Source organism: Nyctereutes procyonoides, unplaced genomic scaffold (genome assembly GCF_905146905.1).
Source record: "Nyctereutes procyonoides isolate TBG_1078 unplaced genomic scaffold, NYPRO_anot_genome, whole genome shotgun sequence".
In the NCBI taxonomy this organism is placed as follows: Eukaryota; Metazoa; Chordata; class Mammalia; order Carnivora; family Canidae; genus Nyctereutes; species Nyctereutes procyonoides.
The window spans coordinates 18,783,870-19,072,227 of record NW_026575140.1 but is presented as its reverse complement, the minus strand read 5'-3'; the positions used below and the strand labels follow the sequence as shown (position 1 = coordinate 19,072,227).

Below are 288,358 nucleotides of genomic sequence, written 5' to 3'. Positions count from 1 at the left end.
GACTGATTCTTCTTGGGTCAGGAGTCTACCCCTGCACCAATCTCTGGAGCCAAGGATATAAGTTGATTGGCCAGCCTAGGTCACATGACTACCTCTATGGTGGAGAGATAGGGTCTCTTGAATGACAAAATCCCCCAAAAAAGAATACCAAACAGGCAGCAGAGTATGCAAATTCAGACAACAAACATATTGAGGTCTCCCTATTTTCAGGCTCCAAATTAGTTTCTAATCTCCCTTCCTTGTGATTCTTATTTCTTGATGTGAATTCTGAGCTGGGAATGAACCAAGACTCAGAAACACCCATCCAGTTCTGCCATGTCATCCCCAAACCTGAGATCCTGGAGGGAAATTTTGGGATACAAGACAAATGGGTAGAGAAATACTTTATTTTGAGCCACTCCAGAGCAGTTGTCCTAAGCCCCTGAGTGAACCACTCTGTGTGGTTCACTGGACTGGGGATTTCCACGGAGAAGAAAGTGCCACCACTCCACAGAGCTGTTTGTATGGATTTATTCTTCCTCAGAATTGCACCATCCAGAATAGCATTCCAAAACATGGTCTTTACCACCAATAATGAAACGGATGAAATGTAATGTTCCATTCTAATAATACAGTAAAGTTTATTTGTAGGCACTTATCAGCTCCTCATGTAGTAAAGAAATCATATTTTCACTGAATGTTTTCCAATTTCCTCCTTCTTACCCTGGGTGTGTTGTAAGGTTCACCCACTTTCCTGCTTCCAACATTGAGAAAATATAGAAAAGGAAGAATTAAAGAGGGTGAGGGTGGGTGAGGTTTTGTATGCAATTGTGTATGGTGCTGTGTGACCAGATATTACATGTACATTATATCCTGCCCTTGAGCAGAAGAGCAGAAATGGGTGGGTGAAATACTTTTTGCCAAGAGTCCTGTTGTTAAATCACCTGTTTGTTCACCATTCTGTCAAGTTGTGGACATATTGAAGGTTCCCCTCTGTCATTACCTCTTATCAGTTTCTTAAGGTAAACCAGGGACACCAATACTGGGCAGACATGGGCTGGGCCTGGAGGTGTTTTATATGTAATGCTTGTCTCTCTTGTTTTCTGAGAAATTATAAATATTGTGCTAAAATGAAATATGTTTGGGAGTACCTGGCTGGCTCAGTGGGTAGAGCATGTGACTCTTGATCTTGGGGTCATGATTTCAAGCCCCACATTGGGCATGGAGCCTACTTTTAAAAAAAGAAAGAAAAGAAATATATTTTAATGCTTATTGATACTTTCAGGTAACAATCTCTGCTGGTTTAAAACACGGTCTTCCCAATGAACATGCAGTGGCACACAAGATTCTCTCCTCTTCTCCTCTTGTCCTCAGAATCTGGGTTCATAAGGGTTGGTGTATTTGCATCCTCTCTACTCACTTGGCTCCCTTGGATTTCTCATCCTTACTTCAGCTGCAAGACTAAGGCTGTCCACCAGGTGGCCTCTACTGCAGCAGATGCCCACCTGCCCCACAGGTACCCTGATACTTCATTCTTACTTCTTTCCCCTATTGTCTCCAGGAGCCTGGAGTCTTTTCCAGACCCCAGGGAGTCAAGATGGGAGTGGTGGGAAGAGGTTAGCAGCTAAATAGACTGCTTTCTCTAGCTAAATAGACCACCTTGTGGTATACTTCCCTCCCAGGTAACCACAAGGCAATGTGGAAGCCCTCCTGGGGGAAACCAGTTAGGAGCTTCTCTGATCAGGATCCTTAGACTCTTCTGGGTCTGTATTGAGCACCAATACAGGCTTGGGGAGCCCCAAGCCTCATGGAGTTTCCATCAGAACATAAAGCAGGCCCCACACTCAGGTCTTAACCTGATGTCTCCAGCCCACTCCCACCCCCACTGTCCTCAGAGATCTTTCCCCCTCCTTCTGTGGCCAGACTGCTTACTCTGTGGCCTAGAGCAGAGGTTCTCAAATACGGGTATGCATCACCTGGAGGGTTCAGTACAAAACAAGTTGCTAGGCCCACTCCCATAATTTCCAATTCAGTGCAATAGAATAAAACTCCCTAGTAATGATAATGGTACATAAATCCCTGGAACCTGTGGCCATGTAACCTTATATGGCAAAAGGGACTTTGCAGATGCAATTCAGTTAAAGATCTTGAGATAAGGAAATTATTCTGGATTATGTGTGGGCCCAGTGCCATCACAAGGGTCCTTATAAAAGGGAAGCAGAGTCAGAGAGGAGACCAAGGAAGCAGAGGTTGGAGTGATGCAGCCACAAGCAAAGGAATGCAGGAGACCTTTGGAAGCTGGAAGAAGCAACAAATGAATTCTCCCCTAGAGCCTCCAGAAGGGATGCAGATTTGCTGACAACTTGATTTTAGCCCTATAGGAGCCATTTAAGAATTCTGACATCCAGAACTATAAAATAATAAATGCATTTTGTTTTAAACTGCTAAGTTTTTCATAATTTGTTACAGAAGCCATGGGAACCTAAAATATGATTGCATTGGCTCCTGAGAATCTGCATTTCTAATCAGTTCTCGGGTGATGCTGATGCTGTGGTCCAGGGATCACTTTGAGAACTGCAGGCTTATAGTGAAACACATAGTCTTCAGTCCTCCTTCAAATTCTGGTTATACAAACCCTTTAATCTCTCAACATCTGAAGTATGCAAATGAAAGCTTTGGCCTTGACAACTCTTATCTCCAAAAACAATGGAGAACTACCGGGCAGTTGGCATGACTAGCCATTAAAACTTTATCATATTAATACTATCATAACTATTTCTCTCACCATCTTATTATTTTGTTTTGAGGGGAAACTGCAGAGCATTGTCAGTTTATTTATTTCCCTAAAATCTCCAGGACATTGGAACATAGAAAAAGGCCTACACAACCTAGGGAGGAAAGGGGCTAAGGGAGGTTTGCGATGTCTGGACCTCTGCTTCCCTCATGTCAAACTGCTATTTTTTCTAATTCCTTTTACATTCCCTCTGTTCACCAGCTCCCCCCACTTTTACCTCCCCCTGGTAAACTTGACCCCACCTCTCTTGGTATCTGACCTTGCTCCCTTTGGCTGGCTTCTCCAGGTAATGATGCTGGGTTTTCTATTCTGGGATGCTCAGATGGAGGTAAAATTGATGGCTACTATGGACACCAAACCAGCAACTCACATGCTGTGGGTCTGCCAAAAGGCCTCTGGGGCCCTGCTTGAGTTGGGAGATCTCATCCTATTATCTCCAGGGCTCCAAATAGAGGAAAGGAGAGGAGGTGCACAGAGCATTGATTACATACAGGAATTAGTACCTTGTATACAGTAGGTACAGCAGGTTATCAATCCACAGTGAAAAAAACCCCTTTTGACTGTGGTCCTGCCCAGTTCCTCCTCCTCTTTTTCCTTCTCTACCTCATTTTTCCCACCATCTCTTCCTCTTCCTCCTCTCCTGGCAGGCAGTGAGGTCCAACCTGGATTTCAATTCTAACTGCCTTTGCCAGCAATGTGACAATGCACTAACAACTTACCCTCTCTGATCCTTAATTCCTTTACCTGTTACATAGGGGTGGAGATACCTACCTTGGTTCTCTGATGAGAACTGGATGAGAGAATATCTGAAATGTATCCATGCAGAGTAGGCACTCAATTAATGCCCTTCACGGTGGTCATTTCTACCCACCAGCCTTCTCACCACCAAGTCCTATTCAACCAACAGAATTCACAGGGAACGCAAGGTAGGAAACCACAGCTTTGTCTACTTTTTTTTTAAGTTTTCATTTATTTGAAAGAGAGCGATAACGAGCAGTGGAGGGGCAGAGAGAGAGAGAGAGAAGCAGACTCCCCGCTGAGAAGGAAGCCTGACTCTGCAGGCTCAATCCCAGGACTGGAGCTCATGACCTGAGCTGAAAGCAGACACCCAACTGACTGAGCCACCCAGGCACCCCAGGAAACCACAACTTTAATGGGAAGTTCAAGTTTCCCTTTCATTTCAAGACTAACATTTCCCACATATTTGCCCATATGGCTTATTCTTCAGTTAGGGCTGCTTAATGAGTGCTCTGGGCATACTCCCTCTAACTTCACACAATTTTTTGCTAAAATAATCAAATATGCCAGTAGGACTAAAGGAAACAAAGAAGAGCAAACAATAAGCCAATGCCCCCGGTGCATAAAAGGCAAAGGGGCTCTTAGCAGACACGGCATGTCGGATGTCCTGGAGCACAGGGGATATATCCGTGTTGGTTTTTATATTGATTAACTTCAGATAATTCCGTTGCTGGAGGATATAATCCTTGCCATAGTCCTCCTCCACGTCAGAGCTAAGGTGGTCCAGGATGTTCTTTTCCAGCTTACTCCACATTTCACTTGTGCCTGCGATATCTGTGGTGTGAGAAGAAGGGAGGCTCAGGTACTGGGGAAGCTAGATCAGCACATCCATCCTCTACCAGGGAAGCAGGCCCCTGTGAATTGGCTTCTGTTGGAAAGGACAGCCATTCCCAAATGCCTTCTTTTTTTTTTTTTTAATGTGCCTTAAAGGGTATTGAGTATATTTTTTCAACATACATACAGAAAAGTTCACACATGACTGGGTTTCCACAAACTGAAGAGCCCATGCAACCAGCTGCAGAATGAGAAGACAAACCGGCTTTGGAGCCCTCACTCCCAGCCCTCTTCCCAGGAGCCACTGTCCCAATTAACAGAACAGATCAGTTTTGCCTGGCTTTGCACATTATGTAAATGAAATCATACATCCTGCTGTGAGAGTCATCCATATACTGTGTGGTCATTCCCACCTCTGCAGTTTTCCATTGTATAAACATGTCATAAACTATTTATCCATTATACTGTGATGGGCATCTGGGTTGTTTCCATTTGGGGACTCTTACAAATAGTGCTGCCACAATTGGGGCACCTGGGTGGCTCAGTGGTTGAGTGCCTGGCTTTGGCTTAGGGAGTGATCCCAGGGTCCTGGGATAGAGTCCCACATCAGGCTACCCAAAGGCAGCCTGCTTCTCCCTCTGCCTGTGTCTCTGCCTCTCTCTCTATGTCTCTCATGAATAAATAAATAAAATCTCTTTTAAAAAAATAGTGCTGCCGCAAACATTCTATTACATTCATTTTCATGATTACTATATACAATATAAAAGGTAATATATACAATATAATATATATAAAAAAATATATGCATATATATATGCAGATACATATATACATCTATATATAATTTTTAATTGAGAAGTGAAACCTCTTCTATATATAAAATTAAATATACAATACTGACTATCATCTATTTAATAAATATAATTTAAGCAATATATAATAAGTATAATTTAAGTATACATTTAAATTTTAACATATAAATTATATGTGATTAAATATACCAACATTTAATATAGAAGCAATGATTACTTATCATATACAATTTAATTATATATATTTACCTTAAAATATTGTAGCAATGCCTGCTCATTATATAAAATAATAAGGAGATGTATATGCTTTTAAAATTAATCTGCTCCATGGTAACTTACAGTTTTGTGTATCTTTCTATATTCTCTCCTTGTTCATACAAACATATATAGCCTATGTTTAATTTTATATTACCAAGAACAAACAAAAACCAAAAAGGATCATAGTTGACATGTTTTCCAAAAATTTGCTTCTTTGTTTGCTTAGTAATAAATCACAGACCTGCCTCTGATAGTCAATGGCTACAGATTTAAACCAGAGCAGCAGAAATTTCCCATTGAACAGCTTTTAGGCAACCACTTCTCTCTGAAAGGACTTTTCAGTCATTCCCAGGCTTCAACATCTCCGTTGACATTGCTATAAATAGCCCTGCACAATACATCCTTTTATATTTCAGCATTTTTTAGTCTACAGGCAGCTCCCACAATGTGGTTACCTGGTCAAAAGGCACCTGCATTTTGAATTTGAATACCTGCCAGATTACTTTCCAGAAAGAATGCAGCACCCTGAGCTCCCTCCTGCAAAGTGTGTGATTGCTCTGGGATTGCTGTGGAATGAGCCTTGGTTCACTAGTTTGGGGGATTCCAGGATATCAGGTCAGTGAGGGAGCCTAGTTGTGAAATGTAAGCCAGGGACATCCACTTATACTTGCAGAAATGCAAATAGATTTCAATTGCTCAGTTTTTTTCGTGAAGGCACAAGACCACACTTAAAGAATTGATTACCCTAACAATTGCTCTAGGGGCTTCTGGGTCCTGAACGAAATATTCCTCCATTGAACCATTGTTCCTCCAGCTACCTCTCCCTCAGTCTCTTTTCCAGGCTGAGGGATCCCTTTTCTTCTCTACTTCCTCCCTCTTTACACCCCGCATGGACTTTCTAACCACTTCTGTGGGTACCCTGTGCAGAGTTTCCAAAGCTCCCTTTATCGGTGACAAAGCCACCACACTTTTCTCAACCTTCATCTGCCACTTTTGACACCCACCCATCCATCCCCTGCCACTTTGGGGCTATGCACAATGAATCTGTCAGGGTGACCTGGATCCAAAAACCCCATCTCTGACTCATACTACTCTATGGCTTGGGAAATTTCTTAACTTCTCTGAGACTCAGTTTTCTTCCTACTAGATGGGAATATTATGATACCTATCTCACAGATGAGGATTCAGTGAGATAGTATATGTAAGGTGCTTAAAATCTGCTAATTATGGAATATGTTTTAGCTATTTTTCTTACAAGAACTAAAATATCTGGTATGTCTCCTTGAATGTCTTCAGAAGCTCTCCTTGTCTCCCTGAAGATTCCTACTCTTGTTCTCAAGAACAAGAGTAGGAATCTACTCTTAATTCTGCCCCAGCTTTGAGCATCATTCTCCAAACTAGAGTCCTCAGCCTTCCCCTCTCTGGCCCTTTGCCTTAAAAGAGCCCATCAGAATCACCTTTAGACTGAGGGCTGCCTGGTATAAAAGAAAGAATGGAGCACTGCACCTATGGATCTGGCTTTCAAATTGCCTACCACCAAAGTGTGTCACATACCCAGACAGGGGTATGTATCACCACCCCACATTAGCATCCTTACCTGGCAAATGATGTCAATTCTTAAACCTATCTCTCAGAGCTGTGGTGAGGATTAAGACATATATGAGAAAGATGGGAGTATAAGTTAGAACTATATTTTTAAAAACAGCTTGGGATTACCCACCCAATAAAACTGAAGATAATTAGGGGTGTCTGGGTGACTCTGTAGTTAAGTGTCTGGCTTTGGCTCAGGTCATGATCCCAGGGTCCTGGGATTCAGTCTCACATCAGGCTCCCTGCAAGGAGCTTGCTTCTCCCTCTGCCTATGTCTCTGCCTCTCTCTGTGTGTCTCGAATGAATGAATGAATAAATAAATAAATATCTTTAAAAAATAATCCTGAAGACAACTAAACTCCATAATCCAATCATTCCACTCTTAGGAATGTGTCATCAGTAAATCACCTACATGTACACCGCAGTACATGTCATATGCCAAAGAGTCATAACTGAATCACTCGTAACTATCCCAAAGTGACCCAAATATTCCATCAATAATAGAAAAATTATAAATTAAAAAAGAAAAATAATAGAAAAATTGTGGCATGCTCACAGAATACCGTATAGCAATGAAAATGAATTAGCTATAGCTACAAACAACATAGATGAACCATGAAAACGTAATGTTGAATGAGAAAAGCCAGACAGAAAAGAACACATGCAGGCTGATTTCATTCAAAGTTCAAAAGCCAGTAAAGCCAAATTCAATTGTTTGGGGATTTATGGATGGATATAACAGTGAAAAGAAAAGCAAATGAACAATTGTTTTCTTACAAAAAGTAAGAAAGTAGGTACATGTCAAGGAAGGGGAGAGCTAGGATTAGAAATGACACTGGAGCTTCTGGGTGCTCACAATGCTTTATTTTTTTGATCTGGATGTTAAGTGCATGAGTTTTTATAGTTATTGTTAAACTATGTGCATATAAGATATATTTCTCAATTTTTAAAAATGGGGGAGGGCTCCTGGCTGGCTCAGATAGTGGAGCTCATGACTCTTGATCTCAAGGTTGTAAGTTTGAGCCCCACATTGGATGTAGAAAGTATTTAAAAATTTTAAAAAATCTTTAAAAACAAACAAATAAGTACATTTAAAAAATAAACATAAAAATAAGGGGCACCTGGATGGCTCAGTAAGTAGAACATGCAATTCTTGGTCTTGGGTTTGAAAGTTTGAGCCCCACATTGGGTGTAGAGATTACTTAAAAATAAAATCTTTTTTTTTTTTAAGATTTTATTTCTTTATTTAGAAAGAGAAAGTGTGTGCATGCGTGCATGCATGCATGAGTGGGGGAGGAGCAGAGGAAGGAGAGAGAATCTCAAGCTGACTTCATGCTGAGCAGGGAGTGCCATGCAGGCTTGATCTCAGGACTCTGAGATCATGATCTGAGCTGAAATCAAGAGTTGGACACTTAACTGAGTGTGCCACCCAGACGCCCCCAAAATAAAATAAATATTAATAATAATATTAAGAGCAACAGAATCAGGAAATGATGTATGGAAAGTGACTAGCACTTGAGAAGATCAGGTCCCCCAAAATATCAGCTCTAACAATTTTGGGGACTCCTCAAAACTATAATTAACTGCAGGGTTGCCTTCTGGTCCAAATGGAGTCTTTTGTTCTGTGTTGGAAGTTTTCTTTGGCTGTGTCATCAAATCCTCAACCTTCCTACCAGGTTTCAAGTCAAATTCATCATTTTTGCCTTATATTACCTGTCAGCCAGCTTTCCTCTCTGCCACACCTTCTATCCCAGTGTCTCAGTCTGTCACCTTTGGTATCATCTTTGGCCCACTGTCCCATTCCATCACCTCTGCTCCACACTCCTCCCCGTCCAAGAAGTCTCTAGGTTGGAAACCTCTCTCAAAGCCTCCTCTTTCCCCCATTCCTATGCAATGGTCTAGCCTGACAACCTGAGTGGCCCTGGTTTCTTTCTCTGATTCCCTACCAGAACAACTCCTTGACTGACCCATGCTTTTCCAGGACAACTCTGTGGTACCCAGGCTGCCAAGTGCTTCAAGACAAAAGTTCAGTTTTTCTTTCAGATTTGTTGGTTTTGTTAACTTTTAGACCTCAAGGTTCTTCTAGTGTGTTAGCAAACCTTTCCAGTTTGTGGTCTTTTATTAGGCATGCTTTTTTTTTTTTCTCTAATTTTCTTTTTCTTATTTTTTAAAAAGATTTTATTTATTTATTCATGATAGACATAGAGAGAGAGAGAGAGAAGGAGAGAGGCAGAGATACAGGCAGAGGGAGAAGCAGGCTCCATCCCAGGAGCCTGACGTGGGACTCGATCCCAGGACTCCAGGATCACACCCTGGGCCAAAGACAGGTGCTAAACCACTGAGCCACCCAGGGATCCCCCTCTTTTTCGTATTTTTTATAGGCATGCTTTTTCACATTTTCACTTAAATCACCAATTAAATGTTTGATGACTCAGAGCTAAGGACCGAGCCACAGGGGTAGTCTGCATCTGCTCAGAGTTCAGGAATTCAGAGAGGTGAGAGGAGAGGATGGCCATCTCCTTCCAGGGTAGAAAGGGAGTGGGTTATATTTTTCAGAGAAGAGAGGATAGTGTTTGAAAAACATATGACATCAAAACTGAATTCCTTTGTGGAAGAATACAAGAGAGCAACCATATATTGAAGAAACTGGGCCCTGCTCCTTTATTTTTAAAAGAGGCGCATCCATCCCAACCCCTCTTTGGCCAAGCACTGAGGGGTTCAGTTTAAACTCTTTCAGAACAAAAGACTCTCAGCATCCCTTTCAAGATGATACTCTTGGGCTTAGACACCTACTTGTTCTGAAGCCTCCAGGCTGGATGACAGAGACTTTAACTCCCCATTTGGAAAGCTCTTGTCTCATGACTGCTGAAAACATGGTCAGAGCCGCCTTGGATGAGCTATAGGCTGCCAGCTTTTCCATTGGGACCCCTGCTATGGAAATAAAGAGAGAGAGAAAAAATCAGGTCTGATGTTTTCATTTGTTCATCCACTAAGTATTTAAACAGGACCTACTACATGCCAGGAACTGGAATCAGTGGTGACTAAGGCAGACAAGGGCCTTCTGTACCCAGGTGGGTGCCTATTCTTGGTCACAACCTTGGTCTGGCTTCCTTCGCTTCTGCCTTCTATACTGCACCATCACAGCTGATCCAATGACAAACCAAGTGTAAAGGTCAATCTATCCTGGCTTCTAAGCTAAACGTGATTCAGGCTGGGGCAGATAAAGAGGATCTGCCACAGCCTTGGACCTTCCAGTTTGGCCAGCCACTATTCTGAGGTTCTGGGTGGACATATCTGGAGGAAGGGGTGGTCAGCCCAATCTAGCACCTGTAGTTGAACAAATTGGGTCTAATACTTGTCAAAACAAGGAGTAATGCACACCATAGGGAACCATGGGACTTCTTTGTATGAGGAAGTGAGAAAGGGCTTATTCTAGGAGAGCTAGTTAGGGCTGTGGAGATGCTCTTTATTGCACCTGGATCACACTTAGCTTAGAAGCTGGAAGAAACTGATCCTTAACCTGGGTCTATCATTGGACCACATGTGTAGGAGGAGTTATAGAAAGCAGAGGCAAAGGAAGCCAGAGAAGTCAAGTGACCTTAATTGGAATAACAGTCTGCAGATGTAATTAAAGGACAGATCTCAAGATGAGACCATCCTGGATCAGGATCGGCCCTGAATTCAATAGGTTTTCTTGTAGGAGACAGAAAAGAAGACACACAGAGAAACAGGAGAACAGACCATGTGAAGATGGAGACAGAGATGGGAGGGATGCTGCCACAAGCCAAGGAATGCTTAAAGCCCCTAGAAGCTGGGATTGTCAAAAAAGGTATTCTTCTCTAGAGCCTTTAAAGGGAAGTGGCCCTGCCAACACATTGATTTTAGACTTCTGGCTTCCAGAACTGTAACAGAACAAATTCCTGTTGTTTTATATCATTGTAATTTGTTACAGCAGCCCTAGGAAACGAATACACATGTATTCCTGGTGTTCTTTAACTGGAAGATAATTGAGATTGGGAAGGGCTGAAGACAGGGCTCACAGCATGCAGGGGACCTCATGGGGAACCCAGGGTGACTAGACCAACAACATTAGGGCTCTCAGCTTTGGTCAAGATTTCTCTAGTCAAAGAAGCAAGCATTGGGTCAATCGCTAAACCAATTCAGATACAGCCATGCAATGGAATACAAATCAGCCATTTTAAAAAGTTCATTAAAAGGAATGCACATAAAGGGCACCTGCCTGGCTTTGCTGGTGGAGCATGCAGGTTGTGATCACGAAGTTGTGATTTTGAGCCCCATGTTGAGTTTAGAGATTACTTAAAAATAAAATTTCTTAAAAAAAAAAAAAAAGAATAGGGACACCTGGGTGGCTCAGCAGTTGGGTGTCTGCCTTTGGCCCAGGGTGTGATCCTGGAGCCCTGGGATTGAGTCCCACATCAGACTCCCTTCATGGAGGCTGCTTCTCTCTCTGCCTGTGTCTCTGCCTCTCTCTCTCTCTCTCTCTCTCTCTCTGTGTGTGTGTGTGTGTGTGTGTGTGTCTCATGAATAAATAATATCTTTTAAAAAAAGAATAAACTTGATACATACAACAGCATAAATAAGTCTCAAAGTAATTATGGTGAATGAAAGAGCCGGACAAAAAAAGCGTATGTGCTGTATGATTCCATATATTTAAAATTTTAGAAAATGCAAACCAATCTATAGTGATATAAACAGATCAGTGGTTACCTGCAGTGGGATGGGGAAGGATTAGAAAGGGGGACAAGGAAACTTTTGGGGATGATGGACATGTTCACTATCTTAATTATGGTGATAGTTTCCTGGTTGTATACATAGGTCTAAACTTATCAAATTGTATACTTTGAAGATTTTATTTTATTTATTAAGAGAGACAGTGCAGGAGCTGGGGGAGGGGCATTGGAAGAGGGGAAGAAGATTCCCTGTGGGGCATAGAGCCTGATACAGGACTCGATCCCAGGACCCCTAGATCATCACCTAAGCTGAAACCAAGAGTCAGAGGTTTAACCAAATGAGCCATCCAGGAGCCCCACAAATTGTGTACTTTAAATATGACAGTTTATTGTATGTAAATTATATCTCAATTTTTTAAAGAAAGGGAAGGAAAGAAAAGAGAAAACGAAAGAAGAAAGGAAAGAGAAAAAGAAAGGAAAGGAGAAACAACCACCACCTGCCTTTTGGGACCATAGGCACATCAGGAAATGCCAAAGATGACTTCATAGGTATTTTTCTCTGCCTTAAATCCCCGAGAATATTTGCACAACTATCTGGGCATGGGTGGAGGATATCCTGTGTTCTCTGCTCTTAACTTTTCCAGGTATCTCTGTCCCACCAGCTTTCCCAGCCTTCAGTGATTTCTCACCAAACCAAACATGGGTCCAGTTTCCCACAATTACTTGTCTTTGATTTTCCAACTTCAGAACTTTGAAAATGATTCCTTTCCTTTGCCAAAGTATCTTTTATTCTTCTAGTTGGGTATGTTTCATCCATGGGAGAATATCTTCCTAGTCCTGAGTTCTCTTGGCCTGAGTCCTAAGTCTATCCCAAAATTAAAGTTGTCAATGTGCTTGAGACCACAAAATATGGCTCATATCCATATCTAACATTTATTAAAGAGTGTTTATTAAGGGATACTTAAGTCATCACCTTATGGTCTGTATAGAGGGTAGGACAAACACTTATGTCTTTGATAGGCTTTCAGCTACCTCTTCCTGGACCCCATAAAACACTGAATTCATTTCTGCACACAAAGAAAGCATGACTGCAATGACCATGCTCTGGTTTCTTAAAGAACAGTCTTAGTAGAGACATTGGCCATTTCTAGCCACTTAATGAAACCATGCCTTGAGTTTGATTATCTAGCCTACAATGCAATTAAAATGAAAATGAGGTGATAAAATGTAGGGAACCAAATATACACAAGTACAGGTAAAATTGGGAAAATCTGAATAAAATTGGTGAATTATCATTATCAGTATGCTGCTTATAATATTGTACTATGGTTTTGAGAAATTCAATCATTGGAGGAAACAAAGTAAAGAGTACATAAGATCTCTCTTTATTCTTTCTTAAAACTTTAGATAAATCTATGATGATCTCGAATATTTCACTTAAAATAGAGCATAGAATCTTCACTGCTGTGTTCACTGCAGCATTATTTATAATGGCCAAAACATGCAAACAACCTAAATGTCCATCAGTGGATGAATGGATAAAGGAAATTTAGCATATATATGCAATGGAATATTATTCAACCATTAAAAAGAAAGGAAATCTTGCTGTTTATATTAACATAGATAGACCTTGAGGATCTTGAGGAAATTGAGGGCATTATACTAAGTAAGATAATAGAAAGAAAAGAAATACTTTATGAGCACACTTACGGGGAAATCTAAAAAAAAAAAAAATTCATAGATACAGGGAACAGATAGGTGGTTACCAGAAGTAGAGGGTGGGGTGAAATAGGTGAAGGTGGTCAAAAAGTACAAACTTCCAGTAATAACACAGGTAAGTGGGACACCTGGGTGGCTCAGTGCTTGAGTGTCTGCCTTCAGCTCAGGTCGTGATCCTGGGGTCCTGGGATCGAGTCTTGCATCAGGCTCCCCACAGGAAGACTGCTTCTCCCTCTGCCTATGTCTCTGCCTCTCTATGTCTCTCATGAATAAATAAATAAAATCTTTGAAAAAAATAACAGATAAGTTCCAGGGATATAACATACAGCATAGTGACTATAGTTAATGACACTATATTGTATATTTGAAAATTGCTAAGACTAAATCTTAAAAGTTCTCATCACAAGAAAAAAATGTATCTATGTGAGGTGATGGATAGTAACTAACCTTTTGTGGGCATCATTTTGCAATATATACATAGATCAGTATATTGTGTACCTTAAACTAATACAATGTTATATGTCAACTATATCTCAATAAAACTGGTGAGGGGGGATGGGGAGACCATAGGCATTGAAGAGAGACCTAAAATAATTCATGTCAATTATCATCCTTATTCTTACATGATTATTAAAGCTTTGGCCTGGCTCACATAATTTCCTTTTGAGAAATACTCATCCTTACCTCCCTCTTTCTGTAGGAAGACTGTCGATCAATGGTTCTGCCTTTCTCATTGAAAGGGGTAGACTGGCCCAATACAATACTCCATCCCCTGGACTGGGAGATTGAGTTGGGGCTGAGCATGTGACCTCAACTGAGTCAGAGTCCTGATGATGGTGGAAGGGAAGGGAGATGACCTTATTGTTTATTCCTGGCTAAGTAAGCATGATCACAGTAGAAAACCAGAACTCCCAGGGGGCACTTCTGCTATCACATTGGAGACAGTAAGCAAAGGGAAGCAGAGAAGCAAGAAAGGGAATGCAGAAGTTGTGGGGGGGGGGTGGTGAGGAGGGAAACAAGGAGTGCAGGTGGGGGATTGTTATGATGATCCCTTCTTAAAACTTAGTTGCAGTCAGTTGGTGAGCTAATAAATTCCTTTTCCCTCTTCTGTTTTAGATAGTTTGAGGGTTTGACTCTGCCACTTAAAAGAAAGAGTCCTGAGGCTTAACTGATGAAATTTCAATACAGCATCTGGCAATAAACATTAAATTCTGGTTCCTGTCTTGCCTCAGATAACCAGCTGATTATTCTTGTTGTTGTTTGTGCCTCAGATAACCAGCTGATTGTTTCTTTAAAAAAAAAAAAAAGTTTTAAATAGGCTCCACATTCAGCACGGAGCCCAACCTGGGTTTGAACTCACCACCCTGAGATCAAGAACTTGATGCTCAACTGACTGAGCTACACAGGCACCCCTAGCTGATACTTTTAAAAGTCATCTTTAGTTTTACAAAATCTTAAGAGTTCCATATCTAACTTTTTACTTCACCTGGTGAGAAAGGCCCATGAAGTTAAAGCAACATATTCTAGTTTGCAACCCAGTTTGCAGAGTTACACCCTTCTCACTTCTCCATGATTTTACAGATGAGGGGAGTTTGGCTGGCAACCATGTCAGTTAGCAGAAGGCCATGGTGAAGAGCAGATTTTTGGGCCAAAGCTGCTTAAGTTCAAATCTCAGCTCTGTTATTGACAAGTAAAATAAATTAAAATTAGGAAAGTCATTTTATGTTTATGCACCTCTGTCTTTTCATCTGTAAATTAAAAATGATAGTATATGCATCACTGAGCTGTTTTGAAGGTCAAATATATTAATATATTAGAATAGTGCCTGACATAAAGTAAGCTCCATATATGAGCTTTCTTGTGTTAGTACTACTCAAGGTTTTTACAATTTCTCAATAGCCCAAAAGACTCCATATGTTTGGTGTTTCTTAGATTACTAAGTCCACCTGTTTCAGGATTTCCCAGAGTACTTGTTTATATGGATTTCTAGGACCCACCCTAGACCTACTGAATCAGAATCTGCAACTGAAACCAATCCAAGTGATTCCCTTGAATACTAAATCTTGAACTAGTACATTAGGGGTTTGGCCCCATATTTCTGAATATGTGTGTGCTTTCATGGTGACCTCCTGCATTATGGATGATATGACAAGTGGCAAGAATTTATCATATCCCATATTACCAATCTAAAGAGAAAACATGCTTTGGATCCAACAGTTAAGACACATTTGTCTTTTGTATTATATTGAACCCTGTGAAATTGCCATTATCAGACCATCATTGACCTACAAAATGGCAGTTCTATAAGGTTCAACTGCATAGATTCAATCTTGCTGTTAACATTTCCTGTTAGTGTCTAAGATTCCTGGGGGCATAAGATGAAGTAAGTGCAGACATCCAGGTTTTGCTGACTGAGAGCCTTACAGGATCTCAGGGCATACTCCCTTTTGACCTTTGCACCTCTTCATTACCTGTCCAGTTAGATTTGTAATTTCTTTTTTTGCTCTACTCAGGTTAAAATCCTATTGCCAGAAGGCAGCAAGGTAAGAAGAGGTTGCCAAGAACTTGGTAAGTTTATTTCCATTTCTAGGGGAAAACCTGACTTCCAAAATAGAGGGTTTATCTATTGGAACACAGGAGAACTGGTAAGGAATGTACAACCCTGGGTGTATGTCTGGGTTATAGCCTTCATGACCATCCAAAGTACTGATGTAATTCCAAGAAGGCTAAGTCTTGGGAATTTACATACTTATCCACTGGCTGACATTAAATGAAAACAGAATGCCCAGAGAGACAAATATATGCTTTGTGCTTATTGTTAAATTTTGTTTTTTCATTCTAGATCAGTGGTATAAAATTCAGTAGGTACAATGGAGTCACCTTGGGAACATTAAAACACAACAAAACAAAAAACAAAAAAATTAATGCCCAGGCCATCCCTTAGAGCAATGAAATTTAAAAAAAGAAAATTTGGCAGTGGAACCTGAACATCAGTATTTAAATAAAACTCTGCAGTTAGTGTGAGAACAGTGTTTCTGAGTCAGTGTTTCTCAGACTTTGGTGAGTATCAGAATCACCTGGAGAGCTAATGAAGTATCCAGAGGTCAAGGTCCTTCAGGGAGGAATGAGCCTGGGGTTTTGTGGTGTTCCCATATTTCCCAAGTGTTCCTGATTTACATTCGTGACCCCAAAGTTTGAGACCCTCTATTGCAGCTAATTGTTTTAGAGCAATAGGTTTCATATTCAGTAGCTAGTTGGAACTGCCTGGGGAGCTTTAAAAAAAAATCTATTCTTCCCCTCATTCCCACATGATTTAACTGGTTTGTGGCTCATCACAGGCACTAGAATTTTTAAAAGCTCCCATAGGTGATTCTAATATGCAGACAGGATTGTTAAATACTTCTAGAGAACATTTCTGAAAATTTTCCATATATATTTCTATCCCCTGGACATGTAGATGCTAATACCAGCTTGAGATCTGAAAAAAACCTAATCTCTGTTTTGGCTGTAGAAGACTAACATGATCTCAGAGGTTGCATAGAGACCTGGCAGTGTTTACCCTTGATCTAAGTATCACAGATGTTGGCGGTAAGATATTGTGTTCCAGGACTAGAATAAAACTTTCTAATGCTGTGCTGGAAGAAGGGAGTTTTTATAAGCTGTATAAACCTGGATCAAAATATATTCTTTTCAAATTAGTTGAATGACAGCCAGTCTCAAAAGGTTGCATATTGTATGCTTTCATTTATATAACATTCTTGAAATAAAACTATAGACATGAAGGAGAACAGATTCATGGTTGTTGGGATTGGAAATAGGCTAAGAGAATAGATGTGGCCATAAAGGGGTATCTTGGAGGATCCCTGTGATAGAATAGTTCCATGTCTCGATTGTGTTAGTAGTTACAGGAAGCCATGCATGTGATAAAGCTGCACAGAACTATGAACACACACAGTGCAGATATAACTGGTGAAATGTGAATAATTCTGTGCTCTGTAGCAATATCTGTTACATGGTTTTTGATTTTTTTAAATTTAAATTCAATTTATTATCGAATTATTAGTTATTATTAGTATTATTAGTTATTAGTAATAATTATTATTTTATTAGTAGTAGTATTATTAGTTTCAGAGGTATTATTTAGTTTCAGAGGTAGTATTTAGTGATTAACCAGTTGCATACAATGCCCAGTGCTCATTACTTCAAGTAACCCTTAATGCCCATCACTCAGTTACCCCATCCCCCTACCCACCTCCCCTCCAGCAGTCCTCAGTTTATTTCCTAAAGTTCAGAGTCTCTTATGGCTTACCTCCCTCTCTGTTTTTATCTTATGTTATTTTTCCTCCCCTTCCTCTAAGTTCATCTGTTTTGTTTCTTAAAGTCCATGAGTAAAATCATATATGGCATTTGTCTTTCTCTCACTTATTTCACTTAGCATAATACCCTCTAGTTCCATCCACATCGTTGCAAATGGCAAGATTTCATTCTTTTTGTTGGCTAAGTAATATTCATATACATATATATGAATATATATACTTCCATAATTTGGCTATTGTAGACATTGCTGCTAAAACATTGGGGTGCAGGTGCCCCTTTGGATCACTATGTTTGTATCCTTTGGATAAATACCTACTAGTGCAGTTGCTGGATCATAGGATAGTTCTATTTTTAACTTTTTGAAGAACCTTCATACTGTTTTCCACAGTGGCTGCACCACATTACATAGTTTTGTTATTCTCCTATAGTTACACGAGATGTTATTAGGGGAGGTGAGGTGAAGAGTAAACAAGACTTCCTTGTACCTATCCTTGCAACTTCCTGTGAATCTGTAATTATTTCCAAATAAAAAGTTAAAAAATACATACTTCCTTTAAGATAGGCTTAACAAGGGAGAATTGCTTAGCTTCCATATAGGCTGAATAAAAGTCCATAAAGTCTTCCATTTGGCTGAATAAAGGTCCATAACATCTCCTAAAATTTTGGTGAATAAAACAAAAAATTTAAGTTTTTGAAGTTTGGCATTGGAGGCCAAAAACTAAGGCCTGCTTATTTGAAATCTTCAAAGATGAGAAAAGCCTCATGGACAAGCTAGAGCTTTAGAAACACCTGCCAAGGCTGCAACCCAATTTAAAGTGACAATTTTCTTCTTCTCCAATGAGGAAGCAGGAGGCAAGCTGAGGACAGACCACAAGCTGACACCCCACAAAGCCCTCCCACCAGCTCCTGGGTGGTATATGTGTGACATTTCTCCAGGAAGCTCCCAGCTGTCTTAATACCTTACTAGAGGGAAAAATAACCTTAGCTTGACTCTAGCCCTGTCTCCAGTATCCCTGGAGTCTTCTTTATCAAATGAAAATTCTTTTAGAACTCCTCTTTATCTTTACTTCCCCCAACCCCAAAGTATATAATCAGTCGCTCCTCACAATCCTGGGATGCGGCTCTTTCTGCTCATAGGGTCCAGTCCCTGTGCTTTCCTAAAACCACTTTTTTTTGCACTGAAGATGTCTCAAGAATTCTTTCTTGGCTGTCTGCTCCAGACCCCAACACTACTCCAAATCATATCATTTCCACGCTTCTTAACTGCAAACTTAATATCCTTACTTAGTGTAGCTACCATGACTGTAGTGTTCCACCCCTCCTCCAGAAGATTCCACAGTCTCCAACCTAGTTTGTCTGTTCAGAAAAATATTCAATGACTTTGTTCCCTGGCAAGTGAATAAACTCAGCATTCATGTTGTTGATACTGTTGGTCATGGACTGAAACTGAGGAAGACTTGACATTACAAGTTTAGAGCTTTCAAAAGAACCATGTAGACCCTCTCTCTCCCTCTTCAGTGTGCTCAGACATGGACTTTTTCTGACACCCTTAGTAGCATTAGCAATAAGTTAGTAACATTTCCTAAGGTTCTACCAGCCAAATGGCCTTGATGTCATTTGAGATCACACAGGACCTCAAAACTCTTCAGCATCATCTCATCAATACCTACCTGGAGAACCTCTCTTTTCTACCTAAAACTGGCATATGGGTATATAGTAATTGTGAGAGTCAAAAGGTTTTGCAAGTAAATGCCCTATTAAGACAGCAGGGGATGGAAATAATTGTAACCTTTCAGCCTGAAGCTCTATGATATTGTGATTTATAATAAGAGATATATATTTGGTCTTTGACCCATTTCTAGCACAAAGCTAAACCCTTTGGAATTTCCTAAGTGAGGACAGCAGCAGAGATCTTTTGCTATGTTAATGAGGTGACTGGAACTTGCCTAAAGGTGGGAACTGGTTGCCAAAGGAACCAACCTGGAGTTTGGAGGAGCAGAACTTTCTGTCCTTCCTCAAAACCCCAGCTCCTGGGAGGGGAGCTGGAGATTAAGATTAATCACCAATGGCCAAAAGATTTCATCAATTGTGTAATGAAGCCTCCCTAAACACCTAAAAGGAGGAGGTTTAGAGAGCTTCCAGACTGGTAAACACATAGATTCAGAGAGTGCGGAAGCTCCCTGGCCTTTTCCTATGCTTTATTCTATGTATCTCTTCATCTGGCTTTTGATTTGTATCCTTTAACATTATATGTAATAAACTGATAATCCAGTAAGTAATCAGTTTTTCTGAGTTCTATGAACAGCTCTAGCAAATTAATTGAACCCAAGGAGATGGTCATTGGAACCTCTACAACTGGTAGATCCAGAAGCACAGGTGACAAACTGGCATCTGAAATGCAGGTTGGGGGACAGTCTTGTAGGACTGAGCCCTTAACCTATAGGATCTGATGTTATCTCCAGGTAGATAATGTCAAAATTGAGTTGACTTACGGGACCCCACATGGAATTGGGGAGAAGACACATTTGAAGGGTAGCAAAAAGAAAAACCATTGGCACAAAATGGAGCCACTTACGGTAGGCCACATCACCCAACAAAGGCTTGATACCTAACCTAATTATGGTTTGAACCTCTTCCAGAAATGTAGTCTTAACTGGGTCAGTCAAGAAGTCTTCTGGTCATGAAGAAACCTCCCCCCTTGTAAGTAGGGCCAGCCCTAATCCAGAGGCAGCCCATCCAGTCTTCTTCCTGAAATTTTAGCAACTAAAAGCATTCTGTTTACAATAAGAAAACCGTTTCCCCCCCACACACCCTGATTGGAATGTCCCTGAATAGGTTCATGTTGACCCTCCCCGAAATCAACCTGGATGCCATGCGACTCCCGCTGTTCTTTTGTCTTTAGGAAGTTTCTTTCCTTTTGCCTTTTAAAAGACACCTGTAATTGCTAATCGGGGCTCTTTTCCTCCTCGGAGGCGGAGAGCCCGTTTGCGCAAACGTTCAATAAACCCTCTTGCTGATTGCATCTGCCTGTCTGGGGTCTGGGTCTCTGGGGCGTCCACCGGGCCACGTTGGCACCCGTGAGCCAGGGTCCAACAGTCAATGCCAATGAGGTAATCTGTCACACAAACCCTCTGCATTCCCCCAACAACCACCCTCAAGGAAGATGAAGTCTTGATAAAACCGTCTGCTTTTCCCCCTAAGAGAAAGTGAATTTAACTGAAAAAAATCCTCTTTTGCTAAGAATCTCCATGCCCCACCCTTCTTCCTATAAAAATCTTCCACTTTGTACAACTTCTTAGAGCTCCCCTTTACTTGCTTGATGGGGTACTGCCTGGTTCATGAATCAGTTAATAAAGCCAATTAAGTCTTTGAAATTTGTTAAGTTGAATTTTTGTTCTTTTGTTCTTTTTTGTTCATGGGGCCCCAAAGTCCCATGCCCACAGCAGCTGTCTTACTCTTTAATACCTTCCTAAACCAGAACTCGGATGACCTTATTTTAGGAGAATAGAATGAAGCCTCTCAGCCAGTTTCTCCCTCCTCCAAGGTCATCTGGAGTCAACTCAAGTAACCAAGTCCATTCCTTTATTGATCTTTTCCAAGTCGAAAATACAAACCAAACCCCATGTCCCCAAGAGAGGCAGATTTGCTAATAATCTTTAAGCATGGTTAGCAGAAGTTTGAGACTAATAGTGCCTGGTTGTTCTCCTGTAATCTGACAGTCTCTGGGGATATGATAAACTATTTAAGTATCAAAGTCAAAATCTGGGACCTGTTACTCAAAGGGTAGTTCGGAGCCAGGAGCAGCCCTGAAGCTATTAGAAGTGCAGCCAACAGGGGGGCTTAGTCCGTTGGACAGCTGCTTTTGGCGGGGGTCATAATCTCAGGGTCCTGGGATCAAGCCCCATGTCAGGCTCCCTGCTTCAGTGGGAAGTCTGCCTCTTCTTCTCCCTATGTCCCTCCCCCTGTTTGTGCACTCTCTCTCTCTCTCAAACAAAATAAATAAAAATCTAAAAAAAAAAAAGAAGTGCAAATCCTCAGGTCCCACTCCAGAGTTATACTGAATCAGAAATCTGGAGGTGGACACAATTTTTATCTTATTATGGTAAAATACATATAGCATAAAATTCACCATTTAACTTTTCCAACGTATACAATTCAAATGGCATTTAGTACATTCACAATACCATGCAACCATCGTGGCTATCTAGCTCCATAACATTCTCATTGCCCCAAAAGAAAATCCTAGAACTATTAGGGGTACCTGGCTGGTGCAGTTGGTTAAGCCCAGAACTCTTGGAAAAACTGCAGAATGTCCTCAATGTCCTCGGCAGGTAATCCCATATCAGAAAGACAACAGAGCCCACACCCATGGTAGAAAGTCCCATATTAGAATGAGAACAGAGCTCAATGCCCTTGAAAGCCCCATATCAAAATGTAAACAGAACTTGAGAAATTCCTCCACCCCTTCTGAAGATCCCCTAGACCAGCCTATAAAAAAACCAGCTGTAACCCACTTCGGGGTCCAAGTCCCTGCTCCACTGTGTCGGTATACTTGGACCCAAGCTCGAGCTTGTAAATAAACCCTCGTGTGTTTGCATCGGCGTCGGCTCCTTGGTGGTTTCTCGGATTCGCAATCTTGGGCACAAGAATAGGATCATCCGATATGTGACTTTTTATGTCTGGCTTCTGTAACTTCCTGTAATCTTTTCAAGGTTCATCCACTCTGTACCATTCATTTTTATGGATTAATAGTATCCCATTGTATGGATAGATGATATTTTACTTACCATTTCATTAGTTGATGAACATTTGGGTTGTTTCCACCTCTCACTATTATGAATAATGAATGCTATGAACATCCGTGTACAAGTTTTTGTTTGAACACCTGTTTTCTGTTCTTTTGAGTATATACATAGGAGTTGAACTGCTGAGTCATATGGTAATTCTATGTTTAACTTATTAAGGAACTGCCAAATGTTTCCATAGAGGCTGGGCCATTTTATGCTTCCACCAGCAACTCATGTGTGTTCCAGTCTGCATACTCTTGCCATCGAGTGTCATTTCCTGGGTTTTGTTTTGTTTTGTTTTGTTTTATAGCCATCCTAGTGGGTATGAAATGCTATCTCACTGCAATATTGATTTCCTGCAGTTTTTTTAAATAGCCCTCCTGGTGATTCTAATGCATCTGAAATGTGAAAAAGTGGGGGACTGGGAGCATCCACTCAGGAACTAGTTTTAGAAATGCAGAATCTTAGACAATTAGGTCTACTCAAATTCTACATTTTAATAGGATCCCCAGGTGATGACCACACCTGTGTTGGTGTTTGGGAAGTGCTGGTGAAGGAGACATCCCTAAATTGTTAACACTTCTAATCATCATTTAAATATACTAGAATTAGGGTCCGTGTTTTTAATGCTCCATTTGTCTAGTATATTCTTGTTGGGCAGACAGTCTGGAAAAGTGAGAAGAACACAGACAGAACTTAGAGAAAAACAGGCAAACCCAGTTTCCAGCCCTGACTCTGTCACTCACCAGCTGGATGACCCCCACTAGTGTGCTTGCTCTAGAACAAGAATTAATATCTGCATCCTGCACACATTAGAGTTAAATATGTTAGGCATAGGTAAGCATCTAATCCAACTCAGCACAAAGGCGTTCACTCAGTCTGGTTCTACTACCTCCGCTTACCCTACACTAGCCCTGGTTATTTCATGAGAGTTTAGGGAAGCAGATGTCAGCTTTGGCCTCCTGATACATCAGTGAGCCACTGAGGGACTGGCTAAATGATTTGCCAGATGATTTCTTTAAGGCAGCCAGCTCAGCAAGAAGTTCAGGACTGATCCCACAGTTAACTTCCCCTAGATTAAGTAGGACCTTGTTCGAGGCTGGGAACTCTGTGGGATACCTATAATTTACAGACTTGCAAGAATCTCTAGGGCCACTTACTTTGGTTTAAAGTCATTTTAATGAATTTTAAATAATTCAGTGGAGTGGGCAACTATTACTGTCTCTCAGTAGAGAGGTTCCTTTAATTAGGGAACTTTCTATGATGCACCAGTAACTACACTTTCTAAGCACTGAACCCACAATGCATTTAAATCTTTAGCCAAGACCAGAGGTTCTCCAATATGGGCAATTTTGCACACATACACCTCCCCAGGGGATATGTGGCAGGCAACATCTAAGGATTTGTCATCACGGGGGTGGGGGTGCTACTTTCATCTACTGGGTTGAGAAAACAGTTGCTGCTAAATATCCTCCAGTATATCAGACAGCCCCACACAGAAAGGATTAGCGTTCCCCCAAATATCAATACTGCTGAAGTTGAGAAACGCTGCCCTAGACTCATAGGCTACATCAGCCTATCACAGAGAGATGATAAAATGGACTCTGAGAAGTAGAGTGACCTGCCTGCGATCATCCAGCTGGTAACAAAAGAGCAGGATTCAAACCACAACTGGCTCAAAATCCTCGAGGCTGGAGTTGTTTTAAATTGTTTGTTTTCAACCGTTTTTGTTCAAGCACAGCTTGCAACTGTTTACGCTGCAATTTAAGAGGAAAACTGGACAGAAAAGGCTTTTAAACCTCTCAAACAAAGATTTTTCTACTGCCCTTTGTACAATCAATCAGAGCCACCTCCCAGTTCCTCTGAGACTTGGTTAAATATTTATCCAACTGCCTTGCAGGGATTTAGGTTAAAGAGCTATTCCATTTCTATGAGAGGGATGATAAACATGATGACAGGGTTAAGATTCTCCCAGAGCAGGTAAGGTCTGATGTGGAAGTAGTGAACTGTTGGAGTTTTCGGCCCAGGGGCTAGTATGTGACACGGAGCAGTAGAATGGAAGGAAACTCAGTGTCACAGTCAGGGGTGGTGGTACCAGTACATGGAGGATAGAAAGCCACAGGCACACATACAGCCAGCCTCTCCGCAGAGAGGCCCCTTAAGTCAGCCACCTGCCAGGTGTTATGCTCCCGCTTATGCACACATCATTGCATATGGTCTCACAATGGCCCTATAAAGCAGCAATTCTTAGACCCATCATCCTATGAGGAAACCACCACCCAGGGGCTCAGGACCTTGTTCTGGGTCACTCAGTTCCCAGTGATAAAGACAGTATCAAAACCTGGGCAGTTTGTCTCCATGTTGGCTTCCTCTTCTTTTCGAAATCTGATTCGAAACCTGCATAGCTACCCCGTAGCTATGGTGTCTCTCTTACTCTTTCTGTTACTTGTTCCTTCCTTCAGAGATGGGATGTGGAAGGGAAGGTTGTATTTAAAATGTGGTTGACTCTTCTGTGTATATCCTAGAAAATAATTTAAAGAAGCTGCATTTCTTCCCTGCCCTGATCCTGGAACTTCCCACCCATAGGAGTAGATTTAGACACAGACTATGTTGACCTTATTCCCACCTGGGAATAGGGGTGAGGCTGGAGCAAACATCCAGCAGTGGGGCTAGTAGGAAGAGGAAGATGGTGGAGGTGACACCTTTGGGGAGATCTTTTGAGGTTCTTGGTTGTTTTTGACTTGGTGGTAACACCTGAACCAGCTGAATCAGCAAGGAAGACTGTGGCTTAGTGAGACAAATTATGAAGCCAAAATTCAAATCACAGCTCTAGCTGGAGGGCTGGTCACATAACTCTCCTGAACCTCAGTTTTCATGGCTGCAAAATGGGGATACTAATACTATGCAGGGTTATTAGGATCATATATCTGATAGTACCCAACAAATGCTTCAGAACAATTTTTAATATCAGTTAGATGTCCACTACATGCCAGGCACTGTTCTGAGTATTCCAGCATTATAGTTAGTTCTATGGGTTACAACTGTCCTGAGAGGTAGGTTCAATTACTATCCTCATTAACTCTATTTTAGAAGATTAAAAAAAAATCAAAGTGCAAAGCGCTTAACTGATTTATTCAGGTCACAGAAAGTGATAGTAATAGCTAAGTCTCACATAGAATTTTCAGTGTACAAACACTTGCACGTGAATGTTCATTGCAGTGTTACTACAATAGTGAAAAAAAAGAAACCCAATGTCCATCGACTGACGAATGGATAAAGAAAAGGCAGTCTGTCTGTACAGTGGGAAATTACTCAGCTTTAAAAAGCAATGGAGTTCTGATACATGCTACAAAACAGACGAACCCTAAAAGGAAGAGGAGGAGATTGTCGAGCCAGCAGTGGGAGAGGGATCTTAACCAGAGGAGAGGTGGCTAACAGTTGAAGACCTTGGGGAGGAGAAAAGAAGCATCTAAAAGACTTTTCATTAAAATGAGTTTTGTGGTATAGAATATAGCCCTTTCTTCAATCTTTGCACAAAATCTTTTTTTTTAATTTAAATTTTAGTTAACATACAGTGTAATATTGGTTTCAGGAGTAGAATTCAGTAATTCATCACTTGCGTACAACACCCAGTGCTCATCACAAGTGCCCTCCTTTTTTTTTTTTTAAGATTTTATTTATTTATTCATGAGAGACAGAGAGAGAGAGAGAGAGAGGCAGAGACACAGGGAGAGGAAGAAGCAGGCTCCACACAGGGAGCCTGATGTGGGACTCCATCCCGGGTGTCCAAGATCAGGCCCTGGGCTGAAGGTGGCGCTAAACCACTGAGCCACCCGGGCTGCCCAACAAGTGCCCTCCTTAATGCCTGTCACCCATCTAGTCCATCCCCCACCCACCTTCTTCCATCAACCCTCAGTCTGCTCTCTAGTGTTAAGAGTCTCTTATGGCTTGTTTCCCTCTCTTTTTTTTTCTTTTCCCCCTGCCCATATGCTCATCTGTTTTGATTCTTAAATTCCATGTATGAATGAAATCCTATGGTATTTGTCTCTGACTTATTTCACTTAGCATAATACATTCTAGTTTCATCCACGTTGTTGCAAATGGCAAGATTTCATTTTCTGATGGCTGAGTAATATTCCCTTGTATGTATATACCACATTGTTTTTATCCATTCATCAGTCAATGGACATTTGGGTTCTATCCATAGTTTGGCTATTGTTGATAATGCTGCTATAAACATCGAGGTGCATATACCCCTTTGAATCTGTATTTTTGTAGCCTTTGTGTAAATGGCTGGTAGTGGAATTGCTGGATCGTAGGCTAGCTCTATTTTTAACTTTTGGAGGAAACTTCAAACTTCCACAGGGGCTTCACTAGTTTTCATTCCTACCAATAGTACAAGAGGATTCCCCTTTCTCTGTAGCCTCACCAACACCTGTTGTTTCTTGTGTTGTTAATATTAGTCATTCTGACAGGTGCACAAAATCTTTAATAAAACCTATGCTAAAGATCTGAGCTAATCTGAAGTTGGCTTTGCTTTTGGGGACAATGCAATAAGGTGCTAAGTGTTAATTCTGCACAATATGAATGGTGAGGAGAAAAGCTGTCCATGTGTTCCTGGGTTGCATAAGTGTGTTAGGGTTTAGAGAAAGTAACATGTTTGGAATAGGAAATTAGGTACAGTTGATAAGTTATTCATCAGAATTAATTACAGTTTGACATAGAGAAAGAGCCAAATTAGGATTGTAAAACATGTACTTATCACTGCAACAGGAACTGGTACCTTGCTACCTAAGCTGAATCGAATGGTAACAGTTCTCCAGGCATTTCTACCACAATATTCGAATTAAATACATTGGCCAAATAAAGTTAAAATTAAAAAAAAAAAGAATTGATATCTTACTAGGAAGGGTATCTGTCTGGGAATTAAAACCACCAAAAGATATCCTCCAGGAGTGCCTGGAAAGCCAGGGTCACAGTGAGCCTTGGTATGGATAGCTGATGCTGGGTACTAGAAAGGAAGGCCAGCCCTACAGTCTCTCCCTCCACCACCACCATCGTTCCCCCAATCCCACTAATGTGAGGAAGACAAGGAGGAAAGGTAGATGTACCTCCATCCACCTTTAAAGACGACCCAGAGGTATTACTTTTCTGTTGCTGTTAACGGCAAAGTACCACAAATTTAGTGGCTTAAACAATAACAATTTCTTATCTTACAGTTCGGAAGGTCATAGGTTTCACTGAGCTGAAATCAAGGTGTCAGCAGGGCTGCATTCCTTCTGTGGAGTCTCTAAGGGAGAATCAGTTCCCGTGGCTTTTTATGCTTCTCAAAGCTACCTGAATTCCTTGGCTCTGGGTCCCTTCCTCCATCTTCTAATCTCTCTTTGACTCTAACCCTCTCACTTCCCTCTTAAAAGGACTCTTGTATCAGAACCATCTAGATCATGCAGGATAATCTTGGCATTTCTAGCTCTTTAACTCAATCACACTTGCAAGGCCCCCTTTTGCCAGATAAGGTCACATATTCCAGGTTTCAGGCATTAGGATGTGTATTGATTTGAGGGACCACTCACTAATACTGTCTACCAAACCAATTACCTACTCACACCAGCCTGAGACACTTTATTTGGGATTATTTGCTATGCAGCAGTGGATAACTGGAACAGATTTATCAATTCCAGCTCAGTTCCTCTTGGCTGATGCAAACATCCATGATAAATCTACCCCACTGAAATTGTTCTCATGCAGAGGATGGTAGGGGTACCAGGGTCAAGACAACCTAGTGAATTGGGTTACCATGAGCTCCTTTAGAGAACACTTATTAGTGACTGATTGCCTGTCTCTCTTTCTCCATGACCCCTACTTCAAAATGAGAAAAATACCAGGGATAAATTCCTAGATAAGCACATTTTCCAAAATTGCTATTATATTAACTTTGCCAAGAGACACCTCAAGTTGGCATTATATTGGATGCTAATTTCTATGGATTGGTTGGTTACATATTGTCTTTTATACATGCTTGACTTTCCTGATCCTGTGTTACATTCTAGCTCCTTAACACCCTGCTCAAAATCTTTTCCATTGTTTTGTAAGACTCTTGTCAGCCAAATGCTAGGGATGCCCTTATTTTGTTTCTGCTTAATTTCTCTGCTTCTCATCACTGATGGAAACTATAAGCAACATTTAAGAATTTTGCTCCTATCTTTTTACAAACACCTGCTCTATCAGGTACATATGCTTCCCATCTGTTCTGATTTCTTGCTACTGCTTTAACAACTTTATAAAACACCTTAGGTGGCTTTTGAGTCCTACAAATAAACTTATTTCTGGAGCTTCTTTGGGACATAAGGATTTAAAACTGGATGTGATAAGGACACCTGAATGGCTCAGTGCCTTGGGCTCAGGTCATGATCCCGGATCCTGGGATGAAGTGCCACATCGGGCTCCCTTCAGGGAGCCTGCGTCTCCTTCTGCTTATGTGTCTGCCTCCCTCTCAGTGTCTCTCATGAATAAATAAAAACAAATTCTTAAAAAAAAGAAAACAACACTGGATGTGATAGGGGAACACTCCGTACATCTTGGTGACTGACTGGGTGGGAGAAAGGAGGGAAAGGCAGAAGGAGGAACAAATCTAAGAAATCTCAAAGCTCTGAAATTCAACAGACAAGAAGAACTGAAAGAGGAGCAAGCTTTGAATTGCTGATAACAACTTTGGTTTCAGACATGTTGACTTGGCAATGATGGTAAGATGATGGAATGGAAATAGTAAGGCTCATTGTAAAGAATTTGCACATCCAATGGTGAGACTAAGAGTGAAGGTATGTGATTTATTTTAACACTCAGGTTTCCCTCCAGTGGAAATATATGAGGAGAGAGTATTGAGTCTTGGCTTAGAAAAAGCTATAGAGGGCACCTGGGTGGCTCAGTCGGTTGAGCACCCAACTCTTGGTTTTGGCTCCTGTCATGATCTCTGGTTGTGAGATGGGACCCTGAGTCAGCCTCTGCACTCAGTGTAGGGTCTACTTGGGATTCTTTCTCTCTCTTCCTCTGCCTCTCCCCTGGTTCACATTCTCATATTCTCTCTCTCTCTCAAATAAGTAAACAAATCTTAAAAATTGCATTAAAGGAGCACCTGGGTGGTGCAGTCAGTTGAGCATCCCATTCTTGATTTCAGTTCAGGTCATGATCTCAGGTTGTGAGATCAAGCCCTGCATTGAGCTCTGCACTCAGCATGGAGTCTGCTTGAGATTCTCTCTCCCCCTCTCCCTCTGCTCCTACCCCATTCATGCATGCAAGTATATACAATCTCTCTCTCTCTCTCTCTCTGAATAAATATAAAATCTAAAAAATAAAAAAGAGCTTTAGAAGACAAGTCAAAGATGTATGAATGGGTACTCTCTGTACTGTAAATTCTTCACTCCTTCATTCATTCATGCATGTTTCATTCATTCTCACACTTGGATTTCTTCATTGAGCTCCTACATGCAGAAACTAGGCCTACAGCAGGTAGTATGCATATTTGGTGATAATTAAGTAAAACCTTCTGAATGAGCTGCTCCAAGTTGAGAACAAAGAGAGAAAAGAGAAAAATTTTCTTGTCAGTGTGCCAAGAAGCAGGCAATTATCAGTTGTTTCAGTAAATATTTGTTGAATGAGTGAGGCAAGGAGCACAGGAGACTTTTTCAGAAGTACCAGGCTATGCTAGGGCACTGAGAAGGGTGAGGTGTCCACAGAGGTAAAAATTCTGAAGGTGAACTTCAGAAGAAAGATAAGGGTGAAATATTACAAATGTGTTTTTCCAGGATTTGTTGGCTTCAGCAAGGAGCAAGAAATTGGAAATACTTCAGTGTTCTCATACAAGTTAAAATATAATCATTGCTCTTAACCACATTAGCCTTCTCTCTTTCCATTTTTTTCTTCTCCTCACTCCCTCTTTTCCTTCCTTCCTTCCTTAGGCCAACCAACAACTTAGTAACACATATTCATATAACAGTTAAGTTCAAGGAAGTTGCTGAATGAAAGCCAGAAAAGGGAATATGGTGGAACAATGATAATTACCTAGTGAACATGAGGAACATCTCCTCAAAAAACAAAGAAGTAAAATAAAACAAAATAACTAGTGGATGCCTTGTTAAAAAAAGAAAATCTTCTTTGGAACCAACTAATCAAACAGTGAAGAGCAGTATTCTTCTATTCAAAGGCAGGATCCTGGAGTCCAAGCCCTCACCCCCTTGGCTTCCCTTTCATCCATGCAGTGGCCTGAAAGACAATCCCGTGGCCATACCCATAGCTGAGTCAGGATCAAAGAAACCCCAGTTTGAAAATGCCTGCTTAGAAAAAAGGAAGTGATATGGTATAGCTTAGCATTGTTTATAGAAAGGAGGTTGTTAAACCTTGAACTCAAGTTATTGACTATCTGTTCTTTGAAATTGAAAAAGATGAGTCATCAAATGTCACACCTGACTCAACTATCTTGAGATTGCAAAATGATGGGAAAGATCTTAGGGAAAACAGTAGTGGGCCACCAACCAAGGCATAGAGCTCTGGCAGTGCCAGTGGGGAAGACACTTGCCTACTCATCTCACAGGGAACAGCAGAGTGTGCTCAGTTCAAAGAGGGTTGAAAACAGATTACCAGTAACTCTATAAGGGATTCCTGTCCAAATCTAGGAAGCTTATGTTTTATGAAGATACATAAAATGCTAAATCCTCAGAAATGAATAGATGAATTAAGAAGTGACAGTTTGTACTGTGAAAGGATTTGGAAGGCAAGGTTTTATGTTATTAAGATCAATGGTAAACACACAGTTTGACTAATCCTAACCCAGTCCTGCAAGAGCAAGTCCTGTTTTCTTGTTTGGCCCACAAAGAATGCAACGAGCCACGTCTTGCATAACAGGTACCGCTCAAACTTGTGGGGAAAGGCCAACTCACCTGCCATGCTGCTGATGTTTACCAGCCTGCCCTTCGATTTCCTAAGAAGAGGCAAAAATGCCTTTGTGACCTCCACAGCCCCGAAGAAGTTCACAGCCATGCATTTTTTGTAGTCGGTCATGGGAATGAGCTCTCCGTCGGCTGGTAAGCAAATGATCCCAGCATTGTTGACCACAGCCCACAATCCTGAGGACAGAAAGGAATGGCTTTGATAACCAGTGATGCTGAAGAGCAAGAGGATTTTTAACACTTGATCAAGCACTTTGAGATTTGGGATCTAGGCAGATCACTCAAACTCTTGGGCCTCAATTTCCTTGAATACTTAAAACTACTTTCTATAGGGGGGCTGAATGGAGAGTAAATTTGAAATGTTAAGCAGTGGGTCTTTGGAGATATTTTCTTTTCCTTAAAGCACTTTCCTGGACACAGCTAGATATTTGTTGTATCTGGGGACAGATGACACAGCAAGGGGGAGAGTATAAGAGCCTATGACATGTTTCTCCTTCAAAGGACTGTGTAGAGACAGTGTAATATCTTTAGGACCATGCAGGATGATATATGAGCCTGTCTTCCCTTTTCCCTAGAGTAGAAAAGATCCCCTAATCCAGAGAAATAGGAAAACTAGAGAGGTGCCAAGTAATAAGATTGCAGAGTCCCTGAGCCCTAGTCTAAACCCCAACCAGCCTAATCCATTTGATTACATCAGAATCACCAGAGGGCTTGTACAAACAGATAACTGGGCACCACCTCCAAAGAGTCTCATTTAGGGTGTTTGGGATGGGGCCTGAGAATCTACACTTCTACCAGGTTCCCAGGTGATGTTGATGCTGCAGGTCTGGACCACACTTGGAGAACCTCTGTCCACAAGTAGTGGTTTTCAATCTTGACTGCATGTAGAATCACTTGGGGGCTTTTTAACCCCACCCCCACCTCCCAAAGCCCAGCCACATCCCACCCAATTAGATCAGAAATTCTGGGGTAGAAGACAGAAGGGACCTTGACACTGAATTTAAAAATTCCCCAGGTGATTCTAATGTATAGGCAAGATTGGGAATCATGGCCCTAAATGGTGGGAAAGAGGTAATACAAAAACTCCAGATGTTTTTCAGGTGGCAGGATCTGTAGCAGAGGTGAGGTCCTCTTTACCTGACAGAGGTGACTGAATCTGGGGTATGGTTAGTTAGGCAAACCTGAAGCAGATTCTGAGTTCCCTGAGCCTCAGGTATGGTTTAGAACAATGATTCTCAAGATGTGATCCAGAACCAGCAGCATCAAATGGGAACTTATTAGAAATGCAAATTCTAGGAGTGGGTGACTCAGTCAGTTAAGTATCCAACTCTTGATTTTGGGTCAGGTCATGATCTCAGGGTCATGAGACTGAGCCCCACTTTGGGCTCCGTGCTGGGCATGGAGCCTGTTTAAGATTCTCTCTCTCTCCCTCTGCCCTTCCCCTTCTCTCTTGCACGTGTGCTCTCTGTCAAAAACAAACAAACAAAAAAAATGCAAGTTCTAGAACCCCACTTCAGACCTGTTGGATCAGAAACTGGTGATCAGAAATTGTTGCTGAAGCTCAGCATCTGTGATAGAACATGCTCTCCAAGTGACCCTGGTACACACTCCAGAGTGAGAACCTGTGGTATATACAGAAGCCGAATGAGCCTCAGTGCTAGCAGAGACACAAATGGCAGGAGGTCCAGCCTTTGATGGCATCAAAGAGGTGGGTGGGCCCCAAATTGCACAAGGACTGGACAGAGCATTGAACATCTCAGCAGGGGACAGCATGAAACACTGATGATCGAAGATGAAATGTCTCATCCTCAAGAATTTAGATGCTACCCTGGGGAAATGAGGTGAAGCTCAGACTGAAATGGTTTTTGCCACATGGCAGAAAGAGGGCTCAAAATAGAAACAGAGTTGAGTTGTAGAAAAATTACATTTCTCACACATACCTGAGCTGGTGGTCTGACATTTACACACAGTAATGACTGGGAGCATTAAGTTAGATAATAGCCTAGCTAAGAGCTAGTAAGAGCTCAACAATTAGTATGAGGATGGTGATGAGTGCAGAGTGCTCACATTTCCAAGTGAAGGTTTTCATTCAGTCAGCCTGATGCATACCTTTGACAGGCAACATGCAAGGCAGCAGTTTGAGGATGCACTAGAATGGAGATCAGCAAACTTTTTCTATGAAAGGTCAAATAGTGAATATTTTAGTTGCAGGCACTACTGTTTCAAATCTGCCGGCCATTATACTCTAAGAGCAGCCACAGTCTTCATCTGTAAATGAATGAAAATGGGAACAAAGCTCCAATAAAACTTGATTTTGGGACATTGACATTTGAATTCCATATAATTTTCACTTGTCAAAATAATATTCTTTTTCTGATTGTTTTAACCATTTAAAATTGCAAAAACCATCCTGAGCTCAAAGACTGAACAAAAATAGATGGCAGATCTATATAATGTTCTTTAAGTGACAGTGTTAGAGAGAGAACAGATTTGTGATTGCCAGGGATTAGGGATGGAAATATGACTCTAAAAACATAGCATGAAAAAAATAATAAAAATAAAAATAAAAATAAATAAAAAATAAAAACAGCATGAGAGGGGCACCTGGGTGGCTCAGTCAGTTGAGCATCTGACTCTTGATTTCAGTTCAGATTGAGATCTAGGAGTCATGAGATCGATCCCCACATTGGGCTGCCCCAGGTTTGGAGCCTGCTTAGGATTCTCTCTCTTCCTCTCCCTCTGCCCCTCCTCCATAACCCCCACTGCCTGCTGGCACTCTCTCTCTTAAAAAAAATTATAAAATAATAAATTAAAATTAAAAATGCAGCATGAGGGAGCTTGGTGGTGATGGAACAGTTCTGTATTTTGATTGTGGTTCTTTGCACAAAGTTACACACACACACTTGTATGTATAGGTGTTGAAATCTAAATAAGCTCTGAGGATTATACCAATGCCAGTTTCCTGGTTTTGACATTGTATTATGGTTATGCAAGATGTTAACATTGAGGGTGACTTGGCAAAGCATGAACAGGATCTCTCTGTACATTTATTGACAACTTCCTGTGAAACCACAATTCTTTTAAAATAAAATGTTAAAAAAAAAAAAAGAAACAGGCCATAGTTTGCCAGCCTCTGCTTAGAATTTAAGCAGGCCAATAAGCCCATTACGCCTATGGGACCTATTAAGTTTAAAGATAATTAACGTTACTTAATTATTAAAAATACGTTAATACTTATGTAATAATATGCTGCATGGGAACATAGAGCAGGGCCAGCCCTCTTACAGGATCTGGGGTTTTGTCGTTTGTCTACAGGTCCCAGAGGATTCTTTAGGACACATCCTTCTCAGTGATTTTAAACTCTTGTTTGACGGCTTTCCTTTCTGTTTGATTTGAGAGGCTGAGATTGAGAGAACTTCAAGGAAAGCAGACAGAAGGTGTATTGGCAATTTGTATTGGCAATCCTCAGAAGAGGATTGCTCTTCAGAATTCTGGCCATAAAACAGCATGGACTCACTCACTGGAAAGTTTTTTCACCACACCCTTACATCCCTGGCTGCTGACATGGTATTTCCATATCTAGAACCCATTGCTTTATCATTCAGTATGGCCAATGCTACCTCTCTGAGCCTCACCAGAGGGGTCTGTATTGAATATCTCCTTGAATAAGACACCATGAAGTCACACTCATAAGAGGGATAAGCATGAACCCAACAAGAGAGAAAGCAGAGCTAAGAAACAGAGACTGAGCCCTGATGACATTTTTTAAGGATCTAGACATGCCCAAAGCCAACAGGTGTCCTCGAGATGTGATCAGCAGCCAGAATGGACTAAAGGGTAGTGGTTAGGAAAGGTTGGAATCAGTATGGGTCATTTGCTAGGAGAGTAAGTGGCAATTGAGGTCATGGACAGATGAAGGCAATACCTCTGTCCTGCAACTTTTCCACCACTTTGCTGTGGGCGTCTTTTATCTGTTGCTGGTCGGTGATGTCCATCTGGAGCACAGAGAGGCGCTTGGAGCAAGTTCTTCGCAATTCCTCTGCTCCTGATCCCTTTTCATCCAGAACTCCCACAAATACCGTGAAGCCAAGCTCATCTAGATATTTAGACAGAGCATGACCAAATCCAGAATCGCCACCTGCAAGGGATTAAGACAATACAAAGTGGGTTCAAATCCAAGTGCCAGGAGAAATTACTTAATAAGGAAAACACTGATACTATGTATGATTGCCCATGTTTTCTGGAGAGAGTGGGACTTGAGGAAGTTTCTTTATCTGCTAAATGGGAAAATGGGCAGAGAAGCCAAAACGGACACACTTCTCTGTGTAAAAGAAGAAAAGAGGAAGGAGAATTACTGATGATGGGACAGTCTAGGAGTGGTTGGTGGCCAAAGAACTGAGGAGGGAGAGCTAAGGTAAGACATCTACTGGAAATTTTTCTATTAATCTCTGCTGTGTCATATTTGGTGTAACCTCCATCACTCCATAAAATCTTCAGTGACTCATTCATTACAAATTAATACTTTGGAGCTTGTTTTAGGTTTTAGAAATGTAATAAAATGTTAAGTCCCGTTTGGAGTGGACAAAAGTCATTAACAAGAAGCTTCCCAGTTCCTTCTAGGCTATGAAAGATGGTGTCTCATAGCCATCTGCACTTCTTACTTCCTTGGAACCTTTTCCCTCACAATGGCCTTCTCCCAAACCACTGAATAGACATCAATCTTAAAAAGAAGCTTGCAATAGAAACCAGATAGAAAGCCCTAAATGCATTGCTTAGTGTAAATAAGCAGATGACATAATATGTAAAATACCTCTCAGAATTTGAGATGAGAGTTTACCCAACCCAGTCTGCAGGATATTATGGACCTCGTAAAAATTGTTTTATACCAACAAGTACAAAAAATAGGTATCTGAAATTCTGAATGAAGCCAACATAGACCTAAAATCACCTGTTGAGCCATAGCAAAATAAACATGTAACAGTTAATATGCCTCTAAAGCTCTAAAGATGAGAAATCATCTTCTTTTTTAAAAAAAGATTTTTAAAGATGAGAGACACAGAGAGAGAGGCAAAGACATAGGCAAAGGGAGAAGGAAGCTCTCCACAAGGAGCCCAATGTGAGACTCGATCCCGAATCCCAGGATCATGCCCTGAGTCAAAGGCAGATGCTCAACCACTGAGCCACCCAGTGTCCTGAGAGAAATCATCTTCATATTGGCTGTGCCATGTGGTCTTTCCTGTAAACCTTGAGGGGTCTCTCTCTCTCTCTCTCTTTTTTTTAAGATTATTTGTTTATTTATTTGAGGGTGGGGGGAGAGAGAGAGTGAGAGCACTGGGCACCGGCAGGGGGAGAGGCAGAGGAAGAAACAGGCTCCCTCCTGAGTGAGGAGCTCGAAGGCACTGAGCCAAAGACACTGAGCCACCCAGGCACCCCAAGGCGTCTCTTTTATCAGCAGCCAGGGGCTATATATAGTCAGGTATCTATCTAAGAATTGGAAAATACAGGAAATCAGAGAGCACACTGACAATCAACTCAAGGATCAGTATGTAAGTGATCAGAAAAGACATTTGACTTCCAAGCTAATAAGACCTGTCTGCAATCTGAATGGAAGTGTTACTCTTCCTAAGAAGAGTATGATCACCATCAGAAGACAAAAGGACAAACTCAACACTATAAAATCAAACAATCTGATTTAAAAATGGGCAGAGGCACTGAATAGACATATTCCCAAAGAGGACATCCAGATGCCCAACAGACACATGAGAAGATGCTCAACATCACTCATCACCAGGGAAATGCAAATCAAAACCACAATGAGATACACCTTACACCAGTTAAAATGGCTAAAGTCAAAATGACAAAAAAATAACAATTATTAGCAAGGATATGGAGAATAAAGAACACTCATGCACTGTTGATGGAAATGCAAATTGGTGCAGCCACTATGGAAACAATATAGAGGTTCCTCAAAAGATTAAAAATAGGAATATCATATGATGCAATAACCCCACTATTGGGTATTTACCCAAAGAAAGCAAAAACACTACTTCGAAAAGATACATGCATCTCTATTTTATTACAGCATCGTTTATAACAGCCAAGAAATGGAAATAACCGAAGTATCTATCAGATGAATAGATAAGGAAAATATGTTTTACACATACAGGAATATGACTCAACCGTAAAAAAGAATGAGATCATGCCATTTGAGACAACATGGTTGGATCTACAGGGTTTTATGCTAAGTGAAATAAATTGGACAAATACCAATGATTCCATTGATAAATGAAGTCTAAAAGAGCAAATGAATAAACCAACAAAAAAAAAAGCCAGAATCAGACCTATAAATACAGAGAACAAACTGATGATTGTCAGAGGAGAGGGGGACAGGGGTTGGACAAATGGGTAAAGGGGAGATGGAGAGATAGACTTCTAGTTAGGAAATGAGGAAAAGCATAGCATAAAGAATACAGTCAACGATATTGTAATAGTCATGTAACAGGACAAATAGGAGCTACATTTGTGTTGAACATCATATAGTGTATAGCTCGTCAAATCACTAAGTAGTGCACCTAAACTAATGTAACACTGTGAACTATACTCGAATAAGAAAGAGAGAAAGAGAGAAAGAAAAGAAAGGTTAGAGAAACAGGCATTTACATGCATTGCTTATAAATGTGAAAGATTAAGTCGATGCCCATTTTCAATGTGCATATCTTTTGTCCAAAAAAGTCTCACTATCTGTCCCAGAGAACAAACACATATATTCAGAGATACACTAAGTGATGTTCTTTACAGCACTGTATATAATAACAAAAGAAATGACTAACCTAAATGTCCACGAATGGGAAAATGAGGACATAAATTATGGTCCCTATAATGGAACATGACAGCAATTTTAAAAGACGGGGTAGAACTATATAAACGAACACGGATTTTGCTCCAAGATATTTTGTCAAGCAAAATAAGTTACAGTATAACGCTCGTTAGATAGAATCCAATTTATGCCCTCCAAAGAGGGAGGGAGCTAATTCTATACCTGTCTGTGTAGGAATGTAAAAAAAAAAAAAAAAAAGAATTTGAAAGGAAAGACACCAAAATGGTAACAGTAGTTGCCCTTAGAGGGAGAGGCAGGATGGAAGAGGTCTGATTTTTAATGTCTTCCATTTTGCTATAAGAAAGTACTTATTTTTGGATAATTTCTCTTGTTTTTTAAGATTTATTGAGAGAGAGAGAGAGAGAGAGAGAGAGAGAGAGACAGCACACACAAGCTGCGGGGAGGGAGGGGCAAAGGGAGAGAGAATCCTGAAGCAGATGCCCTTTTGAGTGGGGAGCCAAGGTGGGGCTTGATCCTAGAACCCTGAGGTCATGACATGAGCTGAAATTACCATTTAACCGACTGAACTACCCAGGCACCCCTAATTTCTCTTCTTTTAAAGATCATTCCAATTAGAATGAAGATTAGCCAGCCCTGTAAGTGTAGGAAAAGGTGCAACAGAGAATGCTACATGGCTGGTGTGTTCAAACACTGCCCGAGAGAGAGTGGCAGCCTTAAAGAAAATGTGGGCACTCTTGTTCCTTCTGTTGTAAGATTCCCCCGTAGTTTGCTCTGTTGTGGATCTGGACTGAGCAGCGCCACCGCATCACATCCCACGTGTGGGGTCCAGCATAGTCTCTCCTGACCAGGCCGGGTCTGGCACATCTCACCTGGGCCTGTCTCCTGAATGCACTAGGTCCTTATCATCATTTGGGGGAAGACTGTATATTTTTTTTCATTTGGCTTTTACCGTTTCTGGCTTTTATTCTCAATATATTTTTGCTAAACTTGTTTCACAAATTTAAAAAAAAGAATTTCATAGTAGGCATCCCTACTATGAAATGAAGGCATCTAGTTGCCATAATTGATTGCATTTAACTTCCTAAAAGTTATAGTTGACACTATGTTACATTAGTTTCAGGTGCATAATATAGTGATTCCACATGTCTATACATTATGCTATATTCACCAACTACCATCTGTCCCCATAATAACACTGTTATAATACCACTGACTATACTCCCTATGCTGTTCCTTTCATCCCCATGGACTTAGTCACTGCATAACTGGAAGAAGCTTGTACCACTCCCCTTCACCCATTTTGCCCAGCTCCTAGCCGTTCCCCTCAGGAAACTACCACTTTTCTTCTTTGCATTTTTGTATCTGTTTTTGGTGTTTTGTTTGTTTGTTTTGTTTTTTTAGATTCCACATATAAGTAGAATCATATGGTCTTTGTCTTTGACTATCTGATTTATTTCACTTAGCATGATACCCTCTAGGTCTATCCATGCTCTTGCAAATGGCAAACTTTCACTCCTTTTTATGGCTGCATAATATTCCAGCATGCATGGGGGGGTGGATGTACCAATCTTCTTTATCCATTCTGATATTAATGGATAATGGTTGCTTCCATGTGTTGGCTGCTATAAATAATGCTGATTGCATTTCATTTTTGCTCCATCTCCTTCCTCCTCATATATCCACGTGCATCTATGCTCAGGGAACTGGCCTCTGTGTATGCATGGTTCACGACCTGGGCCTGGCCAGAGGAAGAGACAGTAGCATTTAAAGCACACACAAGTATCTGGGCCATATGACAAATCTCAGCCTGTTAGCATGTTAGAATTGTGGGTCTTCTAAAATATAATAATATGCTTGTACAACGGTTTTGAGAGTCCAGTGAATGTGGCTTTGCCCTGTAGAAATAGATCTACAGCTGAACAAATTCAACTTCTGAGTCTACAGTGGTGAGGCCAGATCCTAGACAGGAGCAAGATCATGAGACAGTAGGTGCAATGTGTGCAACCCTTTTCTGGAAACCCCATATGTCACTGGTGATCAGTACTGTCTTGCAAAATTATTCTCCAAATGTCAACAGTCAAGATTTTCTTTCCCATTTACACATGGGAAACCTGAAAAGGAGAGATACTAGTGTCATAGAGATAGTAGGAATGGACTTTGACTCTTTGCCAGAGCCTAAATCCAAGTCCATGCCTCTTCATCATCTTGGACCAGCCACCTTCTCCTTTATCTGTATAAGTAGAGAGGGGAAGTATGGGGAAGCCAACTCCAGAATGGTCCTCTTGTGGCCCAGCAAGGACGGGTATGATTCACCTGAAAATAACTAACTTAGAACCAGATGAGAGTGAAGAGTGGATCTGGAACTGGGTTATACATGCTCTGCCAGTGAGGCCAGGTGTTGATGGAGGGCCCCTCCCACTTGTGAAGCACCATTCCTGCGCTTCTGCTTCGTGGTTGTTTGGCACAGCTAGACATATTTGGGCCATGAATTTGAAAGCTTCTAGTTCCCCTGACAGGTTTGTGTCATATCAGGAGCCAACATACTCCCTCTCTGCACAGAGAATCGTTCTGCAGTGCAGAGATGAAGGCTGGGCCCTCGGTTCCATGCAGCAAATAAACTCAGCCAGGGTATGTACAAAGGAAGGTAAGAAAGTGTCATCCACCCAAATGTCTATCAATTGATGAATGGATAAACAAAATGTAGTGTATCCATACAGTGAAATATTATTCAGACATAGAAGGGGGAAAAGTGATACACATCACAGCAATGGTGAATCTTGAAAACTTATGCTAAGTGAGAGAAGAAGGAGACACATTGATCTTGACCCCTTGTTCTCTGAGCAGAGATATTTTTGAAGGTAGTACCTTTAACCAGCTTTGTGAATCCAGGACCTAACTCTCTCTGGAGAAAGTTCCTAGGAAGAGCCTGCTATATAGTAGAACCGGCAAACCTCAGAGATATTGTGGGTTCAGTTCCAGACCACTATAATAAAGTAAACCACAATAAAGCAAGTAAAATGAACATTTTGATTTCCCAGTGCATATAAAAGTTATGTTTACACTATCCTGTAGTCTATTAAATGCAACATAGCATCATGTCTAAAATAACAATGTACATGCCTTAACTAAAAAATAACTTTATGGGGGTACCTGGTTGGTTCAGTCAGTAGAACATGGGATTCTTGATCTCAGGTTTGTGAGTTCAATACCCATATTGGGTGTGGAGCCTGCTTAAAATAAATTAATTAATTAAAAAATACTTTATTGATAAAAAATTATAACCATCATCTGGGCTTTCAGAAAGTTATAATCTTTTTGCTGGTGGAGGGTCTTGCCTCAATGTTGATGGTTGGTGACCAAGTGGGGTGGTGGTTGCTGTGGCAATTTCTTAAAATAAGATAAAAAGCTTGCCACATCCATGAACTCTTCCTTTTGAGAACAATTTCTCTGTTTCATGTGATGCTATTAATAGCATTTTACACACAGAACTTCTTTCAAAATTGGAGTCCATCCTCTCCAACCTGCTGCTGCTTTATCAACTCAGTTTATGTAATATTCTAAATCCTCTATTGTCATTTCAACAATCCTTACAACATCTTCATCCAGAGTAGAAAGCACTTTCCTAAGAAGCCACTTTCTTTGCTCATCCATAAGAAGTAACTCCTCACCCATTGAGAGTTTTATCATGAGATTACAGCAATGTGGTTCCATCTTCAAGCTCCATTTCTGATTCTGATTCTTCTGCTCTTTCTACCACATTTGCACTGACTTTCTCCCCTGAAGTCTTGAATCCCTCCTCAAGGTCATGATATGGGTTGAAATCAACTCCTTCCAAACTTCCATTAATGCTGATATTTTGACCCCTTCCCATGAATTATCAATGTTCTGAATGGCATCTAGAATGGTGAATCCTTTTTGGAAGGTTTTCTTTTTTATTTTATTTTATTTTATTTTATTTTATTTTATTTTATTTTATTTATTTATGATAGGCAAACAATGAGAGAGAGAGAAAGAGAGAGAGAGAGAGGCAGAGACATAGGCAGAGGGAGAAGCAGGCTCCATGCACCGGGAGCCCGATGTGGGATTCGATCCCGGGTCTCCAGGATCGCGCCCTGGGCCAAAGGCAGGCGCCAAACCGCTGCGCCACCCAGGGATCCCGCTTTTTGGAAGGTTTTCAACTGACTTTGCCCAGATCCATCAGAGGAATCACTATTTATGGCATCTCTAGCCTTACAAAATGTATTTCTTAAATAATAAGGCATGAAAGTCAAAATTACTTCTTGATCCATGGACTGCAGAATGGATGCTGTGTTAGCAAGCATGAACACAACATGAATGTCATTATCCACCTCCATCAGAGCTCTTGGATGACCAGGTACACTGTCAATGAAGTCATACTTTGAAAGGAATTTCTCTTTCCTGAGCTGTAAGTCTCAACAGTGGGCTTACAATATTTGGTAAACCATGTTGTAAACAGATGTGCTGGCATCATGCTTCTTTGTCCCATTTGTAGATCACAGGTAGTGTAGATGTAGCATAATTCTGAAGGGCTCAAGGATTTCCAGAATGGTAATTGAGCACTGGCTTCAACTTCAAGTCACCAGCTGCATTAGCCTCTAACAAGAGTCAGCCTGTTCTTTGCAGCTATGAATCCAGGTGTTGACTTCTCTCTAGCTATGACAGTCCTATTGTTGAGCAAAAATCTATTGTTCAATGCAGATGCCTTCCTTGTCTCTGTTCAATCTCTGGAGAACTTGCTGCAGCCCCTACATCATCAGCACTTGTCACTTCACCATGCACTTTTATGTTATTAAGATGACTTCTTTCCTTAAACCTCCTGAACCAACATCTGCTAGCTTCAGACTTTTCTTCCGCAGTTTCCCCATCTCTCAGCCTTCATAGAATTGAAGAGAGTTAGGACTTTGCTCTAGATTAGGCTTTGGCTTAAGGGAATGTTGTGGCTGATTTGATCTTCTATCCAGATTTTTATTGCTTCTATACAGATCTTTATTGCTGACCTTTCTCCATATCAACAATAAGGCTGTTTTGCTTTCTTAACATTTGTGTGTTCTTTTTTTTTTAATTTTTATTTATTTATGATAGTCACACACAGAGAGGGAGAGAGAGGCAGAGACACAGGCGGAGGGAGAAGCAGGCTCCATGCACCGGGAGCCCGACGTGGGATTCGATCCTGGGTCTCCAGGATCGCGCCCTGGGCCAAAGGCAGGCGCTAAACCACTGCGCCACCCAGGGATCCCACATTTGTGTGTTCTAAAAAAAAAAAAAAAAAAAAAAATTCTTTTTTTTTTTTTTAGAGATCCTTTTTTTTAAGATTCTATTTATTTATTTATTTATTTATTTATTTATTTATTTATTTATTTATGAGAGACACACAGAGAGAGGCAGAGACATAGGCAGAGGGAAAAGCAGGCTCTATTCAGGAAGCCTGATGTGGAACTCGATCCCGGGACCGTGGGATCATGCCCTGAGCTGAAGGCAGATGTTCAACTGCTGAGCCATGCAGACTTCCTGCACTTTTAATTTCTTTCAAGAACTTTCCCTTTGCATTTACAACTTGGCTAACTGGTGCAAGAGGCCTGGCTCAGCATATCTTGGCTTTCAACATGCCTTTCTCACTGAGCTTGATCACTTACAGCTTTTGGCTTAGAATGAGAGATGGGGGACTCCTCCCTTCATTCAAACACTTAGAAGCCATCCTAGGATTACTTACTGGTCTAATTTCAATGCTGTTGAGTCTCAGGGGATAAGGAGGCCTGAGGACAGGAGGAGGGATCTGGAACAGACATTTAATGGAGCAGTCAGGACACACGCTCCCTTTATCAATCTTATATGGGCGCACTTCGTTGCACCTCAAATCAATAACAATAGTAACATCAAAGATCACTGATCACACATCACCACAACAAAAAAAAATCATAATGAAAAGGTTTTTTTTTTTTTTTTAAATTTTTATTTATTTATGATAGGCACACAGTGAGAGAGAGAGAGGCAGAGACACAGGCAGAGGGAGAAGCAGGCTCCATGCACCGGGAGCCCGATGTGGGATTCGATCCCGCGTCTCCAGGATCACGCCCTGGGCCAAAGGCAGGCGCCAAACCACTGCGCCACCCAGGGATCCCGAAAAGGTTTGAAATATTGTGAAAATTGCCAAAATGTGACACACAGACATGAAGTGAGCAGATGCTGTTGGAAAAACTACGCCAATACACTTGCTTGATACAGGGTTGCCACAAACCCTCAATTTGTAAAAATTCCATTATCTGCAAAGCACACTAAAGCAAAGCACACTAAAAGGAGGTGTGTCTGTACTGGATTCAAACTGAGTTATGACATGTTGAGCTCTGTCAGGCCCTATGATCCTGGAAAACAGCAAGCAGAAATGCCCCTGCTCTTTGTGTTTTGGGAAACAACTTAGTGCAAAGAAGTCACCTTCCCCATGTGAGTCAGATAAGACTTATGGATGCCCCCCTCATTTACCTATGATAAGGCCAGACCCAGATCCTCCAAACTTCCATTCATCACTTCATTGATGATTAGCTGAACTGCCTATTGCCCATGAATCATTGGAACAAAATGCTTGTTAACCAACTTTGGTACAGATTCTCTCCTTTTCCCACATCCTGGCCAACTCTCACCCTGGTCCAGCAGACAGCCCCTCCTGAGAACCAGGCTAGTCTCAGGGAGAAATATTCTCTCCTCTGCTCTCTGGTCATGGCACTCCTGTCCATCCCAATTCCCCTCATCCAGTTTTGTCTGGACATGTTTACTCCCTCCTATGAAAGCAACATTCTTTTTTGGCCTAGCTCTTGAGATACTTGCAGACCTATGGTCAGAGTGTTCCCCATACTGCAACAATGCCATCTCCCCACAATAACCCTTTCAAATAAAGTCTCTCCTTACTAAATCTGTATTTGTTTTTATTCAATGGTGAATTAATGAAGCTAAAGTTCATAGGACTTTGAACTGCTTGTCCTTACCTATAAGGAAGCATAGTGTAGGGGCCTGGGTGTGAGCCTGGATCTGAGCCTGTCTCCCACTATCCCTACCTGTGCAACCCTAGTCAGTTAATTTAGACTCTGTCTGAGTCTCAGCTTCCTTTTCTATCAAAGGGAATTAATAAAGGTACCTATATCAGTTAATATTTGTAATGTGCTTAGCAATACCTGTTCCAAGTAATTATTATATAGATTTTTTAAAAATAAAACTGTCATCCTTCCTGATTTTCAGGCCTTTACATGCACAAATTGGTAGACAGGGAATTTGTGTCTAGAGAGAATCAATCAAACATCTTGGTTAAGACCCAGGCTGTCTGAATTGGCCTCTTCCACATGTGACCCTTGGGGAGTTATGTGGAGCCATATGGGAAGGGGGGTTATGACAGTACCTCCTTCTTAGGCTGATGTTGTAAGTGAGTGTTATCAGTATTATGACTTTAACCCCAACGTCAGTTTGTGACTTACAATGTTAAAAATCAGGCTGTGCTAGCCCTGGTGTCTTAAGGGTGTGGACTATGCAGGTGTAGAGGGCCTTTGGAAAGTATATGGCTGGGGAGCCACTCCCTGTTGAAATAAGATAACCCTTGTGTACTCTAAAAACCCACAGACAAGGCTTGGGCCTTGCATGTTTACCAAGTTCCAACCACCTGTTCACATACTAACTCTAAATCCTCCCAACCACTCTGAAAGGTTAAGTCCTTTTACTGTCACCAAATACAGAGCAGAAACTGAGACAAAAACTGGTTAAGTCATTCAGCTGGGACATGGTGGAGTTAGGCTGGAACCTAGGCAGTGTTCAGGATATAACATCTGGGATGTTTTCTCATAGTGCAATGTCACCTCTAATAGTAGAATGCACAAACACAAACTAAAAATCTGCTATGTATTGATAAGAAGACATCATCTGAATATCTGTTTTGCTTGCACATGGTATTTTGTAGAAATCTAAACAAACACTTAGAATCAGGTGGTTTCACCTGAGAATCCAGGTCAGGGGTTTCTCTTGATGAACCAGGAGCTGGGCCAACTCCAGGCCTGCATTCCAACAAAAAACTCATAAGTTGAAGCTGAGGATCCCGATGGCTGCTCCCTTCCATGGGCCATACTCTCAGAGCAGGGCTCCATAGTGGGCATGTGCCACTGCCAGCATTCTTCACTAATGATATCTGCCCCACCCCTGCAGCCTTTTGAGCCCAAAACTCCTGACACACTTTGTCCCACTTACAAAGGTCATCTGCGTCAAGAGCTATTTATCTTGAAACCTATAGAAAACTAAGGAGGAAGGACTCTCCTTTCCCTTGTTTAAGACTCAAGCAATCCACCAGATTGCCACTCTCATGTTGACATTGCCTGTTCCCTATAAAATAGATCAGGGTATGATAAAATGGTAGATAAATAAAACTTTAGTGCACTTAAGACTTCCCTGAGGGCCACTTAAGTCTCAGCTCCAAATCCAAGAAGAGCAAATACTTGACAATTGTATCAATACCCATCTCCCTTGCCCATTGTGTTCTCAAAGTGTAATAACTGTTGGGTGGTGAGGCCCTGGGGAAAGTCCATTTTTTAATGGAAGTAAATTCATTTTTTTCCTGGAACATAATCTTTATGAGTGAATACTATTGTTATTCCTATCTTAAGATAGGCAACTGATGGGACGCCTGGGTAGCTCAGTGGTTAGGCATCTGCCTTCAGCTCAGGGCGTGATCCTGGGGTCCCCAGGTCGAGTCACACATCGGGCTCCCTGCATGGAGCTTGCTTCTCCCTCTGCCTGTGTCTCTGCCTCTCTGTGTCTCTCATGAATAAATAAATAAAACCTTAAAAAAGAAATCTTAGGATGGAAGGCAAGGGTACTGAATGGAGGTGAGGATTGGGAGAGAAGGCATTAGTGTTGGGTGACTGCTAGGAGGGTGCTGCTAGTTAGGAATATAAGGAATTCCAGAAGGTGAAGCAATCAGTGATGGATTTAGGGTGGCAGCAGGTAGGTTCAGGAGAGTCATTAGGACTGAACAACCCCCCCCCCCAAAAAAAAGGACTGAACAACCCAGGCATCCTCCATCCAAAAATTTTGGATTTTGGATCCTCCACATCTTTTCTGCATCTCATGACAAAAAAAAAAAAAAAAAAAAAAGCCAGGTCAACTCAGCTCAGCCCACCATCATATTGCCACCAAGTTGGGGATATACTTTCTCAGGTGTGGCAGAAGAGGACACCATAATCATTCAAAATTTTCATATTACATTTGTTGAGGTTATGCCAATTAAGAAACAATGGACATGATTCTCAATACTGATGTCCCTGAAACTCATGCTGATGGGGATGATGTATGGTCAGCTGAAATGACCAGAATTTCAGAAATCCTTGGCCAAGATCAGAGGCCATTAGAAAGAGGTGACTTAAGTATTCAGATTAAGGTGGAAAAACTCCCTTGGCAGTGCTAGGCGACTTAGGCAAGACTTCTCAGCCCCATTTCCTCTAATGTCTTTGAAGAGATTTGCAGAGTACTTCTTTTTCTTTTTCTTTTTAAATCTACTTTGTGCCCACCTCTGCACAAAAAAGAAAACGGGAAGAGACTATCCAACAGTTGGTACCCATGACCATAAAATAAGGTGTGCTGGCTTTCCCCAAATGCCACTTTTATGTTTTGACATGTCTTCCTGTCTCTCTACACATTAATTCATTTGCCATGCATCATTCATTCAGGGATCACTGTGTTAGGTACCAGAAATATCACCATAAAAGAGAGACATTTCCCCACTTTCACAGAGTTTACTGCCTAGGACAGAGGTTCTCAATCCTGAGTCACACTAGAATCCCTGGGATACTCTTTAAAAAAAAAAAAATGTCGGTGCCTAGGCCCAATGCCCAGACAATCTTGTTTAGTTAGTCTGGGATGGCCAAGTACTGGCAATAGTTTCTAAAGCTCTCCAGGTGATTCTAGTGTGCAGTTAGGATTGAGAAACACTGATACGAGGCAGGGACCTCAACAGGTGGTGATTTTGTTCCCCTGGATATTGGGCAATATTTGGAGGCATTTTTGTTCATCACAACTCTGAGAGTGTTACTGGCATCTAGTGGGTAGATCCCAGGGATGCTGCTCAACATCCTATAGCACAAAGGGCTAAGTCCCCACCACAAAGTATTATCTGGCCCCAAATGGCAGTAGTGCCAAGGCTGAGATATGCTGTCCTGAGAAGAAGACAGACATTAGGTAAATCATTATAATACAGAGTGGTGAATGGTATACATAGAAAGTTCTAGGAACTATGGGTCATAGCTTACATTTACAGGGAACTCCAAGTCCCTTCTGTAGTAAACACTTCATCAGAGAAGAATACAGGCAGGAAAGAGGAGAAAGGCCACCTCCATCAGACAGGGACTCTGTTGTGCTATCTAGTTCACTAATCGATCCCCTATGCCTAAAACAGCGCTGGGCACGCTGTACTTGCTCAGTAAATATTTGCCAAATGACAAAACACCCAGCTGATTAAATGGAGGTGTCAGGCACCATCACCTTTTTGCTCTGTATGGGTTTTCTGGACCCACTGTTCCTCCTCCTCAGCCTGCCAGCCCCCACCTCCTATCTATTTGGGCCATGGTGCCAACTTCTGTCCCTGAGCCTATCTTTCCTCTGCTTCACAGCCTCAGACATTTCCACTGACCGTAGGATAAAATTTAAGTTCAGCATTGAAGACTGCATGATCTGATCCTAATCTACATCTCCCAGTTAGTTCCCCCTATCCTTCCACTTGCATTCTGAATGCCACACAGAACCATATCTGGAATATCCTTTGTACTTCCTTACCCACATCGTCAATTACATTGGCCTTTCTGCCTGGAATGCTTGTTCTTTAGCCATTTCTTAAAAACTATTCCCTACCCAAAAAATAGAGAATTGTATAATGGTCTATGTACTGGTCTTCCACCTACAAGACTTATCAATATTTTATCTATTTCCTCCCCATGCACTTTTCCTCTTTTTTCCTTCAATTTAAAGTAAATTCCACCCTTAATATCATGTTATCCATCAACCTGTAAATATGTCAGTATATACCACAAACAGACATGGACTTTTCAAACCCACGTATGTGGTCATTATTAGCCTCCTAAAATGAACAGTTCTTCTTTACTGTCATCTAATACCATACCCAGGGTGTTTCAAATTTCCCTGTTTATTTCAAAAATGTCTTTTTAATGTTGGTTTGATTTAAGTTACAAACAAGTTCCACACATCATATCTGGTTTTCACATCTCTTAAGTCTCATCTATTCTACTAAATTCTATTCCCTTTTCCCATGCCATTTATTTGTTGAAGTATGGCATTCATTTATTTGCCCTTTAGAATATCCCACATCCTAAATTTGGGGTCTTGCCTCCTTGTACTGTTGGTTAGTTTGCTCCTCTGTCCTCTGTATTTCTGGTAAAGTTAGATCTAGAGGCTTAGTTTGGCTTAGGTTCATTTATACCCCCCCCCCCCCGGACTGCCTTGTAGGCAGCTCTGGGTGCCTCCTGTTGTACCGCCAGCAGATGCAAGGATGAGTCATATCCCACTTTTAATGATGATGATTGATCAGTGAATTCAGGTGCTGTCAAGCCAACCCTATAATTCAAAGTTCCCCATTGACCTTTCACATGAGGCTTAGCCTACATTAATGACAGCAATAATTATTGCCTCCGTTCATATTTCATTTAAGATTTAAAAAAAAACAATGATTTTTCTACTTCTGTCATTTCTTTTGCATTTTTGAGCTAAAATTGTGAAGACTGACAAAAATTTTAAATTGCATTCATTAGCCTTATTATTATTATTGTAATTTATTATTATTTGGAACTGTCATATGTATATCAAGAATAAAGCAAATGAAGTATTACATTAATGGTAGTAGGAACCAAGATTTTCAGCATTGAAGTAGCTCATTAAAAATCTTGTCATCTTAAATTTAAATTGAGGGGCACCTGGTGGCTCAGTTGGTTAAGCATCTGCCTTCGGCTCAGGTCATGATCCCAGGATCCAGCCCTGAGTGGGACTCTCTGCTTAGCAGAGAGTCTGTTTCTCCCTCTCTTTCTGCCCTGCCCCCCACCCCCACTTGTGCTCTCTCTCTTGCCCTTACTCAGTCTCTCTCAAATAAATACAACCTTTAAATTTGAATTGAAACTATCAGTATGAATTCATTATTCTCCTCTTTCTAAACATCACATATTCCTTAGTTCTGTCCCTTCAAAAGACTTTGAAGCAATAATATTCCCCCAAGTTCATAGTATGAAGCCCTAATCCCAATGTGATGGCATCAGGAGCTGGGACCTTTGGGCAGTGATGAGGTCATGAGGCTGGAGCCTCGTGAAGGGGATTAGTGCTCTTATAAGAAGAGGCCATAGAGCTAGCCTGCTCTCTTTCTGCCAGGGGTGCGGGACAGGATACAAGTAGAATCAGCAGCCAGCAACCCAGAAAGGGCCTTCTCAGAACCTGACCGTGCTGGCACCAGAACTGTGAGAAATCTGTTTCTATTGTTTTTTGTTTGTTTGTTTGTTTCTATTGTTTATAAGCTGCCCAGTTGATGGTATTCTGTTATAGCAATCTGATCTTAGACATCTGTGAAGATGCCAATGGCTTAACAATCAGCTCCCAAAAAATCTCAACATTTAACAATTGACTCTCTAAAGCTGGTAGAAGCTGACCCCAGCATGCTACTGGAAGCACACAGCAGCTTGAGGAAGACTACAGTTAGTTATCAGAAACCTGAAAAGATGTATCTCAGAGACAAAAAAGAATATTAACTATTTATTCTTTACTGGCTTATATAAGAGGTATCCAAACTAAATTCTTTCGTACCTCAGGACCTTCACACATACAATATTTCTTCATTTACTTTTTTTTTTCTTTTTTGGCCTTGTTGTCATGTTCTCATCCTCCAGGCCTTTCCTTAAATGTTACCACCTCAGAGAGACCTTCTTAACTATTGTGTTTAAAGTCAATGTCCCCTGGGTGCCTGGGTGTCTTAGTTGGTTAAGCAGCTGACTTTTGGTTTCAGTTCAGGTTGTGATCTCAGGGTGGTAAGATCAAGCCCTACATCAGGCTCCATGCTCAACAAGTGAGTCTTCTTCTCTTTGTCTCCCTCTGACCACCCACCCCTTCTCAAATAAAGAAATACAAATCTTTAAAAAATATATACTAAAGTAGATGTCCCTTCCCTTTTGTGGTAGATGCTCCTGAGATGTAACACCCAGATTCCCTCAAAGGATTCGTCCCAGATGCTGGGACTGCTGTCAGCAGACATCCTTCAGAAGTCAGCTCCTTCACAGGGATTGTCTCAGCTACAGAGAGCCACCCTCACAAATGTGGTCCACATCCAACAATTGATCAGTGCAAGAGCACAAGGAAAGGCCTGGCCATTTCAGCCCAACCTGAAGGAAGAAATACCAAGGGATTGACCATCTTGCTTCCTCCTTCTCTTCCCACAAGTGCACATCCCAGGACACTCCTTGGGAAATATGTTGTATGCTCAACTCTGCCCAAGTCTGCTACACAGAGGAGCCAACTCCACCCCACATCTCACACCCTATTATTCTTTATCTCAGCCTTTCCATTGTCTTCTTCAATTCAAAAGTTATTGTATTTGTTGAATTGCTTTTTTAAAAATTCCCTTGGTAGATGGCCATCTGAGTGGTTCAGTCAGTTAAGCATCTGACTCTTGATTTTGGCTCAGGTCATGATCTCAGCATTGTTTTTTGTTCTGTTTTGTTTAAATATTTTATGTATTTATTCACGAGAGACACACAGAGAGAGGCAGAGACATAGGCAGAGGGAGAAGCAGGCTCCATGCAGGAAGCCCAATGTGGGACTCAATCCCAGGACTCCAAGATCACACCCTGAGCCAAAGGCAGATGCTCAATTGCTGAGCCACACAGGCATTCCTTGATCTCAGCATTGTGAGATGGAGCCTCACACTCAGCAAAGAGTCTGCTTAAATTCTCTCTTCCTGGGATTGGTTGCCACTTTCTCCACTGTAGGAGGGCCAGACTGAGACTCCTCAGCTAGAGAATTTTTCAGAGTATATTTTCCTTAGGTCATGGTTGATATTTTTGACTCTGCCTGCTCATATAGCCACTCTGCACTGGACAAAATGACTGGAAGGAAGAACTCATCACAAAAGAAAGAACCAGGAACAACGCTCTCTGCCACAGAGTTACAGAATTTGGATTTCAATATCATGTCATAAACTCAACTCAGAAGTACAATTATAAAGCTACTGGGGGCTCTGGAAAAAAGTGTAAAGGACTCTAGAGACTTCTTTACTGCAGAATTGAGATCTAATCAGGCCAAAATTAAAACTAGTTTAACTGAGATGCAATCCAAACTGGATGTTCTAACTACTAGGGTTAATGAAGTGGAAGAGAGAGAGAATGACATAGAAGACAAATTGATGGAAAGGAAGGAAGCTGAGGAAAAAAGAGAAAAACAATTAAGAGCCCATGAGGAAAGGCCTAGGGAAATAAATGACAGCTTGAGAAGGAAGAATATATGTCTAATTGGGATTCCAGAAGAGACTGAGAGACAGGGGGTACCACAAAGTACATTTGAGCAAATCATAGCTGAGAACTTCCCTAATGTGGGGAAAGAAACAGGCATTCAAATCCAAAAGAGAGAATCCCCCCAAAAATCAATAAAAAGCATTCAACACCTAGACATTTAATAGTGAAACTAGCAAATTTCAAAGATAAAGAGAAAATTCTTAAAGCAGCTTGAGACAAGAGATTCTTAACTTATATGGAGAGAAATATCAGATTAACAGCAGACCTCTCCACAGAGACCTGGCAGGCTAGAAATGTCAGGCATGATATATTCAGGATACTAAATGAGAAAAGCATGCAGCCAAGAATACTTTATCCAGCAAGGCTGTCATTCAGAATAGAAGGAGAGATAAAGAGCTTCCAGGATAGGCAGAAACTGAAAGAATATGTGACCATCAAAGCAGCTCTGCAAGAAATATTAAGGGGGACCTTGTAAAAGAAAGAAGGAGCCCAAAGAAATAATCCACAAAAACAGGGTAGGTAATACAAAACTTACAAAAATACAAAACTTACAAAAACTAAGTAGGTAATACAAAGACACTAAATTCATATCTTTCGATAGTTACTCTGATTGTGAATGGGCTAAATGATCCCATCAAGAGACATAGGATATTGGACTGGATAAAAAAGTAAGACCCATCTATATGCTGTCTACAAGAGACTAATTTTATTTTATTTTATTTTATTTTAATTTTTTTTATTTTTTTTATTTATTTACGATAGTCATACAGAGAGAGAGAGAGGGGGGCAGAGACACAGGCAGAGGGAGAAGCAGGCTCCATGCACCAGGAGCCCGACGTGGGATTCGATCCCGGGTCTCCAGGATCGCGCCCTGGGCCAAAGGCAGGCGTCAAACCGCTGCGCCACCCAGGGATCCCCAAGAGACTAATTTTAGACGTAAGGACACCTCCAGCATGAAAATGAAGGGGTGGAGAACCATTTACCATTCAAATGGTCCCCAAAAGAAAGCTGGGGTAGCAATCCTCATATCAGATAAATTAAGTTTATACCAAAGACTGTAGTAAGAGATGAAGAGGGACACCATATCATTCTTAAAGGGTCTATCCAACAAGAAGACCTAACAATCATGAATATTTATGCCTGTAATGTGGGAGCTGCCATGTTTATCAATCAATTAATAACCAAAGTAAAGAGATACTTAGATAATAATACACTAATAGTAGGAGACTTCAACATGGCACTTTCAGCAAACAACAGATTTTCTAAGCAGAACATCACCAAAGAAACAAGAGCCTTAAATGATACACTGGACCAAATAGATTTCACAGATATATACACAACATTCCATCCAAATGCAACTGAATACACATTCTTCTCAAGTGCACATGGAACGTGTGCACTTGACCAAATACTGGGTCACAAATCAAGTCTCAACCAATACCAAAAGATTGGGATTGTCCCCTGCATATTTTCAGACCACAATGCTTTGAAACTAGAATTCAATCACAAGAAGAAATTTGGAAGAAACTCAAACACATGGAGGTTGAAGAGCATCCTACTAAAAAATAAAGGGGTCAACCAGAAAATTAGAGATGAATTAAAAAGATTCATGGAAACTAATGAAAAAGAAGATACAAACATTCAAAATCTTTGGGATACAGCAAGAGCAGTCCTAAGAGGGAAGTACATCACAATATAAGCCTCCCTCAAAAAATTGGAAAAAATTCAAATACACAAGCTAACCTTGCACCTTAAGGAATTGGAGAAAGCACAGCAAGTAGAGCCTACACCAAGCAGAAGAGAGGTAATACAGATTCGAGCAGAACTCAATGAAATAGAGACCAGAAGAACTGTAGAACAGATCAACAAAACCAGGAGTTCGTTCTTTGAAAGAATTAATAAGATAGATAAACCCCTAGCCAGCCTTATTAAAAAGAAAAGAGGAAACACTGAAATTAATAAAATCACAAATGAAAGAGGAGAGATCACAACCAATACCAAGGAAATAAAAACGATTTTAAAAACATATTATGAGCAGCTATATGCCAACAAATTAGGCAATCTAGAAGAAATGGATGCATTTCTGGAAAACCACAAATTAGACTGGAACAGGAAGAAATAGAAAAGCTGAACAGGCAAATAACTAGGGAGGAAATTGAAGCAGTCATCAAAAACTTCCCCAAACACAAAAGTCCAGGGCCATTTGGCTTCCCAGAGGAATTCTATCAAACGTTTAAAGAAGAAACAATACTTATTTTACTAAAGCTGTTTTGAAAGATAGAAAGTGAAGGAATACTTCCAAATTCGTTTTATGAGGCTAGCGTTACCTTGATTCCAAAGCCAAAGACCCCACCAAAAAGGAAAATTATAGATCAGTATCCCTGATGAACACAGATGCAAAAATTCTCACCAAGGTACTAGCCCTAGGACCCAACAATACATTAAGAGGATTATTCACCATGACCAAGTGGAATTTATCCCAAAATGCAAGCTGGTTCAACACTCATAAAACAATCAATGTGATAGATCACATCAACAAGAGAAAAAACAAGAACCACATGATCCTCTCAATAGATCCAGAGAAAGCATTTGACAAAATACAGCATCCATTCCTGATTAAAACTCTTCAAAGTGTACGGATAGAGGGAACATTCCTCAATATCCTAAAAAGCCATTTATGAAAAGCCCACATCGAATATCATTCTCAGTGGGGAAAAACTGAGAGCCTTTCCCCTAAGATCAGGAACACGACAGGGATGTCCACTCTCATCACTGCTATTCAACATAGTACTAGAAGTCCTAGCCTCAGCAATCAGACAACAAAAAGAAATAAAAGGCATTCAAATTGGCAAAGAAGTCAAACTCTTCCTCTTCGCAGATGACATGATACTGTACCTAGAAAACCCAAAAGACTCCACCCCAAGATTGCTAGAACTCATACAGCAATTCAGCAGTGTGGCAGGATACAAAATCAATGCTCAGAAATCGGTGGCATTTCTATACACTAACAATGAGACTGAAGAAAGAGAAATTAAGGAATCAATCCCATTTACATTTGCACCCAAAAGCATGAGATACCTAGGAATAAACTTAACCAACGGGGTAAAGGATCTATACCGTAAAAACTACAGAACACTTCTGAAAGAAATTGAGGAAGACACAAAGAGATGGAAAAACATTCCATGCTCATGGACTGGAAGAATAAATATAGTGAAAATGTCTATGCTACCCAGGGCAATTTACATGTTCAGTGCAATCCCTATCAAAATACCATGGATTTGGGCAGCCCCGGTGGTGCAGCGGTTTAGCACCGCCTGCAGCCCAGGGCATGATCTGGAGACCCTGGATCGAGTCCCACGTCGGGCTCTCTTCATGGAGCCTGCTTCTCCCTCTGCCTGTGTCTCTGCCTCTCTCTCTCTCTCTCTCTGCATCTCTATGAATAAATAAATAAAATCTTTAAAAAAAATACCATGGACTTTCTTCAGAGAGTTGGAACAAATCATCTTAACATTTGTATGGAATCCGAAAAGACCCCAAATAGCCAGAGGAATAGTGAAAAAGAAAACTAATGCCGGGGGCATCACAATGCTGGATTTCAAGTTGTACTACAAAACTGTGGTCATCAAGACAGTGTGGTACTGGCACAAAAACAGACACACAGATCAATGCAACAGAATAGAGAACCCAGAAATGGGCCCTCAACTCTGTGTTCAACTAATATTTGACAAATCAGGAAGACTATCCACTGGAAAAAGGACAGTCTCTTCAATAAATGGTGTTGGGAAAATTGGACAGCCACGTGCAGAAGAATGAAACTAGACCATTTTCTTACACCATACACAAAAATAAACCTAAAATGGATGAAAGATCTAAATGTGAGACAAAAATCCATCACAATCCTAGAGGAGAACACAGGCAACACCCTTTTTGAACTTGGCCACAGTAACTTCTTGCAAGATACATCTATGAAGGCAAGGGAAACAAAAGCAAAAATGAACAGTTGGGAGTTAATTATTAGGATAAAAAACTTCTGCACAGCAAAAGAAACAGTCAACAAAACTAAAAGACAACCTACAGAATGGGAGAAGATATTTGCAAATGATATTAGATAAAGGGCTAGTATCCGAGATCTATAAAGAACTTATTAAAGTCAACACCCAAGAAACAAAAAATCCAATCATGAAATGGGCAGAAGACATGAACAGAAATTTCACCAAAGAAGACATAGACATGGCCAACAAGCACATGAGAAAATGCTCCGCATCACTTGCCATCAGGGAAATACAAATCAAAACCACAATGAGATACCACCTCACACCAGTGAGAACGGGGAAAATTAACAAGACAGGAAACAAATGTTGGAGAGGATGTGGAGAAAGGGGAACCCTCTTGCACTGTTGGTGGGAATGTGAACTGGTACAGCCACTCTGAAAGCAGTATAGAGATTCCTCAAGAAGTTAAAAATAGATCTGCCCTATGACCCAGCAATTGCACTACTGGGGATTTACCCCAAAGATACAGATGCAGTGAGACGCCGGGACACCTGCACCCCAATGTTCATAGAAGCAACGTCCACAATAGCCAAACTGTGGAAGGAGCCATGATGTCCTTCGACAGATGAATGGATAAAGAAGATGTGGTTTATATAATACAATGGAATATTACTCAACCATCAGAAAGGACGAATTTGCTTCGATGTGGATGGAACTGGAGGGTATTATGCTGAGTGAAATAAGTCAGCGAAGGACAATCATCATATGGTTTCACTCATACAGGGAATATAAGAAATAGTGAAAGGTATTATAAGGGAAAGGAGGGGAACTGAGTAGGAAAAATTAGAGATGGAGACAAACCATGAGAAACTCCTAAGTCTGGGAAACAAAGGGTTGCAAAAGGGGAAGTGGGCAGGGGCTTGGGTAACTGGGTGATGGGCACTGAGGAGGGCACTTGAACTTAAAGAAAAAAATGAAAATAAAGAAATAAAAATTCTCTTTCCCTTCCTTCTGCCCCTCCCCCCCAAAAATAAGTAAATAAATCTTTTTTTAAATTCCCTTAGGAGAATATAAAATGATGATTTATGCACAGAAACTGTTCTTATATCCCTATACTATCACAGTGGTCAACATGTAATAGGTATTTAATGATTTTTTAAAAAATAAATTCTCCAAGTATAGCCAATGATGAAAGGGCTGATGGGCCACAAACAGACCAGACCTCTCCTCTCCAAATTCAGATCCATTTTTAAGGACCATTTTCATCCATTCATTTTTTAACATACACCTAACTTATTAAAGGTTTCTCAAATTTTATATTCAAAAGTGAAATTAGAGTACACAAATGACTCTAATATAGCATTTTATTGAGATCTGGTTGAAAATATGCCTTGCCTCTAGGGCATATAGGAACCAATAAGAAGCAATGAATGGAATAGGTGGGCCCTAAGGAATTTTGCACCATTTAAGGCAACAGGGTCCCAAAGGTTTGAGAGCCTTATGTTTATATTTATTATCAAGGTGCCTGGGTGGCTCAGTTGGTTAAGTGTGTAACTCTTGGTATCAGCTCAGGTCTTATCTCAGGGTCAAGAGTTGAAGCCCTGCTTTGGGCTCCATATTGAGCATGGAGCCTACTTTAAAAAAAAAAAAAAGAGCCTACTACTATCTCATTTCATGCCTCAGATCTCAAGGTAAACAAGTCTTATTTTTTTTTTTTTTGGTAAGTCTTATTTTTTAAAAAATATTTTAATTTATGGGATCCCTGGGTGGCGCAGCGGTTTGGCGCCTGCCTTTGGCCCAGGGCGCGATCCTGGAGACCCGGGATCGAGTCCCACATCGGGCTCCCGGTGCATGGAGCCTGCTTCTCCTTCTGCCTATGTCTCTGCGCCTCTCTCTCTCCCTCTCTGTGACTATCATAAATAAATAAAGATTAAAAAAAAAATTTAAAAAAAAAAAAATATTTTAATTTTTGAAGTACCTGGCCAGCTCAGTCAGTGGAGTGTGTGACTCTTGATCTCAGGGTTGTAGAATTTGAGCCCCAGGTTAGGGGTAGAGATTACTTAAATAAAATAAAATCTTTACTGTAGAGAGTTCCCATATACCCCACATACAGTTTCCCCTTTTACCAACATCTTGTATTAGCATGTGACATTTTCTACAATTAATGAATCACTATAGATACAACACCATTAACTAAATCCCATCTTTATTCAGTTTCCTTACTTTTTACTCAATGTCCCTTTTCTGTTGCAGGACATTCCATTTAGTGATCAGATCTCCTAGGGTTCCTCTTAGACGTGGAAGTTTCTCAGCATTTTGGGGTTTTTTGTTTGTTTTGTTTTTGGGATCTTTGATGGTTTTAAAGTGTATTGTAAGATGGTTTTCAGGTGTATTGTAAGATCCTCCTCTCCTGGAATTTGTCTGATGTTTTTCTTATAATTAGACTGCAGTTATGGGTTGGACGAGATGACAGAGATAAAATACAATTCATCACATCATTTGAAGAGTATATAGTACCAGAATGACTCAATGACTGTTGATGTACCCTTGATCACCTGGGTGAAGCAATGTTGGCAGGTTTCTCTCCTGTAAAGCTATTGTCTTTTCCCCTTCTGTACTGTACTTTGGGAAGCAAGTCTCTGCATAGTTCACACTGAAGGCAAAAGGAGTTATCTTTCCTTCTTTTAGAATGAAGTATCTACATGAATTATTCCACATGGGAGATTTATCTTTTCTCCCTCATTTATTCATTTATTCCATCATTTATTTATGTCACCATGGACTCATGGATATTCATTTTATACTTGGGGTTATAATCTAATATCATTTTATTGCTCATATTGCTCCAGTTTTAGCCATCTGGAGTTCTTTCAGTCAGTTCCTGTAGAAGTATATCTTTTTATTCCTATTTCAAAGATGAGGAAAAGAACACCTGGGTGGCTCAGTGGTTGAGCGTCTGCCTTTGGCTTTGGGCATGATCCCAGGGTCCTGGGATGGAGTCCTGCATCAGGCTTCCATGGGGAGCCTACTTTACCCTCTGCCTCTGTCTCTGCCTCTCTCTCTGTGTCTCTCATGACTAAATAAATAAAATCTTAAAAAAAAAAAAGATGAGGAAACAAAGCTTCAAAGAATGTAATGCTTCCACCATCACTCAACAAACAAGAATAGAGGTGCAATGAGAATCATAAGATCCTCCAACACATGTTTTTGGTTTGGTTTTGGCTTTGGTTTTGGTCACCTATTTATCATGTTTCACCTGAATATAGCCAATCTTTAAAAATCAACAACTAGTGTATATTTCACCTGACTGGAGTTATTTAAGACAATAGCAGTGTTGAGATTATTAATGCTCTGTGTACATTATTGGGGAAGTTTCTTAGGTATTGCTTTGCTTGACTTTTTATAGTGTACACCTTGATGAATTTTCACAGAGTGAATCCACTCAAGCAACCAGCACCCAGATCAGGAAACAGATCATTACCAGCCCACCTAAACCATCTCTGTGCCCTCTTCCAGTCATCCCCTACCCCCAAGGTTGCCACTATCCTGACTTCTAAAGCATAGATCAATTGTGCCTGATTTTAACTTTAAATAAAAGGAACCATAGATTAGTCCCTTTTGAGGATGGATTCTTTTACTCATTCTCCTGTTTCCATGTGGTTTGGTTAGTGGAATCTTTTTTTCTTTTTTAAGGTTCCAGCTATATATTTCACAAGAAAGGTTACAAGCAAAGTTATACTTGTAAAAACATGTTAAACAACTACATAAAAAATACCACACTGCCACATAAAAAATAAATTTACTTAAGAGGAACATAACACAAAGAAGGGGAAACTACCTAGAGCTGTAGCTAAATTGCCCCATTATCCTGAGGTGACTTAGTTCCTCCTCCCTGTAATTATCTAAAATTTCATCTACAAAGAGCTGCCTTAATAATGTCTCCCTGGGTCTTTTTTGCAGGAAAGGTGTTTCCTGACTGACAGGATGACATTCGTGCCAATATATAGCCCAAATCTCATCTGGCCGCTTCTAACATGTCATGGTACAAGACACTACCTGCCAAATTTGACTAAAATGCCACACAGAAATGTGAAAGATCCCTGATTTACAACAGGGGTGGCAAAACTTTGATGCCTCTGCCACCACACCCTTCTAATGCCACCATGGACATTGTTAATTCAAAGCACTCTCTCCTTTAGAACGCACTCACCCCAACACTCCTAACCGAGCAGAGATGGCACAAGAGAGAAAACCTATGTGCCACCCCTGCCCACATACAAAACATTATGTTAATTTCTAGGTGGATCCAGGCTTTCATTGCATTTTTTTCCAGTTGGGCTCAGGTGTCTCATCTCTACTCCATCCTTATCATAGCTCTCCCTTACTCATGAAGCTACTCTGACTCCTGCTTGTCTGATAGGTAATGGATGAATTACCTAGCTTGGATTTCAACAATAACTGGATTTGTTCACACCCAACTAAGCCCAACTTCCAGACCTGCTTTTATTCTAGTTCAGCTGGTTTCTTCACCATCTCAGCTATACTCTGCTTTTTTCATCCTGTGTGTTCCTCTTATGCTTCTCGTAGTCACACATTCATGCATTAATTCATTCTTTCAACATATATTTATTAAGTGCCTGCTATGTGCTACACAGTCTTTTAGATCATGAGGGTACAGCAGGACATAAAACCATCCAAGTCTCCGTCCTGTGAGGCTTACATTATAGAGGAAGATGTGGTACATCCAAAAAACAAACAAATGCATTTGGAGTCAATGGTGATGAATGTTAGAAAGCAGAATGGTGACTGGGGAGGGAAATGTTATGTTCTTTAGAAAGTCAGGGAAGGCAATGAGCAGGAGCAAATAGCCCAGGGGATAGCTGACCAAATAGCCCAGGGAAGGCTGCACCAGGCACAGGGGAGGGGCAGGGCAGGGATGAAGGCTCTCCAACAGGGTCATAATGTTGGAGGAGGATAAAGGAAGCCATTTTGGCCAGAGCAGAGTAAGAAAAAAGACAATAGTAGAAGGTAAATCAGAGCAGTAGTTCAAAGTCAGTTCATATGTGGCCTTTAAGCCAAGGACTTTCAAAGGGGGTGATTTTGTCCCCCAGGGGACATCTAATGATATCTGGAGACATTTTTGGTCAGAGCTGGGTGGTGCTACTGGTGTCTAATGCATTGAGTCTAAGGATGCTGCTTACCATCCTACAACACATAGGACAGCGCCATAACAAGGAAGCACCCAGCCCCACTATCAACAGTTGCAAGATTGAGAAACCTTAGTCTAAGGTTAAGACTATGGCTTTCATTCTAAGTGTGATGAGATGTCATTAGAAAATTTGAACAAAGGAGTGATATGAACTCACTAAAATTTTAAAGGATCACTTTAGATACTGAGGTAAATCATACCTCGAATAATAAGAATGATATAAAACAGTGATACCATTTATTGAGCATTAATATTTGAGATACTGTGCTATACACCGTATCTAAAACATTGTGGTATTTTTCTCCATGGTTCCTACCACTGCCTGACATTGTATTTACATGGTGGCCCATTAATTTCTAAATATTTGTTTCCCCCAGTAGAATGCGCACTTGGTGAGGGCAAGAACTTTGTTTGGTGATGTGTTGAACCTCCAGTTCCAGGACAGTACACTGGGCACTCTGCATCTGTTGAGTGAATAAATGGCTTGTAGGGTCAATTTGTTCATCCCCATTACACAGAGCTGAGTTTCAGTGTTTGTTGCCTGAACCACAGCTGTGAGCAAAACTGCATCTTATGGCTATCCTGCCATAAGACTGGCTGGCTTGAACAACAGAAATCCATTCTCCCACAGTTCTGGAGGCCAGAAATCAGAGACCATGGTGGCAGCAGGGTCACGTACTGGTGACATCTATCTTGCTGGCCTCACGATGTCCTCATATGCCAGAGAGAGAGAAAGAAAAAGAGTGAGGGTGAGACAGAAGCCCTTCGGTATCTCTTCTAATAAGGACAGTGATCCTATCATTAGGGCCTCACCCTCATGACCTCATCTAAACCTAATTACCTCTCAAAGGCCTCACCTCCAAATGCCATCTTATTGGGAGTTAGGGCTTCAACAAATGAATTTGGGGGGAACACAATTCAGTCTACAGTATCATCCTCACAAAATTTTCCATCCAGTGTGGAATATAGACAGTAATATATGCCCAATGTAAAAAAGAAAAGCATGAATTGTGGTAAACACTACAAGGAACAATGAAAAGGAAAAGAGTGTTGTGACCGATGATGAAAGAGTCAGAAAGGAGGCAAATCACGGAAGACTTCCATAAGGAAGTGACATACAAATAAATCATGGAAAACTTAGTACCATGAAAAATACCTCATTAAGAACTTTCATACTGATTACGTGTTGAAATAATATATTGGGTATATTATGTTGTATAAAATGCACTATTAAAATATTACCTTTTTTTTTTACTTTTTAAAATGTGACTACTAGAAAAATGTAAATTACTTATATGGCTTGCATTGTGTTAGTATTGGACAGCACTGCCATATACTATTTCCTTCCTGCTAACGACACCAGTATGGAAGGAAAGAGTGATTTACCCAAAGAGGCAAGACAGGGTGGGAATAGAAACCAACACGGTGGGGGAGGTTGGGAAGCCAAGTTGGCAGAATTACTGACATTTTAAGAATAGGTAGTCTGCTAATGGTTATGGGTTTCTTTTAGGGGCAATGAAAATTTGGAATTAGTGGTGATAGTTGCATAACGTTATGAATATACTAAAAACCATTGAAGTGTATACTTTAAAGGGTGAATTTCATGGCATGTGAATTACAGCTCAGTAAAAAGTAAAATAAAAAAAGAATAGGGCAGTCTAATAGTTACTGCATCTGCTGTAACAGAAGACCTTTGTATTTTCTGGAAAGCTTCTACTTTTAGCTGATGTGTGTGTGTGTGTGTGTGTGTGTGTGTGTGTGTGTGTGTGTGTTGAGGGTAATTAAGGAAAAAGGACTAGTATATGTTTTGGCTGAAAGCAAGGAAAGAACCAGAAATCGCCTTCACTAAAAGTCAGAGTCAGAAGTGACGTAGAGGAAAATGAGCTTGAGAATTTTTTTTAAGATTTTATTAATTACTTGAGAGAGAGAGAGAGAGAGAGAGAGAGAGCATGCATGAGCAGGGGGGAAGGCCAGAAGGAGAGAGAGGAGCAGACTCCCTGCTGAGCAGGGAGTCCCCTGAGATCATGACCTGAGTCAAAGGCAAATGCCCAACCGACTGAACCACCCAGGCGCCCCTGAGTTTGGGAGTTTGCAAGTGCCAGAGGACCTCTCACAGGGTATATGATAGGGATTCAAGAAGACCATATATAGAGATTAATGAAGCAGAGTGATTTTCCTTGATATCTGAGTCACTTTGATTATTAGGGACAACTGTTTAATTAAATCAAAAAGCAAAATTCTATCTATGATTATATGTTCTAGGTTAGAACCTCCCTTGTGTAATGCAAAAGGGATACTCTGCCCATTGGGTATGGGGTATCCCTATGGGTCTCTCCATGTCTACCAGGAACTTGAGGTAAGCTTCCTCTCCAGGGGAAGCAGCACACACAGTCAAGAATTCTCTGTGCAGTCTCAGAGTTGATTTAGAACTTCTTCAGAAGCCAGCTCCAACCAAAGTGTCTCACTCGTTAATTCACTCAGCTTCTCTCTGCCCCACATTGGGCTTGGTACTGGGGCTTGAATTATGACCAAGAGGGACCCAGTTCCAGCCCTCAAGGGGCTTACAGTCTAGTGAGGAACTCAGAATTCATGACTGGCACTACAAACTTTTCCCAATCTTGTTAAATATCTTATTGGTTATACTGATAATTGTCTTAGTTGACAATCTCTGCCTTTTTTTTTTAACTCAGGAGAATGAAAAATGGTAATGAAATCAATGACCTCTTACCTCCTCTGTAGACTCCACACAAGGAGTATGTTCATTTTCACCTGTGGAATGTGTGCCTCTTCCATATCTCCTCTGCTATTATTTGTTTGTTTGTTTGTTTGTTTGTTTGTTTGTTTTGGGGTTTGGCTTCTTTTCTCTACAGTCTGAGTACACACCCTGATTCTGCTGACTTCTGTACCTCTGCTCTTAGGAAAATGAGTTCTTAGAAAGAGCCTTCAATCAAGGAGTGATGACAATGAAGCACTGACTGAACTCTGAGAACTAGAGGTCATGACCAAAGTCTTTCATTTAGTAAATGTTTATTTGATGAGGAAATGACAGTAGAATAAACATTTCTTAGAAGTTTAGTGGACAGCTGTTGTTTTTCCTGATGCATCAGTCAGGATCCCTAGATCAAGAACACAGCATAGCAGGTAATGGCAAGAAAATTCAATAAAGGGTGTGAGAGGAGTTAGAGTACCCCTGGGCAGTGAAAAGTCAGGGTACCCTTTCCTAGGCCTGCGGGAGCAAGGGGAGGAATTACTGGGAAGGGAGTTACTGGAATTTAGAAAGTGTAAACAGTGACCTACAGGCGAGGGATATGAGCAGCCCACAGTGACCCTGCAGGGAGGGTGCCAATGATCTGACTTCACACTTCCTGCTTCCTACAACCTCTGTCCCATGCTCTCCATTGGCTGGAGTTGACCTCCAGATTGAGAGCAGAGAGGGGAAGATGAATGGGGAAGGGAGGGTACAGTATGGATTCACCCACAACTGACAAATCAGCTCATCTCCCATTCCCTCTCCTGGTAATGGGACCTTGTGTTGGTTTGGGAGAATGTTATATGTTAATTGTGTCCCCTCCATTCCCAAAAGACATGCTGAAGTCCCAATCTCTACTCAGTGTATGATCTTATTTGGGGATGGGGTAGTTAACAGAGGGATTCTGCTAAGTATAAGGTCATTGTGAAGTCAGATGGGCCCTTAATCCTATACAACTGGTGTTCTTAGAAGAAGACAGACATCTAGATGCAGACATGAAGGGAAGGAGGCCATACAAAGATAGAGGCAGAAATTGGAGTAATGCTGCCACAAGCCAGGGATCACTGGGGGCTGCCAGAAGCTGGAAGAAGCAAGGAAGTATCCTCTTCTAGAGACTTTAATAGAGAGAAGCCTTGCTGACATCTTGATTTTAGAGTTCTGGCTTCAGAACTAGGAAACAATTTAAAACAACTGTTCTGTTTGTGGTCCTTTGTTACAGCAGCCCTAGGACACTACAGAGGGCACTACCCCTTCTCTACCACATGTGTTCTTGGTTGGACAGCCCTACCCTGCCCAGACTAGGGGAAAGGATGCTTTTCCCCTGGAATGTGGATTTTGAGCATGAAAATAGAGGGATGGACAAGACCTAGATTCAGATCCCCGCTTTGCCTAGTGGAAGTGGGATGAGCCAGCCCCAAGGATATGCATACCCTGGAGCTAGCCTCCTCTAGAAGTTTTCTGAGCAGATAGGACACCTAGAAGGGCTACCTCCTGAGAGAGCTAGTGCTATGAGCAAACTGGAACTCATTGTCAACTCCACTCATGAGAGCTCTTTGCTACATCCATTTTAAAGATGTGAAGATTAGCTTTTCTGGCCAAAGCCTAGAGAAGAAGGAGGAAATAGTAGCTTCCCAGTTCCGCAAGAAGCCAGAATGCCCACCTGAACATGGACCTACAACAAAGAGGGCTGCAGCCTCCCCAGCACCATGATCCACCAAAGAGGGACCTGGGATTGGTCATTTGCCCTAGGGATGAGCCCCATAAGAACCATCTCTGCAGACCAGCTGTGACACTGTGATTAAAGCACAGATACAACTTGACTCCTGGTTATACTCTGCAGTGGTCCCTGGCTGAGCACCTACAGTATGCTTAGGCACTGCGGGTACAGTGTTGATTCCCATCCTTGATGATGGTGAGCTCTAATGGAGACTTGCATCAGCAGCCAAGGGCATAGGAAAAAGCATAAAAATCACCTGGGATCTGGGAAGGAGACAGAGAGACTATACAGCTGATCAGATGCTCAAGGATGGCACCCCCATTTTGCAGATGACTATACTGAGATGTTAACCCAGAACACATAGAGTCAGGGAGCCAGAACTCACTGGCTCCAAAGTCCATGCTTTTTTTGTCATGCTAAATCATCCTCCACTCTGGAGAGGAGGCACTTGCATGTCCAGCAGTACCAGCTTGCTTATTCATGCATGTATCTGTTCAGTGCATGTTTACTGAGTATGTACTGTGTGCATCTGTATTAGATGCTGGTGTACAGATGCTGGTTAAATAAATAGTCAAGGTAGTCTAGTGGGGGGAGTGCAGACACTGATATTTCCTAGAGAAATAAATGTATATTTCGTTTCAAGATGAGAAAAGAGCTATGAAAGTAGCAAATAAAATATGGGGATTCAGAATACCAGCTGGAGACTTAAAGCCTGGACACCAGGGAACATCTCCTCGAGAGTGTAATATTTACACCAGTAGTGTTTCAACTGGCCAGCAATATTGCCCCCATGGGACATTAGGTAATGTTTGGAGACATTTTTGGTTGTCACAGTCAGGCAGTAAGATGCTACTAGCTTCTAATTAGTAGAGGCCGTGGATGCTTCTAAACATTCTACAATGCACAGGACAGTCCCACCAAAAAAGAATTTTCTGGCCTAAAATGTCAATGGTGCCAAAACTGAGAAACCCTGATTTAGACTAACACATGAAAATGAAGAAGCCAGCCCTGTAAAGGATCTCCCCACACAAGTATTGCAGGTGAGAGGAACAGCAAAGTCTATAATGCCAGCAAAAGCTTGGTGTTTCAAGCAAATGAGTACAGGAGAGGGAAGTCAGATGGGAGAGGCCAGATCATGTAGAATTTTAGGTTTTTTATTCTTTACAGCAGGGAAAGCCTTTGATGGGTCTTAAGTCAGGGAGGAGCACTCTGGCTACTCTGCCGAGAACGGGTTGGAGGGGGAAGAGTGGAATCCCAAAGCCCAGGAGCAGACCAGGAAGAAATGCCAGCAGTTTGGACTAGCACGGAACTCTTGGAAAAGGAGAGCAGTGGGTTTTTGGAGATGCATTCTGAAAGTACCAGCTACAGTGCTAGGATTGAATTGGATATGGAGAGAGAAGGAGGAGAAACAGGGATTAACAATGACACTTGGAAAGTCTGGTCTCACCAACATGAAGTAGGAGGGGGCCCCAGATGAGGAGGTCGGTTTCAGACACTCAGTGGAATTGGGTATGTAAAGTGTTAGAAGAAGTGTTCATATAACGCTTTGAGCTGTGGTTCATCTTCAACATGGGGCTATACTTCACCTGGGATGCAGGTGCTCTAAAAAAAAAAAAAAAAAAAAAAAAAAAAAAAAAAAAAAAAAACAGTGCTCAAGACACATATCAGGTAAACTTGAGCTCTGGGAGCTGGTGCCCGAACATCAGTGTGCTTTAAAGGTGCTTCTAATAATGCACAGTGATGACTGACATCCACCAGACTCCCAAGGTGGAGGAGTTCTCTGTGTGCACGGCAGCCCACAGTGGGCTGAGGAGCCTCGCCTTTGTGCATTACCAAAGAAACACTCTCTATTTTGTGTCTATTTAAAATTCTCTCTCTGCTGCTTCAGTGGTTGTCTGAAGTCTATCTGTCAAAACAACAAACTGCTCATAATCTTGGGTGTTCTTCTGTTACCTGTGGTTCCAGAACTTTTGTTCTGTGACTCTCTTGTTTATAGCAATGTCAGCCTCCTGGCAAAGTCCCAGGGCTGTTCATCTTTTCCGTCCCTTTGGGGATAGAATATATGCAGTTTCCTTTATGAATTTTCTTTCCAAGTAACTCCCAGCACCCTCTGCCACTGTGTACTTAAACCAGAAGAAAATACATTCAGCTCTGGTCTATTCTGCAAATGCCAGGCCAGTCCCCATTTCCTTTATTATTATTGGGCGCCTATCATGGGACTCGCTCTGTGCCTAGTACTTGGGAATCTCATGATCAATGAAAATGAAATGGCCCCTGATCTAGGGAACTCACACTGTAGGACAGGGTGTTTCGACTCAGCAGCATTGACACCTGAGATCAAACAGTTCTTTGTGGTGGACTGACCTGTGCATTGTATGCTGTACAGATTTCCACCCACTAGATGCCAATAGCATGTTCGCATGCCTCTGAGTTATGACAACCAAAATATCTTCAGACAATGCTAATATGTCCCCTGAGAAGAAACATTTCTCAGTCAAGACCTGTTTTAGGAGGAAGGAGGCTTTTAAATTTTTTACTAACAAAAAGGGATTTATTCAGGAATAGCACAGAATTGCAATCTGGGACAAGATAGCTATAGCAAAACCAAAAGCAAGCCCCTAGGAGGAAGAAGATATTAAGCAAACACTCATAAAGGTTGATAAAGGTGATGAAAGGGCCATCAATAGGAGAGCTCTAATTTAACTTGATTGGAATAAAGAGATAAGAGCCCAACATGGAGACTACCTGTTCCAGCCCAGGAAATAACTGGGATTATTTCCACCGTGATGCTCCCTCTGATTGCTTTATTGTCTTTTGTCTCCTCCAGTTTCCTAAGTAGCAGTCACTGATTGTGTACTACGCAGCCAGGTGCCATATTAAGCATTTGGCATGCCTTATTTCACTTTATTCTCATAACTACCCTATAACCATAACTGGCATCACAAACTACTGAAGATTCGCGGTGTAAGTAAACTGCCTTTTTAACCAATAGTTTTGCATTTTCGTCTTGTAAAACAACTAGAACAAAAGCGGAGATACTCATGGCTTCTACTTTTTCTTTATCCCTTGGACGACAGCTTCCTACTTTATTTTCCACTGTCATTGTCTTCTTCATTGAGTCCTTCCCTCCAAAATCACTCCCCCAAATTTCTCCATCCCCCACATTTCTTCTTTTGATCTTACTATACCCTAAAGCTAATGTCCCATCCTGCTTCTTGCATTTTCCACCAGTGTTGTCAAAATTCCAGGGTTGCCCACTAACACTATCTCCCCACCATCTTTGCATTGGGGCTCTCTCTCAGACACTTTACTAAAGCAATTCTCTCCAATTGGTACTTCCCGGGGCACTGAATCCAGAGTTATCTTGTAATCTCATTCAATCTGTCCTTCATATTGAATGTTCTTTATCACTCTTTTCCTTGGAAACTTTCTCTTTCTTAGAACCCTATAATATTATAGGTCTACCTTCCACCTCCTATCCTGTAGATTCAGGTGGATTCCACTGCTCACTTCCTCCACTGTCCTAAACTAAACTCTATACTTTTCTCTCACATGTCATTTTAGCTTCCAGAGTTTCATTTATCCCACCTATGTGGAAGATGAACCTAATGGTATCTCCAGTCTTGGGCTCATTCTTGGATTTTAAGCCTAATTTCTCCAAATCCATCTGGACGTCTCCAGCTGGATAGAACCTTGGTATCTCAATTTTAACATTCTCAAACAAAAGGCTTTATATTTTCTTCAAAGTCAGCATGTCCTCCTCAGTCTCTCAAAATCTATTATTTCTTAGTTGTGAGAATCATTCGCAGACCCTCAGAATTATTCTCTACATTCATTTGTTCATGAATTCATTTCTTGAGCCTGTTGTGGGCACCATGCTTTACACATTGCTGCCCTCATGGAGGGCATACTGTCTGTTAGTGAGGCTTTAATGAAGGTTACAGGAGGGAAAGTATGTAGTGGATCTTTTCTCTTCTTCTCTAGCTAGATCCAATGAGCCAGCAAGTTGTCTGGTTCTCCCACCATATTTAATTCACTGCTTGTTCAAAACCATGGCCTCTGCCCCAGCCTCCTGGGTGGTCCTCTCTCCTCTTACTCTACCCATTTCTCTGGACTCTCACATATTGTATTGCCTTGTAATGTCCTGGTTTCTTCCTACCTCTCCCACTTTCTAGAAGTTTATTCCATGTAATGAATGCATGCTATTTGTCATGTATTCCCAGTACCTAGCACAGAATGCTCAATAATCATTCATGAAATAACGAGTGAATGGATTCTAATTCCCCTTCCGCATTACCAAAAACTTCATACAGCTCAACAATACACAAAGTAGGTTTGAAGTAATAACTGGAAGGTAGCCAAGTGACAGCCCCTGGGCACAGATGAGATTATTTGGAGAATGGTGACTGACTCCATGAGAAATGAGAAGGTGTCTTGCACAGGACACTAATGGCTTCTCATTGGACACAAATAGCCCTGCTATGGAGAGCAACCCCAGGGAAGTCCCTGGTTGTTCAATCCTTAGGGTTGTCTGGAGCTGCCAAGGCAAGGTGACAGAGTCCTCCTTTTATTGCTGAAAGCCAGCTTTACCATAAGACCCTGGGTCTGGATGTGAAAGCCAGAAACTGCTTGGGGCAGCTTAGCAGAAATACTTGGCAGTCTCCGACCCTTTCCCTCAGGGGCACACCTGTCATTCCCGTCTGCACTGTTTGTGCCACCCCTTGAACTCTAGCACTACTGCTGACATATTTTATGTTATCTGACCTTAGTTATGTGCTCTCTTGAAAGCCTCAGTTTCTTCATCTCTGAATGGGATTAGCAACAGAAATGATCTCATTAATCCCTCAAGTATGGTTGCTCTAGAATACCCCTATTGGGCATGTTGTCAATATTCATTCTATTTTTTGCATACTTAAATGTTTTCATATGTTTAAAAATAATCCGGTAAGGTGTCTGTAAGAATTAAATGCAATTAGGTATGGAAATACTAATTCCAGTGCCTGACACATAGAAGCCTCCAATAAAAGGTAGCTCTTAGTAGTACAGTAAAACCATTATCCATGCCTTCAAAGTCTGCAGTGCCATCAGTACCTTATCTATTGGTTCATTTGTTTTATGCCTGCCTCCACTAGAGTTAAGCTTCATGTGGGCAAAAACTTGTCTATCTCCTGTATCCATCATATCTCAAGTGTACACAGTAGACAATCAACACGTGGTTAATTAAACATGAACTGGGTCAATGCCTGTGAAAAGGGCAGTGGTAGGGCACATCTGTTACTATTGATGCAGACCACCAGTCATTCCAGTTGTATAAATCAGGCATTGGTCATTATGATCCAGACCACAGCCACAAAGACCTGAATCATGGTGTCCTGGTGGTTGGCTCTGGCTTTGAAGGAACAGATTCAAATAACAATAAACTCTGGATTGTCAAGAACAGTTGGGGTCCAGAATGGAGCTGAAATGGCTACATAAAAATGACCAAAGGCCAGAACAACCAATTGCTTTGCAATTGCCAGAGCAGCCAGCTATCCACTGTGTGAGCTGATGGACCATGTTATTGGACAACTCAAGGGTAGCATATCTGGAGGAATTTTCTCTTGAAACTGACCAAATCCTGATTGTGTAAGATGAGACACTTGAATCAATTGAGGATCCAAGATGTGACTTGAATTCTGTGACATTTTTATAAGGGTAAAACATTACCACTACTTTAATTACTGTTAGAAAAGCTTTAGAATGCTGAAGACTCATTACTTAATTCTATGACTTTTGAATTTTCATTTTTTCAAAGGATACATGAAACTTTACCTTTTAAAACAAATTTTAATTCATTAGGTAAAAAACAAAACAAAATAAAAAACATGAACCATGTAAACCAGTAGCTGTGTCTCCTGCCACAGCTCAGATTGGTTTCATACACTCATCCCTCAGCACCACCACCCCCATCACAGCTTGAGCACAAATGGAGACTCAGAAGAAAAGGTGGCCACTGAACATTTTACCCAAAGCAAGATCTTCATAACTCAGTGCCTTCAAAAGACTCTTTCTCCAATAGAAAAACTTAAAAGACACCTCAAAGGAAAGGGTTAAGACTGAAAAGAATCAAGGCAGAAAATTCAAAAGGCCAGAGTGGTTACCCAAGGAACACTTGGATTAGGCCAGACCTTACAGGCTGAGAGCCCCAGGTAGATATGGCACAGGAAGAAGGGTCTCCATGCATGAGAAGCCTTACCTATAGGAAAAGCATCTGTAAGGCAGGCCGGGTGGCTCAGCGGTTTAGCGCCGCCTTCCGCCCGGGGCCTGAGGACCCAGGATCCAGTCCCATGTCAGGCTCCCTGCATGGAGGCTGTTTCTCCCTCTGCCTGTGTCTCTGCCTCTCTCTCTCTCTCTCACCCTGTGTGTGTGTATGTGTGTGTGTGTGTGTCTCATGAATAGATAAATAAAATCTTAAAAGAAAGAAAGAAAAGAAAAGAAAGAAAGAAAGAAGAAAGACATCTGTAGGCAAAAACCCAGATTAGACAGGCCTGCAAAAGTCAGCTAATCACAAAAAGAGGACTGACTAGTCAATGAATTGTCATAATACAAATGAACAAAGGAGCAGGGCACCACTCCTGCCAGTGAGCAGACAGTCATGAATTGTATGGAAGATAGAACTACCAAACTCCCCCTTTTTTGTATGTCTCCTTTGCCAAGAGGATTATTAGACAGGACATGATGAGGAAAAGGGAAAACTCATTATATTTCGTGAAGCATATACTATGTGCCATGCAGCATACATATATCATGATCTTATTTAATCCTGAGAAGAATCCAATGCAATCAGGATTCCACCTTTTATATGAGGAAAATTAATGTCAAAGGGGTGAAGTAGCTTGTTCAAGAGCCCAGAGCCAGTGAGTAGTCTAATGCTTTCATTTGGATGTGGTACATCTTAAGAGTGAAGCTTTGTATGTGTATTACTCTTTTTTTTTATTTTTTTAAGATTTAGTTCTTTATTTGAGATAGAGCATGCACATGCATGAGTGAGGGAGAGGCAGAGAGAGAGAATCTCAAGCAGACTCTCCACTGAGTGCAGAGCCCAGCACAGGGCTCCATCTCATGACCCATGAGATCATTACCTAAGGTGAAACCAAGTATTGGACACCCAACCAACTGAGCCACCCAGTTACTTGTGCGTATGTGTTTCTGGGGGGGCGGTGGAGGGGAGGAGACTGTGGGCAAACAGCTCACCCTTGACCTCATTTAAGTTTGTAGTCACACTTCCTTGGACCTCTGTCATACAAGCTGCAGTTTTGAGACAGCATCCTCCATTCAGAGAGCTGGTTTTCAGAGCCTAATAGTAGGGGGGGGCACTTCTTCCCCACTTCCTATGCCCCCTTCCATATGGCAGGATATCTATCAGCATGACACTCCTGGCCCTTCTCTGTGTCCTGCTCTCTCCTCCCCTGAGGAGGTAGAGCAAAGTATCTGCTGAGTTTGACAGAACAGAACAAGAATATTTCAGTTGATGCAAAGATCTCTTCTTTCTCTAGCAGAAGAGCCAAAAGGACAATTCAGAACAATTCACAAACTCACCACTTCAGAGCAATCAAGACTGAGAAGTAGACCAGAGAGTTCAAGAGGCCAGGTTGTCATGTGGAAGCTTTCTCCTCTTCCTCGGGATCTCCTAGCTGGCAAAAATGTCAGTGCTATTGGGCTGGGAAGGCATAGCCATTCAGCCCAAGTCCTTCCTTATGTGAGGCTTGAGACTTTTCAAATCTGTCTTGAGTGGGTGCACCATGAACACCACACATCCAAGACACTTTCTCCAGTGCTTCTGTTGGAAATAAAGCTGATGTCTCCATCCCCACCTGCCTTGCTTCTCTATCTCAATCAGTTCAGAACACAGCAAGGGAGAAGAGATTGTTATGGACTGACCTCACCAAACAAAGCAACATCCGATGAAGAACCTCGCACTCATTCTGATTTCATTTTACCTCATTAGCTCTAGTCTGGTTTGTGTTGCTCATACCAAGATGGAATATGATGTTAAGTCTGAGGCAACATCTCAAAGGAATGTCAAGAAACTGGAAATGGTCCAGAGAAGACTGAGTAGAATAATGAAAGTTCTGGAAACCCAGACATGGGGGGAATGGTAAAAAGGAATGAGAAGATTTAGTTCAAAGCAGATTTGGCCATGATATGACACAGTTCATATCTTTCAAGGGCTCTCATGCAAGAGTGCTTTAATTAGATTATGTGATTCCCACAGGCAGAACTAAATGCATTGTTCCAAGGAGGCATATTTTGGCTCATTAGAAGGAAGATATTTACAACTATTACCATTATATAGGAGTAGAATGATTTTCCTGAAAAGGTAGTGAGCTTTCCATCACTGTGACTATTCAAACAACTGCACTGGATGAAAGGGATAATCCTGAAGAGAACACTGGGGGATGATTGGTTCTGTAAACCCCACAGTGGCAGAGTGGAATGCTTTTTCCCCTCACTACTTCTCCCCTCCCCAATATCATAACTGACCTGTAATGAGGGGAGTAGGCCAGGGGAAACCCCTTGCATGTAGCCAAACCCAACCTGGGCAACAGGATGCAGTGAAACCCCAACCCTACACCTACACCGTTGTCCTATTATGATATTCCCCTAAGATGACTTACTGGTTTACTATCTGTATGTGAACACACAGTTTTGTGGCTTATTCTAAAGCTTCTTCTCAAACTCTAAGTGAGAAAAGGTGTGCGTGTTGGGAGGGAGGTTTCTGAGGGAGTGATTTCCTCTGTCTCATATTCCAGGGCCTGTTACAATCATGCTCACTCTTTCTTCTCTTTTCAGAGTTGGAGGGCTCTTTTAGCAACCTCATCCTCTGATTATCTGATCAGCACCCTCAGGCAGCTCAGTTTGGCTCAGGATGAGAATCACCACTTACAGATGGCCCTTTATGTGTGCTATTTGATTCCATCCCGACAATAATTTCAGTGAGATCAGTCTTATGATTAGCTCCATTGTACAGATAAGGAAACTGAAGTTCAGAGAGGTTAATTTATTTGTCCTAGGTCAGAAAGCTAGTGAATGGTGAGGCATGAGTTGGTAGCCAGATAGGTCTATGTCTTAAGTGTGTAGTCTTAACCACTGCACCCTCCTTCCTATCCCAAATGACAGTGACCAGACCTGCAATTAGATGCACATATGTTTTGGTTTTCTTTCTAATTTAATCATCTTCTTTTTTTTTTCTTAAGAGAGGGAAAGGGGGAGGGGGAGGGGCAGAAGGAGATACAGAGAGAATCCTAAGCAGGCTTTACACCCAGCTTAGAGTCTGATGTGGGGCTCAATCTCATGATCCTGAGAGCATGACTTGAGCCAAAATTAAGAGCCAGAGGCTTAACCAACTGAGCCACCCAGGCACCCCTCTAGTCACCCTCTTAATGATGCCTAGGTTTGATTTGACTCTGTAGGCCTCAGGACCTCAGTAAACACAAGTCTTTAGAAAATAGGATTCAATGAAACCCAGTTCCTTCCCAGTGTTTCAGTTGATCTATCAGAGAGTTTGACCCATAAAAGTAGAATCTGGGTTCTATTCAATCTAAGACCATGTTGGGCACTGACTCAAATTAAAATGCCCCTGATCCAGGACCTTGAGTCCTCTGCACACAAAGTTCTTAATGGCTTCTGTTCTTGAATTTTAGAATTATTTTTCAGTGAACACATATCTTTCCAATGTCTGGCTTATGGCGTGAAGTCGATGGAAGCTGGTATTTCTGAGCACAGAGGAAGAATCTTGTGATGTGGAAGAGTCAGGGAGTGCCAGAGTATTGTATGTAGTGAATCCTGTATTAAAAAGGAGAAACACCACTTTGTGATGATGATAGGTGGGATGGACGTCCCAGGGGTCACTGGATCATACAGGCTGGACTGGTTCCCCTCACTCCACTCCATCACTGCTCCACTCCACTCCATCACTTTGCCCCCATCTTGTCCTCTTGAGGGCCTGGATTTACTGATTTCCCTCATTCCAGGTCATCTGCTTATCTCTGTTTGATTACGTACAACAGAACTAGCTACCCACTAACTGGATGCCAGTGGCCTTGCCTCAGAACCTTTTCCCATACCATGTCCTAGTGCTCACATGCTCACACCCTATGATCTAATCTAATTCTGGACTCAGAGAGCCTAGCATCAAACACCAAAGTCAAGAAGGTGGGGGATGGGGCAAAGGAATAATACCTAGAAAGGGTTCAACTTTAGGGCATAAATAGGATATTCCAAAGTCTGCAGGGTAATTAAGGTTAAGATACTGATATAAACAAATGGACAAGGTGCCTATGACCTTGAGGGTATAGGCAAAGATAATTTGATCATTTTTTGAGATAATAACTTATGTGTACCAGGAACCCTCTGAAAACTTCAGGTTTTACCTCCCTGGCAACTCTTGACCTATATCAAAAGATAGGAATTTTTTTTTTCTTAAAGTACAGTGGCTGGGACGCCTGGGTGGCTCAGCGGTTGAGTACCTGCCTTTGGCCCAGGGCATGATTCTGGAGTCCCAGAATTGAGTCTCACATCGGGCTCCCTGCATGGAGCCTGCTTTTCTCTCTGCCTTTGTCTCTGCCTCTCTCTGTGTCTCTCATGAATAAATAAATAAAATCTTTGAGAAAGGAAATACAGTACAGTGGCTTAGATAGCTTACAACTTTTGAATAGCTACTAGATATCCACTACTTTCCCAGAAATTTGGGGAGTAGAGAAGTAGTATACAATATGATCTCTATTGTCAAGGACATTTGCACATAAGACATTCAGATTTCATAGGGAAATAGAAGGATTTTAATGGGGAAGTGTGGACTGGTTAGCTTTATTCTAGAAAAGCATTATTCAGGCTGCAGCATGAGGATGGAGAAATGAGAGGCAGTGAAAATGACTAAGACACTATTACAAGAGTCCACTGAGAAGCTTTGAACACAGAGAGTGGCAGTGAAACAGAAAGGAAGGGAAAAATTCAAAAAGCAGGGAAAGGTCACTGAGTTATGAATAAAAGACTGGTTGGACGAAGTAGAAAGAGAAGAAAGAGTCGAGAACTCTCCAGTTTCTGATTTGGGTGGATCAATGGAAAGATTCAAAGGTGGCTGTGAATTCTTGACTTGGGCAGATGGTGGATGATGATAGCACTATCAACAGAGTAGGGAGTATTGGGCTGATGGCAGGATTTCAGGGATAGTTTCGAGTGCAGTCGGGGACAGGTGGACTCTTGTATATTTAGGAGGAGATAGGAAGGAATAGGTATGTGCCACAGAGTGCAGGAAACAAATCTGGGCAGGAGAAGACTGATCATCACCCAAATACAGGTGGCAAAGGAAACCATCCATGGAAAATGCAAGAGAGTATGAGGTTAGAAATGCAGGGAACTTGGGGGTAGGGGGTGCTGGCACATGGGAGGCTAGGCCAAGGAAGATGACCTCATGAAGAAATCATCAGTAAGGGAGGAAGTGGTGACATAAAGAAGTGGAAGCAGGGATGGGAAAGAGGTAGAAGAGGTAGAGTTGGGAGAAAGGTGAGAACCAGAAAAGTTAAGAAAAGGAAAAGATCAGAGGAGAACATGATAAGTTTGTTTTAGAATATGCCAGATTTAAAGTTCTACCTTAAAATCCTGGGAATGTGAGCCAGAAGGTCTCATATGGAGACTGTTGAGATCACAGGAGCAAGTGGGACCTCCATGGTAGAGAGTGGAGTGGGAGAAAACAGGGAGAGTCATAGGGGCCTCTTATGGGAGAGGTAGGAAGTGGAGCTTGGAGGAGTCCGGGGACAGAGCAGGGGAGCGAAGCTTGGAATGCAGTGTCCTAGAAGGCAAAGGAGGCCATGTCAAGAAGGAGAATATGGTCAGTAGTGCTGGAGTGGAAGCCAAGTTCTGGTGACTAGGACATCAGCGTCCAACATTTTCCCTTGGGAAAGCAGTTTCAATAGCCTGATCAGTGCCAGGGGATGTTCTGTTTGCACCACATCCTGGGTAGACAGGCGCATACTTAGAACCAAGTCATCACAAAGGTCTGTCCAGAACAAGCCAACAATTAAGTCACCGTAGAACAATGGAGCCTTCAGAGCTTGGCCGTGCTATTCTGTCCTTTCTACACGAGTGACCCTAGCAAAAGGAACCAGTAGAGATAAGTACCGAAGCCAGTGGGCAGATTGGGACAATACTACTGTATCTAACCAATAACCACAAAGAGGGGGGGAGGACGTTACACCAGCTTGCTTTGTTCACTTAAGGCTCATTCACCTATTAACACTGTATTAGTTCTAGTGGGCTCAGAGACCGAGAAGGAGGACATGGCTATAAAAGAGACCTGGCTCCTGCCTTCAATCAGCTTACAATACATTTAGGGGGGATTTTCATTCCTTAGTCAAAACACTCCATCTAGGGACATCTGGGTGGCTTAGAAGTTGAGCATCTGCCTTTGGCTCAGGGTGATCCTGGGAGTTCCAGGATGGAGTCCCGCATCAGGATTCCTGCGGGGAGCCTGCTTCTCCCTCTGCCTATGTCTCTCATGAATAAATAAATAAAATCTTAAAAAAAAAAAAACGCTCCATCTAGAATGCCTAACAAAATCGCGATTCCAACTTTTACAACATACCTGGGTTAGCAATACCTTTTCAGGCATCTTTGTAGAAGGCTAAGGTAAAGCTTAAACTGAATGATAGAACAGGATATATGCTCATATTTTTAAAAATGAAATAGACTGGATTATAGGCTCACTGCAGACATATTGATTCCTTACTATATACCTCATTTTTAAAAAATATTTTATTTATTTCAGAAAGAGAGAGCATATGCACACATACACACAAGTATAAGCAAAGGGAGGGGCGGAAGGAGAAGCTCCATGATCAGCAGGGAGCGTGATGCTGGGCATGATTCCTTACTATATACTTCAAAGACCTCTTCCCTTGCAGCATTAACCATAACTATGTGGCTCATGTTCCTCCAGGTTTCTTCCCTAAGCTTCACCAAGTCTTCGTTCTATATTTCCAACTGCCAATGACTTTTCCACTTTCCACTTTCCACATTGCCCCCTGCCCTCAAAATCAAACCTGAAGTCAAATTCACCATGTGGCATCTCTGAAATCATTATCCTTCCCAAACATCCCTATCTGTCTCCATGGTCCCTTCATTTTATCTTCTATCATCTGGATCTCTTGCATCCAATCAATTGCTAAGTTCCGCATCAAGCAGAGTTTTATGAACAGAATAGATCTTCAACATTCACTTGCTGATTAAATGAACACATTTTATAGCCTAGACACTGTGGCTAGTTAGTAACACTGGTAATGACAATGGTTAAGAGCATGGCTTTGGATGGCAGGTGGGTCTGATCTGGTTTTAGCCCACCTTTGCTACTTAGTAGCTCAATGACTTTGGACACATTCACAAAATGTAAGTTATTAGGGTTGTGAGGATCAAATATAAAATGTAAAACTCTGAGCACAGAGATGTTATTTCTTCATCCCATGGCCCACTGTCAATATTTATCTATTTTAGTAATCTAATGTTAAATCCAAAGGAGCCAAATCCCAAGAGGATGCCAATAGTATTAACTTTTAGAACCTTAATTAGACTACTTAATAAGTCCCATAAGGGTCGCTATCCAACTAGGACCCTTTGTTTGAAGCCTAAATAAGGACTTCCACATTCTTCCAAATTTTGTCCAACCCGCATTTTATGCTGTTTTGAAAATTTCAATTAAAAATTACCCAATTCAACAAGTTTTAATGAATAGTAGTTGTTTACGTAGTAGTTGCTGAACCAATTAGCCTGGAAAACCTTCCAATTTTCCCTCTAGAAAACTACTTTTTAATTCCTAATGAGGTTCCTCTTTTGCCAAGCTTTCCATAGCCTCCAGCACTACAGCCTCGCCCACCCTGGGCTCTAGGCACTTGGGAATCCTGAAGGCACCTTTGTTCCAATGCACAGCCACACTTAAGTATGGCCACGCCTCTCCCAGCAGACTGTGAAGCCCTCCAGGTGTGTGTCCAGCACCCAGTGGATGCTGAATTAAGGTAGGTGGGAAAGATGGAGTCCCCTGCATGAAAGGCCTGAGGGCAGAAAATCAAAGTTACCTTTGCGATTTCCACCTAGGTCAAAGGGTAGGCTGAGAAGGTTAATGCACCACCTCAGAGGAGGAGGAGAAACCAGTGGTCAAAGGTCAAGGGAAACTGGGAACTTTGATCCACTCACTTGATAACAAAGCAATTGCGGTCTTTACTTTTCTTCCCCCAGTACACCACATATACTGAGCACTCAATAAATAGTTGTTGTATAAACACATGAATATTTCTTCTCTCAGTTTCTTGGTCAGATTTTTCTTTTTATGTTCTTTCTGTTCTACCAAGCCCTACTCTTCAACCTTTCCCCTTATCACGTAATGCATAAAATCACCTCCCTCCCTCCTTCTTTCCCTTCCCTCAGTCTCATCCACAAATGCCATTATGAGAAAGAGAGAGAGACAGACAGACAGAGAGAGAGAGAGAGAGAGAGAGAGAGAGAGTACTGTCACTTCCAGTCTATAGAGGAGAAAGCACAAGTTCAAAAGCCCAAAGCTGGATACCAATGGCCACACAGCTACTAAGAGGTATGTAACAGGTAATGTCATATTGCCCTTGATCCTTTGGCCATTTTTGTGTGCTCCACTCCATGGAGTACTCCACTCTTAGCAGCCAGTACCTGGGACTTTGTCTAGGGCTGCCCCAGGACACCAGAGCTCACTTTGCCAGTGGCCGTGGGAAGTCACAAGTGCTGGGAGTTTAAGCCTTCCCTCCTCCCCACCACCAAGGCAGGGTGACAGCCCTTACTTAACCAATGACTAATAGGTGTGAGGGCACTGGGACTACAGCTCCCTGGCCCCCAGTGGGGAGACCTCTCATATGTGACCCCCACGGCCTCCAGATCAGCCCAGGAGAGTAAGTCAACCTGACTCTCAGCCAGCTTCCCTTGAGGCTGCACCCCGGCTAGGCTGGCTCCCCTGCCCTGCCCATTTCCCTACTCCGGAACCAATGTCCCTTGGAAAGGTTCCTAATAAATCCCTTTCCCAAACATCCTCATCTCAAGCCCTGCTTCTGGAGAACGCAGCCTAGGGCAAGCTAAAATGCAGGATTCAAACCCAAGCCTGTTAGACTTCAACATTTTCTCCACTGTATTGTGTTTGAAATGCTATTGCAATCATATGGGCCTGCTCTTCACTACTTTCACATTTAAAAAATTGAATGGCTACTGTAGCTTCAGGTGCCTTGAAGACAAACATGGCATTTCAAAAGCTCTATGCTTGCGTATTTCTTCTTACTACTATTATGTCTCTGAGACAAAAGAACTTTGACTATTTTAGCAAAATGAAATAACTGACTCAAAGAAAAAGGCTAGTTTTTTGAACTTGTCTTTGTAATTGTCCTATCCTGGGTTCCTAATTAAATAGGCACTAAAATGGACTTCATCCTTTTAACATGATCTCTTCTTAAAATGTTTTCATTATAAAAGGAATTGAAGGAATTTTAGGGGAGAAAACAAATCCGGATGTTGGAATACAGCCATTCACAATTTCCTTAAGGGTTTTCCTATCCCTGTGACATAGGTACAGTCTTTTTTTTTTTTAATTAAAGATTTTTTTTATTATTATTCATTTGAGACAGAGACAGAGAGAGAGCATGAGCAGGGGGAGAGGCAGAGGCAGAGGGAGAGGCAGACTCCCTGCTGAGCCAGGAGCCTGACACAGGGCTTCATATTAGAACCCTGAGATCAGGACCTGAGCTGAAGGCAGATGCTTAACCATCTGAGCCACCCAGGCGCCCTGACCTGGATACAGTCTTATTCAAACACCTGGATCCCCTGGGTGTTTTCCATAGCCCAATTTTCCATTTTGTGACACAGTCACGTGGTTTTCATCTTTAATGCTTGTCCATTGTTACACCCAGAGGATAGGCCATTGCCTGTCACCATTTTTATTGCTCTTGATATTTCATTATTGTAACGATGGCACTGAATAAATTTGTCAATATGCCATTTTGTTTTGTGTCTACCCTTTTTCCATATTTCAGATTATTTCTTTAAAAGAAGTTTCCAAATCTTGAATTGTCAGTTAAAAGAATAAAATGCAAGGCTTTTGATGAGACACTGTGACACGTCTTCCTTCCCCCACCACCTAACCACACTAAAATGCATAGCGATTTTTAACATAGGCCAACCTGAAACAAAGATTATTATTTCAAGTCATGGTGACTTATTTAATGAGTTCTGGTCTGACTAGATGAATTCATTTTAAATTTCTCCATTTAGTACAAAGGTCTTGACACCGCCTCTAGAATTATACTGAACCTGTGGCATTCCTCATGAAAATGACAAAGAACCCTAAGGAGACATTTCAGTTGCCCTTAAATGGGTACAGCTCCTTTCTTAATTCTAAGCTTTCTCATTGCTAAGCATTTCATGGAGAGATTAGTTACTGGACTTGAGTCTCTAATTGAATCAGTACTTTTACACACAACAAAACACCGATCTGGACATTTCAATGGCTAATGTAGGCTAACTGACTTGGGTGTGTATTTTGTGCATTTCTGCATGCCTGCATCTTCAAAAGCAGAGGATGAAGCTCATTGAGAAGATAAATAAGCAAGAGAGAATTCCTGTTTTCTCAGTCACCTTGAAGTTTACCAGAGTTTACCCCAAGATTTAGTATTTTTACTTATTAGCCTGAGAAGTACCACTCCCTGAAATTTATTTTCCAGGACTATTTAGACCTCCAAGAGATTGTGTCCCATTCTCATCAAGCACAGTATGGCTGGTTTTGTTTTGTTTTGTTTTGAACATGCTTAATTATTTTGTTGTCTTTTGCGCAAGTAGGAAAGCACAATAAATAAAAACCTGGAATTATTCTGAAGACCATGGGTACTTGTTATGACACATAGAACGGAGGATTTTAGACTGCTAGGACTGCTTTTCACTTAGCCCACCATAAGAGTTCTAGTGAAAAAGTGGAAAACCCACCCAGTCTTCTAGATGCGTGACTCCAGACAATACTAAACATCCATATAGAGAAACATCCTATTGATCAACTGTATTTTCTACCTTGGAACTGTTTGGGTGTATTTCTTTTCCCCCATTGGAGAGCTGGTTTTCCATAGCATTCCAAAACTCCCAACAAGTGCCAATTTGCATTTTATCTTAAAAGAGAATTTCATTATTGGGTTAACATAAAAGGCAAAATGTACAAGTATGTGACGGCCCACTTATCAGTGAAACGAGAAGAGCCCTGATTTGCTTCCATCCACACCCCAAGTTTGCTTTCATACTAGGGGGTCACAGCCTTGGGTCAGCATGTGGGCAAATACTTCTGCAGCAGATGCCTCATCTTGGCAGGACTTTCTTTCTGAGTTAGGATATCGATGGGTAATCCTAAGTAAAGCCCCATCCAAGCTCAAACTTCACAACCAAACAAACCAGTTTTACAACACAGAGGAATTTAATTTGGCTTCTCACTTGCAGTGGAAAAAGAAACACAAAGAAAGAAAAATGCTGGCAGCTGAGCTAACACGCAACTGCCTCCTGGACATACTGCCAGCTTGATCCAATTAAGAAACATTAAGAACCTAATGACAGATTTGAAGACAAAAGGTTGAGATGAGGCACATTTTCTTGATAGCAGCCAGGCAGATTGCAAAATTTCCAACCAGGGTAAGAGTCCCTTCGATATTTAAAAAATACAGCAAAGTACAAAGAGAGGCAAACTTTGCAAACTTTCTTGCACATCTAAGGAGTAAGACCCCAAGCCTAGAACACAGCCAAGCATTAATCTCTGAGCAAAATTCTGTTTAAGCCTAAAAAAAAAAAAAAAAAGCTATGAGGCTTTCCTGAGTACAACAAAACACGTGAAATACCAGAGTTTTACTTATTCATGTTTATCCTGGGAAATGAACAAAATTGTAATTTAGGTGCACTTCACCTTCTGTCCCCTCCTACCACCAGCATCTTCAAATTCATCTCGTGAAAAAAAGCAAAACAAAACACTGTAGTGAAAGACACGTGGGGATGTGCCTTCATTTACTCCATGCCAAGATTTTATCTTTAAACCCGATTTGAAAAAAGTCCTGCGAAGGTCCAAGCAAGTGCCAGATCCTGCCCTGAGTGAGAATTGCCCGCCCGTGCACTTACCTGTGATGAGCACTGCCTTTTGATCCACAGGTAATAACTCTTGACCAGACAAGTAAGTATAGGTGAGGACACAGGACAGGAAGAAGAGGATCAAGCCCCAGGAGAGGGACAGGCTGAACAGCAGGTAAGCCCCTCCCCAGAGGCCCGCCAGGCAGACCACCTTTCTCCTCATCTGCCCTGGGATCTTCCTGAGATTGCCAAGAGCTAGTCCTCCCAGCACTACGGTGACAGCCAGGCAGAGCCACACCGTCTCCGAGAAGAAGGTACTCATTCTCAGAGACGTGCTGCACCTTTGTGTGCTCAGGACCGGCGAGGCAAGTGGGCAAAGGCTGTCTGGAGGCAGCCCGGTTATATGAACAGAGAGACGAGAAGGGAGGGGGAGAAAGCAGCACCGGCACACTTCAAATGAGCGTGGATTAAGCACACTCATACAAGCACATATTTCCTGATGGGTCATTGAAACCAGTGAGCAGTTTCATATAAATACCAGAGCACTTCATATTCAATAGCTCCCCTGACGCCACCTGCACACATGACACATACACATACTCACTCACAACAAACACACACACGTTATTTTTTCATGACCTCTGGTGAGAAAACTAGTTGGGTAATAATTGACAGACTCCATCCTGAACAGTGAAGCACAAAACCTTTGCCCCATAGGAAATGTCTTCTTTAGGAGCCTGGGAGAGAACTGTCAGTCAAGTCCTTTCTTGGATTGGGGGCAAGGGAGGGGGCAGGAGGAGGTGCGTGCGTGTGTGTAAATACAGGCAACCAGTGACATCCAGAAGATCTGGAAGGGGAGGGCCATCTGATTTTGTTTGTGTCTGCACGCCACCTTCCACCTGTGCCGGGCTGACGTGTTGGATGGAGATTCTATATCCCTATAGAATACAGAGGAAGAGAGTCTTGGCAGATGGAAAGTGTTCTGGTCTTGCCAGAAGGGAGGCATGCCAGGCAGAGATAAGAGCAATGATAATGCAATTATAATGGTCAATATCTACTCGGGCTTATTTGTGCCAGGGGCCACATTTTGCCTCTTATTCAGTCGTTCTCTTTATTGAGACCCTATTCTCTGCCATGCTCTGCTCCAGGCATTGGCACTCAGCACTCAATACGCTCAGTCTCTTGAATACAGTATCTTTATGAGGGAGGTTCTACCTTTATAGTGATTTTACAAGAGAGGACACTGAGGCACAAAGAGGTCAAGAGATTTGCTCAAGGCACCTGGCTGGCTCAGTCGGTGAAGCATCTGTCTTTGGCTCAGGTCATGATCTCAGGGTCCTGGGATGGAGTCCCACCCACATCAGGCTCCCTGCTCAGCGGAGAGTCTGCTTCTCCCTCTGCCTGTCCCCTGCTTGTACTCTCTTTTTGTCTCTCAAATAAATGAATAAAATATTTTTTAAAAGAGAGAGAGAGGGATGCCTGGGTGGCTCAGTGGTTGAGCGTCTGCCTTTGGCTCAGAGCATGATCCTGGGGTTCTGGGATCGAGTCCCACATTAGGCTCCCTGCAGGGAGCCTGCTTCTCCCTCTGCCTATGTCTCTGCCTCTCTCTCTGTGTCTTTCATGAATAAATAAGTAAAATCTTGGAAAATTAAAAAAAAAGAGAGAGAGAGACTTGCTCAAGATCACACGGCAGTAGAGTCAAGCAGCCTTGTTTCAATGGCTCTGAGCCACTCTATAGCCTGCTTTAGACAAAAAAAATAAAACACAGTCAGTATGTTATGTGCTAGCCCTAGCCCTCCCCTGCATTAGCCTTGTTTGAACCTCATGAAACACTTCAAGGTAGATTACTATGCTCATTTACAGAGAGGAAAACTGTGGCTGGGAGAGGGTATGAGGGCACAGGGTACGTCCCTTATGAAAGAGCAGTGGATCCTGGCCATGCCCACAACCCACTGGCTCAGAAGCCCGTACTCCGGAGCCTTGACATCTTATTGACCACCAGTGACAACACTGACACCCCTAGAGATCACCGCCTCTGGGCTTAGGGCATATTTTATCTGTGCTGGGTACCTGGCTGGGAGGCACCAGCGTTCTGATAAAGGCTAGGTGTTGGTGTAGCTGGAGAGACAAGAAAAGACCTCATTTGGAGGTCAGATTACTGGTATTCAAATCTCACCTGAGTCATGCCATTTAACTAACTAGGAAGTCATGTGTCTCGAATGTCCCTTGACCCCCTTCTCAGCTGTAAAATAATAAAAATACCAAGGTAAAGCACCTAGCTCATCCTGCCTAGCACACCAGAAGGAGTCTCATAAATGCTGGCAATTCATGCTTTTTATTTTTTTTAAGATTTTATTTATTAGAGAGAGAGAGAGAGCAGGGGGAGGGGCTGAGGGAGAGCAAGAAAGAATCCTCAAGCAGCCTCCCCACTGAGTGGGGGGAACCTGATGAGGGGCTTGATCCCAGGACCCTGAGATCATGACCTGAGCTGAAATCAAGAGTCAGATACTTATCTGACTGAACCACCCAGGCGCCCAATTTGTGCTTTTTAGATAAGAAAGGAAGAACTTCAGGAGTAGAATAAAGTCCCCAATGGAATATATACTTGTCCCCAAATATGGCTGAAGTTAGCATGGGCTGAGAGGCCAAGAGGAGGCGGACTCCAGTTACGGATGGGATGGGGAAGGCAGGAATTTGGAGGAAATGTACCCTGCAGTCTATCTTACATGAAGGTAGAGAGAATTTTGGACAGGGAGTTGGGAAAATAATCTCTGACCTCAGATGAGCATTTGCTCCTCTGCCATTGGCCAGTACAGTTCTGAAGGCTGCCCTCCTGGGCTCCGGGCTATCTCCAGGCCCAAGGGATCCCAGGTGGGAAGCGATGATCTGTTTATGTTACCATATGGCGGAACTGTATAGGGTGACAACAGAGCCCTTACAGGGGTCTTGTGTGGGGCAGCAGCACCTCTTGTCTACCCTCCCAAACACATGGACACCTGAGGTGGGGGGATGTTGCTGGCTCCAGGCCAGGAAGCATCAGGATGAGGATTTGGAATTCCCTTGGTGGACCTGAGATCTCCCTCCTTACTACACCCCATTCCCTCCCGTGGGCTGTGTTCACACCCATCCCAGGTGTGGGGACCTCTACTGAGCCTCATGCCCTCACCATCCCAGAAGGATTGAGTCAGGATGGCTCTGCTATCATATAGCTTTCTAGGTGAGGGTGCAGGATAAGTTATACAACTCTTTGCTGTGGGCCTTGGCACTTTCCTAGTGGCTCCCACACTGGGACTGGGACCAAATACCTTTGTGGGTTTCCTGATGTGTGCATCACAGACTGAAAATGAAGCAAATCTTCTCCTGGTGGCAGCCCACTTGACTTCTCAGCTACTCAGTCCTGGCGCTCCCTAGGAGAAGGGAAAAAACTTCTACAACATGGAAGTCTAAGTAAGGATGCTCCTTGCCCTTTAACGGGTCAGGGTGTGCACAAATAATAAGATGATGAGTTGTAAAGCCTCATGGAGAGTTCAAATCCTGACTCTGCCACTTACTAGCCCTTCCTGTGGCTCCACTTCCTCTTCTAAAGAAAGGGAACCCAGCCCCTAGGGTTTGGGTTTGTTTTTTTGTTTTGTTTTTGTTTTAGATTTATTTATTTATTTGAGAGAGTGTACCAGTGAGGAGAGGAGCAGAGGCAGAGGGAGACAATCCCAAGCAGACTCTGTGCTGAGCATGGAGCCTGAAGTGGGGATTGATCTCATAATCCTGAGATCATGACCTGAGTCAAAACCAAGAGATGAACACTCAACCAACTGAGCCACCCACATAGCCAGGTGCCTGGCACTGACAGGAGGACAGCAGCTTTCCTCACTGTTGGGAACACACTTTGCCTCTTAGCCCTTTTCTCCTGGGCAGAGGGAAAGGTTCTCACCAGTCCCAAAGTCATATATTCATTTCTTCATTCAGTTCACCACATAGCTCTTCCCTTTGGACAGCTACTTCCATGCCACTTCTCACCACCCAGCCTGAATCTCTCTCATCTCCCCCATATTCACCCCTTCCTTATAGTTAGGTCCATTCATAAATTCTGAACACAGTTTATTTTTAAGACTGTTGTGTCTCCACTACTAGACCATGAACTTCATGAGGGCAAGAATCATATTGGATTTTTTTTTAATTCACTGTGCACCAGATGCCTAGCCTAGTGCTTGTCACATTGCATGTACATAATCAACATCTGTTGAATGTGTAAAGGAAAGAGCAAATCTTTACTGAGTGCCTTCTAGGTGGCAGATTCTGAACCAGTCATGGGGGAATTCAGCAGTAAATAATATGGACCCAGTTCTGACCTTGGGGAGTAGCTGCCATAGGAGCAGAGACTAGTAGGGCTGGATGGTGGGGAAAAGGAAGGCTTTTTACCAACTAGGAACACAGATGGAGTTGCAGAATTTTCCAGTGAGAACTGTCCCAACCTCTTCTGACCCCTGAATGATGACCTTAAGGTCCTGGTTGAGGGCTGTTCTGCCTCTGACTGAGGACTTCCTCCAACTGGCTGAGCTGATCGTATCTCTTCTCTTTTTCGTCTCCTTAAGGAGCTGTATTAGAGCTGTCCTTAAGGCCATCCTTGCTTGAAAGTGTCCCATTTTTTGCAAGCTTGTTCTTAGCTTCCCCAGGGGAAGGAGCCAATTGGATCAAGTTATCCTCGCTAATGATGCCAACAGGTCAACGTGCTCCACTTTCCTTCTGCTGGCAGAGGTGCCTTCCAAAAGGCACTCTGAAGACAAGATATCTTACCCAAAAGAGAGGATTTCCCAATCTGGGCCAAAAACACAAACAAACAAAAAACATTGCTGAGAATCCTAGAATGAACACTTTCTTAGAACAAGTGGTCCTTGAGTTTAGAAAGGAATTTGAAGTAACTTCCCATTGGATTCTCTCTGTAACAACTCCACCAAGTGGTCATCTTGTCTATTGTCAGTACACCTCAAAGCCTTTGAAGGCTGATATCCCAGTTGAGGACATTATTAGAAAGTTCTCCTCTAGAGGTTTGATCATGCAATCTGTCCTTTCTTTGCCACTTGGAGTCACACAGACCACATCTAGTCCTTACTTCTTTTAGATATTTGAAGACTGATTTCTTCCTTCTCCTGGTGGAGAGTCCTCAAGTCTCTTAACTGCCCCTTATAGACCTCATAATATGACTCATCTGGCACAGAGTGTCTGAAGCAGCCTCATTGTTAAGAGTTCAAACACTTAAAAATCATGTTGTTGTAGTAACTGAAGAACATATTATGATGGTGAGCGTGGAATGTTAATGGAGTTTCACCAACTAGGGAATGACCATGTGTTGATATCACTGTAACCCAAACTTCAAGGTATGGACAGGGTGGGAAAGGTAATAACAGGTCATCTCATGGACATGAAGGCCGTCTTGCTGGTAACACAAGTTTTTTGATCTTCACCCTTTCAGATGATAACTAATGTTTTGAGTGTTGATTTGTAATTGTGTACGTATTTTATATCTCATTCTCTATTTCACACAGTGGTAGGGGAAAACACCAGAAGACAACCAGAAGTTGAGGCTGGATCAAGTCTTTGTTGTGTCATTGACATGTGTGGGGTGAAGATGTCTAAATTCCACAATTATCATTAGTTCCAAAAAGGTCTCATATCTTATGAGTTGTATAGGATTTCAAGGATCCTTAGCAGCCTGGCCTTTCTCAGAATGGGATCCAATTAATTTTTCCCTGAAAGGTTGGACCTAGAACGGGGCACAGTATTTTCACTACAGTGCGAACAGTGCATAATAGCAAGATTATCACCTCCCCTAATCCTGAAGCTACATGTTTATTCATATGTCCAGAGACTCATTTGCTCTTTAGACAATTGATTCTTCTTGAGTTGACTGTCACTGTGTTTGTGGCTTCCTTCTGAAGAGCACAGCATGGAGACAGGAAAACAGAATAATCTCACACTGGAGAAATCCGACAAACACAACCTCAACCAGGTAATCAAGGTCAACATGGACAGTGATCAGTCATGTGATAAAAATGTCCCCTTTATCATTGCAGAACATTCTACAAAAGATCTGATCAGAACTGTCAAGGTTATCTAAAATAAGGAACTTTTGAGAAATGGTCACAGTCAAGAGAACCCTAAGGAGCCATGAGCAGTAAATGTAATGTGGGATTTTGGATGGAACCCTGGAGCCAAACAAGGACATAGGGTAAAAACTAAGGAAATCTGGAGAAACTATGTACTTTAGTTGATAAAGATGTATCAGTATCCTGGGATGTGACAAATGCCCAACAGTAATGGAAGATGTTGTGAGTAAGGGGAAATTGGGTGTGGGTATACAGGAACTCCATACTGTCTTCAAATTTTTCTGTAAGCCTAAAACTATCCTATAATCAAAAGTTTGGTTAAATGTATAACAATAGGTAAGTATGATAAATGTTCATATTTTTATAATAATATAATTTAATGCTTATGTATATACCTCTATATGGATATATATTATATTTATTTATGTTATAATAAATAATAAATATAGCTATAAAAATTTATCTAAGTAGCCTTTTCATTTTAGAATAATTTACAAAAAATTATGAAGATAGTACAATGTTATTTATACATATACATATGTAGCAATATATATACAGTAATATATATTATTATATATTATATAAAAACATAATTATATAATTTATATATAATTACATGTATAACTATATATATATTTACTAAGGAATGAAAAAAATTATAACACCCCTTGATCAACAAGAAGAACATTGTCAGCAACCCCCAGGAACCCCTCTCATGCTATCTCCCAATTACTATCCTTTCTCTCTTCAAAAGTAACTACTATTCTAACTTTTAACAGCATAATTTAGTTGTGCCCGTTTTTTAAACTTTATATAAATAGAATCACGTAATATTAATATTAGCTGTGTCACTTGACAACATATAGATTCATCCGTGTTGTATGGATGACTAATTTTCATTGCAAAAAAGCAAGGACTGGCAAATTACAGCTGACAGGACAAATCTGGTCTGTTAACATGTTTTGATAAACGAAGTTTTATTGGAATTCAGCCATGCTCATTTATTTACTTATTTCTGTGTCTGCTTTCCTGCTACAATGGCAAAGTTGAATAGTTGGGAAACAAATCATAAGACCTGCAAAGCCAAAAATAGCTACTATCTTGTTTACATAAACAATTTGCCAACCTCTGCTGTAAGGCATTTGGTTGCATAAATATGCCTCTGTTTCTTTCTCCATTGTATTAATAGAAAAAATGAGTTTTTCACTTTGCTAGCTATCATGAATAGTTGCTGCTATAAATATTCTTTTTTTAAAGATTTTATTTATTTATCAAAGAGAGAGCATGCACGTGCATGCAGGTGTATGCACATGCACAAGCTGGGTGAAAGGGGCAGAGGGAGAGGGAAAGAGAATCTCAAGCAGACTTCATTCTGAGCACAGAGTCCAAGAGGACTCAACGTCACCCCTGAGATCATGATCTGAGCCGAAATCAAGAATCAGATGCCCAGCCGACTGAGCCATCCAGGTGCCCCTGCTGTAAGTATTTTTATAAACGTCTCTTGAAACACATGTGTATCCTTTGCCGTTGGGTACATTCAATGGAGTGGAACTATGGAATCCATGGCATATGCACGAATTCAGCTTGGTGCCATATTTTTCCCCAAAAAATGATTAAACCAATCCCAACTAAACTATGAGAATTCCAGTTGTTCCGCGTCCTTCCTCAAGTTTGGTATTGTCAGGCTTCTAAATTTTAACTATTCTCATAGGTCTGTGGTTGGATCTAATTGAGTTTTAAATTTCTTTTCTCTGATGACTAATAATTTTGAAAACCTTTTCATATGTTGATTGTTCATGTGATACTCTCTTTGTGAAATTCTTTATAAATTTTTTTTCTGACTTCTTTAGATGTATGATTTTTTAAACCCTTTTTCTTTTTCTTAAAAAAAGATTTTATTTATTTATTTGAGAGCAAGAGGAAGAATAAGAGAGAAAATGAGAGAGCACCAGTGGGAGAGAGGCAGAGGAAAAACAGGTTTACCGCCAAGTGGGAACCCCAATGGGGGGCTCAATCCCATGACCTGAGCTGAAGGCAGACTCTTAACCAACTGAGCCACCCAGGTACCCCTAAAGCTTTTTTTCTTTTTAAATTATACGCATTTCAAGGCTATACAATATTTTTAAGTATGTCTGAGCTGCACTCCCGATGTTTGGTATGTACCATTTTAATTATTGTGCAATGAAAAATGTTTTATAATTTCTACTAGAATTTGTTCTTTGTTACATGGGTTATTTAGAAATATATTTTATAAATTTATATGGGAAATTTTAGTGATATTATGCACTTTCTAGCTTAACTTTACTCGTGTTGAAAAGCATATTATATGTAATTTCAGTCCTCTGAAATATCTTGAGCCTTGCTCTGTGGCCCATCACATAGTGGATTTCTATAAACACTCACATGTGCTTAGAAAGAATGTATATTCCGTGGTTGGTTCTGGTCCATGCATATCATTTAGATCTTTTCCATCCCTCTAGTTTCATTTGTGCTAGATTCTTGCATTTCAGATATGTCTCTTCAAAGCACCAGATACTACGGTACTTTTTTTCTTTTTTGGTATAACAATCTTTGTCTTTTAAGCAAACACCTTAGTTCATTTACACTTCATGTAAGAATTGATGTGTTTATCAACCCTTAAATCTATCATTTTACTTTTTACCTTTTATTAGTCTTTTTTAAAGATTTTACTTATTTATTCATGAGAAACATACAGAGAGAGGCAGAGACATAGAGGGAGAAGCAGGCTCCCTGTGGAGAGCCTGACATGGGACTCAGATCGTAGGAGCCCAGAAACACGACCTGAGCCCAAGGCAGTTGCTCAACCACTGAGCCATTGGTACATCATGCTTGGACCTTTGAAACATATGCACACCATCCCCACCATCCTGAATTATATGCTATAGTCATCATAAATTTTTATTATGAGATATGTCAAATCTCACAGATTGTTCTTATATTTGCTTTATGCGGTCAACATTCATTTAAATTTTCCAAATAGTTACCCTTTTGTGGCTCCTCATTCCTTCCTATGTCTCCATGCTTGCCCTTGAGATCATTTTTCTTTAGTATTTCTTTTTTTTAAAAGATTTATTTATTTATTTATTTATTTATTTATTTATTTATTTATTTGAGAGAGAGAGTTAAGTTCAGGGAGGGGCAGAGGGAAGGAGAAACTTTAGCAGACTCCTCACTGAGCTTGGAGCTCAATGCGGGGTTTGATCTCACAACCCTAAGATCATGAATTGGATCATGAACTGAACTAAAACCAAGAGTCAGGCGCTTAAACAACTGCACTACCCAAGGGATCCTTTCTTCAGTATTTCTTTAGTGTGGGTGCTAGTGATAAAATTTCTATTTTTGTTTTTCTGAAAATGTCTTCATTTCACCATTTTTGAAGGATATTTTCACTTCAAGGGCATAGAATTTCAAGTTGGCAGTTGTTTTCTTTCAGCAATTTGACGCCTTTGAGAAGATATGTTTTATATTTTATCTGGCTCTATTGGATAAGCTCTCAGCAAGAGAGTTGATCCTAATTATCTTCTCTGCCATTACCAGAAGCAAAGTTCCTAAGTCTTTTTTATACCATCTGGTAAGGCTCAGCTCTCCCTATCCTTACAAGACATTTTATTTGTATCAAAATGAAAACCCTCTTAAATTTCATATTTTTAAGATTGTGTCCACTATGCCCTCCTCCTAGGACACATCATGGGAAAATCTAAGTGAAAGTTCATAGCTTTCTAACTTTTGAAGCAAGGCATTTCATAAGATGTTCTTTCTTTTTTTTAATAATAAATTTATTTTTTATTGGTGTTCAATTTGCCAACATACAGAATAACACCCAGTGCTCATCCTGTCAAGTGCCCCCCTCAGTGCCCTTCACCCATTCACCCCCACCCCCCGCCCTCCTCCCCTTCCACCACCTCTAGTTCGTTTCGCAGAGTTAGGAGTCTTTATGTTCTTTCATCTACCACATATTTACAAAGTTCTACTAAGTGCCAGGTGCTGTTCTAGGTACTGAGAATCCAACAGTGAGTAAAATAATTTGGTTCCTGCCCTCACAAAGAAGCTTAAATTCTAATTAGGGAGAGAGACCAGTAAATAGACAATTATAATACAGCTATGAGAGATGTACCTCTTGAAATCTTAATCATCTGCCATTTCTCTATCATGCCAACAATGATAGCAGAAATGACCTTGTCAAATCACTTGCTGAAATTCAAAATCTGTCTTTACTCATTCCACTAATCAGTAGAGTAATTCTAATCTGACACATCTACTTATTGGTCAGCCATGTTCGGTCCTAGTAACTGTCCATTCCTCTTCTAAGATTACCCAAACCACTCTTTTTCTAAGAGCCATGAAAGGAATCAGATTCCCCTCTGTTCCATAGTTTTCAGAAGACATTTTCTTTCTCTTTTGGAAAAAGACGAAAATTGGGAGTGTAGGGCTTTCAGAGCTCAGAAGCACTTCTCAGAGTAATTAGTCTATGAATATGCTCATGACATCAAAGGTGCTTGTTGATAAAAATCCAAATCTGGATTTTAGCACTATAGAAAAAGCTATCCTACCTTTAAGTTTAGAACTGTCTAAAAAAAAAAAAAGTTTAGAACTGTCTTACATTTTTTAGTTTCTATGCTGGAAAATTCTTCCTGCATAATCTTCTTACAAATCTTTGATGTGATTCTGGCTGATAATTTCCTGGGACTGCAACTAAATAATTGGACTGCAACTAAATAATAAAATTGCCTAGATCAGTACTTCCCAATTTTTTGTACTTCATAACCAGTGCAATCTTTTTTTAAAAAGGAGAGAGATACACATTGAGACTCCACTATTTAACTTTGCCAAGTGAGAATGCATTTAAAAATCAACTATTAATAGTCAACAAAAGAAAAGGTATTTTAGAGCAGCCCAGGTGGCTCAGTGGTTTAGCATCGCTTTCAGACCAGGGCCAGATCCCAGGGACCCGGGACTGAGTCCCATATCGGGCTCCTTGCATGGAGCCTGCTTCTCCCTCTGCCTGTGTCTCTGCCTCTCTCTTTGGTTTCTTCTCTCATAAATAAATAAATAAAATCTAAAAGAAAGAAAGAAAGAAGAAAGAAAGAAAGAAAGAAAGAAGAAGAAGAAGAAGAAAGAAAGAAAGAAAGAAAGAAAGAAAGAAAGAAAGAAAGAAAGAAAGAAGAAAAGGTATTTTAACACACGCACAAAAAAATGGACATGGTCTCAGAATGAAATGTGATCTCTTATACTGAATAAATTTAACTTTATGAGAAATGTTCAATGTTGTCCTCATTTTTCAGAGGGTACCCCAAACGGTAAAAGTTTTGTCACTGACAGCAGGCAATGGATTGCCATTTGAGAACCGAAAAGAGAAAGCTATAGGACCCTGCTCTTAAGACAACAATAGAACTCCATACTCATGAGATTTGGGGAATAAGTTCTAGATTCTGTGAACAGGAGGTGGTAGCATTCTACATCCTGATATTTTTATCTGTGCCTTTGTTCTTGGGCTCATTTCTTTCTCTTCTTGGCACTAACCACAGCAAAGAGCAAAGCAGCATCAGGAATAGAAAAGTTGAACGCCAGTTAATCTACACGCTTTAACCCATTGTCCTTGTCTTCCATATATTGTGTATCAAAGCAATAACATTAGTAGAGGGCGAGCTTGAAAGATCCCTCAGTTCTATTTTGACATTGTGTTTCAAAACAAAAACATTAGTAAAGAACCAGATTAAAAGATCTCTGAGTTCTAGTTAGATTTACCCACTTCTTTACTGACAAGGGCTCTCCACCTATATACAACTCTATTTCTCATGAATACATTAAGGATTCAACATGGATAAAAATATTTCTGCTCATGTTTCCAAATCTCTCTCTTATTCTCCCTTAAATGCCTCGAAATTAGTCACAGCCTCTGTGTTCATTTCCTTTCTTCCCTCTTGGGAAGGGCCAGAGTGTGAAAATTCCACCCTGAATGGAAGGGGATAATGGCACAAATGACCACTCTCATTAGGCTGAATGGTTTTAGCCAACTTCTTCCTGCAGCAGAAATAAGGCCATGTATCTCCTTCCATGTCGGTCAGCCAAACCCAAGCAACCATTCTATCAAGGCACCGATGATAATACAACTTCTGGAAGCAATTCTTAAATGTGCTCTAGAGACAATAACCACTTTTCACTGCCCCATGGTGAGATGATGGTCATCAGTGAGCACATCTTCTGAGTTTTCTTAAGACTGAATTCATTCAATTTCAAGGATTATCTTCAGAGACTAGAGCCTTCCTCTCTTTTTGGCATTAAAATATCTTTTGGTGAATGAAATGGTGGTGATAGGCTATCACAGTTTAGTTGTTGTTTCTTTTTGGATGCCCTTACTTGGCAAAATTAAAAACTCGCAAGCCTACACGTCTCCCCAGATTTTGGTCTGAAATCTTACCAGGGTTCAGAATTCAAAAACATGGGAGCCCCATTAACAGACAATATGGTAGCTTTGAGTTAGCTGAGTTCAGGGTGGAAATTCAGCTCTGCTATTTACTCAACTATGTGAACTGCCCTCTCTGCTCTGAGCCACAGTCTCTCACCGACAGTGGGATAATAATTCGTACCTCATATTGGTTATAAAGGTAATCTATGTAAAAGTCCTGGCATATCAGAGTTTTCAATGGCAGCCATTATCACAAGAATCTTTTGGGTCTTGACAAGAACTCCTTTCTTTCAGTTTCTGTCCTTTCTTCTTGGGACTTGCAAATTGAGAAATATGGTCTGAAGGCAACCAATGCACAATTTGGCATGGCTTCTCTCATGTAGTCATGGCTCCCAGGCTGAAGGTTCACAGAAGGAAACACACTTGCATCTGTATCTCCAGAAGGGAGATTAAATCTAGGATGAGTCTATTAGAAAGACAACATTTCAAAATTTGGGAGCACAGCTGAATACCAAAAGTAAATTATGCCATAAGCCAGATGTTCCAGGAACTTCTTTTCCATTTTTTCCCTTTTGCCTGAAGGGAAAGTTTTAGTTCATAAAGAAGACAATGAGCAGAAATTGCTATCGCAAAATTGTTCATGGTTATTTAAAATGAGCCCGTTTGAAAATAATCAAAGATGTGCACAATGATTTATAGAGGAAGTTGTTCATTTCAGTGTTATTTATCATATGTAAAACACAGAAGCATCCTAAATGGCTAACCATAAAGGATTTGTTATATAAATTATGGTACTTTCATTTGATGGACTGCTATACAGCCATTAAAAATCATGTTGTTAAAGAATATTTAATGACTTGAGAAAATGTTTGCAATATTTTTTGAGCAAGGAGAGCAGGTTACAAAGTACAATCTATAGTATGATCACATTTTATGTCCCTATAACACAGATATCAGCTGGAACATCTCAGTCGGGATCCAGATAAGACTGGCTCGAATTCCCAAGCCTGTGGCCTGGGGTCATAAAAGCCTTGCCTGGATTTCTTTGAGATTCTAGGGACCTACTCTCTCATAGTTCCTTTTGCTTTTTGCCAGTCACTCCTCTCTACCATTCTGAACTCAGTGTGAAGCTCAACTTCTCTTTTCTGTTTGCAAAACAGAATATATAACAGTAAAATCAACTATAGCAAAGTACCTCCTAGTTTGAATGACCCAGGAGAGAGGGAAGAGTGGAAGAATCATGTACCTCACTGTAGTGGGATGAATAGTGGCTCCAAAGAGATATGTCCATGTGCCAGCTATATGAACCTGTGAATGTGACATTATTTGGGGAGGAAAAAGGGTCTTTACCAATGTAATTAAGGATTTTTTTTTTATGGTGCAAAAGTTAATGTTTAGATTTAACCAGCTAGACTCAGTTTAGATGATCCTAATTTTGTTGGCAACCTCCAAAGCATCATAGTCAGGAGCCAGTTGAACATATGCCTCCTCCTCTCCTTCGGACCTGATCAGGGTGTGACCTCGGTGACCTCAGTGTCTTAGAGCTTCACAGCCTGTTTGATCCGGTGCTTGTTAGCCTTGACGTCCACCATGAACATAAGTGTGCTGTTGCCTTATATGTTGTCCCTGACTTGGGAGTCAGGGAGAACTTAATAATGGCATAGTGGTCAAGCTTGTTTCTCCTGCAGTTGTTCTTTTGAGGATATTCGAGCTGCTTTCAGAGTTGCAGTGTCTCGGGCCATAGGAGGGCAAGTGACCTGTGGATCTTGTGTGTGTGGCAACTGTGAAGGCCTTTCAGCACTGCTTTCTTGGTCTTCAAAGCCTTTGCTTTGGCTTCTGGCTCTACTTCAGAATAAACCCACTACCTGACCACTCCACCGCTTCTAACCCAGTCCAAGGCACCATCCGTCACCTCCCACCTGGACTGCAGCAAGAGCTTCCTATAGGTCTCTCTGATTCCACTCTTGTCTCCTTACAGTCCCACCCTCCATCCAACACCAGAAAAATCATTGTATAACCTCAATCCTGTCATGTCACCCATCTGCTGCAAACGGTACCAAAGGCTCCCCATCTCACCCAGAGTAAATGCTAAAGTCCCCGTGGATGACTCCAAGGCTAGATGTTTTGTCCCATGTAGCTCTTGGACCACATCTCTGATTTCCATTTCCTCTATCTCCCCATTCACTCCATTTCAGTCACAAGGGCCTTCTTGCCATGCCTCAAACATGAGGCACACTCCTGCCTTGGAGCCTTGCTCCAGCTTCTCCCTCTGCCTGGATGCTCTTGTCTACTTCCCTCCTCCTGTATATCCTTGCTCAAAGGTCTCCTGCTCAGTGTACCCTGCCCCCACTGCCTTTCCCCTTAACATGCTCTATGTTTTCCCATGAAAATAATCTAAGCAACAAATACACAGCAACAACAAATTCTACAATGCATCAATCTATTTATCAAAAGCAAAATAGTTGTCAGGAGGGTGCTGATATATTTATTTTAAATGAAGTATGAGGGGCACCTGGGTGTCTCAGTCAGTTAAACACTAGCCTTTGGCTCAGGTCACGATCTTGGCATCCTGGGATTGAGTCCCGAGTTGGGCTCCCTGCTCAGCAGGAAGTCTGCTTCTCCCTCTGCCACTCCCTCACACTCATGCTCTCATTCTCTCTCTCTCTCTCTCTCAAATAAATAAATAGTCTTTTTAAAAATGAAATATGAAATTGGTTTTTTTCCTAACAGTTAATGATTAAATATCAGTGGGGGCATACACCTCAAAAACAAAAACAAAAACAACTCAAATACTTTGACTTGGCTGACTGATTTGGCAAGGTGGAATGGCTTTGCCAATTATATGATGAACATCTTCCATAAGTTGAATGAGGTAAATCGGTTACAAAGTTGTTGTAAAGTATATTTAAGACAAATTTGGTAAGACATATTTGGTCAAAGTAGTTTGACCAAAATATGTTGCTGACAATACTGAATTTGTATTGAAATTAACTGTTTTGATTTATCCAACTCTGAGTACACCTGGTTAAACAAGATGCCTCTGAGTGAAAGAACAGCGGCCACTGCAGAGACCCTCCCCACTGATAGGCAGGAGCCTCTCCTTGCTCTCTCTCTCTTCCAATGTCCATGGGGTCTGTGTGGTGCCCTGGCATTGCCCCATTTCATATCCTACTCTCTTACTTGGGGCTCCTGCTCAGCCTTGCCTAACTTCACAGGACTCGAGAGATTGGTGTTTTTAGACCCTGGAAGGGGAAGAAGGGAGCCCATGGCCCGTCCTCAGGATGGATTGTCTCTAAGACATATTCACATTCTGAAGGTGGCCGAGATTAACTCGCTGACACTCTGGGAGTGTTACTCTTGTTAGGAAGCCATCAGGAAAATAGGAAGCAGAAGGAAAGAGAAAATGAGTCTGAGACACTTTGCAAGGCAAAAGGAAACGGATATAAGAATGAAGGAAAAGAAGTGGGTGTCAAAAGAACCCAGCCAATGCCAGGTGTTGCTGGACATAAGGCACATACCTCTGGCCATGAGGTTCAGATAGGTGGGTGTCCCCATAAATACCTCCCAGGGACAAGATCATATATGTCTGGGAGTCCCTCATGCAGGGTTAAGAGTTGAAACCAAGAGAACCAAAGAGTTCTTTGAGGAAAAGGATGTCGAAGAAAGGAAAGCTGGAGGTTGAATCCTGGGTTTTACCTTGTTACAAGCTGGGAAGAAAGTACAAAGGAGGCAAAGAAAGAAGCTGGAGAGGATGGGATGAAGGAGGAGGAGAAGGAAGAAACAAGGAAGAGCACACATGGGGGCGGGTTAGTCAAAAGACAAGAGGTTCCAAAGGAAAAGGGGTAAGGTGATACTGTCAGAGACAGAAACGCAAATACGAGGCAGCTAGCAAGGAAAGGTTCTTTGCAAAAAAGGAAAATCTAAACAAATGGTAAATTTTAATTTCTCTTGCATAACTGAATCCCTAATGAAACATCTGTGCAAGAATTGCATTTAGGATCATATAATGAACTCCTGGTGCTCACAGGACTGCCTTTAGTTTTAGGGATGCAGCTGAATAGGATACACGTTGCTCTTTCAAGAAACACCACCTGAATGTTCCTTACAAATGGGGAGGGAGAAATAAAAGGAATTTCATTTTCTGTCCTGTGCATACCTATTCATATTATATTGTACTGCCGTGCTCTCTGAGGGAGGAACACCTTTGGGTATGCTGTGAGTTAGGTAAACACCCACTAAATATTGATGCCTGCATAATTAGAATGACTAAAATAATCCTGGCATAAAATTACCCTCGCAGTTAGGAGAGAGACAAAATGAAGTAATTTGATCATGAAAATTAATACAAGTCGACTCTCAGTTTTCAATGCAGCTAATTGGAAACCATTTATTATTCAAACCCCACTTTTGCTCTTGGTTTGTATTCTTTTCTCCTTGCTCTGAGAAAGAGGAAGGTGGGAAGAGTCTCGGGGGGCAAAGTTGTCATATTGGGAAGGTGGGAAGGAGAATTATGCTTATTTCCCAAAGGCAGTGGCTCCTCAGCAATTACCTGTATTGATTTTATCACCCATGACATGTTTTTGTGGGCATGTCCAGGAGGATTGGCCATTCTGTCCTCTCCTACTCAAATGACATTGCAATTGCAACGAGGCAGACATTATTGTAGGTATAATTTTTTAAAATAAGTTTCATTGAGATATAGGATTCACATATCATAAAATTCACGCATGGAAACGGTGATTTACAAATCAGTGGTTGTTAGTGCTCACAGAGTGGTACAGTCATCACCATATTTCATCATTGTAGAGAGAAACCCTATACCTATCAGCACTCACTTCCCACTGCACCCCAAACCTCCCCACTACTGGCAACCACCAATCTGCTCTCTATCTCATGGATCTGTCCATTCTGGATGTTTCATATAAATGGAATCATGAAGTACGTGGCCTTTCGTGACTAGCTTCTGAAATTAACTAATGAAAACATGAGCATGATGTTTTTTATGTTCATCCGCGTTGTAGCATATTCAGTATAGACAGCCCCTGACCGAAGACTTAGGACGGTTCGACTTCTGATTTTTCAACTTTACCATGGTGAGAAAGCAGTGTGCCTTCGGTAGAAACTGCACTTCGAATTTAGAATTTGGAATTTGGACCTTTTCCCCAGGCTAGCCATATTTAGAATGATCCTCTCTCATGATGCTGGGCAGCAGCAGCAAGCCAAAGCTCCAAGTCAACCACACAGATCACAAACAACTGAGCCACTTACAACCATTTTGTACCCACACAAGCATTCTGTTTTTCACCCTCCATATAGTATTTGATAAATTATACAAGATACTCAACACTCTACACAAAATAGGCTTTGCATTAGCTGATTTTGCCCAACTGTAGGATGATGGAAATATTCTGAGCACATTTAAGGTAGGCTAGGCTAACCTATGATATTCCTGTAGGTTAGGTGATTAAATGCATTTTTTACTTATGATATTTTCAACCTACGATGGCTTTATCGGGACATAATCCCACTGTCTGTGGGGAAGGTCTGTACTTGGTTGCTTTTTACAGCTGAATAATACTCTGTTTCTATGGATTATCACATTTTAAAAAAATATTTTATTTATTTATTCATGAGAGACACAGGGAGAGAGAGAAAGAGAGAGGCGGAGACATAGGCAGAGGGAGAAGCAGGCTCCATGCAGGGAGCCTGATGTGGGACTCGATCCCGGGACTCCAGGATCATGCCCTGGGCCGAAGGCAGGCGCCAAACTGCTGAGCCACCCAAGGATCCCCGGATTATCACATTTTATTTATCCATTTGCCCATTGATGGACATTTGGATTGTTTCTTCTTTGGAGCTATTATGAATAATGCAGATGTGAACATTCCTGTACACATTTTGCACATGTAGTCTTGAAGGTGATCTATAATATGAACAGCTCCCATTGCCCAGGAGGGGTCTGTGGGTCCCATCAGTTTAAGACTCCTCTGTCCAGAGTCAGCATTCAAATTCCCACAGCTCTCACTAGCTCTTTTTCTCTCTTCCTTGCTATACCTCCTCTAAGTATAAAGACTAGAAAGGTGGGGAGCCTGGGTGGCTCAGTGGTTGAGCATCTGCCTTCAGCTCAGGGCGTGATCCCAGGGTCCTGGGATGGAGTCCCACTTCGAACTCCCCGCAGGGAGCCTGCTTGTCCCTCTGCCTATGTCTCTGTGTCTCTCATGAATAAATAAAAACTTAAAAAAACAAAACTAGAAAGCTAAGTTATTCATTACTTCATGTTCACTACTATACTGCAGGTAAGACATTAGTTCCGACACCTCCTAGCTGACCTTTACACGTGCTGTTTGGAAACTGCCAGCCCTGGGATCCCTGGGTGGCGCAGCGGTTTGGCGCCTGCCTTTGGCCCAGGGCGTGACCTTGGAGACCCGGGATCGAGTCCCACATTGGGCTCCCGGTGCATGGAGCCTCCTTCTCCCTCTGCCTGTGTTGTGTCTCTGCCCCTCTCTCAATCCCTGTGACTATCATAAGTAAATAAAAATTAAAAAAAAAAAAAAAGAAAACTGCCAGCTCTGAAAGTGTGGCCTCCTAGAGAAATTATCTCGAGGGGCAGGAGGAGGCCTTCAAAATGTATCAGGATAGTTTTTCAGAATCTGCAGTTCCCTGAAACCACAACAGAGTAGGATGCAGAACCGTATCTTCTTTTCCTTCCAGCACAGACATAGCCAGTACTTCTTCACTCCTCAGACATATCACTCAATCCTGACTGTACACTTTTGCCCTGTTATTTCTTCCACCAAAATGTACCCTTCTTCTCTTCTTGGGCCAGCTCCTACTCTGTCATTCCTCAGGGCTCATGTCATAAGCCACTTCCTTGGTAGACACTTCAGGAGCTGTGCCCATGAAAATCACCGGGATCGGAGAGAAACCCCACTCCTCAGCAACCTCAATATGGAGCATCCTTAAAAGGCGCAGCTTTATAGGATTCTGGTGAGTAGCAGATGCAAGTGGTGTCCCACTGCCATCCCCTCACATCTACTGGAACTGGAAAAAAGAAGGAAAATCAGGGACACGGGAAAACATATGGATACACATAAATGTGGAAACTCAAGAGATAGTTAAAAAAAAATGTCGACTGAATATTCTGGAGTCTTATGGAGCCTCATCGATCATCCATCCACCCATCATCCGCATCCATCCATCCATCCATCGATCCATCCATCGATCCATCCATCCATCCATCCATCCATCCATCCTCCATCCATCATCCATCCATCCATCCATCCATCCATCCATCCATCCATCCATCCATCCATCCATCCAAGCCGACACTGAGCCCCATTTATCAGGCCCTGTGTTCAGCATCGTGGGTACGCCGAGATGGAGGCAGAAGCCTAAAAGCGGATATTGGAGGTGGGAACAGCGGTAGATGTGACCGTGAGGCTGGAAGCGGGCGGGCACGTCGGGGGCCTTCCTGGGGCGAACCCCCAGGCCGAGGGAAGGTGGACCACCAGCCCTCACATCATAGAGACGCCGAGCCCTCCGGGCTTCCTAGAGAGGCCGGAAGTAGTTCCACGAGGCCGGGGGCGGGGCCGGGGCGGGGCCGGGGCGGGGGCGGGGGCGGAGCCTCCCGGCCGCTCACGGTCCGCAGCTGTGAGTGGGCCGGGGCCGGGGGCGGGGCTGGGGGCGGGGTCTCCCGGCCGCTCACGGGCCGCAGCCGCTGCAGTCTTCCGCGCTGTGAGTGGGCCGGGGCCGGGGCCGGGGCCGGGGTCGGGAGGGCGGCCGCGGCTCCGGGGGGACCCGGCCCGGCCCGGCCGGCGGAGCGCCCAGGGCGGCTGCGGGCGCCCCTGTCCCCAGCGCGCGGCGGCGGCGGCAGGTGGGACGAGGGCGGGCGGGGGCGACGCCCATCCCGGCGGCGGGGCGAGGCGGGGCGGGGCGGCCCGGCCGCGGTGGGTCCCGGGGACCGGCTCAGCCGCTGGCCGCAACGTCACGAGGCCCCAGACACCTGCCGCGCGGTTGCGGGGGAGCGGGTGGGCGGCGTGCGTGGCTTCTCTTATTTCTTGTTTTTTAAAACAGACCTCAAGCTCAGGAGTTTTCTCGAGTTTTGTTTTTTTTTTCGGTTTTTTTTTTAAGATTTTATTTATTCATGAGAGACGCACAGAGAGAGGCAGAGACACAGGCAGGGAGAAGCAGGCTCCATGCAGGAAGCCCGATGCAGGACTCGATCCCGGGTCCCAGGATCACGCCCTGGGCCGAAGGCAGACGCTAACCACTGAGCAGCCCAGGTCCTCGTCCCCCCGCCCCCCCCCCCCCCCCCCGGGTTTCCAACAGGCATCTGCATCTAGCTAGACTTGATCATTGGGTTTCATCTCACGGTTCCTGGAAGTATGACCTCCCCTTACCACTGACAAATGATTCCGGCTTCTCATTTAAAGTGGGAATGTGAGGTTCCCACTGAAAAAGAATGTATTTTTTGCAGAAAGTTAAACAGATTCAAACAAAATAGGATAGGTGAGTGATAGTAGCAAAGAGACCAGGTGTGTGTGGCAGAAATTGTGCAGGTGATAAGGAAACACTGCATTGTCCCAATCCCGGGGTGGGGGGCGGGAACCTGCAAGGCAAAGAGCCCAGGCTGGGGGGCAGTTGGATCCGCCTCCATCAGCCTCCTTCAGCTTGGGGCTCTGGGCCTCAGCTCAGGTCTGATCTCAGGGCGGTGAGATGGAGTCTGGAGTGGGCTCTGGCCCTCCCCGCCAAGCTCGGGGCTCTCTCTCTCTCTCTCCCTGAAATAAATCCATAAATAAATAAAGAGAGAGGGAGATAAATAATTAGCTAGCCAGACAGCCAGCCCAGGCTGGGGAGTGATGCGCACCTGTCTTCAAACCCAGAGTCTAGCTCAGCCACTTATAACCTATTATTTGTGAGCCAGTTCTGCAGGGAGGTGGGAGGAGTTTAAGATATCTTTTCCTTCCAGCTTCATTGAGATAATTGACATAACACTGTAGTTTTAAGGTGTTCAGTGTGATGATTTGTTATGCTGTGAAACAATAATCAGAATAAGATCTGTTAAAATCCCAGGCATCTCACATAATTAGTGTGTATGTGTGTGTGTCTGTGTGTTGAGAGCTCTAAAGATCTACTCTTGGCAACTTTCAAGTATGTAATACGATATTGTTGATTGTAGTAACAAATACTGCTGTATATAAGATCCCCAGAACTCATTGTCTTTTATTTTTATTTTGTTTTTAAATGTTTGGTAGAATTCTCCAGTGAAAGCACCTGGGTGTGGAGGGTTCTTTTCCAAGAGATTTTTTTTAAATTTTTTTTTAATTTTTATTTATTTATGATAGTCACACACACACACACACACACACACACACACACACACAGAGAGGCAGAGACATAGGCCGAGGGAGAAGCAGGCTCCATGCACCGGGAGCCCGACGTGGGATTCGATCCCGGGTCTCCAGGATCGCACCCTGGGCCAAAGGCAGGCGCCAAACCGCTGCGCCACCCAGGGATCCCCTCATTGTCTTTTATTACTGGAAGTGTGTAATTTGCTTTGACAATCATCTCATTTCTTCTAATCCCCGGCCCCCAGTAACCAGGATGCTATCCCCTGGAGTATATCGACTTTCCACCTAATGCTATGTCCTCAGCTAATCTTCTCCAATGTGTTTGACCTTTTAGGTTTGTATACCTCACATCCCTTTTACCTGTATCAGGATTACTCCCCTTATCATCTTTAATAACTTCATCTGTATTGCCCTGACTGCTTTATATTAAACACAAATAATTTTCAGAGCATGCATGGAATGTGAACAGCACCATTTCTAAACCCTCTAGCCTCAGTGTGTTTTCCTGATCTCAATACATTAAGTACACAGTTACCTTTTGCCTCTAGATAGTACTTGGGCAATAAGTTAAAACACACCACCACAGGGTTAAACCCACTTAGAGCTGTTTTTCTCTTCCTTGAAGCAAATAGGGTAAAACTTAATTTTTCTGAAAGCAATCTTCAATTCTCCCATCTTCTCTGGACTCCAGCGGCACCTAGATTTGTATATTGCATTATAATACCAGAGGGTTAGTAGCGCCATCATCTTGAACTCACGGGATGAAGGAACCGTGTGCATCATCTAAGGTTCTTATTACTGATCCTTGGCATTTAATTAGGTCTTTGTAAGTCTAAAGTACCCATAGTCATTTTTATGAGTTTTCTCATAACTTCCTGTGAGATGTCAACTTTATTACCCTCACTTTATCTTAGTATTATCAAGAGGTCAGACGGATTTAAATTTCATTTTTTCTTGTTTGTAATTAAGATTCCATTTTCTGGATCATGTACTTAAATTTAACCTATATCTACTAGAATGACGGCTCAGGTCAGATGTAACCCTTCATCCTCCACCCAGAGGAAAGCAATTACTAAGCTGGGTTTTGAAAGAGCCTTTAAGAGCCGGGGTTTTGAAAGAGCCTTAAAGTGATGATAAACGCTGGCCTGAGTGCCCAGCTCCAGAAGGCATCAGATGGCAACTAATTAATAAAACAGAAGCCATAAAGTGTGTAAAGATCATGCAGCTGGTTAAGAAAAACTGTATACTCTTCTCCCTTCTGTCTTAGTGTTCTTGGGGGTTCCTTGCAGTTTTCTGAGAAATGTGTTTACTGCATTTTCTTCTGTGTTTATTGATGTAGGAAGCCAGGAAGGGAGGCGGAGGCTCCGGGTGGTCATGATAATGGCTGGTAACCTGTGAAGGTTTTACCCACCTGGTGGATAGGCTTCTTTTCCTTACTGTTTCTCTTGCTAAATCATTACTTTTTCCAAACGTATTGCCACCTTTCTCGGCTGACCCTCCCGATCAGGTCAGTTATACAAGTTCTAGCTTCAGATCATTGTGGAATTAGTTGGAAGATAATGAGGAGTAGCATGAATAGGCCTGGCAGGTACTCTGAAGCGTTCATAATTTGAACTCGTACTTTTCCCAGCATGACTAATGTGCACGTGAGCCATCTCTGACCTGTGGTCCTGTGACTACACTGGAATGTGCGGTTTTAAAAACAAAGAATAAATAGAGATTAGGAAGACTTTCTGTTGAAATTTTCTTAATTGAACTCTGAGGCCTGGTCCATTTTCTGAATCCCTTAGAGTGGAATTCTTGTGGAGATACTAAGACTGTTTTAAACTTCGTTATCTGGCATCTTGTTCATCAAAATGGAACATCTGTTCACCAAATGGAACGTTTCTAAAATCCTTGTGTGCCTTTTCAGTTACTGACTGCACGCTCCTTAGACTTCACCTGGGTGCTGCCCACTAAGGTCTCACTTGCTCACGAGCTCCTGTCCTGTTTTCAGCTCAACACCCTGGCATTTCCTCCTCGCAGATAAGTCTATAGCCCAGCCCCATCACCCCTTACCCAGACTCTTGGCTGTTTAAAGGCTCTCCCTCCTCCAGGCAAAGCTTGACCCTTAACCAGGACCAAGGGAGCATACCTGTTCAGTAAATCAGCCATCTGCAGAATGGAGTTCCCCATCAGGAACTCCTTGGTGTCTCCAAGCTGACCCAAGGCCATCTTTCCCACCTGAATCACCAGCAATGTGTTGTGGCTTCTATTTGCATCCCAGCCATAGTGGACTTACCATATTAATTGCTCAGTACAGCCTTCTTGTTGCTGTTCCATTCATTAGTGATGTTCTTCAGCCTGTGGTAACCCTCTGCCTCATCTCAGCCCCCCTAAATCTTCCTGTCATCCCAGTTCAGCTATAGGCTTGTCCCTCAGTGAAGTCTTCTCTGATAGGCCCTATAGAATCCGTTTCTCTTGCCTGTCTCTTGCCTCTCTTCCACAGCACCTTGCTTACACCAACAGGTAACAGTAATCTTGTTTTCTCCTTTTTTGCTTGGTGGTTTAAGTATTTGCAGAAGGCTCTCTCTGTCATGAGTTCCAGAAAGCAGGAATTCTGTCTCATTTTGCTTTGTGTTGTTTTTATCCCATAACCCAGAATTTCTTAGGAGATAGGTTAAATGAAAATAGCAGTGTTGGTTGGCATGTAGACTCTTAGACACTGTAGGGCTCTGCATTATTTGTGCCCATCATAATTTTACTAAACTGGATGTATTTCACAGTGTTAAAAATTGACCAGAATTTCAACAAATATTTGTTGAGCATCTGCCACGTTCCAGGTTCTGGTACAGACACACCAGGGGAAAAGGCAGAATGTCTCATTTCTCATGGAACTTACTTACATTCTTTTGGAAAGAGAGAGAGAAAAAACGTAGATAATTTTAGGTCGTGAAATGCTCCATGAAGAAACAAAGCAGTATTGGGACACCTGGGTGGCTCAGTGGTAAAACATCTTCCTTCAGCTCAGGTCGTGATCTGGGGGTCCTGTGACTGAGTCCCACATCAGGCTCCCCACGGGAAGCCTGCTTCTCTCTCTGCCTCTGTCTCTGCCTCTCTCTGTGTGTCTCGTGAATGAATGAATGAATTAAATAAATAAATAAATAAAATATTTTTTTTTAAAAAAAGCAGTGTTTAAGGTAAGGGGATCTCTTTTAGGGCAATCAGAGAAGCATCTCTGAGCAAGTGACATTCAAACGGGCCTAAATATTGAGAAGGAGGCATCCAGGCGAAGATCTGATGGAACAGCATTTCTCACTAAGATGAAACAGAAGATGTGCATAGGCCTCAAGTCACAAATGGGGTTGGCATCTCTATGGAAGGAAAGCCCAGTGTTTGGACGGTAGCGTACCAGTGGCGGGAGAGCACAAGACAACGTGAGGGAGAGAGATTGACCACGTCATGGAGGTGAAGGGAAGAAGTCTGGGTTGAAGGATCAATGACTGACAGCCACTGTGTTTGGAAACAGGCTCTGTAGCCACCACACCAATGGACTTCTGCATGAGGGACTGGTTAGCTCTCTTGGCCACTGATATACTTAGTACACTTATCCAGAATAACGTGTCAAGCTTTTTGCAACTCTGTACTTCTGAGAGGTGTAGTCACAGTGTGTGGAAATGTAATAGAACCATCAGTCCCCTGACTCTAGAGCTTGAAGAAAAGGAAATATGAGAAATGGCATCATGGAGTGCCCATCACGTCAGCCGTTTTGCTGGGTCTTCATAAGCCCATGAGCTTATTAGTGCCCCTTTTTTGATGCAACAGTAGGCTCAGAGGGGTCAGTAACAGTGTTGCATACTTCTTTCTTACAGGTCCAGTGATCTTTTGACTGCCACATATGGAGGCCCAAAAATCTCCAAAGGAAACTGTCCTCATTACAGGAGGAGGTGGCTATTTTGGTTTCCGGTCAGTGCATGAATAAAACATGTCCTTGGAATTATTTTACTGGTCGTTGTTGGAAAAAAATAAACCTTTCAACTCTAACATAATACAGTATGGAAACTTCTACTTTTTTGAATAGTGTTAAACCAGAAGTGAACTTAGGTTGCCCAATGCTCAGATGCTGAAATTTAGAACTACAGATATATTCCACTTTAAGAAAAATTCTTTTGAGGGTATTAAATTAGATAACTGACATCACCAAAAACATTTAAAAATAGTAGTTATTCTTTTGCAGCTCTTATCATTCATAAACATTCCAAAGAATGGGTGGTGGTTTCTAAAATGGGGAAAAATGGAACACGTAGATGCCATCATCTTAAAAGATAAAGCCTCTCAGTAATTCAGGTAGATGTGTGGATCCTCAGTTTTGAATATTTGCATACTTACCTACATAAGTAAGAGTTGCTCCAGTGAACATGTCAAGTGAGGGACTCAGGATAAGCCCAGAAGACTTGGGTCAGCCCAACATCGATTGGTAAATTATTTTATGCATTTTTCCTCAATTTGATCTAATATAATTTTTCTCATTTCAGCCTGGGCTGTGCTCTGAACCAGAAAGGATTCCACGTGATTCTGTTTGATATCAGCAGCCCCACTCATTCCATTCCAGAAGGAATCGAGTTCATCCGTGGAGACATTCGCCACCTCTCTGATGTGGAGAAAGCCTTCCAGGATGCAGATGTCACGTGTGTGTTCCATATTGCCTCTTACGGCATGTCAGGGCGGGAGCAACTGAATCGAAGCCTGATAGAAGAAGTCAATGTCGGGGGCACAGACAACATCCTCCAGGTTTGCAGGAGGAGAGGGGTGCCAAGATTAGTTTACACTAGTACTTTCAATGTCATCTTTGGAGGTCAAGTAATCAGAAATGGAGATGAATCTCTGCCTTACCTACCTCTTCACCTCCATCCCGATCACTACTCTCGGACGAAATCTATTGCAGAGAAGAAGGTGCTGGAGGCCAGTGGTACCACCCTGGTGAGAAGTGATGGTGTCTTAAGAACCTGTGCTCTGAGACCAGCTGGCATATATGGGCCTGGAGAGCAAAGGCACCTTCCCAGGATAGTGAGCTACATTGAGAGGGGTCTGTTCAAGTTTGTGTATGGGGATCCTAGGAGCCTGGTGGAATTTGTCCACGTGGATAACTTGGTACAGGCTCACATTCTGGCCTCCGAGGCTCTGAAAGCTGACAAGGGTCACATTGCCTCTGGGCAACCCTACTTCATCTCAGATGGCAGACCTGTAAACAACTTTGAGTTCTTCCGGCCTTTGGTTGAGGGCCTGGGCTACACATTCCCGTCTGTCCGCTTGCCGTTGACCCTCATCTACTGCTTTGCTTTCCTAACAGAAATGGTTCACTTCATTTTAGGGCGACTATATAATTTCCAGCCCTTCCTCACCCGCACAGAAGTTTACAAAACTGGCGTCACCCATTACTTCAGCCTAGACAAGGCCAAGAAAGAGCTAGGTTATGAGGCTCAGCCATTTGACCTCCAGGACGTAATCGATTGGTTTAAAGCGCATGGTCATGGCAGAAGTTCTGGGAATCGTGACTCTAAATGTCTTGTTTGGGATGGGCTGATGGTCTTTCTCTTGGCCATGGCAGTTCTCACATGGCTGCCTCCTTCTGCAGTTCTGTCACTATGAGGGAACTAGAAATAAGGAGCTGATCACACTTGCTGTGATGGTTTTCAAGAAATACAGGTTTAAAATCACTATATAGGGGCACCTGGACGGCTCAGTTGGTGAAGCATCTGCCTTCGGCTCGGGTCATGATCCTGGAGTCCCGGGATCGAGTCCCGTATGGGGCTCCCAGCTCAGTAGGGAGTCTGCTGCTTCCTCTCCTCCCCACTTGTGCTCTCTCTCTCTCGCTATCTCTGGTGCTATCTCTGTCTCTCTCAAATAAGATCTTCAAAAAAATAAAATTTCTATCTAGATCTAAATATATCTATATATAGATTTCAAATAGAAATAGATACGTGGTAGCGAGTTTTGGCTCTTCAAATTGCTTCTTAAGAATAGATTCTTGGATTAAGTCTTCATTTCTTACCTTCTTGCACTAATCCTGAGGGGAGAAAAAAAGAAGCAAAGACAAGTTTGAAATGTAGTTTCTTGTATCCTTATCCTTTAGATAAGTACAGTAGAAGTCATATTGGTGCCACAGAGCCAGAATGAGGAAGATTGGAAATGTCTTGAATTTCTCTGAGCCAAAGATGTACTTATTTCTGTTCCCTATACTCTGCATCCACTTAAAATAGACTAAAATGTGCACTGATACGGGAATGGCAAAACACTAACAGGCTTGAGTATGTGTGAAAGACACCAAATTGGGTCAGATCCCTGCAGACCAAGCCTCTGAGGAGATGGTGGCTGTTGAGAGGCATTAACTAGTCATTCCTGTAGGGTTTAGGAATGAGTTTTTACCCTTTATAACATCAGGGCGTTGTACCCATGTGACCACATGGTAATGTTTGATTTTTAAGCAAACAGAACCTTGTCTTACCTCATAGGATTCTTTTGAGGATTAAATTCAACAAGGCACATAAAGTGCCCCTCAACACAAGCAAGCCGTTGTTTTTGTTAATGTCCTTGCTATACATTCCTTATAAGGGTTTTCTTCCTCAGGGTTCAGAGGGTGCTGTTGCCACCAACCTTCCAGGAATGTCTTTGTGGTAAGCCCTCAGAGTTTGTAACAAGCATGTTTGAATATACTCAGTGTGTGTAAGGTTCTGGTCTCTGAGCAGAGATGGAAGTTTAGGAAACAACTACAAATCTGATTAAGGAAGATGATCAAGCTAATGATGCCATATGGAATTTAAAAGTGAAACCTAACTCTCAACTAATAGAGTGGCTTTCTTCTGGGAAGACATTGGGTTCTCTGAAGGCAACTTCCAGTGAGGAATGTTTTGAATAATGGTGTTACTGTGTAGCCACCCTGGAGGACTGCTGTGGACAGCATCCAAATTGCACTGTTGCACAGAAACCAAAGGGAAAAGAAGAGAATCTTTATCTGTTCCATGATTTCGGCTTCAGAAAAGATAGTATTGGGACGCCTGGGTTGCTCAGCGGTTGAGCGCCTGCCTTCGGCCCAGGGCATGATCCTGGAGTCCTGGGATCAAGTCCCACATCAGGCTCCCTGCATGGAGCCTGCTTCTCCCTCTGCCTGTGTCTCTGCCTCTCTCTCTCTCTCTCTCTCTCTCTCTCTCTCTCTCTCTCTCTCTGTCTCAGGAATAAATAAATAAAATCTTTAAAAAAGGGGATCCCTGGGTGGCGCAGCGGTTTGGCGCCTGCCTTTGGCCCAGGGCGCGATCCTGGAGACCCGGGATCGAATCCCACGTCAGGCTCCCGGTGCATGGAGCCTGCTTCTCCCTCTGCCTGTGTCTCTGCCTCTCTCTCTCTCTGTGACTATCATAAATAAATAAAAATTAAAAAAATTAAAATCTTTAAAAAAAAACAGTATCAAAGCATAAGGCAGATAGATTACTGTGGAAGGTTACATTAGAGTCGTGTTGAGATTACTTGTAGGAAAAGGAAGCTAGATGAATACTCCCTGTCTGGTAAGTGCTACCTGGATGTTTTGGAAATAATGCTCAACCTGATATGAGAAGACCTGCAACCATGAATGAAATATTGTGTAGCCTTAATCTAGTAACTGAAGCCTCTTACTTTCCTCATTTCCTCATGGGAATGACTTGTATTTGCCTTTTCTACAAACCCACCCATCTCACAGCATTTGTTGTATCAAATAAGATGTCATTAAAGCACTTTTAATCTATAAATCGCAAAATAAATAGGTGATGGTAGCGATCACTTCTGATGAAATGTTTTTGGAGTCTTTTCTATCTCAAGAAGGTTTGTGGGGGGGGTGGTTAGAGGGTACAGGGCAGAGGAAGAGGGAGAGAGAGAATCCCAAACAGGCTCCATGCCCAGCGCAGAGCCCAATGTAAGGCTCGATCTCACGAACTTAAGATTGTGCCCTGATTTGAAATCAAGAGTTGGATGCTTAACTGACTGAGCCACCCACGCACCCCTATCTTAAGAAGCTTTTGCTTTAGTCTGGAGTTAACTTGTATGAGCACCTATGGCATATCCAATAGAACAGGTGCTACAGGTTCCTCCACCCTCTGCAACTTACAGCCTGCTAATGACATGGTATATCCATACAAGAAGGTCAGTGATAAAAAAAAAAAAAAAAAAAAAAAGGTCCGTGATAGAGTGGGTGAGTACAGTAAAGCATTCATGCACTGTCATTGAGAGGCATCGGACTCTTTCAAAACATGTTTTTAATGAAGTCCTTTAAAAGAATAAATACTCCTTAGTTTTCTTATACCAAGAACACTAAGTATAGCGAGGCATTTGGCTCTGCCACAGCATTTGACACCATTGCCCACTCTCTCCTTGAGACACAGTTCATTCACTCTTCATGAACTCACTTTTGGTCTTTCTCCTTGTATTAATTATCTCTTGTATTACCTCAAGACCTACTACAAATTACCCTAAGACGTATCATCTTAATGAATCACTCCAAGACATGTCATCTTAAAACAACAAACATTACCTCCTAGTTTTTATGGGTCAGGTATTTGGGTGCCACTTAACTGGGTTGGTTTTGCCTAGGATCCCTCATGAGGGTCATCTCATGATATCTGGCACTGCGGTCATCTGGAGGCCTGACTGAAGCTGAAGGATCCATCTCCAGGATGGTTCATCTACCTGACTGTTGGCTCAGTTCCTCACCATGTAGGCATCTCCATTGGACTGCTTGAATGTCTTCATGACATGGTAGCTGGTTTCCCCCAGACCAAGTGATCCAAAGAGCACGGTGGAAGATGCAATGTCTTTCAAGACTTATCCCCAAAGGTCAAATACTGTCACTCCACAACATATTGTTTACACAAGTCAGTCCTATTTGGTGTGGGAAGGAAGTACCCGAAGATGTGAGTACCAGAAGTGGAAGATATTGGGGGCCACCTTGGAGGCTGGGCTCTCGGTTTCATCCTTTGAGTCATAAAAGGTAGCCCATATTTACAGCTACATAGTTTTCTCAGCCAGAAGAATTTGGGAGCTCCAAGGGCCTCTTTACATTTTGTCATGTATCCCTTTCAGCCCAAGCTGACAGTGCTACTGCAAGCATAGTTATTTTGAACACTATGTGTTTCCCAGGAATCTTATTCCAGCTCCTCTATTAGGCAAAAGCCACAGCCACACATCTCTTTGAGATAGTCCTCTACCTTGGGCTTCTGCTGAAGGACAATACCCTTAAGATTCTTAAAAGCTTTATTATTTAGACAACTTCTTTAGGTCTCTCTGAAGTCTTAAGAGGCTTTATGGCCACAACCCCGGTCATGTACTGTCATTTCCACAATACCACATTGGCTACAACACTGGTTAGCCCTGTTCCATATGGGAGGAGACTACTCAGGACATAAAGACCAGGGGGAGGGAATCTCTGGAAGCCACGTTAGAACCGGCTACCACATTCCTATGTCTCATCAGTTTCCTTATCCTCGCCCTCCAGTCCTAAGTGATGGATTTCTTCCATGCTCAATATTAGACCCTCTTCTAATACCGTTGTTTCTTTGAACCCCTGATTTTGTCCAAGCCCCTGGCTTTCATTTCCATCTCTGTTCCAAACACATAAGAGTTTCAGCCCAAGCCATTCTGAAGGCCAGACCCATCTATCCAAGCCCCTTGGTATCTCCACCTTCTCAGTCAACATATCCATCATGGAATTCACAATTCCTCCAAATTCTTACAGGGTTTTTTTCTTTAGTAAAATGTCACCAATACCCATTGAATTTCTTATGCCAGAAATCCGGAATAATCTTTGATCCCTGCATCCCCTTGACACACTCAACCCACCCCCCCTCCCCCGAAGCTCATTGATTTCAACTTCTCCTCATGCCTCAAAGTTGTCCAATGAACAGGTGTCCCCTCTCTCTCCTAGATTCCAATGATATCCTCTTCTCTCTTCCACCTTCATCCTCTCCTGCCTTCCTTCAACCCCTCCTGCCTTCCTTTTTTTAAATAATAAATTTATTTTTTATTGGTGTTCAATTTACCAACATACAGAATAACACCCAGTGCTCATCCCGTCAAGTGCCCCCCTCAGTGCCCGTCACCCTCCTCCCCCTCCACCACCCCTAGTTTGTTTCCCAGAGTTAGGAGTCTTTATGCTCTGTCTCCCTTTCTGATATTTCCCACACATTTCTTCTCCCTTCCCTTATATTCCCTTTCACTATTATTTATATTCCCCAAATGAATGAGAACATATAATGTTTGTCCTTCTCCGATTGACTTCCTTCAATCCATTCTCCACGTGCCAGGTAAAGTGCTGCTATAAAGATGCAAATGCATGTCACTTCCCTGCTCAACACTGTCCTCAGGTGTAGGCTGAAAATCCTTACTGTGAGTTCAAGGTAGGCCTTGTCTGATTTGGCCCCTGTCTACTGCTTCAAGATCACGGCATACTCCTCTGCCCGAACTGCACCAACTTCTTGCTGGTTCCTGGCTTCCAAGCTTCTCACAACCCTCCCCACCTTGAGGACTAAGGTTTTTTTTTTTTTAAAGATTTTATTTATTTATTCATGAAAGACACAGTGAGAGAGGCGGAGAGAGAAGCAGGCTCCATGCAGGGAGCCCGATGTGGGACTTGATCCCAGGACTCCAGGATCACGCCCTGGGCCGAAGGCAGCGCTAAACTGCTGAGCCCCCCAGAGATTCCCGAGGACTAATGTTTATTTCACGTCTCAGCTTCAATTCTCTTCTTCCAGAAGCCTTCCACGATCCCATCAGTTTAGGTGAGATACTCTTGCTACAAATTCTCAGCACCTGCTTCTCTTTTTAAGCCTTTACAACTGGGTGAGTTTGCACAATTATTTGTCTAATGGCTGTAAGCTTCTGTATCCCTAATGCCTCACACAAAACAGGAGTTGAGCGTTTGTTAATGAACGTTATTTTTCTTTCTGAGGATGAACACTCCTTTCTGATGCATACATTAGTGTCTTTAATCTGTTGACTGAGAAAAATAGCCAACCTACTAGCATTGTGTATTAACTAAGTCAAGACTAGATGGGCTACAGTAAATAAGAAAGGTCATGCTGCGTGTGATGTGGTGGAGCTATGATATGCTGTAAGAAGTTCAGGGGAGGGTGAGGAATGTGGGCAGAGTGGAAAGTTATTTGAGTTCCCTCCACATCTTGGCTGAAAACTAACCACTTTATTTTATTTTATTTTTTTAAACTAACCACTTTAAAGAAGTCAAGTCTATTTTCTTGACTCAGGTCAGGAGATACCACAGTTAAGGAATTCCATTACTTCTTTTTTTAATTTATATTTTTTTTTATTTTTTAAAGATTCTATTTATTTATTTATTTATTAGAGACAAAGGGAGAGAGAGAGGCAGAGATACAGGCAGAGGGAGAAGCAGGCTCCATGCAGGGAGCTCGATTCCGGGTCTCCAGGATCACGCCCTGGGCTGAAGGTGGCACTAAACCACTGAGCCACCGGGGCTGCCCTACTTCTTCTTTTTTAAATGGAACTTCAGGAACGCCTGGGTGGCTCAGTGGTTGGGCGCCTGCCTTCAGCTCAGGTCGTGATCCTGGGATCCAGGATTGAGTCCTGCATCAGGCTCCCTGTGAGGAGCCTGCTTCACCCTCTGTCTATGTCTTTGCTTTTCTCTCAGTCTGTGTCTCTCATAAATAAATCTTTAAAAAAAATAAATGGAATTTCAGATTTTTTTTATTTTATTTATTTATTCATGAGAGACACGCAGAGAGAGGCAGAGACACAGGCAGAGGGAGAAGCAGGCTCCATGCAGGGAGCCCGACGTGGGACTCAATCCCGGGTCTCCAGGATCACACCCTGGGCTGAAGGCAGCGCTAAACCGCTGAGCCACCCAGGGTTGCCCAAATCCCATTACTTCTAGGGTCCCCAGCTGCCTTTCCCTTCCCTCAACCTTGGATTGAATCCCCAAACCTGCATAAAGCTATGAAACCATGTTTATATTTGTGCACATAGGGGTGCTTCTAGACACTAGGGCACACACCACCCAGCACTGCCACCTCGACCACCGCTTCCAAGGAATAGGTGGGCAATTATTGGGTAAGCGTGTTGTAGGATCATACCATGTCACAAAGAGCCTTACAGTGAAACCAAAGATAATGCAAAACTGCCTACATCTGCAAAAAAAAGGAAGAGGAGCCTTTTCAGTTCTGTGGAAAAACTTGATCTCCTTAGTGCTGTTCTCTCTTTTTTAAAGATTTTTTATTCATGAAAGACACAAAGAGAGAGGCAGATACACAGGCAGAGGGTGAGGGAGAAGCAAGCTCCCTGGAAGGAGGACTCGATTCCAGGACCCCGGGATCACGACCAGAGCCAAAGGCAGATGCTCAATCTCTGAGCCACCCAGGTGCCCCTCCTTAGTGCTGTTCTAAACATGGGTGTTAGAGGGTGTCATGTGACAAACAGCAGTTTCCTGGGGGCCAGATGACTCTGGCACCAAATTATCTAGGCTACAGTATTTCTCATGGCTACAGAGTAGGCCTTGGGGGGAACACTAGGTTTTGTTTTTCTAAATCACCTAACATGGCGATTATAAGGAAGACAGTATTGTTTCGCTGTAGATTGTTTTACTGAAATTGTTGGGGCACCTCCTATCTTGTATTCTTTTCCAAATTCTATCTCCTTATGGACAGGGTAGAGGAACTAGCCAGCATCATTCTATTTCCTGCTCCCACTCAGTTGTGCACCTGAGGTTGGTGGTCCCTATGTCAGCCGGTCTTGGCAGCAACACCCACAATTTTTGTCTTATTAAAATTGTCCTTGTTTGCTAGCCTTGGAGAATGACCTTCTTGTGCATGACCTGGCCAATCAGAAGGTCACTTGCTCTCCACTCACCTTTGTGCCTTCTGCATTGATGGTTGTAGGGGCCGAGGGGAGTGTGCTTTTAGCCCCCTGGGGAAACCAAACACTTGCTGGCATTCTTCCTCCAGAGTCGGACTAATACCCTTTTATAGAATCCCGAGTGTCTTGGCTGGTCAACTTTCAGCAATCTAGTTCAAACTCTTTGTTTGTAAGAAAATTGTTTGAGGGGAGGGGCAAGATGGCGGAAGAGCAGGGTCCCCAAATCACCTGTCCCCACCAAGTTACCTAGATAACCTTCAAACCATCCTGAAAATCTACGAATTCAGCCTGAGATGTAAAGAGAGACCAGCTGGAATGCTACAGTGAGAAGAGTTCGCGCTTCTATCCAGGTAGGAAGACGGGGAAAAAGAAATAAAGGAACAAAAGGCCTCCGAGGGGGAGGGGCCCCGCGAGGAGCCGGGCTGAGGCCGGGGCGAGTGTCCCCAGGACAGGAGAGCCCCGTCCCGTCCCGGAGGAGCAGGAGCTGCACCAACCTTCCCGGGCGGGCGGAAAGGGGCTCGCAGGGAGTTGGAGCAGGACCCAGGAGAGCGGGGATGCCCTCGGGCTCCCGGGGACACTAACAGACACCTGCGAGCGCAGGAGAGTGCGCCGAGCTCCCTAAGGGCTGCAGCGCGCACGGCGGGACCGACCGGAGCAGCTCGGAGGGGCTCGGGAGCGGCTCCAGGGAGGGAGCTGCGGGGCGGGAGCGCGAATCCAACAGCGCAGGCCCCGGAGCACAGGGCGCCGGGACACAGCCCAGGATCCGGCCTCCCCCGGGACTGGCAGAGGCCGGGAGGGCCCAGGACAGCGAGGACGCTCCTGCCCCGAGCTGAGCAGATCAGCGGCCCCGCCCCGGAGCCTCCAGGCCCTGCGGACGGAGAACCGAGAGCCCCGAGCCCCGTAGTTCCTGCGGAGGCTGAATCCAGGCTTCCAGAGCTGCCATAGCCACTGCGGCTGTTCCTCCTGGGGCCCGACGGGGTAAACAACCCCCGCTGAGCCCTGCAGCAGGCAGGGGCAGAGCAGCTCCCCCAAGTGCTAACACCTGAAAATCAGCACAGCAGGCCCCTCCCCCAGAAGACCAGCTGGACGGACCAGTGATACTCCCCCGTGTTCCAATACAACTTGTTTTTGGCCACTCTGCACTGAGCAAAATGACTAGAAGGAAAACCTCACCTCAAAAGAAAGAATCAGAAACAGCCCTCTCTCCCACAGAGTTACAAAATCTGGATTACACTTCAATGTCAGAAAGCCAATTCAGAAGCACCATTATACAGCTACTGGTGGCTCTAGAAAAAAGCATTAAGGCCTCACGAGACTTCATGACTGCAGAATTTAGATCCAATCAGGCAGAAATTAAAAATCAATTGAATGAGATGCAATCCAAACTAGAAGTCCTAACGACGAGGGTTAACGAGGTGGAAGAACGAGTGAGTGACATAGAAGACAAGTTAATGGCAAAGAGGGAAACTGAGGAAAAAAGAGACAATCAATTAAGGGACCATGAAGACAGATTAAGGCAAATAAATGACACTCTAAGGAAGAAAAACCTACGTTTAATTGGGGTTCCCGAGGGCGCCGAAAGGGACAGAGGGCCAGAATATGTATTTGAACAAATCCTAGCTGAAAACTTTCCCAATCTGGGAAGGGAAACAGGCATTCAGATCCAGGAAATAGAGAGATCCCCCCTAAAATCAATAAAAACCGTTCAACACCTCGACATTTAATAGTGAAGCTTGCAAATTCCAAAGATAAAGAGAAGATCCTTAAAGCAGCAAGAGACAAGAAGTCCCTGACTTTCATGGGGAGGAGTATTAGGGTAACAGCAGACCTCTCCACAGAGACCTGGCAGGCCAGAAAGGGCTGGCAGGATATATTCAGGGTCCTAAATGAGAAGAACATGCAACCAAGAATACTTTATCCAGCAAGGCTCTCATTCAAAATGGAAGGAGAGATAAAGAGCTTCCAAGACAGGCAGGAACTGAAAGAATATGTGACCTCCAAACCAGCTCTGCAAGAAATTTTAAGGGGGACTCTTAAAACTCCCCTTTAAGAAGAAGTTCAGTGGAACAATCCACAAAAACAAGGACTAAATAGATATCATGATGACACTAAACTCATATCTGTCAATAGTAACTCTGAACGTGAATGGGCTTAATGACCCCATCAAAAGGCGCAGGGTTTCAGACTGGATAAAAAAGCAGGACCCATCTATTTGCTGTCTACAAGAGACTCATTTTAGACAGAAGGACACCTACAACCTGAAAATAAAAGGTTGGAGAACCATTTACCATTCAAATGGTTCTCAAAATATACCCTAAAAACTACAGAACACTTCTGAAAGAAATTGAGGAAGACACAAAGAGATGGAAAAATATTCCATGCTCATGGATTGGCAGAATTAATATTGTGAAAATGTCAATGTTACCCAGGGCAATTTACACGTATAATGCAATCCCTATCAAAATACCATGGACTTTCTTCAGAGACTTAGAACAAATTATTTTAAGATTTGTGTGGAATCAGAAAAGACCCCAAACAGCCAGGGGAATTTTAAAAAAAGAAAACCATATCTGGGGGCATCACAATGCCAGATTTCAGGTTGTACTACAAAGCTGTGTTCATCAAGACAGTGTGGTACTGGCACAAAAACAGACATATAGATCAATGGAACAGAACAGAGAACCCAGAAGTGGACCCTGAACTTTATGCTCAACTAATATACGATAAAGGAGGAAAGACGATCCACTAGAAGAAAGACAGTCTCTTCAATAAATGGTGCTGGGAAAATTGGACATCCACATGCAGAAGAATGAAACTAGACCACTCTCTTGCACCATACACAAAGATAAACTCAAAATGGATGAAAGATCTAAATGTGAGACAAGATTCCATCAAAATCCCAGAGAAGAACTCAGGCAACACCCTTTTTGAACTTGGCCACAGTAACCGGAGAAGGACAAACAGTGTATGTTCTCATTCATTTGGGGAATATGAATAATAGCGAAAGGGAATATAAGGGAAGGGAGAAGAAATGTGTGAGAAATATCAGAAAGGGAGACAGAACATAAAGACTTCTAACTCTGGGAAATGAACTAGGGGTGGTGGAGGGGGAGGAGGGTGGGGGGTGGGGTGAATGGGTGACGGGCACTGAGGGGTACACTTGACGGGATGAGCACTGGGTGTTATTCTGTATGTTGGTAAATTGAACACCAATAAAAATTAATTTATAAAAAAAAAAATGTTTGACAATAGGATTTGTTCCCCAGAGTTTTGGTATCCTAAGAGGGCAGGGACAATGTCTGTTTTGTCATTTTTTTTTTTAATCCAAAGAATACCAAGTGGTCCTTTCACCTGCCCAATAAGTGTTTGTTGATTGGCTGAATGCATTTGTCAGCCAAGTGACCTCATCTGAGATGATAATTCTGTTATCCCCATTACCCCTTCCTGTAAACCTGTGGCTCCCAGCCCTCCCCAAAAATAACACAGGAGGCCCAAGTTAAAAATACAGATGCCAGTGTTCAGTATAGGATTGTTAACTGCAGCCACCATGGAGTATATTAGAGCTCTAGATTTATTTCAGGTGCGCTCATCACAAAAGTAACTATGGGAGGAGATAATTAGCTTGAGTCTAGTAATCAGCTCATTTCTTGTATGTATATAAAATCCTTACACTGTACACCTTAAGTATATACCATTTTTATTTTTAAAAAAAGAAAATACAGAGAAGTGATATGAAGCAGAATAGCAGAAAGAGAAGCTTTAAGGGTTAGTTGTTTCACCAAAGCAACCAGTAAACTAGGGGGAAAATGACCAGAAACCAACAATTTCTGAACTCTGTGTTATGCATATACTTTACTACAATAAAAATTATATGCAGACTCCAAACTCTTCCCTTGGCAGTTCTGATTCAGAAGGGTTGCGTGGGTTGGGAATGTGCACTCCAGGTTTTTCTTGCCTTACAACAAGGAGGTGAGAAATGCTGCCAGATTCTAGCCACGTGCTCCCTTTGCAAGATGCAAAGTGAGAGGCCCTGAATTCTCCTTGCTCTTCCCCTTCTACCCCTTTGTGACATGAGGTGCTCAGCACACCTGTGCTGAAGGAATAAAGGGGGAGATGGGACTTACAAAATGACTTGAGATTCAGGTGACCTCCCACCTTCTCCCTTTCTGCAGGTGCAGTCCTTGGTTGCCTGACAAGCACGCCACACCTCTGTGCTGTGTCCAGCCTACCTGGAACTGGCTGCTTTTGGCCAAAGGGCTGGTTCCGCAATCCATGTGGTTGGGCCAGGTTACCTAATCTTTTAGCACAAAATAGCCATTTGCTATTGAAAATCTAGGGGTGCCTGGGTGGCTCAGTCAGTTAAGAGTCTGCCTTCAGCTCAGGTCATGACCCTAGGGTCCTGAGATCGAGCCCCATGTCAGGCTCCCTGCTCAGAGGGAAGCCTGCTTCTCCCTCTCCCTCTGCCCCTCCACCCCACTCACCCTCTCTCTCTCTCTCTCAGTCAAATAAATAAATTGAATCTGAAAGAAAAGAAGAAAGAAAGAAAGAAAGAAAGAAAGAAAAGAAAGAAGAAAGAAAGAAAGAAAGAAAGAAAGAAAGAAAGAAAGAAAGAAAGAAAGAAAGAAAGAAAGAAAGAAAATATAAGCAGGAATGGAGTCAACTAGACCATGGCATTTCTGAGCTGTGCAAATTCCTAAGATGTTAACCCTCTATTTTAGAACTCATGCGCACCAGGAAAGATAGCTTTGTTTCTGAATCAAATAATTATGGCTGGGGCAAAACCTAACTCACAACAAAGAAATTACACATAGCAAAGTGACCCGGGTGAGTGTCTTTCAGCCAACAAGGGGTTTAGTGGCTGTAATTTGCAATGCTTATTTTTTTAACAGAGCTGGTTGAAGCATGCAAGCAATTAAAAAATTCTTCATTACTAATATGTAGGATTTTAATCTCAGTGAATATTCTAGATGTCTTTTCCTCCAGTGTTCCATGGAGCCTTGCTACAGATCTAAAAGTAAAATACTGTCTTGCCAGTACATATTTTAAATTTTTGTTATGAGAAGGAGTCGTGGTGCACCCTTAAGCATCCTCTACGTGCTAGTGTCCTGAGTAGCTAATAGAGGTTTGAAGTGCTGCCCAGCTTTGAGGAGGAATTATTTGCTGTGTTGCTGGGACAATTATAATACCCCCACTGAGTTGTGGTCAAGTAACTTCCATAGGGATTTCGCTTCTAGGTGTGTTCAACACTGGGATAATGATGGATATTACCTGCCACCTTCATTAATTAAGTTACTCAAAGACAGTCTTTTTTTCTTTTTAAGATTTTATTTATTTGTTTGACAGAGAGGAAGAGCATGAGCACAAGCAAGAGGAGTGGGAGCCTCCCTGCTAGGCAGGGAGCCTGATACAGGACTCGATCCCAGGACCCTGGAATCATGACCTGAGCCAAAGGCAGATGCTTAACCAACTAAGTGCCCCCAAAGAAAATCATTCTTAATAGTTAATTGCTCCTATTTGTTGACCATTCACTATGTGTAAAGCTGCCTGTATTTCTTAAGATCATTTAGTTCTCTCAATGATTTTTAAAAGTAGATACATTTATTACCTCTAGGTTCCATGTGAGGAAATGGAGGCTTAGAGAGATGGAACAACTTGTCCAAGGTCCTTCATCTAGGAAGTGGCAAAGCTGGGATTTGAGCCATGTTCACTCGAACCCGGACACCAAACTCTTGCCTGCCATGCCTGCAGCGTTTTTTATTGTTTTAGCATGGGCATGTATTCAAGGCCACATGTCACCCAACCACTATTTGCAATTAAAATACTATTATATTTGTTGCAAAAAACACATACCTGTACATCATGACCTGTGCTGCACAAACTCACAGTAAGTTCTATCAATAGGCAAAGCATTTTACCATATAAATGCACGCATAGTGGGGCTGGCATGTGTATGTGTATGTAGGTCAGTTAAGGAGTATGGCACATTAGAGCCTAATAACCCATAGAACATCGTCTAAGAATAGTTGATTTGTTTTTGCTCCTAATCATAAACTGGCATTGGTCGTGCTGAACACGTGCTAATCTCCTCTCCCCAAGTAGCTTTTTAAATCCTATCTTGGGAGCAGAGCCCAAGGATCACCCTCTGCTGACTGACATTTGCCTCCTCTGCAGTCTTTTACACCATTCTGGGTACCTACGGAGCGTGAGCCTAATAAAAACCTGCCAAAGTAATGAAAATGCAAAAGCTCCCCTTCAATGATTAAATTCTCCAGAATTTAACAGAAAGGTGAACCTTTTTCAAAGCCTTTCAGAGGGAAGGTTTCTATAAGCCCTGGGAAGACCTGAGACCTTTGGCCCAAGTGGAAAATAAGGATTTGGTGGTGGCTGTTCAAGGCTCAAGGAACTCCTGCATTTACTTGCACTGCCTTGGGTGGGATCCACCTTTTATTTTCGACGTGACTTAGAACCAATCTGCCACTCCTCTATAAGGTGGAGATAAGGCCTTTCCTAGTCCTCTCACAGGGGAGCTTGTGTCTGTGAAGTGGCGTGGAGGCCCCTTTGTAGCCAGCAAAGCACCATGCACATAGATTCTCTTAACTAATAGCTGTTCTGCTGGGGAAGGTGGAAGGATGTTGGAGGGGGAGCCAGTGAGGTACAGAAATAGATGCAAACTCCTAGCTGAGTTTGAGGCACTGGAGTGGAATACTCACTAAGCAATTAGCAATGCAAGACTGGAATGTGAATACTGAATACTCAGAGAAGGTAGAAATGTTTCATTGATTCACCGCCTTGTAATAGGTGCCAGTTTGTTTACTGTGGTTTCAATAAAACCTCAGTTCAGTGATGTTTTGAGCTTGAAAGTAAAGTTCTGGAGACTTTTTTTTTTTAAGTAGGAGAGCAGATTACATTAGGTCAGAGAAAAAACGGTAATCGGTGCCTGTCTGCTTTACATTTTGTTGTATTTAAACAATCACAATTGTGTTTTTTTTTTTTCTAAACTGTGCAGGCTGAAAAACCAACTCAAAATGGAATATCAGTCAAGCTCTTAATTCTATATACTCAGAATACCCCTTTCGACTTTTAAAAGTAACTATACAGGGATGCCTGGGTGGCTCAGTGGTTGAGCTCAGGGATGGTCCTGGGTCTCAGGATCGAGTCCCACATCGGGGTCCTGAGTGGTACAGTCGGTTAAGTGTGTGACTCTTGGTTTTGGCTAAGGTCATGATCTGGGAGTTGTGGAATCGAGCCCCTCACTGGGCTCTGCACTCAGCAAGGGAGTCTGCTTGGGATTCTCTCTTCCTTTCCCTCCCCGCTGCCAACAGGCTTGTGCTCTCTCTCTCCCTTTCTCAACAAAAGTGCATCATGATGATGTACTGATTATTCGTATATATTCCTTATTTGCTGACATAAGGGCGGTGTGCCAGTATAGAATGTGGTGACTACCTGTCGCAGTTTGGCCAGGACAGTTCCATTTATATTCTTGTAGTCTCATCCTAATTTTTAATAGTGCCCCCTTTCATTTATGAATGTGTCCCATTTCATATAATAAATCGAGTGGTCACCCTATACAAAAGGTGTGAAAATTTTACAAAGAAATAAATATTTTTCCATAATATATGTACTAGAAGCTATTATTGAGTGGGTTTTAAGGGCAAAAAATCATTTTGTACATGTACAGTTGAATCTAGTAGGAAATCCTAAATTCTGAGCATGCAGCAACATTCTACCAGTCCTGAAATATCGGTATAAAATTCCCTGGCTAGAGGAAATTTTATGTATATGTGTCTGTCCGTGATTCTTTGATGTAGCTAGCTGCGAATAAATTTCTCTGGTGGAAGAGAAGGTAATTTGATGTGTGGGAGTGTACAAGCAAACTCTGGCACTGTATTTCATTGAATACTGGGAACTAAGAAAGCAAGCCACAATGCAAAATATATTTGGAGGAAGTTTTCTGCAGTACAGGCAAAATAAAGCAAATCTCAGTAAAACTTGGTAAAGTCACGTAGCAAGCTATACCGCATCTGAATAAATTGCTCTGCCAGTAGCCACTGTGCATGTAGAAAAATAAATATTTCAGTAAATATTGGTACAAATTATGCAGCACAATGATACACTTGAAAGAATTCCATATCAACCTTGTGAATGCAGTAAAATAAACTATTTTGCAGAATACAGTAGGAGGCAAGCAACAAGAAAAACATTTCAGTGAATTCAAATGGAACTTGATAGTTCAGTAAATAAAGCAACACGACTCTGAAAGTATTTGTGAAATGCATCATAAAGGTTTTACTCTTCATTTTCTCAGAACCTAAAGAGCCATCTGTACCCCCTGAGTATAGGTAATTCTCCCTATAATTGGCCATCATTGCATTGGTAGTAGAGTCAACAGTAGCTTCAAAAGATGCATTGTCCTTCTCAATAGCATGGTGGTTATTCCAGTGATTCCACCAGATCTCAAACTTGGGAAACGTAAGAGACCTGACGCTCCCCAGAAGTGAAAAGAGCTCTTGTTCTAGGTGCTTGTAAGAATCTTACTCCCTATCTGTGGTTGTGCTCCATCCAAGTCTCCCACCTCCCTGTCCAAGTACCCAGTGTGACTCCTAGGGTGAGGTCTGGGAGTTGGGAGGTCTAATGCCCAATTGCCTTCCTGCCCCACACCCCGGACACACACATTGGCCTGAACCAGGCTCCTAGGGAGAAGCCACAGCAGGTCAGCTTGCCTTTGTTTTACAGCACCGCTGACTTCAATGTGTGATGCTTTTTGATACCATGGTGGCATGGAATGGGTGGTCTCTAGGACCCTAAGTGAAGTAGATCTACGTAATCCTTAGTTAGGAACCCCATGGTATGCCATGGTGTGCATACCCTCTGTGGATGGAGCCATTGCCTTGGCGGTGCTTATTCAGCTTTGCACTTTGCCACTTCATCAAACTGCACGGCTGTGAAGGCTCTCGTACACATCTCCAAATGAGTCTCGACGGTAGACACCCAGAAGTGGAACTGAAATTCTAATAGATTCTTTCATGTCAGACATGCATGTAGCTGTTCATTTAAAAAACTATCTCAGAGTAGCTTAAAGAAGCAGGGGTGGGTGGTTCTCACACCTGCAAGGAGTCCAGAAGTCAGCAGGTGTAGGATGGTGACCTCAGGGACCAGGTCCCATCTTCCCACACTTCATTCTAATGATTCTTGCTGAGTGATTCTTGCACTTCTAAGTGTCATTATAGGCAAGAAGGAGAGAGAAGATAAACAAGGTCAAAGGGAATGCCAAATTCTGTTCCTTTTAAAAAGTCTTCCAGAAAGCCTATTCAGTGGCTTGTTTTTACACACTCTGGCCAGAATGGAGACCTCATAGCTATGCCTAGACCAACACTGGAAGGTGGTGTGTGTGTGTGGCTGAGGGGGTGGGGGGTGCGGTTGACCACCTAGTTCGCTTGTTTTCTGAAGTGGCCACACAAGCCAGAGCTGCTAGCTCCCTAAAACCATTGTCACAATATTCTCACCTTTGAATTTTTGCCAGCCTGATGAGTAAAACATGGTTTATTGTTATTTTTTTGATTTTACAGTTCTGTGATTGCTACTAAAGATAGCATTTTGTGAGGTACTCATTAGACCTTCGGGTTTTGCAGGTGAGTTACAAGGTCCTAGTTTTTCCCACTCCTCTGTCGGGTTGCTCATTGTTGTATGGATTTGTAGGATGTATTCTGGGTGATAGATCTTACCAGATGAGACTTGGGTAGGTTCTTGAACACTTGCCTTTTAATTTTGTTCTCGTTGTCTTTTTAGTTATGCAGTACTTCTAATTTAGATGCTCATCCATCTTTTTGGTGGTTTTTTCTTTTGATGTTTGCAAAAGTCCCATTCCGAAGGGGGAAAATAAAACCCGAGTATTTTTTTTTTTTTGGTAATTTTAAAGTTCTGGCTTTTACCACCCACCCACCCCCACATTTATCTGGTATTTAGTTTTATGAATGGTGTGTAGTAAATCTGTAACTTGGGGTTTTCTAAATGACCAAGTGTCTCAACATAATTGGATTACTCATCCTACTAAACTCTCTGCCCTTCCTCTACTCTTCTCTCCCCTCCTCTCATCTCCCCCTCCTCCTGGGTCCCTCTCACCCCTCCCTCAAGTTGATCTATTCGGATCTTTTACTGTGGAGATAACATAGTTTCAGTTATTATGGATTTATAAGGTCTTCTGTATTTGCTAAGACATAGGTCCCCCTTTTGATTTCTTTTCAAAATTGCCAGGCTATTATATACATTATTCATGTGACTTTTGAAATCAGCCTATAAGATTCTATGAAAATCCTCCCTTCAGTTCTGTTTCCTGCTCACAGACCTGGGCACTCCACTCGGGGCCACCTGCAGCCCTGTCCTGCCCCAGGTTGTCCCTGCTGACCACCTCTTGGGTACTCAGGGCACAGCAGGCATACCTTCCATTATCAGGTCTGAAGACTTGGAGTGGGCAGTTGTAAATAAATGCCTTGTGGCTTTTGTTGTGAACCCTTAAGAAAATCCAAATACAAATGGACCCCTGTGGTTCAAACTCCAGATGTTCAAGGGTCAGCTGTAGTTCTCTCACTCCTCCCCCCATGGCTTGGTCAATATTTGTAAATATGCTTAAACAAAAGCTGTACCTTCCAGGTGCAGAGTTAAGGTGTTTTGTAGGAACAAGTGTGTTCTCTTGATCAAACTTGTGACTTATATTATCCAGATTCCCTTTGTTCTTACTTTGTCACTTGAAGTTCTAATTTTCTAAGAGAGGACTCTTTGTCCCTAACTACAATTGTAAACTTGCTTTTCTCCTCCAATCATCTGCTTTATGTTTTTCAGAGCTATATGCTGTGAGAAGCATCAGAGTTTGTGTCTATTGCAGTTTGTTGGGGGCAATGTTCTTGTGACTGATGTAAAATGTTACGATTAAATGCCTTGCATTGCAATGCATCTGCTATTAAGCTACTCCAGCTGTGTTTTTATTAGAATTTTCCTGGTACATCTTTTTTATATAACTTTACTTTTCTTTCCTTTTTTTGAAAATAAAATTGAAAAAAAAAAAAAAAAAGAGAGAGGTGCTCCTGGGTGGCTCAGTGGTTGAGCCTTTGGCTCAGGTTATGATCCTGGGATCCTGGGATTGAGTCCCACATCTGGCTCCCCCAGGGAGTCTGCTTCTCCCTCTGCCTATGTCTCTGCCTCTCTCTGTGTGTCTCTCATAGTAAATAAATAAAATCTTAGGGGAAAAATGAGAAAAATTGATGCAAAATGAACAAACTTAAAAATTTTTTTTGAATATTTATTTTAGAAAGAGAACTAGAGTGCATGTGTATAGGGGGCGGGGGGGGGGCGGGCAGGAGGAGAGGGAGAGAGAATCCCAGGCAGACTCTGTGCTGAGCACCAAGTACATACAACGCAGGACTCCATCCCAGGACCCACCCTGAGATCACGCCCTGAGCCCAAACTGAGAGTGGGAGGCTCACCCGACTGAGTCACCCAGATGCTCCTTTAAAAATTTTAAAGACAGGATCCCTGGGTGGCGCAGCGGTTTGGCGCCTGCCTTTGGCCCAGGGCGCGATCCTGGAGACCCAGGATCAAATCCCACGTCATGCTCCTGGTGCATGGAGCCTGCTTCTCCCTCTGCCTATGTCTCTGCCTCTCTCTCTCTCTGTGTGTGACTATCATAAATAAATAAAAATTTAAAAAAAAACAAAAAAAAATAAAAATTTTAAAGAGCAGGGAAGAGTTTTATTTGAACCCAAGTTAGGACAACTGCCTGGGGTACACATCTTCACAAAGAAGAGAGTGCACTAGGGATGGAAATTTCTTTTGATGGAAAGTTATATATGTTTTGTTTTTTGAAGATTTTATTTATTCGACAGAGCACAACAGGGTGAACAGCAGAGGGAGAGGGAGTAGCAGGCTCTCCGCTGAGCAGGGAGCCGGATGTGGGGCTCAATCCCAGGACCTCAGGATCATGCACTGAGCAGAAGACAGATGGTTAACCAACTGAGCCACCAGATGTCCCTTGTTTTGTTTTACATAAAGAGTTACAAATCATCATGAGGAAGGACATTCCAGAAAGTTGCCAGGGAGGGGTTGGGTGTGTGTGTGTTTATATTTGGAATGCTCCTTTTTGGTTATTATTTTTTAACATGTGCTCATGGCAGGAATAGAGCCCATACTTTGAGGTTTTGCTGAATCATTTGGACCCAGGTAAATATTAATGTATAGCTTGGCTGACCCCAGGAGCAGGACTCACAAATGTTAAAAGTTGAAAATTTCCTTTCTCCTATAATGGCATTTTCTCACTCCCCAGAAATATTAGCTGCTAACATTTTGTACTAGTTCTTTTGGTCTTGATCTCCGTTGGTCTCTCTTCTGACTCCTCTTCTCCCCTCACCCTCCCCAGGGCCTCTCCCTCATTTATTTTTCATTATTACTATTCTTCTAAGTGTTCCCCCATGGGCCAGAAAGATGGGATATGCCTGGATCCGGTTGTGGCAGAGCAAGCCCACTGTTACCTTGCGCCAAGCAGAGCAAGACTTTCAGTGTTTCAAAGAGAAATAATGTCTATGACTGAGCTAAATTGTCCCTATCTCTGTCACATCACTTTTGCCTTCCCCCTGACTCCATCGTTGGCTTTTAGATGCTCTGTTCAATCCGTTTTTATGCTTTTACCTGCCCATCTGTATGCCTGCTACAAGCAGTATAGCATGCGGTTTGTGTCTGGTCTTTAGAATGTGTGTAATATATGGTATCACTGGATGTGCATTGCTCTGCGTGTTGCGCTCCTCGAATAGTGTGTAAATGTATCAGTGTGATGCATCCGTGCTCCGCCACACTGATACTATCCCATCTTACGGATTTCCTACATTTTCCTGTATGTCCTTCTACCAATTAATTCCTTTTTTTCCTTTGCTACATCCACGTGTATTTTTTCTTTTTTTAATAATAAATTTATTTTTTATTGGTGTTCAATTTGCCAATATACAGAATAACACCCAGTGCTCATCCCGTCAAGTGCCCCCCTCAGTGCCCGTCACCCAGTCACCCCCAACCCCCGCCCTCCTCCCCTTCCACCACCCCTAGTTCGTTCCCCAGAGTTAGGAGTCTTTATGTTCTGTGTCCCTTTCTGATATCTCCTACCCATTTCTTCTCCCTTCCCTTCTATTCCCTTTCACTATTTGTATTCCCCAAATGAATGAGACCATATAATGTTTGTCCTTCTCCGATTGACTTACTTCACTCAGCATAATACCCTCCAGTTCCATCTACGTTGAAGCAAATGGTGGGTATTTGTCGTTTCTAATGGCTGAGGAATATTCCATTGTATACATAGACCACATCTTCTTTATCCATTCATCTTTCGATGGACACCGAGGCTCCTTCCACAGTTTGGCTATTGTGGCCATTGCTGCTATAAACATCGGGGTGCAGGTGTCCCGGCGTTTCATTGCATCTGAATCTTTGGGGTAAATCCCCAACAGTGCAATTGCTGGGTCATAGGGCAGATCTATTTTTCACTCTTTGAGGAACCTCCACACAGTTTTCCAGAGTGGCTGCACCAGTTCACATTCCCACCAACAGTGTAAGAGGGTTCCCTTTTCTCCACATCCTCTCCAACATTTGTGGTTTCCTGCCTTGTTAATTTTCCCCATTCTCACTGGCGTGAGGTGGGATCTCATTGTGGTTTTGATTTATATTTCCCTGATGGCAAGTGATGCAGAGCATTTTCTCATGTGCGTGTTGGCCATGTCTATGTCTTCCTCTGTGAGATTTCTCTTCATGTCTTTTGCCCATTTCATGATTGGATTGTTTGTTTCTTTGGTGTTGAGTTTAATAAGTTCTTTATAGATCTTGGAAACTAGCCCTTTATCTGATACGTCATTTGCAAATATCTTCTCCCATTCTGTAGGTTGTCTTTTAGTTTTGTTGACTGCATCCTTTGCTGTGCAAAAGCTTCTTATCTTGTACATCCACGTGTTTTTAGCTTTTCACTCAGCTTGTGAGATCCATCCATGTTGTTACGTGTTGTCATAGCTCAGTCATTTGTCATCACTGTATATGCTCCATTGTGTAAACACATACAGTTTACCAGTTCTTTTTTTTTTTTTTATGATAGTCAGAGAGAGAGAGAGAGAGAGAGAGAGAGAGGCGCAGAGACACAGGCAGAGGGAGAAGCAGGCTCCATGCACCGGGAGCCCGACGTGGGATTCGATCCTGGGTCTCCAGGATCGCGCCCTGGGCCAAAGGCAGGCGCCAAACCGCTGCGCCACCCAGGGATCCCCAGTTTACCAGTTCTGCAGTAGATGGACAAGAGGACTCTTCTGTGTTTGACCATTGTGAATAGCAGTACTGCGGACTCTGGTACGTGCCTTGTGGTGTGCAATGTGCATGCATTTCAGTTAGGTATATATTTAGGAGTGGAACTGCTGGGTCATGGGGTATACATATGGTTAACTCAGTAGAGAATGTCAGATATCTTTATAATTTTATACAATTAATACAACAAGCAGTGTGCCAGCTGCTCTGCAGTCTTGCCAATAGTTGGTAGTATTATTAGGCTTTAAATTTTTTCCTAATAATTGTGTAGCAGTATTTTATTGTGGATTTAACTTACCTTCCTCTTACGAATAATGAGTGAGCATCTTTTCATACACTTATCAGCCATTTGGATATCCTCTCATAAGTTGCTTATTCATGAAACTTGCCCTTTTTTGAATGAATTGTCTCTTGCCTATTGATTTGGAGGGAGGGAGCCCTATTTTGACCAAAGCTCTTTGTCAGATACGTTATTGCTAATACCTTCTCCCACCCTGCAGCTTGCCTTTTTTTTTTAATTTTTATTTCTTTATGATAGAGAGAGAGAGAGAGAGAGAGAGAGAGAGAGAGAGAGAGAGAGGCAGAGACACAGGCAGAGGGAGAAGCAGGCTCCATGCACCGGGAGCCCGACGTGGGATTCGATCCCGGGTCTCCAGGATCGCGCCCTGAGCCAAAGGCAGGCGCCAAACTGCTGCGCCACCCAGGGATCCCCCGCAGCTTGCCTTTTTGCTCTTCTGATTGCATCTCTCGATAAACACCGGTGGTGGACTTTAGTGGAGTCTAATTTAGCAGTCTTCCTTGAGGGTTGGTACTTCTGCTGTTTGTTAAAGGAGCTTTTCTCTACTCCACGGTAGTAAATACCTTCTAGAAATATTACTGTTTTATCTTCTATTTTTGATCCATAATCTTAACTGGACTAGGTTTTTGTGTGTGGTGTAAGGTGGGGGTTAGATTTCATGTCCATTGGTGATACTGATAAAAGCTCACTTAATAGATACAAAACTGGCAAAGTAGTTGATAGCCCAGCAATCAACACTTGACTCTCTCCTGGACATAATTTGCATATCTGGGGACAAGAATCATCTTGATTTACAATGATAAGTGTAGAATCAGATGATCTGGAAATCTGATAGTCTATGTTATGTATTGTTCTTTGAATTATTCTTTGAACCAGTTGCAACATTTTACTGGTTCCCTTGTTAATGAGTTAAATTTTTTGACACGTGTTCATTTTGTATCTTTAGAGAGTTCTGACTTTATCCATTAAAAAAGATAGGCTAGCAGTTCTAATTTTCTTTGCCTTTGCTTTTTGCTACTCCTTGTTTATCTTCTAAATAATGGGGTTTGTCATAGGCTGTTCTTACATTTTTGGTCGCTAGTGACTAATCCAATCAGTGGCTGAGGGTTAGGGGTGGGACAGTCCTAGGATACACATCGTGGCTTCTGGTTCACCAGGCACTGTTGGCAAGAAAATACAATGACTGATAATTCTAGCATGTCCTATCACTTAGTTGAGAAATAAAAGTGCGTATAATAACCTCATTGCCCCTCTAGCACCAAATAATCTTCCAATGATTGACAAACTGAAGAGTAGTCACGTATTAATTGTATAAACTCAGGTTGTTGTTTTTTTTTAAAGAATTTATTTATTTATTCATGAGAGACAGAGAGAGAGGCAGAGACATAGAGGGAGAGGCAGGCTTCTCCCAGGGATCCCAATATGGGACTTGATCCTGGGACAGGGATCACACCTTGAGCCAAAGGCAGACACTCAACCGCTGAGCCACCCAGGTTTCCCTGAAGTCGGGCTTTTAAATTGAGTGACTTTTTCTTGAAAGGAAGATAGATCAATAACCTAGAAGAAAAGTGTAAGGCGATAGAAAAACACATTTTAGGAGGACCTGGGTGGCTCAGTTGTTGAGAGTCTGCCTTCAGCTCAGGTCATGATCCCAGGGTCCTGGGATCGAGTCCCCCATCGGGCTCTCCGCAGGGAGCCTGCTTCTCCCTCTGCCTGTGTCTCTGCCTCTCTGGGTCTCTCATGAATAAATGAATAAAATCTTCAAAAAACCCCTGACATTTTACTATTGTTATTTTTTACAGCATGCAAGCAGGGGTGGAGGGGTGCAAAGTGGATAGAGAGAATCTTAGGCAGGCTCCATGCCCAGCATAGAGCCCAACCCAATGTTTGATCTCAGGACCCTGAGATCATGACCTGAGTTGAAATCAAGAGTTGCTCTCTTAACTGACTGAGCCACCCAGGCACCCAAAAAACATTGTAAGAAAAGAATTGTAACTGTACCTTTCTCACAGATGAAGTATTTATTGTTTTATATGGGAGAAAAAAAAAGATTAGTATTTAAAAAAAAAAACAACAATGACACAATAATTCAGGGCAAATTGCTGTATTTAGACCAAATCTTTATTTTTTAAAAATGTGATACAGCCATTTAATTTTTACATTAACAGTAGCCAATATTTGTGTGACTCATTCACATGATTTTCTGTGTACCACAAGCACACAGTTTATATAAAAAATAAATTAAGCTTTAATAATGAAACACAGGTTTACAAATGCAGCTTTTTAAAGTCTACTGAAAAATAAGAAATGTAGAAATTTCTGAGAGACAGGATTATTGCAGAATCTGGTTCTTCAAGAAGAAAATATTTCAGAAAGGACAAAACCTGAGAAATCATGGAGTGTTTTTCAAGTGCCAATTTTGTCATCCTGCATATTTCTTAAACTACTTTATTAACTTTCTGTTGGCCAGAGTATGACTTTTTAGGGTTGTCTCCAAAAAGTTAGCAGCCACCCAAGTTGAAAGTTAACTTAATTTTTTTAAGTACACTTCATACCCAGCATGGTGCCCAATGTGGGGCTTGAACTCACAACCCCCGAGATTAAGACCTGAACTGAGATGAGTTCGATGCTAAACTGACTGAGCCACGTAGGTGCCATGAAAACTAACTTTATTCATTTTAAATTTGCTAAAAGGGCTGAGGCCTCTTTTAGCCATCCTTCTCAGATCCAAGTGCAACTCATCACTTAGCAGCCCTACATCAGCCACCTTAAAATTTAACGCTCCGAGACCTCTTTGGTGAATTTTGAAAAACTGAGTATTCCCCTGCACATTTTTAAACTGATATCTAAAATTTTTCATCGTAAATAGTTGCGAAGAATTCAAGTTGCCAGCATGTTGCAGATAATGCATCTTTAAATAAAATGGTTACATTCCTCTTTAAGTCGAGCCTAGAGGTGCTAAATACAGTAGCTGATAGACACTATCACCTGTTCAAAAACTACAGGAATAAGGCAATTTTTGATGGTAGGAAATACACCCTTTTTTGTTTTACCCCTTGAACGTGTGTTTTTACTCTACTTCCCTTCAAAATTTTAGCCTATTGATGTTCGGCTTTTATATTGTTTGTTTGCATATTTTATCACATTTCTATAATAGCCAATAAATCATAAGGCTTTATGCATTTGAAACTTCTGGATTGCATTTGATCAATAAGCTAATATAGTGCAAATTTTAATAATTAAACATACTAAAATTTCATTGGCAATGTATCACTCAGTGTGTTGAAGAAAGCTTCCCCCCACTTCATGTCTTCATGTTATTTCATGTCTCTGTAGATACATGTTACCCTTGTTAGAATGTCCACGGTATCCATCCTATTCTCCCTCTGCAATTTTATGTATGAAAAGTGTTGCTGATCTTTGTTCCCCTAGATAAGGAGATGGTAACAGAGTTTTTGTGATAGCAGAATAGCTGAATTCTCCTAAGTCCTTCAGAAGTTACAGGCTAAAATGCTGAGAAATCTTGGGTGTTACTTCAACTTTATTGGAATCAAAAAAATTGAGAGCCACCTGAATGGCAGAAGGATTTGTACCTGAAGAGGCTTTCACTTCCCAAGCACTTGTATTTTAAATTTTATACCTTGAGTCACGCTCTATAGTTTAAAACTCACTATGGGGAAAGAGCTTGTTCTTTTGTAAGGGGAGAAAAAAGCATTTTCTGAGGCAGATGAACCTTAAGAAAGAGTATAAATAGGAAGGTAAGGATCTGAAAATTGATCCCCTAAAATTATTTGAGCCTGTATATTCCTTGGAAAGCTGTGGTAGACAGGGTAAGGCTGGCCCAATCTGAAGATCATTGGCCTTGGTGACTTAAATTTAGATCTTATTTAAGTCACAAAATATGTCAATTATTAGATTCTGTTGCCTGGCTTCCTTTAAATTTGGAATCTCTACACCAACATGGGCTCAAACTCATGACCCCGAGATCAAGAGCTGCTTGCTCTTGCAGCTGAGGCAGCCATGTACCCCTGTGGCTGTCTCCTTAAGAGAGCAGCTGCCCTCAAATGTGTTCCACTGCACACTAGCCCCATGAGATAGACATCCCTTGGCTCAAATGACTCAGGTCTAACTTGGGAAATGTAATATTCTACACCTCTCTTAACCGTGCACATTAGGATATCCAAGCTTCACAGCAGAGAAATTATTTAACTTCGTACAACCTGAATTTCCCAAACTTCAATATCTAACCAGTGTCCCCCTCCTTTTGTTTTTCCATGGGATAAAACATAGTCTAAATGATATACCTAGAGAAAAGTGTAACACATACACAGCCATGGTTTGGATCCGCTATGCTGTTGCCATCTCTCAAGATGTCCCTATCACTATTCTGCGTGACCTGAATTGTGCTTATTTCATGACTGTTACACCACAATCTCAGCTAGATATATCTAGGTTGTGTGGCATCCGGGCAGACTATGGGAAGAGTAGCGACATCACCTGTGCCTTTTACTTTCCCTCTGTTTTTTCCTGAGAGAATCCTAGTACCACCTTCTCTGTTAATGTGAGTACCACCTTACTCTATTAAGGAGAGAATGGATGAGCCAAAGCAAATACTCTCTAATGGTGGATTCAAATCACTGTAGCACTTAGGAGGAGACAGTTTTAGGGAAAGAGTTTATTCCCAGCACCATTTATAGTATAACCCCCACCATCCCCCTGCATTTTTGCTGCATAGGTGCGGCTGGGCAGGGATTTCACACAGTAACAGCTGAAAAGATGGTTTTTTTCCTTCTATGCCACACTGTCTTAATTTGACACACTAGCAGAAAGTCCATTTTAAGCAGAAAGGGGATCCAGGCCTTTACTTAGCTCTTTGACTTTAAAATGAAGTGGGGAGGTTTATGTCTTTTGCTCACCCCTGAGCTGAAAACGGGGAGAATGACAGCAGCACCTGAGCTCTGTGGTGTAGAGGTAATGATGAGGCAAAAGAAGTCTGGAGGTAGGGCTAAGGGTGCAATCATTAGGCTCCAGTGGCCACCTGGCCAATGGCGAATGGGGCACTGGCTAGAGAGTCTGCAAATTCCTTCCCTGCAGCACTTCCCTCCGTGTCTTTGCATCTCACCTCTATTCAAAGTTGCTTTGGACATTTGCTACCATCAGGAATATTCTTCACTTTAGTGGCTGACTGCAAAATAAGATAGCAACTCCAGTTTGAAGAATAAATATCACAAGATAACAGCTCCGCCTCATCAGACTGCTGTTACCTATACTCCAGGCTTTAAGGAAAGTAAAATGCATTTCTTTCAGGAGCATGGGGATAGATAAATTCCAGAACAGTAAGCATGGCTTTTTTTTCCCCCTAAAAAAACTTTTTTTTTTTTACATTGTGCCCCTGACCTCGGGCGCAGTACTTGATGTATAGAGGAGCTTAAAAACTTCTGTGGAATGCAAGCATAAGGTCTTTTGAACACACACACAGCCTGGCTGGTTTTCATGTACTTCCCAGTACATGCAGGCTAAGTCCAGGGTAACTAGGGAAGGGCTGTATGTGTGTTTACTATCCAGTTCCAACCAGTAAATCCACCAGGTTAACTGCTAGTTGGTCCTCCTGACACGATCGTATTTTTTCTCACCATTACCTGCTCCACCACCACACACCCAAATCCGTTCTCAATTCCCTCTGACCAAGTCATGAGTCTACTGAGTCATACTCTCCACCTCCAAACTATCCTTGCCTTTAAGAAGCCTTATTAAATCATCACACTGTATGAACCATTCAATCGTATCAATATCAAGATGTAGACGAGTATCATCTTGTCCTAGGTGGGTCTGCCTCTCTGGTGATGGCTGGAGGTAGGTTTTTTTTTCTGTAGTTTGCTAAGGCTTAAGGCTTAGCTCAGTGCTGCAGAAAATGGGATAACCCCAGAGGGCTAAACTGTGATCATCTTTTTAAGTTGGTAAATGACCTCTTGTCTATGGAGAGTTGCAGACACGGGGCCTCTCCAGCAGTCATGCGGCCAGCTCACAAGTGGGCAGAGATGGGGGCGGGGTGAGAAGTGGGCTGAGCCTTCCCAGTGGGTCTCTGGCCTCTCTGACAGACTTCTAAATCAAAGTGGCCCTCACCCCAATAACTCCAGTCACAGAGTAAGTCTCCATCGTCAACTGGAAAGTTGTCCTACTGAACAGAGATTCCATTCCTCAACCACCTTTGAGGCACAGGCTGCAGGTCTGTCTAGACAGCCAGCTGGCCAGTGGTGGCACCCACGGAGCAAAGCCCGGCACACGGGGCAGCTGGGGGCAGGGCTCCTCTTCGGGCCCTGGTGAAATCCGATGGCCTTAATTGTGGAATCATTTGCCTTTTGGTAAAAATTCTTTTCAGAATCTAATGAATTAGTTCCTTACATATGGGGCTCATCCTCCGTGGAAGTCAGTTACCTGGGTCTTTAGAGGCTGGAAAAGGAATGCTGTTCACTGTATGGGTCAAGCACAGGAGGGTTAACTCATCAAGATTTTCACTGCTTTTATTCAAGGAGGTTTGGAACATGTTTTTATGATCCTCTATAGAAAATATAAGTTAAGAAATTGTCCAAGATGAAAAAAAATTAGGAAATAACCCCAACTCATGCCAGTCGGATCTTCAGAAATGTCATCTTGATGCCAGTCTTGCAGAGAGGATGACCTCACGGATGAGCATGTATCCAGGGTCTGAAAGAGAGGACTTTCTCCTATACACAGACACACACGCATGTGACACCCCGACACATGTACCCCAGCTTCTAGGAGTAAAACCTGCTGTTGCTGACTCGCTTCTCTCTCAACCTGCAACAAAACAGATTTCACCATCATGAGTTAGGCTCAGACATGGGCCATGTGCCGAATAGTATAAACTTCATCCGCTCTCTGCAGGGCCTTCGTGGCTGGGTAGTAGAGGGCTGACAGTTGGCCAAGTGGGCTCCTCCTGGCAAGACATGGAACCTCTCTGAATCTGTTTCTTCACTGGGCATTGCACTGGGGTCACTGCTGCTCTGCAGGCTGCAGTGTGGATGAAATGAACATATGGGTGAGGAGTCTACACGGTTTCCCACTGGAGTCTGCTCTGGCGGTTCAGGGCAGTTCTGTTGAGCAGGATTATCTGGCACACTGCAGGACACCAGGCAGGTGTGGCTGTCCACCCCTCCCTGGCACCCCACATTACTTCTGCAGTACAACCAGAAGCATCCCTTGCGGGTGAGGAAGATGAGGTCTGCCCCAATCCAGAACCACTGGATGGGGGAACCTGACCAGGCTCTTTAGAAGGTAGTGGTCTTGGGACACCTGGGTGGCTCAGTAGTTGAGCATCTGCCTTTGGCTCAGGGCATGACCCCAGGTCCGGGGATCAAGTCCCACATCAGGCTCCCGGGGGCCCAACATTACTGCCTGCAGGAACGAGACCTGGGCATTTTTTAAAAAGATTTTATTTATTTATTCATGAGAGACACAGAGAGAGAGGCAGAGACACAGGCAGAGAGAGAAACAGGCTCCATGCAGGGAGCCCGACGTGGGACTCAATCCTTGAAGTAGTTCAAGTGAGCCAAAGGCAGAGGCTCAACCGCTGAGCCACGCAGGCATCCCTAGAGACCTGGGCATTTGCAGGGGAAGCAGGAGTGGGGAGCAGCCTACCTCCGGTTGCACTTCTCCTGGTACAGCTGGAGCTGGTTCTCGTTGACATTGAACTCTTTAACGAGGGCATCCCGGTTGGCGTTGCGCAAGTTCTGGTGTGTGTCGTACAGAAAGAGCTGATTGTTGAGCTCTTCCTGCCGCCTTCGCAGCTGGCGACAGGAGGAATAAAGTTCCTCTTCGCTCTCCTGGAGGGGAGAAAAGCACCAGGAGGGGACCATGTGGGACTCTGTCCCTTCACAGAGTGAGTGAGGGGAGCGGGAGAGTTTTGCAACTGGGATTATCCCCAAAAACACAGGGTCCATTTTAACCAAAGCTAAAACTCAGTTATTTACTCCATTGAAAGCAAGCGATCTGAAAAACTCTTGTTCACAATAAAGGGTGGCCTTATGGAGAAACACTGAAATAACTGCATTGCCCACTGATCCTAATGCCTAAATCTGGGTTTTCATTCTCCATCACCTTCTAGTCCTTACCCAAATGCAAAGGGTCTAAGTAGCTATGTGCTTTTAAAGTAGAACACAACAGAGAAGGGGGAGAACGGCCTAAAACGAGGACAGAGAGGGAAGCAGAAGCCAGAGGGTCTTTTGAGACCCTAAAAGGCAAGATGACACACTATGACACGGATGAACCCTGAAAACATTAAGTTAAAGAAGCCAGTTCCAAAACATCACACACACTGATTCCATTTATATGAAATGTCAAGAACATGTAAATTCCTGGAGACAGAAAAGTAGTGGTTGCCGGGGTGGGGGGTGGACCTAACAAATGAGCAAGAGTTTCTTTTTTGGGGTGATGAAAATGTTCTAAGATTGATCGTGGTGATGGAGTACATTTTAAATGGGTGAATCATACGGTATACAAATTGTATCTCAAAGCTGTTACCCCATCCCTCAAAAACCAAGGTAACCTAGATTATACCCCCCAGAGATGGCACACAACTTAGTTCTAGCCAGTAATGGTGTCTTTCTCCCTCTGCCACCACCTGTGAGCATGTGACCCAAGCCAGGCCAATTCCAAGGGACTTTTGGTTGGTGGTCTTGGTAGTAACGAAAATATTTCTTGGGGATCAGTTCAAAGAGCAGCGAATGTTTCTAGCTGCTAGCGGTCCCCTTGCTATCCTGTAGAGAAAGTTGGGAATGAAGTCAAAAGAGAGGGAAATAGAGCCACTGGGTGAGCGCCTGGATCCAGCCATGACTGAAGCTATCTGCCCTTAAACTTTGCAGTTGTCTTACCCAAAATATTCCCTCCATTATGTCAAGAAAAAAAATTTATCACAATAAGCAGTTGGGATTTCAGCATGGGAGAAAGAGGATGTTCAAAGAGTTTACTGCCTGTGTTTTCTTTTAGGAGTTCTGTGGTTTCCGTTCTTACATTTAGGTCTTTAATTCATTTTGGGTTTATTCTCGTGTGTAGTACAAGAAGTAGTTCAGTTTCATTCTTTTCCATGTAGCTGTCCGGTTTTCCCAACAGCGTTTATTGAAGAGACGGTCTTTTCCCCATTGTATGCTACTGCCTACTTTGTCATAGATCCATTGACCACATAAGTGTGGGTTTATTTCTGCACTCTCCATTCTGTTCCACTGATCTATGTGACTATTTTTGTGCCAGTACCACATTGTTTTGACTACTACAGTTTTGTAGTATATCTTGAAATTTGGAATTGTTTCAGCTTTGCTCTTTCTCAAGACTGCTTTCTCAGAGAAAAGGAATTGCTCAAAGGCTATTCCTTTGTGATTCTATACAAGTTTAGGACTATTTTACTTTTGTGAAAAATGCTCTTGGGATTTTGATAGGGATTGCACTGAATCATAGATCACCGTGGGTAGTATGGACATTTTAACAATATTCTTCCCATCTGTGAGTATGGTATAACTTTTTACCTAATTGTGTCATCTTCAGTTTCTTTCAACAGTGTCTTTGGATTTTCAGAGTACGAGTCTTTCACCTCCTTGATGAAATTTTCTAGTTATTTTATTCTTTATGATGCAATTGTAAATGGGATGTTTTCTTAATTTCTGTTTCTGCTAATTTGTTATTAGTGTGCAGAAACATGACAGGTTTCTGCATACTAATTTTGTAACCTGTAACTTAATTCATTTATTACTTATAATGGCTTTTTTTTTTTGGTGGAGTTTTTAGGATTTTCTATATATAGTATGTTATCTGCAAAGTTTTACTTCTTCCTTACCAATCTGGGTTCCTTTTATTGTCATGTCTCATGGCTGTGGCTGGGACTTCCAGTACTATGTTGAATAAGACTAGACACCCTTGTCTCATTCTTGATCTTTGAGGAAAAGCTTTTAGCTTTTCACTGTTGAGTCGGATGTTAGCTCTGTGTTTGTCATATATGAGGTATGTTCTGTCTACACCCACTTTGAGAGTTTATTATAAATGGATGTTGAATTTTGACAAATACTTTTCCTGAACCTATTGATGATTTTTAGCTTTCATTTTATTAATTTGATACATACTTTGATTTGTGGATAATGAATCATTCTTGCACCCCTGAAGGAAATCCCCTTGATGGTGGTGAATGGTGCTTTTAATTTATTGTTGTTTTTACTTTGCTAATATGTTGAGGATTTTTACATCTATGTTTATCAGGGATATTGATGTGTAATTTTCTTTTTTTCCCTTTTTTAACTGTATGTCTGATTCTGGTATCAGGATAATGCTGGCCTCACAGAATGTATTTTGAAGCATTACTTCCTCTTCTGTTTTTTGGAATAATTTGAGAAGGACAGGTTACTGACTCTTCTTTAAATGCTTGATAGAATTCACCTGTGAAGCCCTCTGGTCCTGAACTTTTGTTTGTTGTGAGTTTTTTGATCATTGGTTCAATTTCTTATTTAATTTTGGAAGACTGTAGGTTTCTAGGAATCTATCCATTTCTTCTAGGTTGTCCAACTTGTTGCTGTATAATTTTTGGTAGTAGCGGTTTATAATTCTTTATATCTCTGGTGTCAGCAGTTATGCCTGGGTGGGGTGAATGGTGCTAGCAAAGTTGATGGAGAGGGTCAGAACCGCCTGCCCCCAGCATACTGCCAGCGAGCAGGATGTACAGAAAACTCCTACAAATCCCTGACCCTCCAGCACATGCCCTAAAATTAATAACTCCGTCAGGTGTCATCCAGGTGCTTTCAAACTGCTGCCTCTGTGCTGGGCCTCAGATGGAGTGATACAGCACCATGGCCCTTTGAGTATGAAGTCTGTTTCCTGCAGCCCAGTGGCTCTCCTGGAGTAGCAGCACTGGAATTCAAAGCCAGATTTAGGGCTCGTCTTCGCAGTGAAGGTCCCCTGGGCTGGGAGTTCCTATGTGGGACTTGATTCCCTTGCTCCGTGGGGAGCACCTCTGTGCCCATGATATTCCTCCTGTGTATGGGTCACTGCACTGGGAGGCTGGTTCCCTTGCTTCTGCCCCTCTGACCCTTCTTGCTCTGGCTTTTTCTTAGGTCCTTAGCTGTGGACAATCTGCTCTGCCAGTCTTCAGGTCATTTTCAGAGTGTGTTTCATTATATGTAGTTGTTGTCTGTGTGTATCTGTGGGAGGAGATAAGCTTGGGATCCTCCTACTCTGCCATTCTTTTTTTTTTTTTAATTAAGATTTTATTTATTTATTTGAGAGGGAGAGGGGGAGCGAGAGAGAGCACACAAGCAGGGGGAGTAGCAGAGAGAGAGGGAGAAACAGGCTCCCCAATGAACAGAGAGCCCGGCTTGGGGCTCCATCCCAGGGGCTGGGATGACGACCTGAGCCCAAGGAAGATGCTTAACTGACTGAGCCACCCAGGCACCCCTACTCCACCATCTTCTGACTTATGTAAAAGATGGCTACTCCAGAGATCCGTCTGTTGGCTGCTACTGCTGATGAAGTAGTTCAAGTGACAGACTCCAGCACTACAAAACTGTGCATCAGTATTCATGAATGGGTTGCTCCTGTCATTTATTTTTATAAAAAATGGTGTCAGACCACACCTTGCTCTGCAAATTTTCCCTTCCACCTTATCAACTTAACAACACATCATGGACATCCCCCAGGATAACAGAACTCTGACCTTGGAGAGTGGGGAGAGCGATGGGGAAGATTATTCTGGCCACTTGCAAAGGTGCTGAGGAGAAAAAGAAGACAGTCTTTGCACAGGGAGTGGAGGTAAGACAGACAGTCCTCATGACTATTCAGTATGGAGTGAGGCACGGGGAAAAGTCAGTAATGACTCTGCTTAAATTTATGCTTTTCCCCCAAGGAGACCAGCTTCCCTTCCTATTAAAAATAAAGCAAAACAGAAACTGCATTCAAATCTTAATCCTGTACTACAAATGATCTCTCTTCACCTTCTCTCTACCCAGAATAAAACAACTTCTGTTGCTTTCATTTATAATGACTTTTGTTGTTCAGGTTAAGTTCAAAATTCAAATGCTTCTACCCTTGCAGACCTTTATCTCATTTTCCAAATCCCAAAGCGTTTATAGCTATGTTCCGTAATTCAGTCCTCAGTATTCCACAACGAACATTCAGGAAAGAACACAAAACATACAGTTTAATGAATAACTATAAACAGCTATGGTGATGCCAAAGGAAGAAAGAGAAGGTTGTTTGCCTTGTGCATCCTTCCTAATCGAGACTCCCTCATTCCCTCTTATAATTTTAGAATCATCATTGCCTGGTTTTCTTTCAAATCTGAGTTTTCACACAAAAATTTAGTTTTTTCCAAGTCTACAGTTATTTGTTATTGAATAGAGTTTACGGATTTCATTGGTCACCATTGCTTCTTGCCATTATAGTCTTTCTTGCATAAGTAAGGATTTTGGTAGTTCTTTTTAGCACCAAATTATCTATCTCTGTAGGTGTGAAAACTACCTTCATTTTGCCCTCACTCTTGAATGGCAATTATTAGGATACAGAATGCCTAGATTTCCAGCCGTGTATCTTAAGTGTTTTGAAGCTGTCCGTTAGTCTTCAGGCTGCGGTTGCTATAGATGGGAGTGTTGGGGATCCACAATCCTTCATAGAATCCTTTAGAGGTAATCTTCATTTTTATAATTTTCTCTTTATTCTGATATTTGGCCAATTCAGTGGAATGTAGCTTTATGTGCATCTATACTTAACACTGCTGCTGTTTAAAGCTGGAGAGCATGTGCCTCTTCAATGCCAGGAGATTTTTCAGTCATCATCATTTCAGATACTTTATGCTGGAGCTTTGCATTCTGTACCTGGTTCTTTTTTTTTTCCCCTACCCTTTTCATATTTTTATCTAGTCTTGCAGCTTCAAAGCAAATTCCCCAACACAATCTTCACATTTACAGATTCTTTCTTTAGCTATATCCTGCCCAAAATTTCCTACTTACTAAGTTTTAAAAAAAAACTGGTTAAGATTTTTCTTTTCTTTCTTTCTTTCTTTTTTTTGGGGGGGGAGGGGTTAAGATTTTTCAAACTGTATTTCCAGAATTTCTAATTGGCCCTCTCATTCCTCCATGATCTTAATTAATAGTAAAAAGGGTGGTTCTTTTTTTAAATGCCTGTACTTACTGAATTCTTTTTATTAAAAAAAAAAGTATTTCAAATTATTTTTAGATTCCCTGGGTTAATCCTCTTGCCTTTTTACATTTGTTAGCTATACTTTCCTCAAGCATTTTATTTTATTTTTTAAAGATTTTATTTATTGAGAGAGACAGACAGACTGACAGCAGGAACAAGGTCAGGGAGAAGCAGACTCCCTGCTCAGGAGGGAGCCAGATGCAGGGCTCAATCTCAGGACCCTGAGATCATGACTGGAGCTGAAGGCAGACGGCTAACCAACTAAGCCACCGAGGTGCCCCTCGTCAAGGATTTTAAAATTTTCATGTGCAAGCTCATCTTGAATGGGGTTTCCTTCCTCTCTGAATCTATATATTGGTATCTGGTTTTGTTAATTTTTTTTTTTTTTTACTTACTTATTTAAGTAATCTCCACACCCAATGTGAGGCTCAAACTCAGGACTCTGAGATCAAGAATCGCGTGCCCTTCCAACTGAGCCAGTTGGGTGCCCCGTGCTTTTCTGAATGTTCTAAATGGAGGACTCCTGGGGCAGGGCCAGCAAAGGGTTAAGGCTAAGGTGATTGCTCAGAGCTCTAGGTTCTTAAGAATATTACATACCCTGGCTTCAGAGCTGTGTCTGCTTTTATCCTAATCTGTTCAGCAAGCAGCTGATCACTGACGTGAGTCCTGGGCCTGTGCCATTTCCTTTTTTCTGATGAGTGTTTCAGGAGAGGAAGCCTACCTCGCTCTGGATCATCCTCCTTTCATATGGCCTTCAGCCTTCATTTCATTAGCACCCCAAAAACGATAGGGAAGAAATGAATTAAATATCCACACACAAGGAGTGGTAAAAAGAACAAGTCTAAGTGAAGCAGACTGAGTCAGCAAAGGTAAACCTAGAAATGGCAGGAAATTGCGAAATAAAAACCAAAATGGTAATGAAAAGAATGAATATGTGTTTGTATTCATTAGAAGGCTCTTATATCTCCAATTTTTATTTCAGAGACATACATATATATTTCCTACTATAGAAAATTATCCCCTAAGAAAAAAAAAATGGAAGAGACTCATTTCATCTTAGAAGAAAATGAGAAAGCTCTTATGACTGGCCCAAAAAGTTTCCCAAATGAGGTCTTGAACATCTGTTAGGTGTAGTTAGTAAATACTCCAGTTCTATTCAAAATGTGCCACAGTTCTGAGAGAGAAAAGCCAACCCAACAAAACCTGACCGAAAACTACAGACTCTCAAGGGCAAAAACCCTAAATAAAATATTAAGACATATATCCTAGAAGCACATTAAACAGTATAATCCTACTGTATTTAGCTAAGATATTCTTTTTCCTGCTCTCTTAAGATGACTATTTCACACCTCCTTCTCAGACCTTCCTGGTTTCAGCTAATGGCCTTGCTTCTTGTTTCACATTGAACAGAGGAGGGAATTATATGGGAAATCTGCCCATTCTGGGCCTGTGTGCCATATCCTTTCTTTCCTGCTGGCCCCAGGGTCCCCTCTCCTGTACCATCATCCCCTTCCCAGTAAATCACTTGCATCAGCAGCAAACACCCAGCCCACACCCAGCTACTACTGGCCCATTTTTCTCATCACCTTAATAGCAAATGTCCTTGAATGTCCTATGCTCCCCATCAATGCATCATCTCCTTCTATTTAGGTTTTAATTTTTAATTTCAGTTTTTGTTAATTATATATGCACAAAGTTGAAAGTCAGGAAGTATTAGAAGGATTATTAGCCAAAAAAAAAAAAAAATACCCCAGCCTTCTCCTTGTTCACCATCCTCCCAGTCCTCATAATCCTGGTTTCTCAAAATTGGGAGTGTCTTTTGATTACTTAGAATTCTCAAAAGAACAACAACAACAAAACTTAAAATGCAAGTTCTTAGTTTTTCCATTTCTGGGGATTATCTTTAGGGAGAAAGGTCTGGCTGTTCTCCCTAATTCTCTCATCTTCCCCTATGATTATCACCATTTTGAGTATATCGATTTGTTTATGTTGTGATTTTATTATTCTCACTTAGAACCCTTGTATCCTCTGTTGTAAGCCTTTGTTTTAGATGGATCTATGTATTTTTAAATTTTAGAGTCCTTAAAGTCTTGAAGAATATCTTCATTAATAAACTGCACCTGGTCTGTGACAAGTTCTTTATGGAGTTCTGTATCTTTGAGTGGGTTTTTTGTTTTTTGCTTTTTTCAAAAACAATGCTGCTTTAATTTATGATAAAATTTTAAACTTACAGAAAAGTTACAACATTAGTACAGAGAGCTCTTCTATTGCCTACATCATCCTCACTCCCCAAGGTTAATATCCTGCACAATCATAGTGCAATTATCTAAACTAAGAAGTTTACATGTTCTACTTAGTTTTCCCACCAGTGTCCTTGTTTCTGTGCCAAGATCCCACATTGCCTGGAGTTGCTGTCTCTCCTTAGAGTCTTCCAATCTGTGACACTTCCTCCAACTTCTGACCTTTTATGACCTTCACACTTTTATAGAATTTAGCCAGTAATTCAGTACTATGTCCTACTATTTGGGTTTGGTGTTTTCCCAGGATTTGTTTGGCATTACGCAGCTTTGGCAAGAATGTCATAGAAGTGGTGTTGCCTTCTCAGGAGGTACATGATGTCAACACATCTTATTACTGATGGTAACACTGATTTCCAATTCATTTCTTGAAGGAGGATACTTTGAGACTATGCAGACATCCTATGTCTCCTGAAACTTTCATTATTAATGGAAGTTTAGCATCCATTATTAGATCATACCTGTAGCAGTTATTAATGTGGTGTTGGAATGGTGATTATTTCTCATTCCTTTATACATTTATTATTTGGAATTCTTCTATAAAGAAGAGCTATGTCAAAAAAAAAAAAAGAAGAAGAAGAAGAAGAGCTATGTCTTCCAATGCAAACATGCATTTATTTCTGTATTTATCTGTAAGACTGTATATATATCAGTGTGTGTGTGTGTATATAGATAGATAGATATAGATAGATACACAAAGTGATTTTATATTGATATCTCTGATTCCCAAACATTAATTTCTGGAAGGGTTAGTATATATTTCTACTGATTCAGGTGGTGGTTATAAGCTATATTCCTTTTTTAAAAGATTTTATTTTTAATCTCTACACCCAACATCCAGCTTGAATTCACCACCCTGAAATCAAGAGCTGCAATGCTCTACTGACTGAGCCAGCCAGGCGCCCCAATGAGCTGTATGCCTTTCTTATTTAAATTTCACTAATGTGTTGTTAGAGTTTTTATCAATATCATGAGTGACATTTCCTCTGTCCCTGCCTCCCACCCTACATTTACAATTGTTCTTTCCAGAACTAAGTGGTTAGATAAATACAAATAATAATAAATACAAATAATAAAGATAATAAAGACAAATAAAAATCAGTCTCCTTAAAACTGGAGTCTTTAAATAAATAGCCCTATTTGTGAATGGAGATAATCAGTATTAACTGTGGTGAAGAGATGCAATTATTTCATTTGACTGGTTACATTTGTGGCATTTAGTGATTTATGTGTTGCCACTCAAACTGTTGCCAAACCATCCTTGCATTATTGGAGTAACTACTCACTTGTAATATATTGTTCTAGGAAATAGCTGGAAATGACTTGCTGCCTTTTTTTTTTTTTTTTTAAGAATTATCTAAGACTCTATGAGGGGAAGAAGAGGTAGAGGTGCACTTTTCACTCATATGTGGAATATAAGAAATCTTGGAAAGGATCATAAGGGAAGGGGGGAAACTGATTGGGGAAAGATCAGAAAGGAAGACAAACCATGAGAGACTCCGGACTCTGGGAAACAAAGGATTGCAGAAGGAGAGGTGGGTGAGGGGATGGGGTAACTGAGTGATGGGCATTAAGAAGGGCACGTGGTATGATGAACACTGGGTGTATATATATATTGGCAAATTGAATTTAAATTAAAAAGTGAAAAAAATTGATACAATTCTATAGCTTCAAGACATTAATGGAGCATTTCCATTTTTCCATTGACCTCAATGGATTAACATTAGAATTACGTTCTTTAAATCCAGGTAGAATTTAGCTATAAAACATCCAGATCTGGGCAGCCCAGGTGGCTCAGCAGTTTAGTGCCGCCTTCAGTCCAGGGCCTGATCCTGGAGACCTGGGATTGAGTCCCACGTCAGGCTCCCTGCATGGAGCCTGCTTCTCCCTCTGCCTGTGTCTCTGCCTCTCTCTCTCTCTCTCTCTCTCTCTCTCTCTCTCTCTCTCTCTCAGTTTCTCATGAATAAATAAAATATTTTTAAAAAATCCAGATCTGGGGCACCTGGGTGGCTCAGTGGTTGAGCGTCTGCCCTTGGCTCAGGTCGTGATCCCAGGGTCCTGGAATCAAGCCCCTCATGGAGATCCCCACAGGAAGCCTGGTTCTCCCTCTGCCTATGTCTCTGCCTCTCTCTGTGTGTCTCTGATGAATAAATAAAATCTTTCAAAAAAAAAAACAATCCAGATCTAATATCTGTTTTACCTGACAGGTGTTGTAGTGATATAGGATTTGTGAGTTCTCTGCTGCTTTTTAAAACAATTTTCACCCATGTACATTCTTCAAGGCAATCACTCATTTGCCCTAGTTTATAAATGTATCTTATTTTGGGGTTCACTCTCCTTCCCAATGTTCACTCTTGTTTCTGCTCTTTCATTAAGCAGACAAAAAGTTTATTTAATGGATCTTAATGCATCAGCATTTGTTTTTTCTTCTGTGTTTTATATTTTATTCAGTTGGCTTTATTTTGTTCCTATTTTACCAGTGTTCAAAAAACTTCTACGATGAACAGTTAGTGCAAGTGTTTTTCAGTCTTCTCTGGTTTTAAGGCAAGCACTTTCCTCTTCTAAATATAGTTAATGGCATAAATATTTTACTGCTGTTTGGGTAATTGTTTTCATTTGTTTTATCTAGGAATTTCTTTTCTAAAAGCGAACATTTGGGCTTTCTAATAAAACATTTTATTTCTTTGGGGGGGGTGGGGAGAGGGAGAGGGAGGGAGAGAGAAAGAGAGGGAGAGAGAGTGAGCAAGCAAGCACAAACAGGGGGAGGGTCAGAGGGAAAAGCAGACTCCTGGCTGAGCAGGAAGCCCGACTAGGGATGAGATCCCAGGACTCTGAGATATGACCGGAGCCGAAGGCAGACACTTAGCTGAGCCACCCAGGTGCGCTTTTTGGGCCCTTTTATTATCTTCCAAATCTTACCAACTTATGAAATCCTTCTGCTTTAAAATGTATTAAAGTTGTTTTTGCAACCAATTATGCAATCAAGTTTATAAAGATTCTGAGAAACAGAAGGAAACAGTGTATATTATCCACTGGTAGGACACAAAGGCATTTCGCTCTTAAATCAAGCCTGTTACTATTAGCTTGATTATCTGTCCTTGCTGATTTTATTTGTTTTTAGCAAGTAATCTTTTGTTTTATAGATTTAGGTATTATGCTTTGTCCTAATTAAACTCCTAGGCCTCTTTCATCCCTTTGTAAACCAAATTATCATTCTGTATGGATTTTAATGATCTTTGATACTTTTGATCTTAGTTCATACTTTGAGATTAATTTTTTCTTCCCACTTTCTTCCATTCTTTGGGGATGGGGATTGTAATCTTTCATTGCTCACAGGATACCCCACTGGTTTTAGGCTTACTTCTTGTAAACACTGCAGTTAGATTTTTTTTTTTTTTTTTTTTGCTTTTCTGATAGAATTCAGCCCATTCACTAAATCAAATATGTTCTGTCCCTTCCATTTTGATTACTATCCATTTTTAATTTCTTCTTTTGTTCCTTATTTTTACTTTCAGTCAAGTTTCTGTTAAGCAGACATTTTCTTTTCACCTCAAAGTATCACAATTAGCTCTCCACTTGCAGGATGCTTATTTGCCAACTGAACTCCCAGGCATCCAAGTCAAAAGTTTTTTTTTTTTTTTTTTTTTTTGGTATATATGCTGCCGAAGCGAGCACCCAAGTCAAAACTATTTAGGACACCTCTGTTTTACCTCTCAGCTCCAGGGTTTTGCTGATAATTATTTTCAATTCCAGACTAGTACAAAACTTTTCATAGTGTATTTTTGTTTCAGAGATTCTTCGGCTTAAGATCACAAAATCTTAATCAGACTTATACTATAAAATATAACTGTACTATTTCCCCTTCTTCATCTATCCATCTAGAACATTGTTTCCAGCACTCTCCTGACATTTCTGTAGAGTAGGGTGCTTATCTAAAATCCTGCATGTCCACAAATACATTTCTGTTGCCTTGACATGTGGGTGGCTGGAGACTGAGTTCTTTAGTCTTTCCAGTGCTGAAGAGGACAAGTCTGATGTTAGCTTTGTTTTCTTAGTAGATAACTTAGTATGTTGGCAGGTCTAGCTTTTTGTTTATCCTTGGAATTCAGAAGTTTTGCAGGCACACTTCAGATATTCTGGGTTGGCTTCCAAACCACCCAAATAAAGCAAATATCACAACAGATTGAGTCAAAAATTTTTTTTGGTTTCCCACTGCTTAAAAAAGTTAGGTTTACACTATACATAAGTCATCCATTTAGTGTGCAATAACAGTATGTCTAAAAACCAATGCGCATATCTTAATTTAAAAATACTTGGTTGTTGGCGCACCTGGGTGGCTTAGTTGGTTAAGCATCTGCCTTTGGCTCCGGTCATGGTCTCTGGGTCCTGGGATCGAGTCCCGCATTGGGCTCCCTGCTCAGTGGGGAGCCTGCTTCTCCCTCTCTTTACCCTTCCCCCTTGCTCATGCATGTGCACTCACTCTCTAAAAGATAGTAAAATCTTTAGAATATAAAAATACTTTGTTGTCAAAAAATTATCACCATTATCTGAGGTTTCAGCAAGTCAATCTTTTTGTTGGTGGAGGGTCTTCAATCTTACTATCAGTGTGGTGGCTACTGAAGTTTGGAATAGCTATGGCAATTTTTAAAAATAACAGTAAAGTTTGCCCCATCCACGGACTCCTTTCACTTGAGCATGTAAAGGCCACTGTAGGGTTATCAGCTGGCCTAACTGAAGTATACTCTGTGTCAGGGAAAGAGATAAGAGAATGGCAGTCAGAACACACACTACATTTAAGTCTGCTGTCTTATATGGGTGTGGTCCTTGGTGCTCCAAGACAAATAAAACAGTAATATCAAAGACCCCCATAATAAAAGTTTTACCAAAAAGTAGCAGAGATAGGAAGTGAGCAAATATTTTTGGAAAAATGGTGCCCACACCCTTGCTCAACACAGGGTTGCCACAAACTTTCAATCTGTAAAAAATGCAGTACCTACAGAGCCCAGTAAAACAAGGTATGCCTGTACTAGACCACAACTTTTGGAATGTGGTGTGTTTTCTGTTTATCCCTTTCAAGAATCAAGTACACCCTCTTAAGCAGCAAATAAGAGAAAGTTCCCTCTATTAACTTCCATTAATAGCTCCCCACCCATCTGTTCCACTCTGTTCTTGGGGGCATGCTTGCATGTAGGTCCTTTGAATCTGTTCTCTGAGCCGACTTCATGGTGGTATTGCTCTGGATTGTGAGACATTTCTTCCATGTTATATGTTGGGTCACTGATGCAGGTCTCTGCATGTATGTTACATTTTTTAATTCAAGAAATCAGGTTTTTGTTTCAAATTCCAAAAGCCTTTTTCAGTACTCTACTTAGATACCCTTGAAAGTTTTTATGATCTATATGTTAGGGTTCTTCTTTGGATGCTTCCAATGGCTCAACTTCAACTGCCGGCCACTTGTACCAGGAGTCCATCTGGATCTATCTTCCTCTTACTGCCGTGTGCCAGCTTTTTTTTTCTTTTTCCACTTCATGCTCATGGTTACATCAAGTTGTTGGAGCTTTGTGGCAGACACAGAAATTTCTGCTCCTTGAGGTCAAACTGGCAAACGCTAGCTGCTGAGGCATAAGGAGGGTCTTCCCAACTGTAAGGCAATCTTCACCATCGTCCAAAACCAGGACCAGCTCAGCCTCAGGGTATGGCTCCCCATCCTGGGTCTTAGAGTATGGGCTACTATAGCCCTTCTGCAGAGGGATTCACACATGTCTTCTGGCCGAGCCCTCACTGGGAACCACAGCATTCTGGTCTTTCCACTCCTTAGCTCCCACCCAGTACCATCTGCCTGTAGGATCAGTACTCACAAGATCCCAGGTACTGCCAGCTTTGCCCATTGATGATTAGGATATTCATGTTTTCATACTTTCTCCTGTCCCATTCTTCTGAATCTCACAAGTTTAAATCATTTGAGTGGAAACCCTTTTCAATTAACAGCAAGGCTGGATAAAATACATCAACTTAAACTACTTTCAGAGAACAATTCAATATGCTTTCAAAAAGATGTAGGATTTTTTTCTTTCTTTCTTTCTGATCTAGTATTCCATTACTAAATATCAAGCCCTAGGAAATAATTTTTAATCAAAAAAGGTTATATGAAGACCTTCATTATTTATAAAATAAAAAAAGTACAAACACCCTAATTGTCCATCACCTGGAGAATGGCTGAGTGAAGGAACAAGGGACCCTTATCTGATGAAACAGGCATTGATGGCTTTGAAAATCCTAACATAGAAAAATGCTTCAAGTCATCTGTGATGCAGATAAAGGGCACATGTGCATGCATACTCTATGAAAGGAAATAGGCCAAAATGTTAACCGTGGCTATAGGCAGGTAGCTTATAGGGATTTTTTTTTTCAACCCCCTCCATTCCTTCATTTTACAACTTGTCAAGAGTAGGAGGTAATAAAATAGTGTTGAAAGGATTTTTTTTGGTACACCCTATATACAGCTAACAGAGCAGAGGACTGAGCATTGATAAAGCAATTGTGATGTATCAATGGCTTCTTCAGAAGTAGCTTGAAGTGCTCATTGAGAGTTTTCTGGAGCCTGAAGTTCCAACCAGCCCTCACTGGATCAATCCCTGGCTCAGTCTTTTGTGAGGCTATTTACCAGAGTCTCTCCCTAGCATGACAGGAGATGCAGTAGTAAATGAAACAAGGTTTGACTTTGGGCAAAGAGAAAGCCGGGGTCTAGCCCACCCCCCAGCTCAGCCCCCCTAGAGACTCCTTGTCACAGCAAATGGCACCTGTGAATGCCTGAGAACCAGGTGACAGATGTGGAATGAAAGCTTAAAAAACCATCAGCTGAAATGAGATTTGCACATAACTCAGACACCTTTCCTGCCAAAACCCCTTCAGAGTGCAGATCTGGGCAAGTTAACACTCCCCTGGCACCCCAAGCCCTGCCCCCACTCCTTGCCATGCTCTACCGTGAGGTCCCAAGCAGCACCCGTACAGGAAGCTTCCCTGCATGGAGTCAAATTGAGATAAATATATTTTCCTTTAAATATACTAAGAAGTTTCTCTGCTGCTGGTATTGCCAAGTTATTTGTAATGTTTCCAAGTTGTTTACAACAGCTTTGCAGAGCAATGTCTAGACCAATAGGGTCCCACCACCATCTCAAACCAAGTTTATCACATCATTTTTTCAGGAAATGTCTGCAGATGGCCTTTATGTACACAGACAGGATGGGGCTGGTTCCCCTTCCCCCAGCAACAGAATCACAAATCCTTGACTAAGCCAGGGGTCTTCGAGCTTACTGATTCCAAGTTTTACAGGTTTGCCATCCTGTGAAATAAACTGCTCAGTCAGTGAAGGGTCTGCCTTCAGCTCTGCTCATGATCCCGGGGTCCTGGGATCAGACTCATGTTGGGGCTCCCTGCAGGGAGCCTGCTTCTCCCTCTGCCCTGCCTCTCCCCCGCCCTGCTCATGCTGTTCCCTCTCAAATAAATAAGATCTTTAAAAAAATAAATAAAACTGATTCCATACCTGGGAATCAATCCTAAGAAAATAACTCTGAATTAAAGGAGGAAAATAATAATCACATGAAGAATTTTACGAAAGCCTTATTTGTAAATGGATTTCATGAATGCTCAACTCGGGAGAATAGTGGTCAGTTCGCTCCATGGAAAAACCTGCCCATCATTTAAATGCTAATAAATTAGATTAACAGTATGAAAAGTGTTTATAATTTCACTTAAAGCAATTTTGCCAACCAAGGGACATTGAACAATGTCTGAAGATAGTCTGGTTGTTACACAGGGGGCAGGGATGCTGCTCCACATTCCAAATGCAGGGGACAGCCCCCCCACCCCCCCGCAAGGGACAACCAGTCCCAAATATGAAGAATACCAAAATTTTAAAAAGAAACTAGACACATAGATTTGTATTATTTTTCTTACACTTCCATAAAGAAGCACTGGCCTAGAGAGAGAAGGAATCAGACCAAATGCTAACTTTACCTCCTCGTCTCTTCCCAGAAATTATAAAATTCTAATTTGCACAGTCTGGGCTGTGTGTACATGCACGTGTACATTTAACCATTATATAAAATAATGTATTCTGGCCAAGGTCTTTTTAATGGACTTGTTTAAAGGACTCTGTTTTACTAGTGATAAATTGACAAAAGAGCCATGTAATTAAGCCTTGGGCATTCTAAGTAAGGACTTGATTACTAGCTCAGTTGTCCTTTCAGGACCAAGCACTGCTATCACAGTAAGAACCACAAAGAGTGATTTTTTTTTTTAATCCATAATTACAGGTTCAAGTGAACACTATAAAGTTCATATGGAAACATTTATTTTGACCTAGTCTAAAGCATTGACAAGTAAAATTTGTTTCAAAATGGAAAACTGTGCATTATCCATCACCTGATCCTTTCAAGACACAATTGTCATCAGGAGCCTATTTTATACCAACACCAGTGATCCCTCGGGCTGTCACTGAGGTTCTCTGGCCCCCCAACTACTGTGCCTTTTATGTGTCCGCTTCCTGCTTTTGCTGCTTTGTCGGTCTCTCCTTAGCTTTGCACCCTCCTCCATTTATGTTTATAAATTCTGTGAAGTAGAAAACTATCAAGATTGCTAAAACTAAATGTAAGGCAGACAGCTCTGCAGAAAAGCCTAATGTTCTCTCCTCTGAGTCCATGAATTTTTACTGCATGGACTATGGTGACAGCTGTGAAAAGGCATCTCCACCCCTGCCATCTCCCTTCCCTGTTGGATGGTTCTCAGCTTTATTCTGGAAGTTGCCAAATAAGCAACTTCCAAATCCCCGTTTAGTTCTTACAGCCAAAACAAGTTACAGGCTGTGATTTCTCTGCCCAGAGAACAACCAGGAAGAGAAAAAAAGATGCATTTCCAGGGGCACTGACCAAGCCCACGTCAGCACGCTGGGGCCCAGAACCATGGTTTTTCTAGGTTCTCCAAAGATAAGTGGGGTGACCACACACTCACTCAGCCCATGCTAAGTTTTGTGGTAGGGAAATGGAAAGATCTTGGGAGAATGAATTGGCCGTGTCATGGGATATTACAAAAACACATGCCAAGTGGGTTTCATTCTATGGGAGAGGCTATCAAGAGAATTGTGAAGCTCTGAAATCACTTATCCAGATATCCTCCTACCAACCCGAGACATGAACTATCCCAGCTTGGTGTTGCATTCACTAAGGCCAAGGCATTCACTAAGGCCAAGCCCTTCTCACCCCTCCCCAAACTGGTCAATCTAAGGAGAGACTATGCATCTTCAAGGACTTGACAATATGAAAGGACCACGGTGGTAGGCTCTTCCAGTAGCCGAGAAAATGACAAAAGTAGAGCCCCTCCCTGTGAACATCCTTCCCCAGCATAGGCCATGACAAGACCTTGGTGGATGCTCTCAGCCCTTCTGAAGGGACTCTCAAGACCAATGAGGGGAGTGGGGGAGCACACAGGAAAGGTGAGCTTCTCTAGAAAAGCATTATCTTGCCCAACTCTACTTGCTGCAAGGAAACCATAAGGAACTTCCAAACAGCCTCACCCTTTCCAAATATATGACCTACTCAAGGAATCATACAGCATTCTCTGAGAAGGAAGAAATGCTGGAAGGAAAAAGCTGGGACCGCTGAGGAATTGTCCTATGATGTGTCAACTCTGGCTTGATAATTCCCAATGGGTTTAAGTCCAGACAACTGTACCCAGAGGCCATTTCCACCCCACCAGCAGACACAGCTCTGGAAACCCCAACTGGCATGTCTTTACTCACCAGGACTGGCTGCATCTCACAGAAAACCAAGAGGGAAGCCAGCTCAATGTCTTCACTGTACCCGTTCTTCAGAGGAACAGATCTGAATCCTGCAGCAGAATGTAAAGACAAGGCAAAGACAGGCCATTAATGTCAGACCTTAGCTTTCCTGGGGGTACCCAGGGATCACATGTCCAGTGCCAGGAGCAGGTAAATCAGTGACCTACGCTGGGGGCTGACTTTCTGGAAACCAGAAGTCCCATCCTGATGGCTAGGGAGAGGGGCTCCAGAATGCAACACTGAATGACAAGCCCACAAAGAGAAGTGGAGTTAAAAATAGCGGCCGTGTAGACATGAAAATGATTCACTTGAAAAAAATCAAAACCTACAGAACATCACACATTTAGAGGGACTGCAGCCTTAATTCCTTAAGGCCAAAAGTGACAATTGACTCCGGAGGCCAAAAGACTCAAAGGAGTAATGCACCCTTGCATCCCCTCCTTTATGTCTGCCTTTACAAAGCATAGGATGGGGGGGAAGGTGTTTCATCCTTAAAGATTTCCAATAGGAGGAAATCTTTCCCTTGGCAGTCCATAGCACTATTGATCTTCCTTTGAAAGCCTTTCTCCATTTATAATTAGGACACTCATTTAAGTGTTTCTTATTATTTAGAGGGGAGTGTTCAAGTAGAGGTGATTTTTCCCCTGTTAAGTAAGGTTTAAGACAACACATCTCAAAGGCTGGTTAGTTTGCTTGTTTTAATTTAGTCTAAACAAATATGAAGTAAAATTAAAGTCTTGTTGCTACTCATTCAAAATCCCTTCTTCCAGGGATCCCTGGGTGGTGCAGCGGTTTGGCTCCTGCCTTTGGCCCAGGGCGCGATCCTGGAGACCCGGGATCGAGTCCCACGTCGGGCTCCCGGTGCATGGAGCCTGCTTCTCCCTCTGCCTGTGTCTCTGCCTCTCTCTCTATCTCTATGTGACTATCATAAATAAATTAAAAATAAAATAAAATAAAATAAAATCCCTTCTTCCAGAAGGCGTCACTTTTAACAGTATCTTCCCAAGATACAGTCTTAGGTTTCTTTTAAGTCACTAACGATGGTACCCTAAGGCAAGCAGTCCAAACCATCTGGAATTTAACGTATCTTGGAGATGATATGACCCCAGTTCCTCTCAAAAGCTTCTTATTTGCATTCTATCTTCCGATTCTCCAGGACAAGCAATGCCTGCCTCAGGGCACTCCCACTGTTTCCTCTGTGTCTTCCACCATCTATGTTCTGGCTTCTCTGATTATTCTTCTGACTTCTCTTGGAGAAACTTTAACAGTATTTATTAGTATGACTAATCCCTCTCTCCCTTCCCACTGCTAAGGTAAGGAAGTCAATGCACAGATTGCAAGCCTACCCCTCCTCTCTCCTTCTTTCCCCTAATTTGGGTAAGCTGTATTATCATGTCTACAGGATATTGTGTATAAATAATACGGTTGACCCTTGAGCAACACAGGTTTGAACTGTGCGGGTCCACTGTACACACAGACTTTTTTTTCCATAAGTATAGTACCGTACATGTATTTTCTTAACATGTTCTCCAGCTCACTTTATGAAGACGGTATAAAATACAAAGTATGTGTTAACTGTTACAAGGCTTCTTAGTCAACAATAGGCTATTAGGTTTTGGGGGAGTCAAAAATCACAGGTGGCTTTTTGACTGCTTGAGGGATGGACACCCTCAACCCCCACAATGTTCAAAGGTGAGCTGTATTGTATTTCATTTTGTAACCATAACTCTTCCACAAAGGGAGACTTGGCTATAACATTTCCACACCTACAGCAGAGTGAAGGTAATATTCAGGGAACACTTGTATACTGGCCACCTAGATCCCTACCATTAACCTTTTACTACATTTTCTTAATCACATGTACCCAACACTCCATCCAGTATACAGGTGTGTGTATATATATTTCAAAAGGAGGTGAAGACATCTGTACACGTCCCCCTGCATACATCAGCAGGCATCTCATGAACTGGAGTTCAATACTTGTGGACAGGGCTCTTCCGATTTAAAATTTGTGCATTTCATGGTGTGTCAACTTCAGATGTCCAGTGCTTACCATCTTTTTACTGGACTTCTCTATCAGTGTGGTTTTTTAAAGATTTTATTTATTTATTCATGGGAGACACACAGAGAGAGAGGCAGAGACACAGGCAGAGGGAGAAGCAGGCTCCATGCAGGGAGCCTGATGCAGGACTCGATCCCGGGTCTCCAGGATCACACCCCGGGCCAAAGGCAGACGCTCAACTACTGAGCCACCCAAGCGTCCCTCTACCAGTGTCTTTGTGAGCTAAACTTGGCCTCTCATTTTCTTCACTATGACCTCGGATGGCACATACTCTAACTCATCTGTTCTTTGATTTTACATTTGAGTGATCGTCTGGGTATAAAACTCTCAGCCCAGACTTTTCCTTGGAGGATTTTGTGGACGTTGCCTTCTGTGACTTGTGAGGTTTTCTGACCTGTTCTCCCCTTCTAGATGATGTGATTTTTCTTGGTTTTCTGGCTTGTTTTTTGCATGGAGACCTACAGCATTCCTGCAGTCTAGCCTCAGCTCTTCCAGGTTTGATGTCAGGGAAATCTTATTAAAATGCGGATTTGAATTAGGGGCTGGCGTGGGGCTGAGATTCTGCATCTCTAAGAGCTGGTCTGTGGACACTGGAAGAAGTCATCTAGGTACTGATGGGCTGTCAGAATGTACTGGACTGCTGAGCGCTCCATGGTACTGGGAAGACTATCAGGTAGTCCCTGTGCTCCAAGGACATGGTGCTCCCTTTGGCTGAGAACTGACACTCAGAAGCTGGCTCCCGATTTGGAGAAGTGAGCTCCATCCCCACATCCCTCCTTTCAGTGGCCAGGCCTCATGTTGTGAGCAGCGTTCACGCATCTTGGGGTTAGCGTGGAGAGGTGTTTCCCAATTTTACCAGAAACAGTTTGCTTCTGTTTTATCCTTGTTGGTTTGGGTCATGTCACAGACGAAAGGGAAGCAGACACCTCTTTTGCAGCACGCTTAGTATTTTGGCTTATTTGGAGTATGGGAGGCCTGTGGCGTAGAAAAACGTGGGGTGTGCGGTCACACATTCCTGGGGCTGTAGCCCAGCTCTGGTCCTGCAGGTGTGTGACCTTGAGCAAGGTAATTAATGTCTCTAGGCCCCAAAGTGCTCATGTTTTAAAAAGCAGAGATGATAAAATCTTTCACAGGATTGTTGCAAGGATTAAAGCGTTTAAGGCACAGAACACAATAAATGATGTTTTCCTTCCTTTCTGAGCTCCATCTGCCTCCAAAGCTTAAGTGCATCCCTAATGACAATGGGCAGAGTCTATCTGTGAGTTCAGAAGGTCCCCAATGCCTCATGCACAAGGGGATTGTTCATTTCATCCCTTCTCTGAATATGGATGTGCCAGGCTTTGCTGGAAGTGGCACAGGAGCGAGACAAGGTCCTTACTGACCATGCTCACAGCTGCGGGAAGGCCACATTTTTCATCTCTGATATCTGCTCTTTGTGTGATTTTTAAAGATTTTACTTGAGAGAGAGAAAGCATGAGAGAGAGGAAAGGAAGAAGCATGTTCCCTGCATACAGGGAGCCCAACCAGGGGGACCCTGGGATCAAGACCTGAGCCCAAGGCAGACACTTCACCGACCAAGCCACAGAGGCACCCCTGCTCTTTGTATTTTAAATCTCTCCAAGCTAACTCCTAGCATTTTCTAGATGAACAGACACAATTTGGTGGCTGGTAAGGTAAGGGAAAGGGGAAGGGTTCATCAACTCTGATCTTGCTCTCAGGCATTGGAAGCAACCACAAAACTCCCATCACTTGTCCTTCAAGAGGACACGGTAACCAGATCATGAAAGCAGAGCTGCCTGTCTGCACACGATGAGTTCAGAGGACGTGGGTTAAGAACAAACATCGTTACCATAAAAAGAAATCTCTCCTAAGCTTTATTTATTTGGTATTCTAAAAGGGCACATGATGAAACTGCAGCTTCCTTGCTGGGTTTAAAGCAGCTGACAGATGGGCAGCCCGGGTGGCTCAGCGGTTTAGCACCGCCTGCAGCCCAGGCCATGATCCTGGAGACCCAGGATCGAGTCCCGCTTTGCGCTCCCTGCATGGAGCCTGCTTCTCCCTCTGCCTGTGTCTTTGCCTCTCTCTGTCTCTCATGAATAAATAAAATCTTTAAAAAAATAAATTAGCTGACAGAGTGGACAGGTGAACCAAGGATCAGACTTCAGTGACTTACAGGTGAATACTTAAGAGAAAATTATGAGGACGGCTGTTTCTAAAGTTCTTCATCTACTCCTTTGCTTAGGAATTCGTTTCCCGGGTGATAAGATGAGGCGTGGAGCTCCATCCTCTTGCAGTGCCAGCTGAGGAGCTGGCTAATAAACCTACACCCTCCCAGACCCTCCCCAGGGGAAGCCTGGGCACAAGCCCAGGGACCTGTAGTCTCTAAACACATGCCCTGTTAGGCAGGTGCTGGAAATGCTCAGACTTATGATATTAAGAAAGGTAGAAACTTAGGGAATATCTGATGTGTTTCAAGTTAAAAAAAAAAAAAGAAAGAAAACAAGACACAAGGTTTCCAAACGACATCAAGAAAAAAAGACTATATCGGTGTATAATCATGAAAATGAGTGATCGGTTTCTCTTGAAAATGATCCTCGGGGAACAGTGACCTATGAGGACTCCAGAAGGATCTATGATCTTGTGTGTCATGCCTCAGCAATACTAAGGAAGGAGGAAAAGGGATTCAGCATTGGGTGAAGGTTTGTCAAACGTTACACAAAATGCAGCAGGAGAGAAGATGAGGGCAGCCACATTTACAAAGCAGCACTAAGCTCATGCATCCTGAATCCCCTCCCTGGGGGTCTATCTCACTGCATTGTGGGGGATGAGACTTAATTTCTTTTTTTTTTTTTTTTAAGATTTTATTTATTTGATTAGAGAGGGTGACAAAACATGAGAGATTCCTAACTCTAGGAAATGAACAAGGGATAGTGGAAGGGGAGGCGGGTTGGGGGATGGGGCTAACTGGGTGATGGGCACTGAGGAGGGCACTTGATGGGATGAGCACTGGGTGTTATACTATATGTTGGCAAATCGAACTCCAATAAAAAAATACATTTAAAAAAAAGATTTTATTTGAGAGAGAGCATGCGTGTGTGCCAGAGGGAGAAGGAGACTCCCCACAGAGAATGGAGCCCAACATGGGGCTTGATCCCAGGACCCCAAGATCATGACCTGAGCTGAAGGCAGGTGCTTTACTGACTGAGCTACCCAGGCTCGCTGGTTTCTTTGTTCATAAGATAGCTGGTCATACATCTCAGCTTGGCGTGGCAGTAGGCTGACACAAAATGGCCCTCCTCGAGGCAGGAAGGGGTTTTGTTCAGCACAGAAGAAAAATCACAACTGGAAGAAGTTTATCAACCATTCCAATTTTACGGAATAGGAAGGTGAAGCTCTGATGATGTGGGAAGAGGCAGATCTGAGACTGTGACCCACAGGTGCTCAGGGCCCTGGTCTTCCCACCAGGGCACAGTGCCAGCCAGGCAGAGCAGGAGATGAATCACGAAAGCCCCTAGCCTTTCAAGAGGAGACCAAACTACTGTCAGGCAGACAAGCAACTAATAATCCAATTTTGCACACAGAGGCCTGAGTGTGAAGGGCCCAGGATCCCCGCCTCTCCTAGTGCATGTGCCAGTGCATGGTGACAACCACGTGATCAGCTGTCCAAGTCACCCAGTCCATTCTGCAACAATTTAATAAAAACCAGGGGGAAATGCTTCTTCATTCTTTCTAAAGGCAGTGGCACAGACCGAAGGAAATACTAGCCCAAAGCAAACATCTTAATTAAAATGTCTTACCTGATTTGATTCCTTTGATGGGGTAAGTGGCGTGAGCAAGGAAATTGGGGTCACTGAACATATCTTCCTCGTAGACCACAAAGCGCAGAAACGCCAGGTTGGGGTCGTAAATTTCAAAGGTCACTTTCTCCTGTGTTGGAGCCCAAACAGGGCTTAGGCCATTGTCATCTGGAAGGAGATCAAGGCTCAGCAGAGGCTACTTCTGTCCAGCCTCCTCCTAGTAAAATCACCTCTATTATCCCTAGAGGGGCTTTGAGTCTCCTTAGCAGCCCTATAAATATGCATCTATGCCAAGACCTAAGAAATACTTTTTCCAGGAGCAATCCTGGTAAAGCTGCTGTCACAGGTCTGATCCTTAGTAAGCGTAGAAAGGAGACCACGTCCCCTTGCTACAGTTCCCACCGCGGCTCCCTGGAGTATGGAAGGAGGGGGAGCTATAGCAGGAACAGGTAGGTTTGGAAGAGATCACAATCACAGAGAGGGGAGCTGCTCCACTCATCCATGGGGAAATGGGTCTGGCTCTTTGAAGAGGGTGAACCAGCCACCCCCTGTGAAATGCCCATTTCACTGGTGTGCACGTGAGTTGTTCATCAGGCTGCCTTTCAACAGGAGCAGTGATCCCAGGCGTTAAAACATGGACCATTTCCTCCTGGCTTCAAATGGAAGAGCAAACATTTCTCTGAGCCTCACTTCCCTCTATGGGATAAAATGACCAGGTTAGGGGGCTGCCTGTGGGTTAGCCACACGCTCTGTGTCTCTGCTGCTTAGCCTTGGACACAATAGATAAAGGGCGCAGGGGTCCCAAAGAGGACCATCCCGGCTTCATGGCCCAGAACAGTCCCAGGTACCAGTTTCACTGGTTAATCACGGGGCCCTGTGTTCCCCCCTCCCCGAGCTGAACCAGAGCAGGCATGAGAGATGAAGGAAAAGACCTGGACAATAAAGATGCACAAAACCCCCAACATGATGCAACTTACTCACGACTGTTGTCTTAAACTTGTTGTTGTCATATTCAGCTCCACAAATTTCCACCTCCACAAAGGGACATGCGATACTTCGTCCAAGTTTGGGGAGATGGCGAGCCCCAAGAACCTAGGACACCAAACGTAGGTACTAGAATTGTCCCCGATCCATCCTGGGAAACATGGGCACATCCTGTGCGGGTGGTGTGTCACAGAGCTCAGCCTGGGGGCTGGAGTCAGACCCTAGGGGGGGCCAAGCCAGCCCTGACCACCCCCTGCAGTGGACACCTCACTGCTTCCTGGGAGAGTGAGTGCAGAGGACAAGTGGGATCGGAACCCTCATGCCATCACCCCTGAGCACAGACATGCACACACCTGTGCCCACACAGTACCTCCAGAGACAGCCCAGGAAAGAACAGAGGACAAAGTGGTAGTTTTTGTAATTGGCTTTTTAAAAAAAAAAAAAAAAAAAAAAAGACTTTTCATTACATATGCATTTTTTCTTCCTTAATCGTATGATAAATGCATTTCAAATCTCTACCTTGCATAGTTTCCAGAAGTCTTATAAAGAGACAATTCATCCAACTTTCAGAGAACATGTTAACCATTTTCACCCCCTAAAACTGGCCACTGCTGAGACACACTCTCTACTCCATGAATGGCCATTTCTCATGATTTCCCTCTTCCTCTGGCTGGAGGCTGACCTCGCTGAGACCCTGCTGAAGCCAGCAAGAGATTAATTCATACCTCACCCCGCCAGGTCACACAGGGAGGTGAACAAGTCCCTTCCCTAGGACCCTAGGGTGCACTGTAATTCAGATCCTGAAACAATTGACTGGGTGTCGATGGTTTCAACAAGATGACAGGTGTCACTAGGCAGAGGGGCCTGAGTTACCTTGACTGACAGAGTCATCAGGATCTTCCTCTGGGACTCAGGTGGCATGGGGTCATACTTCTCCGTCCTCATGCTCTCAGGCTGTAGGACGTAGCCCGTTCGCCCATTGAGTGAGAACAAGGCGTGATTCATCTGCATATACTTGTCTGAGAAGGAAAGGGAACTGCAGCTGTAAGAAATGTAGCCTCTTGGGCCAGCGGTGCTAGGTGGGGAGTGATTTACACCTGTCTCCAAAAATAATTTCAGGCAGTTGTTAAGTTATGCATCTCAAAAAAATCCCAACTGGTGAACACCATTCTGACACTAAAACCTACTCAAAGCTCAAAATTTCTTAAATCTCTTTTTTGAGAGTTGATTTTTAAATTTCACTTAAGACTGCAGGAAAAAAAAAATCACTTTAACTAAAATGACGGGAAAGATCCATACACGAAAGTGATCTGATAATGTTGCTATAAATACCTGCACCCCATTAGCGAGATTAGGAAAGAAGCAGGAACAGTTTGCATAAGAGAAAATGCTTCCTAAATACATGGAAAACTGGTTCACCTCCCTCCTAATAAGGGAAGCCTTACCTGTAACGGGACGTCAATTTGTACCTATCTGATGCACCAAGATTGAAAAGTCTGATAAAACCAGGTTGGTGAAGTCACGCTGGAAAGGTGTATTCAAACATCTTCCCAATTTGCCTTCCCACCCCATAGTTTCTCTGGAGGACTGTCTGGTGAGGCATCTGAGCTCAGGAACTACAGGGTGCAGGTGTCCTGTGGGTCTCCTCAGGAAAGCTGGCCCACGTGCCAATGCTGGAGGACCCGGCCTGCACTCTGAGTGTTCCATCTGGACGCTGGATGCCCCCGTCTGTGAAGCGGTGCTCACGTAAGCTTACAGAGGACAGGGCCATCTGTAATAGCAAATGAGGGAAGTGCCTGGCGGGACACCTGTTAAATAGATTAGGTTTCCATTCAGTGGAATCCTACACAGGCATTAAAACAGTATAAAGGAGACTTCTGATGAATAGGTCCCTCAACAAAAGAGCACAGCGCTGTGATTTATGCTGCCATTGGTGTAAAAGTTTTTACATGTTGAATTTTCTCAGCAGTGAACACCTCCAAAAGAGTCTGAGCATGAAGCCCTCAAAGAAGGATGGGCCAGGAGAAGAGTTCCCTGAAGATAGCTATTGAACACCTGGGTCCAGCTGTGCCTGAAGCTCAGTTGGATTTTTTTTCCAGAACTCCTGGATTTTTTCAATACATGAGCTCAAGTATCTCCTTTCTCTCTTAAGCCACCCTGTTCCGGTCAGTCACCTGCCATCACAGAACCTGCCAGATACAAATGCCACTCTCTGACTCCAGCTGCTGGGCCTCATGCTAGCATGTTTGGTGAGCCCTGACAGATATGGGACAGCAGGTCATGCTGGTGGCCTCAGCTGACCATGCCTGGAATGACGCCACCATCCATGCTCCTTTACCTGGAGTCTGGAAATTGAGTGCCACCATCTGGGAGCCGCACAGCCAGAGGCGAAATGGGTCGTAGTTGGAGGAGTCCACCCTCTGTCCTTTCGGGTAAACACGGGTCAGGCCCTTCTGATTGTACTTCAGGAGGTCAACGGGTTTCTGTCTGATGACACTGTCTGCCTTTGTCTCCACAAAGGACCGGATTTCTCGGAAGTCAGGGTTTTCTGCACACAGAGAGGGAGTCACCGTTTATGCTGTCTGATGCATTTTCTCAACGCCTGCTGCAACGGCTGGATGCATGGGTTGTAAACTGAAATCGGGGACCTCAGAGGCAAGACAGTCCCATGGTGCTGATGCTACTGCCATAAGTGGTACCGCTATGGGCCCTTGCCTCCGAGGATCCCAGCATTCCCACAGCCCTTTTGGTCTAGGATTAGTGTAATTTACATCTTGACTAAAACCCCCACCAGCCTTGTACCCAAAAACACCAAAGTTGGTACAATTACAGGGATGGCCATGGCAATCAGCAGGAGGGGAGAGCTCAGGATCTGGCTTCCCAATTAAAGATGCTGTGGACACAAGATGAGGGAGCCAGGCACCACCTGCTGCTACCTGCAGGCAGGGATGGGAGAGGAGGGACTGTCTCTACAGGGAGGGGTGGGAGGAGAGGTACAGGAGCATGCAGCTATGGTGACCAGCCCCTAAACGTGCTGAGTCTGGTGGAGTCCAGTTCAGAGCTCTGCCGGAGGAACCGAGGGACCAGCTGCCCAGTGACTGGTAACTCGTTTTCAATGCTGTTTCTCTGGTCCTCTGTCCTGGAATCACAGACTCTTAAGATCAAAGAAAGGGGGAAGAAAATATGAACAGGCTCTTATGAAGTCAAAAACTTGCTCCTTTGGAGAATTTGAGAAGATTCATTTTTGAATGCTTCTGGCAAGCTGAATGGCCTCCAGAGACCTCCAGGTCCTGATTCCTGGAGCTTATTCCTGTGTAACTTATCTGGCAAAGGGACTTTGCAGATACGATTAAAGAGCCTGAAATGGGGAGATCATCTGGGCCCTAGACGTAGGGTCTGTGTATTAGAGAGGTAGAGATTTTTGACCACAAGCCAAGGAATGCTGGCAGCCACCAGAAGAGGCAAGGCGCGGCTCTCCCCTAGAACCTCTGGACGGAGCAGGTCAGCACTTGGACTTCAGCCCAGTGACACTGAAGTTGGACTTCTAGCTGCCAGGACTGCGAGCAAACAAACAGGCACTGGCTTTGGTCACGAAGCTTGCTGTAACCCCTTAAAGCAGGAAGGGGACACTAATGAACCTCCTGCAAGAGTTTTTCTCCCGAAAATATCAGAAGGGCCCGATTCAGCTGCACGTCCATCCTGAGGACAAACTCGAGGGGAGGCTCCTGCTTAAAGAACAGTTGGAAAGGAGCAGGAGCTGCTCTCATCTTGCCTTCTGACAGCACTTGACTCAAAAGGAAAGCAGGGTTTTCAATGAACACAAGGGGCAAAGCCATGGGAGACGGTACCTAAATTGTCCTTGGTCTTGCTGGTTGGCTTGCAGTAGACGACCAGGTCCGAGAGCTCGATGGCGATGGACTGGTTCTTCTCCCAGTACTTCATGTTGTTCTCCTGTTGGAACCAGCCCCCCGCATCAGCCCCGAGGCTGGCCCGCATTCTCCTCCCTGGGACCCGCTTGCCCCCTTCCGGCTTCCTGAGGGCTCAGATCCTTTAAACATGTGGAAGCTTTCCTTTGCCCTGCCCCTCCTCTCCTGCCTTCCAAAATTCCTACGCTGTTTCCACCCAGAGCTGGGGTCTACCTGGACCCAGCTTCCAAGAATGGGGGTGGGGTCCCCTCTGTCAGCATCCCACTCTTCTCAACCTTCTGCTCTCATCCATTTCCCTACAACCATACTCTTAGGGTTCTCCAAGCCCATGACCCCACATCCTCATGGGTGCTGCACACCCTCGTTAGAACTTGCTGTTCCTTGTACCCTCTTCCCTGCAGTGGGCCTCTGCCTTCACCATTCATAGCTCTCGACACAGGCTCTCTCCAGGCCCCAAGCCATGTGCCATTTCCCCTTGGAGGATGCACTATCCACTAGATGTCCACTGTGTGAGGATGAGTACTTGCTTCACCCTGAACCAGGCCAACTCTCCCAGGTCTCACCAAATCCTGCCTCTTTCTCCCACTGGCAAAGGGGGAGCTTGGAGAGATAATTATATATAGAGCTGCTCAGCTTTGGGCATCACACGCTAAGTACGTGATGGATATTACTTTAGGGTAGCCTCCACCTCCCCCCAAGAGGTAGAACTTGTGTCCATTTTGCAAAGAAACTTCAGCACACAGGGTTGAATCACACTCCACAGCGGGCCAGTGAGAAGACCAGATGCCTCCACACTCGGCCTCACTCTTGTCAGCACATGATCTCCTAGAGAAGATTTTTTCTAAAATGACCCAGATTTCATCTCCAGGGTCCCCCTGAACCACAGCAGTGACCTCCTGCCCCTTATCCTATACCCTTGTCATCTTTCCTCTGCCAGTCCACGAGATTACCTCCTGCTTCTGGCCTCTACCCAAATCATTCCTTTTCCAGGAAGCTTTCCTGGATAACTCTAGTCAGGAGTAGGAAAGGAATGGTGCCATTCATCACTAGTGCCTAGAGCTGTCCTCACAGAGACACGTGGAGGTAGCAGGTGTTCAGGTGACAGGTGGTGACCTGGTGAGAGAGGCTTTGTCCCACCTGATTACGACAGCAGGAACTGGAATCCAGCATGAGTTCAAAAGCTGGCCCTCTGTGCCCAGAGAGCACATCATGTAATCTCTCTGTGCCTCAGTTTCCACAACTATAAAATGAGGCTGGCTAACTAAAGTACTCCCCTCCTAGGGCCCCCCACCAGGTGTGTGGAAGGCCACAAACGATGGCTACTCTGACTGCCCCGCACATGTGTTCCCCTAAGGTCAACAGAATTGCATAAAACAAGGGCGGGTGGGACACGTTCTACTTGGAATTATGGAAATTTGGCCTCAACAAAGCATAGAACTATGACAAGTCAGGGGGTGTCCCTTTTTCCCCAACCTTAGCAGAAAACATCTGTTCAAGATGAAAAGATATCCTACTTCTTCATAATCGTGTAACCTTTACTCTCCAGGCCTACAGGTTTAACCCATGGGGCAGTCTCAGAATTTGATCTTACAGCCCACTTCACTGGTCACGCTCTGGAAACTAACCTAGACAGATCTTGGTGACTGGTCTTTGGGCATCCATGGTAAAATCACAAGAGCCCGGAGCAGGGGGCCAGGGACACATGGGGACTATAAGGCTGTGTGGCCGAGAGCGGCCGGCAGTGAGCTGAGCGTTCACCGCGTGGGTTTCTCAAGGGCCGGGGGTTTGGGGGGGTGGTGGTGAGGGATCCCTTGCTCCCACAGCTGGCTGTCCCCAGAAGGGAAGGAATTGGTGGGTTCCGCTGACCTGTTTTCTTCCCCTTCACACACAATAGAATGAGCAGATGTAAAAAACAGTGAAAGAGGAATGCAAACCAAGGCGGAGACCAGGAGCCTGGCAGAGCCAGGCTTGATTTCAGAACCCTTCACGCGGGGAGGGGAGAGCCTCTCAGTAAAGGTGCATTTCTCTCCAAGCGAGAACACCAGGACCCACTGTGCATCCTTCCCCTCTAAGCCCGACCCTCCATTCTCAGGCTTGGGTGCCTGAGAACAAGGTCTGCAGGAACACTGGCTAAGGGCTCTCTCTGCTCTCAGCGGGGGCAGGAATCCCAAATACTAGAACACGCCCAGGAGGGTCACGTCACATGCCAGCTGATGGTGCCATCTAGAGCACGATGACAACCGTTCAATCATCAAGGAGAACATGCGCCCCAGGACCAGGGTGTCTGACTCCACACCCCCTGCCCTGCCCTGGGCCACAGCAGAGGAACAGGAGGGCAGAGAGGAGCTGCCCCCAGCTGCAGAAACAGGCCCAGCTATGCTGGCCCCCCAGCTCATGGTCCGTCCCACGTGTCTGGAGAGGGTGTGACAAGCCTGGGGAAGAAGGTAAGGCCTCTGACTAGACTCGGGGACAGGGAGAGGGCAGGCCCTGCCAGGAAAGATGCCCATCCGCCCAACCACAACAGAAACCCTTCTAAAGTAGATGACTTCACTCCAGGGTAAGTGAGACCAGCCAAGATGTGAGGCCCACTCCCCCACCAAGGAGGAAGAAAAGACCAGGCCCCAGGGAGTGACCCTCCCAGGACTCTGGAGGAGGGAGACTTATCATCAACTGTCAGCAAAGGAACCCATGAGGTCCTGAGAAAGCTTAGAAATCAGTTCTTTGGGTCAAGATCTGCCTTAGAAGCACCAGGGCCTGTGGAAAGGCACAAAATAGAGCAGACGGTGCCTTGCTCCATCATCTGAGATACGGTACCACTGGCCCCGGCCCTCCTGGCAGGACAGAGAGACTGTCCCTGACCCCTGCTAGATGTCAGGCACAGGGCCTGGTCTCCTTCAGGAATCATCTCATTTCATCCTCCCTGCATCCTGTGACTATGGTATTGGTCCACTTCACAGACCAGAAAGCAGAGGCCCAGAGACGTGGTTATTTGCTGGGGTCCAGACCTGCCTCATTCTAAACCTGTTCTTTTAATTTTTTTTATTTTTTTTTTTATTATTTATGATAGTCACAGAGAGAGAGAGAGAGGCAGAGACATAGGCAGAGAGAGAAGCAGGCTCCATGCACCGGGAGCCCGACGTGGGATTTGATCCCGGGTCTCCAGGATTGCGCCCTGGGCCAAAGGCAGGCGCCAAACCGCTGCGCCACCCAGGGATCCCTAAACCTGCTGTTCTTAGCCAGAACATCACCCTTCTCAAAACCCCTCCAACCTAATACCAGTGCTCCAGTTAGGATAAACCCTGAAGTGTTCCTTCCCATCTGGGGGAGAAGTTCCTCCCTTAGAGTATATGCTAGTGTTGGGACACACTGGGGTCCTATCAAGCACAAGGCCCCACTGCCGCACTGCGGGTCCTGGGAGGTGAGCTCAGGCCACGTGTGCTACGGGGAAGGACCCAGGCTGCTTTGAATGACATTTACCAACAAGAAAACATTCAAAGTGAGAAACAACGCTTCTTGTTAAGATACGCAGGGTCAGACAGGCCCCAAATATCACTGAGCACTCCACACACGCTGAGCCTTCTGAAGGTTCGAACTAGACTGTGCTTCCCAGGTGACTGCCAGTATACCTGTCCGCTCCATGATGACTGGCACACCTGTTGCCCAAACCCACTCTACGTCTTCCCTGAGTTCTGGGCGGCCCTGGGCCTGCCCCTCCCACTGCCCAGGCCGCCCGGCTGACCCCCGCCTCCTCCACCAAATGAGCCCAGCTGAGCCCGGTGCCTACCTTGGTATCTATCTTCCAGGTGATCTCCCGGATGCTCTGAAACCACTCAAAGAGCTCCTCCACCTTGTCCGTGGCAAACTCTACTGGGGGGTCGCCTTGCTTCTTGGGCTCCAGGATAAACACGAATGGCTTCTGGTTTTTCCCCTGGGGGGCTTTCACTTTGGGAGACAACAGTGAAAGTCCTGAGCAGCCTGAGTCAGAAAGGCCAGCCTTCACACTGCCCCGCCGCCCTTCTCACGTATGCAGCCAAAGTGCCGCTGCTACAGTTCTGGTCCGCAGTGACCGGGCTGTCTGCCTGGTGGCAGGTGGGGTCTGGCCTCTTCCCCTACATCACAGCCGGAAAGCTGGAATGGGCTGAGTCGTGTTCTCTGAGACCTTATGTCTGCATCCTAACCCCCGTACCTGGGAACGTGACCTTCCTTAGAAATGAGATGCTTGCAGAGATCCTTAAGGATCTTGAGATAAGATCCTCCTGGATTTAGGATTTCCCAGTCCAAGAACTAGTCTCCGTACCAGAGAAAGGAGAGGGGAAATTTGAAACAGAGACACAGGAAAGATGGCCCCTGGAGTGCTGTAGCCACAAGCCCAGGAGCGCCAACAGCCACCAGGAGCTAGGAGACAGGCATGCGAGAGACTCTCTCCGCAGAGAAAATATTTTCTAGAAAGAAAAGGCCAGGAGAGGAGAAATGATCTGCTGGATATCATTGGCTAAGATCTCTGAGCCTTGTGTGTTAGGCAATATTTTAAGAGGATTATACGCACTCTATCTCATTTAATCACAACCTTTCAGAGGTGCTACTCTTTTTATACTTATGTTACAGGAGAAGGAACAGGCTCACTGAGGGAAAGTAACACACAGAAGGTCATATGAAGTTGGTAGTGACAAAGCTGTGGCTCAAATTAACCTGATTCTAAGCTCCCTCCTTGTAACCCCTGAGCTATAGGCCTGTGCTCTGAAAATATAATGCAGACAATGTAAGAGCAGTAGGTGAAGGCCCAGCCCCGAGTACCTCAGCCCCTTCTCCATCTCTTAACTTGCCATGGGACCCCAGCCAGGTCCCATGGTCACAGAGGGGCTGGCTTTCCTGGTCTGGCCCAGACTAACGGGCCCACAGACTGATGGACCCTCCCTGCCCAGGGCACTCCTGACACTAGGCTGCGGGGGACGTGGGTGGGAATCCATGCTCAGACTATGTGTACACGTACCAACGTTATAGGTATTGAGATCCAGTATTCCCCTACAAAGAGACCCTAAGGGATTGTCTTCAATAATCTGCAAAGAAACAAGACATAACTCACGTTAGTCTTAACGGGAATAATAAAAAGACAACCAGTTTTCCAAGGCACACCGTTTAGCAGAGACACTGCCTGTGGAACTGTTTAAAATGCATTTTCATTACAGGATACACCCGTGGGGAGAGCGCTAAATAATGAAGCATGTTGCTGACGGGGACCCAGCAGTGAGCAGGTGCCAGCAGGTTCAGTGGTTCATTTTCCAGTCTGTAAAAATGAGCCCAGTGAATTTGAGAACAGGTTTTGAAGCACTTCCATGGATCTGGCTTCAAAAAAACATTCTAAACCCTTATTCTGACATTATTATGAAGAGGGACCATCTAGCCTCCTAAAGCCCAGCTCAAGAACCTTCTGCGGCTTCCCATGTCCTAGGGGTGGGGCGAAATGCCCAGGCTCTGGGATCTGCTTTAAGGCTTTCCAGGCCCTGGCCAGCCTGGCAGCTCCACCTCCCACTGCCCATTTTGACGCATCCCAGGGTCTGGGTGCACAGAGAATATTTTGCCCTTGGGACAGCTGGCTGAACTGTATCTGGCCGCTGCCCCTGTGACCCTCACCCCCACCCCCCAACCAGGGTAACGCTTGCTGTAGGGGTGAAGGCCGCATCCCTGCCTTGGGCCCAGCACGCTGAGCACAGCCACGTTCCTACCACCACACCTTTGCTTAGGCTGCATCCCCACCTGGAATCCCCTTCTGCAGGTCTGGCTACTGATCTCTCACTTGACTTCTAAGGCTCAAATGTCCTTTACTCCATGCAGTCTTCCACGCCTGCCCTAAGTCCCTCGGGAAATGTCTTGGGCTCGAGAAAGCCTCTGGGATCCTTCTTACAAAGAGCCCATCCTTGGGACAGCGCTGTCACCTAACAGCGGATGCTCTCTGAGTCCTCTGGGGAAGAGAGGCCAGGGAACAGAAACCAGGTTTGCAATGTCACCAGGAGGGCCTCGATCCGCCGCCGCGTACTGCCACCTGCTTACTCACACCAGGCACGTCCGGAATGTCTGGCGGCCAAACTAAATGTGTTTCATTTGCAAGCTGCTTTAAGCAAAGGACAAATTCCCCGTTTGGCCATTTTCACTCCAGAGGGAATCCTCCAGCCCATGCAAAGCCTTCCAGCCCAGCACAACCTGATTAAAACATGACAGGCTTGTCGCAGTGACTTTTACCCACGACAACTGGGACTGCTCTGCAGGGACCACACGACCGCATGAGTAGCACGTCCTGCTGAGACGGGCTCAGCGGATTCCTCCGAGAAGGATCGGCAGGTCTCCCGGTGCAGTGGCCCACACTCACCTGTTTCTCCAGCTCCTCCACGTCGACTGTTGAAATGTCCTCGACGTAATTGGATGGGAAGTACTGCTGGATTCTGGTTCCATAGTCCCCCTTCCACCTAGATGAAAACAGAGGGCACTGGAGGGCCTTCGTGGGCAGCTGTTAACGATCCCTCACCTCTGCTGGTGGGGGAAAGGTGGCTGGAGGTGGTGATCATTATCTGTGACAATGGAACATTTCAAAGTGCTCCTCTGCTTCTTTTAATGAGCGATGAGTGAGTGGAGGGTCAGTGTCCTCCCCAGAATGTGATTCTAATGTTTGGTCAAAGACACCAAAAGTTTTCAACGCTTTAGGGGGATATCGGAGGCAAATGCTCTAGTGCAGGCTCAACGCCACTGCAGGGAGGGCTGTGAACTTAGAGCTAAGAGTGCGAGATAAGGAAGGTTCTGGAGCTAGACAGCCTGCAATCAAATTCCAGCTCCAGCACCAACTGTAAAATGGGAATAATCCCAGTGCCCCCCTCAAAGGATTTTACTGGGACCAGAGGATTCCACATATGTGGAGTGTTTTTGACAGCACCTGAAGTATACAGTAAGTGCTCAAATACTGTTCGTTCTTACTACTCGACTAAAATACTGCCCCCCCCTCCTTTCCTCTGTGACAGCAATGATAACAAGGGACATAACTGATCTATGTATCTCCACTCCACCAACCTGTGGTCCCCTCTTAGGTTTTTCCCCCAAAGTAGTGTCTAGGCACACAAGGCCACTCCTTCCAACTGCCCACCTGTGGGCACCCTCTACAGCCAGGGGGCTCTTTCCAGAATGCATCTCTGACCGTGCCACACCCACTCAGCTCCCAAAGCCTTCAAAATCAAGCCTAGATGCTTTAGCCTGCCCCCAGAGACTCTTGGACTTGCCTCTCTAAGTCTCACACTTGACGCTCATCCCAGAGAGCCTGTTGCCCCCACCCTTTTGTCTTGCTTCCACGCCATGGTCCATGTCCTTTGTATTCAGCTTGTCCTTAACTAACCATTTGAGACTCAACTCAGGCATGCCTCTTCCAGGGAGCCTTCCCTGACTGCTGCCTGGGCTGAGTGTTCTTCCTCCGTGCTCCTGTGGGATCTGTCCCCACAGCTGTGGAGGCAGTCTGTACCTTTATTCTAGCTTCTACTTCTGTCTTCCCTGCTATGGGAGATCTTTCTCTACCTTAATCAAATCAGTACTCTGGGGTGGTGGGAAGCATTTAGTGAATGTTTGTTGATCTGAGCAAGCAGAGTGAGGACCGACTATCCCATGGCCTAGTGGAAATACAAGACTGCCAGACTCTCCAGACCCCTTTCAGGCAAAGACTGGCCATATCCCGGGTGACCATATGTACCGTTTGCCCAGAACTAAGTTCATACCTCTTGTCCAGGGATAATTATTAACAATAGCATTCCTTTTGCTCTAAAACACATCCCAGTTTGGACAAAAATGCCTCAGCTGTATTGGACCTAGGCTGAGCGGATGCACACAAAGTGGCTGATGCAGCCACTAGGTGGTCCTATTGCCACCAGAGTGAAAGAAAGAGGGGATCTCAGTGGGCAGTTTGCCCACAGCCTGTCACCAAAGGCACTTACACCAGGCCCTCACCCCATCTCAGGAGCCCTGGAAATTGAGAGCACTCCACATGAGACATGTGAAAAGGTATGAGGCTATTTCACACATGGAAAAGAATGTGATTTAAAGAGATCTACCCACAACTTGGTAAAAGTCACCCACACAAACAGAACCAGGACCCCAAGAGACGCAGGGTACAGAAAGGGCCATCACGGGTCCAGGGGAGACCCAGACTCTGGCCATGGCCCTCAGGGAGAGGCAGGTGAACACCATGGTTGGCAAGCTGAGGGTGGGAGTCTACAGGCAGGAGCTCCAGGGCTACCAGGGGGTGGGGGTGGGGGGGCAGACAGGAGCGCCAGGCCCCCACCTGTAGCTTTAGCACATCACTCTGTTGTTACCTCCTTTTCTTTTTTTTTTAACTTGGGGGACCCAGATTAAGATGTGGATTAGAAAGACGGCATGCTCAAAAAAACAAACAAGCAAACAAAAAAACTTTGAAAACCCCTGAACCGGGTTTATCTGGGTGGTTCAGTGGTTGAGCATCTGCCTTCAGCTCAGGGCATAATCCTGGGGTCCAGGGATCGGATCTCGCATCAGGCTCCCCTCAGGGAACCTGCTTCTCCCTCTATGTCTCTGTCTCTCTCTATCTCTCATGAATAAATCAATAAAATCTTTAAGAAAAAAAAAAAAGAAAAGGAAGAAAGAAAGAAAGAAAGAAAGAAAGAAAGAAAGAAAGAAAGAAAGAAAGAAAGAAAGAAAGCCCCTAAACCTTGTACATGAGTCAAGTTAGAGAAGTATCGGCTTTGGAGTCAGAAGGCCTGGACTCAAATCTCAGCCTGCTGTGTGGCCCTGGCCAAGTTAGTGTACCTGTCTATGCCGCTGTTTCCTCACCTGTAAAATGCAGGTAGCCTTTCAGGGTCACTGTGTGGGTTTAAATGAGCTATTTCAGATGAAGTGTTTAAATGGTTCTTGACACAAAGAAGCACTTGATTCAAGCTGCCATTCAGATTTCTAAGTCAGGTCCAGCTATCTTGCAGGTACTTGTTGCTTTACAGTAAGAAATAATCCTGCAATGGGCAGCCCGGGTGCTCAGCGGTTTAGCGCCGCCTTCGGCCCAGGGCCTGATCCTGGGGACCGGGGATCGAGTCCCACGTCGGGCTCCCAGCATGAAGCCTGTTTCTCCCTCTGCCTGTGTCTCTGCCTCTCTCTTTCTGTGTGTCTCTCATGAATAGATAAACAAAATCTTAAAAAAGAAAAGAAAAGAATCCTGCAAAACCACCTACCCAGGACTTATGGATGGGCAGCAAATTTTTTTTCCCAGGTGGAAAGGGAGGAGATGTAACTGAACTCTGGCACACATCTAGGTACCTCTAGTCTAAAAATGTCCCTGCTTCATGCCAGGCTGGGGCCACTGCACAGGACCAAGCAATAGCATAAGAATTTTAATATAAAATAACATAGAGGCTCGAGTAATAGGAAGAGCCTGCCCCAGTTAGTAGCTGTACAATCTTAGAAAGCCCTATTTGCTCTTTCTGTTAGTGAGGATATGCATAGTCGACTCTGAGGGTTGTAATGACCGTCTGCTTAGACCATGTATGAAAGCAATTAGCACAGGGGGAAGGCGTCAGGAGGTGGTAGGTGCTGTTATAACTAAAATAGCATAGAACATGGGGGTGAATGGGTGACGGGCACTGAGGGGGGCACTTGATGGGATGAGCACTGGGTGTTATTCTGTACGTTGGCAAACTGAACACCAATAAAAAATAAATTTATTATAAAAAAAATAAAAAATAAAATAAAATAGCATAGAACAGGATGTGAAAGATGGTTCTTAACTGCTTTTCTGAATAGAGTATGTATCAAGCCACCTTCTCAGTGAAGGTACAAAGACAGCCCAGAACAGCAGAGAAAGGGGGTCAGAGCTCAGCTAGCACCTGAGCCTCACCTGCAAGAAGGGAGAGGTCAAGTTCATCCTCCAAGAGGCCCAGCCCCCCTCAGCCTTACCAGCCCCAGGGCTCCTTCGAGACGTTGTGAATGAGGGCCCCACGGCAGAAACTCAGCTCATCGCTTCGCTTGGCTTTGTAGTCATACAGAGCTTTCACGGTTCTCTGAGGCTTTCGGAGGGGGAAGACAAGAAGGAGAAGGTCAGGCTGGGCGACAGAAGCAGGGAGAGGCATCTGCCTCGGTTCTCATGAGGGAACAGGAGGCTTCAGCCCAATGTTACAGTGCCATCTGCAAGGCTGCACTGCACTGCAAAGGAGCCCCAAAGTCACCAGGGAGCAGGGATGGGGATCGGCCCAAGGTCAACCAGCTGTTAAGTGGCTGAGCTCAGAAATAAATCAGTTGAGGAGCACCTGAGTGGCTCAGTTGGTTAAGCATCTGCCTTTGGCTCAGGTCATGATCCTGGAGTCGAGGGATTGAGTCCCCACGGGGCTCCCTCTCCTCTCCCTCTGTTCCTCCCTGCTTATGTTCCCACTCTCGCTCTCAAACTAGTTAATTAATTTTTAAAAAACACTCTTTAAGTTAAAATTGTAATGCACGTGTGTCACCTAAAGTACTCGGCTCACCAGTTTCAGTAAGAATGGTCATGAAGAAAATCAGCAATGGAGAAACCCACACAGGACCAAAGGGTGAATGAAACAGAAAAATGGCAGGTGTGGATAGGTGGGGGGGACAACTGTAAAAGAGATCTCTGTGCAGGCAAAGACCCAGGAATGGAGTGAGACAGTGAGGGAGTGAGCATATGGAGACCAGGGCTATTTGCCTTGTTTTCAAAGTAGTTTTTTTTTTTTAATGGTTAAATGATTTTCAATCACAATAATAGCAATGATTTTATTTTGAGGCACTCACCACAGTCTGGCAGCTTGCAATCAAAGTCAACTACCATCGTATTTTACTTGTCTCACTTAGTGCTTGGAAGTTTTCTCTATCACTTGGGTTAGTTGCCAGGATTTAGAAATGGGGAGAATTCACATAAAATATTCAGATTATTGGCTTGCTGTGAGAAACCAGGAGACCTGGCCTGCACTCTGGAAAGGCAGCAATTCTGTGCAAACAGGATATACGTAGCTGCCCTTAAGATGGGGTGTGAGTTCCTCAGTTTACCAGTCTGTACCATCCTGGACATCGGCTGACAGGCAGCCCTGTCAGCCTCGCTACCAATGCCTTCTTTACTTCTAATAAAAGTCTCCTCATCATTTCACACACACACACTCCACTTGCCCACATCCTTCCAAGTCTTCATTTCTTGCTAGAAGGGACTGGCATTAGCCGAGGACCATAAATTAAAAAAAAAAAAAGATGGGGAAAGAAAGAAAAATTCATCTCTGGATATCCCCAGAGCCCATGAGCAGGGCCCCTTCCTTAACAAGAAGGGGTACGTGAACGGTGCACCAGATGCACCCTCCCAACAGAAAATTCACTATCGTTCTTCCTATGCAGGCTCCAACTACGAGTGAGCTGGAACCAGAGCGAGGAGGAGCTGGGGGCCAAGAGCAAAAACCCACCCCGACCTGTGTGAAATCACACACCAGCCAGGGTGGGAACAGGAGATAACGTGCACACTGCAAGGAGGTCGGTGAACCAAACTGAATTTATAAACACCACAGGCTCTGTCAGTGAGCAAGAAACATTTGAAAGATTTTTAATTAGAAGTCGTTTGGCCCAAAGGTGGTTCATCAAACCTCAGAATTTTTTAGCAAGGCACAGTCGCTTTCACGTGGAATTCTATTAACCTCTTCCCTGAAACTAGATGTCACACTGTCAATCATTTCTTCTCAAAAAATAATAATAATTTAATTTAAAAATAAAATAATTAAATTTAATTTAAAAATAAATTGGGGGGAGGCAAGTTTGCCCAGAAGTTCCCTTGCCCTGTAATGCTGGGGGGTTGGGCGGTGGGGCAGGGACCAGGTAATGGTATGAAGGGGGCGGGTGGCACTGTACCATAGAAGGATTGATCTCACTGGGATCCACATACATTCTGCTGACGTCATAGAGGGAGTTTATATCTCTTTCCTGAAAAAGAACAAAGCAAAATAAATGGAAGCATCCAAGTTCAGGGAGGGGGTGAGGGTGCACAGAACAAGGCTTCTAGGCCACCCCCTGGCATAAGAGTGGAAATCTCCCAGTCCACTCATGCCTCTTCGTAGAGATGGAAAGAAGCCATTTAAAAAGCTCCCCAAAACTTGGAAATTGCACCCCAAATGGGAGAGACCCCTGTGCTGGCCTTCTCTGTGCCAGGCACTATGCTCCCTCGCTACAGCACACACGCTGAGAGCCGGCGGCATGCTGGAGCCACTCTGGGTCTCTGGACGCCCAGGCCCTGGCGATGACTGGAAACGGGCACAGGCCGCAAACCCAGACAGGGGACGCACCTACCAGCACACCTGCCCTCTCTCCTGCTCTGTCACTGCCTCTGAGTCACCCCCGGGCTTGTGCCACAGCCGCTCCCTCACCCCAGAACCAACTTGCCCCCAGCCGCCCCCGGCCCCGCCGCTCCCTGTCAGGCTTGGGCTCCGGTTCTAGCCGCCCGAGGAGGCCACCTCCGACCTCCCGGCTGCAGTCCCCAGCAGCACCTTGCCGGTTCTATCTGCTTCGCTGAATCTGCGCAGCCTGGGACGTCATCTTTAGGTGTCAGCTCCCCTGCCCAGAACCTCAATTTCCCAAGGCAGGCTATGGTCCACCACACTTGCAGGAGCTAGAATCAGGCCTGGCCCATGGCTGGTGTATCCTGGATCTCTTTTCAAGGCATTAATGAATCCATGTGACAGGGAATGGAGACATGGTAATCAGATCAGGTCTGATCTCTGCTCAGAACCCTCCAGTGGCTCAGAATAGAAGCCAGCGTCTCCCAGGGGCCTGGCCAGCACCATGCAGTCCTCTGTGAGCCATGTCCCTAATGAGATCTACCCGCATTCTGGCTCACTCAATGCTGGCCACGCTGGCTTCTTCTGTGACTCCAGGCATAGGACCCAGGACCTTTGCACTTGCTGTTCTCCTTCTGCTCTATGGCTGCATGGCGCACTCCTTCACCAACTCTAGCATCTGTTCAAACACTTCCTTCCCAGGAAGTTCCTTCCAGAGCACCCTTCCAGAACTACAGCATCATGTATCCAGGTCTCCACCTACCCAGTTTTTCTCTATAGTATGTGTCACCATCTGACACATCTGTTGTTGTTGTTGTTGTTGTTTTAATTTATCTCATTTATGGTGTCTCCCCTACACTAGACTGAAAGCAGCATGAAGGCAGGGTCTCTGTCCCTAGGACCTAGAGCAGTACTGGACATGCAGTAAGTGCTCAGGAAAGTACTGAATGAACAGGCAGGTGAGTGACCTTCCACCAAACCACAGTGAGTTCAGCCACCTACCATATTGTAGCGCTCCAGGAGCTCAGGCGTCACGGGGTAGCGCAGTCGCATTTTTCGGTAGAGCGCGTGCTTTTCGTAGTAGCTGACTAGCTCCACGAGGCTCTCGAAGTAGGCAGAGGTCCCCAGCACAAAGTGCCGGCCATCCCGGTGAATTCGGCAGTGCTTCACCTTGCCCCTGGCCCTGGAGGGGGAAAGACCACACAGGCTGACAACCAAAATCCTAAAAACCAAACAGTTGTTATATGAGCTCCGCTAATCAGAAACAACCTAGTTACCCATCCTCAGGGGACCAGGTATACAAACAAGGTTGAGTCGTCCTACAGAATACAAAGCTGTTTCTTACAAAAATACTAAGTGACTCAACCACCAGCTCCTCTTGTCAGCCCGCTCCCCGCCCCCCAATTACAGGACTTGACTTTGGGAAAGTCCTGGTGTCCAGGTCAGGCTCTGCAAACAACGACCAGGGGCCAAATCTAGTCCACACTCTATACCCCCTTTCCACCCTCACTTTTATAAGTAAAGTTTTATTGAAACACAGCCACGTTCATCCATTTCCGTGTGGCCTGTGGCCGCTCATCCTACAGCGGCAGAGCTGAGTAGCTACAACAGAAGCCACACAGCTCGCAAGGCCTATGATATTTATCCTCTGGTCCTTTACAGGGAATGTCTGCTGATCTCTCCTCTAGAAGACTGCCATTTGATGCCCAAATCTTATCTTCAGTGGCCCAACTACAACAACCATGGAATTTTTTTCCCCAAAAAGCAAACCAATCTTTTATTGCCTCATCCTATTGATATCTCTTGTATCAAAAAAAAATACTAGCTTTTATCAGCAAGGATAGAAACATTTGGGAAAGTCAATTTTGACCCTAACTTTACAGCCAAAGAGCATCTTCTTAAAATGTATAAAGGCATAATTACCATGGGTGAACTATTCATCTTTTAAAAATTTTGCATGTTAAAGGGATGCCTGGGTGGCTCAGTTGGTTTACCGCCTGACTCTTTGATTTCAGCTCAGGTCATGATCTCAGGGTGGTGAGATCGAGCTGTTGTTGGGCTCCATGCTGGGCATGAGGCCTCCTTTCTCAAGCTTGTGCTCTCTCTCTCAAATACATAAATATAAAAACTCTGCACCTTAAAGGCACTTTTTGCTTTAAAAAACATATCCCGTTAAGCCATTTCTTCAATATGTCCTGTAAAAAAAAGTGCTACATTTCTGCCTCAGTGGCTTATTTGCACGGATATTTTAAGTATTTCTCTTAAAAAAAAAAAAAAAAACAAAACAAAACACAAAACACTGCTGAATAGACAAGTTACAAGATGAAACTATAGTATGATCCCATTGGTATTTTTTTTTAATGCAAAGGAATTTCCACATATAAAATGGCACAGTATTTTCCACAGGTACATCATATAAATGGAAGTCTTTTTTTTTGAGGTCCACATGGAGACACCAGTTAGAAAACTGCTTTCTACCAAGATAAGGACCCAGATGAGAAGGGCAATGAGGGGCTTAGCCTCTACTGCAATGTCTTAATTTTTTCTAAGAATATATTTACATAATTAAGAAATTTTAAACTTTTTACAAAAGCTCCCTTGGGCAAGGAGGCTCTAGTGTATTGAGTTTAATTAAAGAGTGTGGGTCAGGGCACAAGGTGGCTCAGTGGTTGAGCATCTGCCTTTGGCTCAAGGTATGATCCCGGGGTCCTGGGATCGAGTCTCGCATTGGGCTCCCCGCAGGGAGCCTGCTTTTTCCTCTGCCTGTGTCTCTGTCTCTCTCTGTGTCTATCATCAATAAATAAATAAAATCTTTATTTAAAAAAAAGAGTGTGGGTCAGGGTCTGGTTCCTTCTGGTAACCTGAGTGAAACTTTGCTTCCCTGTCCACAGTGCCGAGCATTGAGAGTTCCTGTCTCATGGCAAGTGTTAGGCCCGCCATCTGACAGCCCAGGGTAAGCCCTCCAGGATGTGTCCAGCATCCCGAGGGTACTTGATAAATAAATGGTTAGGAAAATATAACCAAGGTCAAGCCAGAATGAGCTTCTTGGGCAAGAGAAAAATCAAAAAGGGAGACAGGAACGGCTGAGTGTGAACTGCACTTTCCAGCCACCTGGCTACTACAAGCCTGTGGACGCTGTGACCCGAGCTCTTATTCAGCTCTGCCAAGCAGCCCCTGCTCCCATGTCCCCCTGAGACCCGCTTCCCACTGATCACACCTAGACAGTAGCTTCATCTCTCTGCATGGACTTGAAGGCAGACACTTGTCCTCTCTTGTAGAGATCTACCCAGAAGTTCAGTCTCTGTTCTCAGAGCCTAGAACAGCACCTGGCACAGGAGAGGTACTCCACAGATACTGGGGAGGGGGAGAGGGAGGGAAGATCCCTGAAGACCTATGCTCTCCCTCTGCCTGGAGCACATCCCCACCTGGTTCCCCTGGAGCTCCTGCTCACCCTCGGTCTCCCTCTGACCACTCTCCATGGCACTTACCACACAATCTCACGACAATGTGTTTATGAGCCTGACTCACCCTAAGCAACAATTCTCAGTGGAGAACAGTGACACCCACCCCACACCTTGACCACAGTGAGTTTGAAAGAGTCTGTGTGTCCAGGCAGGGGGAGGAGGGTCATTTGTGACTATTACAATGACCAAGTTCCCCCAACAGGCATGCATGGATGGAGACCAGGGACATTCACCATCCCAACACAATGCAAAGAGCCTTCTCCTCCTCCCTCTTTGAGACACCATGACCTTGTCACTGGCTCATTCAGCCAGCATGTACTGACCACCTGCTGTTGGCAAGCCAACGCTTGGTAGAGGGAACTGCTCAAAACACTTGTTTTGTTGTTTTTTTTTTTTCCAAAACAAACATTTGTGACTAACAGGACATCTCTTGTTCTCAGCAGATTATTGACCTCATGAGAGCAATGACTGGGTGGTTTTTATCCCTTCTGTATTTTTTGGAGCCCAGCACAGAGCCTGGTACATAGTAGATGTTCACTGAACATTTGAACATTTACCGATCTCTAAAATTTAAAGACTCCATCTTTTAGAGTACCACCAATCTCATGGGGAGGACAGATGTGCAAACAGAATGGTGGACGTATAAAATTAAGCATCAATCTGGGGATCCCATCTTCATCCACATGGTTCCAGGGAAGTGACTGCAATCCATGGCCAGCCTGAAGGTACCCAATCAGAACCATGACACCCAGCTCAAGCAGGGATCAGTGGGATGGATGTATCACAGGACTCATCTTTTCTACTAGATGCTGTCCGGGCACCCAAGGTGAAGCCAACGGAGAGCAGCACCAAGACACACAGAACCAGTCTTCTGAGGACTGCCAGGTGAAGCGTGGATCCAGGCCTGTTGGAAGCCAGTTCACCTATTGAGCATGTCAGCTAGTTGCCAATAAATGCCACCTTTTATGCTCACTTGGCCACTGAGTTTAGCTTCTGTCACTTGCACCCAAAAGCATCCTGACTGATCAACAGAACTACAACACCACTCAATCCCCAACACGGTGGCTGGTACAACAGATGCTCATTAAACATGCCTAATCCCATCTGAGGGGAGGTGGCACCCCCAAGAGCTTTGGGCAAAGGGCAGAGGCACCAAGGCCAAGTAGTCCAGAGCCACCCTGCTGGGAGCACAAAGCATCGAAGAGCCACACTGGCTGGAGCTACACACAGTGGGTCTTCGGTCAATGGCAATGATAACAACCATCACTGCCACCACCATCCACTCACCTGAGAAGGCAGGAATAAAGGAGGGGGGGTCAAACCCAAATGCCCGAGGTGGCAGGGGGCAATGCGGCCTGGCAGGGTCACCACAGGGGATGCACCAGGGCAATAGGAATGGAAGGAATGGGAGTAGCCCTCGCGCCATCAGAGCCCCTACTGTGCAGCTGGTAACTATCACCACCACTTGCAAAAGTGGGTCCAGAGCTTCCACTTCTTCCCAGTTTTCCTAAGAAGAAATCTAAATTTTCAAGAGAAATTTCTCAGTATTCAACATAACCATGCAGGCTGAGCAAAAAACATCCATAGGCTCGACCCAGAAGCCTCTTAAGACCTCACAGTGAAGAAAGCAGGCTTTGAACATGGAGAAACCCAAGTCTGAGATTCTCCCCTGGGCCAGGACTAGGCTGTGTGGCACTAGACAGGTCGCTTAGCCTCTCTGGGTTTTCCTTTCCTTACATGTAGCGCCGGATCTCCCCCTCGTGGGCTACAATAAAGCACTCAGCCAGATGAAGCCTCAAAGGTAGCCCAGTGTCTGGAACATTAGTTAGGAACTTAATACACCCCAATACATTGGGGTAGAGGAGACGGAGGGACAGTGTGATGAACTGGGTCTGAACCCACCCCTCCCCCAAACACTGAAACTGGAGGCATCAGGGGTCTTAGGGTGGAATTAAAGTGGAGAATCACAGTCCTAGAGATGGTTGGTCCATATGGCCTTCCTGCTGCTCGAGCTGGGCAGCAAGTGCAGATGGTAGGACAGCAGGTCTGTGACATCATCGACCTGGGCTGCCTGGGTTCAAATCCCAAATCCACCACTTCCTGGCTGCATGCTTCAGCAAGTTACTTAACCTCTCTATGCCTCAGTTTCCTCCTCTGAACAATAAGGATCAAAGTCATCAAGTTGCTGGAAGATAGGACGTGTTAACACATGCTACTCTCAAGAACGCAGACCAGTGCCCCAGATGCTGAAAGCTCCCATTAGCGGAGGCCGCTTCTGCTATCACCACTGCCATCATCATCACTACTGACCTGCTGGGAGCGGACGCGGAGGCACATCTCCACCTGCAGCACCCCCCTCCAACACACCTGTCCTTCCCAGGCCCCCGCTGGCGAACATGTGCAGGCTCCGGCCCGCCCGCTCACCTGAAGGTGATGGCATAGGAGTCGGTACCTTCTCGCCTCCGGATCAGGAAGGCGCCGTCCCGGGGCACCCTCATTAGCATGTCCTCTGCCTCCCCACGGCTCAGCCCGTCGTAGTACCACCTGCAGCCCAAAGAAGACAGCCAGGTGAGAGGGCCACCCAGGGAGGAGGAAGCCCTGGGCTCTGATGCTGCCTGGAAGGGGGTCCCAGAAACCACCATGGAAATTACACAGAGGGCCTCCCCACCCCAAAACACCATTCAAGACAGCAATTTTTTAAAAGACCACCAAGATGTAGCTCAGCTAAAGCATTCACACAGTGGGTCTTCTGGGAGCATGAGAGACTGTACCCCATCCCCTGCCCCCATCCACCTAACTTAGGGCCAGCATCAGTCACTGCGGAGAGTCTCAGAAAATCGGTGGCAGAGAACACAGAGAACAGTGTTTTGGGAAGGTCTTTTTGTTTGGCTCATCCTTGGTTACTTTTAAAGATATGAAACAGCAAATTTTAAAAGGCCAACTGCACGAATACAGACAAAAGTAAGAAAGCTGCTGGAAGCTACAAGGCTTGTCAGAAATGCACATTTTAGCAGCCTTCTGCTTAAACATAGTTTCCCCCTCTTATTTCCAGAGTTGGTCAGCCCCTTGCAAGGCATAACTTGTATACATTTTACTCGATAAAAAAATGAAGGGGAAATCTGCACAGTGACTTTCTTCTTGTTCACTTTCACAATGAACAGGAATGAGCCTCGACAAGCAGAAAGTTATCACCGGGCCAACACTCCCCTTTGAAAATCAAAGCCAAGAGTGCAGGATGGTGAAGGTAAAGTAGAAGAAAGGCAGGGGGAGGCAGAGGGCAAGAGAAAGTAGAGCAGGTGCTTGGGGACTGGCCATCCCGGGGGCTGAAGAGATCCCAGGGGACCCACAAGGCTGGCTTTTCTGATGGGCGAACACAGCCCGCGGGGGTGTCTGCACCCCCTAAACCCGTGGGGTCAGTGCCTGAGGTCGGCGGCCCCGAGAGCACGGGCACACTTACGGCTTGGACTCGTGGGGGTTGGGGTTGGGCACAGGGTCGGTGAGCCGCAGCTCGAACTCGGCGCAGCGCAGGTGGGTCTCGCGGTAGTGCTGGATGAGGGCGTAGATGCTGGTGAACATGACGTTGTCAGTCAGGAAGTACTTCATGGTGCCCCCCTCCACGGTGGAACGGATCCGGCAGTGCTGGACGCGGCCGGACCGCCTGGAGGGAGAGACGACATGAGCCCCGAGGCCGGGCCCCCTGGCCGTCCTCGCACCGGGGTGGGGGTGGGGGTGAGGGTGGCGGGTGGCCAGATCTGCAGCCAGGGCCATGACGGGTAGGCACCGTGTGTGGCCCCAAAGCCCTCCCTCTGCTCTTAGAACAGGCTCGGGCTTTGGCGCAGGCTGGTCCTTTAACCTGGATTCCAGAACATTCTACCTACTTCCCCCCACCTACATTCACTTACATAACTCCTACTCTGGAGCCAGATGACCTAGGGGTAAATCCTGACTCAGCCCTTTAAGTGCTGAAATGACCCTGAACCAAGCGGCCTGTCCTCTCCGGGCCTCCACATTATCATCTTTGCGGTCCGTCCCCACTGAGCTGTCCTGAGGACTGATCACACACAAAATGTGCCTAGAATGCCGCCTGGCACGTGGCAAGCATCCTGTAGGTGTTAGCTGTCAGTGTTTTATAGCCGTAGCCGTATGCTGTTATAATGTTATAATCCTTCCAGTCTTCATTTTATTTTTAAGGATCTATTTATTTATTTATGATAGAGAGAGAGAGGCAGAGACAGAGGCAGAGGCAGAGGGAGAAGCAAGCAAGCTCCATGCCAGGAGCCCGACGCCGGACTCAATCCTGGGACCCCAGGATCGCGCCCTGGGCCAAAGGCAGGCGCCAAACCTCTGAGCCTCCCAGGGATCCCCTCCAGTCTTCATTTAAGCACCACTTCTTACAGGAAGTCTTCCCTGATCACTGTCGCCCTTGACGTTACCTTCCCTCTCTTACGGACTTCTATAACGTCTACCATTTTTCTCACTGCACTTATCACAGCTACAATTATAGATCATTGATTCCTTTTTCACTGTCTATCTCCCTGACCAGACTTAGTCTCCATCAGGACATCCCGTCTGTCTGATTCCTGCACCCAGCACAGAGCAATCACTCAACCAATACCCTTTAATGAATGGGGGAGCCTGAGTGGCTCAGGGGTTGAGCATCTGCCTTTGGCTCAGGTGGTAATCCTGGGGTCCTGGGATCAAGTCCTGCATCAGGCTCCATGCAGGGAGCCTACTCCTCCCTCTGCCTATATCTCTGCCTCTCTCTGTGTGTCTCTTATGAATAAATACATTTTTTAAATCTTAAAAAAAAAACTTTTAATGAATGAAGGTACTAAGTAAGTGAGTGAGTAAGCTGAAGACAGCTCCATAAAGCCACCTTTAGAATCTCTATTTTAGGGACAAGGAAACGGAAATTTCAAGAGGTTCAGTGACTTACCCAGGGGCAGCCACCTGCTCTAGTGAGGGGGTTGGGGTGTGAGTGAGGTCACATTGTCTTTAGTGCAGAGTTAGATCCTGTCTTTATTTAAAACATTGATGATAATGTGTTCATCGTGGATTTTTCATTACCTCTAATTTTTAAAAAATATTGCATTGAAATATCACTAATCTTGATTACTGCTAAGTTTTTCGAGCCTCACCAGCCTTGGCCCACCCCTACCCCGCATGGACCCCTCAATGAAGTCTGGGGTTCGGGTCTAGGCCTGAGCTCGCTCGCACAACCTGCCACATGGGCCCCCCCACCCGGCCAGCTGCGAGGGGAAGGTGGCATGCCCCTACCAGAAGGACAGGGTGTAGTCATTGGGGAAGGTCTTGCTCTCCCGCACAAGGAAAGTCCCATCCTTGCCCCCCGTCTCTGCACAGTATTCCTGCAGCAGCTTCTCGGCACTCGTCCTCTTCTCTACTTTCTTGTGGAACCACTCCTCCCCAAAATGCAGCTCCGTGGGGGGTGTGTCCTGGGCCACAAAGAGACGAGGAGTTTGTAAAAACCTACCCCCCCAGCATGGCCAGACTGGTCCCTCTGTGCATGCTGGCTTCGGGGGCTGGACAGCAGACAGGCTGGCTTCACCTTGCCCTCACCCCAAGAGGTCTGGAGAGATGGCTCCCACTGCCCTCCCTTGCCTGCCACCACTGCTGGTGGTGGCCTCCTGAAGCCCGAAGACATGGGCTAAGAGGTCCCGGGTACAGGTTTTGACTCTTTTTGCACAAGGAGTCTGAGAGCCATAATGCCCTGGGGGCTGCACTCAAGAAATAGTACCAAGGACGGCCAGCAGCCCCAGGGGAGAGGGCAGGGAAGTGGGGAACCCGGCTGGCCAGAGCATCCACATGTCCTCCCCTCCCACCCAGAGCACAGGCCAAGCAGGCCCTTCAGAGAGCAGGAAAGCCCCCCCAAAGCTCACTGGTTGGTCAGCCAGCCAATCAGAGAAGAGCTGGCTCAAGCCAGGCAGACACTGGTACCCAAAGAGGAAACTCTTTGGGCTGAGGATGTCTGGCCCATGGGCCATGGGAGAGAGGACGGGTTAGGAGGTCTCCCCTACCTGGGGCAGCTCCTCTTCTGCAGTCTGCTCAATGTCATCGCTGAAAGACAGTTTGGCATCGGCGATGGCACAGTAGTGCCGAGTCCATTTCTAGAAAGGGAACCCAGCATCAGCTCTCCTCTCAGCCTCTGCCCTCAACACCAGCGGGGCCATGAGCCCTGCCCGGCATCACCCCAGCATTTACGAGGGATGTGTCTTTCTCACTTTCGTAGAGTTTATGGTGGTTTCATGGAATTCAATTCCCTTCAAGACGTTTCCTCTAAATATCTATTTTTGGGTTCTTTTGGCATTTTCAGGACTTTTCTTATTCAGTGTGTCTAAGGGTAGATACAACTAAGTATCAAATTTCTGGTTCATATTTATTTAATTTGAAGCCTTTTCTGAAGGAGGGCAATGTTTTTGGGGTTTCATGACTGCCTTTTTCTATTACATCTGCGTTTTAGGTCTTTCAGGATTTCCCAACCAGTTTGTCTAGAGACTCTTCAACATCTGTGAGTTAATTCTTTCAACATTAATAATTTTCATTATTTCTAGGATGTCAGAATAGAGATTTCAAAATAGACCTAAATGGATTTGTATGTTACGTTAAGGGATGTGAGAAGTGGCACTAGCACTCAAAATGCATTCCTCTCACCAAAATAAGGTTTCCAGTGGAAATGTCCTAGACTGAAAGGTACTAAGGACTTAGGACAATCAGATGCACTCTCCCATCCTGGACTGAACCTTGGGCCAGAAAAAGGACATCAGTGGACAAACTGGTAAAACTGAATAAGGTCCATGAATCAACTAGTAGTATTGCTCCAACGTGCATTTCCAGTAATTACACTCTGGTTGTTATGTTTATGTTATGTTAGTGCTTGGGGAAGCTGAGTGAAGGCTATATAAAAAAATCTGTTGTGTGTATGTGTAAATGTGTAGTATGCTATGTGGAATAGAAAATTATTTCAAAGTAAACCATTAATGATACAAAAAAAGGGTCAAAACGGGAGTGAGAGGAATATTCTCAGAGTTCTCTAGTAGGTCTCAGATGCACTCGAGGCTCTGAGAAGGGGTGCAAGGAGACCCACCTGGTCGATGGAATCCCACATATACAGTTCACCCTGTTGCTTGTGCTCATCTTTCTTGTCCTCCATGTTGACATCCACGTCCCCTCGGGGACCCAGCTTCTTATGCTGAGGGGAAAAAATACACATAGCCTGTCTCCTTAACACCCAAGTTTAGGATCTTTGAGCTAGCAAGCATTCATCCACATCAGCCAGCCAGCCAGCATCTACCCACAGCATCCACCTCAGGGCCTTTGCACTGCCTGTTCTCTCCACCTGCCTTCTCTCTCACAACATTCAGCTCTGTGCTCAGTGTCCCCTCCTCCAGTGAGCTCTCCCCAACTACTTGGTCTAAAAAGAGCCCCCACCTCCCTTCCTATCCCTGTCACTCTCTCATCCCTGAGAGTTATTTTCCATACTCTTTGCCCTTTGTGTATCTATGTCTGGGTCTTCTGTCTTCCCTGTCACAAAATATAGGCCCCATGAGGACAGGACTTTGTGTCGTCCCCTGCTGAATCTCCTGTGGTAGCTTGGCAGATAGTAAGTGCTCAGTAAATATTCAGTGGATCAGTGATACCGCCTGCACATCCCACATTCTCTGGCACACAGAGGGAAAGGCAAGAATAGCCAGTCTGGCAGCCCAGACTGCAGGGCTGTGGACTGCGCACAGGATATGCAGATTTAAGCTGCTTTATCAGCTCAGTGACCCTGGGCAGGTGGTTATACTTCTCTGACTCTCATAGTTCTCATCTTTAAGACTAAGACAGCGACCACAACAACCTTCATCCAGATGCGTACTGACACCCACCCCGGCAAGTATTTATAAACATTGGTTCTGGGGGGCGCCTGGGTAGCTCAGTGGTTGAGCATCTACCTTCGGCTCAGGTCATGATCCCAGGGTCCTGGGATCAAGTCCCACATCAGGCTCCCAGCCGGCCTGCTTCTCCCTCTGCCTCTCTCTCTCTTTGTGTTTCTCATGAATAAATAAATAAAATATTAAAAAAAAAAAAAGATAGGGCAGCCCTGGTGGCGCAGCAGTTTAGCGCTGCCTGCAGCCCAGGGTGTGATCCTGGAGACCCTGGATCAAGTCCCACGTTGGGCTCTCTGCATGGAGCCTGCTTCTCCCTCTGCCTGTGTCTCTGCCTCTCTCTCTCTCTCTCTCTCTCTGTGTGTGTGTGTGTGTGTGTGTCTCTATGAATAAATAAATAAAATCTTTAAAAAAAATAAAATAAAAAATAAAAAAAAAGATAAGAGGATACCAGGTCCCCTGATAGCCTTGTGGGACAGAGCTCAGACCGTCTAGAACACTCGAAGAAATGACCTCTTCTATTCTCTAAGTCACTATATAGGGATCCCTGGGTGGCGCAGCGGTTTGGCGCCTGTCTTTGGCCCAGGCACGATCCTGGAGACCCGGATCGAGTCCCACGTCAGGCTCCCGGTGCATGGAGCCTGCTTCTCCCTCTGCCTGTGTCTCTGTCTCTCTCTGTGTGACTATCATGAATAAATAAATAAAATCTTTAAAAAAAAATAAAATAAAAATAAGTCACTGTATATCTGGTCTCTCTGTCCTAGTAATACAGATCCCCAGACTTCACCCCCCTTCCCAGCATCCCTGGCACTCTCAGGCATGGCTGATCCTTCATCTCTCCCCACAGCACTTGGCATGCACCTCCTTCATCCAATTAAGCACACACAACCTTTTGGGGCAACTGTCCACCTCCAGTCCATGCCCATCTCACACAGTGGACTGGGGTCTCCTGAGGGCCAGAGGGGAGCCCGGGTCAATGGCACACCCCCAGCAGAGACCTGACTTAGACCAGAGCATGTTGGAGGTTTGCCTAAAGAATCAACAAATGACAGTTAATAGTTACAGGGCACCTGCTACGGGACAGATGCAATCCTAAGCATTTTGCACACATTTTTTCACATTATGCTCACAGCCAATGTGGCAGGCTCTACTATTAACCTCCCAAGACCAGTGAGGACACAGAGGTACCTAGAGGTTAAATGACCTTGCCCAGGGTCGCTCAGGGAGTTAGTAAGGAGAGCTGGTGTGAGTCCAGGTGGTGGAACCAGGAGCCTGTGCTCTGAGCCACTGGCTCTCCTGAATGTCAGGCCACCCGAGGCCACCCACCTTGATGATGATCTTCTCCCGCAACTGGCTGGGCGAGGGCAGCTGGTCAGCACTGGCCTCTGTGGGCTTCGTCAGCAGCTGGTCACCAAACACCTCCTTGAACACCCTGGCCATGTGGCGCTGCTGCTCCACGCAACAGTGCTCCTCGATGGACAGGATCACGGGGAAGCTGTGTGCAGGAGGAGCCAGCTCAGCTCAGCGGGAAGGAGGGCAGAGGTCACTGGTTTCCCAGCACCAGCTTCCTCCAGGCTCCAGAACCAGGGAGGGACTTGCGCTTTTGGCCTGTAGGGGGCGCCAACACTCAGCTGAAGACTTGTTGGGAGTGAACCAGAGGATGGAGGCCAGGCAGGTAGGGGTGTGTGTGTGTGTGTGTGTGTGTGTGTGTGTGTGTGTGTGTGAGTGAGAGAGAGACAGACAGACAGACAGACACACGGGGGTGGGGGGGGCGTCTGTCTGTCCACCTTTCCCTTAAAGACAAACCAACAGGAAATCAGCCAACCAACCTTGAAGTGACAAAGGCATGGTCTTTGATGGCCTGCACAACGTCGTCAAACTTGATCTTGGTGGTCCGTGTCCAGCCGTGGTAGATGATGGGCTTCCCGTCGGGTCCGTCCCAGCAGTCCACTGAGGAAAGAAACGTGTAGTCTCGACATCGGGCCATCACTCTCTACCTCAAGAGTCCAGTGATGGCAGTCACGCTGCTGGTGGGTGGCTGTGAGCTTGGCCCTGACCCCCACATGGCTCAGTTACTAGGACATGGGGCCCACACCCAACAATTATCTTCAGGGGCCAGAAACACAAGGACCCACATTACTTATGAACAACCATTACTTGTGCGGTGACGGGAAGGCTCTGGTTGCTTATTTAAAGGTCCCCAATACATCTGTCCAAAAGAAACTAGTTTCAATGTTTCCTTTTTTTAAAAGACATTTATAATGTAGGATTTTTTTTTCTGATTTCACTTGGCTTGCTTTTTCCGCTAGTGGAAATAACACAGAGCAATGAGATATTTATTTTTTAAAGTTCATAGTAAAATATTCAAACAGAACTAGATTATGTAGAAGGTGAACATCCCCTCTATTTTCAGCCCCCAGAGGTAACAAGAGCTGACAGTTTCAAACTTAATTTTTTCACATTTGCTTTCTCCTGGAGGAGGGCCCATACACTAGGCAACCATCCACAGGAATAAGTGCTATTAAAGTTGATGCTATGATGAATGTGTTCAATAGAACTGGAGCCCACATCAGGCCTCTGTGCCTTTTCTCAGCCCAGTACAGCTACAGGCCTTCGGTGGCACAGTCAGGCCAGGAGGGTGAGGGGTGGGACGGGAGGCGGCAGGCTCCTGAGCATGTCCAGGGGCCTGGATCGTCTGTGCCCTGGTGTCTCTGAGCAACTATGAATAGAACAGGCAGGGTGGCATCCATGGCAGGGCCAGCAGCAAAATCACAGAGGGCTCCTGCCTTCCTCTAAGAACAGCCCAAGTGAAGCTGAAGGAGGAAAGCAGTATAACAAAGCCATCTCTGGTACTGGTGTCCCAGCCCTGCCGTGACATCGGGACATTCTCTAGATGCCCAAAATCGCTACCCAAGGGTTTCTGACTCCAACACGGCCAGGCTCGACACCATTCCTTGTCCTGGGGGGAAATCTTCTGGGGTAAGGTCCCTGGCCATTGGTGGCCACATCCCCCACTCCAGATGCTATGGGCACCTGGGTTCTTCTTCAGCCAGTCCCATGCATTCCCAGGACTCCGGCCTTTCAGACGAAAGCCTCGGGCAGCTACATGGTAGACCTCAATTCACCATAAGCATCATCTCCACCAGGAAAATGGTACTCACACTCAATGCAGCGACAGCCCATCCGCAGGCAGCGGATGTACGCTTCTGTGGATGACTCACTCCGTAGCTGGTCACCGGTGAGGTACCTGAGGGAGAGAAGGCAGTGGCCATGTGTGCAGAGGTCGGCACCTTGGGGCATTTTGGGGAACTTCTCAGCCCAAGCGCCCAACATCTTGAATTTTTCCTGTCTAGAAAGATCTATGGTCAGGATCTGGGCCAGACATAAGTAATCATGTGGCCATACCAGTCATGAGCCTTAGGCTGAGGCCACAATCGCAGGATGTGGTCAGCAGCCACCTTGGCAATCCAAGGGAAAGACCGAGACTCAAGACTGCATAATCTTTGGAGGAGAACTTGGTCAAAGGGTATCAGGAGTGAATCAGACATACGATAATTAATTAATGATCCTACCCGCCCCATGGTGTCCACTAGGCTCACAGTCCAAAGATGGGCCACCATTTTGGTGTCAGGGCTCCTCGGGTCTTGAACTCACTACTTTGAACTATGTCTACCAAAACGGATATATAAATGTGTATTTGTATACACCCTTCTCCTCTTCACATCTGTAGCCTCTCCTTTTAAGAATTCATGTCCCTTCATTGTCCTCTGGATTTGCTAGAAGTCAGCTCTCTAAGCCAATGGACATGGTGGGAAACAGAGAACCAGGCAACCAATTTGGCCCTGAAAAAGACGTGACCTTCTAAAATGCCTTCATTCTGACTCCTGCCTGTGGTGACACTTGGGAAGGTAGCAATATTCTGCTCTCCAGATGCCCAGGCCAAGACTTATACCTTCTCGTGTTACAAACAGACTAAATATGGGAACCTGAGTGCAACATCCACTTCTCTCCTCTCCTGTCACTCATCCTGGATTCTACAGTCTGATCTTAACAGATCCCTCTCAGTTCCTCCTGCCCCTGGACCTTTGCACATGCTGTTCCTCCTTGCCTCACCACCTGTTCTTCTTTCATCAACTCCTATTCATCCTTGAATCAAAGGGAGACTTCTGGGGTGCCTAGGTGGCCTAGCTGGCTGGGTGTACGACTCTTGATTTTAGCTCATGATCTTGGGGTCCTGAGATTGGGCCCTGCATGGAGCTCCATGGTCAGCGGGGAGTCTGCTTGTCTCCCTCTCCCTCTGCCCCTCCCTCAGCTCTAGTACTTGCCCTCTCACTCTCTCTCTCTAAAATAGATGAATAAATCTTTAAAATAAAACAAAAAAATAAAGGAGGACTTTTCCCCTCCAAGTACATGAGGACAGGGCTGCTCTTGCTCATTTCCCTGCTGTATCCCCAGCACCCAGCAAGCACAGAGCCCAGCACAGGGCAGACATTCAGTAAGTATCAGTTCAATAACCAATTCATTTGCTTTGCTGTGGCTACTAAGAGATGTCTATCAAAACCAGCTTTGCCAACTTGCTCTTTAATGTCAGAGAAAAAAAACATGATTCCTGCAAATACCAACTTGGAAAGGGTGGGGGGTGCGTTCCCACGCCCCTCTCAGAAGCTTCTGCACAATCTAGTCTGAGCAGTGTAGACCCGCACTTTGCCTGCTCCCACATACTTTCCCGGAGCAGGGCACTGGTGCCCCAACATCCTGCCCCTCGGCTGCCCGGTCCGTCACAGGCTCACCGAGAAACTCACGTGTTATGCGAAGAGGAGATCCAGTAATGGGACAAGGGGTTGTTCATGTCCTGCATGTCCACCACGTCATACTTCTCATCCCAGATGCTGTTCTCCCGCGAAAACAGATACGTGAGGAACTAGGAGAGTCACAGAGACAAGATCACAAGGATGAGGAGGATGGGTGGCTCCTTCTGGTCTCTGCCAACATAGGGAGATTGGCAGCTCTGATATGGGAACTTGGAAGATGGTCTCCAGGCCTCAGGGACCCAAATTTGTAACACAGAATGCTCAGATTGCAACAGGAAATGCGGACACATGTTTTCACTCACCTAGGTGTTTTCCTTTTTAATGTGTATCCTAAAATAGTTGATACAAGAGTACATGCCTCCCACGTGTAAGTTTTCAGGCATAATACCATAAACATCTGTGAACTCACCACCTCAACTTAAAGCAAGAGAACATCACCAGTATCATAACATCTAAAAGGCAGGAAATTTCCTATTCCAATTCCTCACTCCTTAAAAAAAAAAAAAAAGACACCTGGGTGGCTCAGCGGTTGAGCGTCTGCCTTTGGCTTGGGGAATGATCCCGGAGTCCCGGGACCAAGTCCCACATCAGGCTTTTTGCGTGGAGCCTGCTTCTCTCTCTGCCTGTGTCTCTGCCTCTCTCTGTCATGAATAAATAAATCTTTAAAAAAAAAAAAAGATTGTGTGACACCAAGGGTACACTCTACTCTGCAGCCTGGGAAGAGCCTTACACAAGGCAGCAGTGCCCCAGTTCTGCTCGCATCCCCACATCCCCAGCTGCTTCACCCAGAGCCAGATGCAGGTGCCCCATCAACCTTCAAATCTTGTTGCTGTGCTTGTTAGATGCTCCCTGGTGGCAGACGTGCTCTGGCGGGGAAACTAAAGAACCCGCCCAGGCCACACAGCCAAACAGAGAAGGATGAGCCAAACAAAAGGCTGTAATTTAGAACCTAGAAGAAAATGAGCTCTTAACTAAAAGAGTCAGTCTGGGGGCAGATGAAGCAAAGCCCTCCAAGGGAAGAAACCGGAAAAATAAACTGCAGAGGTCAGAGACGTGGATCAAAAAGTCAAGTCAAGTTGACAAGGAGCCCACTCACCTCATCGACAAACAAGAAGGGCTCGGCCGTTTCCCTCATGGTGTCATCGATAAACTTTGTCATCCGCGCACGGACTTTGTTCAGATCCTGAGCCCAAAGCTCCTTAGAATGATAAAGAGAACAAAAAATCATCAGAAAGAGGACTGGATGGGCAGCCCTGCTGGCCCAGCAGTTTAGCACTGCCTTGGGCCCAGGGCATGATCCTGGAGACCTGGGATGGAGTCCTGCGTTGGGCTCCCCGCATGGAACCTGCTTCTCCCTCTGCCTGTGTCTCTGCCTCTCTCTCTGTGTGTGTCTCTCGTTAATAAATAAATAAATAAAATCTTTAAAAAAGAAAAGAAAGAGGACTGGAAAAATCCTTCAACTCTCAGGGTCCAGTTTGCATCAAAGACCAAAAATATCAACCTTTCTAGATGCATATGCAATCAAGTGCCACATACTGCACATTACTCTGTACCTGATGAACATTTTCTCTAAAGGACCAGAGGGTTAAATATTTTAGGCTTTGGGTCACAACCACTCAATTCTGCTCCTGTACTGCAAAAGGAGCCATACACAATACATGCACAAATGGGCATGGCTGTGTTCCAATAAAACTTTATTTACAAAAACAAGTGGTGGGCCAGATTTGGTCCACGGGCCATAGTTTGCCAATTCCTGCCCTGTGCTAGCTCTTAACACTTGTTAGTGTGAAGAGGCCAGCGAGCACAATTATGTCCGACCGCCAGCGTTGCTCACTTGGCTGACCCTGGCAAGTTACATACCCTCCCTGTGCCTCCTCATCTATTGCAGGAGACTAATACCGATGTGCAGTTTCTGTGAAAGCCCGTATGAAATAAGGTTATGTATTTAACACAGCATCTGGCACGCAGAGACTGCTCCAATCCTGGCAGCTGGTGTGAACAATCCTCCTCCTCCTATGGTCCATGCAACCCTGCAGGTTATATGCTGTCACTGTCATTGTCATTTGAAAGACAAGGAAACAAGAGGCTCAGGATGTCACATGACAAATCCCAAGGTCACAAAGCTAATAAGTAGCAGAGCAGGGACCCTAAATAGACACAGAATATGTCCTCTCCTGCAAGTCAGCCAGGTAATGCTGATCAGAGGCTTTGATAATGTCTGAAATACATATTCAGCTGTTCAAGAACAGCTTCTGTGGCTTAGAAATGCAGAAGCCTGTTACAAAAAGAATATACGTATCAAGTAACTTTACTCTTTTCCTCTCTAATCCCTAAAAGCCCATAGATTCACAGGCAAAAAGATGAAACACGACACACAGATTCAACTTTGATGAATGTTTGATGGATTCTGAATATTGTAAAGTCTCTGCCTTTAAGGATAATAAAAGCAAATGCGCTACCAGATAGGTGTGTGGCTGGATGGGAAGGGTCGGACCAGGATGTGTGAAAGAAACAAAAGCATAAGGACAGATACAAATGAGGTGGTGAAGGAATGGCCTTGTTGGCAGGTGGGTGGGAAATCAGCAATGAGCCTTGCCGTTGGTGCTTGCAAATCTGCTCGGATAGGGACACAAAACAGCCCACAGGCTGGGGAACAGTCAGTTCATCTGCATACAAGATATTACAATCTTTGAATACCAGAATACAAAACTCAAATCATAGGATACCTAATGCAAACGCCTCCCCAGACCTCAATGCTCCCCAAAAGCCAGCGGCTTCCTCCTTCCTTCTCCTACAAAGCTTTTTCATTTATTAAAAAGAAGCATGGGTGCTTTGCCAGTGTAACCTGGAACTGGCCTAGCTGTGAATAAAGAAATCTTCTGCCTAAAGGAGCTTAAGACACCAATATTCTGGGGGTTTAAAAAAAAAAGCATAGTTGGTGTGGGGTGATGTGCCAGGCAGCTATAATAATGAAATTATTAGAAGAGGGAAGGAAGGGAACGGTGATGGGTCTGCACTGGGCACGGACTATACGCCAGGCTCCATGTTGAACCTTCTTTACGCAGTGGCTCATTTTGAACTCCCACAACCCCAGGAGGTACATATTACTCTCCATGTTGTGTAAGTGGAGAAACTGAGACTTCAGGTCATTAAATACCTTGAGCCGTCAATGAGCCTGAGACCAACCCAGGTATGTCAGTTCTGGAGTCTTCTTTTTAACCGCCTAGTTCTACAATGTCACCCACCTTCCCAGGGGTGGGCTGCGGCACATTCAACTAGTCCTCCAGTGGGAACTTTGAGGTTAGTTCCAAGTTTTCATTTCCATTAAGAATTCTGCGATTACTTCCTTAGGATAAGTTCCTAGAATGGCAATCGAAGTATATAAACTTTCCCCCAAAAAAAAGTTTTTAGTTGCATATTGCCCAAGGGCTCCCTACAACCCTTATATGAACCTGCACACCAAATGGTAGGGATCATTCTACAGGTGAGAAGCCATCACCCTGACCAAATGTACTCGATGGCCAGCTTTGCTTCATGCATCCCACAGAGCACCAGGGTCTGCCCAACTGATGGCTTGGGGTCCCCATTCTTGACATCAGGGGCCACCTGGGTTCTAACTCCCCACTTGCAGAGAGAGAGCTCCTGCCCCACACCCCCAACCTCTGAGGGCAGCCCAGGAATGGGGCCAGGGCATGTGTAATATTAAACAGCACCAGCTGCTGAATTCTAGGGGATCAAACTACTTTCCCCAGGAATTTAACAATTTAATTTCTACAGCTTCCTACAAACAGAGTCATTAGAGCAAGGAAAAGCATGGCCAAAAGAGAAAATCATGTGCTCCTCCCTCTGCTTTATGCCGCTGGTACCACAGCACCCAGCACCTAAGGTGCCCAGACAGGGCATCTGCCCCTTCCCTGCACCCCATTTCAGCTCTAGTCTCGGGTAGAGCAGATAATCCCCCTCTTCATCACTCGTTCAGCTCCACATGGGGAAAACATGGTCTTTCCACGTCTTCCATGTCCTCCTCCACTCATAAGGCACCACAGCAGCTTTGCCTGGGCCTCCGTGTGGCTGGCCTTGTGCAAAGTGTGTATCTCTGCTTGTTATTTACTATTTTTTTTTATTTATGATAGTCACACAGAGAGAGAGAGAGAGGCAGAGACACAGGCAGAGGGAGAAGCAGGCTCCATGCACCGGGAGCCTGACGTGGGATTCGATCCCGGGTCTCCAGGATCGCGCCCTGGGCCAAAGGCAGGCGCCAAACCGCTGCGCCACCCAGGGATCCCTTGTTATTTACTATTGATGATATCGGAATATGGGATATGCATCAAGTGACAGTAACAGTGTTGACTGTAGAACGGGACTATCGCGGTTATGTTTTGTGGATCTGTAAAAGAGACACAACTGAAGTATTTACAAATGAAATGATAACACAGTGTGGGGGCTGCTTTAAAATATTCCAGTGAAGAAATGAAGAAGAGGGGGAAAGGAAAGGAGGCACGTGGGCGTGGAATGGAGGACAGGTGAAATAAAATTGGAAAAAACAAGCATAATTTCCTAATCTGAGCGATGGGTACATGGTGATCCAGGATGCCAGTCTGTCCACTTTTGTCTTTGTCTGAGATGTTCTGCAATGGAATTTTTTTGAGAAGCAGATTAACTGAATATTGCTATGAACTTAAAATGGCTCTAAAAAAATAGTCTATTAAAAAAAAAAACCCAAACAATTAAATAAGGAGAAAAAAAATAGTAAAGGGAACTCCAGTGACATATATAAAAACTTTAAATATACGGGGCACCTGGGTGGCTCAATTGGCTGAGCATCTGCCTTTGGTTCAGGTCTCAGGATCCTGGGATTGAGCCCCACATCTCCCACATCAGGCTCCCTGCTCAGAGAGGAGCCTGCTTCTCCCTCCCCCTCTGCCCCTTCCCACCCCCTTGTGCTCTAATAAATAAAAACTTAAAATTTTTTTCAATATCTATGTGAATATGCAGGTATATTCATACTCATACACATCCACGAAGATCATTACAATCTGACGAATTCTGGGAAGTAGGGTTCCCATCCCCATTCACAGAGGGAACTGGGGAGCAGAAAGGTCAAACCACCGACCTAAGGTCACACAGCTAGAAAGAGGATCTCAGGATTCTCTCAGCTGAGCTCACAGGTTCTCCACCATGGCACTACTGACATTTGGGGTCGGGTAACCCCTTGGTAGGGGGCTGGTGACCTGTGCATTTCAGAATGCTGAGCAGCACCCTTGGCCTCCACCCACTAGATGCCAGAAGCCCTCCCAGTTGTGACAACCAAAAATGTCTGCAGATATGTCCAGTATGCCCAGTTGGGCAGAACCACGGTGATGGAAAGCACACACCCGCCCAACACAAAACATCTTCGCTCTGCCACCAGTGTGGAGCCTGAACACAAACACTCCAGGAGACTTCCCAGGGTGTCATCTGCTTAAGGACAGCTGTGCTGACCTCTCCCCCAGAGGACCCGGCAGGCTCCTCCACCTGTCACCTCTTCCCATCGGCCAAGGAGGGCTTCCGGGAAAGTACACCGGCGATGAGCCAGGAGAAGGAGCAGAAGCCAGGAGGTGGGAACAGACCCCTGCAAGCCTGAAAGGCTCTCATTCCCCCCTCCCGCGATGTGCACCTGGGACAAGGACCCCGATGAAGCTGTTTTCTTTCCAGAGTCTAACCCACCAAAGTGGCACTGGGCAGGGAGCACCCACATTTCATGACAACTGCAGGCCAGGTGACAGGTGGGGGAGAAGAGGAGACATCAGCCCAGGCAGCTCCTCCCAGCTCCCCCAGCCCTGTGTGCCTCTCACCTGTTGCTCATGTAAGAGAAAGCGCTGGAAGTCATGCAGGTGAACAGCAGAGGCGTCCGGCCGGTCAGTGTTGCTGCCCTCGGGGAAAGGGAGGGTGTTTAGAGAGGACACACTCTACAGAAGCTGTCAACCAGGCGGCCTGCCACCAGACACCCTGCGAGTACCCCCGGGGAGACAAGGTAGCAGATGCCACATCCCTGATCTGGGAAGAGGCAAGGAGGGACCAGAATCTGGGAGGGCAGGGCCCCGGAATCTGCACTTAGCTGCTCCCAGGGGCTTCTGGGGCACCCCGCAATCTGCAGAGTACCACAGGAGTGTGGCCTTGGGGGACACAGGGCAGTAAGGACATGGGTGACCGTGGAAAGGTGGGGGCCCAAATCCAGATTTGGAGGACCAGGGAGGCTTTCTGGAGGATGCAGCAGCTGCTAGTGTCTCAGAGAATGAGGAGGGGCTCACCAGGAAGTGGAAGGGAGCTCAGGCAAAGGGAATCACATATGCAAAGGCCTAACGAAAAGAGAAGTGGGGGAGACAGAGGGGGAGAGGGGCAGACCTGAACCACACAGCAAATGCTTGGGTAGGGCAGGATGTGGACAGCATCTTGGGGGAGCCCATACGGGAGAAGCGAACAGGGCCCCATCAGAGGGTCTCCTCAGAAGCCACAATGCAGAGCTTGCTGAGCCACCGAGGGCTCTGAAGCAGGAGTGGGGGCCCAATGAAGCCCCTCAGATTCTGGGTGGATGGGGAGAATCAGCCTAAAGATACAAGACACAGGCTTTGGGAGCAGACAGGTCCACTGGTGGGAGGATTTTCTGTTTGCGATGAGAGAACTGTTCACCGGCATACACAGAGACTCCACCTCAGCCAGCAGCCTGCTGCTGCTGTAGAGGAGGTAGTGGCTATTGGAAACCTGGGACCTCACGGGACTGGCAGAGTAACACTGGTTTCTATGGAAAGTGCATTCTGCAGAACAGAACTTTCCAAGGAAATCTGTACTTTACACTGAGCATCTGCAAGATGTCTGTGTGTATATGTGTGAGGGGTCTTTTATTTTGTTTTTTAAGACTTTATTTGAGAGAGAGAGAGAGAGAGCGTGGGAACACACAAGTGGAGGGAGGTAGCAGAGGGAGAAGCAGACTCCCTGCTCAATCCTGGGGCTCCCTCCCAGAGACCCTGAGATCATGACCTGAGCTGAAGGCAGACACTTAACCCACTGAGCCACCCAGGCGCCCTGAGGGAGTCTTTTGGGGGGGGGGGCAGGGGTCTTTTTAAATACAGGAAATACAACACACTTTCAGCTTGTTCCCTTTACTAAAGACTCGGGATTCAAAAGTCTATTGTCTTTAATTATGGGTGTATTTGTAAACTTCTTTGCTAACCAGCCTGATGATCTAACACTAACATTTTCCTTAAAAGACGATATAAGAATAAGACTTGCTTCATACATACTTGCAGTTTTGAGGTTTCTGGTTTAGAAAGGGACAGAGGGATTAGTTGCCAGAGTGTCCTCATCAATGAGAGCAGCTTCTGAAAAGCAGACCTAGATCAGCGCACCACAAATCATCTTTAGGTGCTGTTAACTCCAGGGCAAACATATCTCCCAGGCAGAGAGGCCTGGGAAACACAGAACCCCTTCATAAATCCCTCACCTGGGGAATTTGTAAGAACAGTAAAGATCTTGGGGCGCCTGGGTGGCTCAGTCAGTTGAGCATCCAACTCTTGGTTTTGGCTCATGTCACAATCTCAGGGTTGTGAAATCAAGCCCTGCGCTGGGCTTCAACCTCCGTGCAGGGTCTGCTTGAGATTCACTTTCTCCCTCTCCCTCTACCCCTCCTCTGGCTCACTTGCACTCTCTTTAAAATAATAAATAAATAAATCTTAAAAAAAAAAAAAAAAGAATAGTAACGGTTCTAACAAGTCCTGCAGCACTTACAGTATAATAATACCATTATCACTATTTATAAGCTCTTTGCCACCTCACACACTGCATGAAGCACTTTAATATGCTTCGACTCATTTTAATTCACTTAAACCTGCTTAACCAGGAAGTTCCCAAACTCCTTTCTGGGAAAGCAGGTCCTAAAGCATATAGGCTTCTCTATGAACCTTCTGGGCCACCCTCCCACCACACCACACATCCTGTTGCTGTTCATGTTTATCCATGCCACTGGCTCAGGAAAGCCAATTCCCCAGTAGGAGGCCTTGCCCCTGTGGAGATCATTGCCCCTTGCCTCTGTGGCTTCCCACAGAGGTGGCCCTCCTGGAGGCAGGCAGCTGGCCCAACTGGGAGGACCCACATAGGCACTGCTCTGCACAGCCACCCTGAATAATACCCCAGAAGAGGTGCCTCACCCCAAGATGAACACGGAAGAATCTTTTTTGAATTCATCAAGAATCTGAAATAGAAAATAGAAGAAAAACACATAAAAAATAAGAACATTGGACAAGTCAAGACAATTCAAACGGAGAGTTTATTAGAAAATCGCAACTGGTATGATTTATAAATATTCAAATATGGCAGAAATGTAGGAAGTATAAAAGTCTTCCTCACCCCCTTCTACAAAAAAGGTAGAAGTCTTCCCCACCTCCTCTTTAGTCTTATTCCTGAGAAGCAATCTTAATAATTTGGTAGGTTTCCTTCTAGAATGTGTTTGATGGATATTCATTTAATTACATCTTATATTACATCCATGTCTCCAAACTTTTAGCTGTTGATTTTAGGCTTTACTTATTATTCTGCAAACCCCATATAGTCCTTTATATTCCATACTGTGTACATCACTGATTTTCTGCCATTAGGCTCAGTATTACAAAGAATCTCCACATACGTGTCTATTTTTGTCCTGCTGCACAGATAGTTCCAATGGGTAGATTCTTAGACAGGAAAGCACCTGGACGGGTATGGGGTGTGCATATTAACTTTGATAGATTGATCAAACTGCTTTCCCAGCAACGGTCCTGCCCAGACCCCCAGCAGAAAACGCAGAACCTTTTCCACACCCTCCCTGCTACATTTCAGATCTGTACTGCTTCAGTGAGCTAACTTTTCATCTTCAAACTCAAGAGAAAAAAAGAACTACTGGACAGCTTTGGTCCTGCTCTTTGCAGCCTGCTGATGTTGTGACTATTGCCGTAACGATGGAGCGCTCTTCCACCAGGGAGCCTGGTGTGACTTTCTCCCCAGCTTCTGCTGACACCAATGCACTGCGAGCACCTTACACATGCATGTGCACGCACACATTCACTCATACCGTGTGTCTGCTTCTGGGGAGGTAGCATTACTTTAGTGGTCTTAAATGAGACTGTGATTGGATAAGCATTTGAAAAATTCAGAGCACAAATGGAAATGCAGCCACTGGCACGTTACAAATGCTAGTGATATAAATACCACTCCTGCTCTGGACTCCCCAGTCCGCTTGCCAAGCTACTTGGAGTCCAGGATGACACGTGGAAAACCAACATTCTGCAAAAGGTATGTATCTACAGGCCCCTGGGGAAGCATCAGGAGATCTGTGTAAGTCTGTGCATGTATGTGTTTTTTTTTTTTTTTCTGGAAAGATGATCTATAGCTTTAATCAGCATCTCAAAGAAATAGGTCACCCAAAAAGGTTAAGAGCCACTCTTTGAGAAAAACTCAGAAGTACTTCCTTCTATTTACATGTAATTTATAGCATAGCTATTTCTTTACTTAAAAAAAAAAAAAAAGGAGAATTTGGGGCAGTGCATGCTCTTTGTTATTTGGACTTACTTGGCACTTAGATCACTAGATCAACCTAGTATTTAAGGCCAGATCCCTTCCAAACCAAACCCCGAGACTGGTTTCCTTATACCTGCAGAAAACCTGGTCTGGGACTTATCCTCAATTACCCACTCTGCTAGACCCTAAAGCCAGCCAGTTCCTTTACTTCTTTTCAATGAAGCACAAAAAAGTGCCCCACCCCATTTCAGCCAGGTAGACAGCTGGGACAAAGGAAGAGCTCCTACTGCAGAGACACTTCCAGAGCCAGAAAACGTGGGGAAAAGAAACACCCAGCTTCCCCTCTTGTATCCTGTATCTCCATCCTGGTCACCCCATTTGCTGAACCTGCTGGCAGAGGCACCTGGGAATGTACTTGTGGGAATCAGCCCCTCAGGGTCCAGAGAGGGGCAGAAGGATTGAAAGCAAAAAAGGCAAGTATTACCAACCTGAGGCTCCCCACTTGCATAAGCAGAAGCAAAATTTAAAGATGCAGCACAATAGGGCAGGTGTGGGGATGGGGGTTCTGGGGAATGGAAGGCAGAAGGCAGGAGGATTTCTGGGTACATCCAACAGAGCAGCCAGTCATGTATCCACCGCAGTGGGAGGGAAGAGCATCACAAAGTCCCTTCTGGACATTCCAGTGTGAGATGCAAGGCAACCTGGCAGTTAGATGGGAGAATCTGGCTAAGCACTGGCCCTGCCTGGCAATCACCAACCTTCAGACACCAAGAAATCAAAGATCCAGCCAAAGATGTTGTGAACCCATGGATAGCGAGGTAAGAGGAGAATGAAGACAGCGTAGTATCCCAAAGCCAAGTGACAACATCCAGGAGAGAGTGACCAACTGTGATCCATGCCACCCAGTGGGCATGATAAAGGCCAGAGGACCGACCAGTGGCTTTCACAATGTGGAGGTCCCAGTGATATGACAGGATGAACTGCCATGGGGTGGGAGGCTTGGATACATGGCTGGGATAGGCTCAAGAGCAGAGAGAGAGATTGGGGAACACAGACAGCAATTCTGATGGGGCTCCTGGAGCAGGTTCCTTCACAGGGCAGAGAAACAGGGCAGCGCTCCAAAAGGGAAAATGCATCAGGGAGGGCACTCTATCAATGGAAGAGGTTACAGCATGTGTGATGGCTACAAATGTGGCCCCCAAAAGATCTGTGCAAGCCCTATCCCCTCCCTCCCCACCTGTGAATGTGACTCTATTTGGAAATAGGGTCTTTGCAGATATGATCCAATGAAGGCAAGGTCCTCCTGGATTAGGGCAGGCCCTAATGCTATGAGTCGTCCTTATAAAGGGGACATCTGGAGCTGGCACAGGCCAGGACTAGGTGGCCACATGATGACCAGTGACAGAGATGGGAGCGATGTGTCTACAGAGCAAGGAGTACCCAGGATGGCTAGCAAATACCAGAAGTGGGGAGAGAGGCAAGGTACAGATTCTCCCTGGAGACGTCAGGGGGCATCAGCACTGCTCACACCCCGACTGCAAGAGACAGAACCTGCTTAGCTGGGGTCTGTAGTGGCAACACTGGGGAACAAACAAGGCTTGTTGGGAGCTGATGCAGGGCAGCCTCAACCCCAGCTCCCCATCCCATCAGGAAGGCACTGAAACAAACCCCAGTCAGATACAAGAAACAGGCTCTGAGAGGACCAGCAGTTGTTCCGAGGTGACACATCTAGAACGTCAAAGAGCCAGCATTTCAACCCTGATCTATTTTGGCACTTCTCCACTGGCCTGCACAGTACGTGCAAATGCACACAAAGTAAATAATGACAACCTAGCAATGAGAGAACATTCTAGATGCTATAGGCACATAGTGGAGAGACAGCAATTAAGTTATTCTATCATTACTGTGCAGGGTTATGTGGTCAGAGTCTATCAAACCAGGATGTGTGGCTACAGGTAATATCCCCTCTGGCCCCAACGAAAGATCAATGAGGTGAGGGGAGATGTCTGTTTTGTTAACCACTGTGCCCTCCTGGCTCAAACATTTGTTGAATGAATGCCTAAAATAATGGATAAATAGAACTAAAGGCTACAAGTTACCTCTGACTTGTGATTCCCTGGAGACAAAAAAAGGGGCTCCATCTTGTGGATGGAGACCACAAGAGCAAGGGCCAGAGGTGTCAAGGTCAATCTGAGGTCAGGGAATGAGTCTCCCCACAGAGGGATGGAGGGAAGCACACCCTCCATAGTGTAATATACCTTACACACTCTGCTTAGTGGGTTACATGAGCCATTTGGTGCCAGGGGGCCAAAGGGAAAATGACAGAAAAAGCCAACCAGAGATTCCACAGCTGATTTTTGCACTTTGGATGCTTCTCCCCTTCCTACCCTCCTCACGCCCATTAGAATAATGTGCGCTATTCCCTGGAACCCTCAGCCACAATATCACCACAGAATGTGACTCACTTCACATATGCTTGCACCCATGTAAAAAATCTCGAAGAGTAAATATTAATCTTTCTACTAAAAATATAACTATATAAGGTTTGAAGACATTTCAATTATCTTTTTATTTGTACGCACTTCCTACTTCTCTACTTCTCTGTTATAACTATGTGTTATTTTGATGATAATGCAACTTATCAGAAATGAATTTCCAATCAAGTGTTGCTTGGTCAGTGAGGTACCAAAGGACCCTCCGGGAAACCCACTGACCCTGACCAAGATGGTCCTTTTGAGGCAGGACAGGGAGCAGAAGACCACAGCCAGCTGTACTCACTTCCTCCAGAGGAGATTCTGGCTCATGAAAGGACAAGCTGTCCTGGGGGGCCAGCTACTGGGTGGCTGCTGTCGATGAGCCTTTTTCATCCTCTCAATTAGCCTGGAGGATGGATACCATCAACCCTATGTAACTGATAAGACTGAGCATCTGGAATCTTAATACCGCTGTCAGCTACGAGTAATGTGAAAGCAAGATTAGTGCCACCTTCAAAAAAACTACAGCTATTTTCTCTTTTAATAGGCCAAGAAGCATTGAAGACGCCTACATTTAGATCCCAGGGGATGGTGATGGATGGTGGAAGGCTGTGTGTTTGCCTTCTGGTACCTTGCAGGGTTGGAAAGGCACTTGTTCTTTGAATCACACTAGATACCTTTGAGAGCTGATTATTATTTGTGAGCTGCTGGAGAGCAACTGTGGATGCTGGGTTTATGGGAACCCTTGGTGGACAGACTTTTAACACGGCCCCAGGATGTCCTTCTCCCAGTATTCACACCCCTGCATGGTCCCTGCCAACTTGCAAAAGTAATGGGATGTACATGATCATGTGTCTATGACTACATGATGATGCTATACACGACCGAGCACCTGTCTTGCCACCTTTGAGGAAGCCAGCACCTATGTAGGGGAGTCCCATCCATTATGGAGCTGTGGGCAGCAGCATCTAGGAGCTGTGGGTAGCCTCTGGCCAGCAAGAAACTGAACCTTCAGTCCCACACCTGCAGGGAACTGCATCTTTCACAACCTCATGAGCTTGGAAGCAGATCTTTTCCCACTTGAGCCTCAAGATGAGACCACAGCCTCAGGCTAAACTCCTATGAGACCCTAAAGCAGAGAATCCAGCCAACGCATGCCAGAATGCCCGAGCCCCAAAAGCCGAAAGAATAATGCACATCGTGGTGATGCTGCAATGCAGCTAATACAGAACCGTAACACATTTCCAAAGGAATCTACCGGAGGGTACAGAGAATAGATGGTACGAAAGGACAGGGGGTATAAGCAGATGAATAAACTGCTACCTGACCACCGCATCCCACAGGGGTGAAACTCAAGTCCTGGACCAAGAGCAAGAAGGAAATTAGGGAGCCATCCTCGAGGATGATCAGGGCCTGTAAGTGCCTCCTGCCCAGGCGCCACTAACCAAGGCAGGCCTTCCTATATTTGGTGGGGAGGTAGCGGAGGAACAGTTACGAAGCTGAGCATTAAAGCATTCGAGGGAGAAATAATACAATGCTGGGTTTGCTTCAAAATTACATGAGCAGAGGAAAGTGGATTAAAGCAAGATGAAAAAGGAGTCCCATGAGTGGATCATTGGTGAAACTAGCTGATGGGTACATGGGGTTTGCTACAGTATAGCCTCTGCTTGTATATGTTTGAAATGTCCCTTGATACAAATGTTTTCAGAATTAAAAGCAAGTATCAGTGGCTGGGCACTGAAGTTGGGCAAAAGGGAACTCAAATCCTAGCTCTGCAGCTTTTGAGCTGTATAACCTCTAGCAAGTAAGCTCTCTGAGCTTCAGATTCTTCATCTGTAAAATGGGAATAATACTGGTGCCTCTCACACAATTGTCAGGAGAACTAAATGCATGGACAACACTCAGCACAGCACCCAGCCCCAGCGTATATTATAGTTCACACTTAGGAAACATTTGCTATGATCTCTATTCGTAATATTGTTAGTACAGCCTAGCTAGAGGCTTATCATCGGGGACACACATGCAATTAAATTTGTCTTCCTGCTGCTGCAAAACTTTTAGAAGTTTTGAAGCTTGGCTGTGGAAACATAAGCAGGTGCAGCTAACTACCTCAAGTTGGAAATCCATAGCTACTGATGAGCAGGAACCCACTCCTGGATCTAGTCTGGGGGGCGAGGGGGAATTGTCCATCACCAGGGGGAGCCCTGTCTCCCCAAAGGAGCCTAAGAAATCCAGCTGAGCCTCTCAGAGCACACAGCTCTTGCTTTTCTGTGCTCTCTGTACTGCCAGCAAGGAGCTCAAGAAGCAAATTATATGCTGACAGAAGGGGAGGGGCATTTACCTACACAAGAGTAGTGAGGTTTCTCAAACTGGCCACTATCTATCTATAGAGCTTGGGGCTTTGTTATTCAAATTACAAGTCAGTTACACCCTCCAGTGCTGGAGATCAAAAGCCTTTGGGGTGTGGCAGGCAACATAAATTAGTAGAGAGAGCTGGGACTGGGCCGGGTCGGGGGTAGGTGGGAGCTGGGCAAGCCAGAGAATGCTTGCTTCCTTCCTACTCAGATGTCCTCATGGGGAACTCAGGACCCATATATAGCCACATGTCAATTTTTTTTCAGAAGCAGCAGAAAAATCTAGATCTTAACATGAAATCTCTTAAGTTTTAAATGTAGGCAATTCATTTGAAAAACATTTAAACCATTAGGCCAAGTCTAATAGAATGCAGGCTGAATGGGTTCTGGCCAAGAGAAGGAGCCTCTGGTACAGATGTTTTTTCCTCTCCAAAACTGGGCAATCTCTAAATTACCCCCAGAGGATTCAGCGATTCTGCAGAAATTGGACTCAAATTTCTCCTCAACCTCCTCCCTCTCAAACACACACCTTAGCCTTAAAAAGAACCACAAAGAAAGTAGAGGTTGAAATAAGTCTTAGGTGGAATTTTATCATGGAAACAGACCATCAATGGGTTAACCTATGCTGGCAGATGAATTAGCTTTGGTGCAAACCTTATTCTCAAGCTTTGCCTGCCATCTGTCTGATGAGACAGCATCCTGAAATTTCAAGGCAACTGATTATAAAAGCTGTTATTTGCAACTACTTATCTTGAGTGAATCAAGGTTTTCTCAATCCTGGTCAATTGCATAAGACACCAATTGTCATTATTCTGGATTCCACTGGTACATTGTCATCAGACATTTTCATTGTTCTCAAGAACTGATTACAAATAAAACTTACAGATTTTAACCTAAAAAGCTGTTTTGATCAGCTTTTATGCAGCAGGTTTTTTTATTAAGTTTTCATAGAAAAAAGGAGAGGATGGTTACATAATTTAAAATGTTTTATAACCAATGACCTAATTTAATATCTTCATTTTACAGAGCTAGCTGAATGAAGGGGGAAAAGATGGCTTTCCCCAAAATCACTTGTGGTCAGCCAAGGTCAAGCTGGGGCTGAAATCCAGGTCTTTCAATCCCCTGTACTCTATTTGGCAAACCAAGAACTAATATGTGAAAATTAATACAATGCAGTGTAATGTTTTACTCTAAAAAAATCATGTATCTTTCCCCAATCTAGGCACACTGGAGATGCTGCTCCCATGTCTTTGCCTCAGATACATCTAAAATCCTACAGCCAGTGGTCACCTAACAAGAAACCTCATCCTGTGCCCACCTGCAGGACTGCATGCAGAAAGCAATTAGTGTCTTCTAGCGACTTTGTTGTATTTTTTTTAATTTTTTATTTATTTATGATAGTCAGAGAGAGAGAGAGAGAGAGAGAGAGAGAGAGAGGCAGAGACACAGGCAGAAGGAGAAGCAGGCTCCATGCACCGGGAGCCCAACGTGGGATTCGATCCCGGGTCTCCAGGATCGCGCCCTGGGCCAAAGGCAGGCGCCAAACCGCTGCGCCACCCAGGGATCCCTGTTGTATTTTTTTTAATAAGTAGGCACTACACCCAATGTGGGGCTTGAACTCACAACCCTAAGATCAAAAGTCATATGCTCTACCAATTGAGCCAGCCAGGCACCCCACCTTCTAGTGACTTTCATATGCTTATCACTGAATATGCCTGTACTCTTGACTTCCTCCCATCCCAAGCCCTCATTCAGTCGTCCCAAGAGCCTGGTGGGGCAGGAATCCCCAACCCCATTGCACAGATGAGAAGACTGAGGCTGAGAGCCTCAGATCACATAGCTAGTTGGAGAAACCAGATCTCTGGCTCCAAGTCCCACATCTTCTCTGCTCTGCAGCTCTGCTCTGGACCTAGTTTTGCTACCTGCAAAGCCCTCCTTTGATAACAGAGCCTCCTGTTTGTGGGGCATGCACCACTCACCAGGCACTGTGCTCCATACACTGCACTGAACCCCTTTGTTTAAGCTTTATACTTTATGGGACTGTGTGTGTGTGTGTGTGTGTGTGTGTGTGTGTGTGTGTGTAAATAATGTGCTCTTTGGAACAAGTCAAAGAAAACTGAGGTGTGCAAAGAAAAACGCAATTATCTCTGCTGCCCATCTTCCCAAACCCCTTCAATACACAGACAAGATCAACATTAAATGCAAAGTGTGTATCCTTCCATACTTCTTCCCTGTTCATAAAAACACACAGAGACATATGGAGGAGGATTATTATATCCTGGTTTTGGTTCTGGTTTTGTTTTTTCATCAGACTTAGTTCCTCGGGTGAATCTGCTGCCAGCTTTGCTCACAAAATATCATGAACATCCCTCCAGATCAACAAACAGAGAGACTCAGTCAGGCTTCTTAATCAGCTGCATAATGTTGCATGGTATGGATGGACCATAATTTCACTCAGCTATTCCTCTACTGAGAGGCATGCAGATGGCTTCCAGGTATTTTGCCAGAATAAGTAATGCTGCAACAAACAATCTGGTAATAAATTCTAAGGTCCCCATGCCCTCATTTCTCTCAAATAGAGTTCCCAAAATGCCACCGTCAGGTCAAAATGTATGCACATCTTAATTTAATTTTAAAATGGCATATTATCTTAATAAAAAATATTCTCATAAATATTGAATAAAAGCATTTTAAAAAAGATCATACACATAATCCCTCAACCCAGAGATGGTTACCCTTAATGATTTGATAAATTTCCTTCCATGAGGAGATAGTGCAGCCAAATTATCTGAACTTGTTTTACTTTCATAGGCTGAAATTAAATTCCAGACTTCTCACGTTCCTTCCATTTCCCCCACAGCTCTCTTGCGCGACTACCAATCTAACAGATGAAACGAGGACGTCACGGTCATTCCCACTGTGTCTTTCCTTGCTGAGAGGGGACACTCAACGGGTCTCATGGGTTTCTTAGGGACACGCCAGACTTTGAGGCACAGGGGAAACAAACAGAAACACTGATCATTTGCTCAAGAATTGTCTTACCGACTTTTGCTGCTCAAACATAAGTTTTTTATAGAACAGGTGGAACTGCTCAAAGCTGAGCTCATCTTTGTGTGCACCAATTTCCTGTAAATTAAAGACAAAAAAAAAAAAAAAAAGTGACCATGCGATCTCTTACATCCCCCACCAGAATGCCACCTCACTGTTACCAGGTGGAATGGCTCTTCCACAGCTCTGGCCAAAACCAAACTCACATTCCTCTGAGCCCAAACTGTCCACGGGTTTCCTAATTTACCTGCCTGGAGAACACACCCACCAGGGGCCCCACCAGGTAAGATCCTGCCCTTGAACCCCCTAAATGGAAGCAACTCAGCCAGAATTCCAAGAGCTGTGATGCAGAACTCTTCCCTCTGGGGGCAGAAGACACTTCCAAATCTAGACCCAGTGTAATAAGGTCTGGGCAGACAGGGCATTCTAAAAGCATGGGAAAATTAACCAAGCCTTTGGAGTTAGAGTTCAACCCCAGTCAAGGCTTGTCCTCTGAATTGCTTAATGGCTTTGGATGATTTACCTGATCCGTTCAGATCCTCAGTTTCTTCATCTGTAAAATACAAAAACCACCACCCACTCCCACTCCCTAGGACTTCCTCCAAACCAGACCAGTAACATCTACATATTGCCAGCTCAGGGAAGCCCTGATAAAGAACAAGATTCCAAAGATGTGGTGATCAATGGTAACGCTTCCCACTGTCTCTGTTTCTGCCTTCCTGGAATAGTTGGAATGCTCTAGGCAGGTCAAAAGATGGCTTGGTAGCCACTAAGTGGGTGAACTCTTCCAAGAACTCACTGGCACAAATATGAATGCCCTTTCTTGGCTTGAGGAAGCCTATGACCGGGGCTGCCGGCAAGCAAGTGGCAAGGTCATGTGAGTCCCACAAATGGAGCTAGGGAGATGGAGCATCACTGGCTTCCTGACAAGATTCAGAATCTCTCTGAGCACCAGTCGGGGGGGTGCCTAGGCATCATCTCCACCCTTACACCATTCAGGAAGACCCCACTTGCCCTACCCTACGCCGTCACCCTTGGGGTGACTTTACCCACTTTACCTCCCAACAGCGTAATTACAGCAGACCACATACAAACTCAATGATGAGTGGAAGGAGGGCTGGGTAGGAAGTTGGGGGAAAGCCAGAGAGGAGCCCACTCTGACAGCTATATTATGAGGGCTTGGATACAGAATACCATGCTCTTGACAACCTTACCTAGGGAACCTTTCATAATATTTTCCGAAAGAAACAAATTTGTTCATGTTATTTGAAGGAGAGCAGGCTGTGGGACAGTGAATGAAGGGAAAGACCGCACTCGTGGGTCTCACCTAGGAAGGCATGGATGGCGTGGATGACGTCCTCACCTAGGACTGCAAACTGGACAGATGTCTGGGCTCTCCCAGGCACCCTTCAATGGGGCTCAAAGGCTAAGTGACCCTCGGTTCGCAAAATCGCCACGCCAAGAAGCTACGACACTTACCACAAACTTATCTTTGAGGAACTTGGCACTGTTCACCTTAAAGTTGACCAGGGGTAAGATGGTCTTCAACTCTCGGAGGCTGATGCTGCAAAAGAGGGAAACCTCAGCTCTAGCCGCTTCAACTATGGAGGGCTGGGCTACATTCACCCTGCCCTCCGGAGCACCCTCTATGGGTAGAGAGACTGGGGGACAAGAGACCCTGGATTCCAGCTGAGTCACACAAGGCTGGTCTCCACCCTTCAGGGAGGGCCAAGGACTCAGGTCACATAAGATATTCACAGTGTGAGCAGAACATGGTGGCAGGAGGCCACATAACCTCTGTGGATAGGAGATGTCCCGGGGCTTCAAACCAAGGGGAGCGACTCACCAAAGGCCGGAGGGGAAGGGGAAAGAGCCAACCCTATACAAGCCCCTACTATGTGCCAGGTTGCCCTGCGGGTCATCCAGGCAATAATGTTACCTAAGCCCTCACTCCATCTGACCTCTGCACACACACAGGAAGCATTACCCACCCTTGGGGTTTGAACAGGCAACGGGAGAGGGGTCTGCTCAAGGTCAAGGGCTGGGTGACAGCAGAGCCCAGGTTTGAATCAAATCCCAAAAGGTATAGTCACGTGGACCACATCACAGAAATCTTCCTGCGTGATTTTCACCTGGGCCAGGTAGTAAGTTCAGGTGCAGAGGAAAGAAGAAGGAGAAAGCACATTCAGAGCAAAAGAAATACCCATAGTAGCACCAGTTACCAACAGTAGCAGTGGAACTTTAACAGCGCATATACAATGCCAGGCACTGCTCCAGGGGACAGACACAGACACGCCTTCCATGCTCTAACGACCGCATGAGGTGGGTACTGTCACCATCTCCACATTCCCGGTTAGGACACAGGCTCAGAGAGATCTGGGGCTAGGACGTGGAACAGGGACTCCAGGGAAGTCCACCTGTAACCATTGCATTTTCCCGCCTCTCCAGGAATAGCATGAACAGTGTGGAGAGGTGTGGGGTCAGGGTGGTCAGTCAAGGGCGCAGGATATAGACCCCTGTGGCTGTAGAGCTGAGAGCGAGACTAGAGCGAGACTAGAGCGAGAGAGGGTGGTCTTGGGGTGCTGTTGGTGTGGTCAGAGAAAACTGCTCTGTGTTCTGCAGCCATCAGTCTGGACAGGGCTGTGCATAGCCAAGGAAGGAAGCCTGCCCAGGATGTGGGCAGAAAATGGCCCAGTTTCCCCCAAACTGTCAACTCAGCTTCTGCCGGCACATCCAGAAGAAGGCAGCACATTACAGAAGAAGGCAGCACATTATGCTGAGCAACTGCCTCTGCAGACAACTGAGTGGAGCTCCTGGCCATCCCTGTGTCCCCACCTCCAGCCTTTTTACCTCTAGTCTAACAGCCTCCCTAACATCAGACACCTATACCTGCCAGATGCTTCCCTACCCCCAACTGCTTCAGGGGCAGCAAAAAGGGTTTTCCCAGAAAGGCTGAGAGCAACACCTTCGAGCCGGGCTGGCTGGCCAGAGAGTCAAGCAGGCTGGCTGAGACCCCCTTTCTGACCCAGCCCCCGGGGTGCCCAAGAAGAACGTGGCCAGGACCGGATGAAAGGAGAAGAACAGCAGGGCCTAGCACCACAAGAAAGGGCAAGGAGAGGGTCTGGCCAAGCTGGGGGCCCTGCAGGGCTCATTCAGGACCAAGGAGGAGGTCAGAGTCCCCTCGGGAATCCAGAACCTCCAGGCAGAAACAGGGTCAAGAAACCTCCCCACATCCAGGTATAGAGACAGGGGCACTGGGAGCCAGTGGAGCAAACACAAGATCTGGGGCCAAGAGACTCTGAGCAATGGGGCACCCGAATCCATCTGCTCCAAAAGTCCTACCTTATAGCAGAGCAATGGAGCTGCCAGGTGGGGACCCAGAGCTTCCTTAGGCTCCTGTGCCAGGACCTTGCCACTCCCCTCACCTCCCTGCCCCCCAAGCTCCTTCCTCATTCCCTCCTTCCCCAGACCTGTGATCTGTGCTGCACTGCCTGACCCTGAGCCAGGACAGGCTCGGTAACTCCCCAGCTGCTGGAGGGGAAGAATCCAGCAGCCCCCCACTACACCCCTTTCCCCGTTTGGAACTTGCCATCATCAGATGAAGAGAGTGCCTCGGCAAGGCTGCATCCAGCATCCAATGACTGCCGCCCTCCCGGGACATCAACAGAGGACGGCTCTGCAGGTCATGGCTGTGACCCACAGCAGCCCAACTCCTGCTACTACCCACAGGTGTCCATCCCCCACGCCCTCCCCAGGAGACTTCCCGCACACAAACCCCCAATCCCCATCTCAGATTGTGGTTCCTGCAGGCTCAGCCTGTGACCATGGGTTCGGAACCAGGGCAATTCTTCTGCAGAGGGAAGGCAAGAAACAATCCCTGCCAAGGGCCACAAAGAGCCCCTGCCTCCGCTGTGGCAGGCATCACTCCACAGTCGTGGCACCTCCCCGTCAGCCTGGCACCGTCCCAGCTCCCACAGCATCACGCCCCAGCAGCCTTTGCCATGCCACCGGGGTTGACAGCCCCAGTAAACTTACCTGCCACCCAAAGGCTGGACCCACACCTCCACCACCCCCGGCTTCTCAGCTGTACAGACAGTCCTACGCCTTTGTCAGTACTCACCAGAAGCTGGGCATCTAAGCATTCTCACACACCAACCCACTGTGACCTCACCCCAACCCAGGGAGGCAACAACTGTCAGCCCTCTCTTACAGAGCAGAGGCACTGAGGCACAGAGAAATTAAGGAACTTACCCAAACTCACAGAACTAGTAAGTGTTAAAGCAGAGATTCAAATCTCACCACTGCCCAATAAAACTTTTGACAATGATGGAAATATTCTAGATCTGGGCTATCCAATGTGGTAGCTACTAGCCACATGCAGCTACTGAGCATGTGAAATGTGGCTAACATGACCCGGGAACTAAATTTTTTATTTAATTTTCATTAATTTAAATAGCCACAAAGAGCCAGGGGCCACCATATAGTACAGAGCAGCTCTGGAAGCTTCCCTGGACCAGCAACACCAACCTCAGCTGGGAATTTGGTAGAAATGCAGATTCCTGAACTCCAGGCCAAACCTTGTGAAGCAGAAACTCTGCAGAGGAGACAGTACACGCCTAAGGCCAAAGCCCCCCAGGCGGTCCCAATGTTCTAGGCCCACAGCATGAGCTGCATGATACCTACGTGCATTCCTGCTGAAGGAGAGACCTGGACCCGCATACCTGCTTTCCACCTGCAACCGCTGCCCCTTCTGCCTCCTTGAAGACCCAACAGTCTTCCCTCTGCCCCACCCAGCTTCAGCCTCTGCAAATCCCATGTTATATGCTCAGCGGCAAAAAGCAGAGGAAGGAAAAAAAAATCTGGAGACAGGAAGACAAACTGCTATGAGCCCTACAGGCTCCTATGCCTCCACGGGACTCAGCCCCTGTGAGCCTCACACCAGGTAACACAATTCCAGGGACCCTCACAGAATGTTCAGGGGATGGGGTGGGGCTTTCTCAAGGAGTATTTGGATTACAGAAATGCTCACCTTTTGCATCAACCGCAGAACCAGAACCTAATACTTAGATAACAGATAACTAAACTCTAAAGGCTCAAGACTGGGGAGGGGGAGTTACCTCTAAAAAGCCATGAGTTACTGTTAAAGCACTGACACCTGTGACTCAGTCTCCCCAGGCCTGGAAATGTCATAAGGAAAGCTTCCAAAGCTAGAACATTCCATGTTTTTTTTTAAAGGATATTATTTATTTATTCATGAGAGACAGAGAAAGGCAGAGACATAGGCAGAGGGAGAAGCAGGCTCCTCACAGGGAGCCTGATGTGGGACTCGATCCCAGAATCCCGGGATCACACCCTGAGCCAAAGGCAGACGCTCAACTGCTGAGCCACCCACACTTCCCAGAACATTCCATGTTATGTCTAGGAATGACATAAGGAGAACTTTCTTTCATCCGACGAACACTAGAAAGACCAAACCAGCCAAACCTTTGACTTCAAGGAGCCCCCATCAACACGAGCAGCAGCAGGAAGGTAAGACTCAGGGAAAGCCAAGCATGTCTGCTCAATGGGGGACCATGGAGTCATGGCACACGGCCAAGAAACTTACAGTGACCCCAAAGATGCTTCTCATGAGGGTCACATTGGTGACCTGAACATAGGGAAAAATTAGACATAAGTTAAATGACAAACAAAAGACAACTTTTTGAACCAAATATCAACTTCCCGTTGATTTCTTTCTTTTTTTTTTTTTAAGATTTTATTTATTCATTCATGAGAGACACAGAGAGAGAGGCAGAGACACAGGCAGAGGGAGAAGCAAGCACTCTGCATTGAGCCTGATGTGGGACTTGATCCTGGGACTCTGGGATCACGACCTGAGATGAAGGCAGACACTCAACCACTGAGCCACTCAGGCATCCCTTTTTTTTTTTTTTTTAAAGATTTTATTTATTTGACAGAGGGAGGGAAACAGAGCAAGCAAGTGCACAAGCAGGAAGAGGAGCAAGCAGAGAAAGAGGAAGAAGCAGACTCCCCACAGGGAGCCCAACCCAGGGCTCAATCCCAGCACCCTGGGATCACCACCTGAGCCAAAGGCAGCCACCTACCCATCTGAGCCACCTAGGTGCTCTGCCCACCTTGGCTGGTTGCTCTCGCAGTCACTGACATCATATTCCTGAAGAGTCGCAGGAAGTACAGACAGTCTTACCCTTTAACATGTTGTGAAAACAGTTTAATCCTCCCCTCCAAAGTGGGCTGGATTCAGCAACTTATTCCCAAATAATGGGGATGGTGACTTTACAAAGGAGAAATCTTCCCGATACTACCTTGGCCAGGTGATCAAGGGTTACATGGCCACTGACGAGCCCCGCAGAGAACACGCACCACTCGATGTGACAATGGGATGAAAAAGACCTTCACCTCTGCGACATTCTTCCCAAACACCCGCAACCTCAGCCTACCCATCACTCCAGCCTCATCATGACAAAAAGGTCAGACCCACCCCAACTAAGGAACATGCTAGAAAATGCCTGGATGTACTCCTCAAACTGTCAAGGGCAGGAAAGACGGAGACACTGACCTGGCTCAGGGGAGATCAAGCCGCAGAACCACGCAGTGGGACAGAGGGTCTGGGGATAGATCTCAAAGCAGGAAAAGCATGTCAGGGGAGTGGGGGGAACTGTGAGCTCCAAATCAAGCCCCAGGCTCAGTTCAGAGTCCTGTGCCAACACCTGTTCCTCCTCAGGCCTGACAAACATGCCACAGTAACACCTGAGGGGAGCGCAAGAGAAAGCCGCAAGGAAGGGTATTCAGGGACTCGATGTGCTATCTTTGCAACTTTGCTCGGGAAAGCTGTCCCCAAATTTAGAGATTAAAAAAGAGGAAAAAAGATCATATGTGTAATTGGATTTTAATGAAGTAAACACTGAAGGTGGAAAATACTGAAATTCGATGTAGCTGGGGTTAACGGTGCTTACCATTTAATATCTCATTTAGACAGATTTTTTCCAGTTTCCAGTATTAATAAAATTTTCTATGATGAACATGAATTACTTTCATTTTTTTTCATCTGTGTGTGCTTTTTCAAAAGGTAATGCCAAATGAGAGTGTAAGAATGAAAAATAAAAGGTTGTCTAGTGGGATCCCTGGGTGGCGCAGCGGTTTGGCACCTGCCTTTGGCCCAGGGCACGATCCTGGAGACCCGGGATCGAATCCCACGTCAGGCTCCCGGTGCATGGAGCCTGCTTCTCCGCCTCTCTCTCCCCCACCTCTGTGTGTGTGTGTGTGTGTGTGACTATCATAAATAAATAAAAATTAAAAAAAATAAATAAAAGGTTGTCTAGTTCCTAGCCCACGGTCAGCCCTGGGAAGCAGAATATGGTCTAAAATAGTTAAGGTGAATATTTCTCTAGAGAAGATGTGCAAATGGTAAAAAGCACGGGAAAAGATGCTCAACATCCCTAGCAATGAGGGAGATGCAAAACAAAAGCAAAATGAGCTACTACTTCATACCCATTAAGATAACAATTATTTGAAAGAAAGAGGGTGAGAGGGAGGGAAGGCAGGAAGGGAGGAAGAAAGGAAGGGAGGAAGGAAGGAAGGGAGGTAGGCAAGAAGAAAGGGGGGAAGGAAAGAAGGAAGGCAGGGAGGGAGGGAGGGAGGGAAGGAGGGAGGAAGGAAAGAAGGGAGGGAGGCAGGAAGGAAAGAAAGGAAGGAGGCAGAGAGGTAGGGAGGTAAGAAGGAAGGAAGGAAGGAAGGAAGGAAGGAAGGAAGGCAGGCAGGCCGGGAGGGAGGGAGGGAGGGAGGGAGGGAGGGAGGAAGACAGGAGGGAAGAGAGGGAAGGAGGGAGGGAGGGAAAAACAAGCACTGGCAAGCCAGTGGGAAGGCCGTAGCCCAGAAGCCCTGGAGTCCTGGAGCCCTGGGGTGGGACTGAAGGCTGCAGCCACCGTGGGAAGCGGAAGAGCCCACGTCTGAGGACGCAGCACTACCACCAGTGGATTCAGCAATCCCACTTCCGAGTAACGCACACAGGAACTGAAAGCAGGCGCTGCACACTCGGGTTCACAGCAACAATAGTCAACAGCCCAAAGCGGGAAGCCGTCCAAGTGTCCATCAAGAGATGGACGGATCTACGACACGTGGCCCCCACCCACAGGGGCGTACTATGCAGCCTTAAAAAGGAGGGAAAGTCTGATACCTGCTACGGGCACGTGGATGAACCGTGAAGATGGGGTCCTAAGTGTAACAAGCCAGTCCCCCAAAGACAAATAGAGCCTGACTTCACCAGCACGCAGGACCCAGAGCTGTCACACTCGCGGAGACAGGAGGTAGAGCAGAGGTTATTAGGGTGGGGAGGGAGGAAATGGGGGGGACTGTTTAAGGGGGCAGTTTCATGCGAGATGAAGAGCGCTCTGAAGAGGATGGCGGGGAGGGACGCACCACAGTCTGAACGCACTTGCTCTCACAGAAGTGGACGCTGCAAGTGTAGGTTTTATGCTGTGTGGATGTTACCACAATCAAACCCATCAAACTGATTTTACTTCCAGGCTGTGGGGTGGGGGAGTGGTGGGAGGGAAGATTTCTGCCTTTTACTAGCTTTCAGGAACACAACTTATAAAAAAACAAAAGCAACATCAAGCAGTAATACGTAAGCCTCCCACCGCAGCTGGTTTGTTCTATTGAGTGGCACCATATTATTCTCAGTGGTCCCAAGGAACGCTGCTGAGGGGTCTCTGTATCTCTGCGTAAAGGGGTAACCTTTTAAGACAAAGATTATATTAACAGCACATCCTCAGAATACATTTTGAGAGTTTTCTAGTAGCGCAGAATTAAATTGCACCCATGTGAATGGAGGCTATTTAGATCCTACGTGAGTAGAAACAGTTATTAAATAAACTAAAAGAGGGACACCCGGGTGGCTCAGTGGTTGAGCATCTGCGTTTCACTCAGGCCATGGTCCTACATCAGGCTTCCTGTGAGGAGCCTACTTCTCCCTCTGCCTAGGTCTCTGCCCCTCTCTCTCTCTTCTCTCATGAATAAATAAGTAAAATCTTTAAAAAATAAACAAACAAGCTGAAAGAGAAAAGCTTTGAGTTCATTCAATAACCACTGTCTATGGGACGCCTGGGTGGCTCAGCAGTTGAGCATCTGCCTTTGGCTCAGGGTGTGATCCTGCGGCCCAGGGATCAAGTCCTGCGCATGGTGCTCCTGGCAGGGAGCCTGCTTTTTCCACTGCCTATATCTCTGCCTCTCTCTGTGTGTCTTTCATGAATAAATAAATAAAACCTTTAAAAAAAAAAAAAAGCAACACTGTTAAAAGGTAAGACTTGGAAACCCTTTCTTTTAAATCAAACGACATGAAAATAAGTTGAAAGTTCAGGCCATAGTTTTACAGTGTGGGGGCTCCTTTTGCATCGACTCAGACAGTCTGGTGCCATACCTGGCAAGCTGGGTTGCTGCAGACAGGTCAGATAACCCCGCTTGGCCTCTGTGTCCTCAAGAAACGGGTCAAAGGGTACCGAGCTCAGTGGCCTGCGAGCATTCCAGAAGCATGCAACATGCTCGGCACGCTGGCTGGTGCAAGCCGACTTCTCAAGGAGGGCCAGCGGCCACCGCTCTGCCCCAGGTGCTCCACAGGGAGACAAGGTGTGCAGGCGACAGGAAGGCCCGGGAGCCCGCCTGCCTCCCGCCGCCAGAGTCTTGCTGTGCCTCTGCCACTCCTTTGTCCTCCTTCAGGAAATGCCACCAGCCACCAGCCGTGGGCGACAGGAAGGGAGGAGCATAAGTCAGTTGCTCTTTCACTGGTACCTTCCTTGGTCAGAGTTCCTTTTGGAAAAACTCCCTCCCGGCCTCCCAGAACCACAGGAAAGGTGGATCTTCCACACGATGACAGGGCAGCGGGGCCTCTGCCCATGCGGAGAAGGCCCAGGAGGGCGAGCGGGAGGCATCGAGGCAGAAACAGACCTCCCCTCTGCCGAGGGTTCTGGGCCAGCCAACGGAAAGACGGGTCTCTATGAAGGCTGCGCAGGAACCCATTCTGAGCAAGACAGCTGGAGGGAGGCTGCCCTTCCTCGACAAGACGGAGGGGGACCCCCAAACCGAATCAACGGCCCTATAGCACCCGTGCATGGAGAGGGGGCCTGGGAGGGCTCCCTCTGGCATCCCTGTGCCAACCTCAACAATGAATCACCCCGAAGCCACCCAGAAAGGAAACATCAGGGAGGCCCCACCTCGGAGGCTGAAAGAGACCAGTGTGAACCAAGTCCTGCAGTGCGGCCTCTCCAGATCCACCTCCTTAACGCAGGCGTGCAGCCTGCTGCGTGGGACCGCACGCAGCAAACACTGGCACACGGAGGAGGGAGGGAGGGCGGATGGACAGGGCGACACGCGGTGCACTTCTGGCAGACCTAAAAACCTTATTGAACGTTTCACCACTGGTGGCGACTGTTTCTCCATCAGCCCCTCGGACGGCATATGTGGAAGAAACCAGGAGACAAGCCCAAGCTCTGAGATCACCAGGTGATGGAGCCTCAGAGGTGGAAAGGGACACCAGGGAACAGCTGGAGAGCTTAGCTGCCGACATCTCTCAACAAATAGAAAGAAGGAGAATCTTTTAAGATTTTATTTACTTATTCTTGAGACACACACACACACACACACAGAGAGAGAGAGAGAGAGAGAGAGAGAGAGAGAGAGAGAGAGAGAGGCAGAGACACAGGCAGAGGGAGAAGCAGGCTCCATGCAGGGAGCCCGACACGGGACTCGATTCTAGGACCCCAGGATCACACCCTGAACTGAAGGCAGATGCCCAACCGCTAAGCCACCCAGGCATCCCAGAAGGAAAATCATTTAAAAAAAATTTAAGGAACACCTGGGTGGCTCAGTGTTTAAGCATCTACCTTTGGGTCAGGGCGTGATCCTGGGGTCCTGGGATCGAGTCCCGCATTGGGCTCCCTGCACGGAGTCTGCTTCTCCCTCTATGTCTCTGCCTCTCCCTGTGGGTCTCTCATGAATAAGTAAATAAAATCTTTTTAAAAAATTAAAAAATAAAAATTTTTTAAAAAGGTCTTGTGCAAGGTGAAAATTATACAATGATTTTTAAGTGCTAAGCACAGTGTGTGTGGCAAACCGAGTGCTCCATAAATGGCAGGTTTTATCATTACATTATTAATAATAACTGGAGCAGGGGTGTGGGGCAGCTCAATCAGTTCAGTGTCTGCCTCTGGCTCAGGTCATAGTCTCAGGGTCCTGGGATCGAGCCCCAGGTCGAGCTTCCTGCTCCACGGAAGCCTGCTTCTCCCTCGCCCTCCGCTGCTTCCCCTGCTTGTGCTCCCTCTCTGTCAAATAAATAAATAAAATCTTTTTAAAAAAATAACTGGATCATAGCCTAAAAAAAAAAAATCGATGAAAGAATGTTCGATCTCACTCAAATAAATACACATTTAAGCAAACACCTGCTGTTGCCTTTCACGCATCAGATCACCAAAGGTCTGGTGATACAGGACACGGTGAAAGGGGTGTCCCCTTGCACCACAGACAGAAATACAAATTGCTATCACCTCTTTCAAACTGTTAGACCAGAAAACACTTCGCTGCTGGGATCCCCCCTCTAGGGCTTTATCCTGTTTGTCTCCTCCTCACACATGCTTACAAACAGAGAGACCCAAAGTTCTCCAAGTACCAGTATTAGTGGTAATACGAACAGGCCAGGAGCAATTCTACGTCCATCAAGAAGGAAATAATTTCTCATCAGTAAGGAAATAACACTGCCAAGTCCCAAGGTCAAACCTTGTTTGTTATAAAAAATGTCTGGCACAGAGCACCATGTGTGCTGACGGGGAAGGGCCCCAAATCACACTATTCTGAGGAACAAGTACATTGAATTACATGTTTTCGTGTCTCTCACGTCCCCCAGCCAGGTCTACCCGGCCCGTTTAACTGCCATGAGTCACCCTGGGTTACTGCTTTATGGTCAACCTCTCTCCAGCCACGAAGTAGGGCAGGCACATGGCGATCTCCTTTCTCCCTGGACACAGAAGGTGCTCGAATGTGAGAGCCTCAAGGATAAGATCCAAGGGCTCTTATGCAGAGACAGCTTCTCTGCCGAGTGGCCTGAAAATCCACAGAAGTAAGGCCCCAGAGAAGTGAGGATTTGTCACCATCAACCCTCAGCGCTTGGCAGAGCATCTGGGACCTCGCTGGTCCAACCAGACTTCACGGGGACCTTTCCACACCACAAAACATGCTCTGACTGCCTTGCACTGATCCAAGAAAGAACGTCAGAGGCCAAGATGATCTGGAGAAAAACCACAAAAACATGAACACATCCTTACCTGTTTCTTCTGGTTTGGTCCACTGAATAAATCTGCTTTCTCAGCCAACTGGGAAGAGAGTTGAGACAGAGACAGTTAGTAAACAGCAGGAGTCTCCATCAGTTCTATGGAATGGGGACAAAGGATTCTGGAAACAAGAAAAGCTTTCCAACTTGCTAACTTGAGCAGCTTGGGAAGAAGCGGTTTTCTCCTTGTGGTTGAAACGCCCTAGCCGAGCCAAGAGGCCCCTCCAACTCGTACAGGCTGGCATTCTTTACACTGACAATCCTCTCTGATGATGATCATTATCGCCCGAGAGGCTGATGAGAAAAACGGTGCAGATCAGAGGGTTTTCACCGAGGGGACAGTCATCCACACGCCAATCCTGTGTGGACCTCACGACACTGACACACGGACAGGGCAGTCCTGAGCAGCTGGCAAATCCTGCAAGTCCTCTGATGACTTGGTGGAACCACTTCTTAATCCTGTAAGAAGGAAGCCCTCGGTCCTCCCCGGTCCTCCCCTCCAACAACATGTTTCCATCTCAGTTTCAGTACACTCCTTACCCCACCAGAGAGAGGTGGGGGGACGGCTCTTTGACGAGATGCTGGAGAGGCCACAGCCTCTACTGAGAACCTGTTCCCTGCAGGACACTCAGTGAGCCTCGAAGATAAAATGTCCCATTTTTCTTTTCTTCACTCACATTGGCTAAGGGAACAGAATAAATGAATGTGGGCACTCAAGATAAAAAGCCATAGTCAATGGGCCACTTGGGTGGCTCAAGGGCTGAGCATCTGCCTTTGGCTCTGGGCATGATCCTGGAGTCCCAGGATCGAGTCCGGCATCGGGCTCCCTTTTGGGAAGTCTGCTTCTCCCTCTGCCTCTCTCTCTCTGTGTCTCTCGTGAATAAACAAAATCTTTAAAAAAAAAAAAAAATGAGGGGATCCCTGGGTGGCTCAGCGGTTTAGCGCCTGCCTTTGGCCCAGGGTGCGATCCTGGAGTCCTGGGATCGAGTCCCGCGTCGGGCTCCCGGCATGAAGCCTGCTTCTCCCTCCTCCTGTGTCTCTGCCTCTCTCTCTCTCTATGTCTATCATGAATGAATGAATGAATGAATAAATGAATAAATAAATAAATCTTTTTTTAAAAAAAAAAGGCAAAGTCAATACCTCTCAATAATGGTGGGTGTAGATGCACTCATCGCTTCCTGGTGTAAGATTTTCAAGCCAGAGAGCCACTTATTCGCATCTTCTTTAGAGTCAGCTGGAGAGGTGAACAGGAACAGAGATGCTATTACTCCCTGGGAAGACCTCTGCAGAGAGATCAGGGCCCTGGCTGCCCCAGCCCCACACAGACCATAGGGACAAGAGGAGCCAGTGCTGGATTCCCGTTTTGCACAAGGACATGAAGAAGGCATCTCCTTCACATCACTGTGGTTCTAAGACCTGCATTTTGTGTCTGAGATGAAGCCACATGCCCAAGATGTCCCTTCTATGGCAAGGGTGACAAGTATGACCTCCCCCCCCCAAGAGTTTTAGCTTTTGTCAGTGAATAAGGTGCAGGCCTGGGATAATTCACACCACAATCCTGAGCAATCCTCAGCATCTCCTGTTTCTTCTAGTCAAGGCCAGGGAGAGGGGAGAGAGGTAGTGCCAAGCAGTAGGTGAGAGCTTGGCATCACTGACAGGGTCCCACTGCATCACTTCAGGGCTGTGTGACATTCAGCTGGTTTCTTAACCCCTCTGTGCCTCATTTCCTCATCAGTTAGCAATGCAAACACCTCGCTGAGTTACTAACCATGTCCTAAGGACCAGGTACCTTGTTTATCTGGATGAGAATGTGCCAAGGTTGCTGCTCCTACTCTTCCCAAGGGAATGAGGAGAAAATGAAGCTCAGAAGTGTCAGGACACCTGTCCCAGAGCCCGTAAGTGGGAAGCTGGGATCTGAATCCAGGTCCTGCTCATCTCTCTACTGGACCTTTCTACTGAATTCTAGAGCTCTGTTAAGAAAGACACCAGAGCTGGCATCCTGGACTCTAAGACTTGCTTGGGCTTTCATGGTCTCCCTACCAAGAACAACCGGGCCTCAGCCTGCAGCAGGGCTAGTGGACACAATTCTGAAGGTCATGGGCACAGGCCCCTCTCTCCTGCCCATCTCTGCACCAGCCACACACCATCAATCAGACATCCATTCATTATTCCCACATCCAGCTCGCTATTCCCCTCCTTTAAGCCCTCAACACACATAACACTGTCTCCCCAGATGGGTCTCCCTCTTTCCTCCCAACTCCTACTGATGCCTCAAAACCCCATTTAAAAGTTACCTCCTCTGCAAAGCTTCCCTGACATTGGCCCTCTGTCTTCCTATAGCATGCTGTATTGTGACTAGAGTATCCCTCTTATCACAGCATACTGTGAGCTCTGTAACAGTGGCAGCTAGGACAGCCCCGTGCAGAGTGCATGCTCAAAGGTGCATGACGAGCAAGTACAAAAGCAAATCAACAAGAGCTTTTTGGTCCTAATTTAAATGCCCCTGACACTGCTTAGCCTTCATCATCTCCCCTCCGCTTTGGTTTACTTTTAATGGGATTTATTTTCTCTTTCACCGTTCACAGTTGCACAAATGGTTCTAAGTCAATAAATCCTAAGATGAGACCTGAAGGCAGTGACAAGCTTCTGCTCCTGAGTGAAGTGCCTGAGCTTTTCTGCAGCTCATCTTCTGGCCTCTCAGAGGCCCCTTTGGCTTTTTGGTGGATTCATGGGGACAGCTGGAAATCTCACCTCCGGATCATGTGTCCACGTGAGTGTATGTATGCACGCACATATGTGTGTATGCATGTGGCAAGTGTACTATGTGTTCGTGTGTGCATGCGTGCATCTGTGTATGTGCATGCGCATATGTGTGAGACAGAATATTCCAGGGTAGTTTCTCCAGTTTAGGGGAATAGGCCAGGCTCTGCTGGACAAAAACTATATATAACCTGCCTTCAGTTCTCTGCATGCACCAAGCAGGACCTTAGCATAATGCTTACAACACCCCAATGAGGCAAGCATTACAGTTCTCCCCATTTCACAGCTGAGCAAACTGCAGCTCTCAGAGAGGTTGAGTAGCTTGCCCAAAGGCACACAGCTAGAAAGGGGCAGGGTTAGAATTCAAAACCATGATGCCTCCAAACACACAGAAGGGGGCAGGCAGGTGTGAGCATTCTGCTATTGGAGAATGTCCTAGGAAGGAAGCCAGGCATAGGCAAGGAGAAAAGTGCATGAAGGTGCACTCACCTGCCAGACTGAGTGTGCTCAGAACAAACTGGGTGCCGTACAAGATGGTAAAACAGCACTCTTCCTTCTGGCGGACTGCTTTTGCACGCTCAAAATCCTTAGAGTTCTTCCCTGGGCGGATTTCCTTGATTTCCATGATATCCACTAAAAGACAATTGAGACAGGCTCATCAGAAGCTGGAGTTCACTCCACCTGAGGATAGAGCCACAAGTCCGCACCCCACCCCACAAGCACCGCCCAACTCCTGCACTCCCCAGCCCCTCAGTCCTGTCCACGCCGCAGGTCTACATGCAAATAAGTAAAAAGCTTGCTGTTCAAAGCTACTAAGTACTGGGATGCTGGTATAGCAACAGACAACAGAAACAAGGAAATCTGTCCTCCCTGTAACTCCTGATGCTGTGTGACTCCAGTCCCTTCCTAGCCAAACTGGGCAGGATGGCCACCTGACCCCAGGGAGATGCCTTCCCCCACACAGATGGCCACCTGACCCAAGGGAGACACCTTCCCCCACAGTATGTCTGCCTGACCCAGTGTCTGATGACCCCTCACCCCACAAGATGCCCATGTGACCCAAGAGTGACCCCTCCCCTCATAAGATGGCCACCAGACCTAAGGGCAAGCCCTCCTCCCCAGAGATGGCCACCTGATCCAAGAGTGACCTCCTCCCCCGACAGGATGGCCAAATCACCCAGGAGCAACCAACCCCTCCTCCCCACAGATGGCCACCTGACCCAAGGGAGAGCTCCCTCCCTGCCACAGGATGACCATGGTCCATCACAAATAGACAAGCTCAACCAGTCCCTTCCTCCTCTTTTTTCTGTCAAAAAAAGCACCTTTCCTGGAACAGAGCCATTCCACACGTTTCAGATGAAGCTGATCTGCTTCTCCTCACCACCTATCACACGTCAAAGAGGGGACCCTAGGAATAGCCAAGGGGCCCTACCGTGGAGCACCATGATTGGTCCAGGGACGAGGACATGGCCCGATCTGGGCATACCAGCATCTTCCTGGGACTTATTTTGGCCAGAAATATTAATAAAATTTCTCTTGCTACTGCTGCTGCCTGGCTGATAAAACAGGAGTCTGGGGGCAGCAGGGAGCATGTTCCCCAAATGTAGAAGGAAAAGACTGAGCCCAGGAAAAGACTGAACCCCTAGGTCCAGTCACACTGGAAACCATACCTGTTCTAGAAAATGCAAATTCCATGACATAGCAAATTCTTTTTTTAGCTTTGGTTAGTGTGACCTGAGTTTCTACCCTTGCAACCATAAGAGTTCTGGCACATATATCTCAGTCCTTGCACGGAAGAGAGAAGCAGGAAAGAAAGGTGTCCCTGAAAATGAGAGGAGAGGGAGGGAGCCTGGACCTGGGATGGAGGAATCAGGTGAATGAAGTCATTTAGAGTCAGGGTTGATCAGCAGGAAAGCAGGGTTGATTAGTTTCCACAGGTAGCAACGGGAGTTTGGGTGCAGTGAATGCAATTAGGGGAGAGAGGGGTGGAATGAACGGGAAGCTCTCTTCTTTCTTCCCATGGGTCTTGTTTTGGTTGGACCAAAAACAGTTCGGTGGACAGGAGTCATGAAGAAATGTAAAGAGGCTTTAAATGAGTGGCATCGGTTCTGCACCCTCTGTGTGGTGGTATTTCCACAACCCTATACATGGGAGAAAACTCTGTAGACCTACACACCAAAACAAAACAAAACTCGAGTCCACAGAAAAAAATAGAGAAAACCAAGTCTGCAATTTATTTTATTTTTATATTTTAAATTTTTATTTATTTAAGAAAGAGACATGCATGGGAGCATGATTGGGGGTGGGGAGGGAGGGGGTGCAGAGGGAGAGGGAGAAGCAGACTCCTCACCAAGCAGGGAGCCCAACTTGACTCAGGGCTTGATCCCAGGACCCTGAGATCATGACCTGAGCTGAAGGCAGACGCTTAACCAACTGAGCCACCCAGGTGCCCCTCAGGTCTGTATTTTAATCATACCATACCAGTGTCAGTCCTGAGTTTGGTGACTGGACGTTATCACTGGGGAAAGCCAGATGAACAGGACACAGAAATCCTGTAGGATTTCTGCAACGTTCACGTGAGTCTAAAATTGTTGCAAACCAGTAAGTTTTAAAAACCACTTCTCAACCTATTGTTTTGGGAGGGGGGTGCCTCTAAACCCTGTGGGGGGGTGGGGCACCAGATCCCCACCCTTGACCCAACCCAGAAACCTGGAGTCTTTTCTCTTTTCCCTCACTCCTCAAAAACAAACACCAAAACACAGACCCTTTTTGTGCACTGAAATTTATAGCCTTCTAGGAGGAAATTGGCATTGCCGATTGAACTGTTTTCGCCTCATCTAAGACATGAAAGGTGGTGACATTTGTTCTCCTCAAATGTTACCCACCAACCTTTGCCAGTCAACATGCTCACGCCTTGAAGCAAAAATATATATATATTTTTTTCCTATCAAGTCTAGCAGTGGTTATCTACTGTCCTTGTTGGTAAAATCTTTGAATTGGCCTCCTGTGAGTTTTTCTTATGGTGAAATTATAATAAAAACTTGACACACGTACATGAAGAAAAAATTTCACATGCTGTGACCTTATCCTGAGGCAATTACCAGTTCTACTTTCTAAATTATGCTTGACTCAGTCAACTTCTCTCCATTCCCATGGCCAACGCCATAATCCAAGCCACTGGGATCTCTTGCTTGGCCTAGCGAAGGAGCCAGAAGTTACTCCCAGAGCCATTTTTATGAAACTTAAATACGCTCATGTGGGGAGCCCAGGTGGCTCAGTCAGTTAAACCCAACTCTTGATTTCGGCTCAAGTCATGACCTCAGGGTCGTGAGATCGAGCCCCACACCCAGCTCTGCACGCAACAGGGAGTCTGCTTCCCCTTGCCTCTGCGCCTGCTCCCACTCACATGTGCACGCTCTTCTCTAGATCAGTCTTTAAAAAGTAAATAAATAAATATGTTCACACCTCTCCTGGGCTTCAAACCTTCTGAACACATCTCAGTGCTCCTAGGACTGAGATCCAAGGCCCGGTGTGGACCCCACCAGCCCCATCTGGCCCCACACCCTCCGTGCTCCAGCCACCCAGTGAGGGGTCACCCCGACTACAGGACATCCGCACGTGCTGTGGGCTCTGCTAGGAATGCCCTGGGTCTGGTTACCTCCAAGTTCCCCCTTCCAGTTTCAGCTCAACCACCACTGAACTCAGAAAACCCTCCGGTTCTTGCTATGGTAGCAGCCCCTCTCTCCACAGCCCTGAACAGAGGCAGCACCTGTGGGTGGGACTCCATGGGCTCAGAACCTCTTCCCTAGAAGGTGCTCCCTTCCTCAGGACTGCACCCCGGGCCCTAGCACAGTATCTGGTATACAGTGGAGCCCAATAAATAGCTGTTGAATGGGGAAAGGGGGCAGAGCGCCTGGGACAGGCACTGGAAATGGGACAGTGGGAGGTGGACATGGAGATATGCACACACAAACAAGACACCCAGACAGGGCAAAGAGGGACAGAGACACCAGGCAGGCCCCCCAGACAAGGAGGGAGGGAGACACGAACACGCACACATACCAAGTCAGAGAGGAAGAAGCGTGAGACATGGCAAGAGAACAAAAGAGAAATGGGCACCCTAAGGAGGCAAGAGGTCCTGGGTTCCCCTTCAGCACCAGCAAGGACCCCTGCTTGGGAGCCAGGCCCAGCCTGCAAGAGGGCTGCAGGCACCCACCACATCAGCAGGGCCGATCACCTGCATGACATCATGGGGACCACACTCCCCCTGCCCCAACCTGGGGAAGGACAGGCTCCTTGGTGATGCTCCTGAAAGACCAGGCCTTCTGCACCGGCTTGCCCTGGCTCCTCTGTCATCAGCTGACTGTATTTGTGATCTCACCTGACTGACTTCTCCACCCTCTCTGAAACGATTCATTCTGTTACCTTTATAACCACCCTATACAGCCCCTCCCTTGCACGTTTGTATTTACAGGTTCATGTACCTGGGGATGTGCATCCTCTTCCAAGCCCCAGGCAAACAGGGATCGTGTGTCTGTCCCCCTCACTCACAGCTGAAGCCTCAGTGCCACCTGCACCAGAGCCTGGCTCAGAGCAGGAACTCGGGTACCCATGGAACGAATGAATCAGATTCTTACATGGGAGATGATCCCAGGAACACCAGGAGAGGAGTGGGGACATGAGATAGGGATGGAAAGCTGCTGAGGAGGAGACTGCTAGGTCATCAAGCTGGCCCTCTGTAGGCACCTGGAGATGACCCCACAGGGGTTCTTGGGAGTCCTCGCCCCACCACAGAGCAAGGGAGCTGGGGTATTTTTTTTTTAAGATTTTATTTATTCATTCATGAGACACAGGGAAAGAGGCAGAGACATTGGCAGAGGGAGAAGCAGGCTCCATGCAAGGAGCCTGATCTGGGACTTGATCCCAGGACCCCGGGATCACGACCACTGAGCCACCCAGGCATCCTGGGAGCTGGGGTATTTATCCCCAAACCCTACCTGCTGTTGGTCAAGGGCTGTGTCTGAGGCCTACCTTCCTGGTCCTCAAGCAGAGGGCTGCAGGGTTCACACCAAGCTGTCCTCAATGTACAGAAGTGAATGCTATAGCAATCAGAGTCCAACCCATGGCAGCCTCTGCTACATCAGGTCATCAATCTGGTAGTTTCTATGCTACCCCCATGAGACACAGGGATCAGTATGTTTGAGGGATCAATGACCCAGTAGGTAGTTCAGGCAGTAATAGATGTGGCCAACTCCCAGGCACTGCAGAGGACAGCTTCTCTGGGCTCCCCGCATGGAGACAGGACAAGATGTCACTGCCCCTGTGAGTTCTTTACCACCACCCCCGAGGGCATCCTGGCTCAGCAGGTGGTTCTGGGGTTATAGAGAACATATTCTCATTTAATGTAACAGCTTTATCAAGGTACAGTTCACATGCCATACAGGTCATCCATTTCAAGTGCACAATTCAATAGCATCTAACGTACTCACAGACTTGTGCAAATCACCATCAGAGTCAATTGAAGAACACCTTCATGCCCACAAAGAGTAACCCATACCCTGTAGCTATCACTCCCCATTTCCCTCTTGTCCCTACACCAGCCCTGGCAACCATGAACCTACTTTCATCCGCTAACAGATGTGCCTTTCCTGAACATTTCATATAAAGGGATTTCTACACGAGGTGGTCTCTGGTATGGGGCTTCATTCATTTGGCATAAAGTCTTCAAGGTTCGTCTGTGTCATAGCAAGTGTCAGTACTTCGTGCCTTTCTATGGAGAAGTAATATTCTAGAACAGACAGACCACATTTTCTTCAACTGTTCTTCTGTCGATGGATGTTTTTGGGTTGTTTCCACCTTTTGACTACTGTGAATAGTGCAGCTGTGAACATTTACATACAAGATTCTGTGTGAACACCTGTTTCTCCTAGGAGTGGAAGGCCGTCCTCCTGAGTCCATACTCTCAGGGCTGCGGGCCTAACTGTGAGGTGCCTCCTTCATGCCATGGGGCTGTCCAGCCATCACGGACCAGAGAGGGCACTACTCATAGCCGGAAAGTCAGCTGCAGATGGGCCTGTGGCTCTACCAAGCCCTTCACGACTATTACTACTACTTCCCAGGCCTTCTGAGCAAGGAGGGCCCAGCTCCAGACGAATCAGAGGGATGCCCGCTATGCAGTACCCTCCTGGTTACCAGGAGCCCTAAAAAGGCAGGAAGGAAATCCCTCACCAGCTAGGGTGGTTGTCTCCTTAGTGATCAACAAAGTCTGAGGGGCCCATTGGTCAGTTCTGTTGCCATGTATTTGATCTTGCATCACACCGGGGCACCTTGCTCAGTGATGATCCCACTGCGCATGGGGTGCAGAGCAGAGATGAGGGGTAGGGGGATCAGGCCTCCTGCACGCAACTAGGTCAATCCCAAATCACTTTTCTGACTTGCAGCGGAAATCAAATTCTAGTGCCCGGTTGCAAACTTGCCACCCGAGTCACGTGAAGCATGTGTCTGGTGACCAGTGGATGGACTCTGGAGCCAGCAGGTCTGGGTTTGAATCCCAGCTTCTAACAGATGCTTCCAGCAGGAACTCACTGCTAGCCCTGCTAGTCCTGTGCCTGCCACTCCCCCTAGTTGTGCTCTAATAAATAAAATCTTAAAAAAAAAAAAAAGTAGGGATGCCTAGGTAGCTCAGTGGTTGAACATCTGCCTTTTTAGCTCAGGTCGTGATCCTGGAGTCCTGAGATCGAGTCTCATATCAGGCTCCCAGGAGCAAGTCTACTTCTCCCTCTGCCTATGTCTCTTCCTCTGTGCCTCTCCTGAATAAATAATTTTTTAAAATAATAAAAAAATAAAGTAGTGCCTCATAACTACAACTAATAAAGATGTAGTAACTTCTAAGTACTTGTTAGCTATTATTTTTTAAATTATTAATGCAACTGAGTAAAGCTAGACTTATATAAGGTACAGGAAAAAACACAGTCTTTTTTTTTTTAAATTTTATTTATTCATGAAAGCCACAGAGAGAAAGAGGCAGAGACACAAGCAGAGGGAGAAGCAGGCTCCATGCAGGGAGCCCAATACAGGACTCAATTCAGGGTCTCCAGGATCATGCCCTGGGCCAAAGGCAGGCACTCAACCACTGAGCCACCCAGGCGTCTCAGGAAAACACACCGTCTTAATTTACTTGTGGAAAGAGAAGAGAGAGGGTTGCCTGGGTGGCTCAGTGACTGAGCGCCTGCCTTCGGCCTAGGGCGTGCTCCTGGAGTCCCTGGATCAACTCCCATGTCAGGCTCCCTGCATGGAGCCAGCTTCTCTCTCTGCCTGTGTCTCTGCCTCTCTGTGTCTTTCACTAATAAATAATATATATATATATATATATATATATATATATATATATATATATATAAAAGAAATTGAAAAGAGAGATCCATCTGTACTGATGTGGGAAAAAAAAATCCGCAACAGTTTATGTAAATAGGGTACTGGAGGCATGTGCCTGTGTCTGTACATCTGCACATGTCTGTCTGCATGTACATTCATACATGTGTATGTACATATTGTGCACAGGTGTCTATCATCACTCAAATTCTCACTAAATACCACTCTAACTTGCAAATATTTTTTACACAAAACATACTACCCAGATTATACCTGCTGTAGGATGTTCGTGCACAGGCACCAATGAAAATATTGGTGTGTATCAGCCTACAACAGAAGATGACCGAGTCTAGCACTCCCAATGCTGAAAATCAACACGCATCAAACCTAGTGTCCTGTCCACCCTAGTAAGTCCTGCTCAAGTCCTAGCATTTACTTCTCGCAAGCCAACTACCAGAGTCCAATTTAGAGGACACCTCAGGTATTTTCAACAGATTAGTTCACTGTCATCAAGTTGCAAAGTAGAGGAAAAAAATCAAAATTCACAACCAACACCATATAGTTAGTACCCTACATACTCTTTGCAAACATGCCCAGGAACAAGTTCATTAAGTATCAAATAATTGGGACACCTGGGTGGCTCAGCAGTTAAACGTCTGCCTTCGACTCAGGGCATGATCCTGGAGTCCTGGGATCAAGTCCCACATTGGGCTCCCTGCAGGGAGCCTGCTCCTCCCTCTGCCTATGTCTCTGCCTCTCTGTGTCTCTCATGAATAAATAAAATCTTAAAAAGTAAAATAATTAAGGTATATCTGATGGGTTGGTTTCCAGGTGTTTAAGGGTATTAAGCAATACTGGGGATGGGTTGTGGTTTTTTTTTTTTTTTTCAATCAGTTGGTAATGCATCACCATTTATATCCATGTAATAGGAAATAACAGACAGCTATCCAAAAAAAAAAAATGCTCTCCCTCATGTTTCCAGGAATGTATTAGACTCAGCTAAGGAGGAATACCTCTATCTGTACACGTAGAAGTCTGCCAATTTGCTGACAATGAGGGTTCCTGGTAGGGAGGATGACAAGCAAATGGTAGGCTTGATCTGCTTGGGTTGAAATTTTTGCCAAAGGCACAGAGTCATTAAGATGACCGACTTTATTTTCAAAGTAGGCTCTGGTGGCCAGAGCTCGGGCCATGTGCGCTCCTGTGGTGGGGCTCAGCAGCCGTGTTTCCTGCTTGAAGAAGTGAGATAACACAGCCACAGAAGTGAGGCCTCATCTCTGCACAAACTTAGCTTCCCAGTATCACCTCGGGCCTTCCCCAGGTCCGGCCACCCTCCCACGGCCTTCCCCACTCATCACCTGCAGACACACACTTGGGGTTTCCAGCCTCCTCCCACTCTCCCACCTGACACCACCACCCCCTTTGCTGGCTGTCCCCATGACCCCATTCTTCAAACCCTGCTTCCTTTCTGGGCCACTCTCAAGCTGCCGCCCATTCCTGGAACATCCTCCTGCTCACACCAGGCACGTGCCCCTTCCCTGATTCCCACACTTGCCCTCGAGTGGTACTATCTGCCGACAGACTTAAAGCATCTTCAGGGGAGCACCTGGGTGGTTCAGTGATTGAGCGTCTGCCTTCGGCTCAGGTCATGATCCCAGGATCCTAGGATCAAGTCCCACATAGGGCTCCCCACAGGGAGCCTGCTTCTCCCTCTGCCTATGTCTCTGCCTGTGTGTGTGTGTGTGTCTCATGAATAAATAAAATCTTGTTTAAAAAAAAAAAAGCATCTTCAGGGAAGCTCCAGCCATATTTTAAGAGGAAAGGAGACCACGGGAGCTTGACACCTTTCCACACATATCCCCACTCTCTTGTCTACCCATCAGCCATTCCATCAGCCAGGCTCAGTGGCTAAGCATCGCACCGAGGATGTGCTGGGCGGAAGCACACAGACACACTCCCCACCCTCAGAAGCCTGGGCAGGACAGACCCCCTCCACACCAGCACGTGAACATGTAAGCCTCCAACCACACCAAACACCTCAGAGAGGAACCAGGTCTACACTGGGGCTTCTCCCCAGCAAGGGGAAGGAAGGCTGCTCTGAGGGTGTGCAACTTGGTGGAGTCCTGAGGGCTGGAGGTAACCCAGTGGTGGGGAGTCGGCAGTGGAGAAAGCCCTGCAGGAAGTCCCGGGGCTTGGACAAGTCACCCCAAAGGCACCTGGATGTTTGGGCAAACCCTGTCCCTTCTCTGTCCTTTCCTCACCTGTGCCAACCATGAGTGCACTACCTCCTTCACCGAGCTGCTCTGCCAATAACATGAAATTACACTAAATAGGAACCCCGTGGCCCCCAGGAGGTCTCAGTCAAGGTTAATTTCGCTGCTGGGATGCACGTTCTCATACCACCTTCCAACAACACCTTCCCCAATGCTGGGTTTCACTTTGTCTCAGGGTATCAGGTCTCAGTGAAAGACTCTGCTTTAAAAACCAAGAGTGTTGGTTGTTGCACATATGTGACAGCATCTAACCTGATCAACAGATGAACAAGTGAGATGCACTGCAGAACAATTTTAACAGGGTCAACATGGAAGAGCTGAAAGCGCCCAACTTTGGAAGAATCTAGCAGACATGCGCTTAAAGTCCATCTTGGGATGGATTTCTTTATTCTGCCTTAGTCTCTATTTTCTCATCTGTAAAATGGGAATGAAGATCCATCATCCCATTGACATATACACCTGAAAGAACTTGGTAAAACGTAAACTGTTTTCATGGGCTTTAGATATTAAAGTCCTTTGAAAACCTAAGGACTGGGGGCAAGGGTGAGGGAGACTGCCCTTATCTTCTTTAAAAAAAAAAAAAAAAGAGAAAAGAAAAGAAAAAGAAAAACAATTGGGGACACCTTGGTGGCTCAGTGGTTGAGCATCAGCCTTCAACTCAGGGCGTGATCCGGGGTCCTGGGATCAAGTCCCGCTTTGGGTTTCCCACAGGGAGCCTGCTTCTCCCTATGCCTCTCATGATTAAATATATAAAATATTTTTTAAAAAATTAAGAAAGAAGCAATCGTAGAGACTGTGATGATCTCTAGTGGGGAATATCCCAGGCTTGTGTTTCCACAGGAGCTCTGTTACTGCTGGGCTTTGTATTCATACATAAGTGCTGAATGAACTGTTTTACAGATGTTTCAGAGTTTTCAGTGATACTGGAGGCACTGGCTGAGCTCCTCTTCCCTCCAGGAACCTGTCTCCCCAGGGGAGACAGGAGTCCCGCAGGAGGAACTAGACATGCCCAGCTCAGCCTCCATGTCCAGTTCTGGTCTGACCTGTCCCCCAGGAACCACATCCCTTGCCCTGCTCCCTGGCACTGTCCACCAGTGCCAGAGACAGAGTGAGCAGGTCAGGGGCCAGAGACCATTCCAAGCCAGACTCCCCAGGAGGTGCACACAGAGCAGGCCTCCTTGTCACTGTGTATTAGTTATCTGGGCTTCTCAGTTGTTTCCAAGTTCACAAGAAGATGAGAAAGAGAGGGGGCTTTATGAACCAGCCAGCTAAAATCCCAAACACCGAACATCACAAAATTCTTCAAATATTCACTGTTCTAGGATTACTTGAATTTGAGTTTTCTCCCTTCTACTGGAAACTCAGTGGGAATAATCCCAACATGGGATCCTGCGGAAGGAACTTAAATCCACATAATATCCACATTTGTTATGTCTTAAAATCCACATTTTGTTATGTCTTAATTGTGACATATTTTAATATGAATTGGGAAAAAATACACATCTGGCACCTCTAATCTTTAGGATCAAAGTTCCTTCTATATGAATTTAAGTCAAAAAAGAATGAGTCCATTTCAAAATATGTATTAGTTATAGAACAGGTGAAATGCACCTAGAACAAAAATTGCTAAGACCTTCTGGAACAGCTCACCATCTTATACACAGCCTGTTGGAAGTTTTCATCGGCTCTGCTTTAAACCAGTACTGTTTATCAAAATTACACAGAAGGCCTTTACTGGACCAAGACTATATATAGATCCCGCTCCACCACACCCACACTGGACCAGTTTTTGATTTGGGTGTGGGATTTGGTGTTTTTTTTTGTTGTTGTTTTTGTTTTTGTTTTTGAGCTATACATGCCTCTGACATTATTCCTCAAATGTTATTTGATCATCAAATCTATGAAGTTTGCCACACCTGCATAGTAGTGCTGGCTCTGTCCAATATCTGTCTTCAAATCAACTCATCTTTTTTTCAACTGAATATATACCTATATTTTAGGAGTTTGTCTTTGGGTAAAAAGAAACCCAGTTCCAGGGATCCCTGGGTGGCGCAGCGGTTTAGCGCCTGCCTTTGGCCCAGGGCGCGATCCTGGAGACCCAGGATCGAATCCCACGTCAGGCTCCTGGTGCATGGAGCCTGCTTCTCCCTCTGCCTATGTCTCTGCCTCTCTCTCTCATTCTGTGTGACTATCATAAATAAATAAAAATTAAAAAAAAAAAAAGAAACCCAGTTCCACCCACCATATATAACAGGCACTGGACAACACAAAGGCAGTGGAAATAGGACATTATTAAATTCTGCCTTGAAACAGCACATGCCACAGACCACTCCCCCCCACCCCCCACACACACCGTGGTTCTGGGTTATAAGAGATGAAAATTAAAGATTTGAGGGAAAAAAAAAAAAGATTCGAGGGAATGAGGCCAAGTGAGCTAAGCAGGACTCACGGATGGAGACAAGTCTGAGGGTGGGGACCTCCTGGGGGCAATAGGTGTGGGGAGTGGTCTAGATCTGACCTGGGTTGGGGGAAGGGAGGTTGTGGTCACAGGTGTCCTCCCGTATAAATTGGATCTTACACTCACTGTGCATTTTACCATACGGATACCTTACTTGGGGAGGTGGGTGTGGTCATTAAGAGGGATCCTTGTCAGGATGGAACCACCCAGGGTCTTGAGCGTGGTGGCAAATACAAGAACACACATATGTGATAAAAATGCATCGAACTTAACATGCCCACACACGCGCGTGCATGCGCACACACGCAGTGCAAGTAAAACTGGGGAAACGTGGATGAGACGGAGGGTGGGCTGAATCAGTGTTCGTACCTTGGCTGTGTTGGCACACTACCGTTTTGCAAGATGGTTCCACTGGCACCAACAGGGTAGTGTCTACATGAGATCTGTGTTATTTCTTACAACTTTATGTGAATCTACCCATCTCAATAAATTTTTCAATTAAAAAATAGAGTATCCAGGGCAGCCCAGGTGGCCCAGCAGTTTAGCGCCGCCTGCAGCCCAGGGTGTGATCCTGGAGTCCCGGGATCGAGTCCCATGTCAGGCTCCCTGCAGGGAGCCTGCTTCTCCCTCTGCCTGTGTCTCTGCCTCACTCTCTCTCTGGGTCTCTCATGAATAAATTTTAAAAGTCTTTAAAAATAAATAAATAAATAAATAAATAATAAAAATTTAAGAATGCTAATATCAAACAGATATTTTCCTTGACACACTCAGAGACCAAAAGGGACCGAGGGAACCACCTTCCCACTGGTGATTCCTGTTTCCTGGTCCCGGTCTGAAAATCATGGCACCCAAGGCTTAGTCTCCCCAGGGAGGACACTGTAGGGAGATTTCCTGACCCCATCCCCTTGGGCTGCCTCTCCATCCCAGGAACTGAGTCCATGCGTGCCTTGTGCCAGGATCCAGACTATTTCCAGGCAGGCCAGAAATAGATGCTTATGCAGCCCTGTGATAAGCCAGTTGAAACCCAGAGGAAGTGGCCTACAGTGGGGCTGGAGCCAGGCCTGGCTCGGGGGCCCATGCATTCACGGGCAACAATGTCGCTGGCCAAGAACACGGTTCCTGGGGACGTCCACCAGGAGTCTGGCATGGCCCCCCAGGGGACAGCCAACGCGGACCCCTCTCAGCAGCAACCACTCATTACAACACACATGGCCCTAACCTCAGCCCAACGAGCAGCCCTGCACATAAACACATTGCTCTTCCCATCAGATGCTTTGTCCTTGCTTTTTATAGGAAAAGAAAGGTTCTGAGAACACAGGCGATTCGGTTCAACTCCAAGAAAATTCCACAAGTTGATTGATGTTGAATCCTCCCGTGGAAAATGCTGGTCCTCATCTTCCTACCCACCTCTTGGCTTCGGAGGAAACCAGAGAAGAAAAAAACGGAGGGGAGGGGAGGGGAGGGGAGGGGAGGGGAGGGAAGGGAAGGGAAGGGAAGGGAAGGGAAGGGAAGGGAAGGGAAGGGAAGGGAAGGGAAGGGAAGAGAAGGGACATTTACAGAAACATCTAGTAGAGCCAAACAGTATTCCAGGGATTCAGACACATGGGTGCTCACGTAGGGCTAAGATCGCCCTCCACATTCCAAAGAGGAGGACACGGAGGCAGAGATGCAGTGACTTTCTAAGGCTACACTAGTCGAGTGAGGATTTCAACCCCAGGAGTCTTAGCTCCCAAGCCTGTCCTCTTAACCATAACAAAGAGGAGGAAGAGTTCTTTTCCAGGGCAGACCTCCTTCACCCCCGAGCTCATTACCCTGCCCAGCTGGGTTCTGCTGGATTCTGGCTCTCAGGAGCATCTTTGCAAGGATCCCAGGGCCAAAACCCTTACAGGCAATGGGGGCTCTGAGAGCTCCTGGTCTATCAAACACCAGTCAAGTGCTTGGTGTCCATTATCTCAGGGGTGCCGCCTGCAGCCCTTAGAGGGGAGTGGTCACTGTTATCAACCCATCCATTCTGCAGAGGAGGAAATGGAGGCTCCAGCAGGTTGAGTGAACTGGGGGGGCTCTGAGCCCCGCCTGCCAGCTCCAGGGCCAGCATTCTCGAACACCACCCATGCCAGCTCCTGCAGGGAGGCGTTCGCACAGCCTGACCTACCAACTCCACTAGCAGCAGATGGAGCCCTGCCAAGGTCAAGCCCAGGGTAGAAGCACCTGATTTGGATGGAGAACAGACAGGACCCTCCTTACGGAATATTTATTAGGTGCCAGAGCTGACTTCACTGTCTCCTCACTCATCCTGCCAACCTCGGGAACAAACCCCCATTTTCCACAGTTGGCTCAGGAAACTGAAGTCATTCACTGGGCCACCTGCCTGGACCCTGATGCCAAAGACAGCAGGGTAGTGACGCACAGGCGTCTCACAGAGAGAGGGCTGTGGGCAAGGTGGCCCGGCTCTTTTCCCTTCCTTTTTCCATTCCTGAGAGAGCTGCTCCCACAACAGCCTCTTGGAAAACCCTGAAGTGAAGAGGCTAGAGTCCAGCCAAAGGTGGATCCTTTCTTTGAAGCCCAGTCTCAGCAGGTAGAGAGAGATGCCAGGGATATTCAGGGCTCCCACTGCCAGAGTCCATCATTAGATAAGACAGGCAGAAATACCTTTCCACCTTGTTAATGATCAACAGGCCAGGTCAGGGTTTCCAGATGCTTCCCCACAGTGCGAGGCCCTCCCGCTTCACTGGCAGGGACTGGGCCATGATGGCTATAACATTGGCCACGCTCTAGAAGAAGGGCTCAGGCGGAATGGACAGACTGCCAGAGAAGGCCCTGGCCTTCCAGAAGCGTTTCCCAGGCATGGCTCACCTGGCCCTCTTGGCCTAGAAAGCCGTCCTTGGAAAGGCAAAGCCTCACTCTTTAAAGGCGTCCGTGAGCCTTCATGGGGTCCCTGAACCCCCACAGGGGACCTTCATGCTGTGTGCTCAGTGCAGGGAAGGAGCAGATTCTCTGAGGAATCTTAAGAGCAGGAAAGAGCACGCAGCTCAGCTCAAGGCCCAGCTCAAAGCCCCTGCTCTGGAGAACTTCCCTTCCTCTTCCCCACTTCCCCTTTCCTGGTTCTCATTTACAGTAATCACTTGTCGCCCTGTGTTAGCGAGGTGGCCCCAGCACCACGCGAGCTGGGTCTGCAAGGAACTTCACACAGTTACCAAAGGGGGGTGCTGGAATCTCCCCCCCATGTTCACACCTGCCTCCTCTGGACCACACCCTGCTCCCCTACGGCTACCCCAAGGAAGGAGGCCTGCCCTGACTCACTCCTCAGCTTTGCAAGAACGGGTCTGACCCTCGCTATGCCACCAGGCAACTCACTGTAAGAATGATCACAGAAGTTTATCTAAAATGCCAAATTCTGCTCAAAAAGGACAAGAGGAGCATGCATCAGAAGATAGTCCTTCACCCCTCTGTTGTTTAACCTGAGGGCTATTCCTAATAAGTGGCTACTGTGTGGAGTGGGGCGCAGGAGAGGGACGCTGTGTCCACCACCCCCACAATAGTAACAGCTAATATCCCTCCAAGCGTTTGCAGAAGCAGGCATAGGGAGGGGGTATTACATGCATTTCCTCATTTGTGCACTTCATGTACATTATTATTATTATTATTATTATTATTACTACTACTACTACCATTCCCATTGAACAGAGGAGAAGACTGAGGTCACAAGACTAAAGCCCAGAGCTGGCAACTGCCTCCAAGCTCCAAGCTTGAGTGGATGGGGCTTGAGTGGTTCCAGCAAGAAGGCAGCCTGCACAAGTCTATGCCTTCTGCTGGGGTCAGAGAAGGGCCCTGCTGCCCCTGCTTTGCCTTTGCAAATGAGTCTTCACTGTGGTTAGCGAGCCAGCCCTTCATTTCCCCACCAGGCTCAGTTTTGCAAACCAAGGTTGGGGGGTGGGGGATGGCAGTTCCTGTTACAGCGAGCTAGAAGGTGAGAGTCTTCCTTCCCTTTCAGAGAAGGCAGGATCGGTCGGGCAAGAGGGTACCCACCCCCAAAGCACCCCAGCCCAGCAGGTCTGTCCTATGTCCCCTCCACACAAGAATCCAAGTCCCGCCCAGGGGATACAGACACTAGTCTGGCTACACAACCTGGGGGTGAAACCCACAACCTGCCTCCCCATCTCCCCGCATTTGCCTGGGACTGAGCCTAGGTTCCCAACTGGAGCTTGGCTGCAGTCAGACAGAGGTCCAAATCTCTGCCCCAGCAGGAGGCAGCCACATCACTCTGGCCTCCATCTCCCCCTGTAAGCTGGACGCAGCATTAAAGCAGGGCCAGGCTCAGGAGTAGACTTGAGGATTCAAGGGGACAACAGTTCACATCAAGGAGCTTATTAGCAGAGTGCATTACACAAAGCTAGTGCTAAATGCTTGCCGCTATCACCCACAGATTATCACAGTCCTGGCAACGCCCATCCACTGCTCTGTCAACAAAGAGCTGCTGAGTCCCATGAGCCCTGTATGGCTGGGGGAGCAGGCCATGGCAAACAGACCAAATCCCTACCCTCAAGGAATTCTACTGTAGCGGGGGCAGATGCGTAAGCAAACCAATACATATTACATCTGGTAGCAGTAAGTGCTATAAGAATTAAAACCAAAGCAGAGTGACGCACGGTAGGTGATAGGGCAAGGAAGGGGCTCTGGTAGCAGGTGTGATCGGAGAGGCCTCCCCAGAGGAGACATCCTCCAAGCTGAGGCTTGAAGGAAATGAGGCCAGATCCACGAGGATGTCTGGGGAAGACTATTCCAGTAAGGCAAACAGCAAGAGCAAAGGCCCCAAGAGGGAAATGTACATGGCACGTTCTAGAAAGAGCAGGAGGTACCAGCTAGAACACACACTGTGTGTGTGCATGTGTGCCTTCTGGAGCCTTTAGGTCCCCCGCTGCACCTGCCTGGGGCCGCGTCCCCTCCCCTGCTGTGGCCCTGAGTAGGTGGTCTTCCATTATTTAGTTACACCTTCCTGCCCCTCTGAAGGCAGGAACTGTCTTGCTCATTCCAGTAACCAAGGCATCAGGAACAGTGCTTGACACCACATAGGGACCCAGTCAAGAGGGAGACCAAAGCCCCTGGAGATTGATTTGGCAATCACAGATTACACTGGAAATGCACACTCCCTCCCACCCAGCGATTCTGCTTCTCAGCGTACAGCTGCAAGGAACTCCCACCCATGCCAATCATAGGCCTGTTGGCAAAAAAGAAAGGGAACCCAACGGGAAGGTCCAACACTGGGGGAATGAGTGCACTGGTGCTGTCACTGGTGGCTCAATAATTAAGAAAACATCTCTATATGGGGCACCTGGGTGGCTCAGTGGTTGAGCACTGAACCTTTGGCTCAGGTTATGATCCCGGGGTCCGGGGATAGAGTCCTGCATCAGGCTTCTCCCTCTGCCTATGTCTCTGCTTCTCTGTCTCTCATGAATAAATAAAAATAAAATATTTAAAAAAAAACTCTATGTATTGAGGTGGATAAATCAAAACCCCACAATGCAATGTGGTATTCCGCATGGATCCTGAAATTGAAAAACGACATTAGTGAAATAACCATAAAATCCAAATAAAAGCTAGTTAACAGTCACATACGGATGTTAATTTCTGGCTTTGAGCAAATTCATCAAGTAGCAGAGGATGGAAGAATGAGGGGAGAAGGGTATGTGGGAACTCTCTGTGCTGGCATTGCAACTCCTCCGTAAATCCAAAATTATTCTACAATTAAAAATATATCTTCAAAAACAAAAACAAAACACTGGGGGGGGTTGCAAAAAGCTTAAACATTTATACAAATGATAACAATGTATTTAAAAGACACAAACAACTGTCATGGGTACTTGTGATTCCAGTCATACCAGTATATTAAGAGTGTTGAATACGAAAGAGAAGGGTACAGAACTTCACAAAATGGTTATTTTTAAGTGAAAGGACAGAAGCTTTATAGCCATATATATAACATTTAATTAAAAAATATCTCAGGCAAATATGATGAAAAAAACACTGAGCTGGTAAAATTGGGTCACCATGCATCATTTGTATTATTTCTCTGCTCTGCTATATATGTTTGAAATATTTTACCATCGAAAAACTATTTTTTTTGAAAAACTATTAAAATAGTGAAAACAAACAAAAGCTCACGAATAGATGAAAACCACAGAAGCAGAAGAAGGCAGAGCTGAAAGCACATCCCTCATCATCATTAAAACTCTGATTCTAAAAAAATAAAAAATAAAAAAAATAAAACTCTGATTCTAGGATTCTCTCACAATTCCTGGTCTAGACATGTTTGAGAGATTCAATGTTCACAACAGAATTCCTTCAATGGTCCCTCTAAAACCAGGCTGCAGTTGGAGAGATCCGACCTCACTGGGATAAAAGGACACAATCTATTAAAACGTTCCAGGTACACACCCAGGAATTCCACCTGTAGGGGCCCATCCTGCAGATGTATCAGTACAGGTACAGAAAGACACAGGTACAGGGGGATTTCTATTCTGGATGACTGGGAAAGGACCTCCTGCCCACCAGTGAGTGCAGCCACCCTCTGGAAGCCCACACAGCCAGAAAGGACAGTCATGTACTGACTAGAAGACTGCCCAGAGGCCAGTACAGGGAAATGGCAAGCTGCAGAGAATACACACCTGTTTTTGTTTTAAAACCTGCACATAAACTTATGTACCTAAGTGTGTGTGTCTGTAGGTTTATAGACACATAGGAAAGATGCTTTTAAGAACACATGAATGAGGGGTGCCTAGGTGGCTCAGTTGGTTAAGCGTCTGCCTTCGGCTTGATCGTGGTCCCAGGGTTCTGGGATCAAGCCCTGCATGAGGGCCCCTGCTCAGCGGGGAGTCTGCTTCTCCCTCTCTTCTCCCTCTGCCCCTCCTCCTGCATGTGCTTCCTCTCCTCTCTCTCTATCTCTCTCTCTCTCTCTAATAAATAAATTTTTTTTAAAGAAGAATACATGAATGGTTAGTACTGGTTACCTCCAGGATTTGGGGGAAAGAAGGAAAAAAACCATTTTTCCAGTTCTCACGTTGTTTGAATTTGTCATAGTAAATAGGTATTATTATTATTAGTGCAACAGTAGTGCAAGGAGTCCCCTTTATCTGTCAATGTTTGCAGTGGCTAAAAAACAAAACAAAACAAAACAAAAAATCTAGAAACACAGTGAAAGTACGAGAACGGCTGAATTAACTGTGGTTCAGCCATAACATGGGTTACTCTGAAATCAGTAAAGGGGGCAGATCAGACCATCTGTGCCAGCTGAATTGGAGGAATTTCCTGAACTATTATTTGGTGACAAAAGCAAAATGCTGCATAGATAGATGGTCAAGCCATAAAGAAAAGCAGATACTAGCTGGGAGGAGAGGAATGATAGGGAAGACACATGTAGGGCTTCTAGATTTGAGGGACAGTGACATGGTAATTCACCTTAATCAGTATTCATTATATGGAATAATGTGTTGCTTTGAATAAAAAAGAAAGCTTAAAACCGTACAGTCGATGCAGCAGAGTCTCTGTAATGGCCACATGCCCACAGCTCACTGACCCTACTTCCAGCCACTCTCCTCCCAATAGCCTCCCTTCCTTTTTTTTTTTTCTTTTTTTTTTTTTTTTAAACACAGTAAGTACTCCCTGGCCACAGGGCCTCAGCACTTGTCATGATTCAGAACCAGTTCTCTTACAGTATTTATGCTTCCTTCTACGTATGCCACACTGCCTCAGCACATCCCCAGACCCAAGCCAAGTGTGAACAAAACCAATACAGACAAGAACCAAAATCGTGGGCTAGGTGACAGGATACCTCTAGCAATGAACCCCTGGACTACCAAGCCCTACTCAGTTCCTTTTTTTTTTTTTTTTTTTAATCCAAGATTTGGGAAAGGAAGGAACACAAATTGAGAGGAAGGAAATTCACATTTATTGAAACCTTCCATGCAACATACCCTTTACCAGGCAGTCTGAAAAATGTTACACCATTCCATCTTCACAGGATCCTTAGAAGGCTGGTGCTGCAAAGGCCAGCTTAGATATAGGAACTGAGTCCTGGATGAGTTTTATAACTTGCATAAGATCATACAAGTGTATCTTCCCAGGATCCTCACTGGATCCCAAGAACCCACCAATCAAAACTGTGACTGATACAAGCAAAGGAGGTGGCACCACATGCCACTCAATTAAAAAAAAAATCACAAAGATCCTCCACAATCCACACAAATTTTAAAAATTATTGGAGAACTGCACCTGCAGGCTGATGTGTTTTGTTAGGTCAAGATCATGTTATTTGTTCAAATGAGACTTTGCAGTAACGACCTATGTTTTCAGCCTCAGATCTACTGCCCCTGAGCCTGCAGAGGGGGGTACAATTTGCCCATCCCTGACCAGGCATGCATTAGCTCCCCGCTGACCACAGTTCTCACCCACCCTGGCATCTCACCACCCCCTGCAGCCTGCATTTGTTTCCGAGACCCAGGCATTTCTCTTACTTAGGTCACCTGCCTGGTCTCCCATAGGTAAGAGAGTTTCTGATCCCTCATCTGGAACAGAGGAGGTAGGATTTTTAAAGCCATAAAGGGAAGAGTCTATTCTCGGATCTGAAAACTTAACTGCAGAATCAGCCCACGCTCCAATACAACATCGACCCTTTGTAAGCATAGTAGACATTAATTTACTAGGCATCTTCCCTCACATGCCCTGAAAAAGTCCAGTGAGTCTCACTTCAGCACAAGGTCAATAGGGAAGTACATCCTGAGGCTACGTGAGCACAGTGATAGAGAAGCAGTGGAGCTTCTCTCTCTACAAGGCAATTCCTCATGGGAATGGAGAAGGCTGGATGCGGAGACAAGCTCTGAGCCAAGCATCCTGGCTTCACTGTTAGACTGCTTGTCCAGGGGAAGCAGGCAGCTGGTTCTGCAGACTCCAGCACTAAAACCCAAGCCTTGCAAGAGCATATAGGAAGAACGTTCAAAACACCCAAGGAAAAAAAAAAAAAACACCCAAGAGTTGCTCCAAATTGCCTCAAGCTGCCTTGAAAGACACACTGGAAATGGAAGAGCTGTTCCAGTTGACAGTGGCTTCAGGAAGGTCATACTATTTTGTCTTTTTTTTTTTTTTGAGTCTCTGTTTCCCCATCTATAACATGGGTAGACTCATCAAGAGGCATAAGGAGCATTTATAAAGCACCAAGGACAGAGGTTAAGACCACTCGGAGGACACGGTTAGTAAGAGGCTGCTCTTCTGACTTCTGGTGGCTTCTCCGTCAACCACCACCAGCAGTTACCAAGCTTAGTACTGAAAGTGCTTTTTATACATTAACATTCTGAATTTTAAGGCATCCCTACAGCATAGGTCCACCTGTTGTCCCCATGTCGTCAACAAGACAGAGGCACACAAGATGAAGCAGGTGGACCTCAAGGTCACACTGGCAAGGACAAAGCTGATATTTGCACCTAAGGAAGCCCACCTTCCGAATGCACCCCTTTGACTGGGGCACTTACGAGCCCCCTGCTACCTGTGTGCAGAGACAGGTTTTACTGACATTATTCTCCGTCCCCTCCATGTCTGAGCCTGGGATTTAAGAGCTTTGCCCCTGGCAGGGGGGAACAGGTCTCCAAAAAGGGGAAAAACCCACAGCCCTCAGAAGTAATGGAGAGAGGGGTCTGGAGGACTCTGGCATGGGTAACTGAGCAAGGTGGGTGGCCCTCTCACCACAGTGGTGAAGATGGTGCGGGTTTTAAGGGGCAGGGGCTTGGGGTGCCTGGCTGGCTCTGTCAGCACAGCAAGTAACTCCTGATTTCGAGGCTATGAGTTCAAGATTACTTAAAAGTAAGATCTTTACTTGGTGACATGTTCTATTTTGGACAGGTTGAGTTGGAGAGACTCACTAGATGCCACAGGAGAAAGAATCAAGCCAGAGCTGCACATTTCCAGGGTGCTTCCTCCAAAGCCAACATCCCTCTATCTCAATCACTTTTCCTAAGAAACCTCCTGTGGGGACACCAGGATGGCTCAGTGGTTGAGCATCTGCCTTTGGCTCCGTCATGATCCCGGGGTCCCCACAGGTAGCCTGGTTCTCCCTCTGCCTGTCTGTCTCTCTGCATCTCTCATAATAAATAAAATCTTTTAAAAAAGGAAAACAGAAACCTCCTGCAGCCCACAGTTTGATCCCACGCCTTTTCCTATGATTCCACATTGCCCTGCGTGTACCGTGGTATCACTGTCACCGTCCTGTCTCTTCCCCCCCTTATACAGTGAACTCTGAGGGCCAGACCCTTGCTTGACACAGGGATCCCAATGCCAGCACAGTGTCCAGCATGCAGTTGGCACTCAATAAATATTTACCCAATGGACCAATGAAAGACATCTCGATGAAGATACACATTTGGGACTGACCTGTTTCCTGCTCCTGCTCTAACAAGCAACCGCACATTTACTGGCTTAAGACGACACAAGCTTCCTAACTCCCAGCTCTGCAGATCGACATTCCAACATGGGTGTTGGCAGACTAAAACCCTGGTGCTGGCAAGGCTGTTCCTTCTGGAGGCTCCAGCAAGCATCTGTTTCCTTGCCTCTTACCCCTTCCAGGAGCCACCTGCATTTCTTGGCTTGTGGCCTCTCCTCGATCCGTACAGCCAGGTTTGTTCAACCTCTGACTTTGACCTTCTGCCTCTCTTCCAAGTTTAAAAACCACTGTGAGGACATGAGGCCCACCCGGGCTGTCCAGGATAATCTCCCACCTCCAGCTCTTTAATTCGATCACATCTGTCATATGGTGAGCTCACACATTCATGGGTCCGGGGACTAGGACGGGGCATCTTTGAGGGCCACAGGGAATCAGAATCCAGTGAAAGGAGAGGTCATAGGTAAGGACAGAAGGGACAGAGGTCACACAATGGCAAACTTCAAGATGACCCCAGCTATGGGACAGGTTGCATTTCTCAGCACCAATGTTGTTTCTTAATCATAACAGTTATTACTGAATTTGGATGCCCAGCCTCCAACCCGCCCTACTGCCTCAGAAACGCGGCATATGAGGAACAGGTCAAGAGGCCCCAGGACAGATCTAAACAGGGTCCTGACCGTCATGGAGCCAAGCCCAGGCCTGCTTCTCTGAGGAGGCTGGCTGTGGTCTCCAGGGCCTATTTGGTGCTCAATCAAAGTAAAATAATCGTTCTCAAAACTTAAACACAAATCCACAGCACACAGGGAAGAAGAGCAGACCTCGGAGAACACAGGCGCAGAGGAGGCTTGCTCCCTGGCCTACCTGGACCCCAGTGTGGGGGTGGCTCACAGGCTGGCCTGGCCCAGCACGCTGCTCCCCCTCTTCCTGCTCGGAGAGAAAGAGAGAGGACGCCTCGCCCCTGCAGCAGCTGCCCTGACCACCTGCCCACAGAGATTGGAGGTCCAAGGCCAGGCCCTGGGCAGCCCGGGTACCCTGCATCCCTAAGTCTGATCAAACAGTCCATTCAAGCCAGAAGGGCAAAAACCCTTTAAGTGTCAACACAAGGTGCTGTATCACAAACCATAGTAACATAAACCAAGCACGCTAGGTTTCCTGCGGCTGCTGTAATGAATTACCGCAAGTTTCGTGACCTAAGTCAGCACAAACTTGCTCTCTTCCAGTTACAAGGCCACAGTCACTCCGGGGCTAAAACCAAGGTGTGGGATGGGTTGGCCCCATTTGAAGGCTCCAGTGAAGACTCTCCTTCCACTTTCCCGTGAGTGGCCTGGCTGGTTGTACTCCTTGGTTCATGGTCCTTCCTCTACCTTCAAGGACTTAACTGCCACTTCTGTTATCATGTTGTCACCTCTGTTTACGCTGACCCTCCTGTCTAACTTAAAAGGACGCTGTGATGACATCGGACCTGTCTGGATAATCCAGGAGGATCTCCCCATCCTTAATCACACGTGCCAAGTCTCTTTGCCACATCAGGTAACATGTACCTGCAGGTTCCAAGGATTAGGACATAGATATGTTTGCGGCCATGATTCATGCCTACCATATAGGTCTACCTTTCAACTCCTCTCCAGCGACCCACAGAGAAGGAGGTGTATTATTTCAAAAATGGTTTTGGAAACATCTTCCCAGGAAAGCCAAAGCTCACCCATCCCCTCTTGCCCACCACACATGAAGCTAAGAAAAAAAGAGGCACACATACTGAGACAAGGAAAAAGGGAAAATAGAAAATGATAGTCCATATTTGCAGCTTCCTTACCATGTTTCAAATGCACGGTAAGGTACTTTGAATACACACTGTAGAGTCTGAGCTCATCTTTACCAATTAACACAGAGGAAAACTGGCTCAGGGAGCTTAAGAAGCTTGCACACAGCCTGCAAATGGAAGATAAGAGATTTGAACCCAGGCCTGTCTGGTTCTCACTCAGTGCTGCTCTGAAAAAACTTGGATCCTCTAGAGATATCTTTTTTTCTTTTGGTCTCAAAAAGTTGTTCATAATAAAATCTTTCCTTTGGGGTAAGAAACTATGCAAAGCATTTGCCTCTGCCCCCACTTGCTCGGAGCCTTAGCAGAGAAAGGTCTATTTTGGAGCCTTGCGCTCCAGTGATCTGCTCACTTGGCCTAGAGCTCACCACCCGCTGAGCATTCTTTTTTTTTTTTTTTTTTTTTTCTACAGAGGCCACTTCCTGAGGCTCAAATGAGGCAAGCTGGTGGGTCTACCCAGCAAGACCAGAACCAGACTCAGAGCAGGACGCAGGGCAAGAGGTAGGGCCAGTGCTGAGCGGATCAGAGGCCCTGGGACCCACCTTAAAACCAAACCCACCCATCTCAGCAGTGGCTGCTTCTCAGCCGGTCACCAAGACATGCAGTACCTGAGCCCAGGATGCCAGCAGAAGCCAGGAAGCTGCCCTTTTAATTATTTTGTTCACTCATCCAGGTTATTTGAAAGAGCCCCAGGATGCCTGGGTGGCTCAGTGGTTGAGCATCTGCCTTTGGCTCAGGTCTCAATCCCAGGGTCCTGGGATCAAATCCCACATCAGACTCCCTGTTGGGAGCCTGCTTCTCCCTCTACCTATGTCTCTGCCTCTCTCTCTGTGTCTCTCATGAATAAACAAATAAAATCTTTAAGAAAAAAAAAGAAAAAGAAAAAGAAAAGAAAGAGCCCCAAACTGGAAACTCTTCTATCACTGAGTTCTGGGGGCTATTTGTTACATAACAATACGTAACAGAAATCATGATTATTACTAACAACAACCCTCACCATTTTGTTTAGTACCTACTGTGTGCCAGGCCTTCTTCCTATCACTCACAAAAGCTCATTTAATCCTTAAAACAATCCAGTCACATAGTTAAGAACCCCATCCCCCATTCTATAGATGGAGAAACTGAGGTGCCTCAAGTCACCCATCAGGAGACTAGGGTAAATAGATGCAAGGGTACAGACAATGGACCACCACCCACAATAGAAAAGAACAGACCACTAATACCCACAACAGCATGATGAACCTCAAGAACATCACAGTGAGTGCAAGAAGCCAAACACAAAAGAGCACATACCATGTAATTCCATGTAATTTCAATACGAAATTCTAGAAAAGAACAAGCTTACAGTTGCAGCAAGTAGGTCAGGGGTTGCCTGGGGACAGGGAATGGACTGCAAAGGGACAGGAGGGAACTTTCTGGGTTGATGGATAGATTGTCTTCATCAGGATGGTGATGTGTCAAAGTGTACTAAACTATATCCTTAAAATGGGTGCATATCATTGTGTGTAGATTAAACCTCAATAAAGTTTATTTAAACAGTTAAAAAAAAAAACCACCAGACACATCTTCTGTCTCCTAGAAGATTAAAACCCTCAAAGATGAAGTCTGACATCTTTATAGAAAAGCAATCAAATTCCTATTTAGTTCCAGTGATCCCTGGAAGGTAGGCAATGGGAGAGAGACTTTTCTTCTCTCTGCGCTTTTCTATATTTTCCCAAGTATCTACAATGAACATGCATTCCTTTTGTATTACAAAACAAAACCATAGCCCATGTAAATTAAAAGCAAAAAAACAAACAAAAAAACCTACAAGGGGATACAGTCCAACGTTCCTGAGCTATCCCGGGTGACTGTGTCCCCCAAGGAAGGTGGAAGAGCACTAGACAAAGAGTCAGGAGATGTACCCAGCTGGGCTCAGGCTTCCTGGGTGCTTGGGCCCAATCCTTAGTTTCTCTGAGTCGGGCTGTATAAGGGGACTCATGAGTCCCACATGCCAACCCCGCCCAGTCATCTGGCTCTGGAAGGGGCACAGACCAGCCTCCATCACCTCCATACACTCCCTCAAAGCAGCCTTGGGCCTAGCAGGAGCTTTGTGTTGCATGCCCAGCAAACCTCAGCAGCAGGCAGGCCAGGCTTTGGGCTCTAACTCTGCCATTTGCTGGCCGTGTGGCCTTAGGCAAGTCACTGGGCCTTTCTAGGGCTTGGCTTCCTCATCTGTAAATCAGGAAATATATTATAACTTATTATAATGGTGGGGAAGGGAAGCTGGAAGGATGAAATGAAATGATGGTGCTGGGTATGTCCTCCTGTCTCAATGCAAGTGTGTATTAGTTTTTATTTTTGATTCTAAGAGTCTCCTACCAAAATTTTAAAAAGTCCTATGAGCTCCTACTAGTCTATGAAAATAGCAGCAAACCTCCCCTGATTCATGTTCCATCTAAACACCAACTTCCATGATGGTTTCCTCCTTCCTCCTCCCTTAGGCCAGGGTGATGGGCTAGGCAGCCCTCAGTTCCCCTGGGAAAGACAAGGCGTACCCCCATGCAAGCTATTTCAACCAGCCCCCTCTGCCTGCGGGTGCCAGCCAGGCCTGCCACATCTGACAGAGGCTGTGCCCAGATGAATGGCTCTGGCTTGGCGGTCATCCAGGCCCTGGGAGTGTCCAGAAACCCAGCTCTCTCCAGACAGATGGTTCCTGAAGCTGGGGCCTCCAGAGCTCCGTTTCACTGCAGCCACAGGATGTCTGAGGCCCCAAGCAAGGGAAGACTGACGTTTGCCCATTCAGACAAGTCTGCAGTATCTGGATGGGCCAGTCATTGCTCGGGGCACGACAGGATCAGAGACTCATAGGGCTGTACACCTGACAGTGAGGCCGGTGGAGATGCCTGGAAGCCTCAAACAATCCAAGCCAGAAAGGCCTTCACCAATGACGAAGCCAAGGAAGGCCCAGAGAGTAGAAGTGACCAGAACAATTCTGAGCAGTGGCTGAGAGCTTCCACACCAGCTCAATGAATCCTCACTGCAACCCCATGAAGTAAGTACTAGCATCCACACTTCACAGATCAGAACTCAGGCCACAGAGAGGAAGTGACTGAGCCCAGGTCACGTGGTCGGAAGCAACAGGGAGCTGACGGCCAGGCCCTTCTATCTTGTCTCCTCCCTCTCAGAATCAGACTTCTCCTTTGAGCTCTTGCTCTCAACCCCAAAGGTCCATTTAATCCCTTTTTTTCTCCTCTAAGGAGTAAGCAACCTGAGACCACGTGCTCCAAGAGGGCAGGGAGTGTGTCTGGATTTTGCACACTCCCAGGCCTGAGCCTGATGTATCCTGAGTGTTCAACACATGTGTTAAAGAATCACCATTAAAGTAGCCTCTGGGGATCCCTGGGTGGCGCAGCGGTTTGGCGCCTGCCTTTGGCCCAGGGCACGATCCTGGAGACCCGGGATCGAATCCCACGTCGGGCTCCTGGTGCATGGAGCCTGCTTCTCCCTCTGCCTGTGTCTCTGCCTCTCTCTCTCTCTCACTGTGTGCCTATCATAAATAAAAAAAAAATTAAAAAAAAAAAGTAGCCTCTGAACTTCTGCATGTAGCTCTGAAGTCTTCACGAAGAGCAGGTATGCTGTGATAACTGGTCTTTTAACAACAATGTTCACTGATGCTGTTGTCACACCAAATACACTTAATAAAGGGTGTTCGAAACCACGCTAGTGGCTTGCACAAGGGAGTGGACAGTGACCCTCAAGAAGCAGAGGAAGAGGACATCGTGATATGCTGATGAATGCAACCATTACACCCGGCAGCTCCTCCTGCCAAAAAAAGAGGGCTCTATCTCCCTCTCCTCAGATCTGGGCTGGCCTTTGTGACCTGCTTTGATCAGTCATAGGAGACAGAGGTGACCCTGTGCAAGTTCTGAAGCTCCTGCCTTCTGCATCTTTGAAGGTTTTGCTGAGATCCCCGCACTAGGAAGCCAGGCCAGCATCCTGGATGGGAGGCTGCATGGGCACAGAGGCCCCCAAACCACAGCCAGTCCCACGCATCAACCATGTGGGCCAGACGCCTCAGAACTTCCAGGCCGGCTGAGAGCAACCATGTGGGTGAGACCAGTATGGCCAGTAAACACTGCCCAGGATCATGCAAAATAATAAATCCAGCCAGTTCTAAGCCGCTGAGTTTGGGGGCAGTTGGTTACACAGCAATAGATACCTAAAAGCACTATCACTACCATCAACAACCACTACCGTTCACTCAGCAGTTAGCATGTGCTGGACATTCTTCTAGTCACTCAGGTAGTAACTCGTTGAGTGCACACAACCCAATAAAGTGGGTGTTATTGTCCCCTATTTTCAATAGAAGGGGCAACAAGTGAAGTGACTCATGCAAGATCACTCACTAGTGAGCATCTGAGCTCAGGCTGTATGGCCCAAGCCCATGATCTTAATCCACCACAAGCAGTAATAGCTTATGTTTATTCAACTTTATCTGTATGCCAGGAACCAAACAATGCACTGCATGTGAATTAAAACTCACTAAAGGGGTACCTGGGTGGTTGAGTTGGTGAAGCATCTGCCTTTGGCTCAGATCATGATCCCAGGGTCCTGGGACTGAGCCCCATGTTGGGCTCCCTGCTCAGTGGGAAATTTGCTTCTCCTGCTTCTCCCTCTGCCACTACCTCCACTCATGCTCTCTCTCAAATAAATAAAATCTTAAAAAAAAAAAAACTCACTAAAAATTCACCAGCATCTGCAAGGTAGTTGTTCTGATTATCCTCATTCTGTAAAGAAAAAAGTCCAGAGAGGCAAAGTAACTTGCATGAGGTCGCAGAGCCAGAGAGGGAGCACTCCAGGACTGCATGCTGCTTCTTAACCACTACTCTATAAAAGCCTCGGTCTGTAACAATGAAATCCTCAGAGTCTCCCAAACAGATACATTCATTCTGCAGCCACACAATTGTCTGCCTTCTCATCAACACGGCCCACTTCCCTGTCAGAAGCACAGAGGATACACCCGCATGCACCCGCTCTAACACAGCCCATCTGCAAGCTTAATAAACAGGCTAGAAGACCATTCACAATCTTCAGGCATCAAAAGAACAGAATTAATGAAAAGTAAATTTGGTAAGGACCTCATGAAGAACCTATGTGTTCTTATATGTCACCAAGAATGATTGTATTACTTTGGCTGACATGCTGCTCTGTGTATGCACGCATTCCTGTGTGTGTGTGTGTGTGTGTGTGTGTGTCCGTGCACGCTCAAGTGTCCAAGCTCACGCGTGCTCACAGATGCAGTAAGAATAGGGCACTAATGGGCAGCCCAGGTGGCTCAGCGGTTTAGTGCCGCCTTCAGCCCAGGGCGTGATCCTGGAGACCCGGGATCAAGTCCCACATTAGGCTCCCTGCATGGAGTCTGCTTCTCCCTCTGCCTGAGTAGTCTCTGCCCACCCCACCTCTCTCTGTCTCTACTGAATAAATAAATAAAAATATTTTAAAAAAAAAAGAATAGGGCACAACAGAGGCACCCACGCAGGCAGGGTCAGCAGTCCAGCCCCCAGAAGCTCCCTGAGATGGGTAGAGGGCACTCCTCCTCTTAAAAAACCTCCAGGCAGCAGTGAACAGTAGAAGGAAACACCCCCACACACACCCAGGCAGGAGTATGCATGTACATACATAAGTACCCCATACACATAAACACACGCATACACACACAGAGAGAGGAAAAATAAGATTCCCTTCTAGCCAGGATAACAGTAATGACATGTAAAACATCTTTTTGTCTTTCGAGGGTAGATGCTTTACAGACCGTAATTCATTCTACCTTCATAACTGCCTAGTGACCTAGGTTCTCCTATTTTTCCTATTTTATACATGGGGAGACTGAGGCCTGGATGTCTCCCGCTCAGAGAGGACTTTGCTGAGCATGCCTCGCAAGGATTCTCCCCTGCCCCCTTGAGTTGTCTTCGTCGGGCAAGACAGGCCTTCGTCTTCCTTTCTATTATCCCTCTGTTCCCACCAGCCTGCAAGGTTCATGAGAATGACCTTGTCCGTGTTACTTGCCTCTACTTACCCAGCACCCAACACTTCTAGTGCCTGTCACCTTCTAGGTCCTAAATGGGTAGTTGTGAAATGGGTAGGATATAGGAGCAAAGAAACCTGGATCTGAGAAGCCCCAGTGCCCATCTCAAAAGAGCAGAACTGGACTGTGGCCCCAGGTGTCCGAGTAACAATGCCCTTAACGCTCTCGGTTCTCAGACCCCATCATTCTCAGGAGTAAGTAACCATTTCTAATAAGGGACAAGGTCCCCTTCTCAGACTTGTCTGGTGGTCCCTCTCAGAGCCCTGAAATGGGGTATGCTTAACAGTTCTGTATCTGAAGGGTAACTCTGAGAGCGCTAAATACTACTACACTATAGTTCTACAAAAGGATTCCCACCAGGACGACCCTGAGAATCAAAGGAGCCACCTCCACAGAGGTTGGAGCATCAGGCATCAAAACTGGATTGCCCACAACAAGGCTGGATTTTGTCTCTAGATGGCTTCTGTTCCCCACTGGCGTTTGAAAGAACAAGAACCTCCACACAGGTTAAGTCAACAGAAGCCAGGCAGGGGTGGACAGAAGGGGGAAGCAGCATCCGGTCATGGCTACTTGGAAGACACAAACTAGGAGGCCCTAGAGGATGTCTTGCAGCTCCCCAAAGCCCCCTCCTGGAGGACAGAGAACCCCGGGGCCATATCTTCTGTTCCTGGCATTCAGAGGGCTCAACCAAGCATAAGCACCTCACTGTCCTGTGTGGCCCCGACACTGCTCAGGCTGAGACCCCCCGGGGAGGGTCAGGAGGCCTGGAGGCCACACTAGCCCAGGCCCATCAGGGAGCAGAGATCCTCCGGGGAAGGATCCCCGCCTTCTCTGTCCTGCTCCCCTTCACACAACCTCCAACAGCATTAATGGTCCTCACAGGCAATGTTGTCACAGGTGGTTTGTTTTAAGCCTCCTGAACTCCCGAACTGCTGACAAGGACCACACATTCCTTTCATAACTGGGAAAAAGAAACACTTCACAATTAACCTCAGCAACTGGAAGCTTTAGTCCTAGGAGGGGATCTGGCAGGTTGAAAGAATTACTGAAACAAGCGTCCCTGGTCCTAAAGGGAACCCCACGTGAGAACCACCCTGATAAAGGGAACCCCACGTGAGAATCACCCCAATGAAGAGAACCCCACATGTCAATTGCCCCAATAAAGGTCAGGTATGTGAGCGTTATCCTAACAGTAGTAAAGGTGCCCCCACGTGAGCACTATCCTCAGCAGCTGACATGTACCGAGCACTTACTCTGATCCAGACCCTGTGCTACGAATCTGACATTAGCTCACCCCAACCCCATGGGGTGAGGGCAGTTATGATCCGTCCATTACACCCCTTTGTCTAGACAAAGAGACTGAGGTTCAGAGAGGCTCCATCCAGTGCCCACAGTCACACAGCAAGGAGCAGTGAGGCCAGGACAGGAGGCTGAATCTTTGTTCCCCAGTGTCTGGTGCTTCATCTCCCCCTGCGTATCCTTCAGGGAGATCCCTGTACCACCCCACCTTGGTGACCCTGATGCAAGACTCTCACTCCTGAATGCTCTCGCCTGAGACTATATCCCCACCTCTTGTCTCAGCTGTAACAGGCCCCCTCAAAGGACTTCATGACCCACTGAGGAACAATGAAGCAGCAGGACAGAACAGACATTCCATCCCTGGACCCGACCCCATTCCTCCCACACTCTCTTAAGACATTTTTGCTCTCGCCCCAAAGTTTGGCACAAACACACCGACCCTGGTCTGGGTTCCCCGGCCCCTCCCTCCCTCCCTCCGCCCATCCTCTTACCAGAGCTGCCTTCTGGATCTCTGCATACATCCAAGCTCAAGGCCAAGAGATGCCCTGGGCTGCCCTGGACTCTACTGCTGGGGGACCAAAGCCACCCATGAACTCTTCACCACTCTTTCCATAGGAGGTGGCATCTGTTTCCCTCCCCTGGAGACTGAACTGGCCTTATGATGTGCTCTGACCCAAAGACTGTGGCAGAAGTGACCCTGTGCCAGTCTCAACCCCACGCTAACCATGAGGAAGGAGAAAGAAACTGCCAGCAAGAGCACCAAGGGCAGACGGGGGAGGAGAGCCTTCGTGGAAATTCCCACCCAGCCATCAGTCGAGTCTTGGAGGACTCCAGGCGGCAACAGGTAGGACGGGACCATCACCCAGGTGAGCCCGCCCAAATTCCTGACCCACAGAGTTGTCGTGTTGTGACGGGCTTTTTCTAAGTAACTGAGGCACCACCCCCAAAACTGGTTTCCAGGCCTGGGGTGGGGAGCCGCATCTCCTTCTCGGGAGACGGACATCAGGGAAGACCTTCCCCTTGGCAAGTCCAGGACCTGGTAAGCAAAGTCATCCCCAAATGAGGATACCGCCAGCAAAAGCACTCAATTAAGCATGAGCCTGAGGACACCTGGGTGGCTCAGCGGTTAAACGTCTAGCTTTGGCTCAGGTCGTGATCCTGGGGTCCTGCAATCGAGGCCCACATGGGGCTCCCTGCATGGAGCCTGCATTTTCCTCTGCCTGTGTCTCTGCCTTTCTCGTGTCTCTCATGAGACAATAAATAATATCTTTCTTAAATAAATAAAATAAAATAAAAAAGCGTAAGCTAAGCTAAATTAGGCTTCACAGATGAGCCTCTAGGCTGCACACCAACCCACAAGGCAGATACCCTCACTGAGCCCATTTTATAGATGTGGATACCCCAGTGGGATGTCAGCTACACAATGGCACAGCTCAGAGTCAAGCCCAGGTTTGTCTGAGTCCAATGCTGCTCTTTACACACAATGTCATGGGACCTCCCACAGTGCATCAACCACCCCAGGGTCACCCCAGGAAGTACAGACCCTCAGCCCTTGGGGACGCAGGTCAGATGTGGCTCTGGGCGGCAAAGCAGGTCACTGGGACTGGCAAGGCCACTGTTGGATCAGTCTGGCTCCCATCATGTACAAAACCTCTTCCCAGAGGCCTCACAGAGAGGGGGAAACTCCTTGTCTTCATTGTATGTGCATTCATGTCCATATTTAACCAATGTTTGCCCATTACCTAACAATGTCCATGTGAAATTAAAGATCATGTCTAGGGACGCCGGGAGGCTCAGCAGCTTGGGCATCTGCCTTTGGCTCGGGGCATGATCCTGGTGTCCCAGGATCGAGGTCCACATCGGGCCTGCTTCTCCCTCTGCTTGTGTCTCTGCCTCTCTGTCTCTCTCATGAATAAATAAAATCTTTAAATAAATAAAGATCATATCTATTTTTCTCAACTCAATGACTGCCCTTGGTTTATCAATAGTTACTAACTGAATGACTCATGGAGGGAATGAATGAAGCCACGACAAACGAACACAACAAGATGACCATCTAGTGGCTCCTACCTGTGACTGGTTTGACAGCTACAGCCTGATGTGTTCTCCTGGCCACATACTTCCAACATACCAATTCCCCAACAGCTTTGACTACTTTGCAATCAAAGACGCTAATACTAAAGAAACAGACCTTTTTCCTTCCAAAATCCATGAGTCTTCTAATGGTGGCTTTGGTGGCAGGAGACTCTCTCTAGCTGAGAGAAGAAGCCAGATGCATGCTCTCCCACCCATCTTCTGACTAGAACCCATTTTTGTCTTTCTAGAATTCACATCCTCAGCCCAAGTGGTGGGCCCCTGACAAAAACAGAAACAGAGTCTTCCTCCTGGATTGACATATACAACCAATTCTCTACCATTCATGGTAGTTATACTATGTAAAGTCACTGTGTACCCTGAATTAGCAAGTACTGAATCAGTGCTCCCAAGGAAACACAGGGTTAGGTTCCTGTGAGCCTCTGGTCACATTTTCATCAACTGATAAATACGTAACCTTGGTTGCGTGTGTATATATGTGTGTGTGTGTGTGTGTGTGTGTGTGCGTGTGTTTCTTTTTACATTTTTAAGTACTCTTTAGCCTCAAGATGGGGCTCAACCCACAACCCTGAGATCAAGAGTCACATGCTCTACCAACCGAGCCAGCCAGGAGCCCCTGTGTGTTCCTATTTAAAGACTCTTCATTTAATATGCACTGTGGATAAACACTGAACTCACGACCAACAGCACCAGAACTCAGGCCTGAATAAAGCTTCTCTAACACCTGTTATCTTCTCCATCTGCCATGCCACAGCCTTCTTGTGCTTAGAAACACTAGACTTCACTTGGGGGCTATTTTAAAAACCGCCCCTAAAAGCACAAAACTGCGAAAAACATGGCAAGAACCATCTGAGAAAAGGACACTTGTTACCAGTAGGAGCACTGAAACAAGAAGCCAGCTGGGAACACGTGTGTCAGCGACTCAATATTTTCCCCCACTCTACTCATGTCTACAAAGGATTACAGAAGCGCCATGAGATTTGGTGCAGGGGGTTACAAATCAATTTTAGGGAGTGGGCCAACCTAGGACTGGAACCCACAAATGAGGACCAACTGTGGATGCCAAGAGAAGGGCCACATGATCAGATCCATAGACGAGGTCTGAGAACGAAGAGAAAGAGGAAATGAGGGAGGCAGAGAAAAGATGAACGGGGAATGGCAGAGGCGGTTCCTGTTCCTGCTCCCCACGCCCTGGCTCCTTGGACTCCGTGCATTACAGAGCCTTCTTCTCAGCCCCACATTCCAGGAATTCTTGATGATGAAAGTAGCCTCTGACCCCACCAACCAAAAGACCCCAACTTGTGCGTCGGGCAGTCCAATTTGTAACTGGGCCATCAGACACACACTCTCAGTTAGGACAGGTGACAGAGAAGCCTGGCAAAACAGCAGCCAGAGGAGAAACACATGCTTATGGGCACACACACGAGTACATGAACACACTTCCTAGTGGGCAAGCTGATCAGTGCCACCCAGGATACAGGCCACCCCCAGAAGAAGGATCTACCTGGGTCACCCAGTAACTTGCAGAAGCACAGCTAGAACCAGACCCTCTGGCCCAGCGATCAGGTGTCACACCTAAATCTATGACAGATGCCTGGGCAGATGGCAAAGCCAGCAGACATGCACGACCCCATCTCCGTGGGAAAATGAAGCCACTTGACCTCACGAAGCAAGATGCAGACTTGCCATCATGATCATCACAACAGCTGTCACATAGAGCACACTTCTGTTGCTTGGGGAAGAAGGAAGAGTGTGGGGATAATACAGGAAGTGGGTAATGCAAAAAGGAGGTATGTTCTAGAACTATGCTGTCCGATGTAGTAGCTACAGCCAGATATGCCTATTGAGCACGCAAAACTGGATGGGTCCAAACTGAGATGTTCCATAGATATCAAATACACCCTGGACTTTGAAGACTCAGGCCAAAAACAAAAATGTAAAACCTCAGTAATTATCCTGTGTTTATGTTGAAATCATAATACCTTGGATATAGCAAGTTACATAAAATATATTAAAATTAATTTCATTTTTTTTAAGATTTTACTCATTTATTCATGAGAGACACAGAGAGGCAGAGACACAGGCAGAGGAAGAAACAGGTTCCCTGCAGAGAGCCTGATGCAGGACTCAAACCTAGGACCCCAGGATCACACCCTGAGCCCAAGGCAGATGCTCAACCACTGAGCCACCCAGGTACCCCTCACTGTTTTTCTTTGTACCTTTTTAAATGTGGTAACTAGGAATTTAAAACCATACACATGGCTGGTATTGGTAGTTCACATCCTGTGTCTTCTGGACAGCGCTGGTCTAGAAGTAGCCAGTTTGGCTACAGAATAGAGAGGTGGGTGGGATGGGGGAAGAGGGAATAAAATGTCCGTTCAGATCTGTTGCTCATTTTTTAGCTAGGTTGTTTTCCTGTTGTGTTTTATTTTTTAGATTTTTTTATTTGCAAAAGAGAGAGGAAGAGAGAAAGAGCATGAGTGGGATGAGGAACAGAGGGAAACGCAGGCTCCTTGGTGACCAAGAAGTCCAACACAGGGCTTGACCCCAGAACCCTGGGATCATGACTTGAGCCAAAGGCAGAGGTTTAACCAACTGAGCCACCCAGGTGCCGCTCCCAGGTGTGTTTTTAAGAGCTCTTTGTTTTGGAAACAAGCCCTTTATCAGCCATGTGTTTTGCAAACATTTTCTCCCAGTCTGTGGCTTGTCTTTTCAATCTCTCAACCTAAAGTTTTTATTGCACAGGACTGGCCTGATGTAGTTCCTCTAAAAAAGCTTGATAACCTTGTGCCAGCCACTCAAGCTCACTTAATTCACCAGTACAAGGCCTAAGTCACAGGCTTAATGTGATGACTGCAAACTATACGTAAATATCCATACACATGGTCAAGTGGATACACATGTGCTTGCAGTGCTCAGCACAATGGTGGCTCATGGTACATTCTCAACAAATGTAATAATCACCATGGCAGCAGTGCTTCCTGATTCTGTTTCCTCTCGGGATGGCTGGTGGCCAAACAGGAGGTGGAGGGGCACAAGCCAGGAAGTGAGGAGGGAAGCTAAAAATCCAGGCCAAGGTATTAAACCTTGAAATGAAGGAAAATCTATGCCACACCTCACCCAGAGCATCCAAGTGATCTTGAACATTTACTAAGGCAACTCAGATGAGCTACCACCTTCATAAAACAGTCCTTTGGTCCTCCCCAAAACAAAGGTAATTGGTATCGTTTATAATTCTAGACTTAAGCTGGGAATCACAACCCTGTTGACTGACGTCTATGTCCATGTGCTTCTCATGAAGCTCACCCCAAGGTAAGCACCCATGCGACAACCCCAGCCCCAAGAAAGTGAAAGTAAAACCACAGGTTGCCAAAAGAAAGTATTTGTTGGGATATGAGGAGCTCTATTTAAAGAACAAGGAGCCACCAGGGAAATGCAAATCAGAGCTACAAAGAGATAGCCATTCTACGGGGGAGGAGGTCCTATCATCAAAAACACTGACAATAATAAGTGTTGGCAAAGAGGCAGACAAACTGAAGCTCTCACGCACTGCTGTAGAGAATGTAAGATGGGGCAGCCACTGTGGAGAACAGGCTGGCTGCCCCTCAAATAAGAAAACACAGAGTTATGAGTGACCGAGCAAGTCCACTTTCAGGTATATACCCAATGAGTGAAAACCTATTTCCCCAAAAATCTGTCCACACAGGTTCACAGCAGCATTACTGGTGACAGCCAGAAAGTAGAAACGACCAAAAGGTCCATCGAGTGACAACACAGATAAAGAAAACGTGGTCTGTCCTAACGATGGAACAGTACTCAGCCACAGAAAGGAATGGAGTAATGATCCACACTACAACATGGATGAGCCTCAATGTGATGTAAAAACAAAGAAGTCAGATGCAAAAAGCTACCCGTTATGATTCCATTTCTATAAAATGTCTAGACAAGGCAAATCTATAGAAACAGAAAGTAGAGGGACGCCTGGATGGCTCAGCGGTTGAACATCTGCCTTCAGCTCAGGGTGTGGTTCCCGGGTCCTGGGATAGAGTCCCACATCGGGCTGCCCTAGAGGAGTCTGCTTCTCCCTCTGCCTGTGTCTCTTCATCTCTCATGAATAAATAAATAAAATCTTTTTTTAAAAAGTAGATTCCTTCTTAAAAAAAAAAAAAAAACAAGAAAGAAAAAGAAAGTAGTAGTTCAATGGCACACATTAACTGAGCACCTACTGGGAGCACTCGTGCTAGAAGTAGAGATAAACAAGATGCCACCTGCTTCAGGGAATCTGAATCCAGCCTCCTCCTGGCAGCCCTAAATCTGGTAGCTCTCTGCAGTAACACACCTGTGGAGCCAATTCCAAAGTGGAAGGTCCTTCAAAGCCTTCTTCTCAAGAAAGGAAAAGGACATGAAATCCATCCCAGAAGATGGCCTGAGACACACACACACGAGCTGAGCAATCAGAACAACTGGAACTACATGCTAACAGGGTTGCTGCATGGGTTGAATGAGCACCTGTCAGCAGCCTCGACCCACAGGAAGGGCTCCCAAGTTCGCCTACCACTGTCCCAAGTGGTCATGTCGATACCACAGTGAGATCCACGTCCTTTACCCACCAGCGGCACCACACTGCTGGTTTCACAGCCTAGGACAGAACAAATGCCCAACTAGGAGAGGGAAGCACAACACTCATGAGACACCACCACCCCGCCCCCCGCTGCCGTGATTTTCACATCTGTAAAAGATACAAAAGCTGACAGATGCCGGATGCTAGCAAGGGTGGTGGGTGCACATACAAATCAGTGCAGGCTTCCTGCGGACCACAGAACACTGTGCCCAGAGCCCAATACACAGCCTTCCCTTCCTCCCACAAATTCTTCTCGAAATTTATCCTATGGAAATTACCAGGGACATGCCTAACGGTCAGCACTAAAAATATTGCCAGGATCCATATCTGACATAGCAAAATCATAAGCTACATGATATCCAAAAATAGAAACTTGACTAAAAAATATAAAAATAAAAAGATAAGGTGGAAAGGTTATAGCCATTTAAAACAAAACAGAAGGCATGTGCTTAGAAAGATTTCCACCAAAGGGAAACCAAAATAACCATCATCTAAAGGCCAGGTGTCAGGGCACCAGGGTGGCTCAGTGGTTGAACGTCTGCTTTTGGCTCAGGGTGTGATCCTGGGATCCTGGGATCGAGTCCACATTGGGCCCCCTGCATGGAGCCTGCTTCTCCCTCTGCCTAAGTCTCTGACTCTCTGTGCATGTCTCATAATAAATAAAATCTTTAAAAAAAAATATTGGACAGGTGTCCTATTAGGAGACACGGAGTGAAACCTAAGGGCAGTTAAAATAACAGATTATATGCCAATTAAAGATTAAATTTTTTGAAATGTAAAAAAATACACATGGGAATAATTATCAAAGTTTCTCTAGTTTCTCTATGGAGGAAGAGGTATACATGAGGACTAATCTACATGTATAATATTTATTAAAAAACAAAGATCCGGGATCCCTGGGTGGCGCAGCAGTTTGGCGCCTGCCTTTGGCCCAGGGCGCGATCCTGGATACCCGGGATCGAATCCCACATCGGGCTCCCGGTGCATGGGGCCTGCTTCTCCCTCTGCCTGTGTCTCTGCCTCTCTCTCTCTCTGTGACTATCATAAATAAATAAATTAAGAAAAATTTAAAAAAAAACAAAGATCCAAAGCAAATATGATTTGTCTTAGTTAGAAAGAAGGATGTACTCATTTCCTATGGCTGCTATAACAAATCGCCACAAACTTAGTGACTTAGGACAACACACATTTATTGTCTTATAGTTGCACAGGCCAGAAGTCAAGTATGGGTTTGATGGGGCTAAAATCAAGGTGCCAGGAGCGCTCTCTTCCTTCCAAGGGCTCTATGGGAGGATCCATTCCTGTGCCTCCTCCAACTTCTGGAGGTAGCCTGCAGATGGCTCACGGACCCCCTCCCCCCCTCTTCAAAGTGACTAATTTAACCTCTCTGACCTCTGCTCTGTCATCACATCTCCTTCTCAGACTCTGACCCTCCTTCCTTGGTCTTTCACTTACAAGGACCATTGTGATTACATCAGGCGCACCCACATAATCCAGAATCATTTCCTCATCTCAAGATTCTTAACTGAACCACATCTGTAGGGAGCCTTCTGCCATATCTGTAGGGAGCATCTGTAGGGAGCCTTCTGCCATCCAGGATAACATCTGTAGGAAGCCTTCTGCCATACAGGATAACGTTGTCACACATCCTAGCGATCAGGATGGGGACATCTTGGGGTGTGAAGGGGGGACTTTATTCTGGTTACCAGAGTATATAGGAATCACTGTCCTCACCACCACCACCACCGTCATCATCACCACCACCACCGTCACCATCACCACCACCAGCAGCAGCAGCTAACTTTCTGGGTGCACTGGGATACTTGTGAGGCTCTACCCTGAAGTGTGACATAATTTGCTTACCTAATCCCCATGAAAATCCCCTAAGGCAGGCTCTATTATGATCCCACTTTGTAGATGGGTACAACGAGAAGCCAACTTTCCATGGTCATTAACATTTTAAGTAGCAGCAACAAGATCTGAGCCCAGGCAGTCAGGCCTTAAGAGAACAGCTTACAATAAGAAGTGGTTACAATACAGCACAAAATGGAAAAGGCATATACTAGAATATTGCAAAAGGGTTGCCTTTTATAAAAATGTATCTAGGTCTTGCCAAAAAAAAAAAAATCTGGAATGGTGTAGATCAAGTATTAACATACATGCCTCTGGGTCAGGGGGAAGGGGCTGTCACCATCAGCCAGATGTAGTTAAAGATGTTTCTGCTAATGAATACATGTTAGTTCTTCAAGGAAAACAAAATCAGAGTTATTTTAATCAGGGCAAATACAATGAGGTCAGAAGGGATCAGCTCAGAGTGGTCTTCAGCAGGAAACTGGCCTACTGCTCATGCTCAACCATCTTAGTTCTCCAGGGACACAGGTCCTCCTCCTCCAGGCAGACTCCAGGCCTACAAGCAGAGGCTGGCAGCAGGCCAGGAGTAGCCTGGATTGGCTGGGCATGATGGGGAGGGGACAGCTGCCAATGACATCCCGCAGACCTCCAGTCCTGAGGCTGGCATCCCACCCCCATCCCACCACCATGTGCCTTACAGGGTCTTCTCTTCCCATCTCTATCATGCTGTGTGGACACTAACTTTGCCAGTCTCCGTTCTACAAATTACAAAGTACCCGTGTTCTTTGTCCTTTCCTCACCACAGAATCCTTCACACACTAGACACCTCACCCCCCAGAGCCCTCTGCCACCCCTGGCTCCCCGCATGACTCAGGTCAGATGAAAGCTTTTTCTAGATGAAAGCTTTTTCTAGTGTGCTGGGTGAGTGGGAAAGGCCCCTCCGCTCTAAACTGGCAATATCACCAATTCTGTTTCCAAAACAGCACCACTGCCTTGTTGACGCTCCTCTTACCCAGCCACAGGCCTCCCCAGCCCCCAAGGAGAAAGGCCAGGGCTACTGGCCCACCCAAGGCTGGAATCCGAGGGACCTTAACCCCAAAAAGCCCCCTGCATGCACAAACAGCAGGAGGTTGTGGCTGCAGTGTATAGGCCACAAAATGGCCCCTTGAATGCTTTCCAGAACACCCAAATGCAGGCAGTGACAAGACTTCAGGGCAGCAGGAGCATGAGACACCCCTAGTCAAGTACATACCAGGCATGCTGCATACATTGACAAATTTAATCTTCCCAAGTATCCTTCCAGGAAGCTCTGCCGTCATCCCGTCTCTCGCATGAGAGGCATGGAGGCATGGATTGCTCAGGGCCAAGCAGCCAGCAAGCACAAGGCCAAGACCGGAACTGCTGTGTGTGTGGCCAAAAAGGAAGTTGCCATAGATACGCCCTATCTTAACACTGGATCCTACCATCTCTGGGGAGAAAAAGGCAGGCAGGGGCATCTAGGTCCTTCTCTGATTCATCCACTGGTCACATATCTGTGAAGCACCCACCGTGGGCTGGGCACATGCAGGGTGCTGGGAGTCCTTGCTGATCCTCTGGACAAACAGGTGTCTGCCTCCCAGAGCTCACAGTCTAGGCTGAGGACCACGGAGGGCCTGGCTCCCAGTCAGGCATCGCCAGAGGGCAACAAAAGCCGACACCAGGATTTCTGGCTTCAACTTCAAACTGCACAGCACTTACATCTCTTCCAAGACAAAACAAGACATGCCACTTTGCTACCCTGATACGTGAAAATGCATGCTTATCTCTAAAATCCGCTGGATGGTGGGCAGTGGATTGGAGCTTATAAAAGGATTCACAAAGGGACTGCTTGTAACTGCTCCCTCCCTAGACACCCACAAGAGATGGGACAAACTATTCAGGAGCCTCTAATTACACAAAGTCGGGTACACCTTCATCCCAAGGCGAGCAGACATGCAAGATGCTCCCTGCACCCGGCCCTCTGGCTTCTCCGAGTGGAATGTACCCACACTCCAGCCGCCTCTCCTTTCCTCACCAACAGCCAGGTGGAGTTCTGAGGCGGGACTCCTAGTTTCCCAAAAGCCAGATAAGGAGACCCATGTCCACGCTCCACAGCCCTGGGAACACCGAAGTAGACCAAGCACACCTAACTCAGCAGGCATAAGGTCTTCGAAGGGGAGGCCTGGCTGTGTGGAATAGGGAATTCAGGAGATGCACTTGCAAGAGACCAGGAAGAAGCATGAGCCATAACAACAAGAGCAAACCTTACAGAGCGCTTCCCCGGCGCCTACGTGATCTAACCACAGGAGCACATCTGATCCTAACAACCCTGTAAGGCAGGCACTACCATCCTTCCCATTTTACAGATGCCTGTGCACTGGCTCCAACAGACCCAGCCCATCACAGGTCTCCTGGAGGGGCCCATCCCTGGGAGGATGGGACACCTCAGGTTTCAGGGAGGAGCCCCCTGCACAGCAAGTCAGGAGGGAGGAAGGCTTTGCTGGGGAGGATCTAGCCATGGCTGCAAGGAAGCTTAAGGAAGATCTATCCATGGAGAGAAGCTACCACAGTGGCTGTTGTCACAGACAGGATGGGAGAGTACACAGAGCCACCACCTTCCCTTCCCATGAGGCCCACTAATAGGGTAAGGTTGTTGATTTTCTTGAATTCCTCCAAGAACACACACCCCCTACCCCGCAACCAAGCCCCTATTCATTCTATTCTCTAGTCATCAGTGGAGTTCCTATAGCCACATCTGCCCCCTCTCCAAAATTAGGGGCCATGAAGAACCCGGAAGATGCCCACCAAACCTATTTCCCATTCTTAATGGCACACAGGTTGGCCATATTTCCCAGCCTCCTTTGCAGCTGGTCACATGCCAATTTCTGGTCAGTGGAAGTTGGGCACCTTCCAACTTGTAGGACTGGCCCACAAAAACCTCTAAGGCATCTTCTACTCTCCCTCTTCCCCTGAATGCTGGCTGGACAGAGGATCCTGAGGTGCCTCATGTTTTAGGAGATAGTGGTGCTGCCAGGCAGGAGAGCCCCACCCTCAATCTCCACTGTCTTGTTCACCACTTTATCCCCAGGGACAAGTGTAACACCCAACATACACTGAGTCCTCTTTGAGTATTTCCTAAATCAACAAAGAAACAAATTCTAAGAACATCAAGTGATCATCATTCAGGACAGAACACCCTTGAAACAACAATCACAGAAGCCAATTCCTCAACCATCCAGCATATAGGCAGGTCTGAATCAATATCAATAATAAAAGGGTCAGGCACCTGGGTGGTTCAGATGGTTAAGTGTCTGACTCTCGATTTCAGCTCAGGTCATGATCTCAGTATTTTGAGATCCAGCCCCACATCGGGCTCTATGCTCAACACAGAGTCTGCTTGTCCCTCTCCCTCTGCTCCCCTCCCCCACCTCCACCCACACTCATGAAAATCTTAAAAAAAAAAGAAGAAGAAGAAGAAGAATAAAAAGGTCAATTCTGTTTTTCATACCAGCAGTCTCTATCATGGAGGATATATACCCCAGAAAGTAACCAGAAAGGAAAATCACCATGTGATTTTCCACCATGTTAGTGGAAATTCTAATATTTATATCATCCTTTCTACCATACCATTTGCCTTTATGTTTGATGAGACAATGACAATGATCATGACAAGGATGACAAGAGCAGCTAATACTTGAGCACCTGCCTCCACAGCGCTCAGCAGTGTTGAAACCATTTCACATGTATTCATTTAATGTTCCCAAAAAATCTAGTGCAATTGGCTCTTTCATTTTTTTTTTTTTTACAAGTGTGAGACACAAAGAGATGACAAATGGCCCAAGATCATACCCCATCTGAGCGGGAGGGCTGGGATTGGACCACAGGTACTTGGGCTCTGGAGTCTGTGCTGTTGTGTACCATAACTACACATCTAATTTTTTTTTTTTATTTATTTATGACAGTCACAGAGAGAGAAGGAGAGAGAGGCAGAGACACAGGCAGATGGAGAAGCAGGCTCCATGCACCGGGAGCCCGACGTGGGACTCGATCCCGGGTCTCCAGGATCGCGCCCTGGGCCAAAGGCAGGCGCCAAACCGCCGCGCCACCCAGGGATCCCCCATAACTACACATCTAAATCAACAAATAAGTTCATAAATACTGAGGACATTGGCTGAATTTTTTTTTAAGATTTTATTTATTTACTCTTGAGAGACATAGAGACACAGAGACATAGGCAGAGGGAGAAGCAGGCTCCCTGCAGGGATTCCGATGCAGGACTCGATCCCAGGACCCCAGGACCACACCCTGAGCCAAAGGCAGACGTTCAACCAGTGAGCCACCCAGGTGCCCACACTGGCTGAATCTTATCTGTGATGGGATGTTTGACTGAAGGAATGTGGATTTCTTTGATGGAGGATGCCAGTGGAAAAACATCCACTTCTCCATTGTTTTCGAAATATTTTGATAACATCTTTAAAAATATTGTTTTTAAATGGCTATGAAGCCCCATGATGGATTTCAGAACTAGCCAAAAAAACGGAACTCCACCATTTCACTGGCCCTGGCTGTCAGCACCTGCCCACATCATGCAGTCTCCTGGCACACCTATCTCCCTGCTAACCAGGGCACTTCAAGGCTCCTCATCTCCTGGCATCTCCAGCACGGTGTGTCCTCTGCACACATAAGGAATGGATGCATTCCCCTCCCATTGTAAAAAACCAAGTCTGAGCAGAACTTGGTTCTTGGGTCCCTGGCAGGGTGCTTCTCTATCACACACAGAACTGAAACACCTTAGAGCACCCAGGAAGAGAAAGTAACACAGCAGGAAAAAGATTTGAGACCTTGAAGGCCACAGAATGAGTACAAATTGTATTTTCCTGTTCGTGGCTGTGTGGCCTTGGGCACATCCTTTAGACTCCGCAGGACTCTGTCTTCGTAAATAGAATGGGTACAATTCCTGCTTCCTGGGGTCACTATGAGGAGGTGATGAGCTGGTGCATGTGATGTGCTTCCACACGGACCAGCAGACAGCACTCATTAGAGGCAGCTCTTGTCATTGGCAACGCCATCATCATCACCAGGCAGACAAGCCAAGAACCCAACACCAGGGAAACAGAACAGCTCCTATTTTTGAGAATCCCTCAATTCATGGCAGCCACAACTTGCCAAAAATAAGCAGATGGAGAAAACATGCATTAGCGCCGACTGAAAATTTCAGGATACAAACCTATTCAGTCAAAATGGCCCTCACCCAGTCCACGCCCTCGAAGGCAGCTCATTACTGCACCAACCCTATCCAGACTCCACAAACAGGTGGCACCGTGTCAGCTCCTGACACATTCCCAAATGCAGAAAATACAGGAGGACCGTTAACAGTTTAACCCAGAAAGGGGCCCAAGTGGGCTCCTTTCTACCTGGAGACTCAGCTGGTGCCCCTGGAAGGAAAGAGAAATCACACACACACACACACACACACACACACACCACTGCATCTCCCACTGTCCCACAAGCTCCCCCTCTATATTCAGAGGCTCTCCCAGAGGCCAGGGCTGGAAGGAATCCCAGTCACCATCTCCCCATCCCTCTTGGAAAACAAAAGGGAGACTGATGGCCAAGAGGTAAATGGCTTAAGATCCACAGTCTTCATTAGAAGCCAGGCCTAGGGACTCCCCACCAGTGTCTTTTTTCCTTTTTGCCTCTATTGTATTATATTGCAATTATGCAGTATCACCCACATATTAAAAAAAGTACATAAAATTCACTTAATTCTTGCCTATTGTAAAATTCATCTAATTCATATTGGATAGAAGCTATTATCTCACTTTGACAGATGGGGGAAATGAGACAAAGAGTGCCTCAGATCACATACTTACTAGGTAGGTGGCAGAGCGGGGATTTGAGCTACAAGTCTGGATCCGGAGTCCAGGTGCTCTTGTGGTGGCCAGCCACCACCAGCTCCTTCCCACCCCAGATGTGCAGGCCACTTCTTGAACCCAACTCAGCCTTGGTGACCTAAACTGGTACAAGGGACGTTCTGGACTTCTGAGGCCAAGCCACAGGATTCATGGAACACACCTTCTCGGAGGATGCCAAGCATCATGTTAAGTCAAGCTACCTTGGGACTAGCAGGCAGTAGGCACTCAGTCGGCCATCACCACCAAGGCATCAGATGTAGGAGTGAAGATTCTACAACCTTCCAGACCAAGTGACATACCAGTTGAGTACCACCAAATGGCCTGAGACCAGACCACAGTGTAAAATCACCCAGGTGAGCCCTGCCCAAATCTCTGGTGCACAAACCTACTCGCCTAGATTCAATGGCACCTGCTAATCTCACTTCAGGATGGCCATCCTGCAGGCCACCTGGCTAGCCTCCTCCTTCAACTCACAACACGAGAAGCTTCTCCATGAGGCCGCCTCCCCCTCTTCCCCACCATCGCTCTCACACCCAGATGGGTAAGAACCTTCCTTCCTCACACAGTACCAAGCCCAGACCCTCACTGTAGTACTGATCACACAACCCTGCAATGGCTGGGTGCTGAGTCTGTTCCCCACCAGGGCAGGGGCTCCACCCTTCTTCCTGTCACCCAGCAGTCCAGCACCCAGTAGGACAGCAAACACAGGTGGAACACATGAAAGTGCTCAATCGTGACAGGGTTCAAAGAGAGACCCTATTATACCCACTGACATTTTATGGTTCTAAGCAAAGCAACACATGACCCAAAAGCCAAGATTGAGCGTTTCTCAATCTCGGCACTACTGACACCTTGTCCTAGATTATTATTTGTGGTACAGGCTGTCCTGTGCATTTTAAGATGTTTAGCAGCATCCCCGGCCTTGATCCACTAGATGCCAGGAACACACCCATCCCCAATTATGACAACTATCTCCAGGCACTGCTAAATGGTCCTGGGGGGGGCTGGGAGAGGATTGCCCTGGTTGAGAACCACTCACTGCTTTAGACAGCAGGACCCATGAGTGTCTACTGTCACCCAGGCCTGACGGGCAGCGAGGGTGTATAATTCCTGTTCACAGGTCACACACCACCAAAACCAAGTGCCCATGGTCCTCTCACACTAGCCAGCAGACAGCACAGTAACCTGCATTTTTGTGCTACCTAGCAGCCCTGAAGGAACACCGTGGCTTGAAGGTCCCCCTCGGGATGTCACCCTTACAACAGCAGGTTGGAAACATAGCCCTGAGAGTCCCTATCGAGGACCTGAAGGCTTGTTCTCTAAGTCGTCAGGGAGCACTGTTACTAAACTCTTTACCCCAGAACTGGCTTTTTCTGTCATTTTTCCATGAATACATCTATCTCACACAGGACTGCCAGGGCATGTTCCAAAATGCAAGTGTGACCGCCTCATCCCTCTTCTGAAAACCCTCAGTGGATCCCTGCTGCCCTCCGGATAAAGTCCAAACACCTGAGCAAGATTTTGCTACCCCGCACCACTCATTGTTAGCAACAACAATGGCAAAAATTACAGCAGCAGTTCCCACTGGGTAAGTGCCTATCCCATGCCATGCACCATGTTCAACTCCTCTGACATATTAACTTATTTATTCATTCCCAACCATAACCCAGTGGGGTAGACACTAATATTATTCCCTTTCTAGAGATAAGAGAATTAAATCTCACAAAGCAGATGGGACTTGTCCATGGTCACACAGCAAAGCTCCTCAAATAGTGCATGAAGTCAAACCCCATGCTGTTTGTACCTTGTGCAATAGTATGGGCTCCATGAGGATCGGAGTCTATGACATCACTGCCATGTCTTCAGTACCTAGGACAGTGCCTGGCAGATTCCACATTCAAATATGGAAGGAAGGAGGGATGGCAGGATGGATGGAAGTCTCAAGAGCAGCATATACCAAACCTAGCTAATTATCCGGACTACTGGGAAGCTTATTAAAATATTGAGTTCCAGGGCCTGAGAGTTTTATACCCAGACGATCACTCAAGTGTAAAATCAAAGAATGTATACGTTAGAGTATGTGCCATCTGAGGTCATAGTGAAGAAAATGAGGGGCCAGGTTTAGCTCAGAAAAACACTGATAGAGGGACACCTGAGTGGCTCAGTGGTTGAGGTTCTGCCTTTGGCTCAGGGCGTGAACCTGGAGTCCCAGGATCAAGTCTGCATCAGGCTCCCTGCATGGAGCCTGCTTCTCTCTCTGCCTGTGTCTGCCTCTCTCTCTGTGTGCCACTCATGAATAAATAAATAAAACCTTTAAATAATCAATAAATAAAAATAAAATAAAATAAAATAAAATAAAATAAAATAAAATAAAATAAAATAATAAAATTACTGAGTTCCAAACCACCTAGTGAATGACAGCCATCCTCAGCCTCTCCAGGGAGGGCAGAAATCCACTGAGTTAACTGAAGGGGGAGAAACTACAGGACATGGATTTCAGGAGCCAAAATCCCATCTCATGCCCCTTCGAGTGAGCTTCACAAAAAGGTTCCAGTAGCTTGTGCTTTTAAAAACCCCCAGGTAGTTCTGATTATCAGCTGGGCTTGGGACCCACTGTCCACTCTCACTATGGCATGCCTGCATTTACCACGAGCACCCCTTCTACACCCTGCAGGCCCCCACCCCCACCCCAGCTCCAACAGGTTTCTGGGCCACCTGGGAGGTCAAGTGTGGCCAAATGCATGCAAAACTGGAAGGAAAGTGGGCTGCTTATGTACATGGGCATTTTCAAAGCAGGGCCTCTGGCTCTGAGCCACCAGAGACCTGCTTGGCTCCAAAGCCAGGAGAAACCTTTTGGAATGCAATTTAATCTGATTCATGATAAATCATGGGACACCTGGGTGGCTCAGTGGTTGAGCATCTGTCTTCAGCTCAGGACATGACCCTGGAGTCCTGGATTGAGTCCTGCATCGCATTCCCTGTGGGGAGCCTGCTTCTCCCTCTGCCTATATCTCTGCCTCTCTCTGTCTCTCATGAATAAATAAAATCTTAAAAAAGAAATCAAATGAAGCTAAGTCACCTGTGGATGGCCAAGTTCAGAACCCCACAGCAGCATGGATTAAAATCTGGGAACAGGTACCTCCTGGGCTTTTGGGGGGTGCTGCCAAATGGCCCTTTCACTCAGAAGTAACACTAACAGGAAGCTGTCCTTCGGGTTCTGTTCATGTTAGACTAAAAGCAGGCAAGGATAACCCACACACTGCTAGTGGGAACGTAAAATGCTATAACCACTTTGAAAATAGTCTGGCAGTTCCTAAGATAATTAAACATAGTTACCATATGACCCAGCAATTACACTCCTAGGCAAATGCCCAAGAGAAATGGAAACACACTTGTACATGAATGCTCAGGGCAGCACAATTCACAGTAGCCAAGTAGAAACAACCCAATGTCCATCAATGAACAAATAAACAAATTATGGAAAACCCATACAATGGAGTATTATTCGACCAAACAAAGGAACAATGTACTGACATACGCTACAATGTGGATGAACCTTGGCAACATCACGCTAAGTGAATGAAGCCAGACACCAAAGGCCTCATATTACAGAATTCCATTTATAGGAAATGTCCAGAACAGGACAATCAATGGAGACAGAAGACTCATGGTTGCTTAGGGCAGGGGAGGAGGGCAAGGGCTATCAGGAATAGGGTTTGTTTTTGAGGGGATGAAACAGTTCTAAAATTGACTGAGGTGGTAGCTGGTTGCACAGATCTGTGAATACACTAAAAACCACTTAATTGTCCATTTTCAGTGGGTGAATTGTATAGTATGTGAATTCTATCTCAATAGGGCTGTTATCAAAAAATAAAAATAAAAAAGGGAAAAATGCAAGTATAGTTGCTGTAGCTAACAGCAAAAGACCATAAAGAACCTGAACGTCCCTCTCCAGGGATCAGACCCTTAAGGACAGCCAGAAGCTACGTGGCTGTGAAAGAATCAGGAAGACCCAAGTGTGGATCAGAACCGTCTCCAAATAATCACTAAAAAAAGAAATCAAGGTGCAGATGTGTAAGGAGTAGGGACTCATTCGTGCAAAAAACAGGACCTGCGTGTCACACAAGCACAGAATAATCTGAAGACAGAAGAACTAAGTAATGAGTTGGCCGCAGGGCCCAGGGTGGGGCTGGGGAGGAGAGACATTTATCAATGAATTGTTTGGTTTCTTTCCACGTGTATATCTCAATTTTTCAATCAAATTGGCTTTTTTTAAAAAAAAAAAAAGGAGTCCATTTTTAAAAAGCAAATTAAAGCAAGTCTCTGCAAGTGAAAATTGCTTAAGCCTCCTTACTCTGTGAAAAACAGTCTTAGAAACTTTAGGAACTGAACCAATTGCCCAATCTAAGGCGGGTGGGGAAAGAAGACGCCACCCCCAGGACTAGAGCTTCATTTAAAAGCTACAGAATCCTCAGTGATGTGCTCGGTCCACATGGAACAAAAGTAAAGGCCTCTCATTCTGTGGTTCATGGTAAGACAAAACAGGCATTTGGCTACCAAGCCAGGAGTTTCTGCAGCTCCGTCACTAAGCTGTTAAGGGGCAGACTAAAGGGTTCCCAATGCCATCAGGCAGGGAGCACACGCACCCCTGCTGGCCCAGGTGAGCCGCCTAAACGTCATTTCCAAGTTGGCCCACGCAGGTCTCCGTTACATCACCAGGATGCTGCTGGCTGGACTTCCCCCACCTACTCTAAACCCCATCAGAGACCCAGACAGAATGGCCACACTTGCATTTCCAGAAGAAGGGAAGGGATCAAGCACGATAAGTGAAGGCAGGAAGGGGACAGGTGCCCGCACCAGGGCTCAAGGGTACTCACAGAAGCCCTCGATCTTGTCGGCTGTCTTGCTCCAGGCCACCTGGCGCGTCTCCATGATCACCTGGACGGTCCTCCGCTCTGGGGTGGACTTGCGGAAGCTGAACACCGTCATCACTGTGCCCAGCTCCAGGGCTCTCTTGATCTGACTCTTCTCGTATTCCGGAAGGCTGTCCACGTGGACCAGGGCAGTCATTGTTGGCAGAATGGGGGGAGCAGTGAGGGAAGAGGACGCTGCAGGGGCAGAATAAAGAAGTGAATTGGTTTTTGTTAACTAGTGGGGGGGATCAGCTAACAGCCAAAACCCTGTCTCATGCCCATCAGGAGGAATTGTGGAAGAATGGTTCTTGTGGCGGGGGAACCCGGGACCACTCGGACAACCCAGGCAGGACACCCAGAGGTTTAAGTAGAAGTGGAGGTATGGGAGGAGCCCCCCTGACCTCAGTGACTGAACTATTATCCTGGCTTTGAATAACCAAATCACCCTGGTCTGGCAGTGACCTCTACCCTCCCCACACACTCCCATGCAGCAGAATATTTGAATAGCCAAAGCAGCCCATTGGCCCTACTCCCCACCCCCAACATCCTTTTCTATCCTGCCTAGATTTTCCTCAGCATCCCCTTACTCCCCAAGTTGGGAACAAAAAAAAGTCCTATTAAGCCACTTCAGAATGTGTCTGGGGAGATCTCTGTGCTGAAATGGAGCCAAAAGGACAGAAAATATCAGGGCCCAGCATCTTCAAGTTCAAGTCTGGTGTGTGGCCCTGGGCAGGCTGGAGAATCTCCAGAAGCTTCAGTCCCATCTCTTCTAGATGCTTCTTAGGGCACCTGGGTGGCTCAGTGGTTGAGTGTCTCCCTTCGGCTCAAGGTGTGATCCCGGGGTCCTGGGATCCAGTCCCACATCGGACTCCCTGCAGGGAGCTTGCTTCTCCCTCTGCCTGTGTCTCTGCCCCTCTCTGTGTGTCTCTCACGAATAAATAAAATCTTTATTAAAAAAAGCAAATGGGCCTGTTGGGATGGTTAAGGGATCCTAAAAGCACAATACCACCAGCAGGGCACCTGGCATCCCACTCAGTGTACAGCAGGTGTTCTGGAACATCTCACATACCCACACACAGAGACGTTCCAGGCCCCAAATTCTCGAGGCTTCCTTGTCTGTCTATCCTCACATCTACATCCAATCCATCAGCAAATGCAACACCTCTTCCCAGGTGGCTAGCTCCTCCCAGGATCTCACACCTGGACAATTCTAATCGTCTACCTGGTCTCCTGATTCCACCCCAGCCCCCAACAGACCAGCACAGAGCAGTAGCTAAAAGACACTTTTCAAACAGGATGACATCATGTCAACCTCTCTGACCAGCCTGCTTCAGCCATAGCCCGAGCCCTTACTCTGCAGAGGGGAGTCCAATGGGAGACTTTGTAGACCCTCCTTCATTCCTGAGCCATATTTCCACACTTGTAAAGGGGAAGACAGATTATAGAAACCTCCAAGGCTCTTGGAAGGATTAAACCAAATAGTGTATCTTGAGGCCCTTGAAACAATGATGTGGGGTGCCTGGGGGCTCAGTAGGTTCAATGTCTGCCTTTGGCTCAGGTCATGATCTCAGGGTCCTGGGATGGAACTGAGTCACGCTCCCTGCTCAGCAGGAGTCTGCTTCTCCCTCTGCCCACTTGTGCGCTCTCTCAAATAAATAAATAAAATCTTACAAAAAAAATGCAAGGTCAGTACTCCTCAGATTTAGCTACAGCTGCTACTACCATCCATTGTCCTGTGCATCTTATCTCCTCCCCGCCCTCCAAATCCCACAGGATCAGGAGCCCACGCTGTTGCTCCATAGAGAGGCAGGTGTCCAGCCGGGGTCATGCAGGCCCTCACTCTGCATCCACTTTCCAACAGCCTCCTGTCAGGCCACTCAAAATCAGGGCCTCAGTTCCCTCATCTGCAAAATGGGGAAACCACCAGCCTCCCAGGGCACTGGAAAGTTGGAAAGCTAGTGCACGGACAGGCCCCCAACTCTTAGAGGGGCCTCACAGGATAGTCATCAGCCAGTTGTTCGACATGCAGGTGCCTCCTCTGTGCCAGCAGGGGAGCTGGGGACTGATATGCAAATGAGAGGGAGTGGGGAGAGGCCCCAGCCTTACCCTTTGCCCCCCCACCGCTCATGCCCATCACCAAAGGCACCTCCATAGGTATCTCGCAGCTGGAGATAAAACCATGAATTACACCTGCTCTCTGCCCACCTGGAACCAGACCTGTGTGCTCAACTCCTACCTGAAGAGGTCAGACAAAGCTTCTGGAAGAGGGCATCTGAACCCGATCTTTTTAAAAGGTGAAGCAGGAGGGAACGAGGTTCTGATCAGAGGAACAGGCCTAAGTAAAGGCCCCAGCAGCAGGACTGGTAGAGTGTGCCACAGGCTGAGAGGAGCCTCCTGCCTCATCACCCTGTAATCCAGGACTACGGGCTGAACCAGGTGCCTGCGGCCAATCCCAGACCCGTGAGCTGTTTACTGGCTTTCCCCAAGTGCCAGCGCCTGCTGTACCTGGTTCATCTCCTTTATCTCAGTGAGAACTGCCAGAGGTGAAAACCCAAGTCCTGAGAGGGGAAGTTACGTAATCAAGGTCACACACAAACATGGCAGCACAAGGATTCAGAACCCTGGTCTGAATCCCAACTCTGTAACACCTGCCTTCTGAACTCAGAATCCTGTGGCAGGGGACACCTGGGTGGCTCAGCAGTTGGGCGCCTGCCTTTGGCTTAGGTCATGATCCTGGGATCCGGGATCCAGTCCTGTATCGGGCTCCCTGCAAGGAGCCTGCTTCTCTCTCTGCCTGTGTCTCTACCTCTCTCTATATATATTTCTCATGAATAAATAAATAAATCTTTAAAAAAAAAAAAAAAAAGAATCCTGCAGCAGAATCTGGCCAGAAAGTAACTAATTCGGCACTCCCATCCTTCTTGAGAGAGGTTAAAGGACCTGCCTAAGGTCACACAGCTGGAAAGTGGCAGAAGTGGGATCTGCACCTGGCCCCAGCTCCACAGCCCTCTTCACCATGCTGACCACCCCTCGCCCCAGCCATGTGCCTCTAGAGCTTCCTCCCAGGTCTGCAGGCTGACATGCAACAGGGCACCAACAGGGAACCTTGTCACAACACCTCCACCCCCACTAAACCTGCCTGTCTGGAGGCAGTGGGACCCTCTGTCCTTTCTGATTCTGGCTCTGGGAAGGCCTTGGACTTAACCTTTCCCAGATTCTGGTTACTTCCAGCTCAGAAGCCCAGTGGATCGACTCAACTAGAAACATCAGGTCTGGGGCAGCCCAGGTGGTTTAGCGCCGCCTTCAGCCCAGAGCCTGATCCTGGAGACCCGAGATCAAGTCCCGCATCAGGCTCCCTGCATGGAGCCTGCTTCTCCCTCTGCCTGTGCCTCTGCCTCTGTGTGTCTCTCACGAATAAATAAAAAAAATTAAAAAAGAAACATCAGGACTCTCCTGTTGCCTCTCACCAAAGACTGGAAAGAGGTCCTCAGGGCCATAAGATCCTTGCAGTCAACCAACAAAATCCAGCCAGCTCCTGACTCAGGCTTCCAGAGCTTGATGCATTAAACTAAGGCAAAGAGGTCTCCAAGGCCTTCTCCCCAAGGGAAGGCACTACCATCACAGGCAATTTTCATTTTACTCCTGGAAAGAAAGACAGAAAAGAAAGAGAAGGAAAGACAGAAAGAAATGGCCCTGAAATCCCTTTTTTGTTCCTGTTTCTCATCTCATCCTCCCCTGGGTAACTTTGCAAAAGGACTTATGGTATCAGAGATTTAGTAAGAGGTGTTGCCATTTCTACTTTTCATGTCATTCTGTTTGAAATAAACTTCTGGGATTCAAGGACCCAGAACCAGGAAGCAGAGAAGTTTACTTCTTTTTTGGTGCCTTCGGCACACATTAGGCCCATACAGCAGTTTGTATCAAATCCCACAGAACGATTCTCTGTTCAATTCTGCAGTCACATCACAGAGAGGGGTAGCTGTTCCTCCAATGGCTCAAAGGAAGGTTGGCGTGGCTGCATCTCACACCCACCCCACAGCTACAGATTTTATTGGAGGAACAGGCAATATCATCCACTTCAGGTAGGAACGTGAAAGAGTCCATTTTCTCATGGGGCAACCTGTGATCATCTGTGAAACCATGAAACACGCATATGCTTTGATCAGCAATCACCTCTGTGCAGAAAGAAACACAAAGATGTTCACAGAAGCATTACTGGCAACAGAAAAGAACACAACGGGGAGGGAGGTCCCCTAAAGAAATCATGGGACATGAGTGCTAAAGCATGCTCAGTAGCTGTCTGGTAGCATGAGGAAATTTTATAGATCAAGTTAGATTCATGAAATAGATGAAAGAAGGGTGGCAAGCATCACAGAATTAGGTTTTTTAAAAGGCTGCCTATACATGAGTCTAGGGGAAGTGGTGACTTTCAGAGGAGGGAAGGGGAGAGATGAGGTCTTGACTTTTTATTAATTTAAGTGGTAACATATGGAGGAGCTTTTTCCTGTGTTTTTACTGTTTTCTAAATTAAGAAGGGTTCTGAAGTTTTCTTACCAACAATTTTTTTTAAGATTTTTATTTATTTATTCATGAGAGATACACACAGATAGGCAGAGACATAGAGGGAGAAGCAGGCTCCCTGCAGGGAGCCCAATGCAGGGACTCAATCCCGGGACCCAGACCCCGGGGTTAACGACCGCACCCAAAAGTACACAGACCCTCAACCACTGAGCCACCCAGGTGCCCATTACCGGCACTTTCTCACTGACTCCACCCAGCAAAAGGGCCATTCATGGGGTCTCACCTTTGCCTCTTCTACGGAAGCATCACACACTCAAAGTGGGGCTGTCACGTAGGAGGGGAGGATGGAGGTGGGGTGGGGAGACCAGTTGGGGGAGGCGGCGGTGGCAGCAGCAGCAGCATTGGGCAATTTCAGCATCCATGAAGCCCCCAGTGAGTACATCCCTGAACTGGTACATGCAAGGCACACACAGCCTCGCAGCAGGCTACGTGCCTGGGCCTGGCATGGGCCCCTAAATGTGCCCCTCTCTGCAGAACTACAGCTAAGGATGACGGCCAAGCCCCACACATGGCCCTTAGCTAGAGAGGGTCAAGAACTAGCCAGGGCACCCTTTCCATAGATAGGTCCCAACTCTCAACAGCCCTGGAATGTAGGTTCGAGGAGCCCTAGTAGTATCCAGGGTAAGGAACTGAGGCTCAGAGAGGTTCTTCAACGTACCCAGAGTCACACAGCTGGAATTGAAATTCAAATTAAGCTGATTCACAAAGCCACCTGTGTCCTTGTGCCACGTCACCCCCCCCCCCAACCCACCACATTCTCAGTCTGGTTTAAGATCAGGGTTCTGGAAAGAGCCTCTGCCCGTACTCCGCCGGCATCCAGGTGCCAAGCCCTGTTTAGACAACACGGTTTTCCCTCCAATTCTTCTGCTATGGGGGTGATGACCTCGTTGGGATTCCAAACCAGAACCACAAAAACACGCACAGACGAACACATATAATGATTTATGCACCCACCTGGGGAGGGCGGAGCGGGGATCATGAACCCCCCCGACCCTCCTGCTGTCTTCTGGGTGAAGGTGCGCGGCCGCCGTACCGCTCCACCGCCCACCCCCGCAGCCTCCTGTGTAACACGGGGCAGTGCCGGGGGTCCGCCTGGCCGCCCCGAGCCCGCGAGCCCCGAGCCCGCGAGCCCCAGCACGGACGCGGCCGCGGAACGCGGGCCCCGGCGGGCGCAGGAGCCTTGAACGCCAAGGCCAGCGCGAGCCTCCGACCGCACGCTGCGCCGCTCCCTCCGGGTTCCCGTGCCCCCGCCGGCGGGGTGGCGCCGTGGCGGGGGGGAGGTGACCGGCCCCGGGCCCCGACCCCCGACCCCCCGCCTCCCCCGCCGGCCCCGGGCCCCGAGGGCGGGGGGGGCCCCGACGGCCAGCCCCGCGCCCGCCCGCGTCCGCTGCCCCCCCCCGCCCCCGGGGCGCTCACCTGGCCGAGCCCCCGCCGCCCCGGCTCCGGCCCCGGCCCCCGGCTCCGGCCCCCAGCCCCCGGCCCCCGGCTCCGGCTCCGGCTCCGGGCACTCCCTGCGGCGCGCGCCCTCCAACGCGGGCGCTGCTACTTCTGCTTCGGCCGCGGCCGCGCGCC

The 288,358-nt window shown here is 45.2% G+C and overlaps 3 protein-coding genes and 1 non-coding gene across 9 annotated transcripts; 1 reads left to right on the top strand and 3 right to left on the bottom strand.

Annotated features, from left to right (window-relative positions):
• Positions 1-3,700: 3,700 nt before the first annotated feature.
• HSD17B2 (hydroxysteroid 17-beta dehydrogenase 2) lies at positions 3,701-85,165 on the bottom strand. Of its 2 annotated transcripts, none has more exons than XM_055307190.1 (5): positions 84,693-85,165; positions 35,387-35,599; positions 31,453-31,638; positions 9,799-9,933; positions 3,701-4,345 (listed from the first exon to the last, which is right to left on the bottom strand). In XM_055307190.1, the coding sequence occupies exons 1-5, from the start codon at positions 85,147-85,149 to the stop codon at positions 4,002-4,004; spliced, it is 1,335 nt and encodes a 444-aa protein (XP_055163165.1). In that variant the 5' UTR covers positions 85,150-85,165; the 3' UTR covers positions 3,701-4,001. The 2 variants fall into 2 exon arrangements, with proteins under 2 accessions (XP_055163165.1, XP_055163164.1); XM_055307189.1 differs by having other exon boundaries at positions 3,702-4,345; positions 9,799-9,936; positions 84,693-85,164.
• A 19,638-nt stretch (positions 85,166-104,803) lies between these two features.
• Positions 104,804-114,322, top strand: SDR42E1 (short chain dehydrogenase/reductase family 42E, member 1). 5 transcript variants are annotated; one of them, XM_055307016.1, is made up of 3 exons: positions 104,804-104,819; positions 110,371-110,464; positions 111,034-114,322. In XM_055307016.1, exons 2-3 carry the CDS (start codon positions 110,397-110,399, stop codon positions 112,145-112,147), a joined length of 1,182 nt encoding a protein of 393 aa, XP_055162991.1. In that variant the 5' UTR covers positions 104,804-104,819; positions 110,371-110,396; the 3' UTR covers positions 112,148-114,322. The 5 variants fall into 5 exon arrangements, with proteins under 5 accessions (XP_055162991.1, XP_055162989.1, XP_055162988.1 ...); XM_055307014.1 differs by lacking the exon at positions 104,804-104,819 and adding an exon at positions 104,849-104,903; XM_055307013.1 differs by lacking the exon at positions 104,804-104,819 and adding an exon at positions 104,931-105,042.
• A 21,837-nt stretch (positions 114,323-136,159) lies between these two features.
• PLCG2 (phospholipase C gamma 2) lies at positions 136,160-287,805 on the bottom strand. The gene is made up of 33 exons (XM_055306868.1): positions 287,741-287,805; positions 282,170-282,400; positions 231,573-231,716; positions 229,464-229,557; positions 228,319-228,366; positions 217,469-217,553; positions 215,984-216,067; positions 206,769-206,812; positions 204,420-204,492; positions 199,682-199,783; positions 198,577-198,695; positions 196,936-197,021; positions 195,604-195,724; positions 195,101-195,269; positions 192,991-193,095; positions 191,924-192,013; positions 191,166-191,341; positions 189,346-189,546; positions 188,313-188,432; positions 183,427-183,607; positions 182,003-182,074; positions 180,062-180,171; positions 176,478-176,574; positions 175,104-175,170; positions 173,898-174,055; positions 170,036-170,138; positions 168,526-168,735; positions 167,061-167,206; positions 166,181-166,295; positions 165,204-165,371; positions 159,306-159,394; positions 141,681-141,865; positions 136,160-140,840 (listed from the first exon to the last, which is right to left on the bottom strand). The coding sequence occupies exons 1-33, from the start codon at positions 287,763-287,765 to the stop codon at positions 140,798-140,800; spliced, it is 3,861 nt and encodes a 1,286-aa protein (XP_055162843.1). The 5' UTR covers positions 287,766-287,805; the 3' UTR covers positions 136,160-140,797.
• TRNAK-UUU (transfer RNA lysine (anticodon UUU)) lies at positions 214,540-214,612 on the bottom strand. The gene has a single exon. It is a non-coding gene; the product is annotated as a tRNA-Lys (tRNA).
• Positions 287,806-288,358: the final 553 nt, after the last annotated feature.

Coding starts and splice junctions, on each gene's coding strand:
- HSD17B2 (XM_055307189.1), bottom strand. CDS start 85,149: ATGACCCATCAGGAAATATGTGCTTGTATGAGTGTGCTTAATCCACGC. Junction 9,937..31,452: donor AAACATCAGCAGCATGGCAG/GTGAGTTGGCCT, acceptor TTATTTCCATAG/CAGGGGTCCCAATGGAAAAG. Junction 4,346..9,798: donor GCCTGGAGGCTTCAGAACAA/GTAGGTGTCTAA, acceptor CTCACACCACAG/ATATCGCAGGCACAAGTGAA.
- SDR42E1 (XM_055307016.1), top strand. CDS start 110,397: ATGGAGGCCCAAAAATCTCCAAAGGAAACTGTCCTCATTACAGGAGGA. Junction 110,465..111,033: donor GGTGGCTATTTTGGTTTCCG/GTCAGTGCATGA, acceptor TTCTCATTTCAG/CCTGGGCTGTGCTCTGAACC.
- PLCG2 (XM_055306868.1), bottom strand. CDS start 287,765: ATGATCCCCGCTCCGCCCTCCCCAG. Junction 175,171..176,477: donor TGGAGGAGCTGGAGAAACAG/GTGAGTGTGGGC, acceptor GTTTCTTTGCAG/ATTATTGAAGACAATCCCTT. Junction 165,372..166,180: donor GTTTAAGACAACAGTCGTGA/GTAAGTTGCATC, acceptor ATCTCCTTCCAG/ATGACAATGGCCTAAGCCCT.